Below are 288,358 nucleotides of genomic sequence, written 5' to 3'. Positions count from 1 at the left end.
ATGCATTTTAAATGGAGCCTGAAAATACAGATGGAAAAGCACCATTGTAATAATCTGTCCAGTGATCAGCAATCACGAGCGGTGGAACCAAAGTCAAGTTGTCCTAACAGATGATGTGGTGCCGTAAACACCGAATCTCTTTTCTTACACAATTAAAGAGTGAGCTTATTGATTTCCGATGGGCCGCTCAGGTGACTCTGCAGCGGCTGCCAGCTGTCACAATGAGCCCAGGGTAAGGTGACCATCTCTTTCTCTTTGCCTCACAAACTCTATAGACTGTTGGTGTCCTCGGCCAGGTACATACAGGACGTGGCGTTCCCATGAAAGTGCCATTGCAGCATTTTAAGAGGTGGCGCTTCCAAACGGTCTTCATTAGCTAATGTGACGGAACAGGATCAACATTTGAGACTGAGATTAATACCTTATTCATGGTTTCGGGAGAGCTACTGGATGGGGGTCGTTCTCATGCGTAAAAAGACACATGAATGTCAAGGTGATATGCATTTTTTTTATAAGCTCCATGAAAAATAATTATAAGATGCTTCCACTCTAGAATAGCACTTGCTGGTCTGTAATGTGAAACTGACTTGGGTAAAAAAATTGGGTAACACTTTACAATAAGGTTTCATTTGTCAACATTATTAACTCCTTCCCCACCAGTGTTTATTTTTTAAAAGTTGCCAGCCACAGCCAGCATTTCTGAACATTTTCACAAGATTTTCATGACCCCCAGAATATTTTGTTTTATGAACATGCAATATATCAAAAGAAAGAACAGAGCCTCTGCTTTAAAAAAAAAAAACACACACACACAGTTTATTCTAGCTTATTGCATTTTTTTTTTTTTTTTCAACAATTAAATGTGGGCAAGTTTCATAAAAACAACAAAAATTTTAGCAAAAAGCTGAGAAAACGTGTTTTTGTCTAATACCACACCCAGATCGGATTCAGAACGAAGATCAAAACACAGATGGAGAAGATCGGGTCCATCGACACCCCTAAAGCTTGCACAGTCCTAAAGCTGATCGACATTTCATTCAGTAACATTAGGCAGTTTTGATTTATATGCTGTTTAATGTTAATGATCGCGTTATTTTACATATGCCTCTGCTAACATATGATATTGTTTGTTTCTGCTTCTTCTTCACATGTCTCTTGATCAGTAGATTTAGTACTCTTTCAGAAGATGTGTCATAGCGCCCCCTACCGTATAACAGTGAAAACACAGAAAGCTGGAAATTTCTGTCAGTGGCGGGGAAAGAGTTAACTAACATGAACTAACCACGAGCAATAGCTACTGTATTTGTTAATCTTTGTTAATATTAGTTAATAAAAACACAGCTGTTAATTGTTTGTTCATGTTACTTCACAGTGCATTAACTCATGTTAACAAATAATAATGTATTTGTAAATGGTAACATTAAAGGGACACTAAGTAGGAATTACCCCCATCTAGTGGTGAAATCGTATTTTGCATTCAAACGAATAATGCTCTCCAGCGCCTCACTTTTTCAAATGCGCGTTGCATCTACGGTAGACGTTATGTACCAAAAAGCTATGACAGGATGTCTTATAATAGCACTTCGAGTTTTCCTTCGGGTGAACAGGTTTGTTATTTAAAACAAACTGAAACTTGAATCAACGAAAAAAAGAATGTTACAGTATAAATTACTGACTGTGAAAAACATTAACTATGGTAGTTAGTAGTAATGCCGCCTTTATTCGTTATATTTTTGAAGTACGTGCATTGTTAGATATCATCATCATCATCCGTGCCTTCTCTAACGTTACTTTACTCAATAGCTGCTATTCATCAAAGAGCCTGTTTAACTTGTAACTATAAATGTTCTACTGTCTATATAATAAAGTACACAACCAAGCAATGAAAAAAAAAGCTTGTAATTACGACCGTAACATTGACTTACCTGTCGAGAAGAAAGCAGGCAACTTCAGCGTCTCTTTTGAAAGCTTTCTCCTGCATTAGCTATCCCGACATTAACCCTTGTTTTTGTAATCTCCGGTCACGTTTCCTTTTACGGTCTATTTTGGACTTTTTCGACGACGAGGACTCATCCTGTGACTCAGCATATGTATGAATGAACGGTGTATAAATAACCGTGCAGTGCATCCTTTTAAACTTGCCGCGGCAGTGACAAGCGCCTCTCAACTGCTCTGCTCCTCCGCTTCTGCTGGCTTCAGTCACGTGACGCTGGCTCTGAACGAAACGCGTTGTGGAAACGCGTTGGCCTAGTACTTTTTGTCCCTCTCTGCTATTATAGTTTTTCAAGATGGCGGAACTACATGGAAGCCTCCGTGGACCTACCCGTCCCATGTATATAAAGATAATAAATTCTTCGTTTACGAGGATTAGTCTGATCATTGGCATAGGTATTTGTACACCATTGAGGGCATATTTATGAATAAAAATATTGGTTTTAGATAATAAAATACCTAAAAAGCTACTTATTGTCCCTTTAACAAAAAATAATAAATGCTGTAGAAGTGCAGTTCATTATTAGTTCATGTTAGCTAATGTAGTTAATTAATGTAACCTTGTTGTAAAGTGTTACCAAAAATTGTTCTGCCACAGCTAAGCATGAATAAAGAAATAAACACACACACACGGACAAGGATGTTTGTTCAGGACTCAAAGCAACAGAATTTTCCAAACAAATAAAATACTGGGGACAGACACAAAGCCTCTCGCCATAAATAAACTTGCTGGATTTGGGGATATTATTCATGCACATGTGCAAAATAGCAGCACGCCACACATTTCAATAACAAATACCTCGGTAACAAATGCGATTCCTGCAAGCCGAAGCATTTGTTCAGGCATTCCAGCATGAATGGCTTTCCATTAAGACAGACTGGCAGCAAGACATTCTGAAGATTTGAACTTAAAACTGCCTCTCTGTGGATTGTCAGTGCCTTCTGAATGTGCGCTTGAATGACTAGTGTTAAACGTAATTTGCAATTTACATGGTCGTGAGGAGCTGCTGTTATGGGATCCAGTGTCTCCGTGAAACACCATGCTGTTACAGAAGTGTCATTCCCATTCAGTCTGAACCGGGGGTAGGCAAATAATATAATATTTATGAAATAAAGGGCCACATAATTGTACTTAAGAGAGTACACTTTCATGACTGTTTCTTAACACACTTAAGTATACTTTTAAAATGTGTACTTTGTATTAATGTTAACATTTTACTTTGTTGTACATAATAACGCTCGTGTTAATATTTTGTCGCGCTCTAAAGAAGTACGCTCATTTCATTAGAAATGACATTATTAGTACAATTCTTGTCAGTACATTCAGGAGTAACCATATTTCAAACACAATAGAAGGTATTATGAAATTACATATACATTTTCACTTAAAGTCATACTTAAGTGAGTTACAAAATCTCTCAAAAGTTCAGCTAAATGCATCTAATATAAATTGAAACTATAATACATTTTAGTTTCGAAACTTTACATACAGGTTAAGTATATTTTTTAAAGTATATTATTTCCATATTAAGTACTCTTTTGAAAAGTATGCTAAAGTGTAGGCTACTTTTTCCCAAGAGATTTATGATAAATGTATGAAAATAACGTATTATGACATTAATGACGATAAAAGATGGCTACCATAGACATTATTGTGTTGATGTGATTATTTAAATGTCTGTAATATAAAAGAAACATATTGCATATTGCATAAGACTGTTTGCCCAAGATGTTTTAGACATTTACATCTCCTTTTTTTGTTTGTTTTTACAATTTTTGATTCTATTTTGACCAGAAAAATAAGCATCATAGTCTAAATCTAAATTTGTTCTAAATAAAGCAGGTTTACTCCAAACGTTCCTTCACATAAAACAAACAGAACTCCCTGATCTGCCTGACTGCTCATCTGAAATCAGTCACATTCAAGCTCACTCTGTTAAACAGGCCTCTAGTCTTGCCTTCGACAGCTTGCCATGACTTTTACTATTGGCCTCTAGGGCTAGTGAGTGCCATAAACCGTCTTATTGCACTCAGATCATATTAATTTGCCTTTGCCACTGCATTTATTTGCAATATGACAACATGCAAAGCACCAGCTGCCTTGTCTGAATGACTTGCTCCGTTCTACATTGTTTTCAGTGCTGGGTAGTAACTGATTAAATGAAATCTGGATTTCGTGATCAGATTCCAAAAAAGACATACTTGTATTTAGGATTACATTACATTTTAAAAAGCTCATAATGAGATTACAGGTCTTTTTAAATGATTAATTAATTACATATTAGTCACACAAAATTGTTGATTCTCCCTAATTCGTCTTCTCTTTTAAATGTTGTTCTTAAAAAAAAACTACCGCTTACAGTATGTTGGGAAAGTCTTCCAGTTTTTTGGAACTACAAACACCGGCCACGAGTCAGGTGACCAGTGGATTTACAGAAATCTTTTCCCTTTGAAGGAGACAAATGACAGAAACATTACTTTTGACAAACTCTGTGCAATGAAAAAGAGCATGAAAAAGGTTACAAAGTTACAAAGCACAAATTCACTCCAAAGGTAGTTATTCTCTATATCAGTGCGCACTGTTTCTGAACTCCCTGAAACACCTTGATTGTTGTCTTGTGGTTTCTTCCGGTAAAGTACACTCCACAATATTCCTCATTTAAATAATCCTTGTCCAAGCAAGGCATACACAAACAAAGGGGCGGGGCCTGGTTGAGTTGCGTTAGTAGTGAGTTTGTGTTGAAACTCACGCTTATGGTAAGAGGCGTGACATTTCTCAAACACGCTCGAAACGGTTGACCAATCACAACACTCTGGTTCAGCTAACCAATCAGAGCATATTGCGCGTTTCGAAAGAAGGGACTTCATAGAGACCAGAAGTAAACAAAGCGTTACTGACAGACTGGGAAGAGATGTGCTGCAACAATATAAAGTACATGAAAAATAATGTGTTTTTTTTAACTCTCAAGTATGAAAACCTATTATAATATCTAAGATACCAAAAACAAAATCAAGACTTTGAAAAAGGGCATAATAGATCCCCTTTTAAAAGTAATGTTCAATGCACTTCATGTGGCTGATAAAAAAATGGAATACATTTTCTTTTTTCTTCGTATTTTATATCAATCTGGTACAAAATGATTCTATTCAGATCTATGTGATAAACGAGTTAGGTCTTTAATTGGAGAAAATGAGAGGAAGTGTTGTGGAATAACATGAGAGGACCCTTTTTCCCTGCAGGTTCTCCCAGCTCAATTAACTAACTCCAGTCTGACTCGCTCTCTGGATTCAGCATGTGATGGAGGAGAGAGAGAGAGAGAGAGAGAGAGAGAGAGAGAGAGAGAGAGAGAGAGAGAGAGAGAGAGAGAGAGAGAGAGAGAGAGAGAGAGAGAGAGAGAGAGAGAGAGAGCACAGAATGGCTCAAGCATCCTTTGTGTTTGTGTGTGTCCTGATGGCTCGGAGCATTACCCAGTCTTATGGATTGCTATCCCACAGAGTCGGACTTAACAAGCCCGGACTGCGGCAATACTTGCTGATCTGCTGAATTCCACTGATGTTAATTGATGGGCTAAGTTAAGGGAAAGAATAAATAAAGGCAGTTGGACAGTAGCTCCAGGTCTTTTTGCACTGTTGTGCTGCTCACGAGCTGCTTCCAGAAGTGACTGAGTGCACTGACTGACTGAATGAGTAACTGAGCAGAAGTACAAAAGCAAGAAGCACTGGATGTTCAGAATAACATACTACAATAACACTCTCACTATGTCTGCAGTATAAAGTCTGAATGCTGTGGGAATATGTGCTTTGTGCAGTAAGCTCGACTTGTGATGAATGAACCGAAGTAAAATTAGTTCTTAACTCATAATTTGATCAGACTGCCAAATGTTAAGTCATATATATGTAAACAATAAGGTACGAGAGGCTGTGCTGTATCGTGAATAAGTCACGGCTGAAGGGCGTTGCTAGGCACGACGTGATGTGGCTTCAAATAAAACATTATTGCTACTATAAAACTTTTATAAGTTACACTATTTCGCCATTAGATGGCGGCAAAGACTGTCTTTATGACCGAGTCAGTCAGTAGAGAAGACTTTTATATTGAAAGGACTGAACTTGTTGTGAACATGGAGAAGCAAGACGCAACTAACAAATGATTAGCGTGTCAGGGTACGGGAGAACCCTGTTAAAAGGACAAATAGCAGATAGGCCTATAGTGGACATTCAAACAGATTTGTTTATTACGAAAAAAGGACTGACCTGAAGGAAGATACTATATCTACTGTAAATGCAGGTACACTCGCTTACTCAATCTCTTACAATACTCTACAAGCTTCAATGAACAATATCAATGAGAACGTTTACGTTGCTAAGAGTGGTTGCTATAGGGGTGTTGTGTAGTGATGATGTTTTATCATGAATAAGCTATTGACCAATCAGAATCAAAGACTGTAACTAACCGTTTTATATATATTGACCCCAGACATTTGAATGGTATAGTGTACATATTGCTAATATTTCATTCTATTCATTCATTATTGCCAGTGCAAGATTTTTGAAGGGCTCATCAAATCATCAAATGGATTTACATTTCCCTTCAAACGGATTTACAAGGGTTTGGGACTCTTTTAGTGTCATTAGCTGATCAGTATTGTCATGTATCAGTGGGACATTAGGAGAAAAAGCTCTGTAGATCTATAAACAAAACCTTTTGCGATATATGAAGATTGATTACCATTTGAATAGAAATATGTTCCCCTTCCTCATGTAAATGACATTTCACATTGATGCCACACTCCCGATAATCATATTGAAAACAGTCAATATTGTAACCTACAGTAATTACTTGATTTTCTGTATAGAGCAGCAGTTCTGTTGCACAGCAGAAACGCCTTCAGTGTGAAAGCGCAACGTGAGCCTGCTGTTAAACTTCTCAAACTTGCCTCAGTAATCACAACTCCCTCTGCCTAATCGCAGTATTGTCTTATAAAGTGTGTATGTGATGAGCGTCTCAAAAGCAACAGGAGTAAAAAGCTTCCGAGCAAAAATACGCAAGGGAAAAAATAAAATGGATGAAAGTGCTGGAGCAGCAGAACTCAAGGCCTAAATCTATTTAATCACAAAATAAGGAGAGTTCAAGAAGTGGCAGAGTAATATTCCCTGCATAAAAATACTCCCACCTTTCGCAATGACCTGCAGTCTGCTCTACCGGCTGCTTTATAACAGAATACATTTGTGTGGCGAAGAAGCTTGAAAGCACCAAAATAATTTCATCCATCCGCTGCAGATTGGCCTTGGAAATTAATATACCCATGCTGGCCAGACCTGACCAGGCTTGCCACCAAAACAAGAGCCTGCGGAGTTATTACATGTAATAAATAAATAAATGGAAATGAAAGTAGGATGGACGGTAATTGCAAGGGAGACTGAGATAGGAGCGTATGAGCGATTCACCTCCAGGTAAGTGTGTGTGGGTGTCCAATGCTATAGTCCACAGTGAGGCAGTATAGGCAAAAAAGAAGACAACACACAAACATTCACAGACACACACAAACACACACAAATACCCTGAACCCTGAGTAATTAAGGTGCAGTTGAGGTGATCTCTTTGCCCTACCCTGGAGTAAAACGCTGGCTCTAAGACCCGTTTATCATCTTTACAGTAAACAATCATCAAACACATGCTCTCTATACTGACAGAACACCAGTATCACCTAATGTTGCTGCTTTCCTCTTGTAACAAGCCCTGCTATTTTGAAGGACAAACATTACTGACCTCAATGCGAACAAGAAAGAGTATGAATCAATGTCATGGTGGAAATAGTATATAAACTGATAACCTTTTGATGTGGTACAGAGCCCCTAAAGGGACATGGTGGTTGGGGAAAAAATGAGATGGGAGGAAAAATTATAAGTCAATGTTTTTTGAATTCTCTCGCAAATGTTTTGTGTTCCCCCGAGAAACTTTGCGTTTGATCGCAAAATGTTTGCGTTCCCCAGAGAAACGTTACGTTCGCTCACAAAATGGGCCCTATCTTACACCCGGCACAATGCAGCGCCAAGCGCGACGCAGGTGTTTTTTTGCTAGTTTCAGCCTGACACAGTTATCATTTTCACATCCTGCGCCATGTTGTTTGAATAGCAAATGCATTTGCTCCCATCTATGCACCCATGGGCGTGCTGGTCTGAAAACGAGGTGTGTTCTGGCGCATTGTTGGCTATTTTGAGGCAACTGAAATAGACTGCACCATTGAGAAACTGAAACCTGGTCTAAAGTCAACGGCGCAATATTTATACCTATAGGCGGGTCCACAACGTGCGTACATTACACACACAGAGACGCACAGCAGCACACAAACATGCCAAATATTAAAAATAAAAGGATTACAATGTAAAAGATTATTACTGTGTACATAAAGATATGGTGGAATGAATCCGGCTTGTCCCATAGATGGTCTGCTTGCGCACTTTAACCTCGCGCACAAGCAGATCCGTTTGCCCTCTGGAGACGCGTTCGGTCTTTCCACTATCAAATTCCATCATGTAAATAGCGAATCCGCCATGGCGCGAGCGCAACTGGCATTTAAAGGGAATGGGAGATGAGACTTTGATTGGATTATTGCATGTAAAGCCAAAAACACACCCATTACTCATTAAGAGAATAGGGACAACCCTCTTAGACCATGCACCGGGCGCGCCGACCATTTTTCCATGGTCGACCATTTTAGGACACTCCCTAAGTGCACTTGCACCCTGTGCTTTAGACCATGCGCTTAGATCGTTAAAATAGGGCCCAATGTGTCTTATGCTCACCAAAGCTTATTTGAAAAAAAATACAGTAAAAAAAGTAATATAATGAATTACCATTATTACAATTTAAAAAAACTTTTCCATTTGTTATAGAAATATGGATAAACTAAGTCAAAAGAATGGTCTAAAAAGTTAAGAGAAGATATCAAAGATAGCGAAGGCACTAAAGTTCCTAGAAACATTGTTGGAAGCATAAGTTCAAAGTTAAAGGAACAGGTGTTACACTACCTGGACAGGGCAGAAAAAGGAAACTATCAATGGCTGCTACCAGATTTCTGAGAAGGAAATCTGAAAAGGCAGGCAGACACTTGAGTGACTGCAAAAGACCTGCAGCAAGACTTGGTGGCAACAGGCACTGAGGTTTCAGCTTGCACAGTAAAGCGCGTACTAAACGCATGCTGTTTCCATACCAGAACTCCAAGACATACACCACTACTACTGATCCAAAAGCACAAGAAAAGTCAGCTCCAATTTGCTAAAAATCATATAAATAAGCCACAGTAGTTTTGTGATTCTGTTCTGTGGAGCGATGAAACAAAACTGGAACTTTTCGGCCCTTTGGATCAGCGGTATGTCTGGAGGAAGGCCCCATAGGCTCGGTGATGCTCTGGGGCTGCTTTGCATCCTCTGGCACTGGAAACCTGCAGCGTGTGGAAGACAAGATGGATTCATTGAAGTATCAGGAAATCCTAGGAGAAAACATCAGGACATCAGTGAGGAAGCTGAAGCTTGAGCGTCATTTGACCTTCCGACAGGACAATGATCCCAAGCATACCTCAAATTCCACCAAGGCTTGGTTGCAAAAGAAGTCCTAGAAGATGCTACAGTGGCCATCAGGCACCTAACTTGAGCCCCACTGAAAATCTCTGGTGGGATTTGAAGAAGGCGGTTGCAGCACACGAATATTACTGAACTGGAGGCCATTGCTCATGAGGAATAGGCTCAGATTCCTCAGAAATGCTGCCAGAAGCTGCTGTCTGGTTATACATCTCTTTTGCAGCAGGTCATAACAGCAAAAGGGTGTTCTATTAGGTACTAAAGATGGTTGCAATGAAGGGGTTGAATCATTTTGAGACTGCAGAAGTCATTAAAAGTTGCGTTTTTCAGTTGAATTTGGGGAAATCACTTGAAACATTTGTTGTGTTGAGCTATTTCATTTACTTTTGTTTGATTTGTCCATTGCAAATTTTGCCAATAAACCTGATTTGCAATGGGGATTGAATCATTTTGATACATATACATATATATATATATATATATATATATATATATATATATATATATATATATATTATATACATACCATTTAATTGTCTAATTATTTCAACAACTAATATTTTATTGCTACACCACACCTTTAAATATTTTCCTTTCTATGGATGGGCCACTATTTAATCACACTTATTCATGCATTTGCGTGAAGCAACTGATTGAGAATAATTCAGCAGTCAAGACTCTCTGCGCTTTTATGGTATCTCCAGATCATGTGCTATGTGTTCACATTTTCATGCAACACACACCAAACAAATCAGACAGACACAAAAAGATGTTTAACAGGTCAGCAGTGAACATGCAGCAGCTCTTTTGAGAAGTCTGATTAGACAGGCATTCATGCATGGCACGGCAATATGGCACAAAGAAAAGACACTACGATGAGATAATTTCATCTGGTAGACACATTGGTTAGGCACCTGTGGACCCCTATTTCAGCACATTTTCTAAGGATGAGAGATACTGAGTGGCTCAATAGCAAAAAAATACTGTGTTATGATATTGAAGTAAAAGACAGTCGAACATTCAAATGCAGACTTCGGTTTAAAGTAATCATGATATTTACATAAAAAAACATCTGAATTTATAAGTAAGTATTTTCTATATCCTGTTTTTGACCCTCTCTTTTAATGCTCCGTTTGCATTCAAGACTTGGAAGTAAACGCCCACTGCTATGATTAGGTTACAGTTTTGCATATTAAAATACGTTTTAATGTCCCCATTACACGTGTGGAATTGTTTTGAAAACTTCAGATGCTGAAAAATATCTCATTACACTGTTTCAACATTTGCCAACAATGTGAAATATTTATATAAATTAAATATCCTTTATAGATCTTGGTTGTGCAAATAAATGTTAAGTACTTAAGTTACCACAGTTAGGCCTATAGTTGACACATAATAACTTACGGTGTTCAGTGTAAACGGAATTATGAATGAATGAACCACTGTTTGTCACACTGTCATTCTTATAGGCTATTCATAGTTCATCTTTTTCGATAAAATAAAATAAATGTATGTATTGTCATTTGCAGTGTCATGTTTTAAAATAAAACGTAATGTCTTGCTGATGACAAAAAAAAAAAAAAAAAGCTTTTATTCAATATTACAGTGATTGGCTTAGATCAAAACAATAACCTCTACGTCCTCTATGTGCTTTCTTCCATATCCGATAATACAACGCATTAACCCCATAAATGCCAAAGCAAAGGAAAGAACAGCAAATCACAACTAGGGCTGGGCGATATGGCCAAAATTTCATATCCCGATATAGCTCATTTGATATCCCGATAACGATATACATAACGATATAGCAATTTTTCTGTTAATTCAGTTCATGAATAGTCTACCGTAAATCCTCTAATATTGGCCTGTATTCCATTACCGGCCGGGTCTCTAACATTGGCCGGTCTCGCTGTTGGCGGAGGTAAATAATTATTAGAACCGTTTTTCTGGGCAGGCCACAACATTATGCTTGTGATAGTAATATGCAAATACCACAGGGGGGCAATGTTTGCTAACGAATCCAAGCCATAGCTACGTTAGCCTGGTCATATCAATCACTTCGCTCTTGACTCGCACGTGACGTGAGACATCAGTCGGCTAACGTTGTTTACCATGGCAGCCGCGGAGCCAAAGAGGATTTTTGGCGAAAATCTATTTTTTAACCCCCTGGGTTCGACAATCGCGCCGGCGCGATAGGGTTTTTTCTTAAGTGCAAAAGAGATTCAAAATATTCTGTTGACTTTGATCTTAATTACGGAGAGCGCGTGCTATTCAAACGCAAATAATCTGAGGCGATCCACGCAAACCTGTGAACACCCACAATCAGTTGGATATGTTAACTTTCAGGTTCACCTCGTTTTCATTTCGAGGAGCAACGGATCCGGTTGAGGAATAGGTCAGTTCTATATTTGCTTTGTTCTAATCGCAATAGTGTCTGTACACGCAAAAAGACTGTTTAAATGAATCGCGTTTCTCTCTTTCTGTGTGTGTGTGTGTGTGTGTGTGTGTGTGTGTGTGAATGAATGAATGCACAGATGCGCGCTGTTGTGGAATTACTAACGGGTTGGGTTGGCTGGTCATTAGTTGAGAATTAACTTACCCTGGTCTGAACCGCGTCTGCTACCGTCTTTCTCCATGTTTGTTTATGTATTGCAGCGTGCATAGGCATGCCGTGAGGTTAATTCTGCCGTAAAACGCCTTATCGTGGCGTAAACGATAGAGCCTTATATAAAACGATAGACATTTTCTATCGTCCAGACGATATATTTCGTCATATCGCCCAGCCCTAATCACAACTATTCACAGTTTGACTGCTGCACTGCAGTATAAATGCTCAGTACATATCGAACAATTTGTAACAGACAAAGACATAGTGACACACGGTAAAAAAATCAGTTACTCACACTTGTGTGTTGCGACATTACTGTCGGATCCAATGTAGTTGGCACTGCATCATCTTTTATTTTCAGTCTCTCTGAAAAGCCTGCGCCGAATAGGCCTAGTGTTTTGTTTAAAAACGAATCCGCAGTCAAATGAAGCGAACAATCAAACTGACACGTTCTGACTGGATCTTCGTTAAAAAAATAAAGTTCATCCACGCTTTCTTAATGTTAGTATCATGGACAGCAATGCAAAGACTGTATTTTTAGACTTAACCAAATATATTGTAATCCTCAGAGGCATCTCTATTGTTTTGTTGCTGGAGTAATGCTTTTTTTGGAGTTAGCCCTTTCTTGCATTTACTACATGAATCGGCAGGCGGGGCTAAAGAAGGAATGATGTAGAAGTAGGCATTGATCTTCTTCTGCAGAGGCGGTATTTCGTCACACTATGAGGTAATAATGAGACAAAATCCGAAACAATTCTTTTTCTAAGCTTTTTTTTCAATAAAAGCTGGGGGGTTTTCAGGGTAAGACAAAAACACGTTTTGGATAAAGGACTGATGATGTATTAATAACTCTTTCGTTATTTAAATTTTGAACAAAAAAAGTTACAGAGTACCTTTAAGTAGGAATACTTTTATTATGTTGTTTTTTATGCCATTTGCTGTAAAAAAAAAGGCTATGATTAAAAATATTCCATACTTCGATACTCGAAAAGAAGGCTCTTTTCATCTCTGCAAGCTCGATGAATCTATTTCTATCTGAATCTATCTGAATTTATTTTTAATTTATTTGCGCTTTATTTAACCAGATAAAACTTTCTTAGATTAAAATCTCTTTTACAGAAGTGACCTGGCCAAGATGAGCAGCACAACATTATAAAAAAAAAAGAAAAAAGAAAGGAATAAAGAAAGAAAGAATCACCATAACATTAAAACCATATCATCAAACCAATTAAACATTTACAAATCGTTTCTTCCTTTACCAGCTCATTAAGAAAAGATCTAAAAATATTCATTGACACCAGGGTCTGCAATTTCAGGTCATTTTGTACAAAAGGACACTTGTTTGATCAGTGGAGATGAACCGAACTCGTTGTTTTTAAGAGCACAGAAAGCCTGACAACTGTTTGCGTCTGGAATTTCTTAGGCACAATGGCACCTTGGACAGCTCCCTCAAGAGGCGTACCAGCAGCAATAGCCTTGAAAATGCTTCCCGATGCTTAACTCACTAACAAAACTTGAGCTACCCCAGAGAATACAGCACACTTCATAAATGAACCTGTCATCCTTCCTACGGACTGGACTGCGAGGCGGATGTGCACGCTGCAAGCACAGGAAGCTTAAAAGTCTAACTTAAATCTAGTGAACCTCTCTCTGAGAGAAATTCCCAGCATTTCTCCACATCTCTCTCTCCCAGCCCAGGCCCAGCATGCCATGCACAGCTGACTGAATAATGTAAAGGCTTTACCCACCGCTCAGGCATGAGTGGATAATCTGGCCACAAGGACACAGTGTGTCAACACTGCACTTATTTTTATTTATTTATTTCTTTAGTCCATTCGAGACAGGAGGGAAAAGGCAGCAGAAGTTCTGGAAATGAGGAGCATCTCTGGCTTTTAATTACCTTGCTAAATTTAGGGCTGAACACCAATTAAACGATGAATCCTTTGGGGGTTATCAATGGTACAATCATATGGCATGTTAAAATTCTACTTTTTTTTATTATTTGCACACTAGCACTGCCTATTAGTAGTTCAAAATTCATTTTCATAAACGCAATCTTTTGTCTACATCGCTAGCAAAAGAGAAAAATCAAGAGTAAAATACATCATTTTTATCCACAAATGTACAACTTTTCTACATTTTCACAGAACAGAAAGGACAAAATAGGGTGTTTAATTCATAGTTCTCACTCACTATTGATGTCACACCTGTATTGGAACGCCCACCTAGAGGGCAAATCAAGGCTTTTCTCCATTGCCCACAAGTTATTTTTGAACAGGTTTGTACTAATTACTAATGTAGATGAACCGCACTATTACAGGTAAGCAGAAGGCTATGAGCGCAACACGCTAAATTGCACGTTAAGCATTTTCCCAAAATACTAAACAAGGCTTAATGTATTAAGACAGTGATATTAAAAGGTAAAACTCAAATATATAGTCACGCAGAAGAGACCAAAATATGAATGCACTGCGCTAAATTGCATGTTAAGTGTTTTCCATATAAAACCATCATAAAGAAAATGCTTAATATAGCTTGATGCATTAAGAGTATTGGAGGACCAAATTGCCTTATTAATAAAACATGCTATGTGCAGGCAAGTGGATAAACCCAGCGTTCATATTTATTTTACATCATCAATCAGGTAAACCAAATTTGATCTTTTAATATCACGGTCTCAGTACATTCATAAAAATGTTGCTATTTTAAAAGTTCCTAATTTTGTTGCTGGTCTCCTATAATATAGGTTTATATTCATCCAATGTAAAAAAAAAAAAACACTTCAATTTTCTCATAATATACATTGCACATCACCTCTTTTCTCAACATGTCTGAAACAACCCGATAAAGCATTCAGTCTTAACTCCTCCTTTCCAAGAGCCTACTCTGCTCTGATTGGTCAGACGGCCCAGTCTGTTGTGATTGGTCTATCGCTTACAGCACACGTTGAAAATTAAAAGTCCATTACTATATCTGAACTTCAGCTCCGGAGGCTTCCTCAGCACATGTATACACAGTCATTCGAACAGTAACAATGGCGTCGGTTTTACCGTGTCAATTCCAGTCCTTATCCTTTGGAAGTGCATACCTAGTGGATTCACAGCACAGAAAACAGCATCTATTCGACATGTCGACAACACAACTTGTTGCTTCTCAGACTCAACTACAGTGTTTGAGGGCGGGTCAAAGAAGTAACTTTGTTCGCGAGACGCCAATGAAGACCATAGGCAGGCATTATGCAAATTTGTTACAAATCTAAGGATGTTACGGAAGTGAGAATGGAAATGCTGACAATGAGTGTTTTTTATGTTAAGCGTAACATGCGTAACAAGCGTAACAAGACTGAAGACTATGAATAATCACACAAAAAAGAAGCTTTTGAGCAAAAATAATAAAAATCTGTAGCTCTTCATAACATTCAGATGAGTAGCTTATTTCCCTAGTGCATAAATATACAAATATCAAATGAATGCATTCACCCATCCACTAAATTCCAGTATAGGTTGTCTTAAGTAAGGCCCATATGAAATTGCACAATCCAATACTCCTGTATGTCAGGTGCCTTTTCCAACAAACAGACTCATACATCATTTAAACTTTGCCCAGCACATGTCTCAAATGATATGCGTCAAATACAATTTCATTTCAAATACCTCTAGAGCACTGATGTCAAACTGAATCTGACACACAGATCCATACCTTACATCTCTGTAGATTTGTCCCAAAATCACATTTCGGTTTGATTTGCTTCCAAACAGGACGGTGAAGCTCTTTGCTTTTATTTTATAGATGTCATTCCTGCAATGGATTTTGCTATTCTGTCAATTGTGTTCATTATTAATAATATCAAGGACATGAAGGGGGGGAGGGGGGTGATCTCCAGGTAACCTCATCGAGGCATCCGTTTTGTGAATTGACGTTTGCTTGAAATTAAACTGAATCAGTCAGATTCATAAAACAAGAGGTGGTCTACTCTAGCACACAGCTGTGGCCACCCTTTGCTACTTATGCTACTTATGATGAGAACTATATTAAAAGGAAATACAACTTGGGTTCAAAACCAAAAATGGAAATTATTGTAATCAATTACTCACACTCATGTCGTTCCAAACCCATAAGACTTTCGTTCATCTTAGAAACACGAATGAAAATATATGTAATGAAATTTGAGAGATTTCAGTCCCTCCATTGAAAGTCGTTTGCACAATAACTTTGACACTAATTCAGAGAGCACATCAAATATGATAAATCAAAGTTGAAATATGGTTGCTTGACATGCAACAACAAACCTAATTGGTTCTCGTGTGTCAAGCAAGCATGTTTGAGCTTCTTTTTACCATATATTATATTAGGGATGCACCGATATAAAAAATGTGGTCGATACCGATAACCGATATTGGCCGATAAATCTAAACAAATTTTTATTTAATTTTTGAGAGCCTGGTTACAAAAACAAGTGTCACCATTAAAAGCCATGTCCCAAGCACACAATTATAATGTTATCATAATTTAAGTAGCCTATATGACACTTGCGGTGCACATGTTGCACTTGTATTTTAATTTTTGAAGTGATTTAAATCATATTTCAAGCAATTTAAAACTATCATGGCGACCAGTGAGCATCTGAAGTGTCTCAGCTTAAGTAAATAATCCATTATTTATCGGCTTTAATATATCGGCCAAATTTTCTTATCGGGCCGATAACGATAACATTAAAAATTAACATCGGCTGACACGATATGGTGGCCGATATATCGTGCATCCCTATAATATATTCTTTATGTTTGTGAGCTGATCATTGTTTATAGGCTATGTTGGCAAACACCTATTGGAACAACATACAGGTGAGTAATTGATGTAATTGACACAAAAGCTAAACCTTTAAAGGACAATTCAATCGACAGCCCTAGTAGCATAATGTTGATTACCACAAAAAATTATTTTGACCTTTTCTAAAAAAAAAACTTTTTCTAAGAAAATGCTGTGTTCAGAATATAGCCATAAGATTTACACATCGTTTCAAAATAGCTTATTAAGCTTTTCTGTGAAGTTATATCCCATTCACAACTTCACGCATCAAACAACCTTTTTGCTCAACAGCTGAAAACAAGTTTTAACAGAAGAATTAATGTAAAAAAAATTAGAAACACTGATTGGCATGAAAATGTATTGAACATGGGATACACCCATACAACCTCAAATGACAGTATTTGTTGCATTAAAAATAAGGCCAAAATTGCAGTTAAAGCACTTATGGTAAATTACTATGGTCATATTTCTGTTAAAGAATTTACAAGAACTCTTCTGCAGAAATGTAGGGATAGCCTATTTTATCTGCATTTTGTCATCATGACAACAAATCTGAAATAGTCTATTGGATATATCAGAGTAGCATGCGATTACACTAGTCGTGCATTCTATAGCCTTTAAGTGGCTGTGTATTTTAACATTCATGGATTGTGTTTACTTCCATTTACTGCAGTGGTCAACTGCTGAGGGCCTGACTGTCTTGCAAAGTTTATCTCACACACCTGAACCTGCTAATCAAGGTCTTACAAGGCATTCTAGAAACTTCCAGGCAGGTGTGTTGAGGCAAGCAGGAGCTAAACTCTGCAGGACAGTGGCCCTCCAGGACCGAGTTAGGCCTGGTGTAACTGTGTTACGAGTCGAATTTAATTATTTTCTGTGGTAACATTATCCCACAAATTCTGTTGACTGATCCTGAAATGAACACAAAATAGTGCCAATTAATCCATGTGTAGGCTGTTCTAATTTGGTGACGGGAGAGTAAACCTTTGAGATCCACAACTTCATGGTAATTTTCCCGGATATTAAAGCAGAAACGTACAAAAAAATAGTTTAACTATATCCCTGATCATGACAGACTACGTACAGTAGCCCATGTAATAGGGGAAAAACTTTTTAAAAAGCATTGAATAGGGGTGCCAAAACACTGGTTTTGATTGAGCCCCAAGACTCACCTTAAAGGGATAGTTCACCTAAAAATGAAAATTATGTCATAAATTACTCACCCTCATGTCGTTTCAAACCCGTAAGACTTTCCTTCATCTTTAATGAAATCTCAGAGCTTTCTGTTCCTCCATTGACAGCTACGCAACTACCAAAATGACGCTTCAAAAAGTTCATAAATTGATCGTAAAACTAAACCATATGAATTGAGCGGTTTAGTCCGGATTTTCTGAAGAGACACGATCGCTTTAGGCTATATGATGAACAGATTCAATTTAGGCTTTTATTCACATTTAAACATTGATCAGCGAACACAAACAGAAGCTCAACCGAACCTGCTTGACGCGCAATAACTATAACGCTTTCAGAAGCTCAAACATGCTGCATAACACACAAGAATGAACCTCATTGGTTCTCGCACCTCAAGCGAACATGCTTGAGCTTCTGTTTACCACAACTGATGTGCGAGTTGATGAATGTTTTTATGTGAATAAAAACCTAAATTCAATCTGTTCCTCATAAAGCGACCATGTCTCTTCAGAAAATGTTGACTAAACCGCTCAATTAATATGGATTAGTTTTACGATCTCTTTCGAACTTTTTGAAATGTCAAAGTGGTAGTTGCGTAGCTTGCTGTGGATGGACAGAAATCCTCCGATTTCAACAAAAAGATCTCAATTTGTGTTCAGAAGATAAACGTGTCTTACGTGTTTGGAAGGACATGCGAGTGTAATTAATGACAGAATATTCATTTTTGAGTGAACTGTCCCTTTAAGATACCAACTACATATAGGCTAACATAACTCCACTGAAAGTCACTGTACAATTCACATAGAGAATTCGGTGCGATAAAAGGCTTCTACAAGGACTCCAAGGGCAGAGGAGAGGAGGTATCCCGAGGTGTCCGCTCTTACCTGCTCAGATGAATTCTCCCAGGTGAAGTTGTTGAGCAGACAGGAGGAGAAGAGCTCGTCGTCCGAAAGCCCATAAGCGTCCATTGTCCCGTGCTCCCGCTCAAATATTTCTTAGGCGAAACCGTCTATTTCTTCCCCACGACGAGTCTCAGCCGGTTCGGTTCTCCTCGTCCTTGGGTTTAACGAACTGAAACTGTGAGGCGCGGAAGCTCAGCTCCGTCACGTGCGCACCGTCGCCTCCAAAAACCAGGATCTCTCCACTGGAACAGGGTTGTTTGATTCCTGTTTGTATCCTCTTATTTGGTTCTTTATTTTCAAACATTTGACTAACGGGGCTGCCTGACTCAGATGAGGCTGTATAAAATAAAATTAGTAAAACTGCATATAATGGTATGCCTCGTGTTTTCAGGTATGCTAATTAACAACCTAATGAGGCCTGAACTGTTGCAAGCATCAGGATGGATAGCAAACTGGCTTGGAAATATTTGCAGATTTCTCTATATGATAATGAATCAAAAATGAATAAGATTGTCACTTGCACTCCTTATGGTGCAGTCAAAACAGCTTTATTATGATTAGGGGAAATGTGCAACAGTCCATATTTTCCATTAAAAGGCTATAGATTGTTGATAGTCTGTATAAAATAGATAGTTCACCAAAGAAAATGAGACTTCTGTTATGTACTCACCACCTCCTGTCGCTCCGAACCTGAATGACCTTCTTTCTTCTGTAGCACACAAAGTGATAAGTGTATATTGTGGGTTTTTGGGCTTTTTCTTTATGTGTTTTTGCAATGTGTAAAAAAAACAAAAAAAAAAAAACAAGCACAATGTTCTGGTCACCCAGTTTATTGAACTATATCTCATTAATACTTGAAATTTCTTGTTACACTCATCAAATCCTTGGAAGCAATTTCAAATTTTAGTTTCTAACATAATTTCTAATCCCTATTATTAGCATTCTCTCTCTCTCTCTCTCTCTCAAGATGCAATACAGCAGATACCTGAGTTTTTGTCTGTCAAATTTTTTTTTTTTTTTTTTTGGTAAATGACTGAAAAAGTTCTGTTAACACACAAATTTTCTTTTAATATCAAGGTTTAAATAGAATCCAGCTAAAGAATATCCAGATACTATCCAAATATGCCAGGTGTCAAAGCACCGCCATAAAAGCCATATTATTGCAAATTATAGCTTTGTTTGAGGAACAGGCTGAAATGTAAGTCATTAGTTGCTGAAAAACTTGTGGCTATAGACTTGCTGTGCAAGGTTTGACATCAATGACGGCAAATTATTAATTCATTCTGTGAATTAACAGGATAATAAATTGACATTGTTTTCTTAATTATTTACAGCCATTTAAAATCCTCTGTGGTGATGTTTCCTTTTTGAACTGCCTGATAAAACCTCTACATAGCCTGCTCTACATATCAAAGAGCATAGATACATCGATCAAATGTTGCAACAGATGTATTTTTTATCTTACAGGCGCAGTGCTTGGTAAGTGCTTTTGAAAGTTTAGATGGTTATCTATTGACTTTAATTTTAGTGATTCTTAAGGAGCCCTTTCATGTAATATTTCCTTTTGCTTTGTGAACGAATGTAGATATACTGAAACTGAATAAATCTACAGCCAACAGATATTATCAAAAAGGGCTCTTTTGAACCTAACTCTGGTAATGGAAGTGATGCAAGTAAACGCTGTAGATTGGGTTTGTTCATCATCCTTATTGTGCTCTCACAATATCTGATAATTTCCTTTTAGTGTAGATAGCGTTAAAGACCGCGCATTTATAATATAATATATATATATATATATACACACTCACTGGCCTTTAGGTGCTAGTACCAGGTTGGACCTGTTGGTTGGAGGTCTTAATTTTTCGTGGCATTGATTCAACAAGCTTCTAGAAACATTCCTCAGAGATTTTGGTCCTTATTGACATGATCGCATCACGTAGTTGCTGCAGATTTGTCGGCTGCACATCCATGATGTGAATCTCCCTTTCCACCACATTCCAAAGCTGCTCTATTGGATTGAGATCTGGAGACTGTGGAGGCCATTTGAGTATAATGAACTCATTGTCACGTTAAAAACATCACTTTGAGATGGTTTGAGCTTTGTGACATGGTGCGTTATGCTGCTGGAAGTAGCCATCAGATGATGAGTACACTGGTTATAAAGGGATGGAGATGGTCAGCAACAACACTAAGGCTGTGGCATTTGAACGATGATCAATTGGTACTAAAGGGCCCAAAGTGTGCCAATAAAATATCCCTCACACCATTACCACCAGTCTGAACCGTTGACTCAAGGCAGGAAGGATCCATGCTTTCATGTTTCTTATACCAAATTTTGACCCTATCATCTGAACGTCACAGCAGAAATAAGGGGGGTATGGTTATGTGGTTTGGCACTGCAAGGACAATCCACTGTCCTTCCTGTAGCACTGTCTGATTTTGGGCTGTCCCAGACGAAAGATGACCAGTCGTGGCTATTTCTGTGGTCGTGGCTCCTAAACGGTGGTCCTACGTTGTACAGCGAGAGAGGTTCAAAGACGGCTGTTGTCACTGACAGAGATTTAGCATGATCATCTCACAGTGTGTTTGCTACTACGACCTACATCTACTGACTAGCCAATAAAACTGCAACATGCCATGGCGCTAAAACTTAAAACTACTTAAAGGTGCTCTAAGTGATGTTGGGTGACGTCTCTTCTTGTTGACGTTTAAAGTATTGTCAAACAAAACAGAGGCTAGCTAGACCCTCCCTCCTCCTCATCCGCATACTAACCCCCCAAATCCTTCTTGTCGGTTATTGGCTGGAACAGTTTGTTATGTTTCTAGGTCCAGTTTGTTTTTCTTGCCATTTGTGGAGCCTGGGGTGTCTACAGAGACAGGGGACAGGCAGCTAGCGGATTGTTAGGAGATGTTTGCTGTATGTGACAAAAAAAAAATTGGCCTAAAAAACGCGTAACATCGCTTAGAGCACCTTTAACATACCTCTGTTCCCTTGCAATAATCTTTCCCTAGCGTCATATTCTCTTCTTTCGCTTACTCCTCTTTTTTCAGTGTACATAAAAAACACAATTGCCAAAGTGCGATTAATCTTGCTCGATTTGTTTACCACTAGCTCATGCTGATGTTTTATTCTTCTATTCTAACTTGCTCATAGACTATGATTCAATCGGTGTCATCATCGCACATGATATGAGTGCCGAAAACCACAGTCTGTAGCAGGCATTAGGCGTCTTACATGATGGACGTTGCTCTGGCCACATCTGCAGTCCTCATGCATGTTCACGCAGGTGATCAGGGGCCTATACCATGAAGCCGGTTTAGGTGGCTAGCCAGGTATGTTTCAGTTTAGTTTGCGCCAACCATAGGTTTTAGGCACCATGAAAGTGGTTTGGCTTTTAGCAGTGTTCATCGTAACTGCTAACCGGCTAACCTGGTCCGGGGCAGGTTATGTTCCAGGTAAGAGGTTGCAAACCGAACTTGAACCAATCAGCTGTGAACAAAAGATAAAGTCTACTCCAAATTAAAGGTCACTACATAGCAGATGATTGTTAAAGACAAAATCGTCTGGCTTTTACTAATGCTTATTTAGAAAAATAATTTTGTATGATTTATATATTAGATATACCCTTAATCGGTCACACATGTACAATTTTAGTTTATCAATTATTATTACGTACAGTTTAAATTAATAAATATGTGAAGGTAATACAAATACGCTTTAGATAATATCAATAGATAAAGCTATAAAATGACTACATGTGAGCTTGTACCTTTATCAACTGTATAAATTAACTTCACAACTTTTACTTGCACTGATATAGCAAGACTTTTTCTTTTAGTTGTCCTCTTTCATATAGACAGATATTTTCTTCTTGCTGTGTAAATTTGTTTAAATTCGTAATATTTTTCAATCTTCTGCAGAAGAGAGAAGTTAATCGCACTGCTTCTCTCGCGAGAAATGAATCGCAGTTTCACTCTTTCTCAGCATGTGATTGGCTGTTTGCTACTGATGTCACACCTAAACTCAGGATCAAAGCCTGAGTTGACAGAGAAAGTTGATGATCAGCGTCATGGTACCGACAAAGCCTGATTGGATTTCTTTGGTTTTGTCAACTCAAAACTGCTAATCCTATAACCCTGAGTTTGTTAAACTTCCATCATGGTACAGGCCCCAGGGACCCTGGATATCTTTTTTTTCTGAAGTTTTTCAGTCAGTAGAAAGGTCTTTTTAGTGCCCTAAGTTATTGTAACTGTGACCTTAATTGTCTACTGCCTGCAAATTGTTAGAGTCTGAAAGACTGTTCCACATGTGCAATGATTGTTAGTTCATTGAACAAGCATGACAAATATTGTTTAAACCCTTTCCAATAAATATCTGCAAAGTTTATTTGGATTTTACACAATTATCTTTAGAAAAAAAGGGATGTTTATTTTATTTAATTATTTTGCTGAGCTTGTATATTTCGAGGCCCAACACACCTTGGTGTCTCACTGAAAAACTTGGTGAAGCAAATAGAAGTCATAGCATATGCTCCGGAATCTTGTAAAGCTCTCATTTCTCCAATTCTCAGCACTGCAGATGGTGGAAAATCACCCTGAACTGTCTTTTAACTGAGGTGAGATTAATTTCTCAAAGATTCACCATTTGCAGTTTGTTTCAAACAAGCAGGATACTCCTCCTCTCCCTGTAGGACTAATATATCAACGGCAACCTTGCGTCCGCCGCGCGGGAACCTATCACAGGTAGGCTGCTGAGCTCCTGTCAGAGATGGCGTGATTGAATTGTTCCATTGCTCTGTCACCAGAGGGGCCATTACTTCAAATTAGCATACAAATTCAAACCAGGACAGATTGATTTGTCACATTCCAGTCGACATCTTCCTCCGAGATTGGCTTCGCTAACACTGTGCGATGAAGATAAGACACCTGTCTCTGCTTTATTCAGGACAACAGGTGGAGGACAACATGAAAAGGGAGGTAGGGAAATGCTGAGTTGCCCACAAAAACGCAATTCCAGCTGAAGGAGACATCCTCGGAGTGCTGCGGGTGGCCCTGTAGGCCTACATGCATCAGCTTGATATTTGGTCATGCTATGTAAATAGGCTACGTTTGCAAGACAATGCATCAGGACAATGTCTACACACTGACGATGTTACTCCTAAATTATGATAAATACTCTCATGTCTGAATTATTCACACAATTTTGAATGGAATTAATGCATGCTGATGGCAGTAGTGTGCATAGGTTAATGTTCCAGACTCAGTAAAAGTTAAAAATTGTAAAAGTTACTACAAAACTGTCTAGAACAGGAGTTTTTTCTTTTTTTTTTTCAAGGATCCCTAAATATGATGATCCCTTTGGAATTAACCCTTTTTATAATATAAATAATAATTATATGTACAAAGACCCATTTACACTGTGTGAGGAAAAATACATACATTCCCAGACCCTACTTTGAAAAGCTCTACAATGTCTTGGAATTATTATTATTTTTAATCATGTATAGTCGGGACCATGTAAAACCAGGGTCGCCGTGCCAAGACATGTTCCTGGACCAACATATTTTGATGATCCAGGAACAACATTCCTGTCTGAAAACATCGTCCTAACCATATACCCCAAAATCTAACCCTACCCATAACTTCTGCCTAAAGTAATAGAGAAATTATAGGTGAATAACCATCTGTGGCCTCAAATCTGATTGGTTGTTTGGAATGTTGTTCCAGGATAAAAAAAAACATGCTGAACTTAGTCATTGGTGGAATGATGTTAATTATCAGAGATCTCTTTTTTTTTTTTTGCAAACACAACCTAAGTGTTTTCACACTGTGAATTAGTGCTGGAATTAGTGAATTATATTACACATAATATATGTGTGTGTACTGGGTATAATTATTTTGTATATCTAAATACACACACATGCATACACAAGTGATGCATTTTTGTATCCCCCTGATTGCCTTGAAAAACACAATAGGATTTTTTCATTTGGCTTTTGGATTATTGCAGAAAATAAACTCTGATCAATTGAACGTTATGATTCTTATGTTTTGTTCATGATAATATTCACAAATGAACCCACTTTTAATGAAATTTGAAGCCTAAATACAATCACCAGAAGTAAAAAGCTCTTTTCAAGATAAATAGAAACGTTTTATGATGTAGAATAAAACGTGAAAATATCCTGAGCTTGTTAACCACAGACCTCATTTCAAGCCTTTAACCCATTAAACCCATTTAAAAAAAAACAGGAAGTGCTAATAAAAGTACTAGTTTCTGGATTTTGGACTATATCTAAGAAATTGTAGGAAAAAGGGGTCTGAAACAATAGTAGCAGTAGTTAGTTCACTTCAAATGAATTGATCTTGGGCAGAATCATCATATTTATATATTACACAATGCTTTCAAGAAATGGTTAAATGAAACCTTGTACGACAAAACCGTTTTATTGAAATAAGACGAGAAAGCCAAAATTGTGGGTTTTGCTTCCAGCTCATGCCACTGACCAGTCTAATAAGAGACTACTTAGAAAAATAATGATTTTCTTGGGTAATTATGCTGGGAAGGATCAATTGGAAACACTCAGTATGACAAAACCCCTTTCCCCTCTAGATCAATGGCACATAATTTCTAGATCAGCTCAAACTAATGTGTTTTCTATTGGCTCCAGCGAACCACAGTAATCTCTGGCACAATTTCACGGTTACATGTGTGCTTGTGAGTAGAAAGCCATCTATTTAAAAACTTGGGGCTGAACAATATTTTTTTTCCCAACAGTCAGAAAAGATCAAAATAAACATGCTAATCTCTAGCATTTGCATATTGCACACGTGGTAGCCTTGATGTGAAACTCCTTTCCCCCTCTCTTCTCATCTACTCCACACAAGTACCCCTCCTTTCTGGTGATATTCCTTTGAAACTTCAATTGAGGGCAAATGCTAACTTAAGGTCGCTTTTGAAGTTTTCGCATCTCGCTCACGTGTCACCTTGCAAATGGCTCATCCCCTCTCCTCGCACATAACCGTGGTGTATAATGCCATAGGTGAAAAAATGGATTTGGTCTTCATCTACGACTAATGGATTAATATGGAAATAGAACAAAAAGACCCCCTGGGTGCCGTGTTCTCTCTTATCAAAAGTGCAGCAAAACACAACAATGAAACTTTAAAGTCTCAGGGCCAAGGGGAAAGGCACTGCCGTGGATTAATAAGACACTGCCTTCTCTATGTCTCAGGAAAAAGAAAAAGGGAAACAAATACCTGTGCTCTTTCAAAAGACACTGAAAATTAGGTATTGAGCTCTTTTCCCCTATCGACAGCATCATCCTTTCCTCTGTCAGGAGTGTTTGATGCTTTAATTTTATGATGGCGTTACTAAAATACAATGGAAATGCAATGACAAAGGAACGACAATGACCACTGGCATGTTCGGTGGACCTCAGCTGACCTGGGCCTAAAGGAAGCCACTGTTTTCAAGGACCCTCTCTTCTAAGATGCCCAGCTCAGCTGTACAATTTCTGTTGGTTTCACGCTTCAGCAAGCTCAGCAGGCTGACAGTTGAAGAACTAGCCTACAGAATGAGAGTTGGAGAAGTATAAATAAAAAAATTAGGTGTATGAAGTTGTCATGTTTTATTGTTTTACAACATGGAACCACAGAAAATGTAGCTTTTTTTGACCAATTTCAAGTTTTTTTTTTTTTTTTTTAATTGAGCAACAACAACAAAAAGAATCTGGAAATTGGTCAAATAAAATGTAATGCACTTCTTTAAAAAATTGTTTGCTCAAGTATTTACCCACTCAGTTTTTAGTTTTAGTAGGGTTGTACAAAAATCTGAATCAGAATTATTTTAAAATGCAATTTATTCCTGTGATCAAAGCTGAATTACTCCAGTCATCAGTGTCATATGTTCCTTCAGATATCATTCTAATATGCCGATTTGCTGCTCAAGAAACATTTATTATTATTATTATCAATGTTGAAAACAGTTGTGTACAATTTCTTTTCAGGATTCTTTAATGAATAAAAAGTTCAAAAGAACAGCATTTATCTGAAATAGAAAGCTATTGTAAAATAATAAATGTCTATACTGTCACTTTTGATCAATTTAATGCATCCTTGCTGAATAAAATTATTCATTTCTATCCAAAAAAAAAAAAAAACACTTAGCCTACTGACCCCAAACTTTTGAACGGTAGTGATAATGTTACAATTTCAGATAAATGCTGTTCTTTTGAACTTTCCAGTCATCATATAATTCTGAAAGAAAAACGTATACATCAAAATCATCATATTAGAATTATATCTGAAGAATCACGTGTGCTGTGACGTAGTTAATCTGGTTCTTTTGTTTGGCTAGTAGAAGTTCTAAATAACTGGTAGCTTAATTTAGTACCCAAATTTGCCGGTGAGTGAAAAAGTTAATTTCAAACCCTGGTTCCGAGCCTCAGCTTTAACTACAGTGTTTGAGGGCAGGTCAAAATAGATGTTGTTCGCAGGCAGCTAATAAAGACCATAGGCAGGCATTATGCAAAATTGTAACAAACCTACGCAGGTTTGTGCAGGAAGTAAGGCTGGAATTACCGACGACTCGTTTCAGGCAGAATCGGTTCTTTCCTTTGGGAGACAATAACTCCCATTTATCTGCATTTTGATACATTCACAAACAACTATATAACAGCATAAGAGAGGCACTTTGAGAACAGGAGCAAGTTGCATATACAGACACTACTGTGTCTTAAGAACTAGTTTGAGTTAGCTAGTGTAATCAGTCTTACTTTTCAGAATCAAATTAGACCAATATACGTTTTTATTTAACTGACTTATAAGTCTTGAAGAAAATGAAATTATATGATTAACTGGTAAGACTAGTCAAGCAATTTTCCTTTCCATTCATCAGTGTGAATTAGTCACACTCCATATAATGTTGAATTGAAAGTTGGAGGAATGTACTAAATTGACTATTTTTAAATTAGTCATGTGATTTTCTCTTAAATTAATCTGAAGTCTACTTCCTTACTATCAAATATGAATTGCATTCTGCATTCTTTTTGCACCTTAAGTTCCAATTCAGTAACTGATTTCAGATATTTGATCAGTAACTTGATTCTCAATTCAGTTCTAAATGGAGCAGCTTTACTTAGTTGATGTGTCTTTTGAAGTGTTTCACAGGCCTTAAAGGAGAACTCCGGTCAATTTTAACATTGAGCTCATTTTTTTGTACATTTGGAGTGCTGTCAGTACAGAGAACAACGACAAAAATCGGTGTTGCCTACACCGTGTTATCCTCTTTTTAAAATTTGCACCCTGTTGACTTCAATGGGGCAAGTTTTAAACCTGCTTTTAGCCTCTTAACATCCTTGATGTGTCATTACAAGTGCCCAGCCATGTGACTGATTCCTTCAGAGTGATCACGGGTGAATCTGACTGCAGTAGATGTGAAAGATATTAATAAAAATTATGTTTATTCAGCCAGCGCACATACCTGTATTTACATCCTGTTTTCGGTCGAAGTCCACAGTAGTCGATTGTCGAGTTCACGCGCATAGGTTTAGTACCTATGATCACGCGCGTGAACTCGACAGTCGACTACCTGTGCACTTGTAATGACACATCAAGGATGTTAAGAGGCTAAAAGCAGGTTTAAAACTTGCCCCATTGAAGTCAACAGGGTGCAAATTTTAAAAAGAGGATAACTCGGGTGTAGGAAACACCGATTTTTGTCGTTGTTCTCTGTACTGACAGCACTCCAAATGTACAAAAAAATGAGCTCAATGTTAAAATTGACCGGAGTTCTCCTTTAAGTCTGTCTGGATGAGTCTCAGGCAGCCACTGCGATGCTTCCCTTCCTCTTTGTAAAACTGTTTAAAGGGATATTTCACAGCTGGAAAGATTAATGTGTATTTAAATTGGGTAATTTATGTAGTAGAAATGCGAAATTATTTTAGAAGTTGGTGCCTTCTAGACTGAGAAAAGCCAGAAAAAGTATTTTTGGCTCATGTGAATGAAAGACAACAACTCCCAGAATGCACTTGCTTTCACTGCCCTATGAGGCCACACCTACCGGTTACAGAGGGCAGTATCGGAAGAAATGATACAACTAGGCTACTAGTTGACTCGAAACTGAAGAGACGCCATTTTATCATGAGATCCCCCTATGGGCGGGTTGAAAACATGCGGAACGAGCTCCTACTACTGGCTGTAGCCTCCGGCCAAAAAAGCCTCCGATGACGCGAAATGACGATTTTTCCATCTGAGGTTTTTTTCCAGACACACAATACAGAAATCTCTCGTCTCAATGGGACATGAGGAGGGAGGGAAGCACAGTTATTCGAAAATACTACCGGGTTTCTACTGATACAAAGCTTAATGCTAATCGGTGAAGTATCCCTTTAAGCTCAGTCTGGTTTTATGAAGGTTGTGAATGGACAGCTTTTCTTTCTTTTTTTTTTTCCGTCTTGGCCACTTCAGGACTTTCTGTGTAACTTCGGCTTCATGCTTGGGTCATTGACCTGGAAAACAAATCTTCTCCCGAGTCACATGTGTCGCAGACTGAATCGAGTTTTCCTCCAGGATTTACCAGTGCTTTGTTGCATTGATTTCAGAGAAGTTCCCCGCAGCATCACCACGCTTCATGGTCGGGATGGTGTGTTTCTGATAATGCACAGCAAACATGGCATTTAGCTTGATAGCCAAAAGCTCTATTTCGGTCTCATCAGACCAGAGATTCTTCTTCCATCTGGCTTCAGAGTCTTCCTCATGCCTTCTGGCGAACTGCAGCAGAGATGTCATATGACATTTTCAACAGTGGCTTCTCTCTGTCACTCTTCCATAAAGCTGTGACTGGTGAAGCACCCACATGACAGTTGTTGGATCCAGTCTCTTCAATCTCAGCCACTGAAGCTTGTAAGTCCTTCATTGGTCACCAGCCTCGTGGTGGCCTCTCTCAGTGTCGTCCTTGCATGGCCACTCAGGTTTTGAGGACATCCTTCTCTAGGTACATTGACAGCCACGCTCTTTCCATTTCTTAATTATTGATGAACTCCAAGGGCAAGGGCTAATCAATAACTTGTATCAATCACCTGCCTTGTGCTCTTCAATCTTTTTTTTTTTTCTTTCAGGCTCTGCAACAAAACCGACTCACCAGAAGTTGAGTATTGAGTATCAAGTATTTATTTTCGAATCAATTGAAACCCTCGGATGCTGCACAAATGACATGCATTTATTAATATTTAAAAGTAGCTTTGACTCTTATATTTTCATTTTAGTTCAAGTCTAAGAAATTGTAATATGCTTTTAATTTTTAAATATTTCTATTTATAATTATTTTAGATTATACAATATATATTATTTTAGTTAATACGTTTTATTAGTTTAAGCTGCCAAGGCAAAATTTCTTATTTTCATCTACATTTAAGTTTTTCATCTAATATTTATAATTTAAAATTTAAATATCTTTATTTAAACTAATAAAAAACTATTTCCACTAACAGGGCATAACAGTGATGCGTTACAAACTGAATCAAATTAAGAGACCAGAGAAATAAAAATTAACTTGAATGATCTTGAACTCAAATAAACCACACAAAGTTTTCCAAAATATAATATTTTGTGCTCCAAATAGCACTCAAGGTATGAAATATCTAGTTTTTCCTCCATCATTAACAGATAATCAAGCGCCCAGATACTGGATTGTTGCGTTGCTATTCAACAGTGTGAAACAACTATTCATGGGTCAAAGTATTTCTAGAAATCAGAAGGAAACTGCTGGAATCCCAAATTGGCTGAATATGATTTTTAAAAAATGAATGCTGTAAAACATGCAATTAACCTCATAAATGAGCACATTAACGTGACTGCCCTAATCTTAACCCTAACAAAGATGACCACTGATGTACATTAAAATGTATAGAAATACTCATTCAATAAATCTCTATCAAACCATTAATAAACATTATGGTCAATACTACTTTATTTTGATTGCATTACTTTATTTTGAGCTAATGCAGTAAGTAATTGTATAATTTCTTCTTTTATTTTTATTCAACAAAAATAATAGTACTCACGAACTTGATTGAGCATGACTGATATCAAGGTTTCTTTTTATTATTGAAGTAAAAGCTCCTTTACAGAATAAACAGGGACTTTTCTACTCAATAACATAGCAGGAAGTTCTCAATGTCAATAAGGAATGTCAACATCCACATGAATGCTCATGCAAAAAAAGTTGATGGTGGTATCCCTGTTAAGCATTTGCTCCCAATCAATCATTAGTGCCTAAATCGACCAATTTAACTGTTTTTAATCAAGTGCCAAAATGCACGGCGGAGCTCGGAGCAAAGAGTTATAAAAAAATAATTATATCTTGACGACAAATCAAAACAAAAAACAAAACACAGACAGAAATCTAATGTTGAATGACAATGTGTGATGATGTACAACCTCAGAAGCATTGCACAGCGCATACTGAATTCAAAATGTATAGTCCTTATACCGTTCGGTTAGGATCAGTATTGAGAGTACTCCTTGGTTTGAAGTTTAGCGACAATGCGCTCCAGTTGCCTCTTAGCCTCGCACTGAGGGAAGTTGCCCATTTCGTAGTATTGTGGAGCGATTTTCACCAGCCTACAGGAAGAGACGGCACACAGAATGTTTACTAACTTTCTCCTTTCTCTTTGCCAACAATGCACAAACAAATTCTGCATTTGCATGTTTTAGCTTACCATTCGGGTTTTATATCAGTGCAGGTGCGGATGTAGTTCTTGGTGGTCAGCACAAACTCATTGTAGAGAACCCACTCGGGCTTGTGGTCCAGTACGGTGGAAGGGTGCAACTGGACCACCTGGTTGTCCTTCACTGTGAGATAGTGGCCGGTGCGCTCCAGGTGAGCAACCTGATAAAAACAGACACGCAAATTAACAAATAAATCAACCACAAGCAAACCAAATGCGCACACACACTGACGTTTCTTCAGGCACCTACACCGGCAGTGTGAGGATGTCGAGATTAACCCGGGCAATCAGTCTCAATAAACGGCCGACTCAAACAGAGACGTCGGGAATGCAACTCCCGGTAATTCGTACACCAAGGTGCAAATTTGTCTCACCAGTAAAGGTTAATGTTGACAAATATTTCAATATTAATGGAGTAATTCAACTAGTCAGGTCACTTGTTTCAGGTTCCCCCTTCCCGGAGAGCGACTCGATAAAAACGTCATTTATTTGCGCTACGTGGGACGAAAATTGCCTTGATTTCTTGTATGCATTAAATGGTCACACTTTGATAAAAAGCCTTGCATTACATTAGCAAGCCTCAGTGATTCTGCATTCCCAACAGACACGGTATCTTTTAATTCAGACAGAGAATAAGAGGAGAAATCAAGCTCTACTTTAAAACTAGCTGTACTTTAGTTTAGGATTAAAAAAAACTAAAGTGGACAAAGACTTAACTAAATCCTTAAGTTGTAAGACCATCCAAGGCTGTTCTATTATAAATGATCATGGCTAAAGGGTGTTACTGTCTTGAAACCCCTTCAGCTGTGACTATATTCAACTCTACAGAATTGTTGATTTGGCCGTCTGTCACTTTGACACTGAGGGTGATCTATTGTAACTGGTCCAGTCTCTATATTTCAACAATTTTAACTGTCTTTACCAGCTACAAATAATTTTCTCATTTATACCAATGTTTATTATAAAATGCTCTTAATATGCTGTTTAATAGGCCTAAATTCTATATGTAGATAGATAGATAAATAAATAAATAAATAAACAGCGTCACAAACCTGTTTTGAATGGTCGGAGTTATACACTGAATGTATGACTATTTGCTGCGTTCTCTTTTTCTGAAGCGTTTCAGCGATTTTTTTTCTTTTTTGCTGCTCGCCATGTTTCTGCTTCTGTTGTTAAAATAACCGTAGCATTTTACGTCTTTAGCAGGAGAGCGCATGGAGCCGAAAGGGCTTGAATGAAGCGCATTTGGCACTAGATAAAAACATTAGAATGACCATAACCATAAACAGCCCTGAGCGCTTGTGGAGTGAACAGCTCCGTTGTTTTGACGTGCTGCTCGCTTTAAAATGTAGGAACAGTAAAATGGTGCTACAGTTGTCATTTTGTCTGGCGGTCCAGCTGGAACGTGCGATCTGCTATTTGAGGACGCCTGCTCAAGGCTGAAGACATTGCCCAGGATAAAAAGAGGAAAATAGCAATTTTGGACATTACAATTTACCAAAAATATGTGTCTTTGCACAATATCTGCAATTGCAATTCAAAACACTCTGCACTCAAACCTTAGCAGGACTGAAGAAGCTTATTAGGTTGGGTTTTTCACAGTCACCATCCCCCTTTTTGAGCATAGATCTGAACTTAAATGGTTGTAATTCATGAAAACTTTTGAATATTGACCTAATATTGGTCTCTTTTTAAAGACCTTTAGCAGATTATTGCAGAAGTGACTGTAAATCATGTACTCAACTAAACTTTTTATTTCATACAAAATCATTTGGAATAAAAAAAAATTAAAAAAAACAGCCATATGTCAAAGTTGTGATCCAAATTGTTTTTGGTATCACAAAAATTGAGGCCACTAAAAAGGTTTTAATGTACTGTTTCCATTACACAATTTCAAATATTTTTCAGTAATGATTTTTGAGTTTAATCTTTCAATTGATATCTACTTTATGATGATTACTAAAATGTGTGAAGGAGAAAAAAAACGCAATTAAAAAAGCGCACCAACCATCCCGCTATCAGGACACTGACAGTTAGCAGGTTAAACAAATGTAAGTGAACATTTTTGCCACATTTATAGACAGACACACCTGCATGAAGAACCCGGTGACTAGAGCTCGGCGAATGTTGATGTAGTAGTCTCGGCTGGTGAACTCTGTGCTGCGTCGTGGCAGGTTGAAGCGGTCCATGATGCGTGAGAGCTGCTGCCGCACGTTATCAGCCGACATCAGTGAGCGGTAGTTAACGAAGTTATCGTAGCACCACTGCACTGACTCGTGGTCTTGGAATAGAATAGTTACACATTAAAACCAGGTTAAGGGCAACATACAAGCAGACCTGAACTCAGACCAGCACTGCAAAATCATCTATGAACTTCTAAATCGCTAATTATTGCGTCAAAAAATTGATTCGATTTGCTAAAAAAAAATCTTTTCAAACTAATTTTTCCAAACACTTTTCCAAATCTGCTACTGACAGGCCAAACAAAGAACCACCCCAAACTCAAGCCACTGGTTGAGCCAATGTTGTCAGGATGTTCAAACAAACAGTGTCTCAGAACCACATGCTTCTTGCTTTCGTGGGAATCAACCAACAAATGGCTTGCTTGACTTCAGAAATATTTACACGTCACCTTTTAAAATCATCGTCTAACGATGACAGAACAATATATACATGTAGAGTGTTACTAGGAATGCAAGAAATATTGTGAGCATACCAGCTATTGGCCAATATTGTTTAGTTGGAAGAAATGCAACCCTCAGAGACCCAGAGTAGCAGAACTGCAACATTTGTATGAAGCAATTAAATACCTAATTGTCATTAAAAGTGGGTAACACGTACAAGAAGCTGACACTAGAATTGACCACAACCACGGTTTTTGTGAGGAAAAATAAAACCGCATATTAACTGAATTTTTCTATTTACAAAGTATTTAACATCTAATATTTTTCTTATTTTACTTCTATATAAATACATTAAAATGTCAAATACTGAAATTTCATGGTTTTACAACAGTACACTTAATGTTTGAAATATATTACTTTTCAATTACATTTGTGTGCTGAATTGTGTTGTGAACAAAACTTTTCACTTAAACTTTGCATTGAAAAACAGTGGTGAAAACCCTAAATGGCCAGCGCTGCAATTTTTCAACATGTTATACCCCAATGCAAATTCTGCCTAAACAAAATGGTTTAAATAACCAATAGCTTCCTTAAGGGTTGGAAAAAAAGATGCATCATGAATATCAAAGGTTTGGTCCCAGAGTGTTAACTGTAGACTCTTGTTTCTGCTAATTTCCAAATTTATGTAATCTGGTTCTAATTTAAAGGGTTTATACAACTTACACAATAAAATTCACTGGACTTTTTTGTACTGACAAATTAAAATGCCGTAACATGAAACTTGTCAGCATCACATGAACACAAACATACTCATGATTTTTTAGAATGTTTCAAATAAGCACTGGCTACCAGATAACGAGTGAGATGTAAGAAACCCCATGAGAGTTTGAGAAAATATGGAAGCTAAAGTGAGAAATGAACTGCACATAATTCGCTGTGCCTTTCAGAACAGTTTTAGTACCATGGTGCCTCGAAGGCACTGATTTTGATGAAACAAATTACGATTTTCAGCCACCTACAAAAACAACCTGAAATTAGTTGTAATAGATTTAGGCAATTAGGCTAATTAAAAATGGGGGGAGGGAATCATTTCACATGAGTATAAGATGCAAGTATGTGTGTGTGTATATACGTACTCTGTTTAAAGGCGTGGTAGACGTTGAGCAAGGTCAGGTGGTCCCCGTCGATGTGGGCAAACCTCATTTTGGACTCGTCAGCTGCCTTCTTGGCTTCGGTGGGACGCACAAAGCACTGTGGGACTAAACAAGGTTGGTATGGGCCCCAACATAGCCGCCCATAGGGATGAGTCAAGCGTTCACCCAGACAGGACAAAAGGCCTAGTTCTGAGGCTAGAGCACGGCACAGGGTAGACTACACCAAATGGTAGGACGGGGTGGGGGGAGAGCTTCTGCTTTCGGCTTTTCGTTTTGCCTTTTTGGAAGAGAGAAATTATTGCAGTGGAAATTAAGCTAAACCTGTGGCCTGATCATTTTTCTTGGGGGACGAGGTCACTCGACAGAGTCAAACCTGACTAACGTTCATTTAAAAATACATGCTGCCATTTACACAAAAATAAATAGGCCTACATTTATTTATTTTAATTGCATTTACATTTACATTTGTTTGATTGCAGTTTTGAATGATTAAACATTTTGAAATGAGTTCATTATTAAAATATGAATATAAAAATTTCACAGTATAGTTAAACAATGTCATGATTTTTTGAGTGCAGAAAGCTTACCCGTTTCATTTATGATTGACGAATATGCGTCACATTAAGTTATTAAGATTAAATAAAAAATATTGTTTATTAAATTTGTTAAAATTTGGTATTATTTGATATCAAATAATCTTAAATTTAGTCAAAAAAAAAAAAAAAAAAAATTATTTTAAATATTTTAAAATATATATATTTATATTTTTTAAATAGGAAACTGTGAGGTTCATTTTTTTTATTTTAGGTTATATAGGACCTGATTTGGAACCCAGAATTGTTTGAAGGGTTACTCGGGTCAGTTCAGATCTGTCAAACAAAGCTTGAACCTCTAAAGCGCTAGTAAGCGATAGCTCTTAAGCCAGGGGTGTCCAAAGTTTGTCTATTAAAACATATTACATGTCCCGCTGCGCATAATTTACAAATCATGCAGTTTCACAATGTCAACACAGGGTGACAGCACTACATTTTTGGCCAGGTGTAGCGGTAAACCGTGAGTGAATACAATTTGATAACTAATTAAGTGCTGCCATTTCGGTTGTGTGAGGAACCTTAAACGCGCCAAAAGTGGATCAGCACTACTTGTTTGAACCGCACCACATATACCCCTTTTCCACCAAGGCAGAGCTGGTGCTGGTTCGGAGCCAGAGCCTAGTTTCAAATCGGTTCTTTGTTTTTCCACCGCCAAAGCACCAGCTCCGAACCAGTAAAACTGGTTCTTAAGTAGCACCAAATCATTGCAGGGTCTAGAACGGAGCCAAGAAAGAACCGCTTGCGTCAGAGGCTGGGGGCGGGGTTACCGTGGCCAACAAGACTGAAGAGAAACTTGTGACCGCCATTTTTAAATAGCAGCTAGTCGAGCTAATAGCAGCTCGATTATAATATCCGTCTATGTAAGTTACGGCGAGCTGCACGAACGCGTTGGATTCGCCGTGTTTGGATGCCGATTTATTTTCGCAAACCCATGAGCATCCATAGTAACGCAACGTCTATTATTGTTGATGCCTTGTTCGAGATGCATCGGAGCAGCGTGGACCGATCAGAGATTCGGGAGTGTTTGGAGATCATACGACTCCTTGTGCTTTTTGATCGCTTTCGCAGTGCTTTGATTTCATGTGCTGATCGTTCTGCGAGAAGCCGATGCATCTCGAACAAGTCTGGTGTGTTTGTGTTTGGCGCTGCCGCACTAGCGTTGCTGGGCAACATGATACGTATGCAGTGACGTAAGATATAGCTCTGTTGTGGCTCTCTGGCCGGTGGAAACGCAAACGGGTTCTTAGTAAGCTCGCCAGTCGAACCAACTCCGAACTGGCAATAGCTCTAGCTCTGAACCAGCACCCGGTTCTTGTTGGTGGAAAAGGGGTAATAGACCATTTATTAAGTTTGACCAAAAGACTGCGCAGCGCGAGCTTAGAGCAAATGAGTTTACTCGCTGGGCACAACACCACTCTGGATCACACTACCGATAAACAGCGCAGTGAGAAGCGTTCCAGTTCGGAAGAGTTCTCTGATACAAGCACAAATGTCTTGGTGATTTAAACTAGTTTAAAGCCAGATGAAATAATGCTGACATTCTCCAACACTGATGCGAAAAATAGGAGGAAGATTGTGCCACAACGATCCATTTAGAAGGCTTTTTCAATCCACAACATCGAATCTGGCCTCCTTTAAACAAAGTTTGGACTAGTGTTGTCACGATACTGAAATTTCCAACTTACGATACCTTGAAAAATATAAATATTTGATGCCATTTTCAACACCATTGGGGAAGACTGACTGTATTCACCTGAATACTCGGCAAAATGGGCATTTTGACAATTTTTTTAAATGTATTTGACCGTTTAAGTGCAACAAGCCACGGAAAATAAGTCACTTTGGTACCCGCGAACTGTTTAAGAGGCGGCTTAATGTGAACGGCACTTATATAGATCAGTGGTGTGCACGCTTTTGATGTGAGCATGAATCCTGTGGGAATTACAAAAATTATGCGCAATACAAGCACTATTCAACAGGGGCGAACGAGACGAGTGAGTGAGAGGAGGGTTGTGTGTGTCAATTCACTGTCGAAGGGAAGAGAGCGAGAACGTGCAGCTGGGATTGGTGTATCAATACTGCAGAAAAAGAGTATTGGAACCGTTTCAGATATTTCAGTATCGACACGTATCGAAATATCACAACACTAGTTTGGACACCCCTGTCTTAAGCGGTTGTACTTTACATCTTTATGTCCTACTCTCCCCCACCCCTCTGCATCACAGACATTTAATAGCTCAAGCACCATTCTGATTTGGCAGTCTTACAGTGCGACACATTAAGAGACTTGACTGTTTGCGAGTCCTTCCTTTGAGAGTCGTTTTATATAATGACTTCAGCCAAGCAGCTAAAAGCATAAGCAGACTGTTTATGCAACCATTATGATTAACTTGGTTGGCAACTTAAAATTGTGGATATGTAGACAATAAAACAGGAGACTAACATCTTTTTGTTATTTTGTCCTGAGCATATTCAGACACACTTCTAATTGATAATGAGTGAGCTACAAAGCATTAATATTTCATAGTCCGTTAGATTTCATAGCCATTCTTTGTCTAATAATTCACATGCAGGGGTCATGTGTGTACATGAGCACATACTACCTGATAACATTGCGGTGATGGACAGGATCTCATTGGAGCAGTTGAACTCGCAGCTGGCGATGACCATCTTGGCCAGCTGGGGGTCGAGAGGGAACTCAGCCATCATGGAGCCCAGCTCCGTCAGGTCACCATCGTCATTCAGTGCTGCAAGATAGTTCAACAGCTCCAGGGCTCGCATCAGGGTCTCAGGAGCTGCCAGAAAATATTAGATTACAATACAATAATAAACTGTGAAATTTTTGTAAGTTAAACTATGCCACTGGAAAATGCCATGGGTAGTTCCCAGGTTGTTGGAGGTGTTATGAGTAGGTGTGTAAGAATGACAAAAATTATATTTTTGTTGAACAATAATTGGACAATATTTTGTCAATTGGCCCTTAGTTACAGAAGGAGTGTGCCATATCGTACGGTCCACGAAAACACCGGTATACATTTTTACATGATTAAAAAAAAAAAAAAAAAAAACGTGTCATATCGCGATATCATTGATATAGGTCATCAATTGATGACGATATCAATATCAATGACGTATTAGCACTTTAGCATGTAGATTGCATGAGTAGCCTAAATGAATCCACACAGATTATACAATCAAATCAATCATTTTAAAACTTTCTCCGAGACACAATTTCACAAACCGTGTGAGTGTTCAGCGGTGCTCTATCTCTCTCCCTCCGAGCGCTGCAAGCGTCGATACTACACTCTCGCGTTTAGGAGTCGGGACATGACGGAACTGTGACTTGCACAATCGGGCCAGCAGTGCATCGTAACTAAAGTCTATAATTTTCGCCTCACAAACAGCTTGCGAGTAACAAAAGTTATTTTTCACGGATTATAATCGCTTTAACGAGAAAAAAAACACGCAAAATTGTTTCGAAATTCCGGTCTTGGTTAGTATACTCGTAAACACAGTCGGTTGTCTTTAATCATAAAACGCGTGTGACAGACAGTATAATGAGAGCAGTAATGGATCCGTGAACTAGCTCTAAAAGTGACAGGAGCCATATGTGTCTGTCATTAAAACAACAAAAGATAGCTTTAATTGTAAGGAATCAGAATTAATAGCCTATGTATTTAATTTAGTCAGGACTAAAAGACTATCAGTGTTATTTTACATTTGATTACATTCAGTTTCTGTAGTATTTCTGAATACTAGTGTTAGACCTAAGCAATAACTTCTCTTTATTTGTATCTATTATTTGTATGCATTTTTGCTACTTTTTTCAATTTAATTCAAAGATTGAAATCAAGCTTCCTTGTGTTGTGTAAAGTCTTACCCCATTGTAAAAACGCAATGAGTGAGCAAACATTTATGTGAGATCAATGTAATTTTTTCCTATATCATCATAAATATCATTATCACAAATATTCTTGAAATTTCATGATATAATTGAGGCTATATCACCCCACCCCTAGATAGGACCATCTTTAATTTTTGAAATTATGAAAACTAGGCAAATTGTTAAAAACAACAACTACAATATTATCACAGTTGATACAACACTCATTCTAAACCCAAGCATGAGCAAAAGTAATATGTGATACTTGCATTAGCTACATTAGTGCTAAATAAAAAAGCAACATAAGAGGCAAATGAAAGCCATCGGTTTCCAGTAAAAACATTGTGGCTGTGGTCCCCTGGACAACAACTAACTTTTAATTTAAGACAAAGGGGGCTAATTTTTCATCTGACATGCAAGCAGTTCCAAACAGCAGCGCCACTAATTCAATTATAGGGAGGAAGCTCTACTTAATGCATCAACACTGGTCACACACCAACAAATTCAATTACTGACCTTTGGCTCTAGAGAGTTTGGCTCTAATGACCAGTTGCATGTTAACTGAAAATTAGCATTGCCTAAGGTTTGGAGAAGTTTGCTGAATAGGATGAAAGACTGTGGCTGTCTTTATCAATGAGTCAGGAAAACTTCATTTAAAGTGCAACGGTCAGTTTGTTATTATAAATAAGTATTGATCTCGTATATCAGAAATACTCATTTTTTTTCGTGCAATGCTAGTAAACGCAAGTAATCCGTTTTGGGAAATAATTAAGTATAGATGCCATGCAGTGAGCCCGCCTGGAAAAGTAATTTACACTGCGGACACAAAGAAATGAACTATAACAGGGGAACGTGCCGATGTGTTAACTGAAGGCAAATCAATGAGAAGGAAAGCTAAAAGGTACATTAAAGTAAGGAAAGTTTTAGCGTGTATTTGGCAAATGTCACCAGGCTTCCATCAGCCTCATCCAGTGCTACAAATTCCTGCTGTTTTCATTTGGCCTCTTGTGTGCCAGATTGAGTGAATCGAATCCCGTGCTTACTGAATACAGGTAAACAAATACATAGATTTACTCCTAGTTAATTATTAATTATACTCATGAATTACTACTAGTCGACAAGAAAAATCTTATTTGTAGGCAGCCCTAAACGATACTGAATACTGTCTTTTAGATTACCCATCCATACATTTAGTTAGGTGGTTTTAAGTAGTCAAATGTATCAGTATTTCAAGAAGTAGAAAGCTTTAATAAGACAGCATTTTTAGGGTGACTTTAGAGATCTTTAAGGTCATGAACCGTTCAGAAAAGATGATGAGCCAATCACACAAGGAAATGTTTCAGTCGTTACTATTCAGCGACTACAAGTCTGGTCATCATGCAGTTTTAATGAATTTCCACATCAGTCTTCATATAGCATAAAAGCAATTACACGATCAAAGCAAAGACTCAGAAATATCAGTCCGTTTATGCGAGGAAGTGTGCTGCCCCATAACACAGAACCATTTCATAGTATCAGACACAGAGGAACAAACTCAAAACTTTATTCTATACCTGGTGGGTCCATGAAGTCAAAGTGCACTAGGTCATCGATACCAAGCTTCTTGAGCTGTAGCACCACAGAGCCCAAATTCGACCTGAGAATCTCAGGGTATGTGTTATCCTGACAGGAGAAATGAGGAAAAACAGAGAAAAAGGAAAACAAATTAGCTGATGTTTTCTATTAATACTCTCAGGTTGCAGCTCCTGAGGAAATATTCAAACTCATTTAGTTGATATGGACATTTTCCATTTGTACGCGTGTACAAAAAAAAAAGGCTAGAAGTGACCAGAAGTACTAAAGACTTGTGAAGGAACCAGTGTCTGGCTTGACCACTGAGTCCATCTGTTGTTTGATCAACAAATGACCCAACCAACATCGCTGGCATATAATCAAATCGCTTCCCAGATGCCTACAGCAGTAATGATCCGTTACACAAACCTGCATCTCAGTCTTGTAGGCCTTCTCGGTGTAGAGCCGGAAGCACTTTCCCGGGCGCGTACGTCCAGCACGGCCGGCTCTCTGCTGGGCTGAAGCCTTACTAATAGCCGTCACGAGCAGCGACTCGACTCGAATGCGAGGGTTATACACCTGTGCGACGAGAAGGAAAGAGCTGTGTGAATAATAAATGCACACCATTGCACCACAGCAATATGCCAAAGCGAAGCCATCCTTCATCTCTGACTGGACTACATGTATGACAGCAGCAGCTGGGCTAGGGAAATGTCAGCAGAATAAATAACTAGCTTTTCCATCTCGAGTCGCTGTCAGAGCCCCGCCACTGGGTTTATCTGGGGATTTCAGAAGCAAGAGAAACAGATGATGGGGTGAGATTAGACAAGTGAGGCAGAGAAGAGAAGACTAACCTTTTGCTTGGCAAAGCCAGGATCAATTACAAACACCACGCCATCGATGGTCAGGGACGTCTCAGCGATGTTTGTAGAAACCACAACCTATGAGAGGCGAAACATTACGGTCAAGACTGAGATCAAAACAGCTATTGACCAAAAAAATAAATAAAAGCAAAAATCAAAGTCCATCTACTTTTTGAACAAGTTGTACAAGACACTCTAAAATGACCTGGATGCCTATGCATAACATTTAAAAGCACCAAGTATTTTGACATTTCTGCAGAAAGGTGCTTGCCTGAGCTAAACTCACTGCCACAATGGAACTTGGGTGGTTGACAAGGTGTTGCTATGCAGGTAGGTTGGTGTTCTAGTATGTAGTGGTTTAAGTATGTTTCAATAAAAATGCAAAGAGATTCTAAATGGGTTTTAGAACAATGCTGTGTGGTTGCTATTGTGTTCTGAGCGTTTAAGTACATCGTTATAATGCAAAAATGTTATATGAGCTACTTAGAAAGTTGCCATGTTGCTCTGGTGTTCTGAATGTTTTCAGAACGTTGCTTTGCGGTTGCTATGGTGTATTACTGATTGGTATATTAAGTATGTTGCTATAAAAATGCAAAGAATATCCAATTGATTGTTAGAACGCTGCTATGAAGGAATGACCAAAAGGAACAAGAGAGCCCACCCTTAAATCTGTCCAATGTTTCTGCTCTCTACACATGGTTAAGGTCCTTTTTTCCCCCATCACACTTTAAAATGTCTTTAGAGTAATATCACAAGGGCTACCACAATTCCACGATCAAATTCAGAGTACTCGATTTTTAAAAACCCTCTACAGCAATTTACCCGTGTTGAGTACCCAGAAAAATACCGGAAGTGATGCATTACTCGGACAAGAATCCATTAACTGTTAGATCATTTTCTACGGCTGCACGCTGTATAAAAAAAAAAAAAAAAAAAAAAAAAAAAAAAAACATACTATAGCAGAGTGCTATTGTAAATTCACAAAGGCTGCAATTCAATTCAATATATGCCCTGCAGGTTTAATATAAACATTTTAATATTAATATTAATTATTATTAGTTTAATATTCATTTTCATGCCTGTAGGTTACGGGAGACTGTAGGCACCGTTCACACAAACGTGTCAAAATAAAAGTTTAAACCCTCACTCTGAGTTTACATGTTTTGATGTCCACATATTCTTGTTCAAGATATTGCAGTGGCTGTAGCATTTCTATTGTAAAGAGGCCAAATATTAAAGATTATTTATATTTATTTTTAATTAAATGTCATTTTGCCAATATTAAACAAGGATTTGATCTGATGCATTTTAACACGTTCTATAAAACCATGATTGCTTGCTTTTGATATTTTATTTGAATCAAAGATAATTGCCTCGTTATTATTTATGTATTTTAAGTCTTTTTAAAGGCTATTGTTTGCTTGGGTCTATTTTTATTACAACAAAAAAAACATCCGCTTACTCGATTACCAAAATAATCATTAGTGACAGCCATAAATATCACTCACTTCACTTAAGTTACAAAATTTGAGAAATTATTCATGTTAATTGCACAAGTGTGTGGGACAAGTTGAATACTTGGCGTAAAAGTATTTATTCAAATCTCTAACCACTCTCTACACCAGCAGGGTTGCTTTTTTTAGTACATTTCATTGGTGATTAGACTCTTCTGCACTGATCTGGGCAAACAAAAGCAAAAAAATCTAATTAAAGAAAAAAAGTTCTGTTGTAACTGGAGAGAGGGTGAAAAAAAGGCAAAAAAAAAAAAAATCAGTGGGAATTAAATCCTTAAAGACACTTCAGTGAGCTGTCGCAAGCTGGAAGACTAATACAACCCAACAGGGAAGTAAGGCAACAGTTGCTGCAATCAAGTCAAATTGGGAGTGTGCTGGCTGAGCCGGACTGCTTTCCGCCGAGCAGCCCGTCCAGACACATTACTATTGCTCTTTTTGGCGGCAAGATACATGTCTGTGCACAGCACGTAGCCATCTTCCCCTCCCTGGAGAAGCACACATCTAAGAAACTGTATTATTAATGCCACGTCTCGCTTCTTCGCTCTCTCTGTCCCTTTACAGTACAGGTGGCCTTCATCATGTGTGGTATAGTGACATATTGAATCATCTTTGAGCTAGAGACTGTGGACTGTCTTTGATGCGCTGAGATGATCTGAGATGAGCCCCCAGAATCTGAGCAGCCCCCAGAGCTGTGGAAGGATGTCGTCAATGACAAAAGAAGGTGTACATTCATAGAGAACAACAGTTTTGAATGTCGCTCAATGCAACTCATTGGATTAAATGACTGGAGAAGTCTGGTGTCTGTCTTGTCACCGGAAGATCAGGTTATAAATAAATCTTGAAAAAATACATTTAAGAAAATGAAACATGCATGGATGTATCATTCATAATAAGATTAATAAATGAATAGGGTGAATTTCCATTTCTTGCCAACTGAGTCTCTATGACATTCTGGTTCCTAAATATGGCTCAGGTTCCCTCTTTCGATTAAAATCGATGGGACTTTTGGCACCTTTTTATCAAAAAGAATTCAGATGTCTTGCAGCAATACGCACATAGTTTGAGTTATAAATAATGCCTACAGCAAAAACAAGCACTGAAGTTTAATTAATTAGGTTAGCGATTTATTTAAAATCCTAACCTTAAGTGGGAGCAATAGTATTATAAGTGTTTCCTTTAGCAAGCTCCACTAAAAAAAAGGTTTTGCCATGTTTTGCTATGTATATTTGCTAAATGTAAATTGAGTTTCATAATTTCTGGCCTCTATTACTAACAGAAAGCAAATAATAGAGAGAAAGCTTATATATTTCATGTAATTCAGCCTCCTCAAAATGCCTTTCAGGCACTTAAGTCCTACTTTTATAAGTGGATTTCACTCTAGCCACAAAATGATTGGCTTCAGAATTTTTTTTATTTTTTTTTACTCTATTCATGGAGCCTTTGACCTGATGTAATTCAGCTGCTGAAAAGAATCATCTACCTATATATTCATAGAAAGGCCGGGAGAATTTGCTGAAAAAAGGCCATCTGGAGTCTGGAGACTGGGGGCCACGACCCAATGACCACAGAGCGTGCTCCTAACAGACCACTGAATGACAGCGGGGTCCGGAGCGCTCCAGACATGTGATGAAAAGAAATGAGGGTTCCTAACCAGTCTGCATCCTTTCAGAAAATAGGGCCACCTGGGAAAGACCTTTGAGATGAAATATATTCCAGAGTGGTAGCCATGGAAATTATCGAAAGGTGAGCACCATTGGAATGAATTTCACAGCAAAAACACTAAATGCATTACAAGTACTTAGACATACTCATTGAACCATGAGGTGTTGAGAAATTGCATCTTTTAGGAAGCAATGATCCATAAGCAAGTGGTCTGGAAAAAAGTTGGCGGGCTGACTGAACAAGGCTAATACCAGCAACATTTCACATGAATAAGTGCAATTTCAATTCTCTCGAATGAGCCTCTCATTCAATGTTCATTTTTGGTAAAATACCTCAAGGTAGAGACATACACTACATACCCTACTGGTAATAAGATTGGAATAATTAAGTCTCTTATGGACACCAATGGTTCACTTATTTGATTGAAATCACAGTAAAATAGTAATATTGTGAAGTATTCATTTAAAACAACCATTTTCAATTTTAATATATTTCAAAATGTAAATCCTGTGGTGACTAAGCTGAATTTTCTTTACTCCACTCAAGAAATATTATTTATATATAAAATCAATGATGAAAACAGTTTGATGATGCCGTTTTTTTCCAGGATTCTTTAATGGAAAAGAAAAGTTCAAAAGAACTGCCTTTATTTGAATAACTTTTGTTCAATTTAGTGTCCTTTATAAATCACAATATATAGTGTCACAATGTATCGCAATACAAAAATGCAACAATATGTATCGTGGATAGTGACAATATGTATTGTGTATAGTTCAATTAAAATTAAAATTACAGTGTTTGTGTCAGTACTACAATAAAATACTATAGGCCTATATAATGTTGAATATAAAGTAAATATTTGTGGGTTCTGATAATGCCAAATGTCTTATGTTACCAGTAAAAAGTGGCCTATACATTATTTTAAATATATCTAGGCAGTGACAGAGTGCAAGCATATTTGTCTAAAATAATTCTGTATTTTCAGCTTCAGAATCATGAATATTTTTATTCTGGTGTCACCATTGTCCAGCACCAAGTCCAAGCCTATTCATTTAATCCATTCACAATAATATCGTATCGTGAGTTCAGTATTGTGATATGCATCATATCGTGACGTGGGTATCATTACACCCCTGGTCCTTTCTGAATAAAAGTATTCTTTTTTTTTCTTTTTTTTCTTACTTAAACTTTTAAAATGGTACTGTATCTCAGTTTCCACAAAAATATTAAGCCGCTTTCATCATTGATAAGAAATGTTTCTTGATCACACGACACTGAAGACTGTATCTTCGAATAATGCAAATCACATTAATAAATTACTTTAAATCATTATTTATTAAAATAAAAACACAGTTCATTGAAATGTAATAATATTTGTCAATATTACTGTTTTTACTGCATTTTTTATTAAATAAATGCAGCCTTGGTGAACATATTGTGGAACAGACTTATTTCAAAAGCATTGAAGAAATCGCAACTATCCGAAACCTTTGACTGGTAGTGTAAGTTTGCAAACGGTGACAAATGCTTTAGCAAGTGCATTTTTGCATTACCGCAGTGGTCTCTGGTGGGTGATAGAGCCTTACCTTCAAATGTTTGTGCCATTAAATCGGATGTACTGCTACCCAGGTAATTAGCTATAAACATGTCCGACAGTTTTACCTTGAGAATTTTTTTAACTTGCTCCGCCATGACAGCAGTTGACCAGACAGTCTCGCTCGCATTTTATATTCAAAAAGATAAGGGAAACCCTGCCTTCAATCACACTGAATTAAAAGTAGTGACTATGGAAACCATGGTAATTGCAAATAGACCGAGACTATTCTCGTCTGTCTGTTTCTGTACTGAACTAAACAGACATTTCGTCAGCAATAGCGCAATTCCATTGTGCCTCAGGGTTTTTAAGCTGCATGAAGGGTATGATATCCAAAAATCATCATCATTACTGGGCTGTATCGACAACTTTTAAAACAGACATGTTATATGACAATCCTTAGAGTGAAGAGTGGCATATAAAATGTTTTGACTACAAGCAAAGGTATGCCTGAACATGGTCTCTATCAGGCTAGAAGGGTCTAAATACCTCGCATTCTGCACCATCTGGAGGAAGACCACCTTCTATCCAGAACCGGTTATTAACAAGCAAAATTTGCCACCTAAAGCAGATATTCATTAAAGATTGGTTTGGGTGGTTAACACACACACGGCACACTCACAGTCTCCTAAATTCTTCCATAAGCCTCCATTCCTGCAGACAGCACAAGGGAGATCTTACCACATCCCATTTAAATCAAGAATCAACAAGAATCTTGCTTCCGAAATTTGCCACAGTCCTCAATTCCCATACATGTGACTGCTGAGTGTCACATGAAGTTAAATCCCATCTAATAAATCCATGCACATCAGCAGTGCAATAGGGCTGTTGGATTTGTCCTCAAGGAGGATGTGACTGCACGGGTGCAGATCTCAAAATCCACACACGCACCCCGTATCTGCTAAAGGTGGCTTATATGCATTGTGTTTAATATATGCCAGAGGGTGTGAAGAGTTGACATTTTTACAAGGTAATCTGAGCCTATCCTTATGTACTGCTGCCACAGAAGGACAGAAAAACAAGGTGCCAGAAAAATAAATAAATATGAGACACTGTACAGATACTGCACACTCAAAAAACGATTTTTGCTGCTTGTTCAAATTACTTTGTTAAAATGACGGGATGCAACAAACCTTTAACATTCTATCACAATGTATATTGACACACAATGTCACCTGTAAAGGGCTGCATGACAACCACGATGTTTTATGTTGCTTCACTTAAAGAGCAATAACTGTGCTAATGCCAGTATTGAGACCATAATAATCTACAAATAATAATAAATGATTACCTTTAGCATGTAATGGCGCTTTTCCACTACACAGTACCAGCTCGCCTCGGCTCGGCTCGGCTCGACTCGACTCGGCTCTGTTTGGTTTTCCACTGTGTAAAAGTTGTACCTGTTTTTCGTACCACCTCCGGCGAGGTTCTAAGCGGGCTGAGGCGAGCTGAGGCGATACTAAAATGTGACGTGAAATCATGGCAGACTGCTGATTGGTCAGAGAGAATCGTCACTATTCACTGCGTCATCATTGCACGCGCCAGACGCAGTATCCTGAATAAAAAACAGCAAAAACAAAAACAAAAACATCCAAAAACAGCATACACTCGATTTCCTCCATTGTCCTGTGTGTGTAGGTAGCGGGTGTGTTTCGCGCGTCTCGCGTAAAAGATTAAGTCACGGCAGTTAACTGCGGCGTCGCTATGACGACCAGGTACTATTGTGGAGGTACTATCTGCAATGGAAAACGGAGCGAAAAGCGAGCCGAGCCGAGCTGAGTCGAGGCGAGGCGAGTCGAGTCGAGCTGGTACTGGTAATGGAAAAGCGCCATAAGTTAACCAACACAGGAACTTAAATTTATTAAGTTCCATAGGTAAACAACATCTCATTGTAATTTAGTTTAACGATGTACTAAAATAAACAAATGACAATAGGAACTAGGGATGCTTATGTTTAATTGACGATCGATTAATTGTCGATAACTTCATAGATAAAACGCATCGATGGTCGATTAAGTAAGCTCATCGTTAGAGTGCATAGTTTCGAGGTGCGTGCGACTCATGCACAAAACACGTGCAGCAGACATGAGGAAAAGTGAATCAAGCTCGCCACAGTTGTGTATTCTTAACGTACTATGTCTTCAAGTCATGCAATGGATTAGGTAGGTTAGCCGTTTATCTCGAAACAATTATCCAAGGGTCCAAAAAACCTTCCAAACAAGTGATTTTACTGAACTTAAGAACTACTTGTGTAAACTCCACAATAAAAGTACATAGAATAAACAAGTAATAAGATCCTGGCAGATGAGTGATCTTCCAGCACTGTTTTTAACTGTGCGCTCCCATTCTATGGCGCGTAGTAAATCAAGACCTGTCAATCTTGAGTGATCGAACCAATCCAAGAGTGCTCCAGTGGTAAAATGGTGTCCGATTGGTCTCTACACATTGTCCCTACCCACTATATCCACCCGCCACACCAGAGATCCTTTTTCCATTGGTTGAACTTACAAATAAAGTTGGAAAACACTGCGTGATCATCCTATTGCTTGAGCCAAGCAGCATGTGACGTCACTCCGTGATCTACGCATCGTTTTATGTTGTGTTTGGGCTCATTCGAGACCAACTACTATGGTTTACTAATATATTAATAATGTTCAAACAAGTTACAAATAAAAATGCGGCGCAAAAGCATCGTGTATACTGTTTACAGCTGCGTCAGCGGCGCTTTTTCAAACAAATACTTGGCACAACAAACAAATGTGCTTGTATTCTGCAAGTTGAGACCTTTTCAATGATATATAACTGATGTACAATGATTTTACAGATCGCATTTTTATGTACTTTATTTTTTTTTGTACACTATGAAAATAGAGCACATTTAGTGTCAGCAAATTTAAAAAGCACTTGTTAAGTGGTCATATTTCCCATATTTATTGCAAAACAACAGCTATTTTTGGTTGGTAACAGCTAAGCGGTTGTTAAGTAACGTGATAACTTAGCCTCCACGCTTCGGATTTAAGAGGTTAAGGTTAACGGATGAATCGATTAATTGATCGTTAATTTTAAAAAAATGACCGATTATGGGAATTTATGTAAATAGACAACCCTAAAAGGAAAAACAAAATTACTATAACTAAAAAAGAAAAGATAAATATTTCAAAATATTAATAAAAAAAAACTATAATATTATCTCTTTAATACTGAAACACTAGTTGGTTAAACATTGTGTTGAAATAAACTTGTATGGACAAAGTAATTGCATGGGAAGGTTCTTAATTTAAACTATTTTTTGAGGGGAGACATTTTTAGTTACTTTTATTTGTTAGTCTGAAATTTTCCCCCCAAAAAATATTACATTATATATTTTTTTCCATCCAGAAAATAGCTAGTTTTTCTTTTCTTTTTTTTTTCTTGGACCCAAAAGCCACCAAACAAAAACATTGTAACAAAACCACAATGTTTAAGTTCATTTAACTATTCTTTTGAGTTCATGGAAAGTAGCTGGAGGGGAAACATTTTTTAGTTACTTTTATTTGTTAGTCTTAGCTTTTGACAAAAAATATGACATTTGTTTTAAAAAAAAGAATAATTTTGATAAACAGCAACAAATCAAATAAAAATGTCATGAAAATAATTTGTTTTAAGGGGGTTTTGTTGTTGTTGTTTTAAAAAGAACAGTTTCTGAACAAGCAGTTCTCTGTCCCCAACATTATTTTGCATCACAAGGGTTGCTGCATATTCACATCAGCCCCTGTGAATCCATGTTCACTTTCATTTTCTTCTGAACAGTGCAGGCAAACAGCAGCGGTTCTTTGAACTTCTGAAGCAGCTTATGCCCTGGCTTACGAGTAATCAAACCTCAGAGAAACCCAGAGCCTCTTTAAACATGGAAGTGGTCAGGGGAGAGATGAAATGACAATGCCCTAGTGAAGAGGAATGGACAAGGCAGATACTTGATATCTGAAGCAGGCGGATGCTGATGCTGTTTGGTACATCAAAAAAACAAACCAGGCATGTAGCGAAGACTTCGTTAACCCTTTAAAACCGGATGTGTCGTCGACGACACAGTCAACCAAGCTGTATTCATGTCACTGTAACTCAACCATTTGCACTATCAAAATAATTCAAATAGTTCTTGAAGTAGACATCATGCGCTTTGCCAATATACGGCTTATTACGGTAATGTCATGCTTTCCGTCTGCAAATGACAGCAGCGCCGGATGGAAGGATTTGAACAGAGAGATACGACGTGCGGCAGGTTTGAGTGTTTTGGATTGCATAAAATAATAAAAGAAACGAACAAATACATGGCGAAAGAAGTGTTAGACAGCAGAAGAGGGGATTGGGATGATTTTTAATGTAATTTGGGAGGCGGATGGCCGTTACTTTCACGTATCTAAGCATGTAGTGCGTGCATGTGTATGTGTGCGTGCCTATGAATGCGTGCATTTGTATGTTTGCGTGTATGAAAAAAAAGTGTCCTAAATAAACTGTGCAACCCAATGTCACAAAAAAAGACTTGTTTATATGTATTATAGTTCATTTTTCAACTTTAAAATGTTAGTTTCATTCGTTCATGATTTTTTCAGTTTTTTTCCTAAATAAAAATCAGTAAATTTATTCTTTTTTTTTTTTTTTTTCTATTTACAAACTCACCACACACAATAATGGTCAATAACTGTAATTTGTTGAAAGCTTATCTTTTTCTGAAAAAGATGACACCTTGCACATGAAGATAGCACATTGTTTTAGAATTTTACAGTCAAAAAATAAAATTATGTGAAAAACACCTATTTTAGCTTCAGGTTCTAAAGGGTTAAGGCTACAAATACAGCCATCAAGTTGAAGAAACAAGAATTAGGAAATTTGCGGATCAGTGAACGTTTGCGTTCGCTCATTAGGACATCAGTAATCTTTGCCAGCATTAATGACAAGCGGATCGGTTTCTGTAGGGGAAGCTGGGGCGATGACTCATTAATCAACTCCTCATCAGATGTTCAGCTAAATGTTCGCAAACTCATAGCTGATGATCAGTTATGATATTCTGTCAGATCTTTGGCCAGTCACGCAGACGTCCAGGTGCTTTTCATACTGTAATCGTCAGGGTTGTTTGAGAGAAGTGAAATGGGAAGAGAGAAAACAAAAGGACGATTGCGTCTGCACAACCTCCTGCTAAGAGTAAAGGATGACGGATGATGAAACTCTTTACAGTGGATGAGCTCTGATAAAACATCTACAGTGAAACTCATTCTTTCAAAGACAACATGCCAAAAATGGAAAAATGGCAAGTCAGGCGACAGACGGGAAGCAAAACAGGGAGTGAAAGCAAACGGTCCAAAACAGACTACAGAAAAAAATAAGATTACTGCTCTAACACTTTTCAAATGATAGAAGGATGAGTAAATATCCTTTCCAAAATTTAAGCAAAAAAAAAAAAATCATATGCTGAAAAAAGCAGCATATGTTATGAGTCATTGCTTCACCAAAGCTAAAGATGGAAGGGGAGAAAAAAGAAAAACCTAATTTCCACCATTCCTTGCTCCTCATTCTTTCCTCTACAGACAAACTTGAGTCACTCTCTCATCCTCTTCTTTTTTTTTTAAATGTATTAAAAAGGCTACTATGGCTGTGCCAATACAAATATCAATATTTTGATTGTTTGATACAATGACAAAAGTGAAAGGGATAGTTGACCCAAAAATGTATATCAATTACCCTCCTTACGTTGTTCCAAATCCATTAGAATTTTGTTCACTACTTTTATGATTTCTTCTTATACTTTTTAACCCCCTGAGGTCGGCAATCACGCCGGCGTGATCTGCTCGCTTTTTTCCTTATCAGTGCAAAAGAGTCAGAATACTCTTTTGATTTTGACATACTTGTGTTATACATCAATTGATCCTGTTAAGTGTGTATTTTTTTTTGTGTATACTCACAATAAAAACAAAGTGTTGTGCTTTTTGTCAAATAAAGAAAAATAAACATGAAGCGAGTTCTGCCTTCTCTCTGTCAGTTAAGTCCATTCTGAAACGCGTCCAAAAATGAACTGTAACTCAGCGCATACTCAGTCAAACAGTCACACAGGAAGCTTGAATTCTCTTCTTTTAAATGAAGTAATTTTTATAAAAAACAAATTATCAGTTTATGTAATTTGTATGAAAAGAGAGATGTCAGTCGTTCTCATCTCAGCTCATTATGTTTTAATGTGACCCCGCCCACGGAAAGCGCGCGCTATTCAAACGCAAATGTGAGGCGATCCATGCAAACCTTTGAGCCCACTTCAGCTGGATAACACACACCGCGAGTTCACTTTCAGACTCATGTACTTTAAGACGCTGTGTGGAATAATACTATCTTGATAATAATCCTGGAAAATTTACCTCAGAAGTGCTGGAAGTTTCATTTCGAGGAGTAACAGATCCAGCTGAGGAAGAGGTCAGTTCTATAGTTGCTTTGTTCTAATCGCAAGTGTCTGTACACGCAAAAAGACTGTTTAAATATGAATCGCGTTTCTGTGTGTGAATGAATGAACAGCTTTTAGCAAACTCTATTGCTATACTGAGATGAGTAAAAATCGACTGCAAAAATCGGATAGATTATAAAGTTTTTACTGTAAAATACTGCCACATCAAATAAGCTTATAATGTTGCCAATTTCTGCTCGTTAAATATATATACGTTTTGTCAAAAATAATCAACTAAGATGTTATTATAGTGTTTGTTCCAATGTAGGCTATATTCAAACTAATGAATCCTTAACTTTGAAATACATATGATAAAATGTATACTTTAGTTTCTACAAAGAAAGATTACACTGGAAATATTGTTACAATTTTAATTGTTGTAATTGTATAACCTTTTTAATAAAATAGCAAAAATATATACAAGGATAGATGCAAACAATCTTAAAAGGTCAATATAAACCTCTTTAAATAATTTTTATTGTGTTTTAATAGTGACACATTTGGGTAGAGAATATATTCCAAAACTTTCTGAAAATACAGTATGAGAATTAACTGCACAATTACTAGAAATGTTTACCTTGGATATTATACAATTTGCAAGCACAATTTGTGAAAACAACAACAACAACAACTGTGTTTCCAACTGTGAACCAATATTATATTTATGCAATAACTAAATAAATATATAATTATAATTATGTATATGCAAATTATATATATGCAAGGACTAAATAAATAAATATATATATTTATTTATTTATTTAGTCCTTGCATCCTTTCCTGTGGCTCAGTGACACACCTGAATGAAAGGCTCATTATGTATGCGGGGGCATTGTCTCCTCAGGTGTGAACTACTCTATATTCATGATGGTGTAGGATCATTGACGCCCCTGCGCATATTGCCTTTCCAAACAAAAAGTGTCTTACAAAATTTAAATCAATGTATTGTTTTATGTGAATGATTAGGCAGGATGATTTTCACATCATTTTGAAGAAAAAAACTCTAGGCGACGACATCCATTAGTCAAAGGTCTTGTGGACACATTTAGTATATGTTTTGTGGCCTTATTTCAGAAAGTTTCATTTTTAGTTTTTTCAATAACCATGCATAAACATTATTCTCTAAAAAATACAAACATGTACATACATGTTGCTCGCATATTATGGTAGACCTGTTTGTGCTAAATAGAGTGTAACTACACCTTTGCCATTAATATGTTTATAAGCAACTAAAAAAAGCACAAATGTCAGGGCATGTCAGAACATCTCAAGGACCCCAAAAACACCTTAGACCCCAGAGGGTTAATGCATGGAAGATTTGAATAAAATAGACATTCAATGCATGGGGAAAAATTATGAAAATATCAAGGATAAATGAAAAAAAATTTAAGTCGTTTTTCATTTTTAGGTAAACTATCCCTTTCACGTTTGTCTTTGAGATATTTTGATTCTTTGATGCAATATTTCAAAGGAAACCACAGAGGGACTAAATGCAATACCTTTCATGAAAATACTGTGTTTGCAGTAGTTCAAAACACAATCTAGTGCCATGTATGTATCGTGATGCGTGGCGGTGATGTTTACCTTCCTGCCGATGGCGCCGCTTGGTTTGCGTGGTGGAGGTGGCTCAAAGATCCTCTGCTGCTGCTGTGGTGGCAGCGTGGAGTAGAGCGGGATAATTTTGATGTCACCAACCTCAGGCCCGAGATCGTCAATCTCTCGTTTGATCCGTTTGCAGGCTTCATCGATTTCCTAGAAATGTAAGACTGACGTTAAAGACCACAGACTGAGAATCAGGTGCAAAATGAACACTAAGTGCCAAAAGACAGACATTATTGGTGTATCAATTCAATAGAATTACTACACATTAGGGAAAAAATTGCCTCTACATTGGGATTTTTTTTTTGTTTTTTTGATTTCCTAAGAAATTTTTCACTCAGAAATTACTAGTAAATTGCTAACAAATACTTGCAAAGAAAATGCAGGTAACATTTGATGAAACAAATTGTAGAAAGAATTAAAAAATATTTTTTGACATTTTACAGTAAAGTAATTTTTTTTTGCAAAACTCCAAACGCATACAATATACTGCAGTTTCCAGCTGAAATGAACACTACAGTGGCAGGAAAACACCAACAACTTATTCCTTTTCCCACAAATTATGATTATAGGTGCAGAATATGAATTAATAAAAGACTTATTCTTGCATAGTTCCTTGCACAATACTATGTTATGACCTCAAAAGGTGATTAACGTGTGAACTAATACATTTTGACTCACTGGACACTTTGAAAGTGGCATGAAACATGCAATTAAGCAGCAACGTAATATTTTGCTGATTATTTCACAGGCACGTTTTTTTCGAATGAGCCTGGCTGATTTTATTATGAGAGGTTAGTCTAGGATGGCTTGTATCTTTCTATCCAGAAAATGGCTAGTTTTGATTAATTTTTTCTTCAATTGGACCCAAAAGCCACAAAACAAAAACATTGTAACAAAACCACAATGTTTCCTTAGGATTTTGTGACTGGTTCAGTTTCCCTGGGATTAGACCACCATTTTGAAGGATGTTTCAAGTATTGTTGTCCATACAGCAAATGTCACTGGAGTTCAATGTTGTTTTGGACTCCACTGACTTCCGTTGTATAGAAAATGGCTTATGTTACACACAAAAAAGTCAGTCATACACGTTTGGAATGACTAAATGGTGAAAATTGTCATTTTTAGTCAACTGTCCTTTAAAAAAAACATGCAGAATAGGGTGTTTTGACAAACAGTAATGATTTGTGTAATCTGCCCTCTATGTCCAACTTCAACTCATATCAACTGATTCTGGATCAGCTACCCACTAATCTCCACCTTAGCTTATTTTACAAACATCATTAACTGCTGAATCAATTCCCCAAAGCTGGAAAACACCAGAATCACTAAGGCTTGGGTGGTTTAGTTGCGGTACACTTGACATGCCAGTTGTGTCGACCGAGTGACAAAACGAAAGCTGGAGTGCATAGCGCTTGGGTAAGATTCCTATGGCTGCGCTATCAACAGCGGCAGTCACAAGGGTATGTGTACACTCACACGCAAGCTTTATTATTCCAGATGGCAATGTAGTAGGGCTAATGTGAGATGAGAAAGCTGCAATGATGCATAACCAGGAGCAAATCACAACAGATCAGTTAAGTGATGCTGAACGTCACAAAACTTGTGGGCTTGAGATCTAGAAATACATGACAGTCGTCACAGCAAATTAGAGATAGCACTGATCCAACCAGCTCAAATCTGTTTAAAAAAAAAGTACATAGTGAAGCACAAACCATTAAAAAGCTACACATTTTACAAGAATGTGTCAAAGTTAATCTAGACCACTATTACTAAATGCCTTCTCTCACGAGTCAGAGAAAATATTCACTACATTCACAAATGAAGAATGCTCAGCATTTACTACAAAGCTTTGTCTTCATGCATGAGCACATTAAGCTCATCACAAGTGGAACGGACCTACTGATTTCAAAGTCACAGCTTATGCAGTACTGCCATCCTCAGGTCAAAGTGAGTACTGCGACTTAAACAGGAAAGAGATCAACGATAAACAGTCAAGCAATGATCTCTACAAAAACTTCAGGCTGTTATAATAAAGCATTTATCGATATCAAGACATGCACTGTGACATCAAAAGGCCCTTAACATCTCAGAGACATTTTACTTGAAACTCTTTCATTGCGTATCTAAGCAGCCATAGCCGATCATTTGTCCATAAAAGCATTTAAGCTCGTAAGCGCGCTGATATCCCAGGCATGGTAGTCCACGCACGCTCTGCATTGCTCCCTGGGGTACAATATGCGCAGAAAATGGCGCCGGTGGCCATGTGCATCTTAATCAAAGCTCTGCCACAACGGTGCAGGACAAGGCAAATCTGAATGGATTGATCAAATTAGCCAAAGTATTAATAGTCCATCAGCCCTTGGGAAGCGGCAGCTGTCAGGAGGACTGCTATCCGTGCTGCCAAGGCGCCGGGGAGAGAGGGACACGCGGCTGTGCCAATGCAGAAGAGCCTGCACCTGGAGCAAGGCGCCAAATCCAGATCCCACACTTCTCACAGCGGGCATGATACAATACTGGAGGAAAATATTTTAAATGGACCCTTTAATCTACATGCTGCAGATGCAAATTAGCTGGCACAGATCTAAAGGAGAAAACTAATCTTAATCAGTGGTAATTTAGACCTGATTTGAACGAGCAAAGTTGAACAAATAACTGCAACTGTTTTTTTTCTCTCTTTTTGAGAAATTGTGTGGTTTAAAACTAATTGCAAGTTTGCGAAAAGCCTAGAGAGTTAAGTCATTTGTTTCTTCTGCAGTCTCTCATTGCATTAACGGGAAAGACAAAGAACCTTTTCATCCCCTAAAACGGAGTGGACAAACAGTGCAAATTGCTCAACTAAAACGAGGCGCCTTAAAGGGATAGTTCAGCCAAAAATGAAAATTATCCCATGATTTACTCATCCTCAAGCCATCCTAATTGTACATGACTTTCTTCTTTCAGACGAACACATTCAAAGTTACATAAAAAAAAATAAAAAAATCATTGCTCTGGTAGTGAATGGAGGTCCTGATTTTAAAAATCCCCAAAAAGTGCATTCATCCATCATAAAAGTAATCCTTACGGCTCCAGGGGGTTAATAAAGGCCTTCTGAAGCGAATCGATGCGTTTGTGTAAGAAAAATATCCATATTTATAACTTTATAAAACAAAAATAACTAGCTTCCGACAGACAGCCGTACGCATTGATTTACGGTGAAAGTGACCTCTGACCCGACGCATGACGTATTGACGAACGTGGAAGCGCAGAGGATAGAGCAAAACCAAACACCAGTCACGAATTAGAAGTCTAGAACGAGAAATTTTAAAGAGAAATGTTTGAGGAGATTGAATTTGTTGCCCAGACCTGTTTGTTTGAACTGCGAGTGGCATCAAAGCTTACGCTACTACATCCTGCATCATACACCGCGTCAGGGGTTACTCTTTAAGGCCGTCTGCCAGAAGCTAGTTATTTTAGTTTATATAGTTTTAAATATGGATAATTTTCTTAAACAAACCCATTGCTTTGCTCCAGAAGGCCTTTATTAACCCCTTGGAGTCGTATGGATTACTTTTATGATGGATGGATGCACTTTTTTGGGACTGCCATTCACAACCATTATAAAGCTTGGAAGAGCAATGATATTTTTTAATGTAACTCCGATTGTGTTCGTCTGAAAGAAGAATGTCATATACACCTAAGATGGCTTGAGGGTGAAATCATGGGATCGTTTTCATTTTTGGATTAACTATCCCTTTAATTGATCTAAAGGAGCAAACTGAGCTACTTTGTGACCAGCCTAAAATAACACATTCTTGGCCTAAATTTTAGCATACTCAATCATTTTTTAAATGGGTGAAATATAATAGCCAACTCCACTACTGTGATCATTAGTCTCATCACATGCTTAAGACAGGAAATGCTTAAGCGCAGCACCCTTACAACTGCCCTAGTCCATTTGAAGTCCTTTAACCTAATTAAAAACACATTAACAAGCCACCAAAGCGAATACCTGCAACGCTAGATCTGAAATTCTTTTCTGTTCTTCGCTTAGGGGTAAACAAGAAGTTTGAAATACCTTTGCTGTTAGCAAACATCCTGACACCACCCACATGCTAGGATAGGCATTTAGATGAAGGTGTGAATAGGAACTCTCAATAACAAACAGTCAACAAAAAGGCAATAAGAAAACAGCAGTTAAGAATAAGAAAGCATCTGATTATAGCAATGTGTCTATTAAGTCACATCACGTTTATTTGTATAGCACTTTATAATAGATTGCTTTAAAGCAAGTGCTTTACGGTCTTGAACATGAAAAACAGTGTCAGTGTCTCTTTCAATTAGAATTACAACTTAAACTTCTACTCTAAAACAGTTCTCCAGTGTGTTCATGTTTTTAACTGGAACAAGAGTGTGAGTTTGGGACACGACTGTGTTTGACAGGAAAATGGTAGATGGGCAAGTGTTTGGATTTTTTTTTTTTATTACAATTGAAACCACTAACAATGCAGAAAACACACTCTTAAACGTCACATATGCAAACACGGAATTGATCCGTTCATGATAAAGATGAGCTCCTTGTGTCCGCTGACATTCTGGACTTGATAATGATTAGTTCACTGCAAAGAGAACAATCCTGCGCATCAATAAATCTCCACTCAATTATCATCCAATGGTGATGGAGATACTCCAACTGCAACTTACTTCATTCATTCTGCAACGAGCCAGCGATCAATCTCACACCTGCAAATGAAAACGGATGTACACGACCAGACCCACTGGAGAAACTAATGACGGGAGTCTGCCGTTAATAAATAGGGTGTCAAATTATCTGATTAGGTGGATGGTGCGAAGAAGTGACTTCTCTTTGAAAAGGGAAGTGAGAGACATAAATGAAGGAAGTACAATGTTCAGTTATTTGACAAGTCAGACTCAATGTGGCATAAAAGATGTTCATTTGCCTGGCATGTTTTGCAAATGCAGTTTTAAATCTTCTGAATTACTGGATTCCTCTAATTGCATAATTTATTGGTCTTCTCATTATCTTTATGTAAAGCATCTAAGGACATTAAGTTAATTTGTCTTTGAGCCTTGCAAAAGAGAACAAATATGCAGGGAAATGCTGGTGATTCTCCATCTGTGACCGTATTTATCATTTGGGTGGGTCCCTGACCCTCCACTGCGCTCAGGTGAGCACTGGTTGCAGGAGACGTAAAATAATAAATGGCTTAATTTCAGGGCTGAATCTAGGTCATTCCCTGCCATCTCTCACAGGCCTTTGCCTTTGCGCCAAGGCCAGCTGTGTTCATGGCCATTATCAATCTAAGCATTGATCTCTTCTGCACTATTTAACTGTTCTGTGCGAGGCAGCTTGAAAAATGTCACAAATGACAAATGTGGCTCATAATGAGCATCTTGAATGTGAAGTCAAAGCCACACACAGCCAAAACAACAGGAAGCACCCACAGTTGGGTTTTATTGTTTTCTTCAACAATATTTGTATTTTATTTTAATGCTTCATAAATTCCATGCGACTAAATCACTTTGGAGCAGCAGATATGATCATGACAACGCTGATAGCACTACAAACCCAAATAATCCAGAGCTGTGATATTAATCGCAGCAGACCAACAAATATAATTAAATAATTTTATTTGCAAGCAACAATTAAAATTTAGGCAAAATACATGACTATCCCTATCTGACAGCTGTATGGTTCATTGTTGTTCAAAATCAGTTACTAGTAGCAGTATTTTAATACGCTATTATTTAGATATAATTATTTAAGTATTCAATATTTTGAATAAACCTTCATTTTTATATACTTGAATTGCAATTTTAGTTTGAGTATTTGGTTACTCTTTATTATAAAGCAACACTAAAGAACTTTTCCTCTTCGGTCACCCTACAGGTTGGAAGCGGAATTGTCCATTACCACTGTCGTAAATAATTCAGCCTACCACAGCCTACTGTCGCAAGCACGCTCGCTGTTTATCTAGCACCAGCTTTGGAATGAACAATGTCCACGTATGATGTACTGTGATATCAGAAACGAAGAAAAAAGCAAGTCAAAGCAAGCCGTAAAGCAAGTTAAATTTGTAGTTTCTTATGTCTCATTCGAACTATAGAAACGCTACCCGATCTGGCAAACTTGCATAGTGCGGTTATAGCAGATATAGGGCCGCAGAGCGAATGCAGAAGTGCCTTTCACCCTGTTACGACTTGATGAACCACTGAAACGATTTTGGAAACATAATTTTAAGGTAAAAAATCATCTTTAGTGTTGCTTTAAGGTGATGTAGTTACATAGTACTTACTCATAAGAACTGAGTAATATTAATTAACCACATACACTTACTATAGAGTTACGGTTAGGGTTAGTTACTTGTAGTTATGCATAATTTACTGTAATTACTATAGTAAGTACATGTAGTAACGTGCAACTTCGTCATCTTTAAGTGCTACAGAGTATTTTTTGTTGTTTATTTTTATTCGTTTGTTTAGCTTTGATTCAAATCTATTTCATAATTTTAGTATTTGACCGCAAACTTGTTTCAGTTAGTTGCCAAGGCAACCCTTCTAATTTTTTCTCTAATAATTCATTTTAATTGTATCATTTTTTTTCATTTCAGCTTTACATTAATTGCTAAAAAAATTTTTAATATTTTTACTTAACCATAACACTGTTAACAATGGCAGCTAAGTTGATTTCATTTCAATAAAGCATCACTATACTAGGATAAAGCAAGTAAAATGCTTGGACTTTAGACAGAGTTCATGAGTGAAATTGAAGAACTTTTCCAGCACTTTCCAAGTACAGTCGGTGCTTTTCAAGTGCAGGGAAGGCATTTATAATAAACTAAGGAAAAAAATAAAGCATTTTCATGGACGACACTCAAAATTCAGGAACCTTGAAAACATAACTGTTAAAATCAAGCGTTTTCCACTCTGCACGAACCATTTAAACAAATCCACCAGGACATCAGTAACATTACCTCCTGTCCAGTAAGGAAGAGCAGTACATCTCCCTCATCTTCCTCACACATGTGTATCTGGATGACAGTGCGAATGGCCGCTTCCAAGTAGTCTCTCTCCGGCTCGGGTGTGTAAAAGATCTCCACGGGATGCGTCCGGCCGGGAATGGTGAGCAAGGGGCAGTTATCAAAATAAACCTGGAACTTTCCAGCATCCAGAGTGGCGCTCATTACGATGACCTGGGGAGGAGAAAATGGACTCAATTGGCTTTTGAAAGGACACCATTTCACACAGCACTTGGTAAAAGAAGCTACTCTTCGACCGTGTCTACAGCGAGCACATTTCGTTCTCTCTGGGGACATTATGATTCTAATGGAGAAAAAAACAGAGCCATTTTGAGGTCCACCCGGCACCTTTCCACATCATGACGCGTTATAATTGCTCTTAAAGCATATTAAACTTTAAAGCTGGATGGGGACACTAGGCCAAGGGATCACTTGGAGTCACCTAGACCTTATTTAACAGTCTCTGAACACATGTATAATCTTTGATTTGTTCCTGACAACAAGTAGTCATTACCCATCTGCTTTATGAGAATCGGTCCAGCACATTTCAGCCATAAAACTCGCTGCGCTTCTGCTCTCCTTGGGCTGATGGCTTTCAAATGGGCTGACCCAGCAGCAGTCGCTTTACCTCCACTAAAGCGACTGGCTGTGCATTTCTGAGTGGAATGGCCACGTTTGTCTTCAAACAAACGGCCACACAGCTGTCAGGTGTGTGAACAGCATCATCGGCAACAGTCCGAGGAAGAATATACAGAGACAGACGTTCACAGAATGATTTGATTTGTTAAGAGGATGATTTCTCCTGGCTCAGCGTGATTCCGCTTCAAAACTGAAGCTTTTCTCTCCAGGACTCTGAATGCATGTTTTTATAACAGATTATTTAATGAAAATGATCCCATGATTTACACACCCTCAAACCATCCTAGGTGTATATGACTATCTTCTTTCTGACGAACAATCGGGAGTTACATAAAAAAATATCATTGCTCTTCCAGTCTTTATAATGGTAATGAATGTAGTTACCACCCTGATTTTGAAGTCCAAGAAAAGTGCATCCATCCATCATAAAAGTATCATGCAAGGGGCTTGATAAAGGCCTTCTGAAGCGAATTGATGCATTTGTGTAAGAAAAATATCCATATTTAAGACTTTAAAAACTAAAATAACTATCTTCCGGCAAACAGCCTTTATTAACCCACTAGAGTCTTGTATTTTTTACAATAGTATCATACAAGATTACTTGTATGACACTTTTATGATGGATGGACGCACTTTTTTGGGCTTCAAAATCTTGTCCTCCATTCACTGCCATTATAAATCCAGGATTTTTTTTATACATCTCAGATTGTATTCGTCTGAAAGAAGAAAGTCATATACACACACGATGGCTTGAGGGTGAGTAAATCATCGGGTAATTAAACTTTTTGGGTGAACTCTCTCTTTAATATTTACTCAATACTCATTTGTATTTACAACAGTGTAACAAGGGCACCTTGAAGTGTAAAGGGTAATCGATCATTAAGATGCATTTAGAAAATACACAGGATGAATTTCTATTTCATGTCGACTTAATATTCTTCCCTACACGTCCCCCACTTTATATGGAATTAAAAAACAACCACAAGGTGGTGCAAATACATGATCAGCAGCATCACATACCTTAAGGTCGGACCTCTGACGGACCACTTCTTTGAGGACGCCCATCAGAATATCTGTGGCTAATGTGCGCTCGTGAGCCTCATCGAGAATAATGACACCGTATCGCTCCAGTAAGGGGTCGTTCATAGCCTCACGGAGTAACATACCATCAGTCATATATCTGTAGACAGAAGACATGTTTTTAATCTCTCTTCATTATCTCAGGCGTCACCAAAAAAGACCAAATGTCTTTTTCTTTTTTTTCCAAAATGTACCCAACTACTATAAACTTCCACTATCTTGAAAAATCATGTACACATTATTTGATGTCTAAATGTTTGTTTTCTGTAACTTACTTCAGTATGGTCTTTGCAGAGCTACAGTCCTCAAATCTGATTGAGTACCCAACCTCCTGCCCCAGCATGACGTCCATTTCATCTGCCACTCTCTGAGCCACACTCATGGCTGCCACCCTACGTGGCTGCGTACAAGCCACGCCACGCTTCGGGCCAGGGAGGGACCTCACCATGTCCACACACCACTGAGGGATCTGAAAAAGAGGACGTGACCAAATCATTAGTATTCTCTACTGGGTTTCTCAGTTCTTTAAAACAAATGAATGAGTACATTTGGTCCCAGTCTCAGATTCCCTCTTGGCAAGGTTGTGAAAAAGGGTACCGCAGCTTAGTATCACTAATATGACATGACTAAAACAACAATAAATATTATTATTATTATTATTATTACTACTGTTAGTCAAAATATTAAGTTAAAACATTAGCCTAAATCAGTAAAGAAATATTACTATTGCACTGTAAAATAAAATCTGAAAGAAAATAGAAATATAATTACGAATTATAATTACTATTATTTAAAATATTTTATTTAAATAGCAGAAACTAACAAATCAATAATGAAATATTGTACTGTAAAATAAATTATAACATAAAAAGAATTATTACCATTCAAAAACATTTATTGAAATGATAAAAATTAAAACAAATCAAAGAAATATAGTACTAGTGTATGGTAAATTAAAAACCCTACTTACTATTACTAATATAATCATAATAATAATATACATAATATAATAAAATAATTATTGTAATATAGTTTTATAATAAATATTAGATTTTACAGAACAACAGTAAGATTACAATACTAATATTTATGGTCATCCAAATTTCTTTGCTTTCAAACATTAAACCATTGAGTTTGTTTTGGCAGAAAAGTGAAGGGGAAACCTAAAAGCTTCTCTTTTGTTGACAACCGATTTATAAATGATTCTCATTACAAATTTGGGAAGATGCAGGGCTCGACAGTGCGAGTGTTTCACTCACATTTGTGACTAAAAATAGATGTGTGCAAACTGTAAAATGTATTTAGGGAAAAGAGTGAAACTAAAATGCCTAAGTCCCTTTACCAAATGAAGCACACTTCATTTACACTTTCGGTCTCTTGGACTTATAATGCCTGCCGCGTGCGCGCGTCCGTTAAGTCCATGAGACCGGAGGGTGACCCATTTGTTATTTTCTTATCTCTTATTTATCAATATCTTAAATGGTATAACAAACGTCTTAATTGTCACTTTAAGAGGTCTTCAATTTGTGAAATGGAAAACATCGATAGAGCCTAATGCGATTATTAAACTTAAAATATAAACTTCAGCTTCAAAAATAATGGATGAGAGGAATGAAAATGCACATTCATTCCCTGACAGCAGAAATACAGCCGTTACACTGGTGACTCTGTAAACAAATCAGCTGCGCTACTTTGTTTCTCAACAGTATTTAAATGTTTCAAACAGCCATTCAGATGCATGTATAAATCCAAATACTTAATACTTAAAGACTTAATAGATATTTATTTTCAAACTTGTGCACTCACTTTTTTGCTTTTAAAGTACAACTGAAATCAAAATTGACCCTATTTACTTTGTTAGTGCATATTACTAGTCTTGTGGTGAACAATTAATCCGTGCAAGTTAATACACAGGAAAAAATTAATTTGATTAAAGTAATCTTTAATCAAAGTCTGAAAAGTTGCTTCCGGTCTGGAATGCCGTTCCTTCTCTGATGACGTAGGTTTGACGGCTTGGTTTGGGAAACGCTTAACCACTCCCCTCAAACCGTTAGTCTGTAATGAGCGAGAGATGGAGAGGAGGAGTGCTAGAGTAAAACCCTGCCCTCTGTTCAATATTCCTTTTCACTGGGAAATACGTCAACAATGGAGAAAAGTCGTTTGCAGCTTCCGGTTCACGCGGACTTTATGTTTTTTGTTATATACAGAAAAGTTATTAAACCTGTTAGGACAACAACACTTTTTTTTGTAACAATTCAATACTGTGATAATACCATATACTATGATAAAAGCTTTAGCAATTATTGTGATATATCTAATATATATCATTTTGCCTGTAAAAGTCCCTTGTATCCCTTTATTAAGGTAAAACCATACATTTTAAAAATCAATTTTAAATTGCGCTCCTAAAGTTTTTTTAATGCACTCCTAAAAAACAAAAGTAAGCGTCAAGCTCTGCGATGGACGGTGCACGTTGAGTTTTCAAATGAAAGTTATAATTGACCCAAACACAGAGTGCTTGTAGTGGAGCAATATAATTAAAATCAAAGAATTTGTGCACTAAGCCACATAACATTATCATCACCTTGCATTGTTAAAATTCATTAAAAAAAAATTGCTGACCACTTGGCGCTAAGCACTGCTTTATACAGTATACTCTGTGTAAAAATACACAAGTGTTCATTTTGGACACTGTGAGATGCTAGCTCATGCAATCCATGCATGAAATTTGTTTAGAAACATTTGAAAACGCACCAATTTTTTTTTTTTTTTCAGATTTACACAATTATAGAATATAAAAGAATATATAATAGAATATAAAATCTAGAAATACTTATAAAAACAGAAATTTGACTAGCTTGTGAAAAGCTGTAAGGCATATGGAAAACGTTGTGCTGTCTGACCTGTGTGGTCTTTCCAGAGCCTGTCTCTCCAACGAGCACAAAGCTCTGATGACGGTTGAGGATGTCATTAAATCGTTCTTTGTACTCCCAAACGGGCAACTGCAGCCTTTTCTTGAGGATCTCGTAGTAACGCGGTGTGTGAGGCAGGTTGGTGAAGGGGTTGATCTGCTGATTCATGGCTGTCTGCTTCAGAGGAAGTATCCCAACGGCAGGTACGCTGAGGGGCACGCTTGATCCCTTGCTGTCCCTCTCTCGGTCCCGATCACGGTCTCGGTCTCTGTCGCGGTCCCGATCGCGATCCTTCGACCGGTCGTCCCGATCTCTGTCCCGGTCCTTACTGATGGGAAGACAAGCAATAGCAACATGTAAGCAGAGATTTTGATTTAATGCCCTGGTTTTAGTTTTCTGGCAAACCAAAAGTTAAAAGTGCAGTAGGTGATCTGGGAAATGCTAACGTTAGCCTGCTAGCATTGAAAGCATAAGTTCCCACCCTCCCTGCAAATCGGCATCCAAAGCCACGCCTCCTGCAAAAACATGGCACACAAACACCTGCTCTCTGCAAAGCGTCACAAGAGACGCCGTTAAACTACCTCATGTCTCAAAAGAACATAACATTACAATAATAATGAATAAACAACTTAGAGAGCCTGTACCTGACTGCTGCTGATTCATTGCGGTGTTGATACTGTTGACATTGAAACGCATAATTCCGAGTCGGAGGACGTGAACAGCTCCGGTTAGACCGTCACAGGTTTTTATCTCTTATTTATGATAGTTATGGCGTGAACGCATAAGCTTTGTTGTTTTGGAGGAACTGTAAATGGTGGCTGCTGTTTTTTTTGCGGTGCTCCACTGTCTGTACGCGCTGATGACGTAATGTCTGTGCGAACAGGGTGCACAAATAAATTTAGATCTTTTAACAGTGATTGCTATCAGAATGTGGGGAGACTTTCAACCAGTATAACAAAAAAATGTTTCTATAGAGCAGGGGTCGGCAACAGGCGGCCGGCGGACCGCAGCCAGATTGTTTTGATAGCGGCTGGTTCTGAATTAAATCCGTCATGACCGCAACAGTTACTCACAATCACTTCGTCTGAAGAAGTGATTGTGAGTAACTGTTCCTTAGTTCGTCTTTAGTGATTTTGCCTTCAAAATAAAAGTACGAGAACGTTTTTGCAGCAATGTTTTATTTTGAGATTAATTGAGAGCTTTTCATTTGAAAAGTTCTGAAAGACATTCAAAAGAGTCTGTGGATCGCTAGACATAGCTACCTCTAAAATAGCCGTCAAGAACTGGCTAATCTTATATTCTTTGCGAACGGCGACAACTTCGTTGCAGATAAGACACACCGGCTTTGCATTTACAGAACTAGGTAGGATGAACGGTTGTCTTTCCATTCTTCTTTGTATGCCCTATTTTTCGCTGTCAACTCTCCAGACTCTTTACCATTTTCTCTCACCAGCTAGCTTAAATGTTAATATCACTCTACATAATAGCCTACCTCCAGCACACAAACAATAATAAAAAATAAAAAAAGCAATTTAGTAGCCTACGTGAGGATCCCAAGGAATAATTCTAAGTGTAAAAGTAGACTACGTCAAATAATTACAATAAAAGAGGCTCCATAGTGTAACAAGCAAATTTAAATTATATACATTTATTATTCACACAATATGGAAAAAGGAAATGAAACAGTTCGGTAACAGCATGACTCAAACATGCCATTAATGGGCTTATTCACATCCTCTTATTTTTTTTGTTATTTTTATCCATTCACATTGTGTTGCAAGATGCCGCAATATATCGGGAGACCAGTGGGTCAGGCATGATTTTGACCACTTCATTAAGTTTTGTTTTGTAGAAAACCTTTCTTTAAAGTGAATTTCATTTTGTATAAATTGCATCTTTATAATCAATTTATAATTTAATTTTAATCAATGTTTCATCAACAAATTGCCTGCATTCAATAAATAAGCAGATATAGCAGACAATGTAATCAAGATATGGAGGCGCCGGCGCGATTGCATTGCACATGAACTGGAGCTTGTTTCATAAATGAACCGAAACTCAGCATATAAGCTGTAGGGCTGTAATCAACCAAAGAAAATCTTGGTCGACTGAAATTTTCGACTAAAAATCGATTAAAAATTACGTTACAAAAAAAAAAAACGTTAAATTAATTAGCTGCGCACTGTTCGCAGTACTTGGTAGCCTTGTTGTCCGCCTAATGAATTATAAATAAACATAAAAAAACTAGTAGGCTATTTGCAGTATATTAAATCGTTTTTGACGTAATTATTTTGCAGTGAAATGAGTCTGACACACGAGTCTGTCGGCTCTGACAGCGTTGCATCACGTGCACCTGCGAAATATCATAGCCTATGATTTCCGAAAATAGTAACTAAGTTCTCAACTAGGGATATCATCACAAGAACTTTTGAGGAATATGCAACATAATTTAGACAATTGTTTTTTGTCATATGTATTATAATAACTGACAGACACTATCATTTCAGCCGCTCTGTGGAGCTCAGCTTCGCGACTGAGACACGAATATAGACTATTAACTTTTTTTTAAATGCTGCCACACTGCCGAGGTCTTTGTTGACATGGTAGAAGAGGACTGAATGACTATGAATTAAACGCTCTCACAATTAAATAAATAATATTCAGCAAACCTTCTAGTAGCCTACTTTCTTCAGTTTGTCTCTCTTCTCCAGTGGGTTGGGCTAATCCAAAAGAAGTGAAAACAAGGGGGGTGTTCTGAAGACAGACTGTTACCTGTGAAACCGGGGTGCTCTGAAAACACCCCCATTAGCAATTAGTGCTTTTCACCTGATGAAATGAACGCGGCAAAACTGATGAAATGACCGCGGCAAAACTAATGAAATGAACGCGAAAAAAAAAAGAAAAAAAAACGACCAATCTTGGAGCCAGAACGTATCGACCAAATAATTGACTGGGAGATTACAGCCCTAATAAGCTGCCTCACAGACACGAGAAATATATAAAGCTTGAAATGTCTAATTTTAAACAAAACAATTCAAAACGAAAAAGAAACCAACTAGGCTACTCTCTTCTTATGTAGGCTAATCCGTATTAAATGTGCATTTCTCTCTATAGGCACGTTCACTGCTGCTGTCAATATTGCAGCCGACACTGACACAGAAAACACTAGTTTATTAATAAACAATTAAAATGTCTCCTCTCCTTGCTATACCTGAAACATTCATAATCATTACTTTTGTCGGTTCTTTGTGACAGCTTTTAGGTGTGTTATTGGCAGCGTCACCCTCTGGTTTCATTAACGCATCACCACCGCATCAGCACCGAAAAAATGGGGATTTTTTAGACAATAATCGCACAGCACAACCTTTTTGATATTCTATAATTAAATCAACTAACCGAAAATCGTGACTCATCACTACTGCTTTATTAATTTATCCAGTGTAAAACCCGGACACTGCCACACAAATGTGGCTTTTTGTTGATGCCTGTCCTACTACAGGATTTAACACAGTAACAGCCTTTATTCTCCGTGCATTTACCATGGTTGAATAAATGAATGAATGCATGCCGCAAAAATGGCCGCCAATAATTTGAGGGAAAATGAATACAACATTAAAAACAATATATTATTTATATTGGTTTATTAAATATTGGCCTGGTTTATTCTGTGGTTATTATGATCTAAATGCATGATACTGGATGACCAATGGTTAATTTTAATAAAACTCAAACAGTCAGAATATTACATTTTACCAAATAAAAACGTTTTTTAACAGATGTTACTGTTTTTGTTAATGAACATAAATTTAACATAGTAAATCTAAATCCTAACTCAAGCTAATACTACTGTCAACTGAACTCACTGTCAAATATGCGTTTCGAGACAAAACATGTAATATTAATATTGCAGCCTGCACTGCAAACTGTGCTGAAGGTAAGTGCCACCAAAGTCAGGCAACACAAACCTGTTTCAAGACTTGAAACAATATCCCCCATTAGCACATGCAGAAACTAGGAAATTAATTTTCCAATAAAATGTATTTTAAGGAAAAATGACATGTTTAAATGTTCTACCTCAGATTTGTGAAATGTTCACCTGTTTGGCAAGTGTTATGATATGTTCTGACAATAAAGAGTAGTTTAAAACGGCAATTAACGCTCTGGTTTCAACAACTTTCACTTTGGAGCAAAAGTGAAAACTTTAAACTTGAAAGAAATAAAGATTTGACATTTATCAGGATAATTATCAATATCAACTGATATAAAACAATTATCGTGATTTTTTTTGGCCATATCGCCCAGCCCTACATGAAAAAAATACCGTCATATACCGTGAAACCGGTTTAATTTGGAAAAATACCGTGATATAATTTTTTTTGGTCATACCGCCCAGCACTACTTTTGAATGAATAACTTTAATAATCATTAATCTATCAATTTATACAGTGAAAACTATGTAGTGCTATTTTACATTTGATTCCTTTAGATTTTTTTTTTTTGTGTAGGTCATATTACTCATCTGAACAGTAATGTTATACAGACCTTCTGTATATATAAATATACAGTATATTAAAGAACTGTTTATTTAATTTATATTTGTTTTATTATTGTAGGCCTATTTATTTGAGCATTAGTTTGTACTTTGTTCTTATTGTATTGTACATAAAACACAAAAATTGCCTGCACACTGGTGCATTTACAGATAGGCTATATGTTTTATATCAGTTTTGTGTTTAAACACTGATGTTTCTTTTGCGAAACAAGTTTATTTTACATGTCAGAATATAAAATAATGTTAATTATGCTCTTTAATTTGTTTCTATTTTCTTTTCTTTCTTTTTTTAAATAACAAAAATAACCGATAATTGTATATACCCATCCATATTAATGCATTTAATGAGGACAAGGACTAAAATCTCCCAAAAAAAACATTGCGAATGACAATTAAATTAGAAATTAAGAAATGTATTTTACAATCAAGAATAAAATCATCGATCCACTCTGTTCACTTCACTCATCGATTCAACAAGTTGACGACCTAACCGATTTACTATTCCGACACATAAGAACGATTCGTTTAAGATTTGGACAACGCTACTCACGTATTACTACGAGCTATCACTTAAAATTAAGAAAAATGTATGTTAAATTTTTTTTTAATAATAAGATGGTCATTAAAAACACAAAAATGCCACTACAACTACAAATGATCCAAAGTGAAATAGTAGGCCGCGCTTTTAACCGTGGGCAACCACAAATCGGGCTTATTAACATAAACCCTAGAATTAACACTCTCTCACACACCCCCACTATTTATTTCCAATTTACTTTTTCTAGTCAGTTTTAGTTTCTTTGCGGATAGTTTCAGAGCTAAGTGAGCTACATTCCGACACCGGCAAAGTCAGGATTACACAACATATTACACTAGTCTAGTGTTCGTTAAGAGGCCTTCTTCAAAACACATCTTTGTGTATATCTCCACACAGGTTTCATGTCTGCTTCTTTACACACCGAGCCAGAACTTGAAAGTAACAAATCAAGAAAGTAGGTGAAACGTAAATAGTATGTGTGTTGTACGTCAACCTGCTTGTTGTGCACGCGCGAGCAGACCCATGCAGTAGTGAGCACACGTGCTATCGGCACTAGTCACAAAGACTCGCGCGCAACTGCGCAAACAACCCGCATTCCTGAGTGTTACAATAACCTCTGTGGATATCAGCTGTGCATTTTATGTATATTATGTATTAGCAACGATGTCAGAGTACTTGCTATTATAAAGCACCACACCAGCACAAGTGTGAGCATGCTAGTGCAACCTAGCAGCTCTTTCCCTCCTCAGCGGACAGATAAAACCCTCCTCAAGCTCAACATACCCGTCAGAAGATCTCTTCTTGCTCGACGAATAATCATCGCCTAAATCCAACCGATGCCGTTTTGACATCTTGTAATATAAAGATTAATAAGGTAAAAGAGGAAAGAGTTTGTCGGTTACTCCAACGCAGCCGCTGCTCTCTCTCTCACACACATACATACATACGGCTAAAAGACAAGATGGCGACCGGAAGTACTTACCTCATCATTATTGTTTCAAGTGCACTGAGGATAAACACACCACCCACCTATGTTTATGCCTTTTATTCATTGCAGTTCTCAGTGTATTTTGGCCAAATATTAATAGAGAAGTATGCTAAATAATGTACGTTGTGGATAATCTTCATGAAGGACCCGGAGGATATTATATCTAGCGCCAAATAAGACGACCGCCCCCTCTCAGAGCTGCAGTTCCTGCTTTCACCGCACGGGGCTCTGCAGAGTTTGTGTCCTTGGACTTTCTTCACTCACCTGTCTGTAGAACTTTACATATAAATGACATAATTTACATTAAAAAACAGCCAATTATTTTATTTTCATACAATATAGGCCTACATGAAACTAGATGTGTTTTTATTTATTTATTAGAAGTGTCACTATAAAATATTGTTAGCAAAAATGAAAGAAAACTTTGATTACTTTTGTGAAAAAGAAGTAGGCTACACTTAGACTGTCTGAATGTATTGTTTCTTAAAAAAAAAAAAACGGTATACTTGCAGATAATATTACAGTAATGAAATAAAAGGCTACTTAAAGGAACACTCCACCGTTTTTTGAAATAGGGCTTATTCACTTTCTTTCCTACATTTAGATAGGTGGGCAAATGCATTTTTGTCTCAGTGCATGCATTGTTTTAGTTTGACAGGGTCGGCGCTAGCTTAGTTTAGCATAATGAATGGAATCCTTTGTTGCCAGCTAGCATGTCCTGAGTAAAAGTGATATAAAAAAAAAAAAAAAAACCTAATTACTTCTTGTGGCCTGCGTATTCACAACAAGTACAAATAGCGATGCAGATTAACAATAGGCGATTTCCTAGGCATATATTGACTTATATATTAAGGACTATATTAGGGGGAAGCACAGGCGAAGCACTGCTACTTGGGCGTGATATCTCTGCGCCCAAGTAGCAGTGCTTTGCCTGTGCTTCCCCCTAATATAGTCCCAAGTCAATATCTGCATAGGAAATCACCTAGTGTTAATCTGCATCGCTATTTGTACTTGTTGTGAATACGCAGGCCACAAGAAGTAATTAGGTGTTTTTTTTTTTTTATATATCACTTTTACTCAGGACATGCTAGCTGGCAACAAAGGATTCCATTCATTATGCTAAGCTAAGCTAGCGCCTACCCATGATATGTTGATGTGTTGCTGTTGACTTTATGTTGTTTGATGTTACATTTAAAGTTAATATATTTAAAATGTAGTCTACTATATTGCAACTTCATCATACACATATTTAAATACATGACGTACAATGTTCAATAGAAATTACATTATATTTTACAAGTACATTTTATTTTATTTAAAAAAAAAAATCTCCATTCTGTCACTTGACAGAGTTTGGATTCATTGCCACTGTCGCCTCTGGCCTGCTTAGTTGGGGACACTTTATATTCACCAATATTATTGATCTGATCTACTGACGCTGTTGTGTGAGAATTGAACTGAGCTGGACGATTACATCATTTTATTGTAGACCTGCTTTATAGAACAAATTTAATATATAATGATCTTTACAAAGGAACTGAATCAACACTGATCTGACTTCAGTGAACAGCATAATTGACCTGTTATCACTGTAAAGCTGCTTGAAAAAAAATCTGTACTGTATAAAGAACTATATAAATGAAGGTGACTTGACTAGTGCACATTCAGTATACAAAAGCACACTACTTTTTTATAAAGGAAATTTTCGATGTGATGGGATTCTTACAACAAAAATGGCAATTCTGTCATTATTTATTCAAACTAATGTTGTCCCAAACCTGTTTTTTTGTTTCGTTTGTTTGTTTTCTGTGGTACACACAGAGTTACCTTTGTGCAGGAGACCGTTAGATTTGCATGTGTTGAGTATGTCTGATGAAATGTTACCAGATGGAACATAGATGTATAAAAATACATCATATTTATATAATGTTTAGTCAAAAGTTAATTTTCTATCCAATATTCTTATATCCCCAAAAACTGTTTGGCGTCCCTTGATAGAATCTTAAATCGAGTCTCTGAATTTAAGGAGCTCTCGTACATCTCCTTTACAGACTATATGATAATTTACTGCAATGTATCAGCTAGTGCAGAAGACAATCATTGCCACCGACACAGGTAATTACACAGCCAAGGCATGGCTAACAAGCTACATAATAGCAACTGGATCATTGGTCGTGACTAGGAATTGATGGTGATGGGAAAAACAAAGTTAACGTTAACAAGACTTTGCACTGCTCTCTGTATAAATCTGAAAATACAGGGCATTTTTACTTCCGCTTTCAAAGACAATTAAATAACATTCCAATTGCATGTGAAATATAGGCTTGTCAGGTTTGGGACATCAGAGTCTGTAGAAATGGTTTCTTCAAAAAGAAAAACTGTCAGATATTCACTTATGTCAGATGAATATCTGCTATAAGAAGTGGTGTCAAGCATGGGACCTCATGTTGAATTGTACACTAACTAAGAATTAATGAGTCACAGTCGAGTCACCAAATAAAGAGGAGAGGAATCTATAGCAGAACTTATTTTAATAAACACAAAACAACGACGATAATCTAACACATTGTGCAATACAAGACAAAGAACTGAATAAACTGAGTGCTATATATACACAGGCAAACAAAGGGAGCTAAATGAAACACAGGTGAACTTAATTAGTGACTAACAGACTATCATGGTTGTAGCTCCACATGAGTTCCTAAAAGAGCAGCCAAAAGTGTGATTGCAAAGGAACATTCTCTCAACCCCAGTTCAGGACTGCACACGGATTAAGCATTGTAGTATTTTTGCGACTGCAATATTCAGGCTCCACATGGATTGAGGACAACTTTTTTTTAGTAATATGGTAATGTATCTTTGCTGTTATTGGCATGTGTTTTTTCTCTCCATTATGGTAAATATTGACTTTATTTAGTAGAACAAAAAAAAAGTTTCAGTTTAATCAAAAATATAAATAATAATAAATAAATATACCTGCCCTTGTGAAAAATGCATGCTGCAAGAATTAATATTATGGAAATAATACTTATACATGTACAATATACATGTGTACAAGTATGTGTAATGTTTTGCATGTTTATGCATCGTTTGTCATTGTCATGTTTAAATGAGTGTATTGTAGTTTAAATGTATATTAAATGCAGTTAGCTGAAACGGGTCAAACAAAGGACAGATCTTTGTGTAATTTCAAAATTACTTGTTTTGCCTTTGAAAGTGTGCTGCTGAATGTACAGATATTTACTTTGCGTTTATGGTAAAATTAAATATACCATAATATAATTTCTTCTTAAACGTGTGCGTGTGTGTGAGATCCGACTGATCAAATTAGGATTTTTCTATGTTAGTCAACACATCAAAATAAGTGTACTTTGAAGCACAACAAAAAGATCAAACCAATGTTCTTTGAAGGAAAAAAAACCTTGGTTTTACATCGCAGAGTGCACTTTTCAAAAGAGCTTGACTCTTGTGTTTATGAAAGTGTACTGTATGTAGTATGAACACTTAAGTGGCTTTTTATTTCATCAATGTTATGTTCTCTGCAAGATTAAGTACAAGTACACATTCAATACAAAGAAGCTCACTACTTTTTCACAAGGGTATAGCAATTCAAAAATAAATACAATTTCTTTTATATGGTTTTCCCTTGGAAACTAATCTAGTTGTGCTATTTTACCTATTGCAACTTCCACTCTCAAAGCGCCCTGCAACAAAGCTTTGACCTTTTATTCTATCAAAAATATTACATTCTTAAACCAAACGTCATGATTTCACTGAATCCACTCTTCATTGTAGGCTTTAAAGATCAACATGGAGAAAATCATCCTAATATTCCCTCTGATATTGCTGGTGCTGCATATACAAGGAGGAGAGTTCTCCAAAAGACCAGTATGTTTGCTTGCCGAAGCTCCACAGCCGGAAGTCGTGGAGTTCAACAACACAATCTATGCCACTTGTGAAGTAATTCCCAGCCCCAATTTGCCACGTAACCAGCCAAAGATCTTTGGGCAAATCCTCTTCAAGCAGCTCTTCCCCAATGGAGATTTAGAAGTGAAAATCAACCTCCGTGGTTTGCCTGCCATCGATCATCAAGAGCGTGCCATGCACATCCATCAGTATGGAGACCTCAGTCAAGGCAGCATCACTGTTGGTCCTCATTATAATCCAAACGACGTTGACCACCCTCATCATCCTGGAGACCTGGGCAACTTTGCTTCCGAGCAAGGAGTTATAAGGCAGTTCCTGAAGCTTCCAGACGCCAAGCTCTTTGGGCCTTATTCCATTCTGGGACGTGCGGTGGTGGTTCATGAGAAGGAGGATGATCTGGGAATGGGTTCAGATGAGGAGAGTAAACTCAGTGGGAATGCTGGACAGAGAATTGCTTGCGGTGTGATTGGTATTACTACTCCAAGTCTGTGGCAGAAGACTGAAGCGCTCCCCAAGAAAAGATGTGGAGGAGGGAACTGAGTCGAAGATGAGAGTCGGATATGGTGAAAGGGCAGATTCAAATAGGATAATCATGATGTTCCTTGTGTATTCTTTGTATGTGTCCTAAAGTATATTTCATAACCTGAACATTCCCATGTTTTTTTTTTTTCAATTTTTTTCTTGGTCTTTTCAGAAGCTTTTTGGCCATAGCTTCCTATAATAAATGCACTCTTAAATTAATATAGGGTGAATGCAGGTAAAGTGAGCCGTTTAGTTTGATTTAATGTGCTCAATGGGTTAACACTTTAAGAGCATGACAATGGCCTTTAATTAAAGATACACTATTTCTTTAAATGATAAAATGGTTTTGGTTGATGCAATATGATACTGGAGGGTGTGGCTACATCTCAAGAGAGGACACCCTTATTGTTGAAGGAAGACATAACCTCTGACATAAGATTTTATTTTCTAAATTATAAGGTTTCTCGCTAAATGTAAACAAATGGGTATATTATTCTGACAGTTTTTCTACAGTTAACAGGGAATCAAAATGCAAAAAAATAAAAGGATTTTAAAATGTGTTGTTTTCTTGTAAGGTGTTTAAAGCTACAATATGTAAGATTTTTGTGATTAAAATAACCAAAAATCACTTGCAAAGTGTGATATTTCCTGCAGTTGTGTACTTGCAGTATCCAAAAAGTTCCCAAAGATTTTTTAATTTAAGAGAAATTCCATTTTTAAATAATGGCTCGTCCATGTTCGCCTGTCAATGACGTAATATCCGCGTTCTCCCTGGTTTCCGCTCGTACTGCCATAGTAACCATGGCAACAGACGTTGACAACTGCGTTACGTCTAGCGGCACGCTCATGGAGTTGTTTCGTTCAAACATTATGGACCATGGCAAGCAGACTTTGGGACAAAAGAACTAAAACGAGGATCAATATCGGCGTGGTGTTTTGGAGATGCCGAGAGCTCCACGTCCGTGACAAACTTTGACTTGACAGAGACGTCTTGCATGTACTTTATTAGACGGGTGAGCAAATGTAAATAAAACTAATACATGTTATATAGCTCAACATGATGAAATGTTAGAATATGATCAGTATGTTATTCTAATGTTCATCTAGCTTACTGCTAGTCTCATACAGACAAACAAACACATAGAATAACATTATAACTTTCAACACACTCAAATGCAGTTTAGTGTGATAGTGTAGACCAAGTGAAACAGCGCTGCGTTACCTCACAAGTTTAATTCCTTGTTACCCCTTTTCCACCAAGGCAGTGCTGGTGCTGGTTCGGAGCAAGAGCCTAGTATCAAATCGGTTCTTTGTTTTTCGACACCCAAAGCACCAGCTCTGAACCAGGAAAAGTGTTTTTTTAAGTAGTGTATACTTTGTCTGTGTCCTACATTAAAGCAGTATTTAATACCCTGAAATTCCCTAGATTTATTGCCATTACAAACGCTGCTTTAAATGTCTCTTTCAATGCTTTTGAATGGTTTCAAGGCATCCAGCAATTCATGTTTATGGTTTGGTCTTTTCAGAGTCATGTTGGCCATCAGGGACGTGGCTATGGTATTCGGGGCCTCTGTGCAACTAGTTGCTGTGGGCCCCCTTGGGTGGGGCTTTTGGTCTCCCTTGCTTCAAACCGTGGGGCGTCCCTAAAGTTGGGATTGACTCTCTTTTGGAGCCTTTCTCTAGAGGCCAGTCGATGAATTGCTGTTTGAGTCACTTCCTTGTTGGTTTCAAGAGAGAGACGGGAAGGTTGCTGCTTGGTTCCAATCGGAAGAATCACCAACAACTGTTTGGTCACTTTATAGTATCACTTGTTTCTAAACTTGTGATATTCATGTGCTTCTTAACCTTGTACCTATACATTTATTTTATTTTAGTTTGTCCACTATAGTATAAAATACTGACCTTTCTAACTTAACTGAATAGGGAAGTCCACATCCCCGCTACATTAAAGTTGGTATGAAATCAAAACGGAAAAATCGTGTGTTTTTTTGTTTTGTTTGTTTTTTACTGGTTGCGAGGGCAGGAGAACCTGTCTCTCATATAAGATCTGATCAACCAATAGCAAGCCACAAACATCCAACCATCCAGTCAACCCCCTTACGGACAAAATTAAATCCAGCCCTACTTTTTTTTTTCTTTTCAGAAGCCATTTCACTCTGATATATATGTTGCAATAGGGAAGCAAAGACTATCACAACTTGTGTTTTATGATGAGTTTAACACACATTTCAAAGTGACAGATACCAGCCACCAGAAGTGACATGACTTCCACTCACTAGTAAATATCTGAAATCCAGAAGTTTTCCTGGCTCGGTTTTATGATTTATGTACTGAACAACCACCGACAGACAAGCTGCCTCAATTCCCAAGGCATAAACAAATCAAACAGAATATAAATAAGGGCATAAAACGCAATGTGCCGTGCGCTTCCTCTTAAAGTCTGTTTGGGACACTGCTCTTGAAGGGAAAACTGCTGAAATAATTGGATGCAATGAATTTCAGAAGAGAGATGCGATGTCTGCTGTGAGAGGCTGCCATGGGCTAAGTGAACAGATTTGAATTTAGGATCAGTGCTATGCTTGAACTAATAATGTTTATGCATAAAGTCTGAATTGGGATTACTCTAGTGTTTGCCTGATATCGTGAACTGAAAAGAATTATAATATTTTACTGTGCGTTGATGTATTCAAAGCTGTGAGCTGTAGGCCTATGTAAGTTCCACATGCCTGATGACAGAGTCACTCCAGCGGCTACTTGCTGGGAACATTTTGCTCCTTAAAATATTGGGAGATACAAACTTATAAGCAAAACTGTATTTACTGCTTCCATTACTCAGATCACAGCTCAGGACTAAACTCTAAAGCCTTCTGAGTTGTTACTGTATGTGGTACATTTCTTAAGAAAACTAACTGGAGGGTGTGCAGTTATCCATTTAAAAATGAATAAATTACCCATTTAAATTTGTTTTTGTAAGGAGTAGTATACAAGAACAATTTATGTTAGTCTAGCATTTGAGACTTTAGATGGACTGAATTTATGTTTTGCGTGATAGATACGGTTTCAAGTGTCTCCACACAGTTAAATAAATAATGTTAAATGAAAGCCATGTCAATAACATGGAAAGCATATCTCACTGAGGTTATTAACCCCATGGAAGCATCAGTTATTATTATTATATTTCAGTTATTATAATCAGTTTTAGTTATTTGAATATGTTTAATTTTATTTAAACTAACAAAAATGTTTATGGTTTTAAGTTTTATTTAATAACCCTGGTTGTAACACACAACAAATTAACATAACATAAAAAAAGGCATCAAGTGCAACAGACTTTTCCATTTCACCTGCTGCTCTGGTGTCTTTTTGACCCGTCATGAAACACTGGCATTAGCTTATGCCAAATTTGAATAAATCCACAACAGTAATCCCAGCTTAATATGCTAAAGTCCCCCTGTGGTGAAAATCAAGCTTTTAATTATGTGGCATTTTTATTATACTTTAAGACAAACCATGTGCAAATTCATGTCAACACCATTGCAGAGTATTTTCTCCTTAAAACTGCAGTGAACCAAAGACAATCTCAAAAACATGGTTTGAAATCGCTGGTGTTTCTAACGTCACAAGCTACCTTGTAACCAATTACGTGTGATCGTCTTCAAGTGAATCTCTGAGCTGGTGCGAGTGAGTGGAGGTAGGGCTAATTTGCATATTCATTTAAATGAGGCAAGGGTGTAGAGTTACATTCAAGCTATTTCATGACATGAGGAAAAAACTTTTAAATATGTATAATTTTGATGATCAAAGATGAGTTTTAAGGGAAAAAATTATTGACTACATAGGGGACTTTAATCTTCTGAACTAAATAGGCCTATGATAAATGTAATATAGCCTAACGTTTTATATTTCACCTGGAAGATAATTATTTACCTGTATATTTTTTTCTTCAGCAAAAAAAAAAAAAGGATGTGGATGACAAAAGTTTCATCACCATACTTCCATCGAAAGCCATTATTTTCATAATTTATGAGTAAGAACGGTACAGTACAGGCTGCTCAAAATGCACGCGCTCCTGTAAAACGAATCCCACAAGATTTCATACAACCACCCTATCACCTGCTTCTGAATATGTTTCTCAATGAATAATTCAACAATGTAGCCTACGTGCGCATCCTCCTGTACAAATGCAACGTTTCTTGTCTAATAGGACCAAAGAGCAAGAAAAAGCAGCTGGAGAATATAGCAGTGGGAAGACAGTGACTGACGACCTGCCATAAGGCAGCAGGGAGATGCCAGCGCACCGTGGAGTCAATCGGTGTGTCACGTCAAACTTCTGATTTTAGTCCTAGTTGAGAAGTTTTACAGTACTAGAGTGAAAGGTAGTCAGTGGCAGCAAGGGGACTGTGACAGGAGATGGTGGAGACGACAGATTTGCCTCCTACTTGTGGAGAGATCCTACAGTGCATCGTGCTGCACTGTAACACAAGACGTTTTTTGGTTCTTTCTCTTGCTTTGACATTCTATATTCAGTTTATTTTGCAACGTGGAAGCTGTTTTCTGTTTTCTGTGAATGTGCATGACTTCTGATTCAACTATCAGTAATGCATTGCCGAAACACGTCCCCCTCAGCCGGACTGAGTGGCAAAAGAGCTACTGCGTGACTGGAGTTAAAGGGATAGTTCACCAAAAAATGAAAATGTTGTCAGTAATTACTCACCCACATGTTGTTCACACCCCGTAAGACTTTCGTTCATCTTCAGAACACAAATGAAGATATTTTTGATTAAATCTGAGAGCTGTCTCACTCCTCCATAGGCTTTTCTGTAATTGACACATGCCGGCCCAGAAAGTTAGTAAAGACAATGTTTAAAATAGTCCAAGTGACTACAGCGGCTCAACCTTAAGTTTATCGAGCGATGAGAATACTTTTTGTCGAAAAATAACGACTTTATTCAACTATTCATTTTCTTCTGTGTGGGCCTCTGTGTGAGTTCACGTAGTGTAACAGCGCAGCGTTTCTGGGTTGTACGTCAGAACGTAGGCTCACTATTGGCCAGCATCACACATGACTAGCGTCGGCCAATAGTGAGCCTACTTTCTGACGTACAACCCAGTACGCTGCGCTGTTACACTACGTGAACTCACAAGTCGTTATTTTTGGGGGGTTTTGCCGGTAATTTTCAATTACAGAGAAGCCTATGGAGGAGTGATCCAGCTCTCAGATATAATCAAAAATATCTTCATTTGTGTTCCGAAGATGAACGAAATTCTTACGGGGTTGGAACAACATGAGGGTGAGTAATTACTGACAGAATTTTCATTTTTGGGTGAACTAACCCTTTAATATGGGAAACTGCGAAAACGTGAGTAAAACAAACGATTGCCAGTTTAAACTAAAGGTTGGACTCGATATAGTGTTCCTTACAACTTACCAAAGATCCAATGATCCATGGATATTGACATGCAGCCAGGAATCGTGTTTCCTGACATTTATACATGTGCATGATTTTGACGCACATACATAAAGCAAAGCCTGTGAACGCTTTATATAAATACAAATAGTTATTGTTATTTATTTCATCATAAAATCCAGCCCTAAAACTTAGTTTATTTAAAAACATCCAATTATGCAGAATATACGATGATAAATATTTAATTGAGGAGTTGTCAATACAATATAACAATGCAATATAGGGTTTGATTTTACCCCTAAGTAATACCCCAACTATTTGCCCTTTCAGCATATTGACACAAAATGATTACTGCAAATCCACCTTTCGCTGCCTGGATCAAGTTGTTTCTGTGAATCGCAATTTGCTTCTCTGTTCTGTAGCTTTCGGCAGTCTGTAAGAATATACCTCAGATTTCTTGTCAAATCTATTTGTACAGACCATGGCAAAGCTCTTTGCCGTTTTAGATGCGTTTTGTGTGTTTTTCGTGGCATTCACGCTGAAAACAAATGCTGCCACTCAGTGGGTGTAACCACAGTAACTGCGGCGACGTCACGTGCATACCCTCTATAGACCTTATGTAGCCCCGCCCCTTTTCAGCACTGCGCTTGTCTTTTGTCTTCCGATTTGTTATGACATCCGCTTCAAACATTACAATACTCATGATAACTTTTGTTAACTCTAATTAGCTGGTGAAGTGGATTTACTTATTGTACTCAGAAGAACAGCCCGCACATTAAAGCCCCACACAACCAGAACACACGAAAGAACATACATGCACAGTCTTTAGACTTACTACAATATACAGAGCTACCGCAAAAATGGAAGTTCAAACACAAAATTCTAAAGGTGGCTGCGCGCCTGTTTCTCTGGAGCATAAGATCTATAGAAGTTTACCCAAATATGATGACTTCCACTTCTGAGAAACCCGGAAACGTGAAAGGGTCCATAGCTTCCGACGAGCAGCTGAAAATATGTTTTCAGACCTGAACGTTTTTTATTACCATGGATCATTTAAAACAAACAACCTCCGGAGAATCACCGGCTGTAAAACAACAACAACAAAAAACTTGATTTATTTGTTCACCCACTGATGTCATAAATCCATGTGTTTACCGGTGCCTCAGACCACATTCATCCGCTCAGTGGAGCAGAGCAGCAGCACAATCACAACAATGTTCTGTCCAAAACATGATGCTATTCTATTCTTAACCACTAGGGGGCCATAATTAACAGTGTCTATATTAAAAAATATAATTTGTTGTTTTTTCCTCCCGCTTCAATATTCTTGAACTAGTGAATGGGTAACCAGATTAACCTCAAACCTGCAGAGACTGTAAGCCTCATAACGCCATTAGCTCTGACTCCCATCTGTTTCCCAAAAGCCCTTCCTGCCGCATCAGCTGCCTGGCATCATGCCGCCCGATGTGCCCGGTGTATGTGTAATACTGAGAGAGATTAAATAAGAAAAAGCTTCTCTTCTGCAGAACAAGCAGTTCAAACTTTGCCTTTTGATGCATTTGCAGTCAGGAGCAGCTGCCAGCTGAGTCCACTCTGAGGTGTGCGTGCCGCTTCTCAAGAAGTATGGATGAATGTGTGTGAAAGGGACAGAAAGCAGTAACTTATACAAGTCTATGCATGCATTAGATCATAATCCTTCTAAGTATTTTCAGGGAGGTCAAAATGAATACGTTTTGTTTTCTGAATTAAATAAGGTAAAATACAATAAGAAAATCATTTTTTGCAGTGAAATCGAGCGGTTTATTTGGCTTCAGTATTGCATACTGTATGTAATCTGGATTGTGTAATGGATTTTATTCAGATGCTTTGTTTCTGACCAATACATTGGCACATTATCTAAAGTAATTTCGTTTCAATTAAATGTATCTTGATTTAAAGTGATTGTTCACCCAAAAATGGAAATTCTGTCATCATTTACTCACCCTTAAGTTGTGACCTGTATGAATTTCTTTCTTCTGCTGAACACAAAAGATATTTTGAAGAATATTTGTAACTAAACCGTTGTTGGGCACCATTGACTTCAATAGTATTTTAGATTTTTTCCATACAATGGAAGTCAATGGGGTCCATCAACTGTTTGGTTAACAACATTCTTCAAAATATCTTCTTTTGTGTTCAGCAGAAGAAAGAAATTCATACAGGTCAAAACTTGAGGCTGAGTAAATGATGACAGAATTTTCATTTTTGTGTGAACTATCCCTTTAAGAATAAATAAATATTTGAACAAGACAAATCTACTAAGTAAAAAAATATTTTTTTGCATTGAATGATACATAAAACTAACAGTCGAGGGGTTTATTTGCTTCAGCATTGCATACTATAAGTAATCTGGATTGTGTTATGGATTTTTATTCAGCTTCTTTGTATCCAATAAATCACCACATTTTAGACATTTCTAAGGAAAGCGTCTTCAGACCCTTCAGACCTTCAGTTCCACCTCCTATTATAGAATAGAAGAGTCACTTGGTTCAATCGGCTCTTTCTTTATGGAGGCACCTTCCAAAATATTTTCAAAGTAAGCTCTTTGAATCCCCACAGAGGCTTGAAAGTTGACATTTTCACAGGCGGTTTGGTCAAAAGTAATTGAAGATATTTGCGTTGCTGGAGCCAGAACCAAAGCTGCATCTTCAGCCTCCTCCGCTATCAGGCACAGCTCCACTAAAACCTCACCCTCGTTCACAGTTGGGCTTCCCTCCATTTCCCGACCGGAACACGTTTTTGTGCAGACGCCTGTCTTTTTTTCAACAGGACCCTCCTTCACCTCAGTCCCGACCTGCCCATTAGTCTGCCTCACAATGTCTGTCCCACACAAGACGATCTCTTGCCTGTTGTCAGGGGTGACAGGTGTGTCCACCTCCTCTCCGCCTCCATCTGGACAGGGGTGGGAGCCGCGCCACATGTTCGGGAAGCTGTCATTGCCAGCTGTGTCCTGCTCCCATGGCGATGGCCCTCCTCTTCCTGTCCTGTCATCTGAGCCAATCAGGGGGACAAAGAAGATTAATGGACATTGTGTTAGTGCCATGCTAATGGAATGGAGCCCTGCGAGGCAAATGTGTCGTTTACCACGGTAGTGAAGCTCAGTTAAGAATTCATACCATGGTGAGTTGCGCTTGGACAACGGGAGAAAACTGTGAGGGCCACAGCGGTTCAATCCAGTGATCACATTAGAGATTTTGTTAGTGGTGTCTGCTAAAGGTGAAGTATGTAGTTTCTGTGACACTAGCGCCACCTAGCGGAATTACAAAAATAAAGCAACTTTGCAAATGCCCCTTTCGCGTATACAGCTCTTACGGGGACATAAAGGCATGTCTCAACAGGTAAGAATAGACTACTTTCAATAAGGTCCAACATATTAAGAATACGTTTAGCCATGTTGCTATGTGTCACTGTCTGGAGCGAACACGAGCATCTCGCTTATAATATACCCATCCAAAGTATCTGCACTGGGTGCATTTTTTGACATAATGCGCCACAACTGTTTGATGTGGTCTAACTGGATGCATCAAAGGCCCTGTTTACACCTGGTATTTAGATGTGTTTTGGCTACATTTAAATCACTCACAATTCTTACATAGTGACAAAGCATGTGTAAGTTTCAAATGGCACACCAGCAAATAAAATACACACAACAAAGGCATCCAGCTGGGAAAAGGAGTGTGACGGCCTATCAGCGATGGCAACAGCTTAGTTCTGCCTCTCCTCTGCATCATTGATGCCTATTCTGCTGGATTACTGACCCATATTTGAGAGCATTCAGCTAAAAGGTTAAACACTGCATGCAGCTTATTTGTGGGACAACAGAAACGAGAAATACCACTTTACATAGAAGCATCCATATTTATGGGGCAGTCCTGACTGCAAAACACGCCCCAAAAGTTGGTGAATGTCAGCGAACGAGAATTCACTAGCATTTGCCAAATGCCATGACATTTGAAAGGGATTGGGCGTTCATCTGGCCTGACCAATGAGAGTATGCGTGAAGGATAGGTGTGATAGCAAAGGGACAAGAGGGGTGGGCTGGTCAGAGAATTAGCTAATTACAGCTCTTCAACCTCTTGGCGGGATGATTAGCAAATGGCAGATTTGGTTACACACAATTACACACGCTCACCTGCAGGAGGTCGTGGGTTAGTGGTTTTCTGTGCTTCTGGCTGATGCGGATGGTCAATAGAGCACACAGGAGTGGCACTCAGAGTGATGGCATCTCTGCCTCCTGTTGAACGCCACAGAGAGGAGCTTGACATCATTTACAGTGTGAAAGGACTGTTATCAATGCAAACTATCAACAGATGATGAAGAGAATGAATCTCTTTTATATAACCAGATGTACAACACACTTAAAAGTGCAGTAAGCGATTTCTGAGAAACACTGTTGAAAGTGGATTGGACAGAGCACCACAGCACACTTGTAGCCAATCAGCAGTAGGGGGCGTGTCCACTCATGATGGGGGAGGAGAGAGAGCTAGAGGGAGATCAGAAGAAGTACTGTAGAAAGAGAGATCGCTGAGAGACATTACAAAAGAAAAAAGGAATATCACTTTAAAAAGAAGGGTTATGATCAGGCAAGAACTTTAAGATCAGCGTTAATATTAGAAACGCTTTCCAGCGCTGGAGAGACTGAAGCGGGAAGGCCTGAAAATGAATGCAGAGGTTGTGTTGTCTCTGCTCCATATGTGAGTAACATTGGTTTTGCTATGTTTCACAGAATCAAGATATGCTGGTGCTGTAATGTTAGCTATAGTAACAGGACAGGTTTGAGTGTCATTGTTTGCCTGAAGCTGGTGTGCTTCTTGTGACCAACAATAAACAATGAACTCTTGCCTTTATATACTCTTGTGTACTGTATGTTCATTTTTTTGTTCTTCCTTGTCGTTTGTTCGTCATCTTCAGCTTCAGCTATGATAAAGAGACATCCACTCTTGCATTATGTGTTTGTGCATTTTGGGGGCGGAGCAATGAAGGGAGGGATGTGTTTGTTTGGGCTGATCTCAAATAGCAAGAGTTTCTCAGATATGGCTTACTGCACCTTTAAAGCAATAAAAAAACAACTTCAATAATACAATATAAAAATAAATAGTAAAATATTAATAATAATTTGAATTTGAAAAATGTTTTTTAAAATGAATTAAATGATAAACAAATTACATAATTATTAGTGCACACAATTTGTAATGCATTTCCATCAAATCAAATCAAATAATAGTAATAAATATATAAATGTGCACATTGGCACATCAAATTATGTGTACAATAATTTTACTTTGAATTTAAAATTATTTATTTATTTATTTATTTACATATTGTAAATAAAATATAAATATATTTTGTAAATGTAAAAAAAATAATGTAAATTTAATACTTTAACAGAGTAGGTGGCTTACGACTGCTCTGAGCAGGATGTGTGTCTGCTGCAATGTGTAAAGATGCAATGGTAGTTGTAAGATAGTAAGCCATTAAAATGACTTAAATTATAATATGATAGTTTTTGAATACTTTTTCAGTTACACATACATTATATATATATATATATATATATATATATTTTTTTTTTTTTTTTTTTTTTTTTTTTGCATATACATATATATATATACATATACAGATTTTTATTTTTAAGTATTTTTTTTTTTTAAATTTTAGGATACTATGCATCCTGATAAAGTTCCCTTGGCCTTTGGAATTAAAATAGCCCCACATCATCACATAGCCTTCACCATACCTAGAGATTGGCATGGGGTACTTTCCATAAGATCATCTCTCAATGCAAATCAAACTAGCTATTAGGCTAACTGAAATAAAACCATGCCAATCTCTAGGTATGGTGAAGGCTATGTGATGATGTGGGGCTATTTTAATTCCAAAGGCCAAGGGAACTTTATCAGGATGCATAGTATCCTAAAAAAATATATAAAAAAATACTTAAAAATAAAAATCTGCCTGCCTCTATGGGAATTTAACATAGGGGTGTACACACTTATGCACCATGTATTTTAAGGAAGAACATTTATTTATTTACGATACATTATTCATTCACAAAGAAAATTGGTGTCCTTAAAGGTTGGATTTTTCCTAATTTTTTAAATTAAGGCATTAAGTTCAATTTCCAAAATATGATTTTTTATTCCTCTTTTTAGTCAACTTTAGCATGGGTGTATTCACTTATGCATAGCACTGTATATATATACTGTATATACACACATATATATATATGTATATATATACTGTATATACACACATATATATATATATATATATATATACATACATACACACACACACTCACCTAAAGGATTATTAGGAACACCTGTTCAATTTCTCATTAATGCAATTATCTAATCAACCAATCACATGGCAGTTGCTTCAATGCATTTAGGGGTGTGGTCCTGGTCAAGACAATCTCCTGAACTCCAAACTGAATGTCAGAATGGGAAAGAAAGGTGATTTAAGCAATTTTGAGCGTGGCATGGTTGTTGGTGCCAGACGGGCTGGTCTGAGTATTTCACAATCTGCTCAGTTACTGGGATTTTCACGCACAACCATTTCTAGGGTTTACAAAGAATGGTGTGAAAAGGGAAAAACATCCAGTATGCGGCAGTCCTGTGGGCGAAAATGCCTTGTTGATGCTAGAGGTCAGAGGAGAATGGGCCGACTGATTCAAGCTGATAGAAGAGCAACTTTGACTGAAATAACCACTCGTTACAACCGAGGTATGCAGCAAAGCATTTGTGAAGCCACAACACGCACAACCTTGAGGCGGATGGGCTACAATAGCAGAAGACTCCACGGGGTACCACTCATCTCCACTACAAATAGGAAAAAGAGGCTACAATTTGCACGAGCTCACCAAAATTGGACAGTTGAAGACTGGAAAAATGTTGCCTGGTCTGATGAGCCTCGATTTCTGTTGAGACATTCAGATGGTAGAGTCAGAATTTGGCGTAAACAGAATGAGAACATGGATCCATCATGCCTTGTTACCACTGTGCAGGCTGGTGGTGGTGGTGTAATGGTGTGGGGGATGTTTTCTTGGCACACTTTAGGCCCCTTAGTGCCAATTGGGCATCGTTTAAATGCCACGGCCTACCTGAGCATTGTTTCTGACCATGTCCATCCCTTTATGACCACCATGTACCAATCCTCTGATGGCTACTTCCAGCAGGATAATGCACCATGTCACAAAGCTCGAATCATTTCAAATTGGTTTCTTGAACATGACAATGAGTTCACTGTACTAAAATGGCCCCCACAGTCACCAGATCTCAACCCAATAGAGCATCTTTGGGATGTGGTGGAACGGGAGCTTCGTGCCCTGGATGTGCATCCCACAAATCTCCATCAACTGCAAGATGCTATCCTATCAATAACATTTCTAAAGAATGCTTTCAGCACCTTGTTGAATCAATGCCACGTAGAATTAAGGCAGTTCTGAAGGCGAAAGGGGGTCAAACACAGTATTAGTATGGTGTTCCTAATAATCCTTTAGGTGAGTGTATATATATATATATATATATATATATATATATATAAATTTACACCGCTCTCCTACACAAAAGGTGACATTTTATAGAGGTACTGTACATATGGAGACTGAAAAGTTCAGACTGGCCACATACACTCACACACAGAAAGTGACTACAGCTCCCTCATCTGTCTTCATTAGTACTGGCTGCATGCATCACAGGTTAATGCCATATGTTTCCCACAGGGGACTGAGCACTATATGCTGGTGCCATCATAACACTGGCCACCAGTGCTTCCATGCTTCCACTGTCTGATCAGTTTAAACACTGCTTTCTAGGGCCACTGTGGTATGAAATATAATAAACAAGAGAGTCATGCAGTGAATAGGAACCACGGCAGCGTAAAGCAGCACTGAGCTTAAGAGATCAACATGAACATGGATTGTAAGCCTTGTTGCCACAAAAAGTGTTTGGTTACTTAAAAGTAATATTTAACACTACAGCACGTACTGTATCAAATTTAATATGCATATTTCTAAGGACTATTATCAATTTGGTTGCTGAAAAACCTGTTGCACACAATCTTCTACATGCCTGTGTCTTTTTGCTGTGAAATCGTGACTGATTTTTATTAAGTAAACATAAGAATAAGTTTTCTATTACGATTTCAAGATGAATACTTACTGGACTAAAGTAACTAGGTTTACCTGATTATCCATACATCTTTAATTAGTTTTTTGTTGTTGTTTAAAAAAAAAACATGTTAAAATGTGAGTATCAAATATGATCCATCAGGCTTGTGAGGAACGTTTATTTATTCATCTCTCAATCATCATTGCTTAGTTTTATGATGAAAGCTCTGCAGTTTCTATATAATGCAACACAACACATTTAAATATTATCTTACTAAAACGTATTATTGGGTGTATAGAGTGACTACTGATAATTATGCATTTTATGTAAGTAGTCTGCTACACTGTTATAAAGATCTCATTGATTTACTTTACAAGCTATCAAAATTTCATCTTTTTGGCCATATAAATATCAGCAACTGCACCAAATTGCACATTTTTGCTCAGTTTGAGCATCTGAATAAAAGTGTTTTCTCCTCTTCAAGCTCTATTATTTTCTATTTTCTATATTTCTATAGATTTTTCTGACTATAATTTAATATGTCAGGCTTTATAGGGTTAAAAACATCATTGCATTAAAATAACAAAATTGGTATTAATAAAAAAAAATTAACCATTTTTTAACCAGTCAGTGACGTCCAAAACAACATTTTACTGTATGTACAAACAAAACAGAGACATTTTTTTCAAAAATCTCTTCATACAGGTATGGAACAACATGAGGGTGAGTACCAGTAAATGATGACAAAATGTTCGTTTTTGGGTTGGCTATCCCTTTAAGAGTGGTTTGAGTGGCCAAAACTGGCCGAAAACTTTTTGGCCACACTTTATGTAAATCTCCAGAAATGATCCTAGATTGACAGCTGACAGCAGCCGTGCGCCTCCTCCATATGTTCCTCTGGACTCAAGATCTCAAGAGAGGGTTTATTTTTAAGAGGCACTGAAATGATGCTTAAGCAGCTCTAAGCTCAACTTCTTTTGTTTGAAAAGGTCATTGTTGTGTTATGGAGACCGGCTTCTGAGCTAATTAAAAAGCCGGGCTAATTCTGTATGCCGAACAGCATGGGGCTTCACTGCGGCTGCTTCATGGCCCGCTGTGCAAAACAGGATGGATGGATGAGAGGCGATCCCCACCTGGCAGCTGCCCATCCATCCATTCATTCCCTGCTTGTCCCTGCCTCACACTGGGGAACAAAACCATCTAGTTTTATGGACAAACCGAGCTTTGCGTCACCTCGTACGGCTTGAAGTCACAGAAGTCGCTGCAGAAGACTGCTAATTTCCTCTCATGGTGACTTCTGGCACATTTCAAACAAGAAATGATCTCTCTCACTTGTTGTTTTGTCATTGCGATGACAGGTAAGAGGAGTCGTAAGGGGAAAACAAGTTTAAGTCAGACAGGCTGTTCTGACAGGACTGCAGTAGTCAACGAGGAAACAAGTACAACCTGTCAACTAAACAGACAACAAGAAAAAAGGATGGGGATGTCCAAGATCTAAAAAAAAAAAAAAAAAAAAAAAAACTCTATTTTCTTTCTGGAATGCACTCACTATGTCCATGCTAAGCACACTTAAGCATACTTTTAAAAATAGTACTTATTACAGAAATACTATACTTTAAAAGAATATACTTATTTGATAGCTGAATGTAAAGTTTTCAAACACTTAAATGCATGTTATTTGCAATGAAATTAAAATGCAATTAGCTGAACTGTAAAGTGCTTTTTTGACCCACTTATTTAAGATTTTTCTTTATATCTAGGCCTAACTTCAAAATGACTTAAACTGTCTTTTTAAATATCAAACAATCTAAAATACATTTCTATTGTAATATAATTTATATTGAAACTTATAAGTCATGTATTTTGATATATTTAGTATTACACATTTGTAATGATGAATTTGCAATTTAGTCAATTTAAAAAATATGAACTTTAAATATAATATTGAGTACCACACTACAGCTCAAATTATAATCAAGTACTTTACATGTGGTTTAATATGTGAGTCAACACATCAAAATAAGTGCATTTCTTTAAAGCACGACAAAAGATTATTAAAACAAAGCTTTAAAATGTACTTTAAAGTAAAACTTTTAGCTTGGCATTTACTAAGTGCACTTTTTAAAAGTGTACTTTAGTGTGTTGTAGTCTCTTAAACTAAAGTGGCTTTTTATTGCTATCATATTATCTGCAAGTATAGTTCAATACAATTAAGTGCACTTCTTTTTCACAAGTGGCCAATATGTATTATACCGACACCTATTGGCATGGAGGCACACACCAAATCAGCTTTTATTAGGCTACTATTAGTCTCCATCTCATGTGAGTGAGTCAGAGTGACTTTAAACATTTTGTACCAAAAGTACTATTCATTTCTTTAGAGTTAAAACTTCTTTAATGAGGGAATAAAAATTGCGAGTGCACTTTAAACTGATTTCCCCCGTTCATTTCTGCAGGCCACCAACTCTGCCATTCGATCACTTTCAAATACTGAGTTGTGATCCTCTCTCTCATCCACAAAGTTCCCTAATAATACCACATTCCCCAAATGTGTTTGTAATGTGGGCAATCAGTTTCAGTAATGGATGCCTGTCAGTTTTATGGGCAGAATGACAGTCTTATGACATGTGAGCATGTGATCTGTGCTTCAGTGACAGTGCTTTACTACCCTCTTGTGGACGGCGACTGCAAGTACTTCTCTTGTACTGATGCTTGTACTGCCATTTTACAAAAGTAGGCCAATGTAGACACTTATTAAATGGCCCATATGCCATATAAAATTAAATGAGGTCCTTGGAACTAAACTAAAATCGTTTCATTAGTGGTGCTTGCCAAGTCAAGCATCACTTCAACTATTGCTCATACTTAGGGTTTGGGATTTGAACCAGTGTCTAACTGTAATAATTGTACCCATTACTTTTCTAAGTGACCAGACTTGCAAGTTTTGCCCGGTGAACAATAAAATGGAAGAAACGGGGGCAGGATATAATATACTTTAATGTCATTTCTATAGAATCTTGTGTCATGTATTTGTAATTACACATTTGTAATTAAGCTGCAATTTAGTGCATTTAAATATCTATTAACTTTAAATGCAATATCGAATAACACACTACAGTTCAAATTATTATCAAGCACTTTACATGTGCTTTAGTATGTAAGTCACCGCATCAAATTAAGTGTACTTCTTTAAAGCATGACAAAACACTATCAAAACAAAGATTTAAAAATGCATTTTAAAGTAAAACTTTTAATTTGATCTTAGAAAGGTTATAGGTTTGGGCTAAACTGTAACTTTTTGTGCTACAGAGAAGAATGACACCTCAAATCAAACAGCTTGTTGAGTCCCATCTATAGACTAGAAAATCATTATTGCATTCAAAGCTACATTTCTATCCTACAAACACAAAGATATTAGATAATTAGATATTTATAATGTGAGGGTATACGGACAATTAATTCTAGTAACACAGAACAATACCAACAAATGGAAAATGGAAAGCACAAAAACATGATAAACATGCAAGAAACTCTTACCTGGGAGACTCCAAAGTCCCGAAATTTCCAGAGTCTTCAACTTCATCTCCAAATCAGCAACTCGGTTTCCCAGAATTCTATAATTCACAATAAATTCACCCAATACAGATTTATGTATAATATGAGACATCTTTCTTTCAACATTTTGTGTATGAAGCCTGCAGGTAAGATCAAAAGAGGAGACCCAAGGTCTAGCTAGGACCAAGGAGCAGGACCGGAGCACACAACGTTTTAAGTGATTTTAATTGGTGCAAAACGACTAACGTTTCGACGCCCATGCGACTTCTTCAGAGTCACTCTGCAAGTGAAAATTGTTTCTACACCAAACTTTTTTAAGTGTACAGGCTATTTCTGAACTGTCAGTGCAAATATAGTTACACACAAACCTGTTGGTCTGTCTTTGGTGTTGAATGATTATGTTCTTCTCATGAATGGTCTCCAGTAAGGCTGTCGCTAAAGACTTCAGGTCTGAGATGGACTGAGGTGTGGCTGGTAAACTGCAACCATTCTCCTCTGACAGCAACCCTTGCACTGCAATCAGCAGGAATAGAGGCGTATTTGAGTGAATAAACGTACACAAGTGTATGCAGTCATTTGATATGCTGTATAGCAACATTTCTTTGCTTCTAAGCCTTCCAAGAAAAAAGCAATCACATGACTCAAGCACCTTGTTTAGGAGAAAGGACTCCAGTAAGAGCGCTGCTGTTAGACTTGCAGGAGATTTCAGGATTTCTTCTTCGATCCAGAGCAGTCTACAAGGTGTTCAGGAAGACAGCAATATTGCAAATACAGAAACATATTACAATATTAATTATACAATTTTATAATAATAATAAAAATGAAAATCTTCACAGCTTTACCTTATATTTCTGTATGTTACTCTTCAACAGGCTGACCTCCTCTTGAACTTGTTTTAATCTCTCATGCAAGTATCTGCAATATGACAAAAGCTTTTGTTGCATGGAAAAACACATCTCATTTAAACTGAAAAAAGACAACATGCATGCAAACCACAACTGCTTACAAAACACATTGGCCCTCATTTATCAAAAGTGCGTACACCAAATCTTCAGCGTACACCTGGCGTACACCCAAAACCACGGTGACTTTGAGATTTATCAATATGGACGTTGGCGTACGGCACGCTCAAATCCTACGCCAGCTCAGGAGGTGGTGTACGCACGTTTTGAGTTAGTGCGGAAATGCGCAGAAAAACAATTCCTAACACCACAAAACGCACTGACAAACTAAAAGATATGATATATTATGACCCACTGTAAAAAAAACAACAACATAGTAATTATAAACTTCAGTGTTTATTTTTGTGCAACATGGACTTCAATGTTTAATTTGTGTGACTTTACCAAAGCATTTGATTTGTAGGCATATGTATTCCTTCAGTTGCGAGCCTGTGCGCTTTACCAGGCGTTTCATGGTTAGGCCCGGCAGGTGCGCACAGACTGGGTTCAGTAATGAAAGGCTTTCAATGAACAAAAAATAATTCAGACTGACAAAATAATAAAAATGACATTCTTCTTCTTTTAAATAATAATAATAATAATAATATAAATAATAATAATAACAACATTCTTCTTCTAAATAACAATAAGCGTCATTAATAATAAAAATCATAATAATAAGAATAAGAATATTACAAATTGTCATGCAATTATTAATGTGAATGAATGGTACTCCACATCACATCATCATCACTATTGTACACCCCAATACATGTGACGTGATATGAAATTAAATGCTAATTGTTTCAAAACACGTGCTGTAAAATTATGCATTGTGATAGGTCATTTGCTCATCCAAGTTTCTCTTCTTTGCCGTCTTCCGTGTGTCTATGGCGTAAAGTGAGGGCGTGGGGGAAGCGGAGACTTGAATATACAGGGGCGTGTTATTCTAATGACGATCGTTTTCAGCCGCGGCATTTATCAAGGGCAGGTATTGCGTACACCTGGATTTCAGAGGTACGCACAGCTTCATAAATCAGGCGGTGAGTTTCTACTCAAGAATGATAAATGAGGGCCATTCAGTCTAAATCTCCGGATTTTTTGTTTTAAAGGGGTGGTTGATTATGATTTCACTTTTTTTACTTTAGATAGTGTGTAATGTTGCTGTTTGAGCATAAACAACATCTGAAAAGTTACAATGCTCAAAGTTCAAAGCAAAGGGAGATATTTTATTTTAAAGAAATTGCTTTTTAAGGACTGCAACAAGCGGCTGGTAGGGATTACATGACATTCCTCCCGGGTTAGTGACATCACAAACCCTAAAATTTACATAAACCCCACCCCCGGAACACGATTTATAGATTATCAAGACAGAATATGCTAATCAATGACTAGAAGACAACTACACATAAGCTACATAAATTCATCAACTAACCATTCAGAAATGTTGTCTACATGTTGTCACTTCTTCTTGAGTCTCTCCATCATTGTCTGACTCCGGTTTGAACATAAAAGGCTAAAAGTTTTAGGAATTTCCAGTGCATGTCTTTGTGAGGTAAAAGGACACAAGCTGTTGAAGCTCCGCCCTCTGTGCCGGGAGCAGCAGCTCATTTGCATTTAAAGGGACACACACAAAAACCGTGCGTTTTTGCTCACCCTCAAAAAGTGACAACTTTAACATGCTATATAAAAATATCTGTGAGGTATTTTGAGCTAAAACTTCACATACACACTCTGGGGACATCAGAGATTTATTTTACATCTTGTGAAAAGGGGATTATACCACCCCTTTAATGGCTAAAACCTTGTTAAATGTCTAACTAAAACCAGCTTCAGATGCTTTTTAAATGGATTCCAACTGGTCCTTTCTGGTGACTAGCTAGCCATGACTGGTCTAAATGATCAATCAGCTGCTGGTGAGGCTAGTTAGAGCTGGCAGTCCACCTTAAACCAGCAGCAAACCGCCTACAAAGATTCAAAAACCAGTTTGAACACTTTAATATGATTCTTCACAAGAGAGCCTCAGAAAAATGTAGGCCTCAAGAGGACTTAAAAAAATAAAATAAAAAACCTAAACCAACTCAAAATCAAGCTAATTCTAATTTTAATTCATGCCCTCAATATCTGTTGTAGTTTTTCTTTGTCTCTAGTTTTTCTTTACTCACTCCAGGATTCTCATGGACTTTGAAAACCTGGATATATGAGGAAGTCTAATTTAAAAAATGTGATTTCGAGATGTCATGTAAATTAATAAAATCTTAAAATGCCATACGCATTTTTATAAAGAATCAATATTTTTCTAGTTATGCAAAGCTCCAAAATATTGTGAGTAAAAATATTTTTTTAAAATCCTTATCCAGTAAATTACAAGCTCAATTTATTGGTTAAAAAATATTTTTTAAATATTCTTTATCTAGTAAATTATAAACATCTAGAAAAGATGTCAAATTCATTGGTTAAAAAGAGAGGGTAAAATTTTTTTTTTCAATTATTTATCCAGTAAATTCCAACATCTAGAAAGGTCAAATTCATTGGTTAAAATAAGAGACTGTAAAAACTGTTAGTAAAAAATATGTATTTTTAAATCCTTTATCTAGTCATTTATAAAAATCTAGAAGTAAAATTCATTTGTTAAGAAGTGTGGATTTTTTTATCCAGTAAACTCCAAACATCTAGAAAAGTCGAATTCATTGATTAAAAAGACTTAGTAAAAATTGTGAGTAAAAATTATTTTTAAAAAATAAACAAAATACTTATCCAGTAAATGGCAAACACCTGGCAAAGTCACACATCCCTGAAACCCATTCAGCTCTTTAATTTTTGGGAATTCTGTAACTTATTTTAATTATAATTATTTTAGTTACTTATTTTAATCTATGGACACAGTTTCTGTAAAAAAAAAAAAAAAATTATATATATATATTTTTTTTTAAACTCATTACAGCAGATGAAACCTAGAAACCTAGCCTACATGGGTGGGCCATCAAATATTATTGACAACCACTGATTTTTAAACATAATGAAGATATGACAAGCTACAATAACACTCCCTAACTTGTTCTCCATGCAGAGGGCGTCCACGTCGATGATGCGCTTCTCCTGGCCTCCCAGGATGTGGTTCAGTTCGAGGTTGAGACGTTCAGCTTTCTCCTTGAACACGGTCCTCTCAGCCTTTATATCCTGCAGTTCGTCGCTCACCATCTTCAGACTGTGTTCAAGTTCTTCTCTCTTAAAAAAACAGTACAAGTAGAAATTCTCACAAAGCGCCATTTTTGTTTTACTGTCATGATAGTGAAAATATATGATCAGAACACAAGAAAGAACTAGAAAAATATGTTTTTCTCATTCACTAGAACTAGAGAAGTGCAATAAATAAGGATGGGAATCATATAAAACTTAAAGACGCACATGTAGTGCTGCTTTCTCCAGTTGCCTGACCAGATCCTCACGCTCATGAACAGGGAAATGTCTGAACCCGACTTCATCATCTCCAAGTCTCTGTTTTGTGATGGTCATTCTTAACAGCTATGAAAAGAAGATCACAACAGCGATGAGAAAAGAACACATCCGTTCAAAGGTTTTAGATCGTCAGATTTTTTTAAATGTTTTTTTAAAAGAAGTCTCTTTCGCTCACCAAGGCTGCAAATAGAAACATTTATTTTACTTATCAATATTAAAAACAGTTGTGTACAATTTTTTTCAGGATTCTTTGATAAATAAAAAGTTCAAAAGAACAGCATTTATCTGAAATAGAAAGCTTTTGTAACATTATGCACTACCGTTCAAAAGTTTGGGGTCAGTAAGATTTTTTTTGGAAAGAAATGAAAGAAAAAAAATAATTTTATTCAGCAAGGATGCATTAAAATGCACTATTTACATGAAGGAATTTGATAGTGTAAAGACCGAAGCCGTCTCCAGAGCGCAAACGGAACTGTTGGTGCGCGAGGTAAAAGTGCGCAAGCAGATCATCTACGGGACACGCCGGATTCCACCATAACTTTATGCACACAATAATATTTTAAATATATGGCATGTTTGTGTGCTGCTGTACGTGCGTCCCTGTGTGTTTAATAAGAAGAGCACATTGTGGACCCGCCTATAGGCGCACATTACTAACGTGCTCTTTAATTAATAAAAAAATATATTGCGCCGTCGACTTTAGACCAGGTTTCAGTTGGTCAATGGCGCAGTCTATTTCTGTTGCCTCAAAATAGCAACGTGCCAAAAATGCGCCAGAACACACCTCGTTTTCAGACCAACACACCCATGGGTGCACAGATGGGCACAAATGCATTTGCTATTTAAACAATGTGGCGCAGGACTTGAAAATGATAACTGTGTCAGGATGAAACTAGCAAAAAACACTTGCATCGCGCTTGGCGCTGCATTGCGCCGGGTGTAAGATAGGGCCCAAAATCTTAAAATGCGCATAAACATACACATATGCGTCCAATTGAGGTGGATAATATTTTTATTCTTTAAAAATAATTTTTGCATAAACTACAATGGAAACACATTTGATGGACAAATTCTTGAATGTGCAACAGACTTTGCCTCAACAGAGGATGTGATTGGATAACTGGACTAACCAGCGGACCAATCACGTCACACAGCATCTCAAATGTTGTTTTAGTCATTCTGAAATGCCTGAGCATGTCTGTAATTAAAATGATTTGGTATAATGACCTCCCAGAACTATCTCACACGATTGCGTTCCCAAACATCAGGCATCCGCCTCTGAACGCAAGATACCATGACAGTGTTTGATAGTGCGTTTCATCTGTGCGCTTTTGAGGCACAAATAATTTCTATACAGGGAAAAAGTCACAGGCTTTTCCGGTTGCAGAGATGACTTATTATTTTACTAATGATAGTCTACTTGACGCCAGTTTCCCAGGAAGAGAAGATCTCTTGAACACATGGAACGGAAGCTGTGCTTTATTCGCAAATGTTATAGATGATAGTTAAATTTTTCGAAAAGTTTGGATGCAAACATAGCTAATTTGAATAGTTTTATGGGTACCTTATTGTCTCCCTGGGTCTCACTGAGTCTCTGAGTCAGTTCCTTCACCTCTTCAACTAGCTGCTTATTTCTCTCCCTCGAATTCATCAACAATTGAGCCAAATTCACCTGAGAGAAAGGGAGAGAAAGAAAAGCAGAGAGAAAAAGAAAGTTATGACCTGCAAGAAGTTGAAAAGTGAAATAACACGAAGTATAAATCAGCTGACCTGATTTCGTTTTTCTGGGGGAAGTGAAGATTCACCATCCTGAAATACATTATAAAGCATACGGATGAACTAAGAAGCAAGAAATGATCATCACTTTTAAATATAAATAATAATGAATAGTAATCGGTTAGATGACACACAATTAGTTCTCTGTATTTCTTCTTCAAGCCCTGGTGTGTCTCTCGCAGCTGGTTGGCCATCAGTTTGTACTGGTCTCGCTCCTGCTGACAGGTGTCCAGCTCTTTGGAAAGAATGAGAAGGCCGTCCTTCTTGCTCTCTAGTTTACGTTTGCATATCAAGAACTGCAGAAACAAGAAACCAGTGTGGACCTGTGCAGTACCGGTCAAAAGTTTGGAATCATGTTTTTGAAAGAAGTCTCTTATGCTCACCGTTCATTTTTCATCATTTATTTGATCACAAATACTGTAAAAACAGTCATATTGTGAAATATTATTACAATTCAAAATAACTGTTTTCTATTAGAATATATGTTCAAATCAATATGTGTTAAAATCCTGTAATGGCAAAGCGGAATGTTCAGCAGCCATTACTCCAGTCTTCAGTGTCACATCAGAATCATGGTTTCCACAAAAATATAGAGCAGCACAACTGTTGATAATAATAAGAAACGTTTCTTGAGCAGCAAATCATCATTTTAGAATGATTTCTGAAGGATCATGTGACACTAAAGGCTAGAGTATTGATGCTGAAAATTCAGCTTTGCCATCACAGGTATAAATTATAAAATATATTCAAATAGAAAACAGTTCATTTAAATTGTAATAATATTTCACAATATTACTGTGTTTCCTGTATCTTTGATCAAATAAATACAGCCTTGGTGAGCATAAGAGACTTCTTAAAAAATTAAAAATAAAAATTCATAACTGGAAGTGTACATGTGGTGAGGCCAGTGAGGCACAAAAATGTGTAAAATAGTAGCAACAATACAAGCATTATAATGGGGCTTTAAATATTGAATTATCATGCATCAATAGGGCAGGCAGTTAAAAGTTAAATAAAAAAATGTGTTTATTTATAAAGCATTCATTTATAAAGTGCCATAAAACTAACTAAATCACTTTTAGTGAGATCAAAAATTTTGTTGCATAAAAAACATATTTCATCTAACGTTAAACTAGAAAACAAGAAAACTTATCAGCAAAACAAAACTGTGTATGATCAGATTAAAAACCACATTAAGTCTAACACATTCATTCATAATTGCTAAAACTTCATTGAAAATGCTAGCTAAAAAAACCACAGATGGTTTTTACATGGTTTCTAGCTGGTCCTATGTTGTCACTAATTTCTCATGGCTGGTCTTCTCTAAATGATCAGAATTAGCTGCTGGTCAGACTAGAAAACACTGGTAGTTCACCTTGAATCAACAGCTAACCAGCTAAACCACTTTTTCACCAGTGTTTCTATACCAGGGGTCCTCAGCAAACTTCAAAGGGGCCTTAACATGACTAAAATTATTTAAAATAAGACAAAATAAGCAAAAAATAAAAATATTTCTCATTTTAATTCATACCCTTAAATATTTTTCCCTCTCTTTGAAGAACCGGGGTTCCCATGGTCTTAGAAAACCTGAATAGCCTATACGAGGTACTTTTTTTTTTTTTTTTTTTTTTTATTATTATTATTTAACACAGAACACATTTGACGTAGTTTCTAGATTTTAGATTAGTTTTTTTTTTTAGATTAGGTTTTTTAAGTCGAGAGCACTCTTAAACATAGGCAACATAAAACTCATACAGTTTTTAACAACTTAAAAGCACATTCGATTTTGTATAAAAGCTTGAGTTCAGGTGGTTTTGGCAGCGATGCAGCACCATATGGAAACAGCTATCATCATCATCATCATCACCACCACCACCACCGTGTTTTAGTAACGCATCACTCACCTCGCTCACTAAACCTTGCCAGTCACTTTCACTTCTTTTGGACGAGTTCATTTCTTCCAGTGTTTGGCGATAATATTTTATGTTATTCAAATCTAAAGCTAGTATTTGCGCGAGCTTTCTGGAGAGGCAGAAACTTCACCCTTCCTCTCAGCCACTGTTTACTCTGGGTCAGCTGGTGCACAAGATCCGGGTTTGTGAAAGACTGAACCAGCAGCGATATTCAGAATATTAGTGAGGGCGTGGCGAGTAACTGTGAATATCTAGTAGCGAATTTATCAAACAGTGTGCAAGAAAAGTGTAGTTTCTCTTTTCTTTTTTTTTCTTTTTTTTTTTTTATTGTAGAGAGGCATTGTACATGTCCAACCAGTAGATGGCAAACACAAATTATGGGAAACGTATTAAAGGGATACTCCACTTTAAAATGGAAATTCTGTCATCATATACTCACCCTCATGTTGTTTCAAACCTGTATGAATTTCTTTCTTCTGCTGAACAGAAAGGAAGATATTTAGAAGAATATCAGTAACCAGACAGTTTCTGGTCCCATTGACTTCCATAGTAGGAAAAAATGGGACCAGAAACTGTCTGGTTACTGATATTCTTCTAAATATCTTCCTTTCTGTTCAGCAGAAGAAAGAAATTCATACAGGTTTGAAACAACATGAGGGTGAGTATATGATGACAGAATTTTCATTTTAAAGTGGAGTATCCCTTTAAGACACGTAGTGATTAGCGTTTGTTCATTGTTTTAAATGAGCTGAATAGTTATTATATATTTTGTACTGATAATTTGCATAATAACAGCCGTTAACTGTTACTCTTGAATGCACTCAAAGTTGACAAACGTTTAAAAGGGTTTCATTAGTTCCTTTAAAATGTACACCCAACCAACTTTTTTTTCTTATTACTTTTTATAATATTTTTATTATTTACTTAACTGTTAATATTTTAAAATACGTAGTTATTTTTCTTTTAACTTTTTCAATAATAATTTTAATTACAAGTTATTTCAATTGCAAATCTTGCATGATACATCAGATGTTTTTTGATGGAGTGTTTAACAGTACTGTAATGTGCAATTGTCATACCATTATATAACCTGGCTTAAAACTGTTAACTGTTAAATATGTCCAAAGGGTTATCAAAAGGTGATAAATTAATATATGACACTGTTTTTTCTGGCAATCACAGGTTAAGGCCATGTTTATTTATTTTTAAAAGAAATTTTCCCCCTTCCCAAAACACTAAACAAACATCACAACAGCACGTTTCGCAGCACTGAAAATGTTGCATGATCCATAAGGTCAATTGCATGCAATTACAAAATATTTATTTCAAACTTGTATAGATTTATGTAACAAAAGACTTCAGATTTGTTGAAAGACAAAATTAACTGTTTTTAGCAACTAAGAGAAAACCTCAAGCTTTACTCAGTGTCAAGTGTACAATTTTTGTGCTCAGTCACTATGTTGAAATTATTGGTGACTGCTGAATAACATTTTATCTCAGATTTACAATCATGATGCCGAGTTGATGTCCATAATGACACTTTCTCTGGTATTCCATCCTCTCTCCTTAGCAAGCAGGTACACACTCCCAAAAAGATCAGGGAATTCAGTCATCAGGTTGATTTTCACAGCATCTGCTTTACTGTGGAGAGAACGTCACACAAACAACACAATCATTGTGCAAGTCTTATTTAAAAACGTATAATTTCTTTGCATTGTAAACACATTACCAGCTCAGGTTGTTCATTTTATATATACATAATTTAACAGTATGTCGTTAATTATTTCTGTAACTTACTAATGCGTGTGTAGGTTGCGTATAAAACGCAGCAGGCCCAGTGTGTTCTCAGGATAGACTTTCTTCTTACCATCCAGTTTCTGGACAAGCTCAGATGGCAACTGAGAAAACAATATTTTGACTGCAAATAAAGCTGCAATGTATCTGTAGTTAAAATTTAACAAGAAAAGCAAGTTATTAAATTATATGTCTTAATAAGCCATAAGCAGGTTTTGCTGATTGTTTTTCACTTCAGGTTGCTTCCACTGATGAAGCACCAGTTAAAGAAGAATAAACTGCAGGACAAAACATCTTAATTTATGTATTCATAAGTTATATGGACTGCATTGAGGTTTTACTTACTTTAGTTTTCCATTCAGAAAAGCTTTTCCCCTCTGTGTATTTTGCAATGGCAATAAGGAGCTCCGTATCTGCATTACGACAATTTTCAGCCTCTTTCTCATCTCCCAAGATTTTCAGATACCGCACTCTCCTGAGATGATTTCAGAAACATTATACAATAAGCTTTATCATCTACAGCTATATTATGACAGCTTTGTCATCTCTATAGTATCTCTAATAAATTGTGATTGAAAACATATTTAGGCTTAAGAGGAATATATTTGGATTAATGTTTCATGAACACTGGACATATTTGTTAAAGTTTTGTACATTATTTCACCTGTCAAATGTCATCAAAATCATATTCTACCTTTCATCAGTCCAGAAGAAGGGGTGTGCAAGGGTTTGCTCCACGGTTGGTCTCTCCTCTGGAGTTGCATTGATCATCCACTCTACGAGATCCTTCGCTACATCATCATCCAGATGTTCCAGTGAGTAACTTCCTCTTAAAATGTTGTACTCACAGTCCACATCTTCACCAAATGGATGGTGTCCTCCAGAGAGAATGTAGTACACTAACATCCCAGCAACCTTCAAACAGGTTACAGTAGAATTCAGAATTATCAGTAAAAACTGGTTGTGTATGTTGTGTATTTAATATCGAAAGCAGAAAAAATGATTTTTTAAAATAACGAAAAATTCATTTTTACATTCAGTGGTAGAAAATAAATAAACAGCTTTAATATTTGATTTCCTAGTGTAGGCAAGCATGAAACTCCCCTTTCCTGTGATTGGTCATCCAAAGATCAAACCGTGCCATCATCAGTTCTTCCCCAGAATCAGAATTATAGTCATCCATTGTTATAGTTGTACACATTCTCAAGCGATTTTTGCAACTACATTTATTCTCTTTCTCCTAAAACAAGCAGACTAACAAATGGCTTGACACAAACTGTCCAGAGGCAGCAGTTAGACTTGCATGGAAGGGACTGATGACGAAAAATAAGCCGAATTCAGTTGATGTTGTTTTTTAAAGTCTGAAAAGGAGGCATTTTCAAATTTTTCTGCTTTCAAAATTAAATTAAAAAAATTAACACAATGTTGAAGGTCCGAATACACTTTTGAGTTAATTGATTAATATTGAAAACACACCTGAATGTCGGAGCTCCTCTTGTACCCAGTCTTGACCTTCTCCTTTATGGTCTCTTTTGCCTTCCAGCATCTAGTTCCAGCAGTTCTTGTTCGTATGGTGGTTTCACCCTGTTTTAGTCGGCGACTTATGCCAAAATCAGCCAATCTAGCTTTTCCATTTATGTCTGTAACAAATGGAAAGTCCACATTATTTCAAGGGGAAAAATTTGGGATGATATTTTAGTTAGGCAGATGTTGCAACTCAGGTTTAAGTCCTACCAATCAGAACGTTCTGGGGTTTGATGTCCCGATGAAGCACTTTGGTTTTCGGTTGGTGTAAAACCTGTAAGCTGCAGAGAACTTCCTTCACCAGCTTCTTCAGAACCAAACTTCTCTCAGTGTTATCATCTGGTAAATGTTCTTGGATATATTCCTCCAGTGTGTACTCACAAAGCTGAAGTACAAGGTATCCAAAATGCTCATCTTCTGTAAAGTCCACATATCGCACAATGGAGGGACTATCAAGGTCTGGATGTCGTAGAAATTCCTCCTCATTTTTGAGGTCTTGGTAATTAAACTTATCCATTCGTTTCACAGCCACTTCTGTGCCGTCATCCCTCAGTCCAAGGAAAACTTGTGTTCCATCACTTCCCCTAGCAATCAGAAATTCAGGGTTGAGAACAAGAATAAGACTTCCCAGCTTATATGTCTTTTTAGCATCCATGCTAGATAGCTTCTCAAGCTTAGGTCTCCAACGACGGCTGGTTTGATGCCACCTTCTTGAGTTCTCAGCAGGCTGTGTGAATGGCTGTACACTTGAGTTTGATTCCTCAATGGATTTCACGACAGTGTCTGGATACAGTTCCTCTTTATCTTGCAGCTCACCTTCTTGTGATCCCACTTCTTGCTCGATTTTTTTCTTCTTTTTCTTCTTCTTTTTCTTCTTTCTGTTTGTTGATAGAGCAGCAGTCTCCTCACATAAACTATCCACTGCACTTGAACCTGCTGGATGTCTCAGTGATTCATCAAACTTATGCAGCTTTTTTTTCATGACTTCATCCACCTCTGTCTCTGCTTTGATAAGTATCATCTCTGGGATGGGAGACAATCGACACAATGCAACAAGTTCTGGAGCAAAGTCATTTATATTGGCAAACAGTTGATAGGTCCAAAGTCTAATTTGACTTGAATAATCAGGACGTGTGAGAGGCAATAGACTTTTGCATAACTTCTCATACACAGAATGGTTCCTGTTCAGTTTCAGCTCAGACGTCTTCTGCATCATGACATTGAGTATTGCGAGTATCAGATGATTAATTATTTCTTCTTGTGCATTTTCAGAGCTCTGAAGACTGTTTGTAAGAACTGACACAAGCTCACTGAATACCTGAGGAGAGATGCTTTCACTGACACACAAAGCAACATTTAAGCAGTTCAGTGCAATCGGCCAGTGTTCCTGAGGGATTCCTGGGAAGCGCTTGATGAGTCCCTCAATGTATCTGTCTGCACTCTTTGTGTCTTTTAACCACTTGATGGCGGTCTGACGATACTGCTCTGTACTTGGACCAACTACACTAAAGTAGAGCTCAAAATAATTCAAATTATCAAAAGGATCCTCTTGAAAGAAATGTTCCTTAAAGACTCTGTAAACTTCTATCTGGCTTTTCGTTTGTACAGCACAATGAAAAGAGAAAGATATATGTACTTTCTCAGACAATTCACCTAGTAAAGATAGTTGAAATATAATTCTTTCCACCTTTTTATCAAGATCTGGATCCCCCCCATATTTCCTTCCAGGTGAAGCTCCAGCCTTTATAAGTGCTTTCACAATGTCTACACGGCCACGATCAACAGCACATTGCAATGGAGTAAACATTTGTAATCTGTGTCCATCTGGGTTAGCTTTTGCTGCAAGTAATCTTTTAACAATACTCAATGGAACTCCAGTTGTTAAACCAGCATAATGTAGAGGTGTTTGTCCATTTGTTGAGGGTTTGTTAGGATCAGCCGACTCTTTAAGTAGATAAGAGCAGATTTCTTCATTTCTGCATATAACTGCTGCTGTCAATAGTGTAACATCATTATTCCAGTCTTCAGAAGAGTACAAACCATTAATATCTCTGCCTTTTAATAATTTCCGAAGTCTCTTTGCCTTGTTGTCTATGATGCATTTTATTATGGGGTCTGTTTTTCTAGGTCCTACTGGAACTGGAACTGGAACCGGAACCGAAACTACTTGGAACTGGACTTCCATGGATCTTCAAATACTCATTACAATCTGTCAAAAGATGTTAAACACTTGAAATTCAGGCACTGAGTAGCATTATTACTTATTTTCTTCTTTACATTCTAATCAAATTACTTTCTTTGTTAAGTGTTAATCTTTAAAAAGTTTTTTAGTCAGTTTGTATTTAGATGAAAATCTATAAATTCTGTCAATATACTGTCATGTCATATGCATTAATCTCAGTAAATTTTACTCGTCAATGAAAAAATGTGATTAAATCATTTTGATCAAATGTACAAACATTTTGAAAATATATAAACACTTACCAAGTAAAACATTTCAACTAAATATTCATAAACATGAAACTGTCCTTGTGAAAACACGAGCTCCTGAAATAATGATATATGAGTATACTGATGTATTAGGCTACTTTTTTACTGGTGTTAAAAATTTTCTTGCTTTAAGAACATTATTAATTTTTCATGTTTTACAGTCTGTTTAGGATATTGCACTTTGTGTAGCCACTTGTTAGAGAAATGATATTAAAAACTTTATTTAGGGAGAGCAGGGCACAACCTAACGCTTTTTGACTTTCTCAGTTTGTGTAAACCTACTTAGGGTTCAGAGTATTTTTTTCCCCACATTATTTTCCCACATGTCTAGTACAATTATGTGGTTTTGTTTCATAAGACAGTGTGTACAGTGTGTACTTTTTTCTTGATATACCCCGAAAGAATGCAAATGCAATGTGACAACATGCCCCATAGGTGGGGTACATTATATCATGTGAGGGGCACATTGTAACATTATTATGACAGGTTAGAATGTTATCTGATCTAATCAAAATATATATATATAAGACAAACAAAAATATTTTTCTTGATAAAAAATATATATATATATATATATATATATAAGACAAACAAAAATATTTTTCTTGATAAAATACAATTATTAACTTTTTTCATATAAAATAATGGCATTTTTTAATAATTAAAAATATATATATTTTTTAGTTTGACAACAAACACACTGGAAAGCACAGCTATACAACACAAAACATAATAACCCGGCTAGTGTATTTTGCTGGTTAGATCAGACTTAAAAAACTATCTCAACTGTTCAATAACAGATTAAAATAATACCAGATTTGTCTCCTTTTAATTAAACACACAAAAAAAAAAAAACAGATGAAAAATTAACATAAGTAAGAAATTTCATTTTGCTATGGTTAAATAAATGGTCAGTGATATCTTCCAAAGATTTCTGAATTTTGGCGCATTTCTTTTCTAAATAGTGTGGATATGGCAAGTAGTTAATACACTAATAATAATAATTCATTACATTTATATAGCGCTTTTCTCAGCACTCAAAGCGCTTTACATAGAAGGGGGGGATCTCCTCAACCACCACCAATGTGCAGCATCCACTTGGATGATGCGACGGCAGCCATATTGCGCCAGAACGCCCACCACACACCAGCTTACTGGTGGAGAGGAGACAGTGATGAAGCCAATCAGTATATGAGGATGATTAGGAGGCCATGATGGACAGAGGCCAAGGGGCAAATTTGGCCAGGATGCCGGGGTTACACCCCTACTCTTTCGAAAGACATCCTGGGATTTTTAATGACCACAGAGAGTCAGGACCTCGATTTTACGTCTCATCCGAAGGACGGTGCTCTTTGACAGTATAGTGTCCCCGTCACTATACTGGGGCATTAGGACCCACACAGACCACAGGGTGAGCACCCCCTGCTGGCCTCACTAACACCTCTTCCAGCAGCAACCTGGTTTTCTCAGGAGGTCTCCCATCCAGGTACTAACCAGGCTCAGCCCTCCTTAGCTTCAGTGGGCAACCAGTCTTGGGCTACAGGGTGACATGGCTGCTGGATTGGCTACTAAGTTTCAACATGCTGGCATGTTTGGAAGTTTTTAAATAGGGTGAACATATGTCCTCTTTTTCCCAGACATGTCCTCTTTTTGGAACTAAAAAAAATTCTAGATCGTCCAAAATGTCCGGGATTCGGCTTTTGCCGCCTTCCTTTTTTTTTTGTTTTTTTTTTTTGCTTTTGCTTTTGCTTTTGCTTTCTACAGTCGCCGTTTTTGCATTGCCTTATCGCGCGCCTCGGTCGGTCGGTCGGTCATGTAGGCCTACGTAACGCAAACATTGGTCAAACTGCATATCAATCATTCCCATAGACAGTATAAGGATCATTACCCTCAGCACAACAGCACAAGAGGAGAGCAGCACGTACATGTCTCCTGAACAGCGTAAAAAAATAAATAAAAAAAAAGCCCAAATGTAAATTCACAGATGATTTACATTGAAAATTCCTGTGTTTTCAACTGTCTCGGTCGGGATCCGTGTAAAGCAGATGCATGACCACTGATCAGCAAAGCAGGTTTATTGTCAAATAAAGGTGCTAGCGACCTAGAAGCCCACATAAGGAAAGTATAGAGAACATCAGGAGGACTGAAATTAAGTTTTACTGAAATAACTAGTGTAGTAGATTTTTTATTTTAACCTATGGCCATGAAAAGAAACTCATGTAAAAGGTGTTTAAAGCTAAACTTTTTTTTAAATTATTTGTTATTATTCTATTGATGCGGGCCAAACGTTGAATGGAAAGGATGTATTACTTTATGTATTAAGTAGCCTACAATAACATTAGCCTGGCTGCGCCATCCTACGTGCTACCGCTCAATTTTCATTTTCCTTCAGTACGTCGTCTGGGTTTGCGCTTGCGGTATATTCGCGGATTTTCTCCGGCAAAATTTTAACCGGTCCTAAGAACGATGACGTTGAGGTGCGCTAGTTTGAGTTGTAGACATAGGCTTGTTTGAGATGAGCAAAATCTGCGCAGAACCGATCACTGGTGATCAGCGCGAGATGCATGCCGGTTAGAAATGTGTCCGAGTGTGGTCCGCCTTGCTCTGATGTCATGCTGACGTAGGTCAAAAATCTCTCGCGAGCGCAAGGCGCACGTGTCGGACTCTGCAGTCGAGCGCAGTTGCTCTCCACCGACTGCGCTGATCAAAAGCACGATTGGAAACAACTTGCACAGCTTAATGCTCATTGGTTTAAACAACTGTGATGTATTGTTCTCTTTTAAAATGTTTGATTTTAAAACTCTAATATCATGTTTTATGTTATGTGTGAATATTCCCAAACTATCTGACAGTGTGATTTCTTTGGGTTATGCAATTAAATTTTTATTAAAAAAAATAAAGTAAATAAAAACACATATGTCTGTATTAAAGAAAAAAATATTGATAAACATGTATTTGGAATGGAATTAAAGTCCCCGTGAACCGGAAGTTGCAAACGACTTTTCTCCAGTGTTATGACGTATTTCCAAGTGAAACGGAATATTGAACAGAGGGCAGGGTTTTACTCTAGCGCTCCTCCTCTCCATCTCTGCTCATAGCCGACTAACGGTTTGAGGGGAGTGGTTAAGCGTTTTCAAACCAAGCCGTCAAACCTACGTCATCAGAAAAAGACGCCATTCCAGACCCGGAAGTAACTTTTCAGATTTTGATTAAAGATTACCATGGTAAAAAATTTTTTTTTTTTTACTTATATGCACGGATTAATTGTTCACCACAAGACTAGTAATATGCGCTAACAAAGTAAATAGGGTCAATTTTGATTTTATGGGGACTTTAAATAACAAGTACTTTGGGTGTCTTGAATTACATCCAGTTTATTAGCAACACTGTGCACGAGCGTGAATCCCGCGATAACCATCTTTGATCTCGCAGGTGTCAGATCCACTGCGAGAAGAGAGATCTGTCCTATGGCAAGCCCTTTTAACATTTAAAAGCTAAGTTTGACTATCCGGAATTAACATTGTAGATATCAACAATGTCTTTCTGACTAGTCATAATTACATTTTGGATAGTTGGAATTGTCATTCAAGATATCTGTAATGTAATTGTGACTAGTCGAAACAACAGATAGAGATATCTGTAATTCAGTTTTGACTAGGCAAAACTGAATTACAGATATCTGCAATGACTTCATTGAAAACGACATTCAACTCGTCACACATCTTAAATGACAATTGCAGATATCCGTAATTCAGTTTTGACTAGTGAAGGATTCAAATTTAAGAATCTATTTCAAATATGCTTCCTTACATAACATCACGGTAAAGAATATTGTATTTAGTGTTTAAGGGTAAGATAATGATTCTGCTCAGCAAAGTTGCCTTTCCTGTTTTCTCCTTATTGTCTGTAAATGGCTCTTGAAGCCCCAGTTTCACTCAGACTGATGGGATTAGCACACGAATGATTCACTGAGAATCTCACCTTTTGTTCTGCAAATGGCTTTCGGACCCAAATGGCTCTTGGAGCCTTATGCTGATTTGAATTAGGATTGGCCAGACCCTCACAGTCTAGGGTGTTACCTTAACCTGTATACTCATTTACATGCTTTGTTTGAATTTGTCTCCACCTTCAAAAGCCCCTCCTCCTAAAATGCCTATAAGACACCATGTAAATTTATATACTTTAGATTATGTTGGACGAAACCGCAGCCGCGCTCAAATAAAGAAACTCTTCTGTTTGAACGTGATCCCAACGTCTCCTGGTCTGCTTTGAAGAAAGAAAAACTTTACAACACTAGGCAGAATGAATGTTACAGATATCTCAAACGTCATTATGACTAGTGCAAATTATTGTGCATGACGTTGCTCTATTTTAGATATCCATAAATAAGTAATTTCCTCTCCCAGCCATAATCAAAGAAGAAGTGGGTTCATTTCCTTATTTCTATGAATGGAAGAAGAAAGAAGCAGTCATGGCGTTGGCTGTAATCGAAAAAAACACCAGAAAATGTTTTTTATATACAAATAAAAAAAGATTATATACAATATTTTATATACAAAAAAAAAAAAATGTTGCAATGCTATGTTTATGATCATGCTTAAAATTATGTAGGTTATTGTTGCCGTAAGATTTATGCGTGAAAAAGATTCACACTAATTCACTTTAATAAAGATGCTGACATGCATGCTATACTTGCCATGGAAGTACAATAACATTAACTTCCTTAGATGAGAAAAAAAGTTCTTAGTTCAGATTAGTTCTTATTTTTTTATTATTTTTTTTTTCAGTTTGAAACAGTATCTAACAGCATTAAAAAGATTATTAAAACTCTGTTGCTCCGACATGGTGCTAATCAGTGCTAATTACAAGTTAACAGTTAACAGGTTCTATGTGATTTGATGATTTGATGATTTGATTTTGAACAACACGCTCTGTTCCCACCTAAAGTGTGATGCGGGCCTAATTTGCATACAGATATCTGCAACGTCATTTGGCCTAGTCAAAACTCTAATTCAAGATATCTGTAATTACATTTTGACTAGGCAGAATGAAAGTTACAGATATCTCAAATTTCAGATATCTCTAATCAAAATTAATTTCAAGATATCTATAACTTGATAATAGTTATCTACAATTAAATTATGACTATCCCTAACTCCAGTTTGAGATATCTACAACGCCATTTTGACTAGTCATAACTCCAGTTACAGATATCTACAATGTCATTTCGCCTAGTCAAAACTTAATTTAAGATATCTGAAAAGGAACATGTAGATATCTTGAATTGAGGTGAATTAAAGATATCTTGAACTGGAGGTATGACTACTCAGAATCAAACTGAAGATATCTCAAACTAGAATTACAGATATCTACAATTCAATTGCAGATATCCGTAATTCACATAGTGGATATCTGCAACTGAATTGTAGATATCTGTAATGATAAACCCCATACAAATGAATGGCAAAAGTCACGTCATTTGTCCTAGGAAGAATGTCTTTGTGGATATCTGAAATGACAGTTATGGATAGGAAGAATGTAGTTGCGGCAGGGCCGGATTGGGACTCATTTTCAGCCCTGGAGTTTCATGCCTTAGACCGGCCCACTTTAGTTCCCGACTGACTAAAATAATGTAATTAAACCCTCAGTATAAGGCCCAATCTTTCAAGGGCTATCTGGCCCTTCCCCCTACCCCTAGTGCTGCCCCTCCAACCAAAAGAGAATCGAGACAACCCTACCCCTTCACGGGAACGCGCTAAACAGAGGGGTCAAGGGTCAAGGGACAAGGGGTGAACTGGGATTGAGCCTAAGTCTGCAATAATGCACTGTTCTGTACAGCCTTGTAATTCATTGTATTTTTCAAAAATATAACTTTCTATTCAGTGCAATATCAGTAAACAGGGTTTTATAAATACAGAGGTCCCAAAAGTGATCTTGCTAGGGGGTTCGGCGGCATATTATTTTTCCACTGTCATTGGCAAAGAACATCTGTGTTAAATAGGAATCCATTGTAATAAAGTTATTCTCATTATTGGCACAGTATGTAATAGGCTATTGCTCTACCTGCTCTCCTCTCTCATCTCCATCTCTCGTTCTTCTTCTCTCAGTCTCTTTATCTTTACCTGTAAATCTCCCCTTCCTGAAGCTGAGCTTAGATTGATACAGTCTTTGCAAAGTGATTATTTATGTCGGTCGTTTAAAATTTCTATTGTAAAACAGCTGTTTAGTTTAACCACTTGCACCTTATCTCGTGAAGCGTCGCGTTGGGATTCGCGCGCGGCCGCGGCTCGCGCTTCTGTGAACATAAATCCCGCTTGCTTTGATCGGTCATCTCAAACATTTAGCCATTGCCGACGAGCGGTGTTTGAGTGCTGAAGCAGCTCAGATGATGAGGTCGGTTATCGTCGCGATATGCGAATCATTGCAGCACCAAATTAGAGTCAATATTAGGCAATTATTTCACAACGTTCATTATACACTCAGCAAAAATTACAGAGGTCCGGACCTCGGAGACCTCAATGGTCTGTACGGCCCTGACTCGTAGGCTATTTGGCCGCTTCAGTTTCTAGAGATGTTTTATTATTCTGGCCTTTTCAGCGCCGCCTTTGCGCCTATAGGCTATTATCCTCGTTTTGTATCCCTTATTTTTTGTTAGCACATCTCTAACAAAGTGACTTTATTTTATTTTTTTGGGCTGCGAGAAAATAATAATAAAAAAAATAGTGGGGCTGCGCTATGACTGGACACCGGCCCTCCTGGCCAATAAAACAGACCGGCCCACCGGGAATTTTCCCAGTGCTCCCGATTAGCCAATCCGGGCCTGAGTTGCGGATATCTGAAATGTTCTTTTTGACTAGGCAAAACTGAATTACAGATATCTGCAACACATATCCAGTCTAGCTGTTAAATGTTAAAATGGCTTGCCATATCTGTCCGGCTTGCCTGCGCTTATTTCACTCCTCCTCTCACTGCAGCCGCCTACTCTCGCATACATTTCAGGCGAGGCAAGGCGCATCTCATGGCTACGTCACGACCAAACGTTAGCGATTGGTTATGGCAGATCCAGAATGGCTCTGGGCGGATCCAATAGTTTTAAAGTTTAACAGAATAGAGAGCCTAAGTCCCGCCCCTCCGCTTCCGGCTCATGGGACCTTATTTCGGAAAAAATATGTATGGAAGTCAATGGCGAGAGATAACTTATCTTTTTATTCCGTCTGAACTGTGCCCTGAACTACACATATGATGTTTGTCAATTTAAAAGGTAATTATGAAAGTCAAGAAAGTCGCAGTTTGTCATAAAACAGAAGAGTAACGTTTAGTTTTATGTGAAAATCGCTCAATGAACTACATCTCTCGTCTCGCACTATGTACGTCACAAGATCCGTTGCTCGTATGTGTGTATTCTGGCTCAAAACACTCAGGCATGACGGCGTAACGTTACGATTATAATGTAAGACTATAGAAAAAATTACAGACGTTAGCTTCAGTAAAGTTAGCGTCATTCATTGAGAGAAAAGGTATGACGTCGCATGTGCGCCTTCTGGGTTTGTAGTCTTTGTAATTACGTATTTTCACAGTCTTATACCTCAGCAGTTTTACATCAAGCTGCGACTTTCTTGACTTTAAAATGTATCTTTTAAATTGACAAACATCATATGAGTAAATCAGGGCACAATTCAAACGAGATCAAAATATTTGTTGTCTCTCGCCATAGACTACCATACAATATTTTTCCGAAATAAGGTCCCATGGTGGTTGACCGGAAGGGGAGGGACTTAGGCTCTCTATACCCGCCTTCAGGGAAGTTAAAGTCCGCGTGAACCGGAAGTTGCAAACGACTTTTCTCCAGTGCTGTGACGTATTTCCCAGTGAAAAGGAATATTGAACAGAGGGCAGGGTTTTACTCTAGTGCTCCTCCTCTCCATCTCTCGCTCATTACAGACTACGATTTGAGGGGAGTGGTTAAGCATTTCTCAACCCAAGCCGTCAAGCATACGTCATCAGGGAAGGTCCTCCAATGCAGAGAGGAGGGGCATTTTCAGATTTTGATTAAAGATTACGAAGCCAAAACATTTTTTTCCGTGTTTTAACTTGCACGGATTAATTGTTCACCACAAGACTAGTAATATGCGCTAACAAAGTAAATAGGTTCCATTTTGATTTCAGTTGGACTTTAACGCTTGTCAATGGAGAGTGGACTTTGTAGGCTACAAATGAAATGTAGGCTACGAGTCTGGTAGAAAAGACTAAAATTAAAGATTAAAAGACGTGTGGTAGGACCAGACTACAATAACATAACTTTGCAAGGTTGTGAATGCATTAGTCAAGTATTTGTTGATGCATAAAATATGGTCACCCGCCTAATTTAAAACAAGTGTGTTACAACAACTCCGAGTTATGTTGTACCCCACTATAGCCTCTTCACAGCACATGCTCTTCCTGTGCATTCCCTCCCCTCTTCAATGTTTAGTAACAACTAATAGTAGCCTACCTAATATAGATTTTAAAATACAGGCCATAGTTTGCATGTTTTCAAGAAAATGAAACTCAGGGATGGATGGGCGGACCGAAAAATCGATAGGCTACTTTCGATTGTGGGTCCACACTAAACGAAAGATCCTCACATAAATTATAAATTCCTTTGTTACAATATGATTGTTTGTATACAATGCCTCTTGCACGTCCATTTTTATGGTCTATGGTCTGAAAACGCATGCTGCAGTCGGCAACAGGGTGCTCATTCATATAGAAAGAGTAGCCTATCTGAAATTGTTTTACATCAAATAGCACGAACGGAAATGTGACATAACTGGTTTGTGTGATGTTTGTTATAAATTAAAATTAAAAGTTGCTAAAAGACTGGCAATGATCTGTGAGTGCTGATACTCAAAAAAAAAAACAGTCTGATCGTTCAAATTACGGTTCTCTTTCATCATCTCGTTTCGAGATCCACCTATGGGAAGGGCATCCGGTACCTGACCTCTGTAGAAGCATCCAATTGCACCAAGTCTGGTTAACAGACAGAAGCGCGCAGCCAATGCCCGGTAAGGCCACACCCCCTTACCTAAGGCATATATACCCCAATGCGCGCTCATGTACCTCAGTTGTCATTCGCTTCTCGCGATCTCTGTTTTACTCAGCTCAGTGAAATTTTACACACTGCTCACCGCGTGTCTGCAGGAGGACATATCGACTCGATCAGCCTCCGCCGGACGTGACAGTCGTGTTTTCAACTGTTGCTGCGTTGCATTCGGAGCCGCCCACGCTCTCCATCTCCGTTTTCCTCCTATAACGGCTGCCCGCCACGGATTTCTCCAGCTTTTTTGCGGATATGTCGCTGTCCAAGCCTGCCGCCTCGTCGGGGGACTCCCTATCACGGGCCTGCCCGGCCGCGTGTGGAGCCCTTATTGCCGCGAAGGACCTTCACCAGCTGTGTGTGGTTTGCTTGGGTCCGAAGCATGCTCGCGAAGCCTTGGAGTATCCTGAGAATTGCAGCCTTTGTCTAAGCCTGCCGAGGAAGCTGCTGAAGCGCCGTTTTAAGGTAGCTGTGACACAGTGCGCCGAGCTCTCCCTAACTTCGGACTCGGACGGAGGACACGGTGATGACGTGCTACCGGGGGCCTCCCGGGGCGCGACTCAGTTCGTTTGGGCTGACCAGCCCAATCCCGCCTTCCCCGAAGAGGACATCTTCGAGGAGGGCGGCCTCGCTCTCGTCCACGAACCGGCCGGTTCTGGCGAGGAGGATGATGCGGCTATCCTTGGGGTCTCCGAGGACGAGGAGGTCATCCCGCCCTCCGGTGTTCCCCAGGCTAGCACGGCCCACACGGCTTTACCACAAGCCGTTCTCCTGGAAGTGTGTGAGCGAGCGGCCGCTCGTCTCAACGTTGAGTGGCCAACTCCCCAGAACGTCACCGACCAGGAGAGGGACATTTATGATGGGAAAGTGCTGGGACCCCCTCCCGGCCCGAGGAAACAACTCTTCCCCATCCTCCCGGCGTGCGCTAAGCACATGAGAACGTACTGGAGCGACCCGCTCGACTTCAGACACGGTCTCTCGGGACTCGAGGCTAAGGATATGGCGGCTCACGGTATGGGCGACCCCCCCGCTGTCGAGCCGTCCATCGCCAGACACCTTAACCCCGCTCAGGGTGGGCTACTCGCCCCGCCTAAGCCGGTCCTGCCTAACAAGATGGACCGTTTTGCTGCTTCCATTCACCAAGCCACGTATAAATCGTCGGCCGTGGCTGTCAGGGCGCTGAACGTTTCTTCCCTCCTCTCCGCCTACCAGGCGGAGATTCTCGAGGAACTAGGACAGCAGCTGGCGAAAGGAAATCCTTTGGATACCCTCTGGAAGGAAATCCTCACGGTGAACGACCTCGTTCTCCGTAACGCCCGGCAGGCCGTCCAAGCTTGCGGGCGCTCCATGGCGCTTTCCGTAGTGGGAGAGCGCGCGCTGTGGCTCAATCTGTCAGGACTGCCAGACAGCGAGAAGCGGCGCATCGCAGGCGCGCCGGTGGAGCCCGGCCGGGCTCTATTCGGTCCCGCCGTCGCACTGATGCAACAATGGTGCGATGATAAGAAGAAAGAAGATGAGGCGTTTAAGCTGTGCCTTCCCAGGAAAGCTGCCCCACGCCAGGTGGCCCCTGCGCGTGGGCCTAACCCACCTGCCATAGGTCGACAGTTTGCTCAGGGCAAGGAAAAACCCCGCAGCATCCCTCCACCACGGCAGCAAGCCCCAGCGCCGGCCAAGCGCTGGGGAAAGTCTAATTCCCCCCGGCCGCGGCCGGGAGACAGGCTAACCCCACTTCTACCGACTCGAAACGTAAGCGGCCTGCCTGACGTTCTTCCGATGGGGGCTTCGAGTCTGCAGTCGCGGGTCACAAACCCGTCGGACTCCCCTCTTTGTTCAGGACCCCCGTCGAAAAGACCCAGGGGTGCCCTCGGCTCACCGCGCCGCGAGACTGCCCAGTTCGCGGGTGCAAGTGTGTGTTTTCCCCCCACGTTCAGGGGGCACTCTGTGAGGTTACGTTCATGTGTAGTGGCACCAAAGCACCACTCGCCCTCTGTTCCCCTCACGTTTTCAATAAAGGCTTCGGCCCAAGTGCATGTCCAGCACAAAACACACACAATTCAAAAAAACACGAATCACATAAATTCGTTTCGGAGGGAAATCCCCTCTCTGCAGAGAGATCCCATCTCATTGCAGAAAGAGGAAATTCCTCCGAATCCATGCATGCCGCCCCCAGTGTGCCCACTGGATGGCGGCATTGCATCATTGACAAACCAGCTGGACGCTCACAGCTCCGCTCCAGCCCGAGCGGGGGCGCTCGCGAGCCACGAAGCGGCTTGGCAGGCCATTTCAGCTCCCGAGTGGGTGTTGCGTACCGTAACCAAGGGTTACAGGCTGCAGTTTGCAATGAGACCTCCACATTTCAACGGTGTTCTCTCTTCTCACACAGAGGAAAACGCCGCACACATTCTGAAAGAGGAAATCTCCTCTCTCCTAAGCAAGGGAGCGATTCAGAGGGTACCACCCAATCTGGTAAACCAGGGTTTTTATTCCCGGTATTTCCTTGTTCCAAAGAAATGCGGCCCACCCCGCCCCATATTGGATCTTCGAGTGTTGAACAAGCACTTGAGGAAATACAAGTTCAGAATGTTGACACAAGGCTCTCTCGCCCGCGCCATAAAACAGAATGACTGGTTCACATCAGTCGATCTGAGAGACGCTTTCTTTCACGTAAGCATTTACCCCCCACACAGGAAGTATCTTCGTTTCGCCTACCAAGGCACATGTTACGAATTTACAGTTCTGCCGTTCGGGCTCAGTTTGAGTCCCCGAACGTTCTGTTTATGTGCGGAAGCGGGTTTGACGCCCCTGAGACTATCAGGGCTGAGAATTCTGACGTACATAGACGATTGGCTCATCATAGCCGAATCGAAGGAGAGTGTGTCGCGGGACACCACCCGGGTACTCGCGCACATCACATCCCTCGGTTTCAATGTGAATATGAGGAAGAGCAATCTGACTCCCAGTCAGAATGTCATTTTCCTGGGCTTGGAATTGAGCTCAGTCTCCATGCGAGCGCGTCTCTCTCAAGAGCGCGTTCGCTCTCTGATGGACTGTCTGTCTCGTTTCAGAGAAGGGGCGAGAGTACAATACCGTACATGTCTCAGGCTGCAGGGTCTCATGGCTTCATCTATCCAGGTGGTGCCATTGGGTCTACTGAGAATGAGAGCGTTCACGAAATGGGTTTTGTCACTACATTTCAGCCCGATTCACGATCTCTGCCGCTCAGTTACGGTGACGCGCGCCTGCTCGGCGGCCCTGCGTCATTGGGAGAGCGAGGACTTTTACGCACGGGGAACCCCCCTCGGGACGGTTACGATGCGTAAAGTTGTGACGACAGATGCGTCCTTAACAGGCTGGGGAGCCACCCAGGAAGGCAGAACGGTGAACGGTCTGTGGCCGAGCAGACTACGTTCAGCGCACATAAATTATTTAGAGCTTCTGACCATCTGGAAAGCTCTAAATCATTTTCTGCCTCGCCTGCAGGGACATCACGTTCTAGTACGGTGCGACAATACCACGGCAGTGGCTTATATCAACCGTCAGGGCGGCATGCGCTCGTCGAAACTCCACGCTCTAGCGTACAAGCTTTTGGTGTGGAGCAGACGGGTGTTTCTGTCATTACGCGCGACTCATGTTCCGGGCATTCTGAACAGAGGCGCGGATCTGCTATCGAGGGGAAACCCAATCTACGGGGATTGGCGTCTTCACCCGCAGATAGTGGAGATTTTATGGGCGAGATTCGGACAGGCAGCCGTAGATCTATTCGCCTCGCGCGAAAACCACCATTGTCCTATGTTCTTCTCGCTAAAGGACGTGGACGCGCCCCTCGGGGCGGACGCACTGGCCCACCCATGGCCCAAAGTGCTGCTGTATGCTTTTCCTCCCCTGTGCCTTATAATTCCTACACTGGCCAGGGTGAGGGAGCATGGCCTGTCTCTTATTCTGATAGCACCCAGGTGGCCCAAAGCCCCGTGGCTGGCAGAGATAATCCCTCTGTTATACGCCGAGCCATGGCGCCTCCCCCCTCGCACGGACCTGTTGTCCCAAGCCAACGGGGAGATTTACCACCCCCACCCGGACAGGGTGGCTCTCTGGGCCTGGCCCGTGAGAGGACGAACCTAAATGCACTGGGGCTCCCGCCGCGTGTAATTGCCACAATCCAGAATGCCAGGGCCGCGTCCACGCGATCCCTGTATGGTGGTAAGTGGCAAGTGTTCGAGGGGTGGTGTGATGGGCGTGGTTTCACATCTTATCAGTGCTCGGTGCCCGATATTTTGTGTTTCCTGCAGGACCTCATGGAGAAGGGCAGGTCCTTTTCCACTATTAAGGTCTATCTGGCTGCGATTTCAGCCTGCCATGTGGGTTTTGAGGGCTCGTCGGTTGGGCAGCACCCTCTAATCCGCAGGTTTATGAAGGGTGCACGCCGCTCTTTACCGGTCACCAGGAGATTTGTTCCGGAGTGGGACCTCTCCATGGTGCTGGAAGCGCTGTCTCTACATCCCTTTGAGCCGCTGGGGAGTATCTCCCTTAAGCTGCTGTCCCTCAAGACAGCTTTGCTCTTGGCCTTGGCATCTGCTAAACGGGTCAGTGAGCTACACGCACTCTCGGTTCATTCCTCGTGCGCTAAATTCTCCCTAAGTGGAGATAAGGTTTCTCTTAAGCCTAACCCGGCCTTCATGCCGAAATGCTTCCCTGCGTTCACGTCGGAGGTTTTGGAGCTGTCCGCTTTTCACCCTCCACCCTTCGCTTCCCCGGAGGATCAGAGGCTGAATGCTCTGTGTCCCGTCCGTGCTCTGCGAGCATATATGACCAGGACCAGTGCTTTCCGTAAGAGCGACCAGCTCTTTGTTTCATGGGCTCCTCCGCACAGGGGGAGTCCCATTTCGAAGCAACGCCTCTCACATTGGCTTGTGGAGGCGATAACTATGGCGTATGAAGCGAAGGGAGTGCAGCCCCCAGAGGGCATCAGAGCTCATTCCACAAGAGGCTTAGCCACCTCTTGGGCTTTGTTCAGGGGAGTGTCACTGCAGGACGTCTGCTCCGCTGCCAGCTGGGCCTCTCCTCATACCTTCGTGCGTTACTACCAGTTAGATGTCACTAGAACCTCGGTGGCACACTCGGTCCTAGGGGTAGGGTCCTCTTAACCCTTTCCCTCAAGCTCCGTTGGGTATCCAACAAGGAGTGAACGGGCGGGCCAGTCATGTTCATTCCAGTCACCAAACACTTGCATTCCTTCTTGGGTTTAGCTATGTGCATTGGTAATGGGGGGCTAATTTCATGTATGTGTCTCATGCATGGTGCATGCTCTGCTTGTCCACTGCAGTCAGCGTGGCGTTATGCTGGCAGGGTCATGTTTTTCTTTTAGGACGTGTCAGGCACCACCTCTCGGAGGTGACCGTCCTTCTCTGGTTGCAGAATTTCACTGTAGGTGTATTGGGCAATCGGGGAGCTGTCCAGGTCTCCCATAGGTGGATCTCGAAACGAGATGATGAAAGAGAACAATAGGTTACTGTCGTAACCCCGGTTCTCTGAAACATCGAGTGGAGAGATCCACCAGCTTTGCCCCGCTTGCTGCACGAGAAGCGAATATACTTACTGAGGTACATGAGCGCGCATTGGGGTATATATGCCTTAGGTAAGGGGGTGTGGCCTTACCGGGCATTGGCTGCGCGCTTCTGTCTGTTAACCAGACTTGGTGCAATTGGATGCTTCTACAGAGGTCAGGTACCGGATGCCCTTCCCATAGGTGGATCTCTCCACTCGATGTTTCAGAGAACCGGGGTTACGACAGTAACCTATTGCTTTCAAATTTAGCCTGATCTTACTTAAATGGTTATAATTACCTGTTTTAGTATTCCAAGAAATCGCAAAAACAAAAAATCAAATCAGTAGATTTGGTAAAAAAGATAAAAAAAAAAAGCGGTAAGTGGCCAGGTCTTCCTGGTTTTATGCATAATCCACCGCGCGAAAGCGTTACGTAAGTAGCCTAACCACTGAAACGTTTGGCAGCTTCCCGTTTATTTTCAGTTTGAAGCTTCCTGTAGGCTATAATACACTGTCGTCTGTCGATCATGCTACAGTATGATAGTATTATGAATAAAAAAATAAGAATAGTAATAAAATAAGAATAAAAAAACATCCTAAAATGAATTGATATAATAATAATTCTATGTTATTAGAATTATTCTATATAATCCCCCCCCCCACCACCACCACCACCACCACCACCACCACCACCAAATGAAGCAGAAAAACAAACTAGATTTTGAACATATTATATATATATATATATATATATATAGGCTATATATATATATATATATATATATATATATATAACCTATAATGAAAATTATCATTTGTCTTGACCCAGAAATGTTTAATAATTCAATGTCATTTTTATAATATCACCTTCATTAGTGATGAAACACCACCACCTTTCTGAAAGCTAACCATCTTCATTCTTTCAAAACACTAACTTTTGTCTAACATTTGGTCTAAAAGAGTAATGTATTTTATTATTTAACAATTATTTGGGGTTGTGTTCTTCTCTCTGTATCCCAGCTTGCAAACAATATGGAAAAGAGTTTCTTAGTTTAACACACTTGTTATCAAAATAAATCAGACTTTCAACATTTATATCACTACTTAATGGTGCAGTAAGCGATTTCTGAAAAACACTGTTGATATTTGAAATCAATGTATAGAAAGAGTAGCCCATCAAATAGCCACGATTGGAAATGTGGTTTGTATGATTTTTGTTATCTTCAAATTAAAAGTTGCTAAAAGATAGGTAATTATCTGTGATTGCTAATAGCCTAAATGCTTTAAAAAACAGTCTGTCTGTTAAAATGACAGTTTTCAAATATAATCTTACTTAAATGTTTATAATTACCTGTTTTATTCCCAGAAATCGCAAAAACTTAAATCAAAAATCAAATCAAAAGAGATTTAAGTAAAAGAGAGACTATCGGTATTATATGTATCATTGATAGCTGGATAATAGGCTACTTGGTATCCGACAAAAAAAGAGGTAATGTCTTCCTGGTTCTCTTACGAGAGGTTCTCTCGTGTTGCGTAAGTTGCTTACGCTACGGGTAAAGTCATCTTTTCTCAAGATCTGAAGCCAAAAATTATCCTTAATTTTGTATTTATTGTCAACGCAGTGCGGCAGCCAGCAGACCATAGCAGGCTGTATAAGCGTGCTCATTGGCTGACCTGCGGCAACTGCAGCAGCCTATTGGTTGAGCCCTGCGTGACTTCGCGCCCTTCACGTGTTATAGCCCGCCAGAATGGGTGTGGCTAGCGTGTATAAAGGAAGGGCCCACAGGCTGGAAATCTGAATCTGGACATTTTCATCACTTCAGCGAAGCTCTACGCATCGCTGGACTCTGAGAGAAGCCGCCGCCGTTGAATTCAGTGACCAGCAAGCTTAGGACAGCGCCTGGAGAAGCCGGTCGTCTTCACTGCCTTCAGCCTGCCGTGCCTGCTACGCTATCCGGCGTCATATCCTTTTTCTGCTGTGTGTGTTCGTCGCTGCGACACACATTCTGTCTAAAAGAGAAATTTCCTACGAGGCGTTGTTTCAAATGCATCGCACCTCTCTCCCCGCTCTCTCTCTCCCTCTGTTCGAGCCGCGCAAACTGCGCCATTCACAAGGGATGGCAGAAGCGGACAGTCTGAGCTAGCTTCCTCGCGCTCCCCCTCTGTTTGAGCCGCGCAAACGGCGCCGCTCATAAGGGATGTCAGAAAGCGGATGGTCACGGGCTAGCTTCCCTTACGTTACAGGAAAGCTACCCCCCTCTCCTCGCACGCCCCTCTTCCCGCGCTCTCCCCCTCTGTTCGAGCCGCGCAAACGGCGCCGCTCACAAGGGATGTCAGAAGTGGACGGTCACGGGCTAGCTTCCTTTACGTTACAAGAAAGCTACCCCGCCCCGTTCGCGCGCGTCACACATTTCTCAGTCCCCTCCTAAGTTCAGGTGACTGGAAATATCAATAATGCAGTAAACGAGCCTGTTATAATACATGCACGCCTGCAAACATACGCCGTCACAAGACATGATGACGCTCTCTGGCTATTCGCCTATTACACATCTTCCCGCTCTCTTTCCCTTTGTCCGAGCCGCGCAAACTGCGCCGTTCTCAAGGGATGTCAGAGCGGACGGTCACGAGCAATGTACAGCACCCCGCGTGCCTCACTCACCGGCGAAAGGAGGAAGAAAGAGTGTTTTAGTCCCGCCGAGGCCGGACCAACCTCCAATTCTCACACATTTCTCAGTCCCCTCTAAGTTCAGGCGGCTGGAAATACTAATATTGCAGTAAACGAGCCTGTTATAATACATGCACGCCTGCAAACAGACGACGTCACAAGACATGTTGACGCTCTCTTATATGCTCGCTCTAATTGAAAGCCTTCATGTTTCCCCCTGTAGCTCAGTGACGAAATCTTAGGTTTTTCGCGCCAGAGACCCGTGTTCGAATCCCAGGTCTGCCGGCAGACAGAATTATGCCGTCGAAGCTTTCGCTCTGTCAGTCCCCTTAAAAAGCCAACTGCATATGTGTATTTTACAGCCAACGAGCGCGTTGTACAACCCGCTCGCCTGCACCCTAATGTTGACGCTCTCTTATATGCTCGCGCTAAATGAAAGCTTATGTGTTCCCCTCGGTGGCGGAATCTTAGGCTGTTCGCGCCAGAGACCCGTGTTCGAATCCCGGGTCTGCCGGCAGACAGAATTATGCCATCAAAGCTTTCGCTCTGTCAGTCCCCTTAAAAAGGCAACTGCAGATGTGTATTTTGCAGCCAACGAGCGCGTTGCACAACCCGCTCGCCTGCACCCTAATGTTGACGCTCTCTTATATGCTCGCGCTAACTGAACGCTTATGTGTTTCCCCTGGTAGCTCAGTGGCGGAATCTTAGGCTTCTGTGCCAGAGACCCGTGTTCGAATCCCTGGTCTGCCGGCAGATAAAATTATGCCGTCAAAGCTTTCGCTCTGTCAGTCCCCTTAAAAAGGCGACTGCAGATGTATATTTTGCAGCCAACGAGCGCGTTGCACAACCCGCTCGCTTGCACACAAACACCGTCTTTACGGCACCCCAGAGAAATCTCATAAGAGTACAATTCTGGTTATCCGGCTCGCGCCGATGGTTTCTTGAGTGTAGAAAATGTGCCCGCTTCCCAGCGTTCACCCCTACACACAAGCACGGTTCCCCCGGTGTCATTTACTCATGCAGAGCCCACTCTAGAGCTGGCATATGCCGCTCGAGTGTTAAATGTAGGAAATGTGCCCACAAAACAGTGCCCACACCTACTCACTGCCCGCTCTGCTACACTTTTATCCCAGGGGACGGAACCTTAATGCCACATACCGGCCGTGTTGTGAACGTAAGCCCTGTGCCCGCACGCGAGCGCTCACACTTACTGATAAACACTGTATCTCCGGCGCCGCTCACGCGTACCGCTTTTCTCACCACAGAATGTTCTCCGTCCAAAGTGATCGAGTTATTGAGTGTAAACCTATCGCTATCAGCGAGCCGCCGTATTCAGGCATCGAGAGCGCGCGCGCCGCACCGATACCTCTGATACAGGTTCTCGACCCCACGCAGTGCGGTGATCGGAACCCAGAGGCCATTCTACCCCTAGCTATACATGCAAAAGCATGGGAAGCGATTCCGGGCGTGTCAGAATGGGTGCTGAATACTGTAAGCAGGGCTATTACTACAGTTCGCTCGCCGTTCCCCGTGCTTTCGAGCACGGACCGGGACGAGAGTGAATTTGGAAGTAGCACACCTACTTCGTGCAGAAATAGCAAAGCTGCTGTGCAAGGGGGCATTAGAACCGGTACATCCTTCTCTGAGCGAGTCAGGCTTTTACAGCCGTTACTTCCTCGTGTCCAAGAAGGACGGAGCTCTCAGACCTATCTTAGATCTGAGATATTTGAACAAAGCTCTCATGAGGCGACCGTTCAAAATGCTCACGACCAGACAAATCCTCGCGCAAATTCGCCCGAGGGACTGGTTTATTTCTCTCGATCTGAAAGATGCATACTTTCAGATCCAGATTATACCCCGTCACAGGCCATTCTTGAGATTCGCCCCCTAGACGGTCAGGTATATCAATACACCCGTCCTCCCGTTCGGCCTGTCTTTAGAACCCTGTACATTCACGAAGTGCATGGACGCGGCTCTCGCTCCCCTGAGAAGTCAGGGTATGCGGATTTTGTACTATTTGGACGACTGGCTGATTTTAGTGCAGTCAGAGATGGAACTTATATCTCACAGGACAGTGCTTCTCAGCCATCTGGAAAGCCTGGGTCTCATGGTCTACTGGACCAAGAGCTCATTACTGCCCAGTCAGTCAGCCTCTTTTCTGGGTTTAGAACTGGACTCTGTGGCAATGACGGCTCGGCTGTCGACACAGCGCGCGCGCCGTGGTCAACGCCTGGCCGCGTCTTTCCAGATGTGCAGCGCCGCACCTCTAAAACATTTCAGAGGATGCTGGGCTGTATGGCATCAGCTGCAGTAGTACTTCAGCTGGGTCTACTGCGTATGCGCCCGCTGCAACGCTGGTTGAACGCTCGAGTGCCTCACCGAGCCTGGGCGAGTGGGCGTCCGGTGGCATACGAATCAGAGTGACTCAGAGCTGCGCTTCAGCACTGAGACCCTGGTTAGCGGCCGACTGGTACCAGCGGGGAGTGACAATGGGAGCCATCTCGCACCGAAAAGTTATCTCGACGGACGCCTCCAACTTAGGTTGGGGCGCTCTTTTCGAGGGGAGACCGGTCTTTGGCCTGTGGTCAGACCAGGAGAAATGCCTCCATATAAACTGTATGGAGATGATAGCGGTCGAGAACGCGCTCAAACGTTTCCTCCCACACATATGGGGCCACCATGTTCTAGTCCGTTCGGACAACATGTCCGTGGTGTCCTACGTGAACCACCAGGGCGGTGTCAGTTCCAGGAATCTCTGCAACTGACAGAACGCCTTCTTGTGTGGGCTCACCACTTGTTACGCTCGCTGAGAGCCGCGCACGTACCGGGCTACATGAATGTCGGCCCAGACAGACTGTCCAGAGACAACATTCCCCTGGGAGAATGGTCTCTGCACCCTCAGACAGTCCAGTCACTGTGGCGCTTTTTCGGCAGAGCGGAAGTCGACCTTTTTGCGTCAAAAGACAACGCTCATTGCCCGAGATTCCTCTCGAAGAGCGAGGACGCGCTGGCCCAAACCTGGCCCAGCCGCCCGCTGTATGCTTTCCCTCCGATCTCACTGCTACCACAGGTAATCAAGAAGATCAGGGAAACGCGCCACTCAGTGCTCCTCATAGCCCCACGATGGGAGAACCAAACCTGGTTCCCAGAACTGGTGAGGCTGTCGCACGTAGCCCCATGGCCGATCCAGGTGAGGAGAGATCTTCTCTCTCAAGCCGGTGGATCAATTTGGCATCCCCATCCAGAGCGCTGGTCTCTGCATGTGTGGATAATCAACGGATACCCGCTGATCTGCCAGAAGGGGTCGTGAACACGATCACGCAGTCTAGAGCTCCTTCTACGAGAAGACTCTACGCGTCTAAATGGTCAGTGTTCTCCAAATGGTGCGCTACTAAGAGCCTGGATCCACGCACGTGTGGGGTTTCGTGGGTGCTCTCCTTCCTGCAAGAGCTGTTGGACAAGTGCAGGTCCCCTTCCACGCTCAAAGTGTATGTCGCGGCTATTGCAGCGTTCGCGGAGACAACGCGCAGCCGTGCGATAGGAAGCAACGAGCTCATCATCCGCTTCCTTAGAGGAGCCAGGAGGATGAGCCCCCCGCGGCCACCTTCGGTACCTATTTGGGATCTTTCTCTGGTCCTAGAGGCCCTGAAAGCGTTTCCCTTTGAACCGTTAGAATCCGTGGATCTGAAATACCTCTTGCTCAAAACAGTTTTTCTGATAGCTCTGTTATTGTCATTATAGCTCTGTCATTATCTACACGTGCTATCCGTTAGCCCCACATGTCTCGAGTTTGGACCAAATGACTCTGAAGTCATCCTCAAACCGAGACACGTTTACGTCCCCAAGGCGATTGGCACTCCCTTTAGGGCGCAGATCATCTCCCTATCGGCTCTGCCAGCATCCGATAGCGAGGACAGTGATAACCTCCTATGCCCCGTCAGGGCACTGAGAGCTTACATCACACGCTCCGCCGCCTTCAGGCGTTCTGAGCAGCTCTTTGTTTCGTTTGGTGGGCGCACCTAGGGTCTCGCCGCCTCGAAACATAGCCTGTCCAGATGGATAGTGGACGCTATCGCAGCAGCTTATGCGTCCAAACACCTGCAGTGCCCTATGGGCATTAGAGCCCACTCCATTATGGCGCTTTTCCACTGCATGGTACGGCACGGTTCGGCTCGGTACGGTTCGACTCGGCACGGAACGGTTCGGCTCGCTTCGCTTTTCCACTGCGTGGTACGACTCGACTCGGTACGGCACGGTTCGGTTCGCTTTAGCTCGGTTGCTTTTCCATTGCAGTTAGTACCGCTTCAAAATGGGTGGGACTGATCGTTATAGTTGCCGCCTCTACTGCCATGACATCATCGTAAACGCGCCACATTTCAAACGCACAACACAGGGGATGGTGCTCTTGATTCTCGGCATGTTGTGGATGTTTTTAAATTAAATTAAACGTTCTTATAATGGTTTACTATATGGAAGGAAAATTCTTAACGTGTAATTAAACGTTGCGTTCATATTCTGGGCTCATCTGATTTTTTGTACATAGCATAGCCTACTTTATGATTTTAGTATCATAATGATTAATAAATGCACGCACAATTATCCGTGAACTTGATTTGAACAAATGCCTTTCAACTTGTGTGTGCAAAATTCAGAATTAAATGAATGTGCAGCAATCTTTACAAATAGAGAGTCTAGGCCTAATGTAGCCTACTGTTTTAAACTACTGCCATTAAAAAAGCGCATTTAATGTTAAGTTATTTTTTTCCATCTGCATATGTTGATTATGAAAAGTGAACAGCACGAGACGAGTAGAGAGACATGGAGCGAGTCAGACATAATTTTGACCACTTCATTAAGTTTTGTTCACTTTGTTTTCTTTAAAGTGAATTTCGTTTTGTATAAATTGTATCTTAATTTTAATAATTTTTTCATCAAACAATTGCCTGGATTGAATAAGATGCAAAATAGACAATTTAACCATTGAGGCGCCCGAGCGGTCACGTTAACTGGAGCGCATCTCATCCTCAAATACACAAAGCTTGAAATGTCTTTAAACGAAATAATTCAAAACAAAAAGAAATAGGCTACTCTCTTATGTAATCCATTATGTGCATTTCTCTCTATAGGCGCGTTTACTACGAATATGGCGATCGTCAACTTCATCTTTGCCATGCACAGACACTGACAGAAAACACTATTTTATAAATAAAAATCAGTGCACGCGTTTTAATAAAATTAAAACTTTAATTGTGATCATTAAAATAATTGAATATTAAATAATTTGTGGCCAATTTTTGCTCATTTATTAATAGTAGGCTATATATAGGCCTAATTTTATTAAATTGAACAAGCGCAAAATTCAGCATTCAATCAAATATTCAAAAAGACTTAATAATAATAATGTTATTTCAACATAATATCTCGTTATTTCGACATAATGTGCGTGCAACAAGCAAGATGTGCGTTTGTAAATCCGGGGACGCGTGCACTGATTTTTATTTATAAAATAGTGTTTTCTGTCAGTGTCTGGCAAAGATGAAGTTGACGATCGCCATATTCGTAGTAAACGCACCTATAGAGAGAAAAAACATTATTATTAAGTCTTTTTGAATATTTGATTGAATGCTGAATTTTGCGCTTGTACAATTTAATAAAATTAAAACTTTAATTGTGATCATTAAAATAATTGAATATTAAATATTTTGTGGCCAATTTTTTCTCATTTATTAATTATATATATATATATATATATACACACATATGTGTGTGTGTGTGCCCTCAGCACATGCGTTAAAAATTATCCGGCGCCGCCCCTGACTGCAAGAAACAGTTTACAAGAAACTTTTTAACTGCAAGACACTACAGCGTTGGCTGTTGTCTACTGGCTATTTAAATCTAGCGGGTTTGTCTCGTGCATGGTCTCGTGTCGCAAATACAATGACACTGATAGTGACGATTCTGTCTGACCAATCAGTGATCTTCAGTGTTTTCACGTCACATTTTAGTACCGGTACGGTACGCTTGGAACCTCAACAGAGGTGGTACCATTTAAAGCGAGCCGAAGCGAGCCGTACCGTACCGTACCATGCAGTGGAAATGCGCCATAAGCGTGCCGTACCGAACCGAGCCGTACCGTACCATGCAGTGGAAAAGCGCCAAAGCGTGCCGTACCGAACCGAGCCGTACCGTACCATGCAGTGGAAAAGCGCCATTAGAGGCATGGCCTCATCGTGGGCTTGGTCCAGCGGGGTTTCTATTCACGACATTTGTATGGCGGCAGGCTGGGCCTCCCCCTCTACATTCGTGAGATTTTATAACCTGGAAGTTCCCGCCTTGCAGGCTAAACTTTTATCAGTATGAGTGATACGTACGTTCTGCCTATTTGTTCATGTGCAGACTACTCTCATGTACTGCTAGCTCTTCTGGTGAGCTGCACTAAGGGGTGAGATTCTCTATACACAGACCGGCGGAGCCGCTCTGTATTTTCCCCGCTATGCGCCTGTGCACTTGTGCTGGCTCGCGTTGCTGGCCACCTATTCTCCACACAGCTGCGCTAAGGGTTGATACTCTCTATACATAGACCGGCGGAGCCGCTCTTTACTCTCCCTATGATGTCCTTATGTACTGTGCTGGCCCGCGCTGCTGGCCGCCTTTCCCCGCACGTTATACATAGACCGGCAGAGCCGCTCTGTATTCCTATGAAGTGCTTATTACATGTGCTGGCCCGCGTTGCTGGCCGCCTGTTCCCGCATGTTGTGCTCCCCGGGCTCCCCTGGGACTCATGCAATGGATGCTCGGCGCGCACGGCGTTGACAAGGGGTTCCCGTAGTGTAAGCAACTTATGCAATACGAGAGAACCTCTCGTAAGAGAACGTACTCGGTTACCTAACGTAACCTCGGTTCTCTCTAGAAGAGGGAACGAGTATTGCGTAACCTGCCGTGTCGTGCCACGAGCTTATTCGCTTCAGTCTATGAAAACCAGATTTCCAGCCTGTGAGCCCTTCCTTTATACACGCTAGCCACACCCATTCTGGCGGGCTATGACGCTCATTGGGCGTGACGTCACGCAGGGCTCACCGATAGGCTGCTGCATTTGCCGCAGGTCAGCCAATGAGCACGCTTATACAGCCTGCTATGGTCTGCTGGCTGCCGCACTGCTTTGACAATAAATTCAAAATTAAGGATAATTTTTGGCTTCAGATCTCGAGAAAAGATTACTTTACCCGTAGCGTAAGCAACTTACGCAATACTCGTTCCCTCTTCTAGAGAGAACCGAGGTTACGTTAGGTAACCGAGTACGTTCTTACACACCGTATGCATCATCCACAGCGCGAAAGGGTTATGCAAGTAACCACTGAAATGTTTGGCAGCTTCCTGTATAATACACTGTTGATCTACAGTATGCTAGTATACTATGTGTGACCGAATGAGAGTATCAGCTCACTAATAAGACACCAAATTTTCAAGCCTCCTCAATAACAGGCTTTCAAATAAATGAAAAGGACAAGCAGAGACAATAACACAGTCTATAATTTTATTTATCAATTAAACACTAAAACAGCTGAGCTCAACATTCATGATAAAAAGACACTTTAATAAGTCAGCCCAATGGGCTTCGTTCTGGTCAATTTGCAGGGGGGGCCATACGCTGGTCAAGCACACAAAACAAAAATAAGATTTCACAAAAAAAAAAAAAAAATACAAATTGAACAAGGTGGTTTCTTTCCTTGCTAAAACATTTTGCTGCTCAAACTAAACCAAAACTAAATACAAATCACAAGCACTTCAAACCAACCAAACCAGAAATCAAATAATTTAAACCCACTCAACACCAATCAAATAAACCAAAATTAATAGATCTGCATTCAAGCAGTATCAATGTAGAGCAAGAAAAAAACTGATACATACAAACAAAATAAACAAATTAAATAAGTTTGGTAATAATCAAAACCCAATAACAAAACTCATAACAATAATACAATAAAAAAAGGAAGCACACCAAAAGGAACAACAATTTCAATTAAACATTACACACACACACTTACACGAAATACACAGACAATGCATTGATACAACGCACTGTACTTTCACCAGCGAAAACCAGGTGGCGCCAGAAACAAGGCCACGGATGTACAGCGCGTTACAACGTGAGCGTTGTGCACATATCTATGGTTGTGCAGACGAGGATCTTCAATGCAATCGCGAGAGTTGTAATGGGAATAACGGCTGAAGACGTTCAATGAAACCACGCGGGCGTGGTATAGGTAATAGCGAACTGACGATGCTAGCTCATGTGTTCAATGTAACCACGTGAGCGCGGCACGAGCACGAGCAACTGAAGACATTCCGTGCAATCACCTGCACAAATGCAAATCCCGCGTCCCAAAACTGGACACGCTATTTAAGCAGCAGCAAAGCAGCAGCTGGCAACTTCTGCAAGACAAATAAATATTTTTGTTTGGTCTTTTCTCCCTCCCCACTCCTCACATTTAAGTCACACAAATAGGGTAAGGGAAAAATAAAATTACCTTTCCTGTGCACACTCACATGCTCACTAACAATGCCTGGACACACCCGACTAATCTAAAATTATACCAAACAAGCAAATTATTCAAAAAAGTGAATTAAATGAAATCCCCACATACACCCATATTCTAAATTTATAATTCCCTCCCATCTTTGATCCTCCAATTTAACAGAACATACCTTTCTTGAGGAGTGAAGGAGATACAAGACCTACACCAACAGGCCACATCAGCATATGGTCATGAAGAAACCAAATCTCACCTGTGTTTATATAGCTACATGATTACCTTATGTACCCACCCACTTTAGGCAATCTGGGCACTATTTTTAAAGGGGCCATGCAACTATCCTTAAAGGGCAATCCCACTACATATGGATAAAAATAAAACATCCTAAAATGAACACTGAAATAATTCTATGTGCTTTGTAATTCTCTTTTCCGCCAGTATTTGTTATATGCACCAAATGAAGCAGATAGTAAACAAAGCTTTTGATCAGCCTATAATGATTATAACGAAAATGAATGCAGGCCTACAGCCAATTTAATCCATTTGTCTTGAACCAGTAATGTTTATTATGGCATAGTTCAATGTAATTTTTATAATATCACCTGCATCATTGATGAAACATCACCGCCTTTCTGAAAGCTAACCATCTTCATTCTTTCAAAACACTAACTTTACATTTTGTCAGAAACCAAGAGTGATGTTTTTTTAAACAGCATATATTTAAAAATGTACTTTTATTAATAATTAATCAAATGCTATTCAGTGTTCATAAGCATTTATTTACAATAGTTTTAAAAAACATATGCCTAACATTCAACAAACGAGAATTAAAAACAAAATTAAAATTCTATTTTTGCATATGAGATTCAGCTAAAACTGGAATGAATAAGGACATTATCAAGTAATAGTTGTTCTTTATTGAGTTTTTATAAGACTTAAAGGAACATTAGCTATCATGCTTTAGCAGGCTGCAATAATTATTTAGGGTTGTGTTCTTCTCTCTGTATCCCAGCTTGCAAAATATGGAAAAGAGGTTCTTATTTTCACACACTTGTTATCAAAATAAGTCAGACATTCAACATTTATACCTCTAGTACTTAAAGGTGCAGTAGGCAATTTTTAAAAGCGAATCAATCTAAATAAACACACCTCTCCCTTCATTGCTCCGCCCCCAAAATGCACAAACATGCTATGTAAGATTGTATGTCTCTTTATCATAGCTGAAGCTGAAGATGATGAACAAACGACAAGAACCAAAAAATGATCATACAGTACACAAGAGCACACGAGCTCCAGAAAAACAATGACACTCAAAACTGTCCTGTTACTATAGCTAACATTACAACACCATATCTTGATTCTGTGAAACATAGCAAAACCATGTTATTCGCATGGAGCAGAGACAACACAACCTCTACAACCGTTTTCAGGCCTTCCCGCTTCTGTCTCTCTAGTGCTGGAAAGCTTTTCTAATATTATTGCCTGATCATAACCCTTATTTTTCCAGTGATATTCCTCTGACCTTTTCTCTTTTGTAATGTCTTTTAGCTATCTTTCTTTCCACGGTCTTTCTTCAAATTAGTGATAAGTCGATCATGAAAAATGCATTCATTTTGACATGACACAAGAACAACGAGTTGTCTTAGAGAGTGATTCGTTCAATTTGTGTTGACCACACATGCACAACATCCTATTCTGTACCAGAAACAGCAATAATAGTTCACCTCTTGAGTCTTTGGGTTTGAGTCGTTCGTTCATCCTGTGACAGCCCAATAGGCTAAGGCAATGCAGTCGGTACCGGAAATAGAAATGATCAGTTCACCTTCCGAGTCTTTGGGTCTGAGTCCTTCGTTCTTTTGTGACAAGAAGTCAAAAATGTACGTAAGGTAGGCTAAATGTATAAAATCCAAGACCATTGTTGGCCAACAAATTTTGTGATCAATACATTTTTTCATCCTTTCTGTTGAAATCTACCTCCATATAATTGACCTTTACCTATAACATTTTGAGTTTTATTTTGTTTACCGGTTCAACCAACAGCTATAGCAATACGATTATTATTATTATTTTTTTACAAAAACAGAATGTAATTCATTATATAGGCCTTTCTGAAATGGTCAATTTAATAGAAACAGAGAACATAGCAATTTAGATCAGTGTGAAATAGATGTATAGAGCCAGCCACATCTTTCAGTATCATGGGAACAACATTTTTGTTTCCCCAGGCATAGCGAATAAATTTAATTAAACTGATGTTGCACTTACATAAATATGCATTTTTTTATTTGTGCCAGTAAATAACATTAAAAATAAAAGGTGCAATTCTAATAGGGTCCTCATCTGTATTGGTCTCTAAATACAGGTTAGGACTTTAAAGTCTGCTTTATGACTGGCTTGTCCATTTTTATTAATTATTCATTGTTGATATCATCAATTTATATAGCCTTTAAATATTTTGCTGGTCATCACTGCATCCGATTTTAAAGAGGCAAATGATCAGATCTGTGTTCTGTTTGTGATGCGTTAAAGGGGACATATCATGCTAAATCCACTTTTTTAGCCCTTATAAATGCATTTTGTTGTATATTTGGAGTGTTTAGAAGTACAGAAAAGTTGAAATTATTCTCTTCAGGTGCTTCGTTGATATCTTTATATTCTGTTTTGGTCATATTTTTCAACCTGTTCCGATTTTTCTGTTATCTATGACGTTTTTTGAACTATTACGTCACAGTATTTGCAGCGGAACTGCCAAATAAGGACATTTACTTCCAGCCCAACACTTCGAGCAATCCGCCATTTTTATGTCTCGCTGCAATTTTGTAGTCCAAGCTAAAGGATGCAGAAGTTACGAGAGGGTAAGTTAAAATGTTCGGTTGTTGGACACGCTTCATTACACCGTCTAATGTAGATGAACTGCCGCGCGTGTGACAGGGCGCATGTTTAACTGAAAGAACGAGCAGAGAGAGAGACCCGGTCGCGCGCGCGCGCACTCTCTCTCTTCGGAGCCAGGCGAAAGTGTAAACAAGACTTCACCGTCTCCAAACTAGACGCTGTCTTGCTCTCTCTCCCTCGCACATATTAATCAAAATAAATCGACACGGTGGTAAAAGGTCGGAAGACCAAAGTTTCATGTGTAAATACAGTAACACACCATTGCGATACATCCATATGAAGACGTTGTCCTGCAGGTTCGTCGTCTTCATTTTCATCTCGCTCCGGCTCCGACTCTGGCTCGAACATGTAAGGCTGGCTGGACAAGTCTTCCGTTGTTGACATTTTGTTAATAACGTGTGAATAAAAAGTTTCTGTGCCGCTAGATAATCGTATCTCTGCTATCAAACTACAAAAATGGCCGAACGGGGTGGAGTTGAACCGAGTGTCACCTCTGCAACCTGGAGAGGGGTCGGGGTATGAAGTGTCTCAATTGTATTTAAAGAGACCGCACCAAAACGAGTTGCTCTCAGACGCACATCAGAAAAGGGGTAGAAAAGGGGCCTGTGGAGCTATAATAATGAGGAATTCAGACCCCCAAGCATTGCAGTTCCGCTTTATATAGACCACAAATGTATGATTTATATGTAAAAAGGAACGATTTAAAAGCATGATATGTCTCCTTTAAGGAAAAAGTCAAGTCAATTTGTGTCTTAACACGCATTCATTCTTTAAAGCTTAAAGGTTGTATCAGTGATTTCAGGCCCAAAAAAAATTATCACATTCATCTAATCTTTCCTAACGATCCGCTAGCTGCCCACCCCATAAGCAGGCCGTCAAAAAAACGCGTCTCTCTGCAGCCTAGGCTCTGAGATCTGCACACAAAAACAATTGGTTTCACCAACCACTCAAAACCAAAACAAAGTGTTCCAACCAATCACCGACAGGGGGTGGGTGTTGTGAAGTTTTGTGCTCATGTACGGCTGCACGCAAAGTCGGAGCTGAAGAAGAAGCTGGCTCAAAACCTCACAACACCCACCCCCTGTCGGTGCCTACAGAGACGAGTTTTTTTGACGGCCTGCTTATGGGGCGGGCAGCTAGCGGATCGTTAGGAAAGATTAGATGAATGTGATCTTTTTTTGGGGGTGGGGCTGAAATCACTGATACAACCTTTAACATAAAAACAAACAAAACTTGATTAAAACAAGAAACAGTACTTGAGTATGGAATTATTCTTGTGCCAATAATAATGAACGTAGCTTTTCAAGAAACTAATGGAAATATAAATTGAAACTGAATAAAATATCTTTGAAACTGAAAAAGAATAAATCGCAGGCAAAATTTTTTACTTCGTTTTTAATACACTGCATGTTTTGCTAACTATTTCTCATCTTTCAATCGCTGATCTGAACTTACAAATGCGCTTCCAGAGTTTTCATTTGCGCTTCTGAAGTTTTCGTTTACGCTTCTGGGGTCTCATTTATAAAACTGTGCGTAGGAACCTTACTAAAAGTGTACGTGCGCCCAAAAGCCAAAAAAGGCGTACGCAAAAAAATATTCGGATTTATAAAACCGTTCGTACGCCAGAACCTGCGCAGAATTCACTTTATAAATCCCAGTCAGCGGAAGATTGTGCGCACATGCGTCTCCACCCCGAAATAACCATATATGGAGCTTACAACGCCTCGTTTTACTATGCATACCCTCATCTGCATATCATTTGCATATGATTATTCATCCACGTGATAACGTTTAACGGTACAAGACACATTACATTAATAAAAATCAAGTAGTTGCCTATCCTTGCCTTGTTTTTGAATACATAAATCAAATAGTGTAAAATACATTTCAGAGAAAGTTTTTCTCAGTCTTTTCCACTGGTCGAATTGTATTTTTAATTGATATTTTTAATGGAAACAGATCGGCCTTGGGCATTATTTGCACTAAACTATTTTCTCAGACAATCTGGTATTATCATGATAAGCAATTATCTCTGTGGTTAAACATTTAAACACAGCACGCCAGAGGAAGTGTTCAGAAGCATTGCATCCACAACAAATATTTCTATTGACTTAATTTGAATATAAAAATGTTGTAACTTCTCAGTAATGATTTCATGTTTAAGTGCTTAACTCCATTAATTTGAATGGCATATTTAATCTAAATGTTTATATCAGAAGTAAAACATAGTTTAAATCAATATTTTATTTATTTAAACTGTTATTTGCGTCAGTTCCACTAAACGGCCCAACGCGCTCGTTGGCGCGGACATTTAAGAAGGGATGGATATTTGCTTCAAGTGACAGGCTTGGTGAGTGAAATTATATTCGTATTATCTTTCTGTATATGTTTAATTTTCTTTAGATTTTCTGTCTAAAAGTGACCAAAAAGACATTTAACTGCAGCTCACCATCGGTGTCGCCAATTCCCTTTGTCTCCAGAATGTGCGTACGCACGGCTCAAAGTTTGCTTAAAGGTGCGCACATTCTCCCGTCAAGTTTGTTTTTTATAGATCACAACCTTTGCGTGGGAACTGGCGTACGTACGTTTCCAGCCCCGTTTTGTGCGTACGCACGCTTTATAAATGAGACCCCAGGAGTTTTCGTTCGCCGTTCTGACACATTTCTCTCGTGGGGGCGGGGCTAGTGGCAGTATGTTCTCATTGGCTACTGAGGTTTTGACTGACAGCTTCTTCACCTGGAAGTGAAGACGTCAGTGTTGTGTTTACATGTGTGGATTTAAGCGTCTGTAATCACAGCTTTCTATTTCATTTTAGTGATATTAAGTTATGTTTGTTTTTTTAATTTTATCTGTATTTACCTGCTGCTACTACTTTGTCGACAGAAGCTTTTAGGAGCACAAGAGATCTATTCAGTCTATTCAGGTGTAATTGTACTAGGGGTGTCGCAATATACCGGTATTGACGATAATCGTGATATTGAAAGCATGAAATATCGACATCGTGTTAATTTAGAGCAATACAATATACCGGTATTGGCGATATTGGCGTTTTCTAGACGCAGCGCTCGTCTGCGCCCGCGCAGCTAGAGTGAAACACTCTGTCCACACCCGAAAAAAGTAAGCTCGCCAGTATTAACAACAGAGTTCTTCGGCTTCAAAGAAAACAGCACCTTGGTGGTCGCACACCGGACTCGAAGCGCAGCGCCACATCTTTAAAATTCGAACACATTCTGTATGAGTGTAATGTTACACACACCGGACGAGAAGCACAGCGCGGTTCTATTCGGCGTCTGTCCGCGGCGCCCAGCAACGGCTCAAGACCTTGTTCAAAATCCTGCCGCGACACAGAGCGCTGAAAAAAGTGTTCAGATCACAGACTCAGCAACTATTGTATTTAATTGTACAGTATAATCATAACATAGTACAGACATGATCTCAATTCCATAATGTCCTTAAACATAATGATATTGCTGGCCATAAACTGAGAAAGTGCGTGTCCGGTGTGCAATACCTCGAGTTGTCATAGACGCGACGCGGCTATTATTTTACTAGTCATCATGGAAACGTGACATTAACTGTTAACAGGGGGTTTCTGTGTTCATATATTTAATAAAGGGTGATTATTTATATTAAGAATCCCGTTTTCTTTACTCATCTTATTTTTGTATTTGTATTTGCACTTGATTTTTTTATTCAAATCTGCCATCTGCATGACTTTATTGGCACCAGTGCAACAACAGGTTTAAGAGCTTTTCAGTTCTTCAGGAAACCTTCAGACAGTGTTTGGCTTCAGTTTGAAACCAGATAAACTTCACATGCTTGTCTTCCTTCACAAAAATTTGCCATAGATTGAGTACGCAAGAAGTAAAAATGCATGTGCCTTGTGTTTATCAGTATCCTTATGTTTGTTGGGTAAAAAAGAAAAACTATATAAACAAAGTAAAAATTCATTTGACTGATAACTACCCCCATTAACTGCATACTATACATGTAATGCACAGTATTCTCATGATATACAGTACATTACTATACAAAATGCACAATTACAAATACAGAATACATTAAAAAAATTCATACACATTTTAAATGATGCAATGATTCTTTGAACAGTTCCTGTTGCAGTACAATAGCAAAGCAGTGACTGGACACAAGCAGTACAAGGAATAGTCCACCCAAAACATGAGAATTCTCTCATTTACTCTCCTTCATGCCATCCCAGATGTATATGACTTTCTTCTTCACATAAACATAGACAAAGATTTTAAAGGAAATAATCCATCTTTGTGAGTCCATATAATACAAGTGGATTGTAACCCATGTACGTAAAACAGTTGGTCGGAAGTGATTTTTCATACACAGCAAAATCTCCAGTGTTGAAATCCTGGTGTTAAGGACTCTTAGAGTAAAGAGTTCAATTTCTGGTGTTGAATTTCAAGGGATTAACACTGCTAGTGCAAACCGCACCCTCTGGCTGGTGTAAATATGTAGAGTTACTAAATTTACACGGAGAGAGTGTTATTAGTTACATCCGGGACATTTACGCGCTGGGCGCGACGAAACAACCTGAAACTTTTTTCACAGACGCCATTTTCTTTGACTCGCGATGCAAGGCATACGAGGAGGGAAAACGCAGATATGAAGTGTTTTATCGCATTTATATATGCATTTTATACAATTTTATTACATCATATTGTTTTATTACAATATGTATGTGCTGTGAACGGCTAAATCGTTCTCAGAAAGGCATTTTCGTTGACGCGCGATGCGGAGCAGACCAGGATGAGGTTGCTTTTAAACAGAGAAACGACGAAAGTAAGTGTTTTATCTAATTTACAATATGTATTTTATAACATATTGATTTATAGAGAAATTTAAATGTTCTGCGTGTTTAAACGAGCCGAAACCTTTCTCAAAGGCGACATCTTTGACTCAATACGGAGCTGACGACGAGAAGGTTTGCTTGTAACGTCAACAGGGAAAACACCCAAAGTAAGTTAAGTGTTTTTAACCTAATTTACAACATGTATTTCATGGCATTATAATGTTTTATAACGATATTTATGTGATGTGCGCCTAAACCTTTCTCACAGACTAACATTAGCTGCTGCCCTGCATCTTCTTTGACTCTGTGACGCAGTGCAGACGCGGAGTTTGCTTTTTAACGGTGAAAACACAGAGAGTAACTTAAGTGTTTTAACTCATTTACAATACGTATTTTATAATGTTATTTTGTTTTATGACAATATTTGTGATGTGCAAATATCATAATGTGTTTATCCTCAAACTATCTTTTACTTTCATTTTATCTGAAAAACAAACTTTCTTAGAATGTGTAAGTACTTCTTTAAGATTATGTTTATGAAAATGTATTTATCAGATTCAATTTTGGTTGATATTTGAATATGCTTTCATGTTTAAATGTATTGATTGTGTTATTTGTGTTTGTTAGGAGCATTTCCATGCTGGACCAAGTGGCTAAGGCTAACCAGGCTTGGTCTTTAAAGGCTGTAACGTTACAGACTAGAACCTGGTGAGGGTCAGATTTTACAGATAACATATGAGATAATCATGTGCATAAACATTTTTAAAAAATTATAGCTTTGTTGCTAATTGGTATAACGTTAACTAGATTTTTTGTGTTTCATAACAGTCATTTTGAATTTGTCCAGTCAAATTACTTTACAAAAGTTACTTTTCCTTTTCCTTAAATAAAATTAGTTTTCAAACCAATTGTTTTCATGATTTGACAGGTAGATGTTTTCTTGGTTTTTAATTTTAGACTCAACTGATTGGGAAATCTCTGCCCATCACCTGCCTCCGACATCACAAAGCCACAAGAAGGGAACGAAGATTCTTCTGTCAGCTGACTATTTAGTGAGGTTTCTTAAGGTGCGTGTCTAAATTTATTCCTAAAGGGTTAGTTCACCTACAAATGGAAATTATGTCATTACTTACCCTCATCTCGTTCCAAACATGCAAGACTTTATTTCATCTTCACAACACAAATGAGGATATTTTTAATGAAATCTGAGAGTTTCCCGTCCCTCCATTGACAGTCCACGCAAATACCACGTTCAAGCCCCAGAAAGGTGTAAAGGTACATCATTAAAGTACTCCATGCGACTCCAGTGGTTTAACATACATTTTATTAAACTATGCAAGTGCTGTGTTTGAAGCAAAAAATCATTTACCACTTAATTTATAAAATATTAATTTCCAACATGCGTTGTTAAGTGAGCGTGCATCGAAGATTAATAATTTGTAAATGAAGTTGAGTTTTTGTTGTTGTTGTTTTTTCGTGCAAACAAAGCACTTTTGTTGCTTCATAAAAAAATTTGAAGTTAAACCACCTGAGTCACATGGATTACTTATGATTTCCTTTATACCTTTCTGTGGCTTTGGAAGTGATAGTTGAATAGGCTGTCGATGAAGGGACAGAAATCTCTTAGATTTTATAAAAAATATCTTAAAGGGATAGTTCGGCCAAAAATTATATTTAACCCATGATTTACTCGCCCTCAAGCCGTTCGAGATGCATATGTCAATCTTTTATCAGACGAACACATTTTCAGTTATTTTAGAAAATGTCTTCGATCTTTCAGTGGTTATAATGTGAAGCAATAGGGTCCACCTCCTTCAAGTCCAAAAATGTGCATGCATCCTTCACAAAAGTAATCCATCCGGCTCCAGGGGGATAAACGAAGGCCTTCTGAGGGTAATCCGTGCGGTTTTGTCGTAAAAATATACATATTTACTGGCTGCGCTGTCACGTTCGTTTTATGTCACAACGCTTCCTACGCTATACGTCCTACGTCATACGCCAGCATCCATCTCCGTAAACGCGCGTCGACCGTTGCCGGAAGCCAGTTATTTTCGTTTATAAAGTTTTAAATATGTATATTTTTACGACAAAACCGCACTGATTACCCTCAGAAGGCCTTCGTTTATCCCTCTGGAGCCGGATGGATTACTTTTGTGAAGGATGCATGCACATTTTTGGACTTGAAGCAGTGGACCCTATTGCTTCACATTATAACCACTGAAAGATCTAAGACATTTTCTAAAATAACTGAAAATGTGTTCGTCTGAAAAAAGATCGACATATGCATCTCGAACGGCTTGAGGGTGAGTAAATCATGGGTTAAATATCATTTTTGGCTGAACTATCCCTTTAAGTGTTCCGAAGATGAGCAAAACTCTTACTGGTTTGGAACAACATAAGGGTAAATAATGACAGAATTTACATTTTTGGATGAATTAAGTCTTTAATTTACTTGGAAATCAGAAAAATTCCAGTCTTAATCTAACCAAAATAGTTTATTGTTTGAGTCACCTTGCTGTATTTATAAAACACAAATAGTATTAATTGTAAATGGTCTGGTTTTGTGTTGTCTACTCTAGGGAACCAGCACTCCAGGATTTTGAGAAAGTTGGATCTGCACAGCCTTTCCTGCTCTGTGAAACAACTAGGCTATGCACTGAACTTTACTGTCAGCAACTGGACACAACTGATCCACTCATATCCTGCAACTGTTTTTCATCTGTTGAATGTTGTTGCTGTACTGTTGCAAAGTCGAAGGTATTGACTCAACTTCACTGACACAGGACTTACATTCACTGACATGTACAGGACTTGAAGTATTACAGAGATACAGACCATTTGATGAGCAGCTTTCACATAATTCTGATGACAGAAATGCCTATATTTTGCCTTCATTTATTTTAAAAGTTAACATATGTAAAGGGACTTGTTCGTTAATAAAAACTAGCTTGTTAAAACAACTGTTTGCATTTTGCCTTTATTTTTAACTTTACAATGAACCGAATTCTAACTTTCTGGATTGTTTTGATGTGCATTCAATGTTATCAATAGGTTAAATGCTTTGCTTTTATTTCTGAAAAGATTCCTTTTGTCAAAAAGCACATCTCATAAATACAAACTCAATTTGAGTCAAATTTAACACTCCTGAAATGTATATATGACTCCCTCCATTTTGGAGTTAAAATAACACTTTTGAAAGTGTGAAATATGCACATTACTCACGGAGTACATTTTAAACACTGTAAGAGTTCAAATGTACTCCATGAGTAATGTATATTGACTCAAATTGAGTTAAATGTACACTGGCTTTTTTGCTGACATGGATTTTTTGCTGTGTACCTTAATAAAGAGTGTTTGTGACATTTTCTGCCATTTGTCTTTAGTAGGAATGGAAGCAGCTCTAGAGGTAGCCTATTGGTATTGACACTCAATAATGTTATTGCTGAACAGTATTTTGACACTTAATGTTGTTGTATTCACACTACACTGGTGTTGGTGTAAAAATAAAAATGTTACTCAATAACACTGTAATTTAACACTAACACTAGTGTGGTGTAAAAACAACAATGTTAAGTGTTGAATAGTGCTAACTTTTAACAATATACAGTGTTGAATTAACAGAAAATTAGTGTTAAAAAATTAACACTTTCAAAAGTGTAAATGTTACACTGTGTAGTGTGGACACATATACACACTTTGCTGGTGTTAAATTTGACACTGTAGGTGTTGATTTAACACTGGGGATTTTGCTGTGTAGTTTAAACAGTTTACAATATTAGTATTTCTTTTATCTAGCCTGTTGTTTGACTTCAGAAGGCAATGATTCATCCACTGAGGTCCGCATGGATTACCGTCACGCTCACTGTGTGTGGTTTTTAAAGTGTCTTTAGGACTCGCAGAGATGGATTACTTTCCTTACAATCTTAATTCGTGTTTATCTGTAGAAAGAAAGTAAAATGCATCTGGGACAGCATGAGGGTGAGTAAAATAAGTGAGAATTTTATTTTTGGGTGAACTATGCCCTTAACATTCATATGCTGTTGGTATGCTAATCCAAGATCAGCATATAAGAATAAAGTGCAACCTCTTGTGTACTTGTGAACTGTGTTTGTTTTAATCTAGAGGAAATTTAAACATTTGCTAGTTTATAATATTAAATTAACGAGTTTGTTTGCCCATAAAATCTTTAAGATATTAGGTTAAACTTATTTGGCTTGCTGTCCACTGAAGAGGGGCTCGATGAAGCAGCTTCAACTCGAGCTTTGATATACCCCCCCAGTGGCTAAAAGTAGGATATGATAATTGAAGGGCAAGGTACCTGAGATGAAGGTGGAGTTTGGGGAGGTGGAGGGATACTGGAACAGCTGATGCAAGAGAGAGGTAAGCGGCTGCTTATATACTCAGGCTGTTGATTGAAAGATTAGATGGGCTCACTCCTCCCTAACTTGCGTTTAGGAACTTCATATAAAATAAATCAGGTGTCTGAAGATCAAGATCCCAGTCATTCAAAGGTGATGTGTCTGAACAAAGTAAGATTATTGTCTGACAGGGACAGTGGATCTCTGGTACTATCACTCCATCCTCTGTGTCAGCATCAGAATTTTGTTTATGGAAAAGTTGCTCCACTCCCTGGAAAATGAGAGAGGAAATGTATTATAATCTAACAATACAAACTGATTTGAACTCCCACATACAGTAACAAGTTGAAGACTTAAAATATTTATTCCAAACAAATTATATAAATGTTTTAAGAGATTTTACAGTACTAAATATTTACCTCAGAGTCATGCAGCATTTATCATCTGTAATACTGTTGTGTAACCAGTAGATGGCTCTATACGCTGATTTCACGCAGCCGCCATTTTGAACTTGAAAGTGAGGCTCCGGTGGGAAGAACCCCGGAAGTACAGATAAACAACAATGCCTTGGACTACCAACCTGAAGCTGCTGCCGCGATTTACACTATTGGAAGATAATATCTAATATAGGATATGTATATAGTTCATTCCTGCTTCATTTTTTACTCTCTGAATTATATCTAAAAAAAATATTTTATTTATAAACAAATTTCACTGTATATAGTCTAAAGTATGACAGAAATGTATGTACAGTTTTAGAATTGACACAACATCATTAAACAACAATACGCCATCGCATTCACGACTCTCCCATGATTAAAGGCGACACTTCCGGTTTTCTTCCCACCGGAGCCTCGCTTTCGATTTCAAAATAACGGCTGCGTGAAATCAGCGTATAGCCCTATAAACATATATCCATGGCTGTGTATTCCCTAGTTGCTGGATGTTTTCAGTCATAATTACTTGCATGTTTTAAAGGAGTCATGACCTCGTGTTACCTTGGATACCCAACGCTCTATTATAGTCTTTCAGGCACTTCTAAAAAAAAAAAGTGGAAAAAAAATAAACAGAGCTCCTCAGACCCTTATTTCTAAAGGCATTATTGTCTCGCGAGATCTGATGCGATGTTTTGGCTGTCGTGGACGGTCATTATAATAATGCAAATGAGGGGCGCGTTGATTGGTTGCAGGAAGGAGGGTGGTTGACAGCGTTGCATGCTCGTAGTTTCTTTTGCCCTTGATCAGTGAGGCGATACACAGCGCGGGCGCCTCCGCATTTACGCGTGTATTGAGTGTGCGCTCCGAGCACAGGATAACGGCTGACAGGACAAGAAAGTCAGTTTTTCTGAAGTGAAAGACTTTATTTCAGCGTACACTAATGTCACTGTCTGGTAGTTCCTATTGTGCTGGGGTTTCTGAAGTAGTCATAATTCATCTCTCATAACATAACATGCTCTAAACACGCACGCAGAGTGGAAAAGGAAGAGCGGAGGCGCGGGGAGCAGAGCGCAAATTTGAACTATATCGATATATTCGATATGGTCTAGCAAACAGTTTTAGCCACTGACCATGGACTCCTGTACCATCACTACTGTTGTGTAAAACAAAGTGGAAAGATGTGGATAGCATTCGTAGTGTCCATTCACCGTGTTTATCTCGAAGCTAACGGTACATACAATAGCCGCATTAGCAGTTAGCTGATGTTTGTTAATGTACACACAGTAGAGCAATAAAAACACAGTCTTACCGTTTCAATTTCAGGCAGGTCTCTGATGGTGGGGATGGCACCTTTTCCCAAACGGAGCTTCGAGGCCAACTTCGCCTGATATTGTCCCAAATAAATTACTAAATGAATCCTGTGTAAAATGTTTAGCGCAGACACCAAACGTTAGGCCAGTTGAAAGGGTTGTTGGGACAGCGTCATTAAAAATGAATTTCATCCACTGATCCCTGATAGTTTCGTCCGTTTTGGGTAGAGAAAACACATTAGAATGCTGTTTATGGCAGTCAACCACAGAGCAACGCAGGTGTGCACTTGGTTTCTCCATCTTTCTTTGCCGAATGAATATGAGGGGGAGAGGGGTAGGGCGTGGCTTCCTGCTGCGCTGTCCATATATGGCATATCCTCCACCGTTGTGACGTCAAGCCAGGGTAGAAATCAAAATCTCGTATTTGAGTGCGCGTGCACGTGGGATATTTTACAAACCCTGAGGTAAACAAACGCTTCACTTTTAAATATCGGCTTCCCGGCCAGTGTATAATCGTTAGGCAATCATAACATACATTGATTCTCGTGGAAAAATGCAAAATGTGGGTCATGACACCTTTAAGTTTTTAATTTGGACATATATTTATTATTAAAGACTATTAAAGATTAAACATTTTTCTCAGAAATGTTCATTTGAAGTGCAATTTTTTGCATTATTGTTATTAGTCAAATATGGACACAGAAAAAGCATTGTGTTACTCATACTAGCTATAATAGCTTTATCAGTCACCTTTATCACACAAAAGTAATCAGAATAAATATTGCGACCAGGGCGATACTTCAAAATAATTGAGTATTTACATATTATGCACAGAGACGTGGTCTGTGGTCAAGTCGTGTCTCTCCTCTTTCAAAAACTCTGCATTGCAAATTAATCAGCAATTGAGAAATTCAGGTTTAAATAGCTTTATTGGCATGGTAAAAAAAAGGCTTTACATTGCCAAAGTTGAATCAGGCAGTGATTGACAGCGCTCTGGTCCTATGGCATCGGTCATTGACTGATACAGTACTTTTTGTACTTTAGGCTACAGTACAGATACTGTACAGTACTCTAGCCCAATGATGTTTGGGGTGGCTGGGGGGAAATATGATCTAATCGAAGACTGTAACCGAATGTAACGTTAGATAAACAAGTCATGTAATGATTGGACTAACAGTTAAATCAAGACAACACAGCTGTATAATGTTACGGGCTCTCACTGTGCTCTAAAATGCCTCTCCACCTGAAAAAAGCCAGTACTGTATTATAAATAGTATTAGTATAGTATTTTTAAAAAATCAGACTTACCACGAGTAGGCTATCCAGTATCCTGATAGCGACGATGACTAATGATAATGATATCATTTGTCTGTATACTATTCCTTCTATAAGAAATCATCTCAACAATATAGTGTAGCAGCAAATAAATACAGATATAAACTTAATATCACTCAAATGAAATAGAAAGCTGCGATTACAGACGCTTAAATCCACACATGTAAACCATAGACTGTAAGATGTAAACACAACACTGATGTCTTCACTTCCAGGTGAATAAGCTGTCAGTCAAAACCTCAGTAGCCAATGAGAACGCACTGCCACTAGCCCCGCCCCCACGAGAGAAATGTGTCAGAACGGCGAACGAAAACTCCAGAAGCGTAAACGAAATCTTCAGTAGCGCAAATGAAAACTCTGGAAGCGCATTTGTAAGTTCAGATCAGCGACTGAAATATGAGAAATAGTTAGCAAAACATGCAGTGTATTAAAAACGAAGTAAAAAAATTTGCCTGCGATTTATTCTTTTTCAGTTTCAAAGATATTTTATTCAGTTTCAATTTATATTTCCATTAGTTTCTTGAAAAGTTACGTTCATTATTATTGGCACAAGAATAATTCCATACTTGAGTAGGCTGTAACAACGACAAATAAAAAAGAATACTTATGCACAATAGTTTCGTACTTTTTGAGTGTAATGGCGTTACAGATTTGCGTGGAAAGAAACTATACGCACTTCCTCGTTCTCACACCTGACAGAAAACGTAATTTATTGCAGGATCACCTGAGCAAAACAATGTGTGTGACAATTTGTTGATTGACAACTGTAGGCTAGGGCTGGGCGATAGATCGCATGACATTGTTAGGCGCATCTCGTCAGTAGCCTAAAGCCGGTTCCTTGATTAGTAGTAAATCGCAATCACCTGCTTTCGGATGGAGCGGCATTCACTACAAAGAGCCCTAGTTAACTGACAAGCTGAGCCATATCGCATTAATTATCGCAGTCCGCGATATTAATGCGATATGGCCATGGGCGTCAGTTTGGTTTGAAATGTGCTGGGGACAGAGACGCATTCGGAAATGCATTTTCAAAACTTTTACTATATTCTAATTTTGTCAATAATTATAAAAAAATCGCCAATAAGCTCATAATTTGTGCTAAAATAGTGTTTAGTTTTAAAAAAACATTTTAAAAAACTGGTTATATTTTGATGTTTCTGCGCAAGTTCAGCAGACAGTGAGGTTCGGGTTTGTTCCAATCAGAGCTCGTGAGTGGAGAGCGCATTCTGAATATTCCGCTCCGCTCGTTCATTCCGCAGGGTCGCTGGCTCAACACAGATCATGTTGCCTGGTTCGAAAATATGTGGAATAAGGGCTGCTTCCGACTAAAAGTTTTTTTCCTAGTCGACTAGTAGGCTAGTTGTTCATTTAAGTCATTCGTGGACAAATCGCCCCTTTATATTAATTTAATTACTTATATAGCCTAGGCTACAGGATAATGAGCGTTTACGTAATATAGCCGCACTCAAGCGCACGACCGCACGCATAAAGCTTGCCACAAAGAACCGGTAAAAGTAATGAGTATGACTGCGTCTAAATGTGTCTAAATACGCTGTGAATGTGAATGTGCATTATACGCTGAGTTTCGGTTCATTTATGAGACGGCGCCTGCGCCTCCAATGTCGTGATTATCTGCTATAGGCCTATTTACTTCTTATTTATTAAATCCATTGGTTGATTAAAATTAAGATATAATTAATACAAAACGAAATTCACTTTAAAGAAAGGCATGCAGCTGTTCTGTTTGAGGTCTCTGTGAAAGTTTTAAAGCAGTCTTTTAGTGCCGCTTTCACCAGTAGCAGTTTTAACATTAAGTAACCGAGAACTGACACGTTGTTTTTTCCCTCATAAATGCGAACACGGAAAATAAAATAAAATGAATAATAATGTTTTTTTGTTGGGTCAGACAATGATTACCAAATTTCTCTCTCATATTGCTCCTCACAACCACTGAAAACGGTCAAAAAAAATCGAACCAAAAGTCAAATTAATATGGACGGAAGTTAAAAGTGGTGGGTACAAAATGACTCATGACGAAATCTGGGGGGTACGCGTCCCCCCCCGAAATCGACGCCTATGGATATGGCTCAGCTTGTCAGTTAACTACGGCTCTTTGTAGTGAATGCCGCTCCATCTGAAAGCAGGTGATTGCGATTTACTACTAATCAAGGAACCGGCTTTACTGACGAGATGCGCCTAACAATGTCATGCGATATATCGCCCAGCCCTAGGCTACATTTAAAATATAAAAAAGTAAATAGTAAAAACTATAGGCCTATCTTAATATCTTTAGAGGACTGTTTCACAGAATTGCATAAACCACATTTTCTGCATTAGTTTAACAATAACAAAAGGATTAGAAAATATTTGTTAAAATAATATAACAATAGATAACTGCTCCCCTGCTCCGTACTGCAGCCCTGCGCGTTGAGTTAGGTGTTATCATCGAAGCTTTGCCTTTTACGGCTGCTCAAACCACACCTGTCCAAAGTTCTACTTAAGCAAAGTTTAAGAGTCAAACCAGTTTTATCTGCAACACTGAAGAGACAATTGTTGGATTTTTCAAAGATGGGTTAGACCTACACTTCATTTCAGTCCACTTTACATATTCTAAAACATAAGTAACTTTGCATGTCAACTAACTCTCATTCATTTCCAAATACATGTCAGCTAACTCTTATTAGAGTATTAGTAGACTGTCAGATTAGGGTTAGGGTTAGTAGAATTTGTACTTGTTGTGATTTGGCACAAGCTCACTGAATACATGAGGAGATATGCTTTCACTGACACAAAGCAATTTTTAAGCAGTTCAGTGCACCCGGAAAGTTTTCCTGAGGGATTCTGGGAAGCTCTAGCCTGGATGCCAGACGAACTTAGCCCCGCCCACAACATTTCTGGAAGTTCGGTCTGGACTTAAAGGACAAGTTCGGTATTTTACACTTAAAGCCCTGTTTTCAGATCGTTTCTGATGAAATAGAACAGTTAAGATTGAAATTTGGACACATGCTGCTGGCCCGAGAATTTTCGGTTTCTGTGGTAGCACCCCCCCCACCTCCACAATGGTTGCATAGGTGCACTGGAACAATCCTTCCTAAAACGCATTAAACTTTCGTTTACAAAGACGTGAAACTCACCGAGTGGTCAGGGGTGTTCACTGATATGCTCACACAAAAATCTCTGGAAAAGATGCTTTCTAACAGGTTTTATCATAGTTTTTGTCCAACTCCATTGACTTGTATTGGATGTGCTGTGAGGTACGGTATTACTCCGCCGCCGGAAACGGAAATGGGGTTGTTTGTATTCTTGGGCTGGAGTGTCTATTATTCAAGCTCTCAACGGAAGAATGTACGGGTGTGAGGCGTTTGGAAAATTAGGTCCACAGTTTTACAACGAATGGTAAAACACCTGTTGGAAAGCATCTTTTGCAGCGATTCTTGTGTGAGCATATCAGTGAACACCCCTGACCACTCGGTGAGTTTCACATCTTTGTAAACGAAAGTTTAATGCGTTTTAGGAAGGATTGTTCCAGTGCACCTATGCAGCCATTGTGGAGGTGGGGGGGTGCTACCACAGAAACCGAAAATTCTCGGGACAGCAGCATGTGTCCAGATTTCAATCTTAACTGTTCTATTTCATCAGAAACGATCTGAAAACAGGGCTTTAAGTGTAAAATACCGAACTTGTCCTTTAAATCCGTTGAGGAGCTATTATGCCCAAACCAGAGCTGTTCGGACCAATCAAATTGTCAGGGCGGCCTTTATACGATGATAGAGAGATGATCAACAGTAACGTAATCACGTCACCAACGAGCGCTTGGGTTGAATTCGTTTACAACAAAGATGCCTGCCGCTGGAGAATTGAGATTTCACACACAAATAAGTCAGATAGAATAAATGCATATTTTGCGTACTGTCCGAGGAAAGGGCTCCGGGCTCGGTATTCGGCCCAAACCCAAAGTATACTCCCCCCATATTCCAGGCTGTGGAAGAACAAGCCAAGAGTGAGTGGAGGAATGCTGAAAACTATCAAGGAATGTTAGGTGAGTTGACAGAGTGAATATGCTTCCTCTCATGCTGATAAGGGTAGACATGGTAGGCTAATTGTTTGATGACAAGTTGATTGGATTGATTATTTGAACGTGCTCCTCTCGAATTGTTTATGAAACATCATGTGTAGATTCCGCCATCGCGTCTGTTATAGAAGATATCGACAGCGCATTCTTTTTAAAAGAGGAACAGAGAACCGCGATCAAGGCATTTGTCGATCGGAAAGATGAATGAAGAACATAAGTCACTTAGGCTACTTCGTTCCTCTGATTGGTTGTAGGTCTATCCAATTGAGTGCAGAGGCATTTTCCTTCCTGGTTTGGATGAAACACAGCCCAATGGAGCAGTATTAGACTCATATTAGGCTTGTTTGAGATGAGCAAAATCTGCGCAGAACCGATCACCGCGAGATGCATGCCGGTAGAAATAGGCTTGTTTGAGATGCGCCTCGCCTCGCCTGAAATGTAGGCGAGAGTAGGCGGCTGCAGTGAGAGGAGGAGTGAAAAAAGCGCAGGCAAGCCGGACAGTTTTCTCTTCTCGCAGTGGATCTGACACCTGTGAGATCAAAGATGGATATCGCGGGATTCACGGGATTCACGCTCGTGCACAGTGTTGCTAATAAACTGAATGGAATTTAAGTTCTGTTGCTTTTATATGAAAATAAATATAATGAACAAGACACCCAAAGTAGCCTACTTATTTAATTCCATTCCAAATACATGTTTATCAGTCTTTTTTCTTGTGTTTTTTTTCTTCTTTTTTTTCTTTTAATAAAAATTACACTGCATAACCCATAGAGATCGCACTGAGGTAGTTTGGGAATATTACCACATAACGTACACATAAAACATGATATCAGAGTTTTAAAATCAAACATTTTAAATAAGAGCCATACATCACGGTTGTTTAAACCAATGAACATCAAGCTGTGTCGTCAGCAAGTCGTTTCCCATCATGCTTCTGATAAGCGCAGTCAGTGGAGAGCAACTGCGCTCGACTGCAGAATCCGACAGGTGCGCCTTGCGCTCGCGAGAGATTTTTGACATACGTCAGCATGACATCAGAGCAAGGCGGACCGCACTCGGACACATTTCTAACCGGCATGCATCTCGCGCTGATCACCGGTGATCGATTCTGCGCAGATTTTGCTCATCTCAAACAAGCCTAATGTGTCCGACTTGCTCTGATGTCATGCTGACGTATGTCAAAAAAACTCTCGCGATCGCAAGGCGGATGTGTCGGATTCTGCAGTCGGGCACGACCATAGACAGTAGGCGTTTCTCAATGTCAAGGATACTTCCTTGGCAGGACTGGTCCTTCCAAGTCACTTCCTTCAGAGGCTAGGTGAGGCTCCTCTTTAGCATTCGGAGAACATGTAAATGGAACAGGCTAGCAAGTGCACGTCAGTGCGTCATTACGTCAGTGAAAATGAAAAACAGAGCGTTGCTATGGACGCAGTTCTGTTCACTCAGGCAATATAATCGTTTTTAAATCAATAAACTCCTTTTTAATCATATTGATTATTTGACTGTTAAGTGTGTTTAAACAGTGCGGGTCAATTTGACCCATAACATAATGGATGTAATTATTTTTTTAAACAAATGTTTGGTAACGTAAATATATTTACATTTGAAAGCATATTGATCCGTTAACGCTCCGACTCCGTTAACGTCTAACATTTTGAATTTTTTGAACAAGATAGCAAAGCTGCGCGCATAGGATTGTGGGTGATTTGAGAGCGCGAAGAGCGCGAAGGCTACACATATGCATCCTTTCCTGTATATGGGATATTTTTCGAACGAAGGACTCAGTCCTTGGTGAAAATTCCGAGGATCCTCGACATTGGAACAGTCCTTCGACGGATGTCGATGACGTAGCATCCTCGAAATTCTGGCTTCCGAGGATCCTTCCTTGACATTGAGAAACGCCTAGTATATAAACGGGCGCGACTGCGCTGATCAAAAGCATGATGGGAAACGACTTGCTGACGACACAGCTTATTGCTCATTGGTTTAAACAACCGTGATGTAGCCTATTGTTCTCTTTTAAAATGTTTGAATTTAAAACTCTGATATCGTGTTTTTATGTGTATAAATTATGTGTGAGTATTCCCAAACTCTCTGACAGTGATCTTTATGGGTTATTTGCCTGTTGTTATATTTATATATAAAATAGCCTATTGCCTATAAAACATGTCTGTAATTAAAGTAAAAAATGTTGATAAACACGTCTTTGGGGTATGTAATTAAATAACAAGTAGACTTTGGGTGTCTTGTTCATTATATTTATTTTCATATAAAAGCAACAGCACTTCAATTACATCCAGTTTATTAACAACACCGTGCACGAGCGTGAATCCCGCGACATCCGCCTTCGATCTCACAGGTGTCTGATCCACTGCGAGAAGAGAGAACTGTCCGTCTTGCCTGTGCTTTTTTCACTCCTCCCCTCACTGCAGCTGCCTACTCTCGCATACATTTCAGGCGAGGCAAGGCGCATCTCAAACAAGCCTATTCTGACTAGAATCTGAGTATGACAACGTCAGGCTATGGAAGCGCCTGATGAGTCCCTCAAAATATATGTCTGCACTGTTTGTATATTTTAACCACTTGATGGCGCTTTGCTCTGCCTCAAAACCAATTAAACCACGGTAGAGCTCAAAATAAATCAAAGGAACAAAAGGATCCTCTTCAAAGAAATGTTCCTTAAAGTCTCTGTAAATTTCTGTCTGGGTTTTCATTTTTAAAGCACAAGTAAAAGAGAAAGATATATATGTACTTTGTCAGACACTTCACCCTGTGAATATAGTTGAAAAATCATTTTATTCACCTTTTTATCAAGCACGGGATCCCCAGTTCATTCCAGCCTCTATAAGTGCTTTCACAATGTCTTCAAAGTCATGATCAACAGCACACTGCAATGGAGTAAAAGTTTGTAATCCATGTCCATCTGGGTCAGCTTTTGCTGCAAGTAATCTTTCCACAATACTCAATGGAACTCCATAAAGCTGTATAATGTAGAGGTGTTTGTCCATTTGTTGAGGGTTTGTTAGGATCAGCCGACTCTTCAAGTAGATAAGAGCAGATTTCTTCATTTCTGCATAGAACTGCTGCTGTCAATGGTGTAACATCATCATTCCAGACTTCAGAAGAGTACAACCCATTAATATCTCTGCCTTGTTGTCTATGGTACATTTTATTAGGGGGTCTGTTTTTTAAGTTAGTTTTTGTATTTAGATGAAAATCTTTAAAGTATGTCAATATGTTGTCATGCCATATGCATTAATCTCAGTAAATTTTACTCTGATTGTCAATGAAAAAAATGTGATTAAATCATTTTGATCAAATGTATAAACATTTTTAAAATGTATAAATGCATTTACTAAAAAAACACATTCCAGCTAAAGATTCATAAACACAAACCTGTGCTTGTGCTTGTGAAAACCTGAGCTCCTGATATAATGGTAGGAGTACACTGAAGTATTATTTTTGGCAGCAGCTAGCACTAAGGGCAAAAGCAATAGATGCTATTTACACTAAGTGAAAATAGCTGTATTTTCTTAGTGATATGCTTACACTAAGAGAATATATATATATATTCTATTTACAAAAATAGCAAAAAAAATAGCAGTTTTTTTCTTTGCAGTAAGTGTAAAGAGTATGTTTCACACACACAACACACGGGTAATCGGTCCCCCTTCACTAGGCGGCCCTCCCTTAGTTGTCACTCTATCTCTGTGTCGGGCCTGTCACAGCCCAGACGAGAAAATGTGCACATAACACAACTTAAGGGTATTAGGTCCCCCTATGCTAGGCGGCCCATCCCCAATGTGTATTCAGACCCTAGCCACAAGGGCCCATTCCCGGAGTGTCGAAATGGGTTTTGAACATTATAAGGCGAGGTTACTCGCTCCAATTCGCTCGCAGACCCCCATGGTTTCAGGCGGTCATCGAGACTTCGGTTGAGAAGTGACGTGGCTCACGTGCTTCACACCTAAGTACAAAATCTGCTTGCAAAAGGGGCGATAGAATTAGGCGATAGAATAGGCTTCTCGGTCTCATGGCCGCTGCATCATCAGTACTCCAGCTAGGATTACTGTATATGCGCCCCCTTCAGCACTGGCTAAAGCGTTGTGTGCCAGCTCAGCTGTGCCAGCGGTCAGGATGCCTGCACATTACGGTAAACCAGCGCTGCATCAGAGCTCTGGTTCCCTGGAAGGCCCAGAACTGGTACCAGTCGGGCGTACTTATTGGTGTGGCTGCCAGGAGGAAGGTAATTTTCACAGATGCCTCCAACCAAGGTTGGGGAGCGCTGTGCGAGGGCAAAGCTGTCTCTGGCCTCTGGTCGAGCCCGGAGAAAAGTTTTCATATCAACTGCCTGGAAATGAGGGTAGTTTGGTTGGGCCTGAACACATTTCTGCCAGACCTCAGGGGACACCACGTCTTAGTCCGCACGGACAACATGTCAGTGGTGTCCTATATAAATCGCCATGGTGGCCTCAGATCAGGCAACCTATATGTCATGGCCAGAAATCTCCTCCTTTGGTCGCATGCCAACCTGCACTCTCTGAGAGCTGCTCATATCCCGAGAGTCCAAAATTTGGATGCGGACATGCTATTGAGAAACAACACTCCTCCAGGTGAGTGGTCTCTCAACCCACAGACGGTTAGTCTGTTATGGAGTGTATTCGGTAAGGCAGAGGTCGACCTCTTCGCCTTGAAAGACAACACTCATTGTGCAACATTCTTTTCAAAGAGCAGGGACGCTCTGGCCCATCCCTGGCCTATATGCGTTCTAGCTAGTCTCTATGATCCCTCAGGTCATCAGATGGATAGAGGAGAGCAGATGCCCAGTCCTTCTAGCCGCCCCCCTCTGGAAAACCCAAGCATGGTTTCCAGAGCTGGCGAAGATGGTGGACAATGTTCCCTGGCCAGTGCCAATGAGGAAGGATATCCTCACACAGGCAAACGGTACGATTTGGCACCCTCGCTCCGACTTGTGGGCCCTACATGTGTGGCTCCTCAACAGATATCCTGGGACCTCCCAGAAAAGGTCTTGAATACCATCACTGAGGCTAGAGCTCCGTCTACCAGGCACGGGATGTGGGAATGTGGGATAGGTGACTCCAGGATCACTCTCAAGCCAAGGCATGGTTATGTACCTAAGGTGCTCTCAACTCCGTTCAGAGCTCATGTTATTACATTATCAGCACTTCCACCCTCGGAGGACGATGGGGAGGCTAATTTGCTCTGTCCTGTCAGGGCTCTAAAAGTCTACTTGGAGTGAGAGGCATGGCCTCTTCGTGGGCTTGGTCTAGTGCTGTACCAATTCAAGACATATGTGTGGTGACCAGCTGGTCCTCGCTGTCCACATTTGTGAGATTTTATAATATGGAGGTTCCTTGCCTGCAGGCTCGAGTCCTCTCAGTATGATAATTAGACCCGACAATGTCCGGTCTTATTATGGTAAAAGTTCTGTACATTATTTATTTTTATGCAACTTTATTTGTGTAAATAAATGAGAATGAATTGTTCTGGACATTGTTTATTTTTGTAATGACAGTCATAATTTCTACATGAAACAAATTCTTCTATACCTTTTTTTTCCAAATAAAATTGGTAAATGAAAATCATTTGTTCTATAGGCTACGTAAAAGTACTTTTTCCAACTATTTACAACATACGTTAAACATATCAACATAAACATTTAGATTTACAGTACATAAAATAAGGAAAAATGATGTAGACTTTTATTCAACTGAGCAGGGAGACCCTGGTGGTGCTGCTGGACCAGGATGGGCTGCCACAATAGAGACCCTGGTAAGGCCTCTCTGCTGGTGGGACATCATCTGGGATGGTCTCCAGAGTGTTTGAGTGCATATTTCCAATATCCACTAAGTTGTCTACCAACAGGTTTGCAGGGCTGACTCAATCGACGGCTGCCATGTCACAGATTTTTTTCAGAAAGAGTATATTTCTGAAAAAAGTCATTTTAATAACTACTAATACCCCATTGGGGAAAAACTACAGCTGCATCCCATATGAAAGGGCGCATCTGAAGCGCTTGGACCGGTCTAGCCTATGGAGGAATTATTCTTGTTGCCTGGCAACTGTGACAGCTGCCGATGACAAGCGGGAGTAATATTCAATATTCGGTTTTATATTCACACAGGGTTGAAAACCTGTATGTTCACCATGGTCCATTTGTGTACATAATAAAAAGAATAGACTAGCCTACAAAATCGCATCAAGGTAAGATATAAGTGAACATTTGAACCTTTGGAAAAAAAATATATATATATACGTATATATATATATATATATATATATATATATATATATACAGTATATAGGCCAATTGTAAGTTTTATTTTATTTTCATATATCATTACATTATTTATGCAAATTAACACCCAATACTTGAACAGTTTAAAGTGTAATCTATTGGAAGTTGTGGTGCTCTGTGACGTAAGAGGGCACCAGCTCACCACGCCCTTGCCTACATAGAGACTGGTCTCAGGTGCATGATGTGTTAACGAGTGTTCTCTTTCTTAGGTTCACTCAACGCTGCGTAGCTTTAAGACGCAGTGGGAACGCCCTCTGGGTGTGCCGATTGTCTGAAGCCCTTATAGAATCACGCCAATCCATTGGCTGATGGCGCGGGCGCCGCCCCGACGCTCTTACGTCGTCACATTATACAGGCGCGCGTGCCATCTGCTCCTCAGATTTCTCTGCCTTCACGAAGCGGCCATTTCATGCCCTTCGCTTTCGGTTTTTCTGAGCCCAAAAATTCGGATTTACAACTGCTTCGTCGTCGTCTGCACTTCAGCGACTGGAATAAGTGGAACTCTGTTCTCCTTACGGTGAAGTGCAATGGAATATCGTCGTTGCTGTCCTCCATGTGCTCGCTTCATCGCGAGCAACGACCCTCACAGTAAGTGTGTTAAGTGTTTGGGTTTTTCGCATGCGCGTTCTCCGCTCGTCTGACAAATGCGGCAGCCGCTGACTTCACCAACCTCGTGGGTTCTGTGGAGCAGGGTTATTCCGCCATTCCAGCGGTCGAGGACACGTTAGCCAATCACCTCGCTCCATCATCTGCGCCGTCATGGAAGTCGCGTCCCCTCCTTCCTTCTAAAGCGTGTAGGACTACTTCCTCCCTCCCTCATCGGGAAATCCTATATGGCAGCTGGTCAGGCAGTCATGGCCCTACACACTATGGCCATTCTTCAGGCCTACCAGGCGGACGTCCTGAAGGAAATGGACGAGGGAAATGGAGTGATTCCTGAAGCTGTCAAAGAGCTTCGTAAAGCCACGGATCTGGCCCTAAGAGCCACCAAGCACACCGCACGCGCTGTAGGCCGTTCTATGGCGGGGGCGGTTGCCGCGGAGCGCCATCTATGGCTTAATCTCACGGAGACGGTGACAAAGAGAAAGTTTTTCTCCTAGACACCCCTATTTCACAGTCTGGTCTGTTTGGGGAAGCGGTCAACACGGTGGTTGAGAAATTCCGAGCTGCTAAGTCTCAGTTGGCTGCGTTTAAGCAATTTATGCCTAGGAGGGTTAGGGAGTCTTCCAACCCCTCCCCTTCTAAACCCAGAGAACGCCCCTCTTATAGAGCGGACTTCCCTACCAGGAGGAGTGACCCGGCTCATCTCCTACCAACCACGGTTTGGGGAGCCCACGGTCGCCCGTTTCCCCGCCAGCGACCTCACAGACGTCTTCAGCTGAAGCGGTCCAACAAACCGGCCACTCCAGCTTCCTCGAGCCATTCCTGACCCTCTGGTCAGAAAAAGGAGAGCTCCTCTCCATCTACGAGGTTGGGACAGACCGCGCAAGCGTTTCTGCCCGCCTCTAACCCGCTCTCCTTTTCCTACCCTGTCACCTTCGCCACCCAGCGTGTTTCGAAGTGCAGTCCCTATTTTACCCTTTTCACTCAGTCCGGCGTGGGAGGAAGGAGACGCATTTTGCTCTCTCCCCTCACCCTCGACACACTTTATACCTGCCGATCGCATCCTCGGAGGCACATTTCGTTTTCCTCAGGAGCAGGCAGACCTAGTCACTCTGATCCAGGCAGTGGTACTTCCCATCACGTGTCAGGACGCTAGGTGCTCTCCTCCACGGCCAACCACGCCACCCCACGGGAATCAGTGCGACACCCTGACTATATTAGACCTCCACCGACTAAATTTCTCCCTTTACAAAGGGAAATTCAAGATGTTGATGTTGAAAGCTATCATATCTCAAATTCGGTTGGGAGATTGGTTCGTGACAGTAGACCTCAAGGATGCCTATTTTCACATCCAGTTCGTACGGCGACACAGGAGGTTCCTCAGGTTCGCCTTTAGAGAAAGAGCGTGCCAGTACAGACCCCCTTTGGCCTCGCTCTAGCACCGAGGACGTTCACAAAGTGTATGGATGCTGCTCTGGCCCCGTTGCAGCTCCAGGGCATCCGTATTCTCAATTACCTGGACGATTGGCTCCTCTTAGCCCACTCCAGGGAGTTAGTGACTCACCACAGGGACTAACATACGTTAAATACGGAGAAGAGCGTTCTTACCCCAGCTCAACACACAGTTTTCTTGGGGGTACACATGGATTCCATTCTTATGCAGGCCCGCTTGGCTTCTGCGCGGATTTCCAGTTTGGTGACATGTTTGGCCCGCTTCACGCTAGGCCATCATGTTTCTCTGGGCACTTGCTGCAGGCTTCTGGGCCTCATGGCCGCAGTCTCCCCTGTGCTACCCCTAGGTCTGCTCCACATGAGACCTTTTCTGTGGTTGATGAAGCTCTCAGGAGCTCGGCCCACGGGTCCAGCCCTTCGCCTGTTGAAGGTGTCGCGCAGTTGCTTCCGCGACCTGTCAATTTGGCGGGACCCCCTCTTCCTTCGGAAAGGGGTCAGCATGGGTGTGGTATTCCGTCGCCAGATGATTACGACGGATGCCTCTCTGACCGGCTGGGGAGCGGTTTTCGAAGGCAGACCAGCATGTGGGATCTGGACTGGCGAGACCCTCTCTTGGCACATAAACAGCTTGGAGCTGAGAGCCGTCTTTCTGGCTCTGCATCACTTTCTCCCTTTTCTCAAAGGACACCATGTCATTGTCAGAAATAGTGTCCCATGTAAACCGGCAGGGGGGTTCACGGTCGCGCACCCTGGACAGGCATGCACGCCACCTCCTCCTGTGGTCTCAGGACAAGTTCCTCTCACTGAGGGCAGTCCATGTCCCTGGGATCCTGAACCTCGCAGCAGATTTTCTGTCGAGGCAGAAGCTCAGGTCGGGGGAATGGATGTTGAACCGCCGAACAGTAGCCCTGATTTGGGACGTGTTCGCAAAAGCAGAAGTGGACCTCTTTGCATCACAGGAGTTGTCCCAATGGCCACTTTGGTTCTCCCTGAGCCCCCCAGCACCGTTGAGGATAGATGCATTCGCCCACCCATGGCCGGTCGTGTGAGTTATCTGGTCATTGTACTAGTTGCGGCAGCGTATTAGCTTGGCGAGTTTGGTATTTCGTTCCCACTGCGTCTTAAAGCTACGCAGCGTTGAGTGAACCTATGAAGGAGAACGTCTCTGGTTACTGATTTAACCCATGTTCTCTGAATAGGGAACGAGACGCTGCGTTCGCAGAGAAATCTGAGGAGCAGATGGCGCGTGCACCTGTATAATGTGACGACGTAAGAGCGTCGGGGCGCCGCCCGCGCCATCACAATTGGTGTGATTCTATAAGGGTTTCAGACAATCGGCACACCCAGAGGGCGTTCCCACTGCGTCTTAAAGCTACGCAGCGTCTCGTTCCCTATTCAGAGAACATAGGTTACATCAGTAACCAGAGACGTTCTCACTGATTCGCTTGTTGTGATTCGCAGAGTTTTGACAAGTGTTATAGAGTTGATATTGTTTCTTATTCAAAAGTGGTGATATTATTATTATTATGTTTTTTTTTTTTTTTTAATCACAGTGTTAAAGGTACTGCATATCACAAGTGACCCCTATACCATCCTGACAGCACAATTAATTTCTGTTTTGTCAATGGAAAGATTGGTTATACCTCTGAGTTAATTCACGTTGTGTAACAGCGCAGTGCTTCTGTGTTGTACGTGAACGTAGGCTTACTTTTGGCCGACGCTGGTCGTGTGTGATGCGTGTGACTTACAACACAGAAGAACTAGTAACACTACGTGAACTAACTCAGAGGCCCACAGAGAAGAAAATGAATAGTTGAATAGAGTCTTTATTTTTGTGGGGGGTTTTTTGCGCACAAAAAGTATTCTCGTCGCTTGATAAACTTATGGTTGAGCCACTGTAGTCACTTGGACTATTTTAAACATTTGTCTTTACTAACTTTTCTGGGCCGGCAAGTTTCAATAACATAGAAGTCTATGGAGGAGTGAGACAGCTCTCAGATTTAATCAAAAATATCTTCATTTGTGTTCCAAAGATGAACGAAAGTCTTACGGGGCTGGAACAACTTGAGGGTGATATTTTACTGACAGAATTTTCATTTTTGGGTGAACTAACCCTTTAATATTACTGTATATTATATTTTACAAATATGATTAGAAAAGGACAAAGTTTGAGGTGGTTTGTGGGAATAGTTTAATTTTAAGGTCTGTAAGAAATGCTCAACAAGCCATTCTCACATATTTGAAAAGCTACAAAAAGTATGAGATCCTGATAATCTGACTGCTGTAATTCCTAGGTTATTGAGCTTTCATAACTGAAGGTGGAGGGTTGTTTGATAAAACTTTTAAAGAACACATCACAAAACAGAAATAGAATTTTGTGACATGAATTTTGTTCAGTTTAATGCAGCCTTGGTGAATAATTTTCATTCAAAATCAATTACAAACTTTTGAAAGTTAAATGTAGTTTTAGGGTTTACTGTGCCAGCCGAGGAATTGCCATTTAGATTGGCACAGACACTCTGTGTAGATGTGCAGTGTGGGTTAATCTGGGGTTTTCCAGGGTTTAGGACAAAATGTTGCCTGTGCGTGGATTACCCAAATAAATATATTGCCTGTTTTGTCATGGCTATTCCTCCATTTAAATAGCTGCATTTAGACCTGTTCTCTCCCCCTGCTTCCTTGGCTTTGAGTTACAGTCACAGGTTTTTATAATGTAATGAGAAGGTCAGAGTATTTCTTTATGACAATTTTATTAACATTTATCTTAATAAACTCATTATTCACACATACATTTATGGTATTAGGTTTACATGCAGAATCTGTAAGATCTGTTTAAAAAAAAAAAAGTGTGATCAATATTTTTTAGTACTGCCACGGGGTCGCTCTATAACAGATATGTAATTTTTTTTCCACAAGATAAAGCAAGAACTGAAAAGACCCTGTTTAAAAATGTACTACTGACTCGTTTATATTGTGCCTCTTTAACTGTCAATGTTTTTCAGTTCTCAGGGCCTCATTTCCCGGAAAACAATGGATCTTAGGTCATCTTAGATCTGTCCCTACATTTAAACTAATTCATGAACTACATTGATGATGCAAAATCAATGTACATATGTGAAAATAACAACAATCAAATCTGTGGAACTGAGCTGAAGAACTTTTTCAGACTCGCCCTGGAGTTCCATCCACTCTCCTTTGCAAACCTGAACACACTCCCAAAGAGATCAGGGAATGAATCCATCAGATTGATGCTCTCTGCGTCCTCTGGACTATGTAGAGAAAAGAGACACCAAAAAACATGGTCTGACAAACAATGCTATTAAATTATTAAATAAATGATGTGCATGAACTTACTAATGCTCGTGTAGGTTGCGTATAAAACGCAGCAGTCCCAGTGTGTTCTCAGTGTAGCTTTTCTTCTTCCCTTCCAGTTTCTGGACAAGCTCAGATGGCAGCTGACCAAAGAAATATATTTAAAAAAGTAAAATGATTTTTCAAACCATGATTAAAGCAGGAAAAAAGAACATCCTGAAGACAATAAATCAGATTCTTAAGTAAGATTCTTTCATTAATTTAAATATTTAGAATGTTTATATTTACATATTTATATACATTTTTAATGATTAAAATCATTTACACATTTATGTTTGAATATGTCTGCACTGAAGTTAGACTCACTTTAGTTTTCCATTCAGAAAAGCTTTTCCCCTCAGTGTATTTTTCAATGGCATGAAGGAGCTCCTCATCAACATTACGATGGTTCTCGGCCTCATTCTGGTTCCCCACCTTTTTCAAATACTCCACTTTCCTGACAGGATTTTAAAAACAGCACAATCTCTTCAGATGATAAAAAAAGTATCTACAGTGGATGAAATTTCCTCTTCATTTAATACAAAATCATAATAAGCTTGTACTATAAGTAGTCCTGAACCTTTCTGGCTTGTTTAGACTGATAAATGCCATTGCCAAATCCATGTAATATTCTACCTTTCATCAGTCCAGAAGAAGGGGTGTGCAAGGGTTTGCTCCACGGTTGGTCTCTCCTCTGGAGTTTCATTGATCATCCACTCTACGAGATCCTTTGCTACTTCATCATCCAGATGTTCCAGTAAGTATCTTCCTTGTAGGATGTTGACTTCACAAAATGGACCTTTACCAAATGGATGGTGTCCTCTAGAGAGAATGTAGTACACTAACATCCCAGCAACCTTCAAAACAGTTACAGTGTTAAGTTTAGAATTTTCATCAAATACAATTTAAATTCATTCTATTTGTAATTGTGTATTAAGGTGAATAATTGAATTTTTGATAATATATTTTTAATTATTTAATTTAGTTATAATAATTACAATATTGTTGACTTAAAAGAAGAGGAAAGATCACCTGAATGTCAGAGCTCCTCTTGTACCCAATGTTGACCTCCTCATCTATGGTCTCCTTTGCCTTCCAGCATCTAGTTCCAGCAATGCCTGTTCGTAAAGTTGTTTGGCTCAGGTTCAATCGACGACTAATGCCAAAATCAGCCAATCTAGCTTTTCCATTTATGTCTATTACAAACAGAAGTTTCAAATTAGATATCAGATTATAAAAATATAAATATCATATAATAAAAATATCAGATTAATTTAATTAATCAGGTTTAAGTCCTACCAATTAGAACATTCTGAGGTTTGATGTCCCGATGAAGCACTTTGGCTTTCGGTTGGTGTAAAACCTGTAAGCTGCAGAGAACTTCCTTCACCAGCTTCTTCAGAACCAAACTTCTCTCAGTGTTATCATCTGATAAATGATCTTGGATATATTCCTCCAGTGTGTATTCACAAAGCTGAAGAGCAAGGTATCCAAAATTGTCATCTTCAGCAAAGTCCACATATCGCACAATAGAGGGACTATCAAGCTGTGGAAGTCGTAGAAATTCCTCCTCATTCCTGAGAACTTGGTAATTAGACTTAATCATTCGTTTCACAGCCACTTCTGTGCCGTCATCCCTCAGTCCAAGGAAAACTTGTGTTCCATCACTGCCTTTAGCGATCTGAAATTCATCACTAAGTACAAGAGTAAGGTTTCCCAGCCTATTTTTATTGCTAATATCCATGTTGGCTAGCTTCTCAAGCTTAGGCCTCCAACGACGGCTGGTCTGAACCCACCTTTTTGAGATATTTGAGTTCTCAGCAGGCAGTGTGAACGGCTGCACACTTGAATTTGATTCCTCAATGGATTTCACTACAGTGTCTAGATACAGTTCCTCTTTATCTTGCAGCTCCAAATCTGGTGATCCCACTTCTTGCTGGATTTTTTCCTCCTTCTTTTTCTTCCTTTTCCTGCTTGTTGATAGAGCAGAAGTCTCCTCACATAAACTATCCACTGCACTTGAACCTGCTGGATGTCTCAGTGATTCATCAAACTTTTGCAGCTTTTTTTTCATGACTTCATCCATCTCTGTCTCTGCTTTTATAATTATCATCTCTGGGATGGGAGACAATCCACACAATCCAACAAGTTCAGGAGCAAAGTCATTTATATTGGCAAACAGTCCATACGTCCACACTCCAATTAGACTTGAATAATCAGGATGTGTGAGAGGCAATAGACTTTTGCATAACTTCTCATAGACAGAATTGTTTGTACTCTGTAGTTTCTGCTCAGACGTCTTCTGCATCATGACATTAAGTATCTTTAGTATCAGATGATTGACTCTTTCTCCTTGTGCATTTCCAAAGCTGTTTGTAAGAACTGGCACAAGCTCACTGAATACCTGAGGAGAGATGCTTTCACTGACACACAAAGCAACATTTAAGCAGTTCAGTGCAATCAGACAGTTTTCCTGAGGGATTCTTGGGAAGCGCTTGATGAGTCCCTCAATGTATCTGTCTGCACTATTTGTGTCTTTTAACCACTTGATGGCGGTCTGACGATACTGCTCTGCACTTGGACCAACGACATTAAAGTATTGCTCAAAATAAATCAAAGGAACAAAAGGATCCTCTTGAAAGAAATGTTCCTTAAACACTCTGTAAACTTCTGTCTGGTTTTTCGTTTGTACAGTACAAGGAAAAGAGAAAGATATATGTACTTTGTCAGACACTTCACCCTGTGAATACAGTAGATTAATCATTCTCTCCACCTTTTTATCAACTTCTGGATTTACCCCATAGTTCCTTCCGGGTGAAGCTCCAGCCTTTATAAGTGCTTTCACAATGTCTTCACGGTCATGATCAACAGCACACTGCAATGGAGTAAAAATTTGTAATCCATGTCCATCTGGGTTAGCTTCTGCTTCAAGTAATCTTTTCACAATACTCAATGGAACTCCAGTTGTTAAAGCAGAATAATGTAGAGGTGTTCGCCCATTTGTTGAGGGTATGTTAGGATCAGCCGACTCTTTAAGTAGATATGAGCAGACTCCTTCATTTTTGCATAGAACTGCTGCTGTCAATAGTGTAACATCATCATTCCAGACTTCAGAAGAGTACAATCCATTAATATCTCTGTTTTTTAATGATTTGCGAAGTTTCTTTAACTTCTTGTCTATGATGCATTGTATTAGGGGATCTGTTTCTCTAGGTATTGGAATTAGAAGTGGACCTGGAAATGGTACTTGGAACTGGAATTCCATGGATCTTACAGTGTTCACTACAATCTGTGGAGAGACCATGGCGATTATGGATATTTAATACATCAGTCATTATTGCTTCTTCAACCCTTTAAAAAAAAAGAGGTTTCTTCAAGTGTGCTATAGTATACTTATTTTAAACTAAAAATAAGACTACTTTTTATATACTTCTCAGAAATATACTTTATTTATAACTCTTAAACTTACACTTAAGTTTACTTGACCTGTTCTTGTACTCAATCATTTAATCGAGATATACTTAAAGGTATAATTAAGTATTTTAAGTATACTTCGCTTGTAGTTGTGTTTACTCAATCTACTGTCTTGTAAAATTGCACGGTTTGGCACCCAAGACAATAGATTTGTTTGAAACTATTGATTTTTGAAGAAAACAGATATTTTCGAAATTCTGAGTATGTGATTTTTTTGTGTAGTCCACTGCTAGTGTATATAGGAATTTACTTCAAATCCACTTATATTTTTCCCCACATTTACGGAATTTTTTGGCATTTGTGACACAACGCTTCCCTACCATTAATGGAAATTTCCGGCTATCCATGTTTTCACTGTTATATGGTACGGGGCACTATTAAGCATCTTCTGAAAGAGTACAGAATCTCTGGATCTAAGCACAGGTGAAAAAGACACAGAAACTAGCGATACAGCATGGTTTCTGAAGAGCATTTTTGATGCCCAAAGTGGACGGAGCCGGCCATTTCCATCTTGGTAGCGCGTCACTGAGTGTCACTCGCAGATAAACGAAAGGGGCTAAAGGCGATTTCAATTTTAACCATCACAGTCCATAATACATAAAAAGATGTACACAAAATTGAATGTAGTCGTTAGGATTTTAATCTGGAACATGTTTATTTTTATGGTTTTCATCTCTTTTTACAAAATGTACTGCAAACAAAAATCTGATTAATATTTAAAATAAATCATTGTTGCGGTAATGGCAGTTTGTATCGGTAAGGACACAATGTTAATACCACATGTTAATAATGTAACCTTTAGAGAAAAACAGTAACAGATAAAAACAGAAGGTATTTTGTCAAAGATAATAGAGGTATTGCAGAAAAGACTGGGACAAAATGATTTTCTTGTTTCAAATACTAATACATGTATGAATTTCTATTGTAACAACAAACTTAATTTGAGGCATTCAGTATTTTGTTTTGTCCTCTGGTTTCTTTTGTTTATCCTCCACTGTTTATCCTTAACTTTTTTTCTTTATTTTTCTTTATTTTCTTTATTTTTTGCTCTTTTTCCATAACTCTTCATATCTGTTTGGGTCTTTTCTTATTACCCCTCTTCTGTCATCTTATTGTGGGTTAATTTTGTATCATCAAGGGTTGCAAAAATGACATGTTTATATTTAGTTTACAATAGATTTAATATTTGCATATACACTGATCAGCCACAGCATTAAAACCACCTGCCTAATATCATGTAGTTTCCCCTCATGCTGCCAGAACAGCTCTGATATGTCAAGGCAAGGACTCCACAAGACCTCTGTATGTGTCCTGTGGTATATCAGGTTGTGAGGTGGTGCCTCCATGGATCAGATTTATTCATCAAGCGCATCCCATAGAGATGCTCAATTGGATTGAGATATGGGGAATTTTGAAGCCAAGGCAATGCCTAGAACTCTTTGTCATGTCGTCCAAACCCTTCCTGAACAATTTTTGCATTGTGGCAGGCTGCATTATCCTGCTGAAACAGGCCGCTGCCATCAGGAAACACCATTGCCATGGTCTGCAACAATCTTAGGTAGGTGATACATGTCAAAGTAACATCCACATGAATACCAGGTTTCCCAAAGTTTCCCAACATTGCCCTGAGCATCACACTTCCTCCACAGGCCTGCCTTCTTCCCATAGTGCATCCCGCTGGTGTCTCTTGGTCGGGTGGTCCAGTTCTGACACTCACATGGCCATTGTGGGCACTTTCGGTGGTGGACAGGGGTCATCATAGGCACTTTGTCCGGTCTGCTGCAAACCAGCAAACTGCTATGCACTGTGTGTTCTGACACCTTTCTATAGCATTACGTTTTTCAGCAATTTTTGAGCTACAGTAGCTCTTTTGTGTGATTGGACCTGGCAGGCGAGCCTTTGCTCCCCATGTGCATGTGTGAGTCTTGGGGCGTCCATGACCCTGTTCACCGTTTGTCCTTCCTTGCACCTCTTTTGGTAGGTACTAACCACTACAGACCGTAAACACCCCACAAGACCTGCTGTTTTGGAGATGCTCTGATGCAGTTGTCTTGCCATCACCATTTGGCCCTTGTCAAAGTCACTCAAGATTTTTCACTCAAGAACTGACTGTTCAGTTGCTGCCTAATATATCCTCTTGACAGGTGCTACTGTAGTGATATAATATATTATATTCACCACACCTATCAGTGGTTTAAATGCTGTGGCTGATCAATGTAATATACAGTATAAACCTCGAATTTGTCTCTACCGCAACACAATGTCTTTACCGCAACACCTAAAAATGCTGCGTTAAAGACTGGCAGCTAGCAAGGTATGATACATCAGTTTTGACTTTTAGCTCATTCTAAGCTTAATGGTAAGGACGCACAATAAATACTTCAGAAGAAAAAATTATCTTTATCTTATTTTTTCTGGATCTTGTGAGTGACCTAATGGAGGTGGACCAATCTGTCAGACATGTGCTCACATGCTAATTTCTGTTTCCATAGAAACTAGATTTGTTTGGCTTTGAAGATATAATATTATATATATATATATATATATATATATATATATATATAATATTATATCTAATTAAAAACATATTTCAAATATGTATTAAATTACAATTAAGTTTTTATTCTAATCTTATTCTAATGTAGCTTTTTGTGCCCTGCAGTGACTAGGCTACTTGCAAATAATATAGATATTTGCGCTTTTTTATGCAGTAAAGCACATTTCACAAACAATGCAGTGTTACTGTACATTTACTACCACTACTACTACTACAACTAGACCAATGCAATAATAATCCACAAGAAACTGATTAACCTAAGCTGTAACTGACTCATAAAACTTTGAACTAAGGCCACTGACGTCACTGCAATTACACGATAGGATGAGGTGCATCACGTGATCCAAGTTAGCCGTTATGCTTTCTCCAATGGTCATAAATATATACACTAAATATATTATATAATATATTATAGTGTATCTATGTCCAATGGTAAGAGAAACAGTCCCTCTCATACGGTGGCCGAGAGAGCTCAACGCGCAGCAACTGAAGAAAACACATGCAAATAGAAAAAACACATGAAAAAAACCCCCGAAAATTAAGAAAACATCTTCATCAGTTTCACAAAACACGTGTGTCCAAATAACACAACCAAATACAGAAACGCGCTGCAAAAGTTCACAACACAACCAAATACAGAAACACGCTGCAAAAGTTCACAACACAACCAAATACAGAAACGGGCTGCAAATAGCATAGACCACAACGGAAATGTTTCCAGGGGAACCAAACATAGACTGTAAAAAAATATGGACGTAGTGTCCGTGACGTCACCCGTAGGTTTCTGAAGACCGTTTTTGAAGCCTAAAGTGGGCGTGGCTGACCGTCGCCATCTTGGTGGCGCGTCACTCCCGAATTTATTTATTTTTACAGTCAGACAATGAACTGAGGTAACGTGACGGCTAACAGACAGCAGACAAATGGCTAATGATGACTAATGACCACAGCAGCGGGAATCCACCTGTCACTCAAAAGTGGACACCCTTAATTATGCAGAAATTTAAGGCTTAATATAATTTAAACGGATGAGTTATAAAAAAATTCACCCCCCTCACAGTTGTCATGAAGGGCAAAATTAGCTGTATAGACCAAAGACACTTTTTGCACCAGGCTGTAAACATGTTTTTTTCTGCTGTAAAGATGGCCATTTTAACATGGGGGAGATACAGATTTGACTCACTTCTGCATCCAGCCTCAAGCGGCCAGTTGATGAATTGCCATTTAATTCACTTCCGTGTTGGTTTCAAGAGAGAGACAGGGAGGTTGCCGCTTGAAACCAAATAAGCAGGGGGGCAGTGTTTCGGAAAACATTGAAGCTTCCCCGGGCGCCGCCATTGATTAGCAGACCATCACCTGCTGTTAGCATTCCATTGACTCCCATTTATTTTGGTGTCACTTTGACAGCGAATAACTTTACATCTGAGGCGTTTATAGACTCCATTTGTCCATTATTTATTTCTAAAGAAACACGTAAATGTATAAAAGGCTCCATTACCTTGTATCTTACTTTATGGCCCAGTAGAAACAGTTTTTGTAAAAATAGGCTAACGATTGCGTCATAACCACATGACTCTTTGTCGCACAGTAGAGAAATTACCGTATGGACAGGAGGAGAAGCTCGCAGGCAATCGAGGGGACGTGGAGGCAAAATGACAAAGAATACTTAGCAGAAAATACTGTTCCTAGCTCATGGACACCTCCTACTCACACTCCGTCTCTGCAAGTTTCAGAAGGGAATGATTCAGATTTCTCTTGGCACAGCTACTAGAAAACAGACAGTTTGCTCACGTGACATCTATGTCGTCAAGCTCAGTTTGAGTCTGCGCAGTACGCTCGGCCATCAGGAAGTGAGTGCTTCTAATTGACTTCACTTTTCTCCGTTGAATCCAATAAGGTCGCTGTGTCCATTTCTTATACTAGGCTTGTTTGAGATGAGCAAAATCTGCGCAGAACCGATCACCGGTGATCAGCGCGAGATGCATGTCGGTTAGAAATGTGTCCGAGTGTGGTCCGCCTTGCTCTGATGTCATGCTGACGTATGTCAAAAATCTCTCACGAGCGCAAGGCAGACGTGTCGAATTCTGCAGTCGAGCGCAGTTGCTCTCCACCGACTGCGCTGATCAAAAGCACGATGGGAAACGACTTGCTGACGACACAGCTTAATGCTCATTGGTTTAAACAACCGTGATGTATTGTTCTCTTTTAAAATGTTTGATTTTAAAACTCTGATATCATGTTTTATGTGTATACATTATGTGTGAATATTCCCAAACTATCTGACAGTGCGAATGCGATCTCTATGGGTTATGCAATGTAATTTTTATTATAAAAAAAAAAAAAACACATATGTCTGTATTAAAGATAAAATTATTGGTAAAAATGTATTTGGAATGGAATTAAATAAGTACTTTGGGTGTCTTGTTCATTATATTTATTTTCATATAAAAGAATCCCGCAATATCCATCTTTGATCTCACAGGTGTCAGATCCACTGCGAGAAGAGAGAACTGTCCGGCTTGCCTGCGCTTTTTCACTCCTCCTCTCACTGCAGCCGCCTAGCCTACTCTCGCATACATTTCAGGCGAGGCAAGGCGCATCTCAAACAAGCCTACTGTCTATGCAAATAAGTGACGAAACCCGGCTGGGACGTGCTTATTGCTCGTGAGCATCCCTATGCCCTGCTCCCTTCGAATGGCAGAAGGTAGAGCTCTTGAAGTGAGGACTTTGGGAGGGAGCAGGGCACTAGTGTGCCATTATGTAGCCGTTTGGAACGCACTTAAAGGGATACTTCAGGATTTAGCATTAAGCTTTGTATTAGTAGAAAAGCTGTAGTATTTTCGAATTACCATGCTTTATACCCTCATATCCCCCTGAGAAGAGAGATTTATGTATTTTTTGTCTGGAAAAAATCCACCGATGACGCAAAAATCGTCATTTTGCATCATCGGAGGATTTTTTGGCCAGAGGCTAAAGACTACAGCCAGTAGGAGAAGCTCGTTCCGCATGTTTTCAACCCGCCCATAGAGGGTGGGATCTCACTCACAGAATGTACATAGTGTCAGCCATCTTTCTTTGGAAGCTAAGCTAACAGGCTCTTGTTCTGTGGAGAAAGCTGAGTAGTATGAGAAAGCTGAGTAGTAGGGGTTACCATCCTCTTTTTCCCAGACATGTCCGGCCGCCGAGATCGTCCAAAATGTCCGGGATTTGGCTTTTGCTTTCTGCAGTCACCATTCATTGTTTACATGCACACCTTTTGTTTCAATCTAACTGAATTCATTCTGATTGGTGAATCTGAATGTAGTCTTTACATGAACGCTAAACTAGTGATCGGTTGATGTGCGTTTTAACATTGCTAAGAAAATTCCCGCTCCTCCGTGAGAGATACGAGACCGGTGCGTCTTTGACTGCAGCGCGACCTGCTCATCGGTAATCACGCCACCGGCCTCTCATCGTTCTCCCATGGCCCTCAGTCTCGTCCTGCTCGCCACAGTAAACATAATGAATGGCAACTGTAGAACGCAAAAGCCGAATCCCGGACATTTTGGGCGATAAAACGCTGGCGGGGAAAGCACGTGCACAGGTAGGGCTTAACCTGTGTAGAGCACATGCCCTTTTTGCCCTTATACTCGAAGTGCCCTTTTATTTTGGTGATGGTGGTTTTTTTATTATTTTTTTTATATAAATCCATGCTATTGGTCACCCTTTACGTCTCTCTATCTGTTTTACAAATATTTAGCCAATGAAAGTTCTTAAAAAGAGCTTGTGTAAATCTTGTTCGATCGTCAAACTGTCAGTAAACCTGATAACTCCGCCCCCTCTATCTTGACTGAATGAACTGAAGTACCGCAGCAGCCGCACAGCAGACAGCAGCTGAACGAAGTTTTGCAAGGATAAACAAAGATCATATTGTTTGAATAAGTACTAAACACTATGTCTATAAAGGCTCATATTTTATTTTATTTGGTGTCTGACTGAGACATGTGGAACCTGAGAGAGAGGTTTAGCATTTGCCATCTAATAGCCAATACATAGCCTACACTTAAAGGGTTAGTTCACCCAAAAATGAAAATGATGTCATTAATGACTCACCCTCATGTCGTTCCAAGCCCTTAAGACCTCCGTTCATCTTTGGAACACAGTTTAAGATATTTTAGATTTAGTCCGAGAGCTTTCTGTCCCTCCATTGAAAATGTATGTACGGTATACTGTCCATGTCCAGAAAGCTAATAAAGACATCATCAAAGTAGTCCATGTGACATCAGTGGGTTAGTTAGAATTTTTTGTTCACGACTCCGCAGTGACGCTGCTGACGTAAGACGCTGCTGACGTGTTATCTGGTGACACGTCAGCAGCGTCACTGCGGAGTCGTGAACGCGGATTGACAACAGACCCGGAAGAGAAAACAATGCTGAATAAAGTCGTAGTTTTTGTTATTTTTGGACCAAAATGTATTTTCGATGCTTCAAAAAATTCTAACTAACCCACTGATGTCACATGGACTACTTTGATGATGTCTTTATTATCTTTCTGGACATGGACAGTATACCGTACATACATTTTCAATGGAGGGACAGAAAGCTCTCGGACTAAATCTAAAATATCTTAAACTGTGTTCCGAAGATGAACGGAGGTCTTACGGGCTTGGAACCACATGAGGGTAAGTCATTAATGACATAATTTTCATTTTTGGGTGAACTAACCCTTTAAATAGCCTGTGCAAACAGTAGCATTTCATCTTTTATAAAATGAGATTTTGGCCAAATGTATTTTACAACAGGAAAAACTGAGCACCCAAATAGCTACAACAAACAAGTTTGTAACCTGTTGATGAAAATGTAATGTGATGCCGCCGGCGCCGTTTTAATGACGGACAAAATGGACATTTGCACACATTTGTGTTTGTAAAATGTTGACAATATATTGATAAGTAATACAACAACATAGCCAATAATTTGTTTTTACCATCGGAAAATCATAAGCACAGGTGCGCCCTCGCGCTGTTTCGTACTGGAACTTCCACAAAGCAACTGAGTGTGATCCTCGTCACCTCCTAGGTAACATATATTTCTAAGAAATTTCTTCTATGATTTATGATTGCTGAATGCTGATACACTTAATTTATTAACATTTAATCATGGTATGGTAATAATATTAAATTATGGTTAATTCAAGGCTGTTAATATGCACGTATAGCCTGATCGCTATCTAGCTAATTTTCAAATCTATAGTATTCTTATAGGCTACTCCGCTCGTCTTCACATGTATAAATGTAGTTAAACAGGGTTTTTTTAGGGCTTTAGGGTTTTAAAGAAACGTACTAGGTTACTTACGTAACCTCGTTTCCCTTAGAGATAAGGGAATGAGTACTGCGTTGCAAACGCTGTGGGAAAACTCCTTTTCTCAAGAATATTGAAGCCTTTATTTTAAAACGCATTGCAGCTGCATAGCAAGAGCATAATAGCCCGCGAAACGGGCTGATTGGCTGTGCTGCGGCAACTGCTTAAATCTATGGTGAGTGCCAGAGCGCACGCGGTCCAATAGGAGCGCTTGGCGCCCTGCCAACTCGAGCGTGCCAAAATGGACACATCAGAAGAGTATAAATAGGGAGAAAACTCGCCATACAACAGGTCTAAACGACTGAAGCGAAGCACCTGATATGGGCGAATAGCACGGCAAGGCAACACAGTACTCGTTCCCTTATCTCTAAGGGAACCGAGGTTACGTAAGTAACCTAGTACGTTCCCTTACGAGAACGTTCTCTTGTACTGCGTTGCAAACACTGTGGGAACCCAATTTAAAACGCCGTGCTATACGCTTCGACTATTCTGAGGATCCAGGAAGCCCCGAGACCGTACAGAGCAGTCTAGATATCACAGACCAGAATGCCGGGTCTAAATGATATGTAAACATGTAGTGAAGCACAATGGGGCCCACTAAGTATGTAAAGGCCTGGGTCGAAGGAGCCAGGAACCAAGAATCATTCCCACAATTTAGGAGTCACAAAGAGTGACTGAGTTCCATGATGGCCTGGGTCGGGCGAGCCAGGGCTTAAATGGAAAGAACTCGTGCCTGCAGCGCAGGGACTTCAAGATTATAAAACCTTGCGAATGTGGACGGAGCGGACCAGCCGGCTGCCGCACAAAGGTCTTCGATAGAGACTCCACTGGACCATGCCCAAGAGGAAGCCATACCTCTTGTGGAGTGAGCTCTCACACCTATGGGGCAGCAAAGGCCCCGTGAGGTGTATGCTAGAGCAATGGCATCCACTATCCATCTGGACAGCGTAAGTTTCGTGACAGGCAACCCTTTGGTGCAGCCTCCGAAACAGACAAAGAGCTGTTCTGACTACCTGAAAGAGGCTGAACGCTCCAAATAAATTCTTAAAGCTCTGACGGGGCAGAGCGTGAGGGCATCACTATCTTCTCCCGAGACTGGGAGGGCTGATAGAGAAATAACTTGGGCTCTAAACGGAGTTGAGTGCACCTTGGGTACGTATCCATGTCTTGGCCTAAGGACGACTTTAGAGTCGTCCTTAGTGGAGAGCACTTGCAGGTCACCTACTCTCTTAACTGACGTTAATGCTAACAGCAGGGCAGTTTTCAGAGAGAGAGGTCTTAAGTCGGCCGATTGGAGCGGCTCGAAAGGAGGCCCCCTAAGAGCCCGTAGGACCAAAGAAAGGTCCCAGGCCGGCACTGAAGGTGGCCAGGGTGGGTTAAGTCTTCTAGCTCCTTTGAGGAAGCGAACTATAAGGTCGCTCTTGCCTGAGGAAGAACCGTCCACCTGCACGTGAAAGGCTGCAATAGCTGCCACATATACTTTGAGCGTGGAGGGGGAGCGTCCCGCGTCCAGCAGCTCTTTGAGGAAGGAGAGGACCAATGGTACTTCGCACATATATGGGTCGAGCTAAACACCAGCTAGAGAACACTGACCATTTGAATTGGTAGAGGCGCCTTGTAGAAGGGGCTCTAGCCTCCGTAATGGTATTCAGGACGCCTTTCCGGGAGGTCCTGGGTTACCCGTTGAGTGGCCACACGTGGAGGGCCCACAAGTCGGGACGGGGGTGCCAGATAGTCCTTTTGGCTTGTGCAAGGAGGTCGGTCCTTAGCGGGATCGGCCACGGAGCTATGTCTGACAACTCCATTAGCTCTGGGAACCAAGCCTGAGTTCGCCAGAGGGGGGCTACAAGGAGTATTGCGCAACTCGTGTTCCTGATTCGTTCGATGACCTGAGGAATCATCGAAACTGGAGGGAACGCATAGAAGGGGAGGCTGGGCCACTCGTGGGCCAGCGCATCCCTGCTCTTTGAGAAAAAGATTGGGCAGTGACAGTTGTCTTCTGAGGCGAAGAGGTCTACCTCTGCTCTGCCGAAGACCTCCCATAACAGGAGAGCCGTCTGGGGATGGAGAGACCATTCCTCTGGGGAAAAGTTGCCCCGAGAAAGCATGTCTGCTCCCACGTTCATCGTGCCTGGCACGTGAGCTGCCCTGAGTGAGCGCAAGTTGGTTTGAGCCCAAAGCAGTAGCTGTGAGGCTATGGCTAACAGGTTTGGGGACCTGAGGCCGCCCTGGCGATTTATGTAAGACACCACTGACATGTTGTCCGTGCGGACCAAGACGTGGTGTCCCGCCAGATATGGAAGCAAGGTTTTTAGGGCTAGAAAAACCGCTCTCATCTCGAGGCAGTTGATATGAAGGCGTTGCTCCGAGCTCGACCAGAGGCCGGATGCGGGCCTGCCCTCGTACAGAGCTCCCCAACCTGAGTTGGAAGCGTCTGTTGAGATAACCCTCCTTTCTGAGATCACACCCATGCTCACACCCTGCTGGTACCAGCTGGTGTCTTTCCAGGGTTCCAGGGCTTTGGTACAGCGCTGATCTACCCTGATATTCAAAAGGTCAAAGGCTGATATTCCGAGCACCAAGCATGGGACGGTACCTGAGGAGCTAGCCATAGCTGAAGAGGACGCATTCGCAGTGGGCCTAGTTGGAGTACTGGTGACGCAGAGGCCATAAGCCCCAGGATCCTCTGAAACGTTCGGAGGGGTACAACATTGCCCTCTTTGAACAATGCGGCGAGCCACTGAATAGACCATGGGCCATGCTCTCATAAGCACGGAGTCAAAAACTGTTCCCAGGAACGTAATTCGTTGGCTGGGGGACAGAATACTCTTGGCAAGATTCACCCTGAGCCCTAGGCATTCCAGATGACTGAGGAGCCAGGTCTTGTTGAGTATGGGACTCCGCCTCTGACTGAGTCAGTATGAGCCAGTCGAATTTCCCATTGTCTCAGGGGGGAGAGAGCTGCATCCATGCATTTCGTGAAAGTACGAGGCGCTAGCGCCAGTCCAAATGGAAGGACTGTGTACTGATAGGCCTGCCCCTCGAAGGCGAATCTCACGAATGGCCTGTGGTGGGGGTTCACTTGTATGTGAAAGTACGCGTCTTTTAGATCTACTGAGAAGAACCAGTCCCCTGGGTGAATCTGCGCCAGGATGTGTCTGGTTGTAAGCATCCTGAATGGCCATCTCATGAGGGCTTTGTTCAGATGTCTGAGATCTAAAACGAGGAAATAACAGCTGTAAAACCCCGACTCGCTTTGAGATTTTGGGACTAATTCGATTGCCCCTTTCGCCAGTAGACCTGAAACTTCGCTGCGGAGGACATGAGCCGTAGTGCTCCTGACCGAAGTTTGGATAACTGCGCGAAAACGCGGTGGTCTGTGGACAAACTGGAGCGAGTAGCCACGCCTTATGATGTTCATTACCCATTTTGAAACTCCGGGAATGGCTTGCCAGGCCAGAGCCCGTTGAGCTAGAGGTAATATCATCTCCGATGGTGGAACGCCCGGATTCGGGGGCCCGTGCCGACATAATTTTGTGGGAGAAAATTTGCTTGATTTGTGCATTATGTGGGTCGCTGTGAAAACAGTGTTTTGGTGCAGGGGTGCGTGACAGAAGACGGGCCCATGTTCTGCATTTACTACTGCTCCAGCCGCCTGAACTGAAGAGGGGGTTGTGAGAAGCACTCGAGCGATCTTCGGGGCTGGTCCGGCCGCAGCGGGACCAAGACCCCTCTTTAAGCCGGCTAGGACGGCTTCTTAGGCTCGTGGTCGAGCGTCAGCTTCGGCCTGGGACCCTGGCGCTTGGGGAACGGGTACCATTTCGCTGGCTTCAGACGGAGGCTGGTCTCAGCCGCTGGGAGGGGCTGATGAGCTGGGCGCGCTGTCTTCTGTGGCTGCGGTGTGCTCTTGGGGCGCCGTGAAGCCGAACTGGAGCGCTTTGGCAGGAAGTGCTTCATAGCACTGGAAGCCTTTTGAGCTCCGGTGAAGCGCTCGGCGAAGCCGCTAATGGAAGGACCGAAAAGGCCAGTAGTGGAGACCGGAGAGTCGAGGAAGGCATTCTTGTCTGCGTCCATGATCTCAGTTAAGTTGAGCCGTAAATGGCGCTCCAACACAATGAGACTGGCCATACTGCGGCCGATGGCCTGGGCAGTGGTCTTAGTGGCCCGTAGAGCCAGGTCCGTGGCACTTCGGAGGTCCCTGAAGTTTTCTGGATCAGGTCCTGACTCATCCATAGCGCGGAGGAGTTTTGCCTGGAAAACTTGAAGCGTCGCCATGGCGTGAAGTGCAGAGGCGGCTTGACCAGCAGCAGAGTAAGCGCAGCTTGCCATAGCCGAGGTGTTTCTGCACGGCTTCAAAGAGTGAACCGCCTTCGTCCTCCAACTACCTGCAGTGGGAAGGCAGAGATGAGCGGTGACTGCTTCTTCAAGCGGAGGGATGGTCACGTAGCCCTTTTCCTCCGTGCCGTCAACAGTGGAGAGCGTAGTGGAGGAAGTAGAGCGCGTTCGCGCCGAAAGGGGCGCGCACCAGCTTTTAGTCAGCTCTTCATGGACCTCTGGCAGAAAGGGAGCGGCGCGCTGGCGAGGGGCCTGTTGGTCGTTTCTGGCGTACAGGACCGGAGATGAAGACGTGGGCGAATCCCCTTGTTCAGGAATCCTCTGATCGCGCCGTTTCTGGGCTTGCGAGGCGCCGAAGACGGAAGATGGGCGGGTTCACTCTCAGACATAGCGAGGGCAAGTCTCGATCGGAGGACAGAGACGGGCATTCTGTCACAGAAATGACAGCCGCCTTTAGTGAGCGCTGCCTCGGCGTGCTCAGGACCGAGGCAGACCGCACTGTGAGTGTCGGTCTGACACGTGCAGGGAAGCCCCGCAGGATTCACAGATGGGCGGCATTTGAAACAACGCGTCCCGCTGTTAAAACGCTGTTAGCGTTGTGCTCTTTTAGAAAAAATGCTCTGATAGAAGGCAGAAAGGATACACGCCGGATGCCACAGGGAAACGCTTGCTGGCGAAGTCAGCCGAGGATGCGAAGCTGTTCCGCTGAAGAGGCTTTTTCTACGGCGAGAGGCTTCCTATCCGGAGATCAGCGAGGTGAGTCTGAGCTGAAGGAGTTAGATCTGTTGTATGGCGAGTTTTCTCCCTATTTATACTCTTCTGACGTGTCCATTTTGGCGCGCTCGAGTTGGCAGGGCGCCAAGCGCTCCTATTGGACCACGCGCGCCCGGGCACTCGCCATAGGTTTAAGCCGCAGCTCAGTCAATCAGCCCGTTTCGCGGGCTATTATGCTCTTGCTGTGCAGCTGCAATGCGTTTTAAAATAAAGGCTTCAATATTCTCGAGAAAAGGAGTTTTCCCACAGCGTTTGCAATGCAGTACGAGAGAACGTTCTCGTAAGGGAATCCTGAAACCCATTATATCTATTATCTATATTATTATTGTGGTTGTTATTAATAGTGAATAAATATAAAGCTTTTGAGACTATTATTTTGTGTTATTGAATTTGTCATGAAGATGTGACCATTTCTTCCTTTTATAGGCTTACTAAATAATCTTAATATATATAAAAAAAGGGAGGGGGTGCCCTTTTTCAGTTTCAACAGTTAAATATTGCACGTACAGAAAGCTAATGGGACAAATGTAACTGTAAAACTGTTACAACATGCCCCTCAAAAGGTCTGTGCACGGCCCTAAGGTGTATTTCAAGTATACAAATTAATACCTAATAGGAACATAGTAGTACAGTACTACTTTAAGTGCAAGAATAATATATCAATAGTAACTATGAGTATAATGTTAAAGGTTGTATCAGTGATTTCAGGCCCAAAAAAAAAAAAAATGATCACATTCATCTAATCTTTCCTAACGATCCGCTAGCTGCCCGCCCCATAAGCATGCCAACCAATTGTTTTTGTGTGCAGATCTCAGAGCCTAGGCTGCCTACAGAGATGCAGTCTTTTTGACGGCATGCTTATGGGGCGGGCAGCTAGCGGATCGTTAGGAAAGATTAGATGAATGTGATCCTTTTTTTTTTGGGGCCTGAAATCACTGATACAACCTTTAAGTTCACTTAAAGGACACTTACAACTTGCAGTACAAAAACAACTAAACTAGTAGAGTATAGCAAGGTATAATTTCATAAAATAAAAAAGTTCTACAAGTACTAGTAGGCCTATTTAACTAGTAAACTATCAGTATACCCATAAATTCACTTTTAGTTGCAGTACAAACTAAAAAAAATAGATGTAAACTAGCTGTGTACTCAACATTTACGACTGTTACACTTAAAAGCATCTTTTGCAGCGATTTTTGTGTGAGCATATCAGTGAACACCCCTGACCACTCGGTGAGTTTCACGTCTTTGTAAACGAAAGTTTAATGCGTTTTAGGAAGGATTGTTCCAGTGCACCTATGCAGCCATTGTGGAGGTGGGGGGGGGGAGCGAAAGAAACCGAAAATTCTCGGGCCAGCAGCATGTGTCCAAATTTTAATCTTAACCGTTCTATTTCATCAGAAACGATCTGAAAACAGGACTTTTAGTGTAAAATACCGAACTTGTCCTTTAAAGTATAAGACAGTTTCTGGTCCCATTGACTTCCATAGTAGGAAAAATATATATACTATGGAAGTCAATGGGACCAGAAACTGTCTGGTTACTGATATTCTTCTAAATATCTTCCTTTCTGTTCAGCAGAAGAAAGAAATTCATAAAGGATTGAAACAACATGAGGGTGAGTATATGATGACAGAATTTTCATTTTAAAGTGGAGTATCCCTTTAAGTATACTTTTATATACTAAAAATAGAGCCATTAGTCCCGACCAAGTAGATAAACTTCCAGGTCACTATGTTAATAATAGAGTGCTTACTTACAAAAAGTATCCTTAAAAATATACTTGAACTTTACTTAAGAATACTTAATAAAAATGAATTTGAAGTAGGCCTAGCCTATACTTATTTTTTGTAAGGGAACTCCAGAAGTTCTTTTTATTATTATTATTTTCAAAAAAGAAGAAGAACTTTCAATATCATGGGTGGGATGAACAATTTTGTTTCCGCAGGCCTTTTCCTTTTCTTTGTCTATATTCGTAGCCTATAAAAATATTATGCATTTCTGGCAATGCATCCAATTTTAAAGACGGTCAGAGTTCTGTTTTTGTTGGGTTACTCTCAAAACGTAAAGTCAATTTGTGTCTTAAACCTGACAAAGTTGTACAGTAAGCCTACTGCAAATGGATTTCAATGCAGTTATTAAACTTTTACGTTTGTTCTGCGACTTCTTCAATGTTACATCTTTGTTTTTAAATACACGAGTACAAAGAGGAAGAAAAAAATATATATGGCAAATTGTGTCAAATAAATGTCCATTATGGTGGGTAAAAAAAAAAAAACTTTTAGCGCGGTTTTTGTTTTCATTGAAACGAAACTCTGGGATGGGCGGACCGATCTCGAAGAAGATGGGAGATCCTCATTTAGAAAGATTCGCATATAAATTCTTGCTGTTTAAACAATTAATTTTAAGAAAATAAGTATCACTGCAGTGTTACAAGAGAAAATGTAAATGAAAAAATTTCTCCTGCACTGCAGTCTAAACATCATGACGTCGATAACAGCGCGCTCATTTCGTAGCTAATATTATCTGGATTTGTTTTACAAAAGCCACGAATGTAAATGTGACATTTAATATACCCTAATGTGTTGCGTGATGTTTGTTATAAGTTTATTAAAAGTTGCTAAAAGACAGGCAATGATCTGTGATTGCTATTGATAAATGATCAACAAAAAAAGTAATTAAAGTAAAAATTTCGGCTTTCAAATATGCTAAATGGTTATAATTAGCCTACCTGTGTCATTCTCAGAAGTCGCACAAACCTTCTATTCAGAAGAGGATATTGGTTCTATAGGTATTGGTGCCTGCCAATACTGACCTTGATAGTTCCTATATCGGATAAAGAAGGTAAATGCCGCATATCTTCCTCATTCTTATTCACTGTACACGTCATCCACCCCACGCCCAAATTTAAAGAAAGGTTATTGCTTAAGGAACCACTGAATTGGGTTTGGCAACTTGCTGTAGGCTATAATACACTGTTGATGCTACAGTGTGCCCAGTTTAATATGAATTAGCCTAAATAACATCTCAAAATTAAGTAAGATTGCACAGCACTGCAACTGTACCTAAAATGTACTAATTATGTGCTTTGTGATTCTGTATCCTACTGTCTTTGTCCAGTATTTACTATATCACCAAATGAAGCAGATGGTAATAAAACAAAACAATGAATTGAATGATTGAATGCATGCCAATTATCCATTTGTCTTGACCCAGTTATGTTTATGATAAGTCAATGTCACTGATAATATCATCTTCATCAGTAGTAAAACATCACCCCCTTTTTGAAAGATAACCACCTTCATTGGTCCTGAAATGTTTGGGCCTGAAATCGCTGATACAACCTTTAACTATAAAAGTATCACTCGATTTCAGCATCATTCTGAGTCTGACAATGTAATTTGTTTTTATCCAAGGCCATAGCAAGTGTTATTAGCTTGGGAAAATATATCTAGTGAAATGAAATCTTAAGTTCATCTCTAAATTGTAAGTAATTTATATCTTTGAACCTTACTGTAAAGTGTTACTAATGATTTGTTTATTATTCATGTATTGACTAACATGAACTAACCATGAGCAACACATTTGTTACTGTATTTGTTAATTGTAGTTAATAATAATACAACTGTTAATTGTTTGTTCATGTTGTCACAGTCAGTGCATTAACTAATGTTAACAAATACTACTTTTGATTTTAATAACGTTTCAGTAAATGCTGAAATTAATATAAAAGCAACACTATGGAACTTTTCCTGGTTACAGTCACAGGTTTTTATAATGTAATGAGAAGGTCAGTTGTCAGGGCCTCATTTCCCGTACAACAATAGATCTTACAGTAGCTCATCTTACATCTGTCTTTATTTAAAATTAATTCATGAAATACATTGATGATGCAAAATCAATGTACATATGTAAAAATAACAACAATCAAATCTGTGGAACTGAGCTGAAGAACTTTTTCAGACTCGCCCTGGAGTTCCATCCTCTCTCCTTTGCAAACCTGAACACACTCCCAAAGAGATCAGGGAATGAATCCATCAGGTTGATGCTCTCTGCGTCCTCTGGACTATGTCGAGAAAAGACACACCAAAAAACATGGTCTGACACACAATACTACTAAATTATTTAACAAATATGCCTCACGTCACATGTAACTCACTAATGCTCGTGAAGGTTGCGTATAAAACGCAGCAGGCCCAGTGTGTTCTCAGGATAGACTTTCTTCTTACCATCCAGTTTCTGGACAAGCTCAGACGGCAACTGACAAAAGAAATATTTACTTTATTACTTTTATTTTATTACTTTTGCTTTACTTTATTTAAAGTAAAGCATGCCATGAACTACATTCAAATGATCTGTAACAAGGAAAATCTTGAAGACATGAAATCAGATTCTTTAAGTTGTTACTAAAAGTTAAGTTAGACTCACTTTAGTTTTCCATTCAGAAAAGCTTTTCCCCTCAGTGTATTTTTCAATGGCATGAAGGAGCTCCTCGTCAACATTACGACAGTTTTCGGTCTCATTCTGGTTCCCCACTTTTTTCAAATACTCCACTCTCCTGACAGGATTTCAAAAACAGCACAATCTTTTCAGATGATAAAAAAGTATCTACAGTGGATGAAATTTCCTCTTCGTTTAATATAAAATCATATTAAGCAAGTACTATAAGTAGTACTGAACCTTTCTGGCTTGTTTAGACTGATAAATGTCATTGCCAAATCCATATAATTTTCTACCTTTCATCAGTCCAGAAGAAGGGGTGTGCAAGCGTTTGCTCCACAGTTGGTCTGTTGTTTGGAGTTTCATTGATCATCAACTCGACGAGATCCTTCGCTACTTCATCATCCAGATGTTCCAGTGAGTATCTTCCTTGTAGGATGTTGACTTCACAAAATGGACCTTTACCAAATGGATGGTGTCCTCTAGAGAGAATGTAGTACACTAACATCCCAGCAACCTTCAAAACGGTTCAGTGTTAAGTTTAGAATTTTCATCAAATACAATTTAAATGAACTGTATTTGTAATTGTTTATTTAAGTCAATAATTTAATTTCTAATAATATATTTTTAATTATTTAATTTAGTTCTAATAATAACAATATTGTTGACTTAAAAGAAGGGAGAGACCACCTGAATGTCAGAGCTCCTCTTGTACCCAATGTTGACCTCCTCATCTATGGTCTCCTTTGCCTTCCAGCATCTAGTTCCAGCAATGCCTGTTCGTAAAGTTGTTTGGCTTAGGTTCAATCGACGACTTATGCCAAAATCAGCCAATCTAGCTTTTCCATTTATGTCTATTACAAACAGAAGTTTTAAATTAATGGAAGAAAATAAAATCAGATGATTTTAATTTCTCAGGTTTAACTCCTACCAATCAGAACATTCTGGGGTTTGATGTCTCGATGAAGCACTTTGGTCTGTGGTTGGTGTAAAACCTGTAAGCTGCAGAGAACTTCCTTCACCAGCTTCTTCAGAACCAAACTTCTCTCAGTGGTTTCATCTGATAAATGATCTTGGATATATTCATCCAGTGTGTACTCACAAAGCTGAAGTACAAGGTATCCAAAATCCTCATCTTCTGCAAAGTCCACATATCGCACAATGGAGGGACTGTCAAGCTGTGGAAGTCGTAGAAATTCCTCCTCATTCCTGAGAACTTGGTAATTAGACTTAATCATTCGTTTCACAGCCACTTCTGTGCCGTCATCCCTCAGTCCAAGGAAAACTTCTGTTCCATCACTTCCTTTAGCGATCTGAAATTCATCACTACGAACAAGAGTAAGGTTTCCCAGCCTATTTTTATTGCTAATATCCATGTTGGCTAGCTTCTCAAGCTTTGGCCTCCAACGATGGCTGATCTGAACCCACCTTTTTGAGATATTTGAGTTCTCAGCAGGCTGTGTGAATGGCTGTACACTTGAGTTTGATTCCTCAATGGATTTCACTTCAGTGTCTGGATACGGTTCCTCTTTATTTTGCAGCTCAGATTCTTTTGATCCCAGTTCTTGCTGGATTTTTTTCTTCTTTTTCTTCTTCTTTTTCTTCTTTCTGCTTGTTGATAGAGCAGCAGTCTCCTCACATAAACTGTCCACTGCACTTGAACCTGCTGGATGTCTCAGTGATTCATTAAACCTATGCAGCTTTTTTTTCATGACTTCATCCATCTCTGTCTCTGCTTTGATAAGTATCATCTCTGGGATGGGAGACAATTCACATAATGCAACAAGTTCTGGAGCAAAGTCATTTATATTGGCGAACAGTCCATACGTCAACATTCCAATTAGACTTGAATAATCAGGACGTGTGAGAGGCAATAGACTTTTGCATAACTTCTCATAGACAGAATTGTTTGTACTCTGTAGTTTCTGCTCAGACGTCTTCTGCATCATGACATTGATTATCTTTAGTATCAGATGATTGACTATTTCTCCTTGTGCATTTCCAAAGCGCTGAAGACTGTTCGTAAGAACTGACACAAGCTCACTGAATACCTGAGGAGAGATGCTTTCACTGACACACAGAGCAGCATTTAAGCAGTTCAGTCCACTCTGCCAGTTTTCCTGAGGGATTCTTGGGAAGCGCTTGATGAGTCCCTCTATGTATCTGTCTGCACTGTTTGTGTCTTTTAACCACTTGATGGCGGTCTGACGATACTGCTCTGCACCAAGACCAATGACACCAAAGTAGAACTCAAAATAAATCAAATTATCAAAAGGATCCTCTTCAAAGAAATGTTCCTTAAACACTCTGTAAACTTCTGTCTGTTTTTTCGTTCGTACAGCACAAGGAAAAGAGAAAGATATACGTACTTTGTCAGACACTTCACCCTGTGAATACAGTCGATTAATCATTCTCTCCTCTTTTTTATCAAGTTCTGGATTCACATAGTTCCGTCCGGGTGAAGCTCCAGCCTTTATAAGTGCTTTCACAATGTCTTCACGGTCATGATCAACAGCACATTGCAATGGAGTAAAAATTTGTAATCCTTGTCCATTTGGGTTAGCTTTTGCTGCAAGTAATCTTTCCACAATACTCAATCGAACTCCAATAAAACCAGCATAATGTAGAGGTGTTTGTCTATTTGTTGAGGGTTTGTTAGGATCAGCCGACTCTTCAAGTAGATAAGAACAGATTTCTTCATTTCTGCATATAACTGCTGCTGTCAATGGTGTAACATCATCATTCCAGTCTTCAGAAGAGTACAAACCATTAATATCTCTGCCTTTTAATAATTTCTGAAGTCTCTCTGCCTTGTTGTCTATGATACATTTTATTATGGGGTCTGTTTTTCTAGGTCCTACTGGAACTTGAACTGGAACCGGAACTAGGCCTACTTGGAACTGGACTTCCATGGATCTTCAAATACTCATTACAATCTGTCAAAAGATGTTAAACACTTGAAATTCAGGCACTGAGTAGCATTATTACTTATTTTCTTATTTATTTACATTCATAATAGACACAGAGTTAATCTTTACATAGTTTTTTTGTGTTTAGATGAAAATAAATTTTACTCTGATTGTCAATGAAAAATAAAATAATTAATTAGTTTTATAAAATGTATAAACAATTTGAAATGTATAAACATGAAACTGTCCTTAACCTGAGCTCCTGAAATAATGCCATAGTACACTGAAGTAGCCTATTATTTTTGGCAGCAGCTATTTGCAAAAGCAATAGATGCTATTTACACTAAGTGTAATTTACACTGGGCTATAGATTCTATTTACACACTGTAAAAATAGCAGTATTTTCTTTGCAATAAGTGTAAATAGTAGTTAGATAATATTTGCAACTCAGTATTTTAGTACATTATAAAACAGTAAGCAATAATAACATATTGAGTGTAAATGATATATTTATTATATAAATGTCGCCTTATTGGGACATTAATCCCTCACCACACCCATAACCCTATCCGATAGACACTTTATTATTAAATAACAACTTTAATTATATTTTTACATATTTTCTTAATATTTATTGACAATAAATGCCTTTCCAATCTGATATACGATGGGAAAAGGTAGAAGAACGAGTTCGGCTAAAGGTAGATTCGAACTCGGGTCGATCGTGTCAAAAGTATATTGTGCACCTTAGACTACTCCCTACGCCACTACGATGATATTGATAGGCGGAGTTAGTGTAAATACTTGTTTCAACCAACATTGCAGGATATTTGCACTTAGTGTAATTAGACACTCCGATTACTTTCCCCCCCCCTGGTGTTAAATATGGTCTTGCTTTAATTACATTGTTAATGTTTCATGTTTTACAGTCTGTTTAGGATTTTGCACTTTGTGTAACCACTTGTTAGAGCTACATATTTAAAACATATTTACACATTGCACATCCTCCCCCCATGTTTTCATGAAAATGATACTCGGGGATGGGCGGACCGATCTTGAAGAATCGATAGGCTACTTTCGGTGATGGGTCCTAACGAAAGATCCTCACTTAATTTATAAATTAATTTGTTACAATATTAATAATAGCCACAAATTGAAATTTGACATTTAATAAACTGGTTTGTATAGGCCTATTTGTTATGTTCAAATTAAAAGTTGCTAAAAGATAGGTCTAAAAGATCTAAAAGATAAATCTGCAATTGCTGATAGCCTAAATGCTTTAAAAACAGTCTGTCAGTTAAAATTAAGGCTTTCAAATATAATCTTACTTAAATAGTTATAATTACCTGTTTTAATCCCAGAAATTGCAAAAACTTAAATCAAAAATCAAATCAAAAGAGATCTGACTAAAAGAGAGACTATCGGTATTGGTAGCTATCTATCGTTGATACCTGGATAATATATGGTATCCGACAAAAAAGCAATAGGGGCTGCCTGCAGACTTGAGGGTCGTATGGAGCTCCACTGAAGAGCGGAGATACGTCACCTCCATTGCGCCCGAGCGCATACGTCACCAGGCGCCTTATTGGCCGCTGGATCTTACGTCAACGGCGCCGTCGTATTGCGGAGGGCAACTTTCCCATAACGGGAATTGAGAAAAATGTGCCTGCTTCGTGTCACTACAGAACACAAGATCCAGGGGGCGTGGTTGGGTCCAGATCCAACTCCTCCCACCTTACATATACCTAAAGCTACCCATCTCCACCCCCTGATCCCTAAACCCACCCCTAAACCTACCCATCTCCACCCCTTAGATGTGGATCCAACCCCGCCCCCTGGATCTTGTGGACTGCATTGAGGTGCTACTGGCTTCGTGTGCTGCTTGGGGCTGTACTGGGCTGTACAAATCACCGCACAATTAAAAACAGCTAGGTCTCGGGGAATTACCTTTCACACACAAGACTGAACATTTGTTTCTGGTTGTATTTGGTCTTTATATAATTAGTAATAGTAACGTTAGTTGGCCACCGGAGTCAGTCAGACTAAAATAGCTTGTGATAAATATATAATTGTGTGACAGTGACAGGATGTCCATTTTTAGACATACGCCAGATGTTAAGTTACTCATGGTATTTTTTAATTTCTTCTTCTTCTTCTTCTTCTTCTTTTTACAAATAATGCATTAGAACGTAGGACAATAGTATTTAATAGTGCATTGAATGTTACCACAGGCTTGTATAAAATTATGCAGTGATCCAGTGGGATAGTTAAACCATTCATTTTTACATCTTATGTTTTCAATTAATTTTTAGTTAAAGTTTTTTGTGCTTTTTGTCATTATAAAACAAAAATATAGACAAAAATGATTAAAATCACAAAAAAAAAAAAATATATACATACATTATAATATTATACCACTTTCGATTATCAATATAGTATTGTTATGCTGTTAAATTATTGTACCATTATTGTACCAGTTGTACCTTGAACCAGTAATTTTTATTATGGCATAATTCAATATAATTTTTATATCATCACCTGCATCAGTGATGAAACATTACCTCCTTTCTGAAAGCTAACCATCTTCATTCTTTCAAAACACTATCTTTACATTTCGTCAGAAACCAAGAGTGATGTAGTTTTATAAACAGCATATATTTAAAAATGTACTTTATTAATAATTAATCAAATGCTAATCAGTGTTCATAAGCATTTATTTACAATAGTTTTAAAAAACATATGCCTAACATTCAGAAAACAAGTCATGATTCACAAAATTAAAATTCTATTTTTGCATTTGAGATTAAGCTAAAACTGGAATGAATAAGGACATTATCAAGTAAGAGTGTTCTTTATTGAGTTTTTATAAGACTTAAAGGAATATTAATAGCTGAATGTCATTCTTTAGCAGGCTGCAATAATTATTTAGGGTTGTGTTCTTCTCTCCCAGCTTGCAAAATATGGAAAAGAGGTTCTTATTTTCACACACTTGTTATCAAAATAAGTCAGACATTCAACATTTATATCACTATAAAGGTTCAGTAATTGATTTCTGAGAAACACTGTTGATATTTGAAATCAATCTAAACAAACACACTCCTCCCTTCATTGCTCCACCCCCAAAATGCACAAACATGCAATGCAAGATTGTATGTCTCATACAGACAGTATATAAACTGGACACAGCGACCCCTAGGTTTCAACGGAGAAAAGTGAAGAAAATTATAGAAGCTCTCACTTCCTGATGGCTGAGCGTACTGCGCAGACTCAAACTGAGCTTGACGACGTGGATGTGACGTGAGCAACCTGTCTGACAGTTGTAAGCCTTCTAGTAGCTGTGCCAAGAGAAATCTGAATCATTCCCTTCCGAATCTTGCGGAGATGGAGAGCGTGAGTATAGAGCTGTCCATGAGCTAGGAGCAGGAGCAACTTTATGACTCTCTATGGGCTTCTCCCTTGACTTTATCGGACTTTATGCCTCCTCGTCCCCCCGACTGACTGCGTGCTTCTCCTCCTGTCTATACGGTAATTTCCAGAGAGTCGTGTGGTTATGACGCAATCGTTAGCCTACTTTTACAAAAACTGCTTCTACGGGGCCATAACGTAAGATACAAGGTAATGGAGCCTTTTATACATTGTCGTGTTTCTTTAGAAATAAACAATGGACAAATGGAGTCTTTAAACGCCTCAGATGTAAAGTTATTCGCTGTCAAAGTGATGCCAAAATGAATGGTAGTCAATGGAATGCTAACAGCAGGTGATGGCTTGTTAGCCAATGGCGGACCCCGGGGTTCGTGCGCTGGATTGACCCCCTGGTCACATATCATAGCTGAAGCTGAAGATGACGAACTAACGACAAGAACAAAAAATGAACATACAAGAGTATACAAGCAATAGATTACTAAAACCAAAGTTACTCACATATGGAGCAGAAACAACACAACCTACAACTGTTTTCAGGCCTTCCCGCTTCTGTCTCTCTAGTGCTGGAAAGTGTTCTCTAATATTATTGCGGATCCTAAAGCTCTTGCCTGATCATAACCCTTCTTTTTCCAGTGATATTCCTCTGACCATTTCTCTTTTGTAATGTCTTTTAGCTATCTTTCTTTCCACAGTCTTTCTTCAAATAGGTCGATCATGAACAATTCAATCATTTTGACACAAGAACAACGAGTTGTCTTAGAGAGTGATTCGTTCAATTTTTGTTGACCGCACATGCACAACATCCTAGGTTCTGTACCAGAAACAGCAATAATTAGTTTTGGGTTTGAGTCCTTCGTTCATCCTGTGACAGCCCCATAGGCTAAGGCAATGCAGTCTGTACTGGAAACAGAAATGATCAGTTCACCTCCCAAGTGTTCGGGTCTGAGTCATTCGTTCTTTTGTTACGTGCCAGCCACATTCAGTATGTTTCCCTATAGGCCTTTAATGTCTGCTTTATGATTGACATGTCCTTGAACCTCTTTGTCAATATCATCATATAGCCTATAAAATATTATGCAGGTAATGCATGTTTAAAGACACAGGAGATCAGATATGTGTTCTTTTTTTGTTGTTGTTGCGCTAAGGGAAAAGTATAGTCAGGTTATGTCTTAACCCCTTAAAACCTAACACAAATGTACAGTAGGTCTACTGCAATGGGGTTTTCAAAAAACAGTTTTTAATAGGGGTGTAACGATTCATCAACTACATCGATGTATCGATTTATATTCCTATGATCCAACTACATCGATCTGTGCTCGGCAAGTTGGCCTTCCGGACGACATATATCGATCTAACATCGTTTTAAAAAGTAATCAATCGATTGTATCGATACTAGGAAATAACGCATTGGATTTAAGCACGTCAGACTTTAGCACTTTTAATGATAAAGGCGTAAAACGTGAAGCTAGGTTTATACTCGACACGTCCGCATGAGCGCGAAGGTGCGTGCGGCAAAAATGACATCATTGCGGTGTGGGCGGTCGTGCACGTTGGGTTCGCAAGACCCAATTTTGCCTGGCGGTGTGCGCTACATTTTTTGTGCGCACGGAAACTTAATGAAATGTTTAGTGAAATTAGAAAATATGTCAGAGATTGTCACATGACTCTCAAAGTACCGCGAGAGCGATTCCAGACTAGCCGGAGAACTCAGCCAGCGCAGCTTCTCAAGAGCGGCTGCACTGGGCTGCACGAGGGCTGATGACGACACAGCTGTTCCACGATTGGCCGGATTCACCGCATGACAATGATCACGTGTGTTTCGTGTTTATTCGAACACCTTTAGTTCCTCTAAAGCTCACAAATGAGTTTTTTATAACAGTAAACACTCTTTTCATGTCGTTGTGATGCTATATTGTGTCATGTTTATCAAATTAAAAACGTAGACTCCACTTCATTGATAGTAGCTTATGTTGATTAACTTAAACAGTAGATTAACTTGAACAGATGCTGTATGAAGCAGTAGCCTACATGAAGTATTGAATGAAAATGTCTCTGAAACATCTGTGTATTATTTGGCAAATATTGCATTTATTTCACTTCAGCTGTGGTAAAGTATGCGAACACCACGTCAGCGGTCACTACGGGAACCAGAAAGTGTCCGACTTCACGTCTCCGTTTGCAGCTCCTCTCCGCCTGTACGCGGCTACTCTCGCCGATCGGTTACATCCAGCCGCAGCCGATGTCGAACACACCTAAAGTCTCTCACCTCAGAAAAACGAAATTTCATGTCCTGTCATCGTTTTACTGTGCTCGTAGCGTGCACTCTTTAATTGCACGCGCAAATGCGCCGGCGCGCACTGTATCACTTCACTAAAGCGCAAAAGAAATATGAGCATGCAGCGTCGACGTAAATTAGTAAATTACGAAATAAAAGTAAAATACCAATAAATTACAATATTGGTAGGCCCCTACATCATGTGTGTTGCTATTTATCAGGAGCAGTTTCCATGTTTCTTTACCAGTTCTTCTAAGTATTGTGTATCACCATGGTAGCCTAATTGTTGTTTGTTAATGCCACTTACTGGTTATTTTGTATATTTTTATATGACTGTGGTGGCTCATACCAAGATTGTATTAACAAAAACTAGTTTGGGACTGCTATTTAATAGCTTAACCTAGTGCCTACTGTTTATCAGTATTTGTCATATTCTTACAATTTTAATTTTTTTTGTATGGGTAAAGGGGGACAGAACTTGTGTGTCAACAAATTGTGTAAACAAATGTATTATAATAGGCCTATATAATTCCTAAAAAGGTGGGTCGCGGCTTGATGACCATGGGGAAATGTGGGTCCCATGGCCAAACTATTCAAAACATCATTCAATGATTAATAATCGCAATTACAATATCAAGGGAATAATCGGCAATTATGATTTTTGTCATAATCGTGCAGCCCTACTTTATTCAAATAAAATGTGAATGCATTTGACATAAATTGTTGTTTACTTGTTTGTTTATATCCATAATTAATTGATACCTGATTCCCTTACAAGAATTTTTGGCTAAAAAGTCACTGAATCGATTTCAAGTCACTGGATCGTATCGTTCTAAATGAACCAATGAACCTTGAATCATATCGAAAACCACGAATCGCGATACGAATCGAATTGTTGTTAAAACGAATCGTTACACCCCTAGTTTTTAATCATTTGGTCCCCCTCTTCAATGTTTAGTTACATGTTTATATATAATAAAATGCTTTTTCTATAATTAGCATTTCATATGTTTTATAATAATTTGGGAACTTTAAATGTATGCAATACTGTACATCCATTAAACAAGACTTGTTTTTCATATTATTAATCTGGTATTTTAATAATCTGACAAACAACAGAGAGGGGATAATATTCTGAGTAAATAACAGTTGGTTTGATACCTTTAGGCTAAACGGTGTTAAAGTTTAATGGATTTAAAAGGGTTCAGTATTGTATTAAAAATACCAGATTAATAATCTGAAAAGCAAGCCTTGTGCAACATGAGGAATTATATTCTGAGTAATTTACAGTTGGTTTGGTATCTTTAGGCCAAACGTTCTTATAGTTTAATGGATGTACAGTAGCCTATTGCATGCATTTAAAGTTCCAAAATTATTATAAAACATGAAATGCTAATTCCAAAAACAGAACCTAAGAAAGCGTTTTAGGCCATGCGCTTAAATCTTTAAAATAGGGGCCAAAGTCGGCAAACGATTAAAAAAATTTCATTAGTTCCTTCAAAATGTCCACCCAACCACTTATTTAAAAAAAAAAAAAGGATTTATTACTTTTTATAATATTTTTTATTATTTATTTAACAAATAATATTTGAATCACAAAACACGACATAGGCTAATTATTTTGTTCAATAATTTTAATTACAAGTTAATTCAATAGCAAATCATGCATGATACATCAGATGTTTTTTGATGGGGAGTTTTACAGTAGGCTACTGTAATGTGCAATTGTCATACACATTATGTAACCAAGCTGGCTTAAAACTGTTTACTTCCTGTTAAATCTGTCCAAAGGGTTATCAAAAGGTGATAAATTAATATGACACTGTTTTTTTTTCTGCCGATCACAGGTTAAGGCAATTTTTATTTATAATTAAGTTAATCTGTCCCCCTCCTAAAACACTGAAGAGCAACAAAGATGCAACAACATGTTTCACTGAGAAGGTTTCATGATCCATAAGGTCAATTGCATGCAATTACAAAATATTTATTTCAAGCTTATATAGTTTATAGATTTATGTAACAAATTACTTAAGATTTGTTGAAAGACTAAATGAACAGTTTAAAAAAAAAACTAAAATAGTATAAAAGCTTTACTCATTGTCAAGTGTACAATTTGTGCTCAGTCACTATGTTGAAATTACTGGTGACTGCTGAATAACATTTTATCTCAGATTTACAATCACGATGCCGAGTTGATGTCCATAATGACACTTTCTCTGGCATTCCATCCTCTCTCCTTGGCAAATAGGTACACACTCCCAAAAAGATCAGGGAATTCAGTCATCAGGTTGATTTTCACAGCATCTGCTTTACTGTGGAGAGAATGTCACACAAACAACACAATCATTGTGCAAGTCTTATAATTTCAAATCTATGATACTTCTTCCCTTCTGGCTGTTGATCATTATTGATCAGGTGTTACTTTATTTGTACTCCACCTTGCATTGTAAACACATTACCAGCTCGGGTTGTTCATTTTTTATATATACAGTACTGTGCAAAAGTCTTAGGCATGTTAATATCACCCCCCCCCCCCCCCCCCCCCCCCCCCCCCCCATTAATTGTAATAATCCAGTGAGATTTGTGTATGCACAAGGAATCTGACAACAGCCGGTATGATCTGATCTCACCATCATCGAGTCCGTCTGTGATTACATGAAGAAACAGAAAAAACTGAGACAAACTAAATCCAGAAGAACTGCGGGAACGTCTCCGAGATGCTTGAAGAAACCTTCCTGCAAAGCTACCTGAAAAACTATGCGCAAGTGTACCTGGACAAAAGCTGTTTTAAACGCAAAGGGCCGTTACACCATATATTGATTTTAATTAGTTAATAGAAGTTAAATCATAAATGATATTAACATGCCTAAGACAGTACTGTGTGTGTGTGTATGTGTGTATATATATGTATATATATATAACATTTAACAGTATGTCTTTAATTATTTCTGTAACTTACTAATGCGTGTGTAGGTTGCGTATAAAACGCAGCAGGCCCAGTGTGTTCTCAGGATAGACTTTCTTCTTACCATCCAGTTTCTGAACAAGCTCAGATGGCAACTGAGAAAACAATATTTTGACACATTAAAAAGAATTTAAAAAAATAAAGCTGCAATGTATCTGTAGTTAAACTTTAACAAGAAAAGCAAGTTCAATTATATGTCTTAAGCCATAAGCAGGCTTTCCTGATTGATCCTTCACTTCAGGTTGCTCCCATGTTGAAGCACCAGTCAAAGAAGAATATAAACTGCAGGACAAAACATCTTAATTTATGTATTCATAAGTTATATGGACTGCATTGAGGTTTTACTTACTTTAGTTTTCCATTCAGAAAAGCTTTTCCCCTCTGTGTATTTTGCAATGGCAGTAAGGAGCTCCGTATCTGCATTACGACAGATTTCAGCCTCTTTCTCATTTCCCAAGATTTTCAGATATCGCACTCTCCTGAGTCGATTTCAAAAACATTATAAAATAAGCTTTATCATATACAGCTATATTATGACAGCTATGCCATCTCTATTGTGTCTCTAATAAATTGTGATTGAAAACATATTTAGGCTTAAGAGGAATATATTTGGATTAGTGTTTCATGAACACTGGACATATTCATTCAAGTTTCGTACAGTATTTCAACTGCCAAATATCATCAAAATCATATTCTACCTTTCATCAGTCCAGAAGAAGGGGTGTGCAATGGTTTGCTCCACGGTTGGTCTCTCCTCTGGAGTTGCATTGATCATCCACTCTACGAGATCCTTCGCTACTTCATCATCCAGATGTTCCAGTGAGTAACTTCCTCTTGAAATGTTGTACTCGCATTCCACATCTTCACCAAATGGATGGTGTCCTCCAGAGAGAATGTAGTACACTAACATCCCAGCAACCTTCAAACAGGTTACAGTAAAATAATTCAGAATTATCAGTAAAAACTGGTTACGTGTATGTTGCATTAATTACAGTATGAATGACCACGGGACTTCACTTCAGCAGCAAAATGGACATGATAACACCACTCCGCCACAACAACCTCTGCTCACGGACTCAATCTCAGCTGAGCCCTGCCCACAGAGCTCACCACAGACAGACATATCAGAACTGCTTGAAGATTCAGCACCCAAGGACGACTTCCTGGAAAACAGCCAGGGAAGCCAGGACAGCATATTACAGCCTCCAATAACACCAGAGCAACAGCCCCTTTCACCAGACACTTTTTCCCTCTCCCCAGCAACGCCACTACTGTGCTTCTCACAGAAAATGGAAGAACTGGTGCATGCTGGAACCAGACTATCCCACTCTTTTGCTGCAAGCCCCCAGATACCAACTAAAAAAAAGACAGGCACCATTACCACCAAAGCCTGCGGGCCCAGCTCGCCCTCCCCCTCCTGTGAGAGCTCTTCGGCCTCTACCACAACGCCAGGGCCCACACCCTCCTCCTTCTGCTCGAGGTGAACCAAAAACAACTGATACCAGCTCTCAGTGATATGTGTCGGGTCCCCGCTCTGATAACAGTAACTTTCTCAAATGTTTACAAAACAAGCGGGAACCCAGTGTGCCTGTATCTTTCTCTATTGCTGTTCTATTACAAGATAGAAAGTCTAAGGCCTTCAATAGCCGTACAGCAAACCCAACTAATCTGGTGCCTATTACACGTCAAACTAATATTGCTGTGGGGAAAAGTAAGTCTGTTAAGTTAGCTCTTTTAAACATTCGCTCACTTAAAAATAAATCACTTCTAGTCAACGACTTAATAACCACAAACAAACTGGATTTTATGCTTCTAAATGAAACCTGGCTAGAAGACAGCTGCAGTGCAACAATCCTCAATGAAACAGCCCCTCCTAACTTTACTTTTATGAGTGTCTGCAGAGCTGTTAAGAGAGGTGGGGGTCTAGCTGCTCTTTTTAAAGATATCTATCAATGTAAGCAAATATCATTTGGGAATTACTTGTCTTTCGAATATCTGGGTATTGTGTTAAAAGGTGCTCCACGCATTTTACTTTTCATTATTTACAGGCCTCCAAAATACTCTCCAGCCTTTGCTGAGGACTTTACAGAACTGTTATCAACAATTACCTCAGAGTTTGACTGTTTTGCCATTGCTGGAGATTTTAACATTCACATAGATAATGCAGAAAACAATATGGCAAAAGAAATCAAAACTGTTTTAAAAACTTTTGATCTGAATCAGCATGTACATGGACCCACACACAATCGCGGACACACTCTAGATTTACTTATCAGTAAGGGTCTAAACATTTCATTGATTGTTATTAAGGATGTAGCACTGTCTGATCATTTCTGTATTTTCTTTGATATATTGATCTCTCCTGCCACTGAAGCTAGATCTGTGTCTGTCAAGAAGAGATGCTTAAATGAGAACACTAGTGTACTATTTATGAAGGCTATATCCTCAACACCAAGCATATCTGCAGACTCTGTTGATTTTCTCCTTGATTATTTTAACTCAAAAGTTAAAGGTGTAATTGATGATATTGCTCCTGTTAAAGTCAGGAAGAAGAGTGGCAGACAAAAAGCACCTTGGAGAAACTCAACAGCAGTGCAAATTATGAAAAGACAATGCAGAAAAGCAGAGCGCATGTGGCGGAAGACAAAACTTGTAGTCCATTATAACATCTACAAAGACAGCCTTCATGCTTTTAATATGGAACTAGGCAAAGCTAGACAGACTTTCTTCTCAAATATTATAAACAGTAATTTAAACAACACACGCACTCTTTTTGCTACTGTAGAGAGACTGACAAACCCCCCAAGCCAGATTCCCAGTGAAATGCTCTCAGACAACAAGTGCAGTGAGTTTGCTTCTTTCTTCTCTGAGAAAATCAATAATATCAGAAAGGTGATCAGCACATCCTTGAGTTGCACTGGGGTCAGACAGATCAAACCACCTGAGAAAGTAGTTACTATGTCTGATTTCAAAGAAATTGATGGCAAAATTTTGGAAGAAACCGTACAGCACCTTAAAACATCAACCTGCGCTCTTGACACACTTCCCACATCATTTTTCAACAGTGTGTTAAACAGTTTAGAAGCAGATCTTCTAGAAGTGGTAAATGCCTCACTTCTCTCTGGGAGCTTTCCAAACTCCCTGAAAACTGCAGTTGTCAAGCCCCTCCTGAAAAAGAGCAATCTGGATAAGACCATATTAAGCAACTATAGGCCGATCTCAAATCTTCCTTTCATAGGCAAGATCATAGAAAAAGTTGTCTTCAATCAGCTGAACAAATTCTTATGCTCGAATGGATACTTTGACAATTTTCAATCTGGTTTCCGACCGCACCACAGCACAGAGACAGCGCTCATAAAGATAATAAACGATATTCGCTTAAATACTGATTCAGGCAAATTATCAGTGCTGGTGCTACTCGACCTCAGTGCTGCATTTGACACTGTCGATCATAACATACTTCTTGACAAGCTGGAAAACTGGGTGGGGCTTTCTGGGATAGTCCTAAAATGGTTCAGGTCATATTTAGATGGTAGAGGTTATTATGTGAGTATAGGAGATCATAAGTCTGAGTGGACATCCATGACATGCGGAGTTCCTCAAGGCTCAATTCTTGCGCCACTCCTGTTCAACCTGTATATGCTCCCAATGAGCCAAATAATGAGAAAGAACCAAATTGCTTACCACAGCTATGCAGACGACACACAGCTCTACTTAGCCCAATCGCCCAACGATTATAGCCCCATTGACTCCCTGTGCCAATGCATCGATGAAGTCAACAGTTGGCTGTATCAAAACTTTCTTCAGTTAAACAAAGACAAAACTGAAGTCATTGCGTTTGGAAACAAAGATGAAGTTCTCAAGGTGAACGCATACCTTCACTCTAGGGGTCAAACAACTAAAAATCAAGTCAGGAATCTTGGTGTGACACTAGAGTCAGACCTTAATTTCAGTAGTCATGTCAAAGCAATAACTAAATCAGCATACTATCATCTGAAAAATATTGCAAGAATTAGATGCTTTGTTTCCAGACAAGACTTAGAGAAACTTGTTCATGCTTTCATCACCAGCAGGGTGGATTATTGTAATGGACTCCTCACTGGCCTTCCCAAAAAGACCATAAGACAGTTGCAGCTCATACAGAACGCTGCCGCCAGGATTCTGAGCAGAACCAGAAAATATGAACATATCACACCAGTCCTCAGGTCTTTACACTGGCTCCCAGTTAAATTTAGGATTGATTTTAAAGTATTATTACTGGTATATAAATCATTCAATGGCCTAGGACCTCAATACATTGCAGATATGCTCACTGAATATAAACCCAACAGATCACTCAGATCATTAGGATCATATCAGCTTGAAATACCAAGGGTTCACTCTAAGCATGGCGAGTCCGCTTTTAGCTATTATGCCAGCCGCAGCTGGAACCAGCTTCCAGAGGAGATCAGATGTGCTCCTACTGTAGTCACATTCAAATCCAGACTCAAAACACATCTGTTTAACTATGCATTTACTGAATGAGCACTGTGCCAATGTTCGTCCGACTGTTTGTACTGTATTTTATTTTTTATTTTTCTAAACTATTTTAATTCTTTTTATTATTTTAATTTCTTCTATGTAAAGCACTTTGAATTGCCATTGTGTATGAAATGTGCTATATAAATAAACTTGCCTTGCCTTGCCTAATTATTTTTTTATGTAATATCGAAAGCAGAAAAAATGAATAAACAGCTTTAATATTTGATTTCCAAGTGTAGGCAAGCATGAAACTCCCCTTTCCTGTGATTGGTCATCCAAAGATCAAACCGTGCCATCATCAGTTCTTCCCCAGAATCAGAATTATAGTCATCAATTGTTATAGTTGTACACATTCTCAAGCGATTTTTGCAACTACATTTAATCTCTTTCTCCTAAAACAAGCAGACTAACAAATGGCTTGACACAAACTGTCCAGAGGCAGCAGTTAGACTTGCATGGAAGGGACTGATGACGAGAAATAAGCCAAATTCTGTTGTTGTTGTTTTTTAAAGTCTGAAAAGGAGGCATTTTCTAATTTTCTGCTTTCAAAATTAAATAAAAAAAAGTAACACAACGTTGAAGGACCGAATACACTTTTGAGTTAATTGATTAATATTGAAAACACACCTGAATGTCGGAGCTCCTCTTGTACCCAGTGTTGAACTTCTCCTTTATGGTCTCTTTTGCCTTCCAGCATCTAGTTCCAGCAATTCTTGTTCGTATGGTGGTTTCACCCTGTTTCAGTCGGCGACTTATGCCAAAATCAGCCAATCTAGCTTTTTCATTTATGTCTGTAACAAATGGAAAGTCCACATTATTTCAAGGGGAAAAATTTGTGATGATATTTTAGTTAGGCAGATGTTGCAACTCAGGTTTAAGTCCTACCAATCAGAACATTCTGGGGTTTGATGTCTCGATGAAGCACTTTGGTTTTCGGTTGGTGTAAAACCTGTAAGCTGCAGAGAACTTCCTTCACCAGCTTCTTCAGAACCAACTTTCTCTCAGTGTTATCATCTGGTAAATGTTCTTGGATATATTCCTCCAGTGTGTACTCACAAAGCTGAAGAGCAAGATATCCAAAATGCTCATCTTCTGTAAAGTCCACATATCGCACAATGGAGGAACTATCAAGGTCTGGATGTCGTAGAAATTCCTCCTCATTTTTGAGGTCTTGGTAATTAAACTTATCCATTCGTTTCACAGCCACCTCTGTGCCGTCATCCCTCAAACCAAGGAAAACTTGTGTTCCATCACTTCCCCTAGCAATCAGAAATTCAGGGTTGAGACCAAGAATAAGACTTCCCAGCTTTTTTGTCTTATTAGCATCCATGTTAGCTAGCTTCTCAAGCTTTGGCCTCCAACGAACACTGGTTTGATGCCACCTTCTTGAGTTCTCAGCAGGCGGTGTGAACGGCTGCACACTTGAGTTTGATTCCTCAATGGATTTCACTATAGTGTCTGGAAACTGTTCCTCTTTATCTTGCAGCTCACCTTCTTGTGATCCCACTTCTTGCTGGATTTTTTTTTTGGACTTTTTCTTCTTTCTGCTTATTGATAGAGCAGCAGTCTCCTGACATAAACTATCCACTGCACTTGAACCTGCTGGATGTCTCAGTGATTCATCAAACTTATGCAGTTTTTTTTTCATGACTTCATCCATCTCTGTCTCTGCTTTTATAAGTATCATCTCTGGGATGGGAGACAATCCACACAATGCAACAACATCAGGAGCAAAGTCATTTATATTGGCGAACAGTCCATACGTCCACACTCCAATTAGACTTGAATAATCAGGACGTGTGAGAGGCAATAGACTTTTGCATAACTTCTCATAGACAGAACTGTTTGTACTCAGTTTCTCCTCAGACGTCTTCTGTATCATGACATTGAGTATCTTTAGTATCAGATGATTCACTATTTCTCCTTGTGCATTTCCAAAGTGCTGAAGACTGTTTGTAAGAACTGGCACAAGCTCACTGAATACCTGAGGAGAGATGCTTTCACTGACACACAGAGCAACATTTAAGCAGTTCAGTGCAATCGGCCAGTGTTCCTGAGGGATTCCTGGGAAGCGCTTGATGAGACCCTCAATGTATCTGTCTGCACTCTTTGTGTCTTTTAACCACTTGATGGCGGTCTGACGATACTGCTCTGCACCAAGACCAATGACACCAAAGTAGATCTCAAAATAAATCAAATTACCAAAAGGATCCTCTTGAAAGAAATGTTCCTTAAAGTCTCTGTAAACTTCAGTCTGTTTTTTCGTTCGTACAGCAGAATGAAAAGAGAAAGATATACGTACTTTGTCAGACACTTCACCCTGTGAAGATAGTCGATTAATCATTCTCTCCACCTTTTTATCAACTTCTGGATTTACCCCATAGTTCCTTATGGGTGAAGCTCCAGCCTTTATAAGTGCTTTCACAATGTCTTCACGGCCACGTTCAACAGCACATTGAAATGGAGTAAAAATTTGTAATCCGTGTCCATTTGGGTTAGCTTTTGCTGCAAGTAATCTTTCCACAATACTCAATGGAACTCCAGTTGTTAAAGCAGAATAATGTAGAGGTGTTTGTCCATTTGTTGAGGGTTTGTTAGGATCAGCCGACTCTTCAAGTAGATAAGAGCAGATTTCTTCATTTCTGCATAGAACTGCTGCTGTCAATGGTGTAACATCATCATTCCAGTCCTCAGATGAGTACAAACCATTAATATCTCTACCTTTTAACAATTTCCGAAGTCTCTCTGCCCTGTTGTCTATGATACATTTTATTAGGGGGTCTGTTTTTCTATGTACTGCTGGAACTGGAACTGGAACTACCTGGAACTGGAATTCCATGGATCTTCAAGTACTCATTAAAATCTGTCAAAAGATGTTAAACACTTGAAATTCAGGCACTGAGTAGCATTATTACTTATTTTCTTATTTCTTTGCATTGATTATAGACACAGTGTTAATCTTTACATAGTTTTTAAATCAGTTTTGTGTTTAGATAATCTCAGTAAATTTTACTCTGATTGTCAATGAAAAATGTGATTAAATCATTTTGATCAAATGTATAAACATTTGCAAAAAAAAAAAAAAAAAAAAAAAAAAAACCTTCCAACAAAAGATTCATAAATCTGTGCTTGTGAAAAGCTGAGCTCCTGAAATAATGGCAGGAGTACACTGAAGTATTAGTTTTGGCAGCAGCTATTTGCACTAAGGGCAAAAGCAGTAGATGCTATTTACACTAGTGAAAATTGCTGTATTTTCTTTGCAATAAGTGTAAATAGTAGTTAGATATTTGATATTTATACCACAGTATTTTAGTACATTATAAAACAGTATGCAATAATAACACATTGAGTATAAATTATATATTAAATCCATCACTACACCTACACCTAAACCCTACAACACTTTATTGTTAAATAACAAGGCACTTTAATTCCAAATTTTTATTGAAAATAAATGCCTTTCCCAATCTGATATGCGATGGGAAAAGGTAGATTCGAACTCGTGGCCATCGTGTCAAAAGTATCTGCTTTACACCTTACTCCCTTTGCCACTGCGCTAACAAGTCAAAATATTTTTTATTACTTTTGTCTGGTGGGCGGAATTAGTGTAAATAGTTTATACCAACAATGCCGGCTATTTGCACTTATGTAGCCTAAATAGACACTACGATTATTTTTTCTTTTCTTTTTTTTACTGGTGTTTACATGTGCTTGCTTTAAGAACATTATCAATGTTTCATGTTTTACAGTCTGATTAGGATATTGCACTTTGTGTAGCCACTTGTTAGAGAAATGCAACATAGGTATTTAAAACTTTATTTAGGATACACATAGCACATCACATAGCCTACTCTTTCTGTGCATTCCCTGCCAGTCTTCACTGTTTAGTTACAACTTTGTCTCTCTAATAATATAAAATATAAGCCTAGGCCACTAGCCTAAAACTTTGCATGTTTTCATGAAAATGAAACTCAGGAATGGGCGGACCGATCTCGAAGAATAGGCTACTTTCGGTGTTGGGTCCTCACTTAACGAAAGATCACTTAAATGATAAATTCATTTGTTACAATATTATAGTTTGAACAATGCCTCCTGCACGTCTGACTGCTGCACATGCAGTCGATAACAGCGCGCTCATTCATATTGAAAGAGGTTTGTTTGGGCTATCTGAAATTGTTTTACATTGAATAGCCACGAATGGAAATGTAACATTTAATATAACTGGTTTTTGTGATGTTTGTTATAAATTCAAATTAAAAGTTGCTAAAAGATAGCCACTGATCTGTGATTGCTGATAAATCCTTAAAAAACAGCCTGTCTAATAATTAAATGTTAAAATTACGGCTTTCAAATAGTAGGCTATAATCTTACTTAAATGGTTATAATTACCTGTGTTATATTCCCAGAAATCGCAAAAAAAAATTAAATAAAAAATCAAATCAAAAGAGATTTGATCTCTTCGTTGATCTATCGTTGATACCTGGAAAATAGGCTTGGTATCCGATCAAAATACGGCTTTGTATCCGATCAAAATACGGCTTCCTGGTTCTTACACACTGTGCGTCATCCAGCGCGCGAAAGGGTTTTGTAACCAATGAAATGTTTGGCAGCTTCCTGTATAATAGGCCTACACTGTCGATCTTGCTACATTATGCTAGTATAATATGAATTTTAAAAAACATCCTAAAATAATGTGATAATATAAGAATACTCTGCATTGAAATAATTCTATTTGCTTTGTAGCCTAATTCTTATGTTTTCTTCTAATGTTTATTATGGCATAATTCAATGTTTTATAATATCACCTGCATCATTGAGGAAACATCACCGCCTCTCTGAAAGCTAACCATCTTCATTCTTTCAAAATACCAACTTTACATTTTGTCAGAAACCAAGAGTGATAGTTTTATAAACAGCATAGACCTACATTTAAATTTTTTTACTTTACTAATTATTAATCAAACACTAATCAGTGTTCATAAGCATTTAATTACCTTTTTTTTTTTTTTACAAGTCATGATTTACTAAATTAAAAATCTATTTTTGCATATCAGATTAAGCTAAAACTGGTATTAAGAAGGACATTATCAAGTGATAGTTGTTCTGAGTTTTTATAAGATTTAAAGTAAGGAATATTAATAGCTGTAGGCCTATATCATGCTTTAGCAGGCTGCAATAATTATTTAGGGTTGTGTTTTTCTCTCTGTATCCAAGCTTGCAAAACAGTATGGAAAAGAGTTTCTTATTTTCACACACTTGTTATCAAAATAAGTCTGACATTCAACATTTATATGATAGTACTCTCTCGTTCTCCGCTGCTGAAACCCTCATCCACGCCTTCATCACCTCCAGAATCGACTATTGTAACAGCATCCTGTATGGCACAACATTGAAAAGCTTAAACAAACTCCAATATATTCAGAACTCTGCTGCTCGTCTACTCACCCACACCCGCACCCGTGACCACATCACCCCAGTCTTTAAGAACCTTCATTGGCTCCCGGTGCCACAACGAATTCAATTCAAAATCCTTCTCCACACTCATAAAGCCCTCTATAACCAGGCCCCTTCCTACCTCACTGACCTGCTCCACCGCCACAACCCATCTCGTTGCCTCCGCTCTTCCAATGCAAATTTCTTGACTCTACCTCCAAGGACAAAGCACCGAACCTGGGGGGATAGAGCCTTCTCTGTCGCTGCCCCCACCCTCTGGAACTCTCTACCCCAAAAAATCCGTGACTGCACTGACCTGTCAAAATTCAAAATCTTGACAAAAACTCATCTTTTTAAAATTGCTTTTAATGTTTAATTTAATTGTGTGTTTAATTTTCTTTTTTTTTGCTACATTTGCTTTACAATTTTCTATGTTGCTACATCTGTTTTATAATTTTCTGTAAAGTGTCTTTGAGTACTTAGAAAAGCGCTTACAAATTAAATGTATTATTATTATTATTATTATTAGTACTTAAAGGTGAGTAAGCGATTTCTGAGAAACACTGTTGATATCTGAAATCAATCTAAATAAACACACCCCTCCCTTCATTGCTCCACCCCCAAAATGCACAAACATGCAATATGTCTTTATCATAGCTGAAGCTGAAGATGATGAACTAATGACAAGAACAAAAAATTAACATACAGTACTGTAATGAGTTAGCTCAAAGGGGAAATATTAATAATAACTCATAACGTTTTATGATTAATTATTAATATTTGGGTCAGTTAATTGGATTAACTTGATGTTGCTAAATTAATATTACAGTCATTTAATCAGTTTGTCCAACAAACTCTTTTTGTTTATTCATTTATTCGAAGAAAAGTGTATCTTTCATGGCCACTGAAAAATAATTATTTCTTAGCATGTACGGCGCTTAGAGCATGTAACAAGATCAAGATCGTAAAATAAACTTTGTTGCAACAAACATAACTAAACTAAACAAACATACATACATACATACATACATGCATAGGTAAAATGGTAAGTGATATGGAACCGGAAGCAGGAAATGGAACTATGGAAAAGATCCATTTAACTATGAAAAGAACCATCAGCTTATCATTTTCAGAGAACCTCATTAAATTGATACTTGCATGGTCTGTGCAGTGGACACAATTCTTGAAGTTGTTGAAAATTGAAGTTGTTGGGTCCGTGAGTGTCAAATGTTAAAGTTGCGATAGTTTTCTTCTCCGCTGGATGGAGAAGATATGATGAACTTGCATGGTTAGTTCGACTCTGTTCTCATGGCTGGAGTGCAGATTGTGGCCTGCAGGCTCTGGGCCGGAGAGGACACGCAGAGCAAATGCTGGGAGTTGCGATGGACTTCTTCTGCATTGAATGAAGACGTTGTGCCAAACTCCTGAGGTTGTCCTTGATTCTGTTGTGGTTGAGAGAGTCCTCTCTCTCCTGAATGAGCACATGGCTGGTTGTGAGTCGAGGCCTGCTGCCCTGGGGCCTGCTGAGGCCACGCTGGACAGCACCGCACCCTGAACGTACCGAGAAGGCCAAGAGTTGATCGTTGCCCATTCAGTGATGGTAAGGTTGCAGTTTTCTTCTGAGTTGGATTGAAGAAAATACAGTCTGACTCCTTTGGGAGAGTGAAAGCAAAGCAGGCGGTGGGGGGTCCCCACAGACATCAACCCAGAAGAAGCAGAAGTAGAGAGTCAGAAGAAGAGAGAGGAGGGTCACTGTGGATTTGTCTCTAATAAAGCCTGAGAAAGGCCCCACCTCTCCGGGTTTGCTTGACCAATGAGAAGGGTGGAATTTCCAAGCGGGAAAATTCCTCTGTGGTTGATTTATGAATCTTTGTTTTAAGCGTGCTCATTTGTATGTGCAGCTGGATTGGTTTCTGATGAAGAAACTAAGGAAGATTCTTGTAATACTAATATGTTGCACAGCTATCGGCATATCATGTACACAATCATTTCGACCAATTTATAGAGACCAAACATGGTATGGGTGAGGTTACATGTCATTGACCGTTGGTTCTATCAGAAAATATACAGTATCAAAAAAATAATAGAATTAAAAACACTACACAACAAGACAGTAAATCATTCACAGTTTTCTGGGATGCATGCTCATTTATAGATCAGTTAATCGATAAATGAATGCAGGAAAGTCTGTTCTAATGTCTAAGGGTCTTTCCCTGACCACATGACATTCTTCACAGCAATAAAGACAACTTATCTGATTGTCGCCCCAGCAACTGAAACCTTTCGAGTGGGCTTTGAAGCTTATTTGTTAAATGTAACAAATACTTATGTGTCTGATTGTCTCAGTCGTTACAGTACACAAGAGCACACGAGCTCCAGACGAACAATGACACTCAAAACTGTCCTGTTACTATAGCTAACATCACAACAACAGCATATCTTGGTTCTGTGAAACATAGCAAAACAACGAGTTGTCTCAGAGAGAGTGATTCGTTCAATTTGTGTTGACCACACATGCACAACATCCTATAGGTTCTGCACCAGAAACAGCAATGATTAGTTCACCTCTCGAGTCTTTGGGTTTGAGTCGTTCGTTCATCCTGTGACAGCCCCATAGGCTAAGGCAATGCAGTCGGTACTGGAAACAGAAATGATCAGTTCACCTCCTGAGTCTTCGGGTCTGAGTCATTCGTTCTTTTGTTACGTGACGTGATAGCCGTTTTGGATACAATAATTCCCAACCAACAAGTGTTTAGTTTGTTTTTTAATTCTTACAGTAAGGTAATGCGTTTCTATGCTAGTTTATATCTCACAATTCTGACTTTATAACACACAATTGTGACTATATATCACGCAATTCTGACTTACACACAACTGCAGCAAGAAATAAAAAAATTTACATAAGGTAAATGTATAAAATCCAAGACCATTGTTGGCCAACAAATATTGTAATCAATACATTTTATACATTTTTGTCATCCTTTCTGTTGAAATCTACCTCCATATAATTGACCTTTTCCTATAACATTGTGAGTTTTATTTTGTTTACCTGTTCAACCAACAGCAATACGATTACAATTTTAGTTTTACAAAAAAAAGATTGTAATTCATTATATAGACCTATATGAAAATGTAAATTTCATAGAAACATAGAACATAGCAGTTTAGATCCGTGTGAAATAGATTCAGTTTTATTTAAAATAGAGCCAGCCACATCTTTCAGGGAACAACATTTTTGTTTCCACAGGCATAGCGAATAAATTGAATTAAACTGATGTTGCACTTACATAAATATGCATTTTTTATTTGTGCCAGTAAATAACATTAAAAATAAAAGGAGCAATTCTAATAGGGTCCTCACACCATCTGTATCGGGCTCTAAATACAGGTTAGGACTTTAAGGTCTGCTTTATGACTGGCTCGTCCATTTTATTCATTGTTGATTATTGTTGATATCATCAATTAATAAAATGTATTAATTAAAAATTTATATTAAATATTATGCTGGTCATCAATGCATCCGATTTTAAAGAGGCAAATGATGAGATCTGTGTTCTGTTTGTGATGCGTTAAGGAAAAAGTTGAGTCAATTTGTGTCACACATTCATTCTTTAAAGCTTAAAATAAAAACAAACAAAACATGATTAAAACAAGAAACAGTGCTCGATTAGCCTGTAACAATGACAAATAAAAAGAATACTTATGCACAATAGTTTTGTACTTTTTGAGTGTAATGGCGTTACAAACAATTCAGATTTACGTGGAAATGAAACTATACTCACTTCCTCGTTCTCACACCTACGTAATTTATTACAGGATCACCTGAGCAAAACAATTAATGTGTTCGACAATTTGTTGAATTCACCATACTGTACATTTAAAATATAAAATGTAAAAAGTAAAAACTATATCTTCTTTAGTGGACTGGTTCACAGAATTGCGTAGACCGCATGTTCTGCATTAGTTTAACAATAACAAAAGGATTAGAACATATTTGTTAAAATAATATAACAATGGGATAGATAACTGCTCCCCTGCTCCGTGCTGCAGTCCTGCGTGCTGAGTTAGGTGTTATCATCGAAGCTTTGCCTTTTACGGCTGTTCAAACCACACCTGTCCAAAGTTCCCCTTAAGCAAAGTTTAAAATATAAGAGTCAAACCAGTTTTATCTGCAACACTGAAGAGACAATTGTAGGATTTTTCAAAGATGGGTTAGACCTACACTTCATTTCAGTCCACTTTAGTCATTCTACTGAATATAAGTAACTTTGCATGTCAACTAACTCTCATTAATTTCCAACTACATGTCAGCTAACTCTGATTAGAGTATTAGTAGACTGTTAGATTAGGGTTAGGGTTAGTAGAATAAGTTGACATGTACTTGAAATGTTACTTATAGTAAGTAGTGTTTGTTAGGGAGCATCAAAATAAAAAGTTAGCAGAAATTAAGCAGACAAACTTCTAATACTCTAATGACTGATAGTTGATGTAGTTGCAAAGTTTCTTATTGTTAGTAGTGTCTAAAGTAAACGATCGAAAGGTTTACCCAAAGATAAAATGAAGAAAATGAAAAAATGGACAGAACAACATTAATGTATATCTATGTTATATATTTACAGTATGATTAGAAAAGGACAAAGTTTGAGGTGGTTTAAGTTTCACATTGATAAACTGATAACTGACTGCTGCAATTCATGGTGGGCTGTTTGATTAAAGTTTTAACATCACAAACAGAAATAGTATTATGTTCAGTTTACTGCAACCTTGTAGAATATATATATATATATATATATATATATATATATATATATATATATATATATATATATTTGTCAAATTCAATTTAAAACTTTTGGAAGTTTAATTCCAAACAAAATAAATAAATAAATACACTTTTAGAGTTTGCTGTGCCAGCCAAGGAATTGCCATTGAGATTCACTCAACCATTCTGTGTAGATGTGCACTGGGTTACTGTGGGTTGCTCTGGGTTTATGCCATGGTTTAGGACAAAATGTTGCTCCAGTGAATATTACCCCAATAAAATATTTTGAGGCCATCCTTGCCTGTTTTTCACGCCCACAGGGGTGTTTTTAGTTCCTCCATTTAAATAGCTGCATTTGGACCTGTTATCTCCTCCTGCTTCACTGGCTTTGAGTTACAGTCACAGGTATTTATAATTTAATGACAAAGTCAGAATATTTAATTGTCAATTTTATTAACATTTATCTTAATAAACTCGTTATTCACTCATACATTTCTTCTATTAAGGTTACAGAATCTGCAGAGTAATGCAGTATCTGTAAGATGTTTATATATATTTTTTTTTAAAGTGTGATAATTTTTTTTAGTACTGCCAAGGTTGCTTTGTAACAGATATTTACATATTTTCCGCAAGATAAAGCAAGAACTGAAATCACCCTGTTTAAAAATGTACTACTGTCATACTACTGACATTTTTTATCTGTCAATGTTTTTCAGTTGTCAGGGCCTCATTTCCCGAACAACAATAGACCTTAGCTCATCTTACATCTGTCTTTATTTAAAACTCATTCATGAAATTCATTGATGATGCAAAATCAATGTACATATGTAAAAATAACAACAATCAAATCTGTGGAACTGAGCTGAAGAACTTTTTCAGACTCGCCCTGGAGTTCCATCCTCTCTCCTTTGCAAACCTGAACACACTCCCAAAGAGATCAGGGAATGAATCCATCAGGTTGATGCTCTCTGCGTCCTCTGGACTAGAGAAAAGAGACACCAAAAAACATGGTCTGACAAACAATACTACTAAATTATTAAATAAATACTGTGCATGTAACTCACTAATGCTCGTGAAGGTTGCGTATAAAACGCAGCAGGCCCAGTGTGTTCTCAGGATAGCCTTTCTTCTTCCCATCCAGTTTCTGGACAAGCTCAGACGGCAACTGACAAAAGAAATATAGGCTATTTACAAAAGTAAAATGATTTTTTAAACCAAGATAAAAGCAGGAAAAAGGAACATCCTGAAGACAATAAATCAGATATTTAGAATGTTTATATTTACATATTTATATAAATATGTTTGAATATTTCTGCACTGAAGTTAGACTCACTTTAGTTTTCCATTCAGAAAAGCTTTTCCCCTCAGTGTATTTTTCAATGGCATGAAGGAGCTCCTCGTCAACATTACGACAGTTTTCGGTCTCATTCTGGTTCCCCACTTTTTTCAAATACTCCACTCTCCTGACAGGATTTCAAAAACAGCACAATCTCTTCAGATGATAAAAAAGTATCTACAGTGGATGAAATTTCCTCTTCATTTAATATAAAATCATAATAAGCAAGTACTACAAGTAGTACTGAACCTTTCTGGCTTGTTTAGACTGATAAATGTCAAATCCATGTAATTTTCTACCTTTCATCAGTCCAGAAGAAGGGGTGTGCAAGGGTTTGCTCCACTGTTGGTCTGTTGTTTGGAGTTTCATTGATCATCCACTCGACGAGATCCTTCGCTATTTCATCATCCAGATGTTCCAGTGAGTATCTTCCTTGTAGGATGTTGACTTCACAAAATGGGCATTTACCAAACGGATGGTGTCCTCTAGAGAGAATGTAGTACACTAACATCCCAGCAACCTTCAAACAAGTTACAGAGTTAAGTTTAGAATTTTCATCAAATACAATTTAAATCGATTAAGGTGAATAATTGAATTTTTGATAATATATTTTTAATTATTTAATTTAGTTATAATAATTACAATATTGTTGACTTGAAAGAAGAGGAAAGATCACCTGAATGTCAGAGCTCCTCTTGTACCCAATGTTGACCTCCTCATCTATGGTCTCCTTTGCCTTCCAGCATCTAGTTCCAGCAATGCCTGTTCGTAAAGTCGTTTGGCTTAGGTTCAAACGACGACTTATACCAAAATCAGCCAATCTAGCTTTTCCATTTATGTCTATTACAAACAGAAGTTTCAAATTAGTGGCAGAAAAAATATTAGATTCATTTAATTAATCAGGTTTAAGTCCTACCAATCAGAACATTCTGGGGTTTGATGTCCCGATGAAGCACTTTGGCTTTCGGCTGGTGTAAAACCTGTAAGCTGCAGAGAACTTCCTTCACCAGCTTCTTCAGAACCAAACTTCTCTCAGTGTTATCATCTGATAAATGATCTTGTATATATTCCTCCAGTGTGTACTCACAAAGCTGAAGAGCAAGGTATCCAAAATTGTCATCTTCTGTAAAATCCACATATCGCACAATGGAGGGACTATCAAGCTGTGGAAGTCGTAGAAATTCCTCCTCATTCCTGAGAACTTGGTAATTAGCCTTAATCATTCGTTTCACAGCCACTTCTGTGCCGTCATCCCTCAGTCCAAGGAAAACTTGTGTTCCATCACTGCCTTTAGCGATCTGAAATTCATCACTAAGTACAAGAGTAAGGTTTCCCAGCCTATTTTTATTGCTAATATCCATGTTGGCTAGCTTCTCAAGCTTAGGCCTCCAACGACGGCTAGTCTGAACCCACCTTTTTGAGATATTTGAGTTACCAGCAGGCTGTGTGAACGGCTGCACAATTGAGTTTGATTCCTCAATGGATTTCACTACAGTGTCTGGATACGGTTCCTCTTTATCTTGCAGCTCCAAATCTTGCGATCCCACTTCTTGGTGGATTTTTTCCTCCTTCTTTTTCTTCCTTTTCCTGCTTGTTGATAGAGCAGCAGTCTCCTCACATAAACTATTCACTGCACATGAACCTGCTGGATTTCTCAGTGATTCATCCAGCTTCTGCAGTTTTTTTTTCATGACTTCATCCATCTCTGTCTCTGCTTTGATAAGTATCATCTCTGGGATGGGAGACAATCCACACAATGCAACAAGTTCAGGAGCAAAGTCATTTATATTGGCGAACAGTCCATAGGTCAGCATTCCAATTAGACTTGAATAATCAGGACGTGTGAGAGGCACTAGACTTTTGCATAACTTCTCATAGACAAAATTGTTTATACTCAGTTTCTGCTCAGACGTCTTCTGCATCATGACATTGAGTATCTTTAGTATCAGATGATTGACTCTTTCCCCTTGTGCATTTTCAAAGCTGTTTGTAAGAACTGACACAAGCTCACTGAATACCTGAGGAGAGATGCTTTCACTGACACACAAAGCAACATTTAAGCAGTTCAGTGCAATCGGCCAGTGTTCCTGAGGGATTCTTGGGAAGCGCTTGATGAGTCCCTCAATGTATCTGTCTGCACTCTTTGTGTCTTTTAACCACTTGATGGCGGTCTGACGATACTGCTCTGCACTTGGACCAACTACACTAAAGTATTGCTCAAAATAAATCAAAGGAACAAAAGGATCCTCTTGAAAGAAATGTTCCTTAAACACTCTGTAAACTTGTGTCTGGTTTTTCGTTCGTACAGTACAAGAAAAAGAGAAAGATATACGTACTTTCTCAGACACTTCACCCTGTGAAGATAGACGACAAATCATTTTCTCCACCTTTTTATCAACTTCTGGATTTACCCCATAGTTCCTTCCAGGTGAAGCTCCAGCCTCTATAAGTGCTTTCACAATGTCTTCACGGCCACGATCAACAGCACATTGCAATGGAGTAAAATTTTGTAATCCATGTCCATTTGGGTCAGCTTTTGCTTCAAGTAATCTTTTCACAATACTCAGTGGAACTCTAGTTAATAAAGCAGCATAATGTAGAGGTGTTTGTCCATTTGTTGAGGGTTTGTTTGGATCAGCCGACTCTTTAAGTAGATAAGAGCAGATTTCTTCATTTCTGCACAGAACTGCTGCTGTCAATAGTGTAACATCATCATTCCAGACTTCAGAAGAGTACAATCCATTAATATCGCTGCCTTTTAATGATTTGTGAAGTTTCTTTAACGTCTTGTCTATGATGCATTGTATTAGGGGATCTGTTTTTCTAGGTATTGGAATTAGAAGTGGACCTGAAAATGGTACTTGGATCTGGAATTCCATGGATCTTCCAGTGTTCACTACAATCTGTGGAGAGACCATGGCCATTATGGACATTTAATACATCAGTCATTAAAGGAACTGTATGTAAGAAATGTATTTCAATTAATCATAAAATGGCCCTGATATGTCACTAGACATTAAGAAATCATGTTCATTTCAAATACTTATATCACTGACAACAGTAGTCCGGCCAGGATATTGACATTTAAAAGTGAAGTTGCAGCCCTCAACTGATGTTGATGTTGTCATGTTGTGTTTTGGCCTGATGCTCCACCCTCCACCTATCTACCAATCACGAAGTCAGTAGTGTTTCGGCATCCGGGTTGCCAGCTCTGCTCTAGTTACCACAGCTGCAGCTACAAACGTTCCTGCTGGATCCTGCAGCCTATCTGGCAACCTCGAGTCAGGGGGGAGGGGGAGGGGATACACCACTCTACAGTAATTTGAAAGTGATTGCAGTACCAGTTTTGGCCACAATCTTACATATACCCCTTTTCCACCAAGGCAGTGCTGGTGCCGGTTCGGAGCCGGTGCCTACTCGCGAACCAGTTCTTTGTGTTTCGACAGCCAAAGAACCGGTTCTCGGCCAGGAAAATTGGTTCCAAAGCGGCACCAACTCTTTGCTGGACTAGAACCGTTCTTTTACCACATCATGCTTACGTCGGGGGCTGGGGGCGGGGTTATTGTCAAACTTCTTCTCGAACGTAACCTCCGTCTATAGTAATCCAGACGAGCAGCACAAATGTGTTCTAAACGTCTTCTTCTGACCCCAATATAGGATCGCAAAGCCAGGAGAAACATTTGCAGAAAGACGATGTAGTCCGCCATTGTAATTGTTATGCTTGAATTTGGCGCAAGCGTTTCTAGGAAAGCTAAGACGTAGCCTATGGCAACGTACACAGTGACGTAACGACGTCGTTCGCTGGGCTCTCTAGTCAGTGGAAAAACAAACAGGTTCTGAGAAGGTTCGCAAGTTGAACCAACTTTGAACCAGCACCAGTTCCGAACTAGTTCTTTTTTGGTGGAAAAGGGGTAATACGGTTCCTTTAATGCTTCTTCAACCCTTACAAAAAAAAAGAGGTTTATTCAAGTGTGCTATAGTATACTTATTTTAAACTAAAAATAAGACTACTTTTTATATACTTCTCAGAAATATACTTTATGTACTACTCAGAAATATTTTAACTTACACTTAAGTATACTTGACTTATACTGACAGAAATGTCTATATTTGACCTGTTCTTGTCCTCAATCATTTAATCGAGATATACTTAAAGGTATAATTAAGTATTTTAAGTATACTTGGCTTGTAGTTGTGTTTACTCAATCTACTGTCTTGTAAAATTGCACGGTTTGGCACCCAATACAATAGATTTGTTTGAAACTATTGATTTTTGAAGAAAACAGATATTTTCCAAATTCTGAGTATGTGAATTTTTGTGTAGTCCACTGTACATGGGAATTTACTTCAAATCTACTAAACTCTTTCCCCACATTTACGGAATTTTTTGGCATTTATGACACAACGCTTCCCCTACCATTAATGGAAATTTCCGGCTATCCATGTTTTCACTGTAATATGGTAGGGGGCACTATTACGCATCTTCTGAAAGAGTACGGAATCTCCGGATCAAAGCACAGGTGAAAAAGATACAGAACCTAGCGATACAGAATATAAACCATAGACCCGTAGGTTTCTGAAGAGCATTTTTGAAGCCCAAAGTGGACGGAGCCGGCCGTTTCCATCTTGGTAGCGCGTCACCGAGTGTCACTCGCGGATAAACGAAAGGGGCAAAAAGGCGATTTCAATTTTAACCATCACAGTCCATAATACATAAAAAGATGTACACAAAATTTAATATAGTAGTTAGGATTTTAATCTGGAACATATTTATTTTTTATGGTTTTCATCTCTTCTTTTTACAAAATGTACTGCAAACAAAATTTGTATCAATATTTAAAATAAATCATTGCTGCGGTAATGACAGTTTGTATCGGTGAGGACACAATGTTAATGGCAGATGTTAATAATGTAACCTTTAGAGAAAAATAGTAACAGATAAAAACAGAAGGTATTTTGCCAAAGATAGTAGAGGTATTGCAGAAAAGACTGGGACAAAATGATTTTCTTGTTTCAAATACTAATACATGTATGAATTTCTATTGTAACAACAAACTTAATTTAAGGCCTTCAGTATTTTGTTTTGTCCTCTGGTTTCTTTTGTTTATCCTCCACTGTTTATCCTTTTTTTTTTGTTCTTTTTTTTATTTATTTTTTTATGCTCTTTATCCATAACTCTTCATATCTGTTTGGGTCTTTTCACATTACCCCGCTTCTGTCATCTTATTGTGGGTTAATCTTGTATCATTAAGGGTTGCAAAAATGACATGTTTATATTTAGTTTACAATAGATTTAATATTTGCATTTGTAATATACACTGATCAGCCACAGCATTAAAACCACCTGCCTAATATCATGTAGTTTCCCCTCATGCTGCCAAAACAGCTCTGATATGTCAAGGCAAGGACTCCACAAGACCTCTGTATGTGTCCTGTGGTATATCAGGTTGTGAGGTGGTGCCTCCATGGATCAGATTTATTCATCAAGCGCATCCCATAGAGATGCTCAATTGGATTGAGATATGGGGAATCTTGAAGCCAAGGCAATGCCTAGAACTCTTTGTCATGTCGTTCAAACCCTTCCTGAACAATTTTTGCATTGTGGCAGGGTGCATTATCCTGCTGAAACAGGCCACTGCCATCAGGGAACACCATTGCCACGGTCTGCAACAATCTTAGGAAGGTGATACGTGTCAAAGTAACATCCACATGAATGCCAGGTTTCCCAAAGTTTCCCAACATTGCCCTGAGCATCACACTCCCTCCACCGGCCTGCCTTCTTCCCATAGTGCATCCTGTTGCTGTCTCTTGGTCGGGTGGTCAAGTTCTGACACTCACATGCCCATTGTAGGCACTTTCGGTGGTGGACAGGGGTCATCATAGGCACTTTGTCCGGTCTGCTGCAAACCAGCAAACTGCTATGCACTGTGTGTTCTGACACCTTTCTATCATGGGCAGCATTACGTTTTTCAACAATTTTTTGAGCTACAGTAGCTCTTTTGTGTGATTGGACCTGGCAGGCGAGCCTTTGCTCCCCATGTGCATGTGTGAGTCTTGGGGCGTCCATGACCCTGTTCACCGGTTGTCCTTCCTTGCACCTCTTTTGGTAGGTACTAACCACTACAGACCGTAAACACCCCACAAGACCTGCTGTTTTGGAGATGCTCTGATGCAGTTGTCTTGCCATCACCATTTGGCCCTTGTCAAAGTCACTCAAGATTTTTTCACTTACTCTTTTCTCTGCTTCCAACTTATGAAATTCAAGAACTGACTGTTCAGTTGCTGCCTAATATATCCTCTTGACAGGTGCCACTGTAGTGATATAATAAATTATATTCACCACACCTATCAGTGGGTTAAATGTTGTGGCTGATCAATGTAATATACAGTATAAACCTTGAATTTGTCTTTACCGCAACACCTAAAAATGCTGCGGTAAAGACTGGCAGCTAGCAAGGTATGATATATCATCATGATGTATACATCAGTTTTGACTTTTAGTGCATTCTAAGCTGAATGGTAAGGACGCACAATAAATACTTAAGAAGAAAATATGATCTTTATCTTATTTTTTTCTGGATCTCGTGAGTGACCTAATGGAGGTGGACCAATCTGTCAGACATGTGCTCACATGCTAATTTCTGTTTCCATAGAAACTAGATTTCTTTGCCTTTGAAGATATAATATATATATATATATATATATATATATATATATATATATATATATATATATATATATATTTAAAATGTAAAAAAAATACATATTTTAATTAATCAAATATGTATTAAATTACAATTAAGTTTTTATTCTAATCTTAAATGTAGCTTTTTGCACCCTGCAGTGACTAGGCTACTTGCAAATAATATAGATATTTGCGCTTTTTTCTGCAGTAAAGCACATTTCACAAACAATGCAGTCCTACTGTACATTTACTACAACTACTACAGCTAGACCAATGCGATAATAATCCACAACTGATTAACCTAAGCTGTAACTGACTGTCATAAAACTTTGAACTAAGGGCACTGACGTCACTGCAATTACACTCAGGTGCATCACGTGATCCAAGTTAGCCGTTATGTTTTCTCCAATGGTAAGAGAAACAGTTCCTCTCATCTCCCTAGAATAATACAATTTCTGATACTGTATAAATCAAAACTGACTAACATTACTGAATGAAATGTCGACCCAGGAAGAGGTAAATAAAGCTAGGATATATGTTAAATGTTTGTTTAAAAGCTCAGGGGCCGTATTCACAAAGCATTTTATCTTACCACTAGGAGTACTCCTAAATCACACTAAAAGATTTTAGCTAGGAGTTTTCTCTTAAAAGTTATTCACAACGCCTTTCAGACCTACTCTTAGTAAAGAAAAATGACAACTCCTAAACTAAGAGTGAGTCTTTGTTGCTATCGATGGCGTCATTACTCATGCACGAGCTTGACTGAAGTGACCACCTTGATTGGCTGATGATTGTAACGCGGGAATGATTCCAAACCCCTCCCCTACGATGATGATTGACAGGTGACAGGTCTGAGAATGCGTGCGCTACACAAGTAGTGCGAAGGACGGAAGATGATGAATAACTGAATAAATAGCCTAAATGAATAAAGAGTAAGGCAAAACAAATAGCCTAGTAGCCTAATGAAACATATGGATTGATGCAATATCTTTGCAACATTATTGAATTAATCTGTCACTATATGCCTCTGCCTACGTTTGCAAAGAGAAGAACATTTTAATTTGATTCACAATCAAACGTTACAATTAGTTTACATGCAATGAATGAGTAGCCTAGTTTTGGTTGTTGTTGGTGGCGTTATTGCATCCCTAGTTATGCCTACAATGCAAAATTGTTCCCTCGCGATTGGAAGCTCCTATAGCCGCCGCGTACGCATTTCAAAACATCGCAACGTGAAATGCCACAAAAAGCGGTTTGTGAATAGGTCTTAGTGAGTTAGGAGTCCTCTCGACTTCTTTTAAGCTGTCCCAGGCTTAGGTGCTACTTTTAGGGCTAAAATGCTTTGTGAATTACTCTTAGTCAAAAAAATTAGGAGTCCTAAAGTTACGAGAGACACGCCCATTATTTTTAGGAGTTGCTCCTAAATTCGCCAGTTAGGAGCTACTTTTAGCCTTAAAATTATTTGTGAATACGGCCCCTGGGCCCGTATGTATAAAATTTCTAAGAAATGCTCTTAAGAATAGTCTTAAGCTTTGACTTAAGTGTCAGAAAATACTTAGTAAAGAGTAGGACTTTTCTAAGAGTAGGAGACTTTTATAAAGCAGCTAAAAGCAACTTTCAGTAAAGTATAAGACTGATTCTTAAGTGCTGACTGAAGTGGCACTTAAGTGTTGTGAACTAAGGACTACAGTGATGTCAACCCAAAATGGCCGCCCTCAACCACTGAATCAGCCAATAGTGAGCCTGCAAGGATGAGGTCACTACAGCATGACACCAATCATTTAATTTTATTATAATAAAATCGTTTAATTAAGACACTTTAATATTTAAATTTATTTTAAAAAATGCTTTGCATTGTGCATTTTCTTTTAGCAACTAAAAGAAAATTGTTGCATTTTCGCAAATGAGTATTTATGCTGTGGAATCCTTTTCTATTGATGTGTGTCTCCTCATTTACAATTATGCAAACATGTGTTCCATCAATGGATCCAACAACTCAGGAAAGCCCGAAATACTCATTAAAGTGGCTTTATTTTGATGCGAGATTTGCAAAGTCAATGAACTGCCATACAGTAGTGGCCAAAAGTGAGGCAAAGGAAAATTGTCAGATTCACCCTTTATTCAAATAGGGTTACAAATGTGTTAAAGATTTTGTACGCGTATTGTGTAGTTGTGCTTAGAGTCAATTGTTTATTTGTGATAACACAATGAAACATGTCAAATTGTACAGACATAATTTTTAGCCAGGCTGTCAAACAAATGAACAAGAGAGGACAATGAAATATTAATAACTGACTATGTTGCAGACAATGTATGATTTTTTTTTTCTCCTGTGAGCTCTTTAGTGTTTTTTTTTGTTTTTTTTTTACCTGTAGCTGTAGTTAGCCCTTTCTTCAACCATATTATTGATCTGCCTGGATTGACACCATTGTCTCTGAACTGAACTGAGCTGAACGAAGACATCACTGTTTTCTCCAGAGCGACTGTATAATGAACTAAATAGATAACTAATGACTAATGATCTTTTACAATGGAAATGAATCATCATCGAACTTACTTAAGCTGCACAATGGCACTATGTTCTTCTAGAGCTGCTGTACAGCCCAAACTAACTTTGTTGCATTATTTTCCTGTTATCACTTTAAAGCTGCTTTGAAACAATCTGTATTGTAAAAAGCGACTTGAAATAATTTTGTCAGATAAATATCTTCACTAAGTTTATTTTTATATTTATATATTTCAAATATTGTAAAATATGAGGGAAGAACAAAACACCATTTTCCTCATATTTTGATGGTTTAAGCAAACTTGTAGGGTCATTAAAAATAAAAACAAACTTTTATTGTTTGATCAACTCCGTCATCATTTACTGTAACTCCAATACATCATATTTTCATTGAAAAGTGCGTGGCCTCCTCCTCTCTGTGGCCATCTTGTTACTCCTAACTAGGTTAGGAGACCTCTTCAGCTCTCTTAAGTAATTTAGGAGCTGAGACCTAGTCTTGACACTTAGGAACCTTTATGAATCACACTTATTTTTAAGTCTAGAAATAAAAGTAAAGTGACGTCATTCTTAGAATTTTGAGAGACTTAAGACTAAAATTTTACTCTGAGTGGCTTTATACATACGGCCCCTGATCTTTAATTTGATATATTGTATGTTCAGAAATTCATATAACAAATTATTCTGGGGGTCATTATTCTGGGGGTCTATTTAAGTATCTTAAATAGATACTAGTACCTATTAAATAGATACTAGAACTTATTCATTAGCTACTATACTTATTCAATAGATGCTAGTACTTATTCTTTAGATACTAGTACTTATTCATTAGATACTAGTACCTATTTAGTATTTATTCCAAATGTTACTAGTAAGATTTTTTATTTTACTAGTAAGATTTTTAATTGAACTCTCCAGTGGCCGTTCTGACTAGTCATAACATAAGACGAGTAAAAAAGCAGTTGTGACTAGTAAAATAAGAATAGTTACTAGTAACAATTACAAAAGATACTAGTGTCTAATAAATAAGTATTAGTATCTATTGAATAAGTACTAGTAGCTAATTAATAAGTAGGCTACTAGTATCTAATTAATAGGTACTACTAGTATCTAATGAATAAGTACTAGTATCTAATGAATAAGTACTAGTATCTATTGAATAAGTACTAGTATCTAATGAATAAGTACTAGTATCTAATAAATAAGAACTAGTATCTAATGATAGTATCTTTAAAAAGGTACTAGTACCTAAAGAATAGGCACTAGTACCTAAAGAATAGGCACTAGTACCTAAAGAATAAGCACTAGTAGCTAATGAATAAGTACTAGTACTTAATTGAATAGATACTAGTATCTAAAAAATAAGTACTAGTAGCATGAAAATAGAGACTAGTCGGTTTAAATGATTAAATGTTAATATGGCTTGCCATATTCAGTTTGAATTAAAATTGAGCCAGCCACATTCAATATCATGGGATGAATATTTTTGTTTCCGCAGGCCTTTAAGCTCTGCTTTATGATGGATGCTATGACCCTCTCACCTACTTTCATTAACTTTTCTTTGTCTATATTCGTAGCCTATAAAAATATTATGCATTGCTGGCAATCCGTCCAATTTTAAAGACGGTCAGAGTTCTGTTTTTGTTGGGTTACTCAAAACGTAAAGTCAATTTGTGTCTTTAACCTGACAAAGATGTACAGTAGGCCTACTGCAAAGGGATTTTCAATGCAGTTTTTAAACTTTTACGTTTGTTCTGCGACTTCTTCAATGTAACATCTTTGTATATTTTAAATACACGAGTACACAGAGGAAGAAAACATATATATTGCAAATTGTGTCAAATAAATGTCCATTATGGTGGATAAAAAAAAAATTAAATAAAAAAAACCTTTTAGCGCGGTTTTCGTTTTCATAGAAACGAAACTCGGGGATGGGCGGACCAATCTCGAAGAATAGATGGGAGATCCTCACTTAGTAGAAAGATTCTCATATAAATTCTTGCTGTTTAAACAATTAATTTGAAGAAAATACGTATCACTGCAGTGTTACAAGAAAAAATGTAAATGAAAAATTTCTCCTGCACTGAAACAAGCCTGCTGTAAGGCACATCATGACGTCGATAACAGCGCGCTCATTTAGAGTAGCTAATATTATCTGGATTTGTTTTACAAAAGCCACGAATGTAAATGTGACAGTTTGCGTGATGTTTGTAATAAGTTTAAAGTAAAAGTTGCTAAAAGACAGGCAATGATCTGTGATTGCTATTGATAAATGCTCAACAAAAAAAGTAATTAAAGTTAAAATGACGGCTTTCAAATATCATGCTAAATGGTTATAATTACCTGTGTCATTCCCAGAAGTCGCACAAACCTTCTATTCAGAAGAGGACTAGGTATTGGTATCTGCCAATACTGGCCTTGATAGTTCCTATATCGGATAAAAAAGGTAAGTGCCGCATGTCTTCCTCATTCTTCACTGTACACGTCATCCACCCCACGCCCACATTTAAAGAAAGGGTTGCTTAAGGAACCACTGAATTGTTTTTGGCAACTTGCCTAAATAACATCCTAACATTAAGTAAGATTGCTCAGCACTGCAACTGTACCTACAATGTACTAATTATGTGCTTTGTGATTCTGTAGCCTACTGTTTTTGTCCAGTATTTGCTATATCACCAAATGAAGCACATGGTAATAAAACAAAACAATGAATTGAATGATTGAATGCATGCCAATTATCCATTTGTCTTGACCCAGTTTTGTTTATGATAAGTCAATGTCACTGATAATATCATCTTCATCAGTAGTGAAACATCACCTCCTTTTTGAAAGCTAACCATCTTCTTTGGTTCAAAACACCAACTTTACGTTTTGTCAGCAATCAAGAGCGATATAGCCTAGTTTTATAAGCAGCATACATCAAAAAAATCCTGTGTTATGAATTAATAATCAAATGATAATCAGTGTTCATAAGCATTTATTTACATTAGTATTCAAAATCATATGCCAAACAACATTCAACAAATGAGAATATAAATGTCATGATTTACAAAAGATTTAATTATATTTTTGCATATCAGATAAAGCTAAAAACGGATATGAATAAAGGCATTATGTGATCAAGTAACAGTTGTTATTTATTGAGTTTTATGAATTAAAGTTATTGAATATTAATAGCTGAATATCATGCTTTTGCAGGCTGCAATAATTATTTGGGGTTTTGTTCTCTGTTTGCTTGCAGCTTGCAGAACAGTAAGGAAAAGAGGTTCTTATTTTAAAACACTTTTTATCAAAATAAGTCTGAATCTTCAACATTTATTTAGTACATGTGCAGTAAGCAATTTCTGAGAAACACTGTTGATATTTGAAATCAATCTAAACAAACACACTCCTCCCTTCATTGCTCCACCCTTAAAATGCACAAACACACAATGCAAGAATGGATGTCTCTTTATCATAGCTGAAGCTGAAGATGACGAACAAATTAACGAATGATTGACAAGAACAAAAAAGTAACATACAGTACACAAGCTATACAAGCAATAATTTGTTGTTATTTGCCAGCAGCACACGAGCTCCAGACAAACTATGACACTCAAAACTGTCCTGTTATAACATTACAACAACAGCATATCTTGATTCTGTGAAACATAGCAAAACAAATGTTACTCACATATGGAGCAGAAACAACACAACTTCTGCGTTCGTTTTCAGGCCTTCTAGTCTCCTTCTGTCTCTCCAGCGCTGGAAAGCTTTTCTAATATTAACGCTGATCTTAAAGCTCTTGCCTGATCATAACCCTTCTTTTTAAAGTGATATTCCTCTGACCTTTTCTCTTTAGTAATGTCTCTCAGCTATCTCTCTTTCTACAGTCTTTCTTCAAATTAGTGATGGGTCGATCATGAACAATTCGTTCATTTTGAACAAATTCTTAATATGACAGAGTGATTCATTCATTTTGTGTTGACCGCGCATGGGCAACATCCTATAGGTTCTCTACAGGACACAGAAATGATCAGTTCACCTCCTGAGTCTACAGGTCTAAGTCGTTCATTGTTCATTGTTAAGTGACGTGACAGCTATATTGGATACAATAATTCCCAATCTTCCTTACAAACAAGCGCTTATTTAGTTTTTTTATATTATTATTCTTACAGTTATGTGATGCATTTCTTATCTCAAATGGTAGCTTTTTTATTTCTTACCATTTATAAATTTGTGAATTTCTTATATGATGGTTCTTTTCCATAACATTGAATGTGGTAATAAAGATATGGTTAAAGCTTTAAACTTTATCTGTATGATGGGGGAAATCATTTTGATAAAGCAAAGATACCAAAAATAAAATACAACATATAGTCAATAATACTAATGTAATGTTATATTTGTTGTAAGATACTGAGCCGGGAAGCGGTGACGCGACAACAGAATAAACGACTCAGACCCGAAGACTCAAGAGGTGAACTAATCATTTCTGTTTCCAGTACAGACTTACGGTGGCCGAGAAGTGCAAAACAAACCACAGGCCCGAAAACAAAACAACAAATTTATAAAAGCAATGGAAAGACTAAAAACTAATTACAACCCCAAATCAGAAAAAGTAGGGACACTGTACAAATTGTGAGTAAAAAAGGAATGGAATAATTTACAAATCTCATAAACTTATATTTTATTCACAATAGAATATAGATAACATATCAAATGTTGAAAGTGAGACATTTTGAAACGTCATGCCAAATATTGGCTAATTTTGGATTTCATGAGAGCTACACATTCCAACAAAGTTGGGACAGGTAGCAATAAGAGGCCGGAAAAGTTAAATGTACATATAAGGAACAGCTGGAGGACCAATTTGCAACTTATTAGGTCAATTGGCAACATGATTGGGTATAAAAAGAGCCTCTCAGAAGTCAAGATGGGCAGAGGATCACCAATTCCCCCAATGCTGCGGCGAAAAATAGTGGAGCAATATCAGAAAGGAGTTTCTCAGAGAAAAATTGCAAAGAGTTTGAAGTTGTCATCATCTACAGTGCATAATATCATCCAAAGATTCAGAGAATCTGGAACAATCTCTGTGCGTAAGGGTCAAGGCCGGAAAACCATACTGGATGCCCGTGATCTTCGGGCCCTTAGACGGCACTGCATCACATACAGGAATGCTACTGTAATGGAAATCACAACATGGGCTCAGGAATACTTCCAGAAACCATTGTCGGTGAAGACAATCCACCGTGCCATTCGCCGTTGCCAGCTAAAACTCTATAGGTCAAAAAAGAAGCCATATCTAAACAGGATCTAGAAGCGCGGGCGTTTTCTCTGGGCCAAGGCTCATTAAAAATGGACTGTGGCAAAGTGGAAAACTGTTCTGTGGTCAGACGAATAAAAATTTGAAGTTCTTTTTGGAAAACTGGGACGCCATGTCATCCAGACTAAAGAGGACAAGGACAACCCAAATTGTTATCAACGCTCAGTTCAGAAGCCTGCATCTCTGATGGTATGGGGTTGCATGAGTGCGTGTGGCATGGGCACCTTACACATCTGGAAAGGCACCATCAATGCTGAAAGGTATATCCAAGTTCTAGAACAACATATGCTCCCATCCAGACGTCGTCTCTTTCAGGGAAGACCTTGCATTTTCCAACATGACAATGCCAGACCATATACTGCATCAATTACAATATCATGGCTGCGTAGAAGAAGGATCCGGGTACTGAAATGACCAGCCTGCAGTCCAGATCTTTCACCCATAGAAAACATTTGGTGCATCATAAAGAGGAAGATGCAACAAAGAAGACCTAAGACAGTTGAGCAACTAGAAGCCTGTATTAGACAAGAATGGGACAACATTCCTATTCCTAAACTTGAGCAACTTGTCTCCTCAGTCAGTCCCCAGACGTTTGCAGACTGTTATAAAAAGAAGAGGGGATGCCACACAGTGGTAAACATGGCCTTGTCCCAACTTTTTTGAGATGTGTTAAAATCAACTTATTTTTCCCTTAAAATGATACATTTTCTCAGTTTAAACATTTGATATGTCATCTATGTTGTATTTTGAATAAAATATTGAAATTTGAAACTTCCACATCATTGCATTCTGTTTTTATTCACAATTTGTACAGTGTCCCAACTTTTTCTGATTTGGGGTTGTAAGTTAGAAAGCAAAATAACATTTCCATAAACAAAATAACAAATCAGAGAACACAACAAATCTGAAAACAAAATAACAAATCAGAAAACACAACGACAAATATGAAAACAAATTAACACGTCAGAAAACACAAGGACAAGTCAGACAAAACGGAAAAGGTAGGTATATGTGGCGAATGGAATACTGACCGCTGATCTGTCATTCAAGACATGCAGAAAGTAGCCTACAGCAGACTGCAGGAGAAAGTCGATTCGTGTGTGTAAATATTAGAGCTGTCTATTTAACCGGATGTGATTATTACGGAGAGAAAAAAACTTTTCATATTAAAATCTTCCTAACACTATCTGGTTTGGTCAGACAAAATTATAAAAGAACTAAATCTGGTAAAGTGGGAGAGTGGCGTGTAGCAAGAACAGCAGATTTAGCTTTTGACGCGAACGACCTGAGTTCGAGTCTCCCTCGAGTGACAAACTGTAATTCACAATATTAACTTCTTGTTTCTTGATCTAGATAAAATGAATATCACATGTGGAAAAAACAGCACTGCAATGATGTATGCAAGGGAGGTGACGACAGAAGACTCAGGTTCTTGAAAAACACTAAAAGGTTTAATTCGAACTCAAAAAGCAGACAGGCAGTGCAAACACATCTCAACATTACAGAGACTGGACAAAGAGTGAAGGCAAGAGTGAGGCTTAAATAAAAAAACTGAAATGAGCTAATAAATGACACACAGCTGAAACCAATGAACTAATGATGGTAACCATGGAAACTGAACTAAGGTGGGAAACTGAACAAAGGAACATGAACACAACAAGGTAACAGATCAAAAACCAAACTAAAATCAAACATAACCCTGACAAGCACTCTTGATTGAGTGCTTAACTATAGACCATATTATATAAGACAAAAGCTATTGCAGGGGCATTGCCACTATATCTGGAATTTTAGGGGCATTATAACTGCATTCTAATAGTGTTTATGTTTGTTTTTTGCAAAGTGAGTGACATACTCGATAATGTCAGCTCACAGCCTCGTACATAATTTAAAAAAATATATATTATTGTGTTTTATCGTGTATTATCATCACGAGTTTCGAGCTAATATTTATCCTACCATCCTACTGTAAAAGTTGCGGCAGCATGCGAGTTATGCTTAACTATAATAAAAGTATAACCCGATTTCAGCCGCATTCGGAGTCTGACAATGTAATTCGTTTTTATCCAAGGCAAGTGTTATTAGCTTGGGAAAATATATCTAGTGAAATGAAATCTTAAGTTCATGTCCAACTCTAAATTGTAAGGAATTTATATCTTTGAACCTTATTGTAAAGTGTTACTATGAAATGATTTGTTTATTATTCGTATTAACTAACATGAACTAACCATGAGCAACACATTTGCTACTGTATTTGTTAATTGTAGTTAATAATAATACAACTGTTAATTGTTTGTTCATGTTGTCACAGTCAGTGCATTAACTAATGTTAACAAATTCTACTTTGATTTTAATTATGTTTCAGTAAATGCTGAAATTAATATTAAAGCAACACTATGGAACTTTTCCTGGTTACAGTCACAGGTTTTTATAATGTGATGAGAAGGTCAGTTGTCAGGGCCTCATTTCCCGTACAACAATAGATCTTACAGTAGCTCATCTTACATCTGTCTTTATTTAAACTCATTCATGAAATACATTGATGATGCAAAATCAATGTACATATGTAAAAATAACAACAATCAAATCTGTGGAACTGAGCTGAAGAACTTTTTCAGACTCGCCCTGGAGTTCCGTCCTCTCTCCTTTGCAAACCTGAACACACTCCCAAAGAGATCAGGGAATGAATCCATCAGGTTGATGCTCTCTGCGTCCTCTGGACTATGTAGAGAAAAGACACACCAAAAAACATGGTCTGACACACAATACTACTAAATTATTTAACAAATGTGCCTTACGTCACATGTAACTCACTAATGCTCGTGAAGGTTGCGTATAAAACGCAGCAGGCCCAGTGTTTTCAGGATAGCCTTTCTTCTTACCATCCAGTTTCTGGACAAGCTCAGACGACAACTGACAAAAGAAATATTTACTTTATTACTTTTGCTTTACTTTATTTAAAGTAAAGCAGGCCATGAACTACATTCAAATGATTTGTAACAAGGAAAATCTTGAAGACATAAAATCAGATTCTTTAAGTTTTTACTATTTTCATTTATTTAATTATATTTAAAATGTTTATATTTACATATGCATATAAATATGTTTGAATATGTCTGCACTGAAGTTTTCCATTCAGAAAAGCTTTTCCCCTCAGTGTATTCTTCAATGGCATGAAGGAGCTCCTCATCAACATTACGACAGTTTTCGGTCTCATTCTGGTTCCCCACTTTTTTCAAATACTCCACTCTCCTGACAGGATTTCAAAAACAGCACAATCTCTTCAGATGATAAAAAAGTATCTACAGTGGATGAAAGTTCCTCTTCATTTAATATAAAATCATAATAAGCTAGTACTATAAGTAGTACTGAACCTTTCTGGCTTGTTTAGACTGATAAATGTCATTGCCAAATCCATGTAATATTCTACCTTTCATCAGTCCAGAAGAAGGGGTGTGCAAGGGTTTGCTCCACTGTTGGTCTCTCCTCTGGAGTTTCATTGATCATCCACTCGACGAGATCCTTCACTACATCATCATCCAGATGTTCCAGTGAGTATCTTCCTTGTAGGATGTTGACTTCACAAAATGGGCCTTTACCAAACGGATGGTGTCCTCTAGAGAGAATGTAGTACACTAACATCCCAGCAACCTTCAAACAAGTTACAGTGTTAAGTTTAGAATTTTCATCAAATACAATTTAAATTAATTGTATTTGTAATTGTGTATTTAAAGGTAGGGTATGGGATTTGCAAAACGGCCGGCAGATTTTGAAAATACAGTGGGTACGGAAAGTATTCAGACCCCCTTAAATTTTTCTCTCTTTGTTATATTGCAGCCATTTGCTCAGTGGCTGTAAGTGGGTTAGGAATAGGATTTCAAGTGATTTTGAAAAAATGGACAAAAAAGAGAATCACATACCCCACCTTTAAGTCAATAACTGAATTTCTAATAATATATTTTTAATTATTTAATTTAGTTATAATAATTACAATATTGTTGACTTAAAAGAAGAGAAAAGATCACCTGAATGTCGGAGCTCCTCTTGTACCCAATGTTGACCTCTTCATCTAAGGTCTCCTTTGCCTTCCAGCATCTAGTTCCAGCAATGCCTGTTTGTAAAGTTGTTTGGCTCAGGTTCAATCGACGACTTATGCCAAAAGCAGCCAATCTAGCTTTTCCATTTATGTCTATAACAAACAGAAGTTTCAAATTAATGGAAGAAGAAAAAATCTGATCATTTTAATTTCTCAGGTTTAACTCCTACCAATCAGAACATTCTGGGGTTTGATGTCCCGATGAAGCACTTTGGCTTTCGGTTGGTGTAAAACCTGTAAGCTGCAGAGAACTTCCTTCACCAGCTTCTTCAGAACCAAACTTCTCTCAGTGTTTTCATCTGGTAAATGATCTTGTATATATTCCTCCAGTGTGTACTCACAAAGCTGAAGAGCAAGATATCCAAAATGCTCATCTTCTGTGAAGTCCACATATCGCACAATGGAGGGACTGTCAAGGTGTGGAAGTCGTAGAAATTCCTCCTCATTCCTGAGAACCTGGTAATTAGACTTAGTCATTCGTTTCACAGCCACTTCTGTGCCGTCATCCCTCAAACCAAGGAAAACTTCTGTTCCATCACTTCCCCTAGCAATCAGAAATTCATCACTAGGAACAAGAGTAAGGTTTCCCAGCCTATTTTTATTGCTAATATCCATGTTGGCTAGCTTCTCAAGCTTTGGCTTCCAATGAAGACTGGTCTGAACCCACCTTTTTGAGATATTTGAGTTCTCAGCAGGCGGTGTGAACGGCTGCACACTTGAGTTTGATTTCACTACAGTGTCTGGATACGGTTCCTCTTTATCTTGCAGCTCAGATTCTTGTGATCCCACTTCTTGCTGGATTTTTTTCTTCTTTTTCTTCTTCTTTTTCTTCTTGCTGCTTGTTGTTAGAGCAGCAATCTCCTCACATAAACTATCCACTGCACTTGAACCTGCTGGATGTCTCAGTGATTCATCAAACTTTTGCAGCTTTTTTTTCCTGACTTCATCAATCGATGTCTCTGCTTTGATAAGTATCATCTCTGGGATAAGAGACAATCGACACAATGCAACAAGTTCTGGAGCAAAGTCATTTATAATGGCTAACAGTTGATAGGTCCAAAGTCTAATTTGACATGAATAATCAGGACGTGTGAGAGGCAATAGACTTTTGCATAACTTCTCATAGACAGAAATGTTTGTACTCAGTGTCTGTTCAGACTTCTTCTGCATCACGCCAATGAGTATCATAAGTATCATATCAATTACGTTTTCTACTTGTGCATTTCCAAAGTGCTGAAGACTGTTTGTAAGAACTGGCACAAGCTCACTGAATACCTGAGGAGAGATGCTTTCACTGACACATAAAGCAATATTTAAGCAGATCAGTGCAATCGGAAAGTTTTCCTGAGGGATTCTTGGGAAGCGCTTGATGACTCCCTCAATGTATCTGTCTGCACTCTTTGGGCCCTATTTTAACGATCTGAAACGCAAGTGTCAAAGCGCAAAGCGCAAGTAACTTTGTGGGCGGGTCTTGGCGCTGTTGCTATTTTCCCGGCGGGATAAATGACTCTTGCGCCTGGCGCAAATCTAAAAGGGGTTGGTCTGAAGTAGTTTCATTATTCATAGGTGTGGTTTGGGCGTAACGTGAATTAAAACCAATCAGAGCGACATCTCACATTCCCTTTAAGAGCAGGCGCGCTTGTTCTAAAGCGGATTCCTATTATAACGGCGGATTTGCCAGGCGCACGACAGGAGCGGTTCAAGGCCGAGGAGACCGACGTTCTCGTCAGGGACGTTGGGGATGGAGAAACACACCCAAATTAACTTCGGTTAAACAGGCGTATGATAATTTGGGTAAATGTGTAAGCTAGATGTATGCTTTTATAATAAAATGTCTATCTATCTATCTATCTATCTATCTATCGTAATAATGTATGATTTGCAAAAATGATAACTGCTGCGTCTGTGTGTAGATGAGAGAATCAAAGTGTATGTGCGTTGTGCACACGCTACATTGATTAAGGTCAAGCATGCGCCCTTAAAATAGCATATAATAACATGCGCAACGCGCCACTGACTTTAAACTGTTTTGGCGAATAATGAATAATGTAGAGGTGTTCGCCCATTTGTTGAGGGTTTGTTAGGATCAGCCGACTCTTTAAGTAGATAAGAGCAGATTTCTTCATTTCTGCATATAACTGCTGCTGTCAATGGTGTAACTGTCATGATGAAATATGAGGAAGCAAATATTGTGAGTGAACAGTCTATTTATTAGTATAAACAATGAGTGAAGATATGAGCAGCAACACAGAGGCAATGAGTGACGCAGGGACCTCGATGAACCACACAGATGGATGAAGGTGAAGGTGATGAAGTCCGCTGGTGAATGAGTGAGAATATCCAGACACAGAACGAGGAACACAGCAACACCAAACGGAGACTCCGACTCACGAACACCAGACAGCAGCAATGAACAGGAACGCCGAACAGGAACGGGAAACAAGAGACAGCACGTGGAGACATCAACAAACGATCTAACAATGAGAGAAGAAAACGGTGAGTTTTTGAAGGTGTGTTGATGAGCTGTGATGAACTACAGCTGGCGCCGCTAACGAGATCAGCTGTGTCGCTGATCAGATGTAATGGCCCAGTCACGCCCACACACACACACACACACACACACACATAACAACAATGACACGAGACAAAAAGGAAACAATGAATTCGTGAACCGTGACAGTAACCCCCCCCCCCCCCCCCGTAACCCCCCCCCCCCCCCCGTGACAGTACCCCCCCCCCCCCCCCCCCCGCCCCAGGAACGCCTCCTGGCGTTCCCAGACTCCCTTACCTGTCGATTGTAATCATCGATAAAAGAGTGATCCAGGATGTCTCTAGCAGGTACCCAACTTCTCTCCTCCGGACCGTAACCCTCCCAGTCCACCAAGTACTGGAATCCGCGTCCCCTCCGTCTTGAGTCCAGAATACGATTAACCGAATATGTGGGTTCCCCGTCTACGAGTCGCGGCGGGGGGGGAACCGGGGCTGGCGGATTAATAAGAGAACGAAACACGGGTTTTACTTTAGACACATGAAAGACGAGCAGAGTGGAATGTTCTTGGTTGAAAGAACACAAACTGGGGTCCCCTGTCGGAGACCACGTCCACCGGGAGGCCATGTAAGCGAAAGATGTGGTCTACGACTGTCAACGCTGTCTCCTTGGCTGAGGGTAATTTGGGCAAGGGAATGAAATGGGCCGCCTTCGAGAACCGGTCCACCATGGTCAAAACTACCGTGTTGCCCTGGGAGGGCGGGAGGGCGGTAATAAAATCTAGCGCAATATGGGACCAGGGTCTCGAAGGGACAGGCAGCGGTTGAAGTAACCCATCTGGGGGTCGATTGGAAGTCTTACCAGTGACACAAACTGAGCAAGCCAAAACAAAACTGTGAATATCGCGAGCCATAAGTGGCCACCAGAATCGTTGCTTGACCAAAAAACTAGTGCGATTGACTCCTGGATGGCAAGCCACGTTGGAACAATGCCCCCACTGTATGACGTCAGACCATAATTCCTCCGGCACAAATAAACGGTTCGGTGGGCAACCGGGCGGAGGCGTTACCCCTTCTAAGGCCGTCTTGACCTTCGATTCGACCTCCCATGTGAGTGTGGAGACAAATAGGGTCTCGGGTAAAATGCACTCGGGAGTAGACGGGCGTTCGGAACGGTCAAAAATGCGCGATCTGCATCTTGTCGTCTGCGGAAGAACGTTGGAATAGCACTGCGCCTATCCCCACCTCTGACGTGTAGACCTCCAGCACAAACTGACGTGAAGGATCAGGGGCTATTAGGATGGGGGCTGAAACAAAGCGGCCTTTCAGTTTGGTAAACACAGCCTCGGCTGTGTCTGACCACCTGAACATAGTTCTGGGGGAGGTCAAGGCAGTCAGAGGTGCGGCTAGTTGGCTGAAGTTGCGAATAAAACACCGGTAGAAGTTGGCGAACCCCAGAAACCTCTGTAGGGCCTTACGGGAATCTGGACTTGGCCACTCTACCACAGCCTTAACCTTCTCAGGATCCATACACACTCCCTCAGACGAAATGATGTACCCTAGGAAAGGAACAGACTGTGCATGAAAAGCGTATTTCTCCGCCTTGACAAAAGGCCCATTCTCTAGCAACCTCTGAAGCACTCGCCGGACGTGCTGCACATGTTCCTGGAGAGGAGAAGAAAAAATCAATATGTCATCCAGGTAGACATATATAAACTGATCTACCATATCTCGCAGCACGTCATTGACGAGAGCCTGGAAGACCGCTGGGGAGTTGGACAAACCGAAAGGCATGACCAAATATTCAAAATGCCCCCTGGGGGTGTTAAAAGCAGTCTTCCATTCATCCCCCTTCCTTATGCGGACCAAATGATAAGCATTACGTAAATCCAGTTTTGTGAAGATTGACGCTCCCTGCAACCTCTCGAAGGCTGAAGACATCAACGGCAAAGGATAAGTATTCTTTACCGTGATGCTGTTCAGCCCCCGGTAATCGATACAAGGTCGCAGAGAACCGTCCTTCTTCCCCACAAAAAAGAACCCCGCCCCCGCTGGAGAAGAGGAAGGGCGGATGAACTTCGCTGCTAGAGAATCAGAAATATATTTCTCCATAGCCTCCCTTTCTGGAACAGAAAGCGAATATAACTTGCCTTTAGGCGGAGGCTTACCTGGCAGTAAATCTATGGCACAGTCGTAAGGACGATGCGGAGGAAGAGAAGCAGCACGAGACTTACTGAACACTTCCTTCAGGTCGCGGTACTCTGCGGGCACGTTAGACAAATCCACTGCCTCCTCCTGAAACACAGAAACAGAAACAGACATACAGGCAGACACTAGACAGGACTCATGACACTTATTGCTCCACGCCACAATAGATTTCTGGTGCCAGTCCACTTTGGGATTGTGACGGATGAGCCAGCCCAGGGGTGATATCATCTCTGACGGATGAGTTCACGGATGAGTAATTAGTTCACCTCTCGAGTCTTTGGGTTTGAGTCGTTCGTTCATCCTGTGACAGCCCCATAGGCTAAGGCAATGCAGTCGGTACTGGAAACAGAAATGATCAGTTCACCTCCAGAGTGTTCGGGTCTGAGTCATTCGTTCTTTTGTTACGTGACGTGATAGCTGTTTTGGATACAATAATTCCCAACCTTCCTTACCAACAAGTGCTTAGTTTGTTTTTTAATTCTTACAGTAAGGTAATGCATTTCTATGCTAGTTTAGATCTCACAATTCTGACTTTATAACACACAATTGTGACTATATATCACGCATTTCTGACTTTATAACACACAATTGTGACTATATATCACGCAACTCTGACTTTATAACACACAACTGCAGCAAGAAATAAAACATTTTACATAAGGTAAATGTATAAAATCCAAGACCATTGTTGGCCAACAAATATTGTAATCAATACATTTTATACATTTTTGTCATCCTTTCTGTTGAAATCTACCTCCATATAATTGACCTTTTCCTATAACATTGTGAGTTTTATTATGATTACCTGTTCAACCAACAGCTATAGCAATACAATTACAATTTTAGTTTTACCAAAAAAAGATTGTAATTCATTAGGCCTTTATGAAATTGTCAATTTCATAGAAACATAGTGTAATGCTGAGGCTGAGGCAGAGGGATCCATTTGCAAGACTTTAATAACACGGGTAGGAAACACAGGCAGGCAGACTTATACAGAGAACAGCAGTAGTAAGAGGGACAATACAATACTCAAAGTCAGATACAGGCAGGGGTCGGGGCAGGCAGCAAAGGTTCACAGAGTCCAGAGTACAGGCAGGGATCAAGGTTCAGAATAACACGGTAAATAAGAGTATGCTTGGTAATGTCCGCTGAGCAAAACAAGACTTCGCACAGAGCAAGGGAAAACACAGTCCATATAAAGGGAGAGATAATAATGAACAGGTGATGGTGATAATGATGATAATGAAGGAGGGATGCTGGTAAGTGCAGTTTTAATATTCAGGAGAGAGGGAGCGAATGAAACCAGAGGGTGGCGTAAATGAGCGTTCCGTGACAGAGCCCCCCCCCCTGCGAGCGGCTCCGGAAGCGAGGGTCTGACCCGCGTCGGGGTCTACCACGGGGTCTTGGTGCAGGCCGGTCCGGATGGTCACGATGGAAAGTTGTGAGTAACGTAGGATCTAGAATATCTTGGGTTCTGACCCAAGAACGTTCCTCTGGACCGTATCCCTCCCAGTCAATGAGGTATTGTAATGACCCGCCGCGGCGTCTGGAGTCCAGAACCTCTCGCACCCGGTAAGCCTCTGCACCGCCGACTTCAATAGGGGGAGCCTGTATGGGAGCGATCTCCTCCTGGACCACCTCTCTCCTGGGAGCCGTAGCGGGTCTGAAAAGAGAGATATGAAAAGTAGGTGAGATGCGATAATGAACAGGAAGATCCAAACGGAACGAGACAGGAGTAATCTGACGGAGGATCTTGAAGGGACCAACGAATCGAGGGGAAAGCTTTTTGCTGGGGAGTTTTAGGCGGAGGTCTCGAGCTGAAAGCCACACCCACTGGCCGGGTCTGTACTGGGGTCCGGCGCGCCTCCTTTGATCTGCGTGCCGCTGGTAGTGACGAATGGCCCGTTGTAAGTGAACATGAGCTGAATCCCAGGTTGCCTCACTTTGCCGTAACCAAGAATCCACTGTAGGGAGATTGGAAGGTTCTCCTGCCCATGGGAACAGAGGAGGTTGGAATCCTAACACACACTGAAACGGGGTTAGACCAGTGGCAGGTTTTACCAAGGAATTTTGCGCATACTCTGCCCAGACCAAGAAGCGACTCCAGTCATGTTGATTCTGGTGACAATAGGCACGAAGAAAACGAAGGAGATCCTGATTGAGTCTCTCTACCTGCCCATTGGACTGAGGATGGTAGCCAGAGGTGAGACTCACATTAATGTGCAACTTAGAGCAAAGCTCCCTCCAGACTCGAGACGTAAACTGGGGGCCGCGGTCCGAGACAATATCCTCAGGGAGTCCAAACAGGCGGAACACATGGTTCAGAAGTGCTTCAGCAGTTTGTAGAGCAGTGGGCAGCCCAGCCAGAGGGATGAAACGGCATGACTTAGAAAACCGGTCCACTACAGAGAGTATAGTGGTGAAACCTTGAGAGGGTGGTAGATCAGTAACAAAGTCCACTGCAACATGTGACCAGGGACGTTGAGGAACGGGTAAAGGTTGTAGTAGACCGGCTGGTTTCTGATGAGAGGACTTAACGGTGTTGCATGTGATACATTGGTGAATGAAAGTTATGATGTCAGATTGTAAAGACGGCCACCAGAATCTGTTGGAAACTAGCTGATGAGTCGCAGTGATTCCCGGATGTCCTGCGCTGGGGGTGCAGTGAACCCATTGTAGAACACGGTGACGGAGATCAGGAGGAACAAAGAGGCGGTCCGCGGGGCATTCAGGCGGAGCAGGATGTCCCTGTTGTGCAGCAGTGATTTCGGTGATTATATCCCACTGTACGGGTGCAACAATGAGCGAGGATGGTAGAATAGATTCTGGTCTGGAGAGTTCGTTAGGACTGTCGTACTGACGAGACAAAGCATCTGCCTTCCCGTTCTTGGATCCCGGTCTGTAAGTGATCTTAAAGTCAAATCTGGAGAAGAACAGGGACCAACGTGCCTGACGGGCATTCAGACGCTTAGCAGAACGGATATACTCCAGATTTTTATGATCAGTGAGTACAATGAAAGGTTGGCGCGCGCCCTCCAACCAGTGTCTCCACTCCTCAAAAGCTGCCTTCATAGCCAGAAGCTCTCGATCACCCACATCATAATTTCGCTCAGCCGGATTGAGTTTGCGTGAAAAGAACGCACAAGGAAACATCTTGGCCGGACTTCCGTGACGTTGGGAGAGAATGGCACCAACTCCTGTGTTTGAAGCATCCACTTCAACGATAAACTCCCTCTCCGGATCAGGGTGATGCAGAATAGGCGCTGTGGTGAAACTCGCCTTAAGCCGCTCAAAGGCCGTCGTACACTCAAGAGACCACCGGAATCGCTTCCCCCCCCCCCTGGAGAAGGGATGTGAGAGGAGCCACAATAAGACTGAAATTACGAATAAATCTGCGATAGAAATTCGCAAATCCCAGAAAGCGCTGTAATTCCTTAATAGATGTGGGTTGGGGCCAGTTCACCACGGCTTGAACTTTGCTGTCATCCATGAAAACTCCATCTGCGCTGATAATGTAGCCCAGGAAAGCGATTCGGGTCTGGTGAAATTCGCACTTTTGAATTTTGGCATAGAGTTGGTTGTCAATTAAGCGCTGAAGGACAGCTCGAACATCCCTGATGTGTGCCTCGAGAGTCTCGGAATAAATCAGTATATCGTCAATGTAGACTATAACTGTATGGTTAAGCATGTCTCGGAAGATCTCATTGACGAATGCCTGGAATACGGAGGGACTATTGGAAAGTCCGAACGGCATAACCCGGTACTCGTAGTGACCGGAAGTTGTGGAGAAAGCTGTCTTCCACTCGTCACCTTCACGAATACGAATGAGGTTGTATGCATTCCGTAAATCCAGCTTTGTGAAGTACCGGGCTGTGCGAAGCATCTCCAAGGCAGCGGGGACTAACGGCAGAGGATAACGATACTTGATAGTCACCTCATTGAGACCCCGGAAATCAATGCACGGTCGAAGCCCACCGTCCTTCTTCTTAACAAAAAAGAACCCCGCTGAAGCTGGCGAGGTGGAAGGAGTGACGAAACCCCTTGCGAGCTGTTCCTCGATGTATGTCTTCATTGCTTCGGTCTCTGGCTGAGATAAAGGATACACTCTCCCGCGCGGTGGAACAGCCCCAGGTAAAAGTTCGATAGCACAATCTCCTGCTCGATGTGGAGGTAAGTGAGAAGCTTCACTCTCGCTGAAAGCCAGGGCTAAGTCATGGTATACCTCAGGTAATTCTTGAAGATCCGATTCTCTCACAGATTCATGACTCGTCTCAGGACCCTGGACAGCAGGCATGCAGTTCTCCTGACAGCAATGGGACCATTGAGAAATCCTCCTCTCAGACCAGGAAATGAGTGGATTATGACGTTCCAGCCATGGAAATCCCAAAATCACCGGGTAATGAGGCGAGTTGATTGTGTATAGTTGTATTTTCTCTGTGTGCAGTGGTCCGACATTGAGAGTGATGGGTTGCGTGATGTACTGTGCCTCTCCTGTCCCCAGAGGGCGCCCATCCAGCGCAGTCATGGCCACTCGAGACTCACAAGGAACAAGAGACAAAGAATGAGTTTGTGCAAACGTTAGATCCATTAAATTCCCCGCAGCACCGGAGTCAATTAAAGCCCTCGTCTCAACCGTCTCTCCATTCAAAATTAACGAAATTCGCAAGATAAGAGAATTAAAGGAAGGAATTTTGGGACTCACCGCAATAGACTCAGGAGATACGGCCATCGGAGGTGATCTCATGGGAGGTCTCACAGGACAAGCAGCTCTCAGATGACCAGGTTGAGCACAATACATGCATAAATTCAGACGTCTCCTCCTATCACGTTCGGCCATGGAGATGTGCGTGACACCAATCTGCATAGGTTCAGGTTCCGTGCTGACAGAGGAGAAACTGAATTGATTAGTTCTGTGAGAACGACGAGCCCGGATGAGATGGTCTAATCGAATGGCAAGCTCCATGATCTGATTGAGACTTTTTCCATCATCACGGCATGCCAGCTCTCCCTGAAGATCCGAATTGAGTCCTTTACGGTATAAGAGTTTAAGTGGTCCCTCACCCCAACCTGTTTGTGCAGCGAGCGTTCTGAAAGTGAGTGTGTAATCCGCCGCAGAAGAGTTAGCCTGGCGTAATGACAGAAGCAGTTCCCCAGCGTCCTTTCCTCCCGCGGGATGTTCAAACACCTCTCTGAAATGAGTTTTAAACACCTCATAGGTGAAAGAGGAAAGCTGACCTCCAGTCCACATCGCCGTTGCCCATTCCAGCGCCCTTCCCGTCAGTAGTGAGTATACGAAAAAGATTCGGCTCTGGTCGGTATGGTGCTCTCGGGACTGACTGAAATAGATCTCACATTGCAATAGAAATCCTTTACAGGTGGCTGGTGATCCGTCAAACTTCTCAGGTAGTGACATTCGGGGATTACCAGAAGGGGTACTCACGGCTGGCGGAGAAGGATCGGGTGCAGCGGCTGCCGGCTGCGGGGTTAATGCCTGCACAGACCTCACGAACTCTTCTGCGGCGAAGTCTTCTGTAATGCTGAGGCTGAGGCAGAGGGATCCATTTGCAAGACTTTAATAACACGGGTAGGAAACACAGGCAGGCAGACTTATACAGAGAACAGCAGTAGTAAGAGGGACAATACAATACTCAAAGTCAGATACAGGCAAAGGTTCACAGAGTCCAGAGTACAGGCAGGGATCAAGGTTCAGAAAAACACGGTAAATAAGAGTATGCTTGGTAATGTCCGCTGAGCAAAACAAGACTTCGCACAGAGCAAGGGAAAACACAGTCCATATAAAGGGAGAGATAATAATGAACAGGTGATGGTGATAATGATGATAATGAAGGAGGGATGCTGGGAAGTGCAGTTTTAATATTCAAGAGAGAGGGAGCGAATGAAACCAGAGGGTGGCGTAAATGAGCGTTCCGTGACACATAGAACATAGCAATTTAGATCCGTGTGAAATAGATTCAGTTTTATTTAAAATAGAGCCAGCCACATCTTTCAGGGAACATTTTTGTTTCCACAGGCATAGCGAATAAATTGAATTAAACTGATGTTGCACTTACATAAATATGCATTTTTTATTTGTGCCAGTAAATAACATTAAAAATAAAAGGAGCAATTCTAATAGGGTCCTCACACCATCTGTATCGGGCTCTAAATACAGGTTAGGACTTTAAAGTCTGCTTTATGACTGGCTCGACTGGCTATTCATTGTTGATAGATTGTTGTTGATATCATCAATTAATATAGCCTTTAAATATTATGCTGGTCATCACTGCATCCGATTTTAAAGAGGCAAATGATGAGATCTGTGTTCTGTTTGTGATGCGTTAAGGAAAAAGTTGAGTCAATTTGTGTCACACATTCATTCTTTAAAGCTTAAAATAAAAACAAACAAAACATGATTAAAACAAGAAACAGTGCTCGAGTAGCCTGTAACAACGACAAATAAAAAGAATACTTATGCACAATAGTTTTGTACTTTTTGAGTGTAATGGCGTTCCAAACACTCAGATTCAGATTTGCGTGGAAATGAAACTATAGGGCTACTCACTTCCTCGTTCTCACACCAGAACAAGTAATTTATTACAGGATCACCTGAACAAAACAATGTGTTCAACAATTTGTTGAATTCACCATACTGAACATTTAAAATATAAAAAGTAAGTAGTAAAAAATATATCTTAATATCTTTAGGGGACTGGTTCACATAAATGCGTAGACCACATGTTCTGCATTAGTTTAACAAACAAAAGGATTCGAAAATATTTGTTAAAATAATCTAACAATGGGATAGATAACTGCTCCCCTGCTCCGTGCTGCAGCCCTGTGTGCTGAGTTAGGTGTTATCATCGAAGCTTTGCCTTTTACGGCTGCTCAAACCAAAGTTCTCCTTAAGAAAAGTTTAAAGTCAAACCAGTTTAATCTGCAACACTGAAGAGACAATTGTTGGATGTTTCAAAGTTACACTTCATTTCAGTCCACTTTAGACATTCTACTAAATATAAGTAACTTTGCATGTCAACTAACTCTCATTAATTTCCAACTACATGTCAGCTAACTCTTATTAGAGTATTAGTAGACTGTTAGATTAGGGTTAGGGTTAGTAGGTACTTGAAATGTTACTTATAGTAAGTAGTGTTTGTTGGGGAGCATCAAAATAAAAAGTTAGCAGAAATTAAGCTGACAAACTTCTAATACTCTAATGACTGATAGTTGATGTAGTTGCAAAGTTTCTTATTGTTAGTAGTGTCTAAAGTAAACTATCGAAAGGCTTACCGAAAGATTAAATGAAGAAAATGAAAAAATGGACAGAACAACATTAATATTACTATGTTATATATTTACAGTATGATTAGAAAAGGACAAAGTTTGAGGTGGTTTGTGGGAAGTTTCACATTGATAAACTGATAACTGACTGCGGCAATTCATGGTGGGCTGTTTGATTAAAGTTTTTTAATAGGTAATTTTCATTGCCATTAAAATAACTGAACATAAACATACAAGCTTGATAAAAATGATAATTTTAGAAGAAAATTTCAGATGGCACTTAGAGGCTTTTGCATCTGAAGTTTTCTTCTTTTTTTTTAATATTTTTTTTTTTATTGACATTCTGTAACAATTGTTGCATGTACATCCGTCTTAAATATTAATCACAAAGTGTCAACATGAATGTCCGTTTTCCAGAAATAAAGAACATAAAAAACAAAACAAAAATAAAAACAAAAACAAAAACAAAAACATGAACACTTAGGGAGTGAAGTCTGGTTACTCCTACATATACAGGATATTATCATCTCAGGTTAAGCAAATCAAAGTCCGGCCTGTGTGATGTTATATAGTCTATGCATTTCTTCCAACGTAAAACAAACAAGTCCTTCTTGTAGTCTGCAGTTAATTTCTCCACCCTACATATATCCATCGTGATGTCCATCCACATGGTCAATGTTGGACTCTCCTGTGAAAGCCATTTTTTTGTGAGTGCCTTTTTGCCTGCAGCATCTGAAGTTTTCATATATATATATATATATATATATATATATATATATTTTTTTTTTTAGGGTTTGCTGTGCCAGCCGAGGAATTGCCATTGAGGTTCACTCAACCATAGATGTGCACTGGGTTACTGTGGGTTGCTCTGGGTTTTGCCATGGTTTAGGACAAAATGTTGCCCCAATGAATATTACCCCAATAAAATTGTTTTATGTTTTTCACATGTTTTTCACGCCCACAGGGGTGTTTTTAGTTCCTCCATTTAAATAGCTGCATTTAGACCTGTTATCTCCTCCTGCTTCACTGGCTTTGTGTTACAGTCACAGGTTTTTATAATTTAATAAGAAAGTCAGAATATTTCATTGTCAATTTCATTAACATTTAGGCTATCTTAAAAAACTCGTTATTCACTCATACATTTCTTCTATTAAGGTTACAGAATCTGCAGAGTAATGCAGTATCTGTGAGATGTTTATATATATATCTTTTTAGTGTGATAATTTCTTTAGTACTGCCAAGGTTGCTTTGTAACAGATATTTACATATTTTCCGCAAGATAAAGCAAGAACTGAAATCACCCTGTTTAAAAATGTTCTACTGACATTTTTTATCTGTCAATGTTTTTCAGTTGTCAGGGCCTCATTTCCTGAACAACAATAGACCTTAGCTCATCTTCTATCTGTCTTTATTTAAAACTCATTCATGAAATACATTGATGATGCAAAATCAATGTACATATGTAAAAACAACATCAATCAAATCTGTGGAACTGAGCTGAAGAACTTTTTCAGACTCGCCCTGGAGTTCCATCCTCTCTCCTTTGCAAACCTGAACACACTCCCAAAGAGATCAGGGAATGAATCCATCAGGTTGATGCTCTCTGCGTCCTCTGGACTAGAGAAAAGAGACACCAAAAAACATGGTCTGACACACAATACTACTAAATTATTTAACAAATGTGTGTCACATGTAACTCACTAATGCTCGTGAAGGTTGCGTATAAAACGCAGCAGGCCCAGTGTGTTCTCAGGATAGCCTTTCTTCTTACCATCCAGTTTCTGGACAAGCTCAGACGGCAACTGACAAAAGAAATATTTACTTTATTACTTTTGCTTTACTTTATTTAAAGTAAAGCAGGCCATGAACTACATTCAAATGATTTGTAACAAGGAAAATCTTGAAGACATGAAATGAGATTCTTTAAGTTGTTACTATTTTCATTTATTTAATTATATTTAAAATGTTTATATTTACATATGCATATAAATATGTTTGAATATGTCTGCACTGAAGTTAGACTCACTTTAGTTTTCCATTCAGAAAAGCTTTTCCCCTCAGTGTATTCTTCAATGGCATGAAGGAGCTCCTCGTCAACATTACGACAGTTTTCGGTCTCATTCTGGTTCCCCACTTTTTTCAAATACTCCACTCTCCTGACAGGATTTCAAAAACAGCACAATCTCTTCAGATGATAAAAAAGTATCTACAGTGGATGAAATTTCCTCTTCATTTAAAGGGATACTCCACTTTTTTCGGAAATATGCTCATTTTACATCTCCCCCAGAGTTAAACAGTTGAGTTTTACCGTTTTAGAATCCATTCAGCCGAACTCCGGGTCTGACGGTACCACTTTTAGCATAGCTTAGCACAGATCATTGATTCTGATGAGTCCAGTAGCATTTCTTTCAAAATGACCAAAGAGTTTCAATATTTTTCCTATTTAAAACTTGACTCTTCTGTAGTTAAACCGTGTACTAAGATCGACGGAAAATGAAAAGTTGCGATTTTCTAAGCCTATATGACTAGGAACTACTCTCATTCCGGCGTAATAATCAAGGAACTGTGCGGCTGTACCATGAGTGCAGCAGGCGTAATGATATGACGCAGCGCCTGAAAATAGGTCTAATAGGTTAGACAAACTTAGTCCCGGTCACGTTGGAAGAAGTTACCGAGCTGGGGACTATTTTCAGGCGCTGCGTCATATCATTACGCCTGCTGCACTCATGGTACAGCCGCACAGTTCCTTGATTATTACGCTGGAATGAGAGTAGTTCCTAGCCATATAGGCTTAGAAAATCGCAACTTTTCATTTTCCGTCAATCTTAGTACACGGTTTAACTACAGAAGAGTCAAGTTTTAAATAGGAAAAATATTGAAACTCTCTGGTCATTTTGAAAGAAATGCTACTGGACTCATCAGAATCAATGATCTATGCTAAGCTATGCTAAAAGTGGTACCGTCAGACCCGGAGTTCGGCTGAATGGATTCTAAAACGGTAAAACTCAACTGTTTAACTCTGGGGGAGATGTAAAATGAGCTTATTTCCGAAAAAAGTGGAGTATCCCTTTAATATAAAATCATAATAAGCTAGTACTATAAGTAGTACTGAACCTTTCTGGCTTGTTTAACTGATAAATGTCATTGCCAAATCCATGTCATTTTCTACCTTTCATCAGTCCAGAAGAAGGGGTGTGCAAGGGTTTGCTCCACTGTTGGTCTCTCCTCTGGAGTTTCATTGATCATCCACTCGACGAGATCCTTCGCTACATCATCATTCAGATGTTTCAGTGAGTAACTTCCTTGTAGGATGTTGACTTCACAAAATGGGCCTTTACCAAACGGATGGTGTCCTCTAGAAAGAATGTAGTACACTAACATCCCAGCAACCTTCAAACAGGTTACAGTGTTAAGTTTAGAATTTTCATCAAGTACAATTTAAATTCATTGTATTTGTAATTGTGTATTTAAGTCAATAATTGAATTTCTAATAATATATTTTTAATTATTTAATTTAGTTCTAATAATAACAATATTGTTGACTTAAAAGAAGGGAGAGACCACCTGAATGTCGGAGCTCCTCTTGTACCCAATGTTGACCTCTTCATCTAAGGTCTCCTTTGCCTTCCAGCATCTAGTTCCAGCAATGCCTGTTCGTAAAGTTGTTTGGCTCAGGTTCAATCGACGACTTATGCCAAAATCAGCCAATCTAGCTTTTCCATTTATGTCTATTACAAACAGAAGTTTTAAATTAATGGAAGAAAATAAAATCAGATAATTTTAATTTCTCAGGTTTAACTCCTACCAATCAGAACATTCTGGGGTTTGATGTCTCGATGAAGCACTTTGGTCTGTGGTTGGTGTAAAACCTGTAAGCTGCAGAGAACTTCCTTCACCAGCTTCTTCAGAACCAAACTTCTCTCAGTGTTTTCATCTGGTAAATGATCTTGGATATATTCATCCAGTGTGTACTCACAAAGCTGAAGGACAAGGTATCCAAAATCCTCATCTTCTGCAAAGTCCACATATCGCACAATGGAGGGACTGTCAAGTTGTGGAAGTCGTAGAAATTCCTCCTCATTCCTGAGAACTTGGTAATTAGACTTAATCATTCGTTTCACAGCCACTTCTGTGCCGTCATCCCTCAGTCCAAGGAAAACTTCTGTTCCATCACTTCCTTTAGCGATCTGAAATTCATCACTACGAACAAGAGTAAGGTTTCTCAGCCTATTTTTATTGCTAATATCCATGTTGGCTAGCTTCTCAAGCTTAGGCCTCCAACGATGGCTGATCTGAACCCACCTTTTTGAGATATTTGAGTTCTCAGCAGGCTGTGTGAACGGCTGCACACTTAAGTTTGATTCCTCAATGGATTTCACTACAGTGTCTGGATACGGTTCCTCTTTATCTTGCAGCTCACCTTCTTGTGATCCCACTTCTTGCTGAATTTTTTTCTTCTTTTTCTTCTTTTTCTTCTTCCTGCTTATTGATAGAGCAGCAGTCTCCTCACATAAACTATCAACTGCACTTGAACCTGATGGATGTCTCAGTGATTCATCAAACTTATGCAGCTTTTTTTTCATGACTTCATCCATCTCTGTCTCTGCTTTGATAAGTATCATTTCTGGGATCGGAGACAATCGACACAATGCAACAAGTTCAGGAGCAAAGTCATTTATATTGGCGAACAGTCCATAGGTCAGCATTCCAATTAGACTTGAATAATCAGGACGTGTGAGAGGCAATAGACTTTTGCATAACTTCTCATAGACAGAATTGTTTGTACTCAGTTTCTCCTCAGACGTCTTCTGCATCATGACATTGAGTATCTTTAGTATCAGATGATTCACTATTTCTCCTTGTGCATTTCCAAAGTGCTGAAGACTGTTTGTAAGAACTGACACAAGCTCACTGAATACCTGAGGAGAGATGCTTTCACTGACACACAAAGCAGCATTTAAGCAGTTCAGTGCAACCGGCCAGTGTTCCTGAGGGATTCTTGGGAAGCGCTTGATGAGTCCCTCAATGTATCTGTCTGCACTCTTTGTGTCTTTTAACCACTTGATGGCGGTCTGACGATACTGCTCTGCACCAAGACCAATGACACCAAAGTAGAACTCAAAATAAATCAAATTATCAAAAGGATCCTCTTGAAAGAAATGTTCCTTAAAGTCTCTGTAAACTTCTGTCTGTTTTTTCATTCGTACAGCACAATGAAAAGAGAAAGATATACGTACTTTGTCAGACACCTCACCCTGTGAAGATAGTCGATTAATCATTCTCTCCACTTTTTTATCAACTTCTGGATTCACCCCATTGTTCCTTCCGGGTGAAGCTCCAGCCTTTATAAGTGCTTTCACAATGTCTTCACGGTCATGATCAACAGCACATTGAAATGGAGTAAAAATTTGTAATCCATGTCCATCTGGGTTTGCTTTTGCTGCAAGTAATCTTTCCACAATACTCAATGGAACTCCAATTAAAGCTGTATAATGTAGAGGTGTTTGTCCATTTGTTGAGGGTTTGTTAGGATCAGCCGACTCTTCAAGTAGATAAGAGCAGATTTCTTCATTTCTGCATATAACTGCTGCTGTCAATGGTGTAACATCATCATTCCATACATCAGAAGAGTACAAACCATTAATATCTCTGCCTTTTAATAATTTCTGAAGTCTCTCTGCCTTGTTGTCTATGATACATTTTATTATGGGGTCTGTTTTTCTAGGTCCTACTGGAACTTGAACTGGAACCGAAACTACTTGGAACTGGAATGCCATGGATCTTCAAATACTCATTACAATCTGTCAAAAGATGTCAAACACTTGAAATTCAAGTTACTGAGTAGCATTATTACTTATTTTCTTATTTATTTAGATTGATAATAGACACAGAGTTAATCCTTACATAGTTCTTTAGTCCATTTTTGTGTTTAGATGAAAATCTTTAAAGTCTGTCAATATGTTGTCATGCCATAAGCATTCATCTCAGTAAATTTTCCTCTGATTGTCAATGAAAAATAAAAAATAGATTAATTAATTCGTTTTATAAAATGTAAAAACATTTTGAAAATGTATAAACATGAAACTGTGCTTAACCTGAGCTCCTGAAATAATGCCATAGTATTATGTTCAAATTAAAAGTTGCTAAAAGATAGGCAATTATCTGCGATTACTGATAGCCTAAATTATTTAAAAACAGTCTGTCAATTAAAATTACGGCTTTCAAATATAATCTTACTTAAATGGTTATAATTACCAGTTTTAATCCCAGATATTGCAAAAACTTAAATCAAAAATCAAATCAAAAGAGATTTGACTAAAAGAGAGACTATCGGTATTGGTCTACGTTAGCTATCTATCGTTGATACTTGGATAATAGGCTACCTGGTATCCGACAAAAAAGCAATAGGGGCTTGCCTGCAGACTTGCGGGTCGCGATATTTTTTTTCCCAGGATGGTAGGGGAAGACTCATGAATATTCATTAGGGAAGTCATCCCTGATTGGTCTGATGACCTACCCCTAAACCCACCCCTAAACCTAACCGCCACTGGGGGTCTGATGATCTACCCTTAACCCCGCCCCTAAACCTACCCGTCACTGGGGTTAAGACCAATCAGGGATGACTTCCCTAATGAATATTCATGAGTCTTCCCCTACAATCCTGGGGAAAAAAATATCGCTTGGAGCTCCACTCAAGAGCGGAGATACGTCACCTCCACTGCGCCCGAGCGCATACGTCACCAGGCGCCCTATTGGCCGCTGGATCTTACGCATCTTACGTCAAAGGCGCCGCCACGCAACTTCCCATAACGGGAATTGAGAAAAATGTGCCTGCTGCTTCGTGTGCTGCTTGAGGCTGTACAAATCGCCGCACAATTGAAAACAGATCTCGGGGAATTACCTTTCACAAGCAAGACTGAACATTTGTTTCTGGTTGTATTTGGTCATTATATAATTAGTAATAGTAACGTTAGTTGGCCACCGGAGTCAGTCAGACTAAAATAGCTAGTGATAAATAAATCATTGTGTGACAGTGACAGGATGTCCATTTGTAGACATACGCCCGATGCGTAGTAAGTCATACGTATTTTTTTATTTATTATTATTTTTCTTTTACAAATAATGCATTATAACGTAGGACAATAGTATTTAATAGTGCATTGAATGTTACCACAGGCTTGTATAAAATTATGCAGTGATCCAGTGGGATAATTAAACCATTCATTTTTACATCTTATGTTTTCAATTAATTTTTAGTTAAAGTTTTTTGTGCTTTTTGTCATTATATATAAAAAAAAATAGACAAAAAATAATAAAAATGACACAAAAAAAAAAAATATATATATATATACATACATACATACATGTATGTACCACGACCACTTGCGATTATCAATATATTATAGTTATGCTGTTAAATTATTGTACTATTCACTTGTCATTATTTAACTTATTATTTTTTATTGTCTATATTCTGTAATTGGTATTTCATACTGTTTTGCTATTATTATAGTATTATACATAAACTATATGCTATTATCAATATATTATTATATTATTGTACTTATGATATTATATAATTATACTATTCATTACTATTTTATTTGCTGTATACTGTTTGTTTATTTTATTGACTATACACTAAACTATTTACTATTACTTCTCACTTTATCTTATATTTACTATTTGCATTGCACTGTAGTTGTACCATGTAGATCCAATAGTTTTAAACTTTAACAGAGTACCCGCCTTCAAGGAAGTTAACGCTTGTCAATGGAGAGTGGCCAGACTCTCTGTAAATAAAATGTATACGAGAGTCTGGTAGGACCGTTTATATACTGTCTATGGGTAGGACCAGGCTAACTTAATGCGTCATCCACCGCGCGAAAGGGTTATGCAAGTAATGTTTGAAATGTTTGGCAGCTTCCTGTGTAATACACTGTCGATCATGCTACAGTATGCTAGTATAATATGGATAAAAATAAAACATCCTAAAATGAACACACTGAAATAATTATATGAGCTTTGTAATTCTTTTTTTCCACCGAGTATTTGTTGTATGCACCAAATTAAGCAGATAGTAAAAAAAGCTTTTGATCAGCCTATAATGCTTAAAAAAAAAAAAAAAAAAATGAATGTAGGCCTTCAGCCAATTTAATCCATTTATCTTGAACCAGTAATTGTCACAGTGTCTGGTTGGTGTTCCCTGGGTGTCCACTATGTCTCTTCATCAGTTCCCTTTCTGAAAGCTAACCATCTTTATTGATTTAAAACACCAACTAGATACGTTCTGTTAGCAACCAAGAGTAATGTAGTTTTATAAACAGCATTCATTTAAAAAACATTTTTGTTATGAATTAATAATCAAATGATAATCAGTCTTCATAAGCATTTATTTACATTAGTATTTAAAACATATGCCTAACATTCAACAAATAAGAATAAAAACAAGTCATGATTTACAAAAATTAAAGTTCTATTTTTGCATATCAGATTAAGCTAAAACTGATATGAATAAGGACATTATGTGATCAAGTAGGAATTATTCCTTATTGAGTTTTTACAGACTGAAATGTATTGAATATTAATAGCTGAAAATCATGCTTTTGCAGGCTGCAATAATTATGTGGGGTTGTGTTCTTCTTTCTGTATCCCAGCTAGCAAATTAGTAAGGAAAAGAGGTTCTTAGTGTGTTTACATTTGTATGAATGAATGAATGAAAATAAAAAAAAAAAAAAAACCTTTTAGAGTGTCTTCACACTTGTAGTTCGGTTCACCTGGTTCATTTGGTCTGGACCCCCCAAAAATAAAACATTTAGTCCTGGTTCGCTTAGCATTCACATTGGCTGCCATCCAAACCCTGGTGCGCACCAAACAAGCAGACCGCTGAAAAGGTGGGTCTCGGTCCACACCCAAACGAACCCTGGTGCTGTTCGAATGGTATATGAACGCAACACGAACCAAAGACATGTAAATTAACCAAAATGGCAAGATGAGACCCTAAAAAGGACAGAATGCTCACGCATTCCTGTTTTTTTTTCTCGTCATAGGTACGATGTTGCCCATCACAGGCATCAGAACCACATCTCATTGCAGCAGATCTTCGTTTTTGTGTGTGACGGAGGGATTCCTGTCACTGTTTTGACTTAAAAGCTCTTCACAAGTTGCCAGCTGGTCAAAATACCATCATATGAAGGCTACGCACATACAACGAGCGCATTTAGCCCAGCACACAGCATTGTTTTGGGTGTTCAATAAGTTCCTTCTCCAAATATAGGCTACATCATAAAAGCTGTATCCTTATCCCTGGACGTATCCCTATGCCTTTAGGTTCGGTATCTTGAGGTTATTCAGTGTTAAAAATGCCAGAATGCTAAGCGGACCAGGACTAAATGTGTTGGGTTTTTTTTTGGTCCAGACCAAACAAACCAAACTACAAGTATGAACACACCCTTATTCAAATGAACCACACAAACAGAGCAATCACACAAGGGTTCGTTTTAATTGAACCAAACATGCCAAGTGTGAACACACCCTTATTTTAACACACTTGTTATCAAAATAAGTTTTACATTCAACATTTATGTCACTAGTACTTAAAGGTGCAGTAAGCAATTTCTGAGAATCACTGTTGATATTTGAAATCAACCCAAACAAGCACACACACACACACACACACACACACACACACACAACTTCATTGCTCCGTCCCCAAAATGCACAAACACGCAATGCAAGTGGATGTCTCTTTTTCATAGCTGAAGCTGAAGAATGAACGACAAGAACAAAAAATGAACATAGAGAGCTCAAGAGTATATATAAGCAAGTTTTTGTTGTTAGTCGCCAGTAGCACACCAGCTCCAGACAAACAATGACACTCAAAACTAGAAGTCGACCGATATGGGTTTTTCTCTGATGGATGCCGATATTTAGAAATCAAAAAATGCCGATTTTTTTGGCCGATATGTTTGCCCGATTATTATTTATTTTTTCTTCATAAAATCTAACAGTTAAGTAATAAAAGGTTATACAAAAAACTGCTTAAATTAAACATTTATTAAACAACACAAGCCTCTCCAATCAGTGCACTTATATAAATTAAATGAAAAAATATGTATACGTTAAATATTAAATACAGGTCACAAAAATCTAAAAAGTTAATAAATAAACTTTTGGATGGAAAAAAATTCAGTTTTAGTGCCGTCAGTCCTCTTATCAGCATGAAAAACTATAGTTTTATTCAATGGATTATATGCTGAAGCCTCAAAAGCAAGCCAAGACCACTCCATTTACAATCACTAAAACGCTGTCGCTTTGTCAGTTCATCACGATCTCACAAAGTTCCGTTATGATCGGTGAAGATGATCTGGTTGGCCATGGTCTGTGATTGTCTACATTGCTCACCGCTGCAAAAACACATTGAAAATAGATTAATTTGATGTTCTCCAGAGCGTAAACACAAATGCGCGGGAGCGTTTGCCAAATCTGTTTTGCCAATATATTATTACATTATCAGCAGAGGGGGCTCTTGCTTGTGTTTGAGGCACCCCTGTAGAAGCGTGCCTGGCTGAAGCTGTGTGTGAACAAGGCATGGCTGCAGAGTGTGAGTTGCTCCATCTCACACGCAGCCTCAGAGGAAGAGAAATTTTCCGGGACAGAAACAGAATTGATAGAGATTATCTATACAAAACAGGCTACTATAATAATATAGCCGCTGGGCTCGTTACCAGGTTTTGTTACACGCGGCAATGTCACGTGTTCCACAACAATGCTTAGCTGCTCGCAGATCCTCCTGCCTATTGATCGGCCTAATTTGCAGCACAATCGGCCGATGCCGAATAATAAAAAAATTCCACAAATCGGCTTGATTAATCGGTCGGCTGATCAATCGGTCGACCTCTACTCAAAACTGTCCAGTTACTATAGCTAACATCACAACAACAGCATATCTTAGTTCTGTGAAACATAGCAAAACCAATGTTACTCACATATGGAGCAGAGACAACACAACCTCTGCGTTCATTTTTTAGGCATTCCCGCTTCTGTCTCTCCAGCGCTGGAAAGCGTTTCTAATATTAACGCTGATCTTAAAGTTCTTGCCTGATCACAACCCTTCTTTTTAAAGTGATATTCCTTTTTTCTCTTGTAATGTCTCTCAGCGATCTCTCTTTCTACAGTCCTTCTTCAAATCTTCCTTTTGCTCACTCTCTCTCCTCCCCCATCATGAGTGGACACGCCCCTTACTGCTGATTGGTTACCAGTGTGTTTTGGTGCTCGGTCCGATCCACTTTCAACAGCGTTTCTCAGAAATCGCTTATTGCACCTTTAAAATAAAACACTGTTTACATTCATTGTACAGCGCAAAAAAAATGTCTTTGACAGTCAGATGGATGTTGAAGTTAATGAGATTAAGTTACTTTCTGTATCAATTAGTATGATGGTTTTAAAGGTTTACGCTTTTGACAATTTCCCTGTATTTAAGCAAAAATTCTCTTTTTCATTCACGAAAGGCTTCATCCTTGAATTCAATATACCCAACCACATAAACCCACATTTCTGTCTAATGACCACACAGCTGAAATTTAAGTTTTGATTTGCTTCACTCTGAACAGATCCTAATAAATATGATAGAGGCGAATCTTTTAACTGACTAATTACTTGACATTTCAACTTAGACCATTGACCAAAAGAGAGATATGATTTCAATAAATGGTGAACAATGAGGTAAAATATTACTTAATATTTCTAAAGATAATAGGACTGCATTTGTCACCTGTGTCACTTGTCAATCTGCATGCCAGCTCTGAAGATTTTTATGTTTTTGCAGCCATATCATGCATGCTATCAGCTGTTGCATACAGATATTTGAAAGGCTCTCAAAGGTATAGTATATATCGTTATGTAGAGTGATTTAGGTTGTTACAGGTGACAAGTGCAACTCTTTTATGCAGTCCTTGCACCATACTTTCGGCAGAAATGTTCTCTGATTCAGCAGGGCTGAGGAATTGTTATATATAATACATAACAATTCTAATATAGTACAACAGAAAAATGTCAGGGCCTTCCCAGAATCTATGTAAAACAAAACAGATGCATGATGTAATACTTATTTTACTATGAACCTGATAATTCCATATTACGTTTGCTTCCCAGATGTCTCTCTCGTTACAAAACCCACTAATTGTATTGCCCAGAAAAATGTCCAACTGCCAAAGGAGGGGTTGCTGCTGAGCAGACGTGCCTCAATAACTGTGTCCACAATAGCACTCAAAGGCTCAGATCAATGATGATATGCTCATAGATCTGTGTGTTGCCCTTAAAACTGGAAGCAAATACAAAGTCCCTCCGGTCAGTGGAGACCACGGTGAAGGAACGTGGAGCCTGGATGTAGACTTCCTTGAAACGCTCAAAAACCTTCTTCTCAGCATCCCAAATATAGATCTGCGAGAAGGTGTAGTCGCTTCCCAGTGCCAGGTAGTTCCTCTCTTTGAAGGAAAAAGGCTGCAGGATCATGGAGCCTCTTGAAGGAAGGGCCTGAACCTCAGAAAACTCCTTAGCAGTCCAACGCAAGACTTTGGAGTCACCGATGTACCGGGTCATGGCCAGATAAAGCTCCTCCTTGATCCAAAAGGCCTTGACAGCAACTACATCTTCCATGTTAGGGATCTCACCTTGCAAAGCAAATTTCTGAGTGCTCCTGCTCCACTGATAGATGACCGGAACTTGGGAACGACTTGCAAGGATAAGATGGGCCTTACCATCTAAATTGACAAACTCTGCATCTGTATCACGAAACCATTCATGAAGGGACTGGTAGGAGTAGAAGCCCTTGTCGTTCCATTTGTAGAGAGTGGACAGACCAGCCTTAGAGCTGTCAGCAATGATGAAGAACCAGTCGTTACCAATCTGAAAGGCCTCGATGTCATTCGGTTTGGAAATCTTAGATACCTCAATGTCCTGAAACTTTGTGAACTTGCTTTGGTCTTCATCAAACTTATAGATGTGGGAACCACCAAAGAGTTGAGCAACAATGACAAAGACCTGGTTCTGGATAATCACAGACTTGCAGCCAACAATGGACTGACCTGAGATGAAAGAAAACACACTGCATGAGATTTGTTGCATCATACAATCATTAATATCATGACTTTACCATGAATGCACCTGTGATGTTGTCATAACTCCTGAAGTTCATCTCGATGTGGTCCCATTGGAGCACCAAACAGCTCTCTGCATTAGGAGCAGCGATGGCCACGTACACATCGTTCTTGTGGGAGAAGGTGTCCACAGACAAAGACTCCGTAGGCACAGAGTGGAGAGGAATGAAATCTGGCCAACATATGGTAAAATTACATCTCAGGCTATGTCCACATTAATCAGGATATATTTGAAAATGCCATTTTCATTTCAAAACACTCTTCGTCCACACTAGCGTTTTTTTTAGCGTTTATAAGTGTTTTCCAAAAGTGGCTTAAATCACCATGCTGTGCATGTGTTAAATATCATTAAAGCTCCCAGAGGTGATACCAAGAGACCAGACATAATACAGTTCTCACGCTATTCTTCTAAAATATCCAACTACTTACTGGTGCTTCCAGGTCCCACTGGATTGCCATTTCATGTATGGTCTAAAAGGGCAATTGCCCTCGTGTTTTGCAGCAGGACAGCAATTTTGAGTACATTTTATGTTATCTTTGCAGAAATGTAATATGAAGTAACATTTATCTTTAGCAACACTATGAATGTGAATAGCAGGCAGAACAATACAGTTATAACCATATATATATATATACAGTATATGGTGCAATATGCGTAACATGACTAAACATGCATCATCGTTTTCAGTCCACACTACAATGCAAAAATGGCATTTTCAAATGTATCCACTTGGGAGAGCATCTTCAAAAAGCTCATCTTCAAAAAAACATCATCTCAGTGTGGATGAAAGGCCAAAACATGGAGGAAAAGCATTTTCAAAAATTATTTTATCCGGATTAATGTGGACGTAGCCTTAGTAACTTTACTACTAAGTAGTAGTTTTGTATCTCATGATTAGCTGCACGAAACACCTGAAGACATACCCAAGGAAAGTATTCTTTGTAAGACATGAAGCGTGTCAATGAAATACGACATTTTGTAAAATGCAATAAAATCAAGAATCTGTCATTTGTTACTGTAATTCTCTTAAACCTTCATTTGACTGACAAAAGTATAAAGACAAGATTTCCAATGTTTTCACAGACCAACTTAATTGTATTTTGTAAGTGTAAACAAATTTTGGCTCCAAAAAAGTTGGGACAGAGGCTAAATAAAAGTGAAAAAATGAAAGAATATCCCAGTTAAAGTGTTTTGAAACAGTCCACAATTAGCAGGTGAATTTGTGAGGGTATCATTATTGGGTATAAAGCAAAGATGGGTAATGGCTCACCACTTTGTGCCAAATATCATGAGAGAATAGTCAAACAATTCAAAAATCATTTTTCTCAATGCAAGATGGCAAAGAATTTAGGTGTTTCACTATCTACCATACATAATATTGTGAAAACATTCAGGGAATCTAGAGAAATCTGTCTGTGTAGGGCAAGGGAGGAGACCTCCATTGTATGTGCGTGACCTTTGAGCCCTCAGTTGTCACTGCATGAGAAACCATCATGCTACTCTGTTAAATACAGCCACATGTGCTCAGGAGTACTTTAGAAAACCATTGTCACTTAACAGTCTGTCGCTGCATCAAGAAAAAAAATCTACTTCATCATAGTAGAACATTCATAGTTCATCTCAGATGCTCTAAAAAACAGTGGAAATATGTGCTTTGGTCAAATGAGTCCATGTTTCAGTTTGTTTTTGGAAAAAATGGACATTGAGTTCTCAACCCGAAGCCCGTTCTCAAAGATGAAAAGGACTATCCAGACTTTCATCAGCGACAGGTGCAAAATGGTTACCCTGGAAATCCAGAGTTCTCGCGAAAGCACAGTTGAATTTGCTCAGCGAGTTTACTCTGGTGTCGAGTAATGATGCTCATTAAATATGCCCTTGTATCCGAGCTGCACCAATCACATTGGGTTATCTGATATAGGCGGGCCAGAGGCGAGCTAAACAGATGACGACAGCGCTGTGATGTCTAAGTCATTAGTAAACATTGCAAGATGGCTATGGATGAACACCAGTTGTTTGAAACAGCTTTGGCCGCTACAATGAACGAGTTAGACTTGGCTTTTTTATCTAAAAGAGGATCAGAAGACGGCGCTCGAATCGTTCCTTTGCCAGAAGGGCGTTTTTGCTGTTTTGCCGACCGGATACGGCAAGAGTCTAATCTACCAGTTAGCTCCGCTAGCTAAGCGGATGGGGCTTGTTGTGATTGGTCGTAGTGTTATCCAATTGCTTGCAGTGAGATTTTCAAATGCATGCTTGGTTCTGATTTTCATTATTCGATGCCAGACCATTAATCTTTCAGATTTAGGTCTGGATTTCCAGGCTACAAAACGGTATGGGTGACTTGCATGTGTGAAGGTACCATTGATGTGGAGGCATATATTGGGATTGTACAGAGACATACTGCCATCAAGATTACATCTTTCCTGGGACGCAAGACAATGCCAGTTCTCTTTGTGCATGTGCTAAAACAGAGTGGTTTCTTAGAAACTCTACACCATAGAGTGCATGTGCTTGACTGCCTGTCTGCAGAAGAAAATGAACAAATCACACTCTTGATTTTATTGCATTTTACAAAATGTCAAAACTTTTCTGGAAATGGGGATGTATTTCCATGCTGTAAATGCTTGTGAGGTTCAGAAAAAATTACTTATTACTTATTGAATAAATGTAAATGTTTTCCAATCCATTGGCTTTTAAAGTCGATGAAATGGAAGTGGCAACAGATCTTTTCTTCTGTATTGTGATGTGCATCTGAGTGTAATGGATTATCGAAAAAGCAAAAATGTGTTGCAGAAGTCCTGCATACTTTACATAAACTGAGAGAAGTCTGTCGTTTCACCAGAAAGTCCAGTTATGACATGTTGACTAAACAATACCAGGTCAAAAATCCATACATCTATAACAAGCATTTCGAAATGTTACCGAATTGTTTCTACTGGTGAATAGCTATAAACAACAAACAAAAGGCACTGGATTGGATTTATAGTCTGAAAAGGCTTACACACACAATACCAAGCATGCACACACACGCTCATTCACATACCTGTAGAGATACACTCGTTATGTAAGCTCGCCATGTCATTGAGCCGTTTGCCCTTCATCTCCTCAGGACCGGCACAGAGGACGTCTGATACAGTGGCATTCGTGCTCTTTAGCCACATCATCAACCATTTCGCCCGGCAGTCACACTCAAAAACATTGCCCCTCAGGTCTCTGCAAGGAATTAAATAGAAACAAAATCAATCAACAAGCATGAATAGATTAATAAATTGTGCCCCTTTCTGTAGGTTTAAAATTTAAATATAGAGACTTTCCCCCAGTTTCACAGACAAGGCTTAAGCTAGTCCCAGAATGCATGTCTGAGCTTTTTTAACTGAAAGAAACTTGCACTGACAGATCTTAAAATATGTTAGTGCCATTGTTTTGTCTCAAGATACACACCAGTAATGTTACTAAGGCACGGTTATAAAAGCTACTTAAATGTCCTAATTGTACTAAAGCCTAAACCTGGCTTAATCGAAGCCCTGTCTGTGAAACAAGGAACATATCATATTCAGTAAAGTCTACTACAATGCTAAGTAAGCATTTGCAGAAGTTCAAACTCACAACTCTATCAATGATTCCAGATCAATGAATAGCTCTCTGGGCAAAGCTTTAATGTTGTTGTTTGCCAAAGACCTGTGAGGGAGACAGCAACACTTTAGAATAATGTACAATTCAAATAATTGGCAGCGGTACATTAATTGATTGTAATAAAACATACAGATGAGTCAAATCCCTAAGTCCCCTGAAAGAGTATTTTGATGTTGTCTCAATCTTGTTGTTTTCTATAAACCTAAAGAATGGAGAGAGAAATAAGAGTAAAAGATAATGGTCAGTTTACATGAAATGGAACCAGGATGATCAACTGAACCATTAATAAAGTAAACGCTATGAGAAACATGCTATACAATTAAGTAAATAAAATAAGATAAAAGCATTTTAATTAAATATATATAGAATACATTTAGGATTATTATACATTCAGATGTTCAAAGAATGTGTGCATATCTTCAATATGTAAACAAACACACATATTCAGAACTTCAGAAATGACTTGCAGCTTCCCAACATATCTTGCTCTCACATACATGGTTTACTTAAAATACTTTAGACCTTCCATTCCTATAGCAACAGTATTGCAATAGACATTTATATACATAACTAATCCTTAAAAGAAAACTTACAGGTACTCAAGGTGCGGAAGGCCAGAAAACGCATCATCCCTTACTGTAGTGAGGGCATTGGAGTTCAGCAACCTGTCAAAGTTTACAGTCACAACCATTACCAATGATCATTATCAGGCTGAGGGTTTACATTGCAGTGCTATTTAAATGGAGTGTTGCTACAGAGTTTTTCGATACACAAATAAAACTTGCCCTCTCACTCAATGAGTGCCAGGGCAGGCACATATCTCTCTATATCCCTAAGTCAGTGTATCAAAATCGCTGACATCCTACATTACGCCAATGACAGAATGGAAAAGACACTATGTTCTCAGTGTCAAAAAGGGAACGGGAGGAAAACTGTCACTTTCTGAGAGCAAATGTCCCTTGACTTTTTAAATAGCTATAGAGGGGAAAGAGACCTTTCAAATGTCACCTTCATGTGTTTAGTAGAAGCATTGGATTCCAGTGCTAGAAGGCAAAACATGTTTAACAAATTGTTCAATACGCACCTAAAGCAAGGTACTTACTCAAAGGGCTGAATGCATTTTTACAGGTCAAAATATTCACCATCATTAAATTAAGACAGCTATTTTTAATTCAGAAAGCAGTCCATTTACAGTTTATCCAACCCAAGTAAGGTCAACTGAATATTTTTGGTTTTGCATAATTTGGTAGGTAGAATAATTATTTTTTTCTTTTTGCGATACTACCACCATGTAAATTTATCAAAACAATAAACTAAACTGTATTTCAGCTAAAAAATCACCAAAAGGAGACTAAGAGAGATAAGGATATTTAAGTTTATAACGAATATGATGTCTGTACAAAAATCGGAGCGATTTTCTACTATAAAAAAAAATCTAAATTCTTCTACAAATGTAAGTTAATGAGAAGCACAGTTTACAAGAGAATTAATATCATGCTATAGACATTTGCTTAGTCAGATGGGCTTCACTTACAGTAACTGTAAGGACGGCATGTGTGAGAACATCGCCTCCTTGACCTCAGAGAAGGTCCCATTCACAATACTCCTGTAAAACACCGGCCATATAAGACATTCAGTGCAATTCAGACACAAAATATGTTACATAGCCTACATTATAACGGCAATATATGACTGAATATGGTCACGCAAATGCTTTGTTTCCAACTAAGCTCTGAATTCAAGCACAAGAATACAACCCACTAAATGGTCTAATACAGAAAAACGAGTGACTTACAGTGAACTGACATCGTTGGGAATGAATCGCGGGACATGAGAGGACCCGACGCAAATGATAGACTCCTTGGAGCAGCTACATGAGGACGGACATTTAAAACCCCTTTTCCCCGTGTTCCCTAACGGGGCCAGGTATAACACTAGCGCCGATATAATCACGACAGTCCGCATGTTGTTTGTCAGGCTCGCATGTGTGAATCCGGAGAAGATCTCGGTCGCCATCCACCCTGCAGTATGAAATGCAGCACTGAAGCGCCTGACATCAGCAGTTCGGCTGCAGAGCTCCTCTCGCGACTTATTTATTTATTAGGGCGCCCAATAACGGTGGATGATGGTTAAACAGCCTCGATGATGATTACTTTTATAGCTGCATATCGTTCTCGGCCAATATTAATTTAGGAATTCTAAAATGAAATCCTTCTAAAAAAATAAATAAAGACATTTTCTCTTCCATTTTAGAGAACCGAAAGACTTTTCCTCTTGTAATTTAAAAAACCATCAAAGCCCCCATGAAATCACTCACGGTTATATTTTCTTTTTCTGTGGTGATGTATTTCCTAATAAAACAGGATCCGTAAATTACAGCCAGCATGAACCATGATTTGCTTGCTGTAGGCCAGTCATTTTCAGAAATATTGCAAGTAGCTACAAATTAGCTACACTAAAAAAAAATGCAGCTGTAAATGTGTAACTAGCACAGATTATCAATTCCATGCCAAAACATTTTGCAACACAACAATGGTCAAAGTTGTTCTTGCATCACTTGAAGTGGCCAAGCTGCATTCGCAAACAATTCTAAAAAATAAAGGTTCCAAAAGGGTTTTTTTTCACAGCGATAACATATTAGCAGCATTTTTAGTTCCCCAAAAAATCATTCAGTGAACAGTTCTTAATGGAAACCATTATTTTCTTAGTGTGAACTATTTCTTAACTATTCACTTAGTGTAAATTATGTTTGTTTTTTGGTTTTGCGCAAACAAAGCCTCACATCACTAAACCACTGGAGTGGCATGTTTTTTTTTTTTATGATGTCTTACCTTTCTGAGGCTTGATAGTGGTGAAAGATCTTCATTTCATATATTCATATTCATATTCATTCTTTATTGTCCTCAATAGAGGAAATTTGTTTCCACAGTCTGTACCAAAAATAACATTCAACACTCGTAACATACACGTACAACACACAGAATTTTGTACACGAGTAAATTAGGCTTTCTGTGAATTCAGCGCTCTTATTGCTGAAATTACAAAACTTTTCCCTAGTCGTGATTTTTTATGAGGCAGCTGTCTGTATCTGCGACCTGAGGGAAGAAGGGTGAAACATGAGTTAAGAGGGTGGCTGGGATTTTGTATGATGGTATTTGCTCTGCGAATGGTAGCAGCATCAATGAGAGCCGGCAAATTGGGTGTGGGAAGACCAATTATTTTGGAAGAAGTCTTAGTGATTCTAAGAAGCTTGTTCCTATTAGTGAGAGAAAGCATAGTGAAATAACAGGTGGCGCAGTACAGAAGGACGGGTTCAATGATACTACGGTACAAAAGGAGAAGAAGATGTGGTTTGACTGAAAAAGTTCTGAGTTTACGTATGACAAATAGTCTTTGTTGGCAGCGCCTGTGAATGTCTGTGATATGTTGGTGAAAACTCAATTTATTGTCCAAAATAATGCCAAGGTACCTGAAGCTGTCCACAATGTCCACTGACTGGCCCTTGATAGAGATATGGCAGTGAGCAGTGGAGGATTTTTGGCGTGTGTCCAGGATAAGTTCCTTTGTTTTAATAATGTTAAGAAGGAGATGACTGTCTGTGCACCATTGGGTGAAATTGGCAACAGAATGGTGATATGCTGTGACTGATTCCGTACCGGTAAGGAGGGCAAGTATGGCTGTGTCATCCGAATATTTGAAATACTTTGTGATGTCAGAAGAACTACGGCAGTCGTCAGTATATAATGTGTAAAGGAACGGACTGAGGACACAGCCTTGAGGGGCTCCAGTGTTGACGGTAATGGTGGAGGATGTTATACTACCCACCCTTACTGCCTGTGGTCTATCACTGAGAAAATTATAAATCCAGTGGATGAAAAGAGGTGGCACGTGAAGTTGTTGGAGTTTAGTTATCATGAGGTGGCGTTGTATCGTATTAAAGGCAGAACTGAAGTCTATAAAAAGAATCCTGGCATAATGGCCAGGAGAATCCAGATGTTGGAGGAGAGTATGAAGAAGGCATGCAACAGCATCCTCTGTTCCTCTTTTGGCCTTGTAGGCAAACTGGTAAGGATCCAGCTGTGGGCCGACAACCGGAAGGATAGTATTTAATACCAGTTTCTCAAGACATTTTGCTATTATAGAGGTAAGTGCTACCGGTCTGTAATGATTCAGTTCACAGGGATGAGGTCTTTTGGGTACAGGAATAATAGTGGCAGTTTTCCAGAGGGCGGGAACAGTTGCTGTCTGTAGTGACTCTTTAAAAAGTGAATAAAGGACAGGAGATAGCTCCAGGGCACAATTCTTGAGCAGCCTCCCGGTGATTCCATCTGGGCCAGGGGCCTTTCCAGTGTGGCACCTCCTGAGCTGCTGATGGACATCTCCCACCGTTAATGGGACACAATGTGGCTCTTCAGGAGTGGGTAGGCTCCTGAGCATTCTTTCACATTCAGTGGTGCAATTTAGAGTATCAAACCTGGCATAGAAATTGTTCAGGTCTTTGACAAACGAGCTGAGATCAGTAGATGTAGGAATGCTGGCATTTGAAGTGGTTCCCGTGAGTGTCTTCACCTTCTGAAAAGCCTGCCTGGTGTTCATACTACTGAAATCCTTTTCTAATTTGTCCTTATATGCAAGTTTTGCCTTTTTAATTTCATTTTTCACAGAGCGATTAATGTCTCTCAGTGAAAGCCAATCTTTGCGATTAAATGCTTGTTGTTTCTCCTTGAGTTTGAGTTTTATTTGGCCGGTCATCCATGGTCTCGAGTTGGGATATCTTTTAACAGTTTTGACTGGAATACTAGTTGCCATGCAAAACTTGATGTGAAATTTGTGTTCCGAAGATGAACGAAAGTCTTATGGGTTTGGAACAACATGGGGGTGAGTTATTAAAGACAGCATTTTTGGGTGAACTGCTATCCCTTTATGATTTCTTTAATGATTAGTGAGTATAAGTAACAAATTCTGCATTAAGAGAACTTCTGTGGCATCAAGAAAACTGCTTTGCTATATAGGCTTATTTTTATTTTGTCACCTTTCTTTTTAAAAAAAGGGACATTACAAAAATCTTGACATTATTTTAAATAGGCTTTAAATAGTTTCTATTAGGCCTACTAAAAAATGTGGGGCTTTAGAATGAGTTAAAAGTTAATTTTGTTACATTACACAAAGTCAAAAATTGACACTCTAATGAACAGTTTGGCAGTCTCGCTGTTATAAAATTGTCAGCATTCTTAACTGTCAAAACAATGCATTACCTAAATGCAAAAAACACATGCTATTGTCAGCAGCTTGTTCTATTACCGCTTTTAAAGCACTTGAAGTTAAAGTAGGTGATAAGTCAATGAGACACGTCCCTCAGATATTGATGACAGAGTAAACAATAAGAGTAAAACATCTGGAGTGGTCATCTTTTAAAATGATATGTAATTTTGGACATAAACAATATAGATTTAGAGTTCTACAGTGACTGCACACCCCATAGCTGGCTATATTTTTCATTAATTTACTTAAAAAAAGCTGGAAACTATGGAAGCTTGTATCCGCTGCGGAATAAAAAATAAATAAAAAGGTAATTTGCAATTTTTTATCTCACAATTTCAAGTTTGTATCGCTCAATTCTGACTTTATAAGTTATCGCAATTCTAACTATTTCGAAATGATGAGTTTATAAAAATTCTGCATGATTGGACGAACATTTTTTGGTCCAGAGACTTCTACAGAAGATATATGCACATTTAAAAATATTTAGACCACTTCTATAATTGATTGCCATCAGGATTTTCAACCAGAATAACAAAAAGTGTTTATGAAAAAAAAAAAATGCCTACCATACCTTTAAGAGCAGTCATAAACACAGAGTGATTGATGATGGGAGGAAAAGGATAAGTGTAGCCTAAGTGGGAGGAAAAATCTGTGTCAGCAAAACCAGTAAGTTAAACAGTAAAAGAGTTTTTTACTAAGAGACATAGCTTGTTGAACAGATGGAATATGGATATGGAGTGTAGCAGAGGGTTCGGTGGATTAAGATGTCAGAGTGAGAGAACAGCAGAGGCTCATCCGACATAAATCATTAACAGAAATGCTGCTGGACTGCACATAAAATGCATTACAGCGCAGTATGAGAAGCTGATTCAACACCTCTGACGTGAAAACAGATACTGTGCACCTTCCTCTGAACAGATGTTATTATACATGCTGGACTATTGTGTGGAGTTAAGACTTTAAACACTGCATTGTGCAACCACTTTGTGAACTTTAACGTCCATTCTTTAAAAAAAATATTACTCCAAATATTTTTTATAGGTGTTTTGAGTGATAATACAGAATGGTACATTGATGATGTCCATTATTAAACCTTCAAATGGACAAGAAACAAGCAAACAAATCGAAAAAGGTAAAAGAAAAGTAAAAAGAAAAGAAAATAAGTTCCTTCTAATTGCAGGCAAATATAATTCGTTGTCAGTTACTGGTGAGCAAGATAGGCCTTTAATTTGATTCTAAATCCCAAGATGATCCCAAGTCTTATAAAAGGATTTAAGTAAGCCAGAGAGTGAGCTTCTTAACTTTAGGTCCAATACAGTCAAAAATGTCCTTTATCCACCTGTCATGCTTCAGGGGAGAAGAATTCTTCCACTCAGGAAGGATAGCCCATCAGGCCGAGATCAAAGTAAAAGCAACAACCTTGCGATCTTGGGCTGTCAAAGCAGGCCTAGATGAAACCCATGAGGGCTTGCAAGGGATCAGGGTCTATATTAGAGCTGAGAGCTTTTTTAAGTGCGTCAAATACACTGGGCCAATAAGTTTCCAACTGTGAACACCTCCAAAATATCTGCAGGTGGTTGGCAGGTGAATATTTGTAACAGTTGCAGACTGCATTCCTGTCTTGGAAAAATTTGGCCAATTGGGCATTGGTCAAGTGGGCTCTGAATATTATTATATACTGTATTAAACCATGCCTGATTATGGATAACCATGTTATGGACGGCTTGAGGGTGAGTAAATTATGGGATAATCATTTTTGGGTGAACCATCCTTTTAAGTACAGTCATTACCACCACTGTCTATTATATCTAATTACTAATTGTACTATTTGCACTAATTGTAGGGTTTGGTACATCAAGAGACTACATCTTTGTGAAGATTACATTACATTTCAGTGAATTTTCTTTCAATCTTCCTTTCAGTGTGTTATGATATTGTTTGGAACAGATCATTCCCTCTACATTTGCATATTCAACCACAATGATGTTCTAAAAAAAAAAAAAAAAACAGCACCAAATGATTTAAAATTATGAAATAATCTGTATTTATTGTCAGTCAGGATACACAGCTTTCAAACACAAGTCTAAATGCACAGATGAAACAAACGTATATGCATTTGTGGCCATACGTTGAAATCAACATTCACACACAAGGCTATTGAATCCTATGTAAACAACCAGAGCATTAGGTTGATGTTTAGTCTTTCAAATCTTCAGCAGGAGATACTGACTCACTCTTCTCTGCAGAGGTTTCTTTCCTAAGGCTCTTGAGGCATTTATCGAGTCTCTTGATGCACAATGTTATATCTTCTTTGGTTATTCCAATAGCGGAGGCTGCATTAAGGTACGGGCACGGATAGGAATCCGTGTGTGACATGAAGCCATTGAACGTGTGTCCGCTCACGGTCTGTTCCACACCCAGTGGGACCACCCTGCAACAAAATTTTGCATGAATGAACAAGCCATCTGATTCATTTCCGCATTGCTTCTCCTACAGAAAATCACTGTTTTGTTCAGTAGCTTCTTCTGTGCAAGATAAAGCAAACAACTCTGCAAGAGACAAATCAGATTATGCTTTACATCTGCAAAAGGGACTGAAGTTGACTGAAATGATCCATTCTCAGATTTTCTTTATATTATCTGTACTTGAAGACAATATCATATTAATTAAATAAGAGGCCATGTGAATGTATGTAAAGAGAGTACACTTTCATTGGTAGCACTTTATTTAAGCATCCTTGTTACATGTAGTAATAACTATAAATTATGCATAATTATCCTTAGTAAGTACATGTATTTAATTATTATTACTCAGTCAGTAGTTAAATGTATAATTGCACTGTAACAAAGACACCTTAAATAAAGTGGAAGTTCTTAAAAGTACAGTACACTTAAAAAGTGCACTTTGTAATAGTGTCAAATGAACAGTTTTACTTTAAAGAACGTCAACGCATTGTTTTAATAATTTTTTGTCGTGTTTTAAAGAAGTACACTTGTTTTGACGTGTTGACTAACATACTAAAGCACATGTAAAGTACTTTATTAGATTATAATAAACTGTTGTTTTATTCAAAATAATAAAATATATAGTTAATATATTTAATGTAGTAAAATTGCAACTTTACAACAAATGTGTAATTATAAATATATTTAAATACATGACACTCAACATTTTGCTGTGGTTTTCTGCATGCATGACAAGCTACACCAAGAATCCTTCTACAAAAAAGTTACACAACATGTATATTATCTAAAAAAAAATGTTATCCGAGCAAGTAGAATAAGAATAGAGTGATTTATTTACGAACATGATGTAAACAGGCATGGACGAATGACAGAAAACGGACATTTCCAGTAGTATCGATATGGTAGTGGCACCATAATTTATTTTCTACTGAAACATTAAACATTATTCTGTCTACTGTTTCTTCTCAAAGATTTCCTAAGTATCAAACATACTTTACAGTAAGTTATTGATGAAGCTTATCTAATGTTATGCAATTTGGACAATGAAAACAAAAGTTCTCAATACTTGTTCCAAACAGTTGTGTCATCCTAATTATTACCACTACAATGATTCATTTCTTACTAAAAATGATAAATTAAACTGATCCTCTAAAAGATTAATGGGGACAATTAGAGTCTCTCTTACAAGGCGAAAGAGTTTCTAAAACAAAACATGAGCCAATTCAGAGAGTTTTACATGGCTCTTTCCAAATTCACTGACATTTAGTTCAAACTGAAATTATGGTGTCATATTTATTCATTGCACATCTATCACTGCAGATATAGTGCACAGTCTGTGACAGACTAAAAGCAGGTGGAGAGGATAATGCAACAAGATAAACCCTTGAGAATGAGAATGACTCCCATTTAAATAATGAAAGTGGACAGCAGAAAGAAGGTTTCATCAATATTTCAGCAGATCATATAGTGTCCAGTAGAAAATATTGTATCACTTTATTTTACAGTGTCCTTGTTACACGTTGCATGTAGTTATTATTATAATAACTATAAATTATGCATGATTACATGTACTGTAATTAACCCTAAATCAAACCCTAATGCTAACCCTATAGCAGGTGCATGTAGTCAATTATTATTACTCTGTATTAAATGTGTAATTACACTGTAACAAGGACACCTTACAATAAAGTGTAACCGAAAATATAAAGAGAAGAAAAAGAATGTAGCTTTGGGATGTGAAAATATTCAATTAGTCAGCTTGTAAACAGTATATAAGAAGTGAAATGTAAGCTGCATTGACCCCAGAAAGTTTTTTGAGAGTTAAGCCATACTTTAAGTGGCATAAGGACAACAACATGCACACTTCTGAATCACAACATTTCAAGAAAAAAGCTAGGTTAGTTAGTTAACTGTTAGGTTATAGATTATATAACAATAGACACATTGTTAAAAAGTATTTAGACACTTTCTGTTTGTCAAACAGTGGGGCATGCAGTTCACCACAGTTAGTTCTCATCTGTGTGAACTTGAAGAGACTGACTTCACATCCACTATACTTTTTCAAATTTTTGCTTTGAAGTGAAATTAGAGGACAACATATATGTATATATGCTCACCTGGCCCCAGACACCTGTCTGGTGAAGAGCATGGAGCCCAGCTGAGTGACTGCTGCGTTACTGTGTGTCTGGAGACGGTTCAGTGACATAGCTGGAGTGTACAGGAACAACATTAGACAACTTTCCATACATTTGCACTTTTGTACAATTGTTTCAGTTTGAAAATAGTTTGAAAATGATGCTTAATTGTTTAACTGAAATTTAACTAAAATTATTTGTTTAAATTTAAATTAAATATAATTAGCTGAACTCTGCAGTGCTTCTCTAACCCACTTAAAGGAATAGTTCACTTAAAATTAAATTCACCCTCAAGTTGTTTCAAACCTGTATAAATTTGTCAGTGCTCGTCAGTATATTCAGTATAAATGCTCGTCAGTATATTCATCAGTACTTTGTAAATTGTAAAATTACATATAAAGATGTACTTAAGTCCTACTTAAAATGTCTTTCTTCTGCTGAACACAAAAGAAGATATTTTGAAGAATGTCAGTAACCAGACAGTTGATGTACCCCATTGACTTCCATTATAGGAAAAAAATATATATACTGTTCAACATCAACTGTTTGGTTACCAACATTCTTCAAAATATCGTCTTTTGTGTTCAGCAGAAGAAAGAAATTTTAAGTAGGACTTAAGTACATCTTTATATGTAATTTTACAATTTACAAAATACTGCTGAATATACTGACGAGCATTTATATAACTAAAATACAAGTTTCAACAGAAATTTAATTAAAGTATATGTCATGTATTTAAATATATTTTTAATTACACATTTGTAATGAAGTTCCAATTTAGTACATTTAATATACCTGCATATTAACTTTAAATGTAATATTGAATAACACACTACAGTTACATTTATAATTTAGTATGTTAGTCAACACAAACAAAGTGTACATTAAAGCATGGCAAAAGATTATTAAAACATACTGATTTAAAATCTACTTAGAGTAAAACTATTAATTTAATGATTTCAAAGTGCAGCATCACAAGAATGCTTAAAGAGCCATATAACCCTATGTTGTGCGGCCTTGTGGAGACATTTATTTGGTCCCAATGAGGAAAACAGCTTATACATATTAACGATGTTTTCTGAAAATGTAAAAATTCAGAAAGTTTTCTGTTATGGTAGGTTTAGGAGATAGAATATACAGTTTGTAGTATAAAAATCCAACGAAGGAAACCCAACGTGTGTGTGTGTGTGTGTGTATGTGCGTGTGTCTGTGTTAAATGTTGTTTGCAAAAGAAAAATTCTGTCAAAATACATAATCACATTTGAACAGTTGTAAATAGAGAAAAATGCAGAGATGCTCTTTGCAGTCAGGGGCTAACAGGTTTATGCTAACCAACCAACCCTTGACCCCTTGTGCGACATGCAAAAACGTTTGGAACAATTTTTATTTACAATCAAACAATACTTGTTCATTAAACTGTTTTATATTAGCAGCAGCAGCCTTCTTGCTCGTACGACACGGCACTATATATTATGTATTATTTCTCACCCAGTGATATTGGATTGTGTGGCGTATGTAGCAGTCTCTCCCCATGCCTCTCAGCTAGAGCTTTCAGCTCCTGTGCCAGGTGGCTGTACAGCTCCTGTGGGCCATATAAAACTCCAGTTATAAATAGCTTTCCACACTCCACTTTACACACCTTTTCTTGTCGCACATTTTGTTTTCTGCTAATGTAGCATTTCTGTGTCTGCTGGCCTTCAGTACACCCACCACCTGCATCATTCTCCAGCCCCCCAGCTCTCTCCCTTCCAGGCAAACACGCAACCTGCTTTCCCATCTGAAGCTGTAATGTAATTGCGTCAACAGAATCAGCTGTGTTGGCAGAGTTGTGGGTCCACCACTGGGATCAATTATAAATGAACTGTAAGAGGTCACAGCCCCCTATTATGATGCTGTTAGTAAGACAGTATGAAAACACAAAGACAATAACCTGCTGTCTTTGACAGTTCATATTATGCAGCAGCCCACATTATGCAAACAAAATGCATCCTAGCAACCAGAAGGAAAATCCAAACACCAATGCCCTAGCGATCACCCACAAGACTATAGAATTTTTGCACAGGCAAATCACCCTTGTGAAAATGCTTTAAATGCTTTGAACGTGCACTTCAAATACTTCAAATAAAGGTAAATATGAAATGTACACTTTAAATACTTTAAATTAAACAAGTAAATATTAGAAGAAGAAAAAAACTGTACTTGCAGATATCAATGAAATAAAAGGCCACTTCAGTGTACTTAAGGAGAGTATACTTTCATGACTGTCTTAACAGACTTAAGTACACTTAAAATTTGTACTTTGTAATTGTCAGGGTTCTGATACGTGTTATCTGTATTTGTGTTACTATGAGTTGGTTTTCCCTGTCATTTGTCTCCTTGGTTACTGATTGATTAGCCTGCACCTGCTGTTGTTTTGCTTGATTGGTTCACTGTTATTTAAGCCCTGTTCTGTTCAGTTCTTTGTCCGATCACGTCTTCGTTATCTGTTATTAAACACCAGACTGCTGCACTAGAATCCTGTTTATTTTGGTATCTTTGCCTCAACCATACGTGACAGAAGATCGGACTGACTATGGATTTAGCAGCAGTCAGAATCCTCCTGCTCTCACAGGGGAACCAATCCCTGGAGGCGCACACACAGGCTTTCTTGGAGCTCCAACATCTGGTTCATTATGATGACGCAAGCCTGCGTGTGTTTTTCCGGGCAGGCGCACCCTGGTCTTTTCATTGAGGATGAGCCTCCAGGGAGCTTTAAAGACTAAGTGGAATGGGTCCTTTTCCACAATGGTTCCCCGTTTACGATCTGTGAGAGCAGGGAGGAAATCAGCGCTCCAGCCACCATCAACAGCCAAGCACCAGCGATACCTGTGCCCCCCCACAGATGATGAGCCCGAGCCTGAGCCAAAGCCAAAGCCAGTGCTAAAGATCGCCCCAGAGCCCGAGCCAGCCACTTCTGACAAGGGGTGTGAGCCGGCATCTGTGCCTGTGGACCTATTGGTGGAGTATGAGGGGAAGAACTTGAGCCCTACACTTGTTGTGAGTGTATCTTTCCTGTCCCATCACCAAGCTGATCAGTTATTGATATCAGTGTTCCCACAAAGCCTACCTCTCCCATCTCTTCTGAAAGTTTAAAGTCTGCCTAGTAAAAACTGTATGGCTGTTCCCTGTCAGCCAAGAGGGTTGTTCAAGAGTGAGTTGTCTGTCCTGTGTATTTCCAAAGATTTGTGAAATTCATGTTTGCGCTACCCAGTCCTCCTACCCTGTCTGCACTGTCTTCTCTCAGCCCTTCAACTCCTTCCACGCTGGCTCCGCCTCCCCTCCAGGATGCGCTATGGTCCTCCAGTTTGACAGTCCAGCTCAGGAGTGTCAACCCACTAGCTCCACCTAGAACTTCCTTGGCCGTCACTCCATCTCGGCCTGTCAACCCCTGCTCCTCCCCCATTCGACTCCACCGGGCTCCCTCTTCCCTCCAGCTTCGCCTTGGTCGGTCGTCGCACTGCCTGCACCATGGACTTCAGGGGCATCAGCTACACTTTGTCCCTTCACCCCTTTGGCTCCGTCGGGCTCCTCCTTCCCTTCAGCTCCGCCTTGGTCCTCGGTCGCTCCGCCTTCGCCTCAGTCCGCAGTGCTGAGCTGTGTTCGAAATCGTCCTCTATACACTCATTCACTATTCCCTACATTATTCCACTAATATAGTCCACTTGAAGGAGTAAATGAAAGCAAGTGAGATAATTTGGACACTGAGTGCACCGGAAGGGCTGCCGCTTTTTCATAGCAAGTAGTAAGATTAAAAGATTTAGAACTCTGTCATGGAAACTATTGCTGAGTCCCAATTCGCATACTATCCGTCCTAAATAGTATGCGAAACAAGAATTAGTACGTCCCAAATCGTAGTATGTTGAAAAGAGTATTCCAAAGATACCCGGATGGTCTACTATTTCCGGTTAGAATTCGAAGTGTAGATCAATGCACACTCTAACGGCTAATATTGCCCACAACCCATTGCGTGCGGGAGGGAGAAGCTTTGTGGTGATGGTGGTATCTATGGTGATGTAAACATGGCAGCCGGATGCAGCCGCGGAGATTCGCCCTCAGTTTTTAAGTGTAAGAATTCAAATGTTTAACCCTTATTAAAGTTATATTTTATTGTCTCGTAATATTAATGGGGTTATGTTGTGCCAAAAAGTACCGTGTTTATCTTGTAGGGTCCGATGAAATAAAAAGTAATGTCATGCAAGTGTCTTTTTTTATGTATTTCTTCTGATGTTTCTGTCTTAGATTTACTATAAACCCTTATGAAAATAAACACCTTTTACACTAACCATAGTTTAACCACACTGACTTATTTGTAGTAATACTGTGGCTGTACAAATGTTAACTTTATCAATCCAACCAAAGAAACATACTACACTTTTACTATAGTAAAAGCATGGTTCATTTTCATCGGGGTATTTTTGAGTATTATACATAAGTATAAAATACGTTAAACAATAGTTATACTATAAACTTTAAATATTTTAGCTTTCGTTACACACATTGCACATGAACGTCAGAACCAGCCGCCTCACAAACGACCTGCGTTTGGTTGATCTACGACGACATCCTGCTTCACTCCTCAATTTGGTAGGACACATTGTAAATGTATTTTGGAAAAAAAGATGGGAATAGTAAATACATTTATATATGACATATAAGAATTAATGAAATGTAAAATGTTTTGTTAACAGTCATGGTGTGCGTAACTAAGCAACCACGTTCTCGTTCACGTTGCATGACGTCATCGAAGTATGTCCCAGAACGTGCATACTTTTTTGCTACACACTCAAAAGTATGTACTTTTTCCTCACAAAAAAAGTACATACTTTTAGGTCGTAGTATAAGTAGGCGAATTGGGACTCAGGCACTGTTTAAACCTTAATTGAACAATTTACCTGTATGATATTACGCTGTAGCCACATTGGACCAGCGGTTTAGAAAATGGTTCAAGAAAATTCCCGCTCCTCCGTGAGATACGAGACCGGTGCGTCTCACAGGTGTCGCTCATCAGTAATCACACCACCGGCCTCGCGCCGTTCTCCCACGGCCCTCAGTCTCATCCTGCTCGCCACAGTAAACATTATGAATGGCGAGTGTAGAATGCAAAAGCCGAATCCCGGACATTTTGGCCGATCTCGAAATCCCGGGCAGACTCGTCACGGAGACTCAAGATAAAACTTTTCAGTTTCGAGTCAGCTAGTAGCTGCCCTCTGTAACCGGTAGGCGTGGCTTGGGAGTGGCCTCGTAGGGCAGCGAAGCAAGTGCATTCTGGGAGTTGTTGTCTTTCATCCACATGAAAATATTTTTTTTTGCTTTTCTCAGTCTAGAAGGCTCCAAATTCAAAAATAATTTCACATTTCTACTACAAAAATGACCCAAATGACACATTCACCTTTCCAGAGGTGAAGTATCCCTTTAATATAAATTTAAACTAGAATACATTTTTTATTTAATTGCAATTAACATGTAAATAAGTGTTGGAAAATTACATTCAGTTTGTAACAAGTACTCTTTTTGAAAAGTATGCTAAAGTGCACTTTCTTTTTCTCATGGTTACGGTCCAAATATTCTTTCTCTTTTGGCTAAAACATGTTAGACCACCAAATCCGACCACAGAGAACATCTTATATGATCAACAAAGGTGGTAAATTATTAATAATCCGGATGCATTAGCAGTAAATCAATATCCCCTTAAGTTCCTTATCACATAATAGCTAATGGTATTTTCCTCCATGTACTCAAGTCTCATTGGGATAATATGCCCACCTGCCAGTGGTTCTCAAGCAGGGGTCCTCAGTAAACTTCCAAGGGGGCCACAGAATGACTTTATATTGGTTAAAGGTGCGGAAAGCGATTTCTGAAAAACACTGTTGATATTTGAAATGAACCCAAACAAACACACCCCTCCCTTCATTGCTCTGCCCCCAAAATGCACCAAGAGTGGATGTCTCTTTATCATAGCTGAAGCAAAGCTAAATAATGCTTTGCGAAAAATAAAGCAAAGATGATGAACAAACAACAAGGAAGAAAGAAAAAAAAAGATACAGTACACAAGAGTATACAATCTTGTTGTTAGACACCAGCAGCACATGAGCTCCAGACACTATGACACACGAGCTCCTATGACACTCAAAACTATCCTGTTACTATAGCTAACATTACAACACCAGCATATCTTGGTTCTGTGAAACATAGCAAAAACCAAAGTTACTCGCATATGGAGCAGAAACAACGCAACTTCTACAACTGTTTTTTCCATTTCCTGCTTCGGTCTCTCCAGCACTGGAAAGCTTTTCTAATATTAATGTGAATCCTAAAGCTCTTGCCTGATCATAACCCTTCTTTTTCCTGTGATATTCCTTTGACCTTTTTTGTAATCTCTCTCAGCCATCTCTTTCTACAGTCTTTCTTCAAATCTTCCTCTTGCTCACTCTCTCTCCTCCCACATAATGAGTGGACTCGCCCCCTACTGCTAATTGGCTACAAATGTGTTGTGGCATTTGGTCCGATCCACTTTCAACGGCGTTTGCTGCATGATGAACTGACAGGAAAACTTCAAGATGGAAGAATTTAATTTGGGGTACAATCTGAACTTGTATCTGTGTATTTATGTATCTATTTTAATTTTAAATTTTTTTGTAGGTAATTTGTTTTGATTGCAATTTTATTACAAGGATCAGTGGCTTGGACCTGGGGGTAAATTTTTGCTCTGTTTATTGTGAAGAAACCTTTGAGTAATTGTATGTGATCCTATCTATGAAAAAAAAAAAAAAAATTAATCCCCCCCTCCCCCAAAAAAGAAATCACTTACTGCACCTTTAAACTAAATGCCTCCAACTAAAGTAAAAGTTAAAGTACTAAAATTGCAAACTGAAATAAAACTCAAATTGAAATAAAAAGAAAACATATGAAAACTATTTAGAAATGTATTTAAAAAACAAAAACTAATAAAAATGATAAAAGCACTTAAAACTGAAAATGTAAAAATATGTATTTAATATTAATAAAAAAATAATATATACATAATACTAAATTAAGAAATAAAAATAAATGACATTTATAAATATAAAAAAACAAACATAAAGGGGAAAAATTTCACATAAAATTACAAAAAAAAACATTAAAATGAAAATATATAGTATTTAAATAATGTCAGTATATAAATAATACTAAATTAACAGTCATACTGGCCAGATATAATTTGAAGTTATGAGCCCAGTGGCTTTTTTATGTATTTATTTTTACCTTTCTCTCAGACAGAAGTTTCTTGTAGCCGCTGGCCCCCAGTGTGAGCAGCGTAATGAGGACGTCTAAAGACGGGGAAGCAGAAGCTCGACCTGGACAAGAGCAGGTAATCTCAGTTTAATCTCAGGTATCTCAACTTAACATCAACAGCTTGCAATAGTACTGCTTAAGTAAATATTAATGCATTAAAGAAATGCTTCTCATTGCAAAACTTTATAGCAGTACATAGAGAGAAAGTCAAGTACAAACATAATAAGGATGCCTGATATTTTAAGAATTTAGCATTATTGACTGATATTGGATGCTTAATAATACATGCCTTTTTCCGCATTTAGACTGGGATCTAATGGTAATCTTTAAAAACTAAAATAATTTAAAAAGTATCAATTATGGACTATTTCAAAGTCTTTATTTTGGTTTTGGGTTCTACTAGAATAGGTTTTCATGCTTGAATATTGAAAACACATTATTTTTCACATAATCGGCGGCGCTTGGCTTCTTGTGACAAACATGCCGAGAAGCAAGAACCAGATCTGCTGTATGTCATCCATTGTTGTTTATGTCGCTTTCTTCTTCGCGCGAAAATGACGTCGATCGCTTCTTTCCGGCATAGGCTACACCACGCCTATCAAGTAAGGGTACTGTTGGCAGTGGAAACGCTAGCCGATTCATGGTTTACCGACCCGAACCGTACTGTGCCGTACCGTACCGCTCAGTGGAAACGAGCCATAAGAGTTATGAGCGATTTTGTACTTTTGGTCGCTGTAGCGCCACCTATGGGCCAATCGGGGGCATACTCTGATAGGTTCTCCCCAAATTGAGGCCTACCATCTGCCCAGGTTTCAAGTCTCTAGGCCTTACGGTTTGGCCTGCACGATGCGTTTTACAAATCCTTACAATTACAATAGGGTTTCAGCATTTCATGCTTGAACCCCTAATAATAATAATAATAATAATAATATCTCTAAATGAATAAAACAATTTTATGTCCTGTACAATTTAAAAAAAAACAAAAAAACACACATAATATCTCTAAATGAAAAAAAAAAATATATGTCCTGTACAATATAATGTTGTGATGCCTAAATTCGCTTGCAGCATTTAAAACAACCGATTTTAGTTTTAATTTTTATTTTTTAGTTGTTTAGACAAAACATTATAGAATGATAGTTATTGGCAATAACATGAAAATTATTATCTGCTTGTCGTATCAGCCTGAATTTTAATACTGGTTCATTCCCTTATAGTGATGCATATCCTTTGGATTTGATAACCTCTGCAGTAAAATTCATAAGTGGTATTCACTTGTTTGACAATGGACCAAATTACAAGCGCTTTCCGCTGTCTAACTCACTCTAGCACACTCAGTGAATCAATAGTATTAGGAGTGTTTGGGATTTCCTCTGCAGTGCAGAAAAAGTGGGAGGGATATGTGGGAGCCAGCAGAGAGCAGTTCTGAAGAGGCACACTGCACAAACAAAAACTCTTTCTAGATTTCTAGAGATAGTGTACGTGCAAGAGGAAATAAATGGACACATTCAGGCAGACCATTTTTTACAGTAAATATTCAGTATGTTTAAAGGGATAGCAGTATTTTAGTCTTGACTCTTCAAATGCAAATGTCTGACTTCAGACATTAAAGGTATAGCGGAGGATTTTCCCGAATTTTCTCCACTTTTTGAAAAAATGCACATGCGCAACACTCTACCTGCTCCCGAGAGGGAACGCCTATTAAACGTGTGCACGAGAGAGCATGCACGAGCCTAGTTCTCCTCGCGCATGCTCTGTTTACAAGTTGCTGTTGGCATGGCTCATACAAGCCTACTTTCCTTTACCTGTCGAGTAGAAACTTCGCGACTGAGGCATCAGTGGGAAGCTCAACCTGTGCTTTTAGCGCACGCCAGCGTGTGAAATATTCTCCCAAAAACACTAACTCAAAAACATTCATGCAAGACAAAATGTCAAATGCCCTTCCATGTTTTATTGACTTATTATACTGATCGATTGAATGAGGACTCAAGACATGATCTGCAATGGAGAAGTAGCTTGTTGCATTTGTGTAATAAATAAATACTATGTGAACACATAGGAATTATCAAAAATGAACACACAAGGTTTTAGAACATTTCAGGTGATACCTTTTACCATTTGGTCATAATTACTTTAGACAAATTGAGATGTTTACCGTGTCTGCGCGGTGCGTGACTTGTGCCAGGGCTAGCATCGCTAATCATAGCTTACATTAACTTTTACTAGCAGTGATTTTAAATGGATTTCTCCAAATAGCATGCCAAACTTTACCTGTCGAGTAGAAACTTCGCGACTGAGCCATCAGTGGGAAGCCCAACCTGTGCTTTTAGCGCACACCAGCTTGTGAAATATTCTCAAAAAAAAAACTCTGGTCTTGTTTCTTTCTTCAGAGGCCTTTCTCTTCTTGTCATACAATTCGTAGACACTTTTTCTCTTGCGATCATCAGACATTTTGAAAAAACCCGGTGAGAACGGGCGAGCTTCAATGAATGGCTGAAACCGTAGCGCACCACACACATACACCCGAAAGTGCGCATGCGCAGAAAGCGAAAACTACCTAGGGACGAGCACGTACGACGGCCTTACGTAAACATATCACCAGAATGATTGACAAGTAGGAGGACCAATAGTCTTGATGATCCACCCGGAAAAAGAAAATCCTCTGCAATACCTTTAAGTTTGTAACAGATTACTCATCTACAACATATTTGCTATTTAAAGAAAATATGCATACCAGGGTACATCTTACTGATCTCCTTAATGAAGCTCTCATCAAACCCTGCGATGATGGCACCACCAACAGGGACCATGAAGTTTTTATCAAGACTTTGGACAAAGGCATCGATTCTCCCAACGCGACCCCCCTATAAAGCAACCTCATAAGCCAATTTGGTTTCATTGAAATAAAGTAAATTATTGCAGTAAATTTACACAAAAACGTACGTTACCTGCTGAATAAGGTGCATACATTTGGATGATTGCATTCCATAGGCATTATTGACTATGTGAGGAATATCGTGCTTGGCACACAGAACAGCAAGTTCCTCTAGCCTGTAAAAAGAAACTAAATAAAGTCACTATGCAAATTGACTGTGCAATATACAGTATGTGTGTGTGTGTATATATCTCCATTAGTGTTTCACAAAAGAAAGAAAATAATATGGGGTCGGATTGTTAGTGAGTAAATGATGACAGAATTTTCTTTTTATGGTGAACTGTTCCTTTAAACATTATGTCTACATGCTTACAGAAACTTTGCAGGCTTAAGATTTGTTTTAGTAAAGAAACTGACCTGTCAGGGACACGTGGCGCAAAACAGGATGTTGTGGAATGGACACAGAGGATGTTTTTAGCACCCAACTCCTCAATCTTCCTCTCCACTTCCTCCATGTTTGTTCTCAGCTCATCTCCTTCCAAGACATTCTCGATCACCACAGGTTCAAACCCTTTCAAAAGTTGGAAAACATTTTATGTACTTTTGTGAAAAGAGTTAATAAAAAAAATAAAAAACTACACTAATATAAAGAAAAGCACCATGAGGGTCAACTGTGACATATTCGGATCCCACTTTATATTAGGTGTCTTTAACTTCAATGTACTTATTCTGATCATGTTGTACTGCAAAACGCTTTTGATGCTACTGAGGGGGATACGGGTAAGGTTAGGGACTAAGGGAAGGGTCAAAAGTGTAATTGTAGATGCAATTAATTAGGGATGCACGATGATATCAGCACAACATCGGTATCGGCCGATAAAAGCTTTAAATGACCATCATCGGCATCGGCCAATATGATCATTTCTGCCGATGAGCCTTGCCGATAGGGTGGCGTGTTTCCTATGTGCACGTGACGACCGTGCATGAGGGCCAGTAACTTAACATGTGGAGGCATTTTGAGCATGGGCGTCAGTTTGGTTTGAAATGTGCTGGGGACAGAGACGCATTTGCAAGTGCATTTTCAGAAGTGCTGGGTACAATGACGCAGTAATTTTTTTTCTCTTTCCTGCAGGTCATGTTTTGAAAGACAATGTCCTGTATGTCCTGTAGCTTACTAATGTAAACTCTCCAAGCTACTATGCTCTCCACAGAGCATAAAATATTCATTTTATTTTATTTTTCGTGTTCGCATTTATGAGGAAAAACAGTGACAGTTCTCGGTTACGGACGTGAGCGCTCTGAAAGCGGCACTGATAGAGACTGCTTTAAAACTTCCACAGAGACCTCAAACAGAAAGCACAAAGCCTTTCTAAGTGAATTTCGTTTAGTATTAATTGTATCTTAATTTTAATCAATGTTTCATCAACCAATTGCCTGGATTTAATAAATAATAAGTAAAGCAGATAATAGATAATTGATATCACGACACGGAGGCGCCCGCGATTGAATTGGAGCTAGTCTCATAAATGAAACGAAACTCAGCATAGCCTACTTGCCTCACAGACCTGAGAAATATATCTATTATCTACAGAACGCTTGAAATCATATTTTTAAACAGAACAATTCAAAACGAAAGAAAACTATGTAATCCGAAATGTGCATTTCTCTCTGGCGCGTGCACTACTGCGAAGATCGCGAGTCATCGTCAACTTCATCTTTGCAGCCGACACAGAAAACACTTGTTTATTAATAAACAATTAAAATGTCTCCTTGCTATATTTGACATATTCATAATCATTACTTTTGCGGTTCGTTGTGACAGCTTTTAGTTGCTTTATTGGCAGCGCCACCCTTACATGTTACATGAACGGGTCACCACCGCATCAGCACCGAAAACAGGGGAGCATTTGGTAGACCTGTTCAAGTAGAAGATGTACATTTTTTATTTGAAAATTTATTTATATTTATTTTACTCCTAAGGACTGAAGTTTGAAGTCTGAACTTAAAAATAAAATGTGGCACTAGCATATCATTTATTCTCCAAGTGAAATAATTTGCCTATTTTCCAGGGGTGAATGTCTGTCTACATTTGTAAAATTATACATTTATGGTAGAATCAAATGTTGTTTTGTTTGTCTTGTGTATTGCCTTATCTACAACACATGAGTGTAATACGGTAAAGGTAGTACAGGAGAGAGACTTGGATTTCTCTTCAGTAAAATTAAAGTGTAAATATATCAGGGGGAAAATGTGTATATATATTGGTATCGGTATCGGCATCGGACAAAATTAGTTTGAAAATATCGGCATATCGAATATCGGCCAAAATGCTATATCGTGCATCCCTACAATTAATTACAGCTGTAATTACATGTAGGTTTTTTTTTTTTTTAAATATGTGCAAAGTAAAAACATGTATGTACACAATAAGTGCATTGTATCAAATGATTAATTTAAATCTTAGTACACAGTAGGTAAAACCCTATAAAGTGGGTCCTAAAGGGTTACACTTTATTTTAATGTGTCCTTGTTACAGTGCAATTATAAAATGAAGTACTGAGTTATATTAATTAAATACATGTACTTACTATAGGGTTATGGTTAGGATTTGGGTTTGGTTTAGGGTTAGTTGCATATAATTATGCATAATTTATAGTTATTACTATAGTAACTACATGTAAGACATGTAACAAGAACACTGTAAAATCAAGTGTTGCCTATAAATATATATTTTTAAAATAACAAAAATGACAAAAGCATATAACAAAATAACAAACTAAAATTAAAATGAAATCTGAAAAAATAAATATAAAAGCTAATTCAATGTAACCTACAAGAGTATAAACTGTAGATAACACAGGTGTTCTCTGTGGTGGGCTGTATTGAAAACTGGCCCTCAGGGAATCTTACCAGCAGTCACCATGGATTTAAAACAGGACTTCTGGTCAATGCGAGGCCAGAGGATGTAGCGCGCTCCTGGCCTCCTGTGTCTCAGGGTGAGGAAACACAACGTGAGACTCATTCCTGTCGCCATGGGGACCACAAAGCACGAGGACACACTCCTAACACCTGTGAAAACAGTTACAAAAATGCACAAAAACACTGGATTATAAGCGAAGGCTTGCTGTTTGCTTGTTTGTTCTGCTTAGTGATGTGTCCCATTACCAAGCATGTTGTTTAATAAAACATCACAGAAAGTACCTGTAAACTTCAGCACATCCAGAACTACTGAATTAGTGATTTTATTCAAGAGGCTGGAACCAGCAGCCTTAGGCTGAACAGCAGCAATGTCACCCGATCGGCCAATTCCATGGATCAGTCTGAGGGGAAAAACACCAAAGCCTCATAGTAAATTCTTTTTTTTTATATATATATATATATATTTTTTTTTAATAAATTGCACACATCATGCTATTTTAAAGGTTCCTAGCTTTGTTTTTCTAGGCCTCCAAGTTCAAAAAATACTTTTCTCATAAGAAACATTGCAGCATCACTTCTTTTCTCACAGTGTCTGAATTGGTTTGATGAAGGATATGGTCTCTCTAAACCCCTCCTTTCTGAGAGCCTACTATGCTCTGATTGGTCAGATGGCCCAGTCTGTTATGATTGGTCTACTCTACTCTGGGTTGCATTTCCCACAGCCAACTATGGTCGCGCGAGAGTTCCATCGTTACCAATAGAATTCAATGGAACTTGCAACCATAGTTGGCTAATGATGCTTTTGGGAAACACACCCCAGATTGGTCAGATGACCCAGTCTGTTGAGATTGGTCTACCGCTTACAGCGAGTGTCAGAAACCAAACAAGGTTTGGTTCATTACTATATCTGAATTTCAGCCATGGAGGCTTCCTCAGCACTTGATGCAGTGATACAAACAGTAACGATGGCGTTGGTTTTACTCTATCAATTCAACCCAGAGTCCTCATCATGCAAAGTGTATGCAAAGTGGATTTGCTTTTGCAGCACAGAAAACAGTATCTACTCAACATGTTTAACAACACGAACCAAACTCTTCCAGTCTCAACTACAACTACAGTGTTTGAGGGCGGGGCAAAATAGATGATGTTTGCAGGCAGACCATATGCTGGCATTATGCAAATGTTCTACAAACCTACCTATGTAGGTTTTTGCAGGAAGTAGACAATAACTCTTTATCTGCACTTTGATCTTTGAAACTTTGCAGACCTTTTACATTCACAAACAACTATATTACACACTACATGAAAAGTAATATCTGAAAAAGCATAATAGGGGCACAATAATTATTAGTAACAATACACTCATGTCACGATTTGGTTCGATACACAATACTAATCTCACAATACGATACTTTAAACAAATCCAATTTAAAATGTTACGTTTTTTAATTATTACTTCTAAGACATATGATAAACAAATGACAAAGGGTACTGTTCATAAAAATCCTAAATTTGGTATGAAATCAGGACTTTAGTAGGTTTGGACTCGGTAGGCCTACTTCTTCCCCATGTACACTAAAATGGCCACACCAGAATAGAAATAGCAAGTGCAAATGTGTGACCCTCTAGGTTTACCATATTTGATGCTTAATTAAACCTGTAATAACTATACATGATGCATATTGTTGCATTTTTGTATTGTGATATCTTGTGACATGATATATTGTTACTTACACCCATTAACTAATGAATTCACATGAATTTCTTAAATGTGTCCAACCTGTAATGTCTCCTGGCCACCAGGCTGGAGGCGACTCTGCCCTCTCTCTCTCCCACACCACAGTTCCCTAAAAAGTTGTTGCTGTCCATGACGGCCAGCTCATTTAGAAAGAGCTCTATGGTGCTTTCACTCCATCCCTCCTCTGGACATTTGCCCTACAAGGAAAGAGAAACCTGATAGTCACAAGCACTCATTTATGTGTCCACCATGATAAAAAATCTTTTGAAAATCTAGTTTAAAGTCGGCATGAAACGGAAGTTGCGATAGTCTTTTCTTCCCTATTGTGATGTGTATCCAAGTGAAACGGCTTCTGGAAGAAGAAAAAAAAACGAAGAGCGGGACTTAATTTCGTCCACGGGTTTTGATTGGGTCGTAGAAAGTTGGGTGTTGTTAACTAAATGCCAGTTGTGGAGGGTATTTAGTCCCACTCTCCGCCGAGACACACGTCATGAAGAGAACAGACGTCGTTTGGAGGGGGAGGGGAGATTTATGTTTTTGATTAAAGATTACGAGTGCACATAAATAAAAAAAATAATAATTATGAAATGTTAAATCATTTATAATAAACACTGCAACATTCGGTAAAAAAATAAGAACTGAAATTTTGATTTCATGGGGACTTTAAAACAAAATTGTATAACATAGCACACATGTGAGCGTATACATATTAATCATTATTTTAAAAAGGTAAAGGTTAAGAGTTTTTTTTTTTTTATTAATTCATAAATATAATTGCACATGACATATTACAACCTGAACTAACCATTTCTTGTAATAAAAATTTCAAACTATCTGATATTTTAAGATACTTCTTGTGAAGAAGTGCGCTTAGTTTTATTGAATGTGCACTAGTAGTGTAGGCCTACTTCAAATCTTTAAAGCATATTTTTAATAAACTGTGCTGGCAGATAATATAATATTGATGAAATAAAAGGCTTAAAGTACACTAACATGACTGTTTCTTAACACTTAAATACACTTTTAAAAAGTGCACTTTGTAATAATGTCAAATTTAAGTCCATTTTAAATCACTGTTTTAACAATATTTTGTTGTGTTTTAATGAAGTACACTTATTTTGATTTGTCGACTAAAACACATGTAAAGTACTTGATTATAATGTTATGTGTTGACATTAACATATGCGTTATTCAATATTGCAAATTATATATTTTAGGTTATCCCCTGGTTTCACAGACAAGGCTTAAGCTAGTCTCAGACTAAAATGCATGTTTGAGCTGTTTTAATTGAAAGCAACTTGCACTGACATATCTTAAAATATATACAATGCCATTATTTTGTGTCAAGATGCACACCAGTAATGTTTTTTAAAGCACATTTATAAAAGCTACTTAAATGTCCTTGTTGAACTAAGGCCTAATCCTGGCTTAATCTAAACCCTGTCTGTGAAACCAGGCCTATTACTTAATAAGTACTCTTTGTATATGTATGCTAAAGTATACTTCTTTTTCAAATGGTTTGGCAGTTTGACAGGCAAGGCTCGTTTTTTTTGTTTTTTTTTTTTGATATATATTAAGCAGAGTAAGCTAGTTTTTGTTGCACATCACAGCGTATCAAATTAATATAATTTTAATTCAGAAATTAAAAATGTGCTCAACATAGAACGCATTTTAAATGTTATAAAATGTATGTTATATAATGGCCCAGATAAAAAAAGAGCCTCATGGCATTGACCCATGTCTCTTTCTTTCTGTCAAACCAGTACATGGACAGTCAGCAGTTGTCAATCATAGAGTGATTACCTGCTGTAAAAGGACTCGGATGAGCTGTTCATGACCGCGGCGAGCCTGCAGACCCTGTCGCACATATGAGGACGAGACCAACTTTTCGCTCAGGATGAAATTTTCGTTGTTCATGTCCTTTCAGTCTTTAAAAAGCGCTGCAGGAGAATATGACAGTGACAAGCGCGTGCTGAGTGGCGTGCACGCAGACACGACCAGCTGCTGCGTGACACTGAAGTTTGTCGCTGTATGTCTAAACAGTGGTTTCAGTAATGTGCTTGCGTGACTGTTACGCTACGGATAAGCAGATGTGAGGTTAAACATTTTCTAATATCTCTGAGTCAGCATGAGTTTCAAATCGATCAGCTTGAAGTGTACTGTTTACTTCCAGGTCGAAACTCCACCCATTTAATGAGGTCTGTATTTCAAAGTTAAAGTCCTCGACATCAGCGAATTCATGCACCGTTGCAGTCATTACATAGGAAGGAACAACTTTAAATAATTATTAGTGCTGTCAATCGATTAAAAAATAACCAATTAATCGCACATTTTTCTATAATTAATCATGATTAATCGCATCAAACATTAAAGCTTTTATATTTTTTATTTTAATAATTTGTAATTTTATTCTCCAAATTTATGTAAAAACAACAAAGTCAGTAGCCTATATTTAAAATACTTTTATGAAAAAAGGCCAGTATCACGGATACAAA

At 39.1% G+C, this 288,358-nt stretch overlaps 11 protein-coding genes and 2 long non-coding RNA genes across 17 annotated transcripts; 2 read left to right on the top strand and 11 right to left on the bottom strand.

Moving 5' to 3' along the window:
• Positions 1-31,167: 31,167 nt before the first annotated feature.
• On the bottom strand, positions 31,168-73,042 carry dhx15 (DEAH (Asp-Glu-Ala-His) box helicase 15). Its single transcript, XM_084403767.1, has 14 exons — positions 72,838-73,042; positions 66,956-67,292; positions 64,328-64,521; positions 63,993-64,152; positions 62,289-62,507; positions 55,300-55,467; positions 42,474-42,560; positions 42,049-42,198; positions 41,622-41,730; positions 38,789-38,980; positions 35,575-35,697; positions 33,905-34,095; positions 31,806-31,975; positions 31,168-31,707 (listed from the first exon to the last, which is right to left on the bottom strand). The coding sequence occupies exons 1-14, from the start codon at positions 72,903-72,905 to the stop codon at positions 31,590-31,592; spliced, it is 2,286 nt and encodes a 761-aa protein (XP_084259893.1). The 5' UTR covers positions 72,906-73,042; the 3' UTR covers positions 31,168-31,589.
• A 2,709-nt stretch (positions 73,043-75,751) lies between these two features.
• Positions 75,752-77,518, top strand: sod3a (superoxide dismutase 3, extracellular a). Its single transcript, XM_084405665.1, has 2 exons — positions 75,752-75,890; positions 76,838-77,518. Exons 1-2 carry the CDS (start codon positions 75,888-75,890, stop codon positions 77,507-77,509), a joined length of 675 nt encoding a protein of 224 aa, XP_084261791.1. The 5' UTR covers positions 75,752-75,887; the 3' UTR covers positions 77,510-77,518.
• A 7,721-nt stretch (positions 77,519-85,239) lies between these two features.
• On the bottom strand, positions 85,240-103,076 carry ccdc149a (coiled-coil domain containing 149a). Its single transcript, XM_084404012.1, has 12 exons — positions 102,685-103,076; positions 100,915-101,076; positions 100,775-100,813; positions 100,569-100,676; positions 98,954-99,070; positions 98,601-98,773; positions 95,447-95,519; positions 95,254-95,338; positions 94,973-95,117; positions 94,587-94,663; positions 87,071-87,172; positions 85,240-85,929 (listed from the first exon to the last, which is right to left on the bottom strand). The coding sequence occupies exons 1-12, from the start codon at positions 102,733-102,735 to the stop codon at positions 85,403-85,405; spliced, it is 1,659 nt and encodes a 552-aa protein (XP_084260138.1). The 5' UTR covers positions 102,736-103,076; the 3' UTR covers positions 85,240-85,402.
• A 921-nt stretch (positions 103,077-103,997) lies between these two features.
• LOC311287139 (uncharacterized protein) lies at positions 103,998-149,688 on the bottom strand. Of its 2 annotated transcripts, XM_084403765.1 has the most exons (8): positions 149,445-149,688; positions 146,350-146,660; positions 106,222-108,220; positions 105,964-106,127; positions 105,182-105,402; positions 104,833-104,962; positions 104,491-104,591; positions 103,998-104,334 (listed from the first exon to the last, which is right to left on the bottom strand). In XM_084403765.1, exons 3-8 carry the CDS (start codon positions 108,194-108,196, stop codon positions 104,202-104,204), a joined length of 2,724 nt encoding a protein of 907 aa, XP_084259891.1. In that variant the 5' UTR covers positions 108,197-108,220; positions 146,350-146,660; positions 149,445-149,688; the 3' UTR covers positions 103,998-104,201. The 2 variants fall into 2 exon arrangements, with proteins under 2 accessions (XP_084259891.1, XP_084259890.1); XM_084403764.1 differs by lacking the exons at positions 146,350-146,660; positions 149,445-149,688 and adding an exon at positions 123,418-123,536.
• On the bottom strand, positions 133,121-134,552 carry LOC311288644. The gene is made up of 3 exons (XR_014626965.1): positions 134,490-134,552; positions 134,312-134,366; positions 133,121-134,216 (listed from the first exon to the last, which is right to left on the bottom strand). It is a non-coding gene; the product is annotated as an uncharacterized lncRNA (long non-coding RNA).
• LOC311288478 lies at positions 141,730-144,991 on the top strand. The gene is made up of 5 exons (XR_014626928.1): positions 141,730-142,021; positions 142,125-142,198; positions 142,300-142,739; positions 142,989-143,098; positions 144,611-144,991. It is a non-coding gene; the product is annotated as an uncharacterized lncRNA (long non-coding RNA).
• A 15,138-nt stretch (positions 149,689-164,826) lies between the features above and the next one.
• LOC311287134 (uncharacterized protein) lies at positions 164,827-184,581 on the bottom strand. Its single transcript, XM_084403755.1, has 7 exons — positions 184,476-184,581; positions 166,568-168,557; positions 166,301-166,464; positions 165,905-166,125; positions 165,596-165,725; positions 165,272-165,372; positions 164,827-165,186 (listed from the first exon to the last, which is right to left on the bottom strand). Exons 1-7 carry the CDS (start codon positions 184,482-184,484, stop codon positions 165,048-165,050), a joined length of 2,754 nt encoding a protein of 917 aa, XP_084259881.1. The 5' UTR covers positions 184,485-184,581; the 3' UTR covers positions 164,827-165,047.
• A 1,003-nt stretch (positions 184,582-185,584) lies between these two features.
• LOC311287136 (uncharacterized protein) lies at positions 185,585-190,675 on the bottom strand. Of its 3 annotated transcripts, none has more exons than XM_084403759.1 (7): positions 190,545-190,675; positions 187,116-189,120; positions 186,875-187,038; positions 186,481-186,701; positions 186,173-186,302; positions 185,904-186,004; positions 185,585-185,810 (listed from the first exon to the last, which is right to left on the bottom strand). In XM_084403759.1, the coding sequence occupies exons 2-7, from the start codon at positions 189,094-189,096 to the stop codon at positions 185,672-185,674; spliced, it is 2,736 nt and encodes a 911-aa protein (XP_084259885.1). In that variant the 5' UTR covers positions 189,097-189,120; positions 190,545-190,675; the 3' UTR covers positions 185,585-185,671. The 3 variants fall into 3 exon arrangements, with proteins under 3 accessions (XP_084259885.1, XP_084259883.1, XP_084259884.1); XM_084403757.1 differs by having other exon boundaries at positions 190,440-190,646; XM_084403758.1 differs by lacking the exon at positions 190,545-190,675 and having other exon boundaries at positions 187,116-189,229.
• Positions 190,676-196,417: 5,742 nt separating this feature from the next.
• Positions 196,418-206,846, bottom strand: LOC311287140 (uncharacterized protein). The gene is made up of 7 exons (XM_084403766.1): positions 206,667-206,846; positions 203,163-205,140; positions 202,905-203,068; positions 198,455-198,675; positions 198,106-198,235; positions 197,751-197,851; positions 196,418-197,103 (listed from the first exon to the last, which is right to left on the bottom strand). The coding sequence occupies exons 2-7, from the start codon at positions 205,114-205,116 to the stop codon at positions 196,971-196,973; spliced, it is 2,703 nt and encodes a 900-aa protein (XP_084259892.1). The 5' UTR covers positions 205,117-205,140; positions 206,667-206,846; the 3' UTR covers positions 196,418-196,970.
• A 2,156-nt stretch (positions 206,847-209,002) lies between these two features.
• On the bottom strand, positions 209,003-225,476 carry LOC311287135 (uncharacterized protein). Its single transcript, XM_084403756.1, has 8 exons — positions 225,340-225,476; positions 214,725-216,711; positions 214,485-214,648; positions 214,108-214,328; positions 213,806-213,935; positions 213,537-213,637; positions 213,317-213,454; positions 209,003-209,142 (listed from the first exon to the last, which is right to left on the bottom strand). Coding segments are annotated over exons 1-8 (2,751 nt in total). The 5' UTR covers positions 225,349-225,476; the 3' UTR covers positions 209,003-209,141.
• A 20,102-nt stretch (positions 225,477-245,578) lies between these two features.
• On the bottom strand, positions 245,579-250,803 carry LOC311287138 (uncharacterized protein). 2 transcript variants are annotated; one of them, XM_084403762.1, is made up of 8 exons: positions 250,626-250,803; positions 250,275-250,369; positions 248,176-250,171; positions 247,935-248,098; positions 247,540-247,760; positions 246,397-246,526; positions 246,072-246,172; positions 245,579-245,987 (listed from the first exon to the last, which is right to left on the bottom strand). In XM_084403762.1, exons 3-8 carry the CDS (start codon positions 250,145-250,147, stop codon positions 245,849-245,851), a joined length of 2,727 nt encoding a protein of 908 aa, XP_084259888.1. In that variant the 5' UTR covers positions 250,148-250,171; positions 250,275-250,369; positions 250,626-250,803; the 3' UTR covers positions 245,579-245,848. The 2 variants fall into 2 exon arrangements, with proteins under 2 accessions (XP_084259888.1, XP_084259889.1); XM_084403763.1 differs by lacking the exon at positions 250,275-250,369.
• A 5,712-nt stretch (positions 250,804-256,515) lies between these two features.
• lgi2a (leucine-rich repeat LGI family, member 2a) lies at positions 256,516-263,297 on the bottom strand. Its single transcript, XM_084403768.1, has 8 exons — positions 262,954-263,297; positions 262,693-262,764; positions 261,752-261,823; positions 261,289-261,360; positions 261,132-261,203; positions 260,569-260,738; positions 257,535-257,699; positions 256,516-257,455 (listed from the first exon to the last, which is right to left on the bottom strand). The coding sequence occupies exons 1-8, from the start codon at positions 263,172-263,174 to the stop codon at positions 256,638-256,640; spliced, it is 1,662 nt and encodes a 553-aa protein (XP_084259894.1). The 5' UTR covers positions 263,175-263,297; the 3' UTR covers positions 256,516-256,637.
• A 5,143-nt stretch (positions 263,298-268,440) lies between these two features.
• On the bottom strand, positions 268,441-288,034 carry sepsecs (Sep (O-phosphoserine) tRNA:Sec (selenocysteine) tRNA synthase). Its single transcript, XM_084403769.1, has 11 exons — positions 287,667-288,034; positions 285,906-286,060; positions 284,408-284,526; positions 284,117-284,275; positions 281,624-281,777; positions 281,280-281,382; positions 281,066-281,195; positions 278,302-278,393; positions 272,509-272,602; positions 271,003-271,093; positions 268,441-268,851 (listed from the first exon to the last, which is right to left on the bottom strand). Exons 1-11 carry the CDS (start codon positions 287,778-287,780, stop codon positions 268,617-268,619), a joined length of 1,446 nt encoding a protein of 481 aa, XP_084259895.1. The 5' UTR covers positions 287,781-288,034; the 3' UTR covers positions 268,441-268,616.
• Positions 288,035-288,358: the final 324 nt, after the last annotated feature.

This window comes from Rutilus rutilus (assembly GCF_951802725.1).
Source record: "Rutilus rutilus genome assembly, chromosome: 3".
NCBI lineage: Eukaryota > Metazoa > Chordata > Actinopteri > Cypriniformes > Leuciscidae > Rutilus > Rutilus rutilus.
This window is presented reverse-complemented; position numbering and strand designations above follow the sequence as displayed.

Excerpts from the sequence above, each read along its gene's own strand:
- dhx15 (XM_084403767.1), bottom strand. The coding sequence starts at position 72,905 with ATGTCAAAACGGCATCGGTTGGATTTAGGCGATGATTATTCGTCGAGC. Across the intron at positions 42,199-42,473 it reads CTGGCTTTGCCAAGCAAAAG|GTGTATAACCCTCGCATTCG; the intron begins GTTAGTCTTCTC and ends CTCGTCGCACAG. Across the intron at positions 31,708-31,805 it reads ACTGATATAAAACCCGAATG|GCTGGTGAAAATCGCTCCAC; the intron begins GTAAGCTAAAAC and ends CTCTTCCTGTAG.
- ccdc149a (XM_084404012.1), bottom strand. The coding sequence starts at position 102,735 with ATGAACTCGTCCAAAAGAAGTGAAAGTGACTGGCAAGGTTTAGTGAGC. Across the intron at positions 101,077-102,684 it reads GGCAAGGTTTAGTGAGCGAG|TTCTTGATATGCAAACGTAA; the intron begins GTGAGTGATGCG and ends TTGTTTCTGCAG. Across the intron at positions 98,774-98,953 it reads TGGAGAAAGCAGCACTACAT|AGAGAAGAACTTGAACACAG; the intron begins GTGCGTCTTTAA and ends TGTTTTTTTAAG.
- LOC311287139 (XM_084403765.1), bottom strand. The coding sequence starts at position 108,196 with ATGGAAGTCCAGTTCCAAGTAGTTTCGGTTCCGGTTCCAGTTCCAGTT. Across the intron at positions 104,963-105,181 it reads TTCTTCTGGACTGATGAAAG|GAGAGTGCGGTATCTGAAAA; the intron begins GTAGAATATGAT and ends AAATCATCTCAG. Across the intron at positions 104,592-104,832 it reads TTTCTGAATGGAAAACTAAA|TTGCCATCTGAGCTTGTCCA; the intron begins GTAAGTAAAACC and ends TTGTTTTCTCAG.
- LOC311287134 (XM_084403755.1), bottom strand. Across the intron at positions 165,726-165,904 it reads TTCTTCTGGACTGATGAAAG|GAAAGTGGAGTATTTGAAAA; the intron begins GTAGAATATTAC and ends AAATCCTGTCAG. Across the intron at positions 165,373-165,595 it reads TTTCTGAATGGAAAACTAAA|CTGCCATCTGAGCTTGTCCA; the intron begins GTGAGTCTAACT and ends TTCTTTGGTCAG.
- LOC311287136 (XM_084403759.1), bottom strand. The coding sequence starts at position 189,096 with ATGGAAGTCCAGTTCCAAGTAGGCCTAGTTCCGGTTCCAGTTCAAGTT. Across the intron at positions 186,303-186,480 it reads TTCTTCTGGACTGATGAAAG|GAGAGTGGAGTATTTGAAAA; the intron begins GTAGAAAATTAT and ends AAATCCTGTCAG. Across the intron at positions 185,811-185,903 it reads CGCAACCTTCACGAGCATTA|TCCAGAGGACGCAGAGAGCA; the intron begins GTGAGTTACATG and ends TTCTCGACATAG.
- LOC311287140 (XM_084403766.1), bottom strand. The coding sequence starts at position 205,116 with ATGGAATTCCAGTTCCAGGTAGTTCCAGTTCCAGTTCCAGCAGTACAT. Across the intron at positions 198,676-202,904 it reads AGAGGAGCTCCGACATTCAG|GTTGCTGGGATGTTAGTGTA; the intron begins GTGTGTTTTCAA and ends ACCTGTTTGAAG. Across the intron at positions 198,236-198,454 it reads TTCTTCTGGACTGATGAAAG|GAGAGTGCGATATCTGAAAA; the intron begins GTAGAATATGAT and ends AAATCGACTCAG.
- LOC311287135 (XM_084403756.1), bottom strand. Across the intron at positions 214,329-214,484 it reads AGAGGAGCTCTGACATTCAG|GTTGCTGGGATGTTAGTGTA; the intron begins GTGATCTTTCCT and ends ACTTGTTTGAAG. Across the intron at positions 213,638-213,805 it reads TTTCTGAATGGAAAACTAAA|TTGCCGTCTGAGCTTGTCCA; the intron begins GTGAGTCTAACT and ends TTCTTTTGTCAG.
- LOC311287138 (XM_084403762.1), bottom strand. The coding sequence starts at position 250,147 with ATGGCATTCCAGTTCCAAGTAGTTTCGGTTCCAGTTCAAGTTCCAGTA. Across the intron at positions 248,099-248,175 it reads ACCCCAGAATGTTCTGATTG|ACATAAATGGAAAAGCTAGA; the intron begins GTAGGAGTTAAA and ends TGTTTGTAATAG. Across the intron at positions 245,988-246,071 it reads CGCAACCTTCACGAGCATTA|TCCAGAGGACGCAGAGAGCA; the intron begins GTGAGTTACATG and ends TCTTTTCTCTAG.
- lgi2a (XM_084403768.1), bottom strand. The coding sequence starts at position 263,174 with ATGGCGACCGAGATCTTCTCCGGATTCACACATGCGAGCCTGACAAAC. Across the intron at positions 262,765-262,953 it reads CCCAACGATGTCAGTTCACT|GAGTATTGTGAATGGGACCT; the intron begins GTAAGTCACTCG and ends GGTGTTTTACAG. Across the intron at positions 257,456-257,534 it reads GAGTTATGACAACATCACAG|GTCAGTCCATTGTTGGCTGC; the intron begins GTGCATTCATGG and ends CTTTCATCTCAG.
- sepsecs (XM_084403769.1), bottom strand. The coding sequence starts at position 287,780 with ATGAACAACGAAAATTTCATCCTGAGCGAAAAGTTGGTCTCGTCCTCA. Across the intron at positions 286,061-287,666 it reads TCCGAGTCCTTTTACAGCAG|GGCAAATGTCCAGAGGAGGG; the intron begins GTAATCACTCTA and ends CTTTCCTTGTAG. Across the intron at positions 271,094-272,508 it reads ACACAATCCAATATCACTGG|CTATGTCACTGAACCGTCTC; the intron begins GTGAGAAATAAT and ends TGTACACTCCAG.